The sequence below is a fragment of the Corythoichthys intestinalis genome, chromosome 9, assembly GCF_030265065.1.
Source record: "Corythoichthys intestinalis isolate RoL2023-P3 chromosome 9, ASM3026506v1, whole genome shotgun sequence".
NCBI classification, from domain to species: Eukaryota; Metazoa; Chordata; class Actinopteri; order Syngnathiformes; family Syngnathidae; genus Corythoichthys; species Corythoichthys intestinalis.
This window is the reverse complement of record NC_080403.1, coordinates 57,446,284-57,689,624: the sequence shown is the minus strand read 5'-3', so window position 1 is coordinate 57,689,624 and position 243,341 is coordinate 57,446,284. Positions and strand designations below refer to the sequence as shown.

Here is a 243,341-nt window from a genome sequence, read left to right as displayed (position 1 = left end):
TCCCCAACCTTTTTTTCACCACGGACCGGTGTTATTTGTTTTTTTTTTTTCACGGACCGGTGTTCTGACAAATTTTGCAACCCATCAAAAATTGCAACGAAGGGGTAATGCGCATGCGCGTAACGTTAAACATAGCCGTAAAATGCGCAAATTCAGCGATTCCAAAGTAAACACAACAAACTTTCTTGAAAGAAAGGAATATTAACTTACGTTTGATCATGGAAGGACTTGTAGAAAAGTTCTCCTCAGATTCATCCTGCCATGTAAGCTGCACATAACAGCAGCACACCGCGCTCACCATTATCGACTTCGCCTTGTCGTTAAACATTAATTAAGAAGCTCGCTTCACAAAGATAAGATGTTGGCAATTGTAGCAAGGTTTTCAATGCTCTTGTAGCGATGTCAGGATATTCCAGAATGACTTTAATCCAGAACCTCGGTAGAGTTGTTGTCTCAAATGTACGCTTAATAAGGCCGCCGTCATTTGCGATCGCTACAAGTTGATCTTTCTGTTACATAGGCATGCTCGAAACACTAGGTTTATTCACAAAGGGGTCTCGAATCCACTCCTTCGCAGTTCGTGGGTCTTCGAGGTTGTAGGCTCGTCAGGTGCCCTTTTCGTCGTAAAAATATCTCCAAAGACGTCTGTTTTTCAGTCATCTTCGCTCGTGTGGGGGCTAATTATTTCCGGGAACAAATGTGCTGCGCCCGCGGCCTAGCAATACGTTGTTGTCGAGGACAAGCGCACATAGATATATTATATACACAAACAAGATGTACTAATAGCGGTCCAATCAATGGATTTCTATGACATCATTTTAATCTATCCCGTAGTAATATATCTAGAGTAGACATAAATATTGGTGTGTTAATCAGGGTTCATACAGACAGAATGCGATCGTTATTAAATTATTATTTCTGTGCGGCCCGGTAGCAAATGTGCCACGGACCGGTACCGGTCCGCGGCCTGGCAGATGGGGACCCCTGATATAATGGGAAGGGTGCTAGAACCTCAGGGAAAACCTGGCGGGTGTAAGTGCCACAGGGGAAGCGTTAAAAACGGCAACCAGTAAGGGGCACTCACATTTTTTCCTTAGGTAAGCCAGTGATCAGGTGACATTCAGGACAAGTGCGGCAGTGGAGAACACAAAATGATGTGTGATGTGTAATGCGTGTGGCAGTCAGTTGAAATAATAGCTATGCATCTGTAGCGTGGTGCAGACAGTTTAAATGCTTCAGTCTGTTGCTACACATTCAATTTTGTTTTATTTTCGTTTTTCTTGTACTGCTGAAACAAGAAAAAAAACAACAACGTCCGTCTGGCTCAAGATGGCTCATTTCTTATTAGCTCTTAAATGTGAATTCTTATATAATTAAATTAATAAATAAATACAAGTTTTTGTGACAAAACATTTAGCTTTTAACATTTTAGACACTACTAACATTCACCTGTCGTCCGCTCGCCATTACGAACACATCTGCTGTCATACATTAACTTAACGGTTAACATATTTCTGAACTATATTAACACACATTACACATCAAAATCCCAATCACAATCCTAAAATAAAGCAATCCACTAATATACACAAACTGTACTCTTTTTGTCACCTGAAACAAGAAAAAAAAATACAAATTTCAACAACAACGTCCATCTCGAGCCGGCTCTAAAACACAAACGCTTATTGCCCATGCACGTCAAGAAGCGAACGCTGTCCCCTGCTGGTTCAAAACCGTAAGTACAACAGTCTTTTCAGGCTTAAGCTTGCGTGGATATGTTCCACAAACACAATGAAATAAGATGAAACATTTTAAACATAGGGTGAATCTAGGGACACAACAAAATATTAAAATGACTATTTTAATATTATTTATTATTTGATTAAATTATTATTATTTATGTAAGTTATTAAAAAGAATTTACAGACTTATTTTACTTTAAAAGTGTTGAAATGACATAAAATGCACATATTACTTGTATTTTTATTTTGAAATATATTGTGTGGCTGTCACAGAATTACATTTAAAAATATGTGGTGTTAATGGCTCTCTCAGCCAAAAAGGTTCCCGAACCCTGGTTCAATTGATGTTAGCTTAGCATTTAATGCAAAAACCACCATCTATAATCATAAGTGGCAGGTATTGAGTTAATTTGGGGGCATTTCACATCACTTTCTGTTGATTGTAGGTTACTTCCTTTTCCTTTTGGGATATTTCTGGGTCACTTCCTGTTGATTTGGGGGCATTTAAATGTCACTTCCTGTTTATTTGGGGTTACTGAACAGGAAGTGGGTCAAGAATGTCCCCAAATGATTAAGACCTGACTCAAAATCAACATTTCCTGTTGATTTTCAGTCAAGTTTTCTTTAGGGGCATTTTGAGGTCACTTGCTATTGATATCTGGTCACTTTGTGTTGATTTGGTGGAATTTCAGGCTCGCCTCCTGTTTGGGTGTATTTGCAGGGTTACTTCTTTTTGATTTTGGAGCATTTTGAGGTCACTTCCCGTTGATTTGGGACCTTTGCAGGTCACTTTCTGTTGACTTTGGGTGACTGAAAAGAAAGTGACTCAAGAATGTCCCCAAATACATAGGAAGTGATTCAAAATCAATATTTTTTGTTAATGTTTGGTCACTTCCTGTTGATTTTGGGGCATTTTCAGGTCACTTCCTGTTGATTTTGGGTTACTGAACAGGAAGTGACTTTGAGAATGTCCCCAAATTAACACACACAGTTTTTCAAAACGATATTTCGATTCTTGGCGGGAGCATATCAATAACCCTTTGGTCTACGAAGTATCGCGATAGTATATCACCTTTTCAATATTCAATCATTTACATATGTATATATAAGGTAGTATATCCATCTGCTCCTTGTTAAGACCAGCATACGCATAAGTTTTTATTTGAGTTAATGTTTTTTTTAGGGCTGTCAAAATTATCGCGTTAACGGGCGTTAATTAATTTTTTTAATTAATCACGTTAAAATATTTGACGCAATTAACGCATTAGGCCCGCTCAGACAGATTTAAATGTCAGTACAGTGAAAGGCCAACTTGTTAATTGTGTTTTATGGAGTTTTTCCGCCCTCTGCTGGCGCTTGGGTGTGACTTGCATATGTTATGTGGCGTAATGTCGCCCTCTGCTGGCGATTCAGTGCAGCTGATTATTTGGGTTTCGGCGCGCTTTTCTGACGTGGTTATATGTAGACGCGAACTCACACTAAAATAGACAGTGCTATTCAGACCAGCTAACGTCCGCATCCAGTATTCAGTGGCAGTTCTCATAGCCCCATCACACTGTTTGTGTCTAATACATGCATCGCTTGTGAGTTATATTCCTCCTTTGTTTATATTCATGAGCATTAGATAGTTATTGAAGATGTGTATTTGAATTTGTTCACATATATGGTGAAATGCAGTTACATTGCTAGATGCTTGTGAGCTAATTGGCTAGTGCTACTGCTCAAATGGACACGTGTGTGTACATTTTATGTTATTTTGTGATTTATGCAAGTTATTGACACATTGCCTTGTTATTTTCAGTTTTACAAAAATACAAGAAACGTGCTCCTGTCAAAAAGAGATGACTTCAGTAAAGCCCATGCAACTTTGCTACACCGTCTGATTTCTTTTTGGAACTTATGTTCGCAATCTGTCAATTTGTGTACTCACACACATTGAGGACAGAATAGGGCTACTAGTTTATTTTTTGATTGAAAATTTTACAAATTTTATTAAAAAGAAAACATTAAGAGGCGTTTTAATACATTTCCATAACTTGTACTAATATCCATCTTTTAAGAACTACAAGTCTTTCTATCCATGGATCACTTTTAACAGAATGTTAATAATGTTAATGCCATCTTGTTGATTTATTGTTATAATAAACAAATACAGTCCTTATGTACCGTATGTTGAATGTATATATCCATCTTGTCTTATCCTTCCATTCCAACAATAATTTACAGAAAAATATGGTATATTTTATAGATGGTTTGAATTGCGATTAATTGCGATTAATTACGATTAATTAATTTTTAAGCTGTAATTAACTCGATTAAAAATTTTAATCGTTTGACAGCCCTAGTTTTTTTTTTTAAGCATTCGTGATTTTGTTAATGGGTATATCTACCTGTTTTTTGTGGGAACATGTGCTTGAACCATTTGTGAATGGAAAACAAAAACCGTATATTTTATAGCATTTAGGCTAGCTGACTTTTGCTATATAAGTTAGCCAATTGTTCTTTGGTTGTACTTGGATCCTCACCTGTACTTGGTCGTTTTTCACGGTTAATGGGGACCAGAACCTGCCTCGATAAGTGAAAAACCGCGAAGTTAAAAAAAAAAAAAAAAAAAAAAAAAATTCTTTCTTTTAATGTATTTATTCAGCTCTATCATTGGAAAGAGATTCATCTAAGACATGTTTTTTTAACATTTTTCCCCCAAATTATAATTTTTAAAAACTATATTTTTTAAAATAAATGTTATTTAAATGTAATAATTACGATATACGTTTTAAAAATGTTACTGTCCCACAGAATTATTTAGTTTATTGATTTTATTGATTTATTTCAGAGGTTAGACAGAATAGTTCACACAAAAAAACCTTAATTGAAATAATAACACAAACAGCTAAAAAGGAGTGAGAAGAAGCATGGCTTATAAAGTCCCCACCCCTACACATTCAAAATTTAATCAATTTTATTTTTAAACAAGAAAAAAGTTGATACCAATCCATTTTTAAAAAGTAAAAACAAAAATGTTTGTCTTTCTTAAATGCTTAAATCTCAATCCCACTCAAATCCGCCCCAGCTGCTCACATACATTTGCCACAGCAACTTTTTAGCAGGTTAAACAATGATTGACGCATACGGCGCTTTCAATCTTCCACTTCCAGGCATCTGTGCCAAGATCAAACATTAAACGTCTGTCAATCATCGTTAACCTTAATAAGCAACTCCAGTGCACTGCCTGACCAACAAAGAGCAGGGAGTGGGAGGGAGCGAGCGAGCGCGAGATAGCGCGATTAGCTCGGGACAGCTCATCTGTATTCATTTTTTCGATTTTAATTGGAAAAAAATCCGCGATGGACTGAGGGCATGACGTATGAAGCGAGAAGTAGCTAGGGATCACTGGACATACTAAAGACCCCAATCACGTGACGTCACAACTCCACCCCCCTGACTGGTGCCGCCATATTGTCCGTCAGCTCATCGTATTTACATATTACCGCTACGTACGTTCCTCCTATTACTGCGTGTTTTTCTGCTTGTCTAAGGAATCCCCGCCTAGTAAACGAACCCAAAAACCTTCCTAACAATCGTGAACATTGATTAATCAAAATGGTGAAGGCATGTGTGGCGGTTGGTTGCAGTAGCAGCGCCCTCACCGAAACGACTTTCTTGTACCGTGAATATGTATTTTACTCTGCTTGAACTAATAAATGTCATACCTGTGTGATTGTCATTGGGATATGGTCGTGAAAACCTGTAGACTAATACATTTCTGTTCAAAGATGGTTATGTGGCCCAGTCCACGATTTGTTACTAAAATACATCACTAATATTTTGTGTAATTTATTTAAAACTGATCTTACAGTCGTAAATCCATTACTGTAATGCGTCCATGAAAACATTTGATGTTTTCACGTCAATAAAGCGTTATAAATAAGCGCTCCCGTCAGCAGTGGCGCCTCCAGGAATTTTTCGTAGGGGTGGCCAGATGGGGCCACTTAAAATCTTGGGGTGGCCAAAACTAAAAGCCATAATTTTTCAGGTTTTCATTATATAATTGCAGTAAAAAGGTCAGGGGAAAACTATCAGAAAGACTTAAGGACACGGCTACTGATATACTTTGGTGTATTGTGTAATATTTGATGTTACTAATGATTTAATGTGCATAGTCCATAACTGTCCAGTCAACATTTTGAGTTCCACAACAATTCTGTTTCCTTGTGTTATGTATATATTAGGCATAAGGTGTACATTTAACTAGGGCTGTCAAACGATTAGAATTTTTAATCGAGTTAATCACAGCTTAAAAATTAATTTATCGTAATTAATCGCGATTCAAACCATCGCTAAAATATGCCATATTTTTCTGTAAATTATTGTTGGAATGGAAAGATAAGACAAGACGGATATATACATTCAACATACTGTACATAAGTACTGTATTTGTTTATTATAACAATAAATCCACAAGATGGCATTAACATTCTTTCTGTGAAAGGGATCCACGGATAGAAAGACTTGTAATTCTTGGATAAATGTGAGTTTGTATATTGTGACTAAATATTGCCATCTAGTGTATTTGATGAGCTTTCAGTAAATGATACTGTAGCGACTTAACTGTTCTGCCCAAATGCATGGTGGAAAGTGGTGCAACCATGACTGTGTGTGGTGCCTGCAAATGCTATATCTTCTCTGTGTTGGGTACACTACAGGGTGTTAAGAAAAAGAACAACTCCTGTCATTCTTCCCCACGTCGCTTCCCACAATATTTACAGTTGCTGTGGGAGAGATGACAAAGCTTTTGCCAATTAAAAGCACAGCCCCAATGAATGCTTGTATCTACTACACTCGACTCTGCCTCCTATCTCTGTATATAAGCAAAACGGCGCCATTGTAGGCTGTTTGCGACAATGCGTGAATGAGTCGTACCGTGAATGCGTTAATTGCGATAAATATTTTCATGTGATTAATTTAAAAAAATAATTACCGCCCGTTAACGCGATAAATTTGACAGCCCTACATTTAACAAAACAAAATAAATGCATTCATTTGGGATGAAATGCATCACTGATGCTACAACCATCTAACGATATACTGGCAAGCGGGGTGGCCAGTGGGGTGGCCAACCAATTTACAGGGGTGGCCGTGGCCACCCCTGGCCACCCCCTGGCGGCGCCACTGCCCGTCAGGGGGGACATTTCACGCGGGGCAGCTATTTTTCGGCACACACCGGCCAGTTGTCGATCAAGTTTCATTTTACAGTGGTGACAACGGTGACGCTAAGCTGACCAAATGTCGGTTTATATTTGGGCCGGTGCCGATTTTGGGCACCCGGCTCCTCATCCTGACATAAACTGGAGTATGATTGGAAATTTTGTGGTCTCAGGACGAGCTCTGACGCACGGGACGGGACCGGACGTGAGGAAACATCGGTTCGGGCATCAAATATGGATCTGGCGACTGGATCGACCGAAGCTTTTCCAAATAACGGCTTTTATGCAACTCATCCGATGAGTTTACAGTGTCTGAAAGCACGGCGGCTTCCATCATTTGCAAGTGAATCCACCTTTAGAAACTACGATCAGTGACAATAGTCACACAATGACGGACAATATGGCGGCACAATACAGCGATCACGTGATTGTGTGGCGTTGGTGATTGGGGTCTAGATTCACACCCCTCATTTTTATTTCAAACGTATGGTATGATAGTAATTTCACCGACAATCCAGCAGGGAGCGCTGTGCACCCGAGTGTGCAATCATGTCCACTATTAATGAACGTGTAGCGGTGATGGAGCTACAATCACACAAATAGCTATACTGTACGCTCACGGTTCATCCATGAAGCATGCAGCAGATGACACACGTGACCTAGGTGTACGTCATATAAGGTAGCTTGGTAACAAGTGCATATCTGTGTGTGTATGTGTGTGTGTGTGTGGTAGGAGGAGATGGAAGCAGAGGAGGCGGATGCAGTGAAGAACCCCTCTCTCATACATTGCACACACACACAGTGACTGGCTCCAAGTGGAGATCAGACGTTCTCTCGCGGATCTATTCTGGTATTCTGGAATTGTTCCGTACTATGATCTCCTGCGTGCTCGCGGACACCGCCCCTCCGAGCGGCCGCGCGCCCGATCTGTCAATCACGTCGCGCCGGTCTCGCTACATGTGAGCGAGCGAGGGAGTGCGTGGCGCGCCGGCCAGGGCGGATCTGCGACGCCGGTTCACGAGGATGAAAGGTCTCCAGATATCGCATCGTTTCGATCAATAGGTAAGACGATGCGCTGACATGCAATTGGCGCGTGCGCACCAAGACGCGCGTCCAGAATTGCTGTCCCTTTATATTTTTTTTGCTCGTGGCCTCGACCGCACGCAGTTATGGTTGATCTCGTAACACACGCACCCTTCTCGAACCGACAGTTCGCCTCGCCCCCACATCCAGCGCAGCAGCAGAGATGATGTGCGAGGTGATGCCGACCATCAGCGAGGGGGACTCGGCCGGTCCCCCCAGAGGAGCCGGCGGGGTCCCGAACGGCTCCGAGCAGGAGGCCAACTTCGAGCAGCTGATGGTCAACATGCTGGACGAGAGGGACAAGCTACTCGAGTCCCTCAGGGAGACCCAGGAGACCCTTATTCAGTCGCAGACTAAACTGCAGGGGGCGCTGCACGAGAGGGACGTGCTGCAGCGTCAGATCAACGCGGCCCTGCCTCAGGTGAGGAGCAGCCGCTTTGTCCCTGGTGGGGAGCGCTGGCTCCGTATTTTGATGTTGCGTTATTTTTTGGTACTCTGTGGTAGCCTAAGATCTATGGGGGGTACTCATTTTGGTTGCTGGGCAATTAGAGCTAATGTGGGCCAAACCACTTTATTTTTAGCCAAATGATTAATCTCACTATGGCTGCCATTGGCCGCTCTAGACGTCCAAAGGGTGTATAAATGACCTCCCAATCCAGGGGTCAGCAACCCGCAGCTCTAGAGCCACATGCGGCTCTTTAGCGCTGCCCTCATGGCTCCCTGGAGTCTTTTCAAAAATGTTTGAAAATGGAAAAAGATGGAGGGGCTTGATATAGACTGTGTTTTAATATGGTTTCTGTATAGGAGTAATGAAGTTGAACTTGAGGCGGCATCGTAAAACGCACATTTTTCTGTTTATGTAGCAGAGAAGAACAATATGGTACGCCCGGTGGTGGCTCTGTTGTACAATTAACTTCTTTACTGGGGCAAACTGAAACTTCGCTCAGCATTTCGTCCGTGCTCTCCGGCGTTTCATGGTCCACATCTTCAATCCTTGGTTCTCGCTCAGTAGTTGTCGCTTTTGAAAGCTTAGGTTTGAAAAAATGACTTATATCCATCTTGCCTCTTCTGTCTTCAGGTTGTTTTGGCTAAGCAAAGCAAATGACCGTCCCTAAGGTGCTAGTCACATGATCTGTTCAAAAAAATTATTTTGACCCATTATAAAACTATATTCTTTTGTTCATTTCATTCATTTTTGTTGTGTGTTTTATTGATTTGCGGCTTTTATAGACAACATTTTACAGGCAAAGTCTTAATTTTAAATTCATATATATAGGAAAGTCAATTCCATGCAATGACATTTTCGGCCACCAGAGGAGGGCTATGCCCCCCTGGGTTCCCCTTAATCTCTGAATATAATTTACAGGTTTTATTTGGGCTCATTTCCTGTGAATTCTGGCTGCTTCCTCTTGATTTTGGGGCATTTCCAGGTTACTTGTGTATTTGGTGTCAATTCCTTCCAAAGAGTTAACTTTGGGTCACTTCCTTGTTCAAAAATTAATCAACAACTAATTGATTTGCAAATTATCAACAACTATTTTGACAACCAATTAATTACTTAGGACCTTCTTCACCTTCAACTTGTCTAAATTATTGAAATTATAACATACATAACTTCTCAGTTGTAGATATTATCAGATTTCTTCATTATATTGTTGTTAAGACAATGTAGGACAGGGGTCCCCAAATTAATATGGCCCGCCTCCACATTTGGTCCGGCCCCCAGAACAATGTTTTTTTTTTTTCCCAATGGTGTTATTTATTTCCTGGCTTTTTTCTGTGAAGAACCCAGAGAGGGTTATTTGGTTATTATCTATTTAATTAAGCGTTATTACTATATGATATTATATGATATGATATTATATTATATATGATATATGATATATTATTTCATATCATTATATGATATAATATATGATATTATATTATATCATATCATCATATGATTATATGATATGATGTGATATTATATTATTTACTTTTGTTCCGTGAAGAATCCTGAAAGGGTTATTTGATTGTGGCTTTCTGAAAAACAATACATTTTTACATTTCGGCACTCCTGCAATGGTCACACTTTTTCTTTTACAAACTGACCCGGCCCCTCATCAGAGAAAGGAAAAGTTATGTGACCCTCACAGGAAAAAGTTTGGGGACCCCTGATGTAGGACATGAACAAAAATCTGCTTTTACTTTGGAAAACAACAATTCACATTTTTGCCATTTTTCGGACATCTGTCTAATCTAGCTTTTTAATATAGGCTGCAACAACTAATCCATTAATGAATTAGTTGCCAACTAATTAGATACTCGATACAGTTGTAGACAACAGAAAAGTCAGGAAGCTGTAACAAAATATTATATTTTTGAAGCAATAGTGCTGCAACGATTAATCGATTCGATTAGAGAAAAAAAATCTAACATTTTGATGCTTTGAGTATTCGTTGAATTAAAGTGGCGTTGTAATGGTCTGTTTTGAAAGTGTATGCATTTAATTGTATTGTTTTGAGTGGATACACTGTCCTCTAGTGGCAACAGTGAATATGACAAAACTCATTTCACATGGCTGAATCTAGCTGCTCCCTGTTAGACCAACATAAGCTAAGTTTTTGTTTAAGCTAATGTTTTTTTTAATGCATTCGTGATTAGGTCATAGGTATATTTGGCCGTTTTTTTGTGTGAATGTATGTTTGAACCATTTGTTAAGAACATTGTAAAAAAATAACATTTTATCGCATTTAAGCTAGCGGACTTTTGCTATGTCAATTGTTCTTTATTTGTACTTGGAGCCTCATTTAATTTTTTTTTTTATACCGTTTGAGGCTCAGCTCTAGTACTTTAATTTTTTTATGGTTCTTATCCGATTACTCGATTATTCGAACTAAGCTGTTCATTGATTATAGATTACTAAAATAATCGATAGCTGCAGCCCTATGAAGGAAATAGTTATCCATTTTGTCTTCATTGTGACTTACAGCATGCCTAAAACAACTTCAAGGTAAATTTTGAAGGTAATTGAAAAAAGTGACATTTATCCGATGAATGGATTTGATTAATCGTTCGATTCATCGATTATGAAAATAATCATTAGTTGCAGCCCTACTTCCTTGTAATTTTAGGGTACATACGGGTCACTCCCTGTACATTTTGAGGTCTCTCGGTGTCACTTCATGTAGATTCTGGATCATTTCCTGTTGATTTTAGGACATTTCTGGGCCACTTCCTGCTCATTGGTCACTACCTATTGATTTTGGGTCACTCCCTAATAATTTTAGGGTACTTACCGGTCAGCTCCTGTACATTTTGGGGTAAATCAGTGTCAGTTCTTGTACATTTATGGTCAGCTCCTGTACATTTTGGGGTAAATCAGTGTCAGTTCTTGTACATTTATGATCATTTCCTGTAGATTTTAGAGCATTTCATTGGCCACTTCCTATTAGTATTAGGTCACTTCTTTGTAATTTTAGGGTATCTACGGATCACTTCCTGAACATTTGGGATCCTTTCCTGTTGATTTTAAGGTATTTCTGGATCCTGTGGATTTTGGGTCACTTGTTGTTGGTTTTGGGGCATTCTTGGGGTCACTTTTTTGTTGCTTCATTGGCTGCCATTGACGGCACTAGACTTCATTTCCATTTTAAGCGAATGAAAAAATTATTCAATGAATGAACGTTGATCATTAGTTGAAATTTTGTTCATCCCAGACAATTATTTTAGGTTCTTTCATTTCGGTGACTACCTCCGCCTTCATCAGTGTGTCACTGACGTTGGTGTGACTTTATCAGCTGATGGGTGAAGACGTGACTCACCTGTCACGCCCTCTGCTGACCATTCACTCTTCCAGGATGCTGGTCCAGGTTTTAGAGAGCATATCAGCCCCCTCGTCCCTGTTGATGGTCCCCGGGCCCCGCTTTGCGGATTTCAATGACCTCCCTGATCCAGCGCTGATGTTTGTTTTCTTCGGTTGAACGTTGATCTTGTTCGGTAGATGTGGCAATTTTATTTCAATACTATAGTGTATTTTCATCAGTTTAGTTTGGAGAAAACTCCATTTACAATATAGGTCTTCAACTGGAATAGTTTGGAAGTGTAGCAGTAAATAATGTTTTATGAATAAGAGTCTTGCATAAATGGGCAAGGAAGGGTGATACCAAATACTTGTAAAATGTCTGATAAATCATCCAAGGGCACTAATTAAGAAGGGAAAAACAATTTCCATGCCTGTTCGTTACTTCTTGTGATGTTGCAGATGTAGGTCGTGACTGGCATCGTCTCGCCTTCTTAATGGCTTGCTGTTTTTGATCACAACTTTCCTGCATATTCAGCCGTGCTGGACTAACAAGAAATGGAGAAAAGTGGGTTTGCGCCTAGGGGTGGGTACCTCACGATACAAGGCTCACCATAACGATGATCTCACGACCCCTTGACGACTAAGAAAATAGCTTGCTTATAGCTTTTAGAAAAATGGATCCATAGCCTATTCTGTCCCCTCAGTTTGAGAAACTGGCCTGGAACGTTGCAAAAATGCTTATGTGCAAAAGACCAGATTTTGAAGGGTGTGTTTGTGGCGCTGCGTGCGTTCCTGCGCTTATACCGCTCACAAATTCGTGTGTGTAATATCCCAGAGGTGTATGACGGTATAACTAATACTTGCATTATTGCTACAATTACACATTAGACTGAAGCAAGATTAGAAATGGCATGACTCGCTCTTTCTCTTTCTCTCACTCACACACACAGCCCAGGGCGATGTACACTAGCAAGCAGCCATGTTTCTCCCACAAGCGGCTGCAGCGATGCTGTCATCTCCAGCTTGCTTTTTCTCTCTTCCCCTCCTTCTCTCACAAGAACACCGACACTCACTTGCGCACTCACTTAAAACACACACAGCCAAGCGTCACGCTGCGTGTGACATCAGGCCACTTATTTAGACCTAAGGGTCGGAGGGGATAACGTAATTTTATGTGCTGAGGCTTCATTGTCGGCATGCTAGGTAGGGGTGGGAAGCTGTGGGTAGCTCACGATACGATATGATTTGCGGTACAAGGCTCACGGCAGTGTTGTTAATAACGGCGTTAGAGTATAGCGGCGTTACTAACGGCGTTATTTTCTTCAGTAGTGAGCAGTGTTGGGAGTAACGCCGTTATAAATAACGCCGTTACGTAACGGCGTTATTTTTCCAGTAACGGGGTAATCTAACTAATTACTTTTTCCGCCGTTACAACGCCGTTACCGTTACTGACGGCCAAAAGCGGTGCGTTACTTACTCTGAATAAATTGAAGAAACTACCGGCCGTGTCGAGTCGACGCTCTGCTCTGTTGATTTGTCATCCAAGACTTGGGGTGCGTTCATGTTCGAGAATAGCGCACGTACTTCTGACTTCAAGCTGTTTGTCCCTGCTCATTCAAGTAGACAATGCTTTCCAAAGTTTGGTAACGTTTCTGCGTTTGCTACACCGGATGCTAGCCTCGTTCCCATCTCCCACTGTCAGCCAGCAATAATTCTGCTTCCATCTTGAGGACGGCAGACGCTTTGAAGGTGACGTGAATTGTCGGGAAACCAGCCTACCTGAATGCAGCCCCTCGAGAGATGCGATTGAAGTGATTGTGATTGGCTGAGGGTTAGTCATATGTCGTGGTAAGCCAATCAGAGCCGGTGATTTCACAAGCATACCGGAATAGCGCGTGCGGCAAACACACACGCAAAACAGATGCACAGGGTCGGGATGGCAGAGCATTCAGAAGAAAAAATGTCCTTTAAGAGGTGGAGATATAGACACTATTTCAAGTTTGTCGAAATCAAAGGAAAGAACCTGCATGTAATGTGTAATTTAAGTCCCGGGGCAAAGCTTTTGTCGACATCTGCGGTAAGCAATTCAAATCTGGTGAAGCACCTAACAAGTTAACTACCTGTGATGCCCCTTTCCCACTGAAACTAACTTGGGTCAACAAGCGTTTTTCCAAGCCGATGCAACTCACTAGCAATTGGCATTTGGCACCTTTCCCATCGACAAAAAAAAGCTGTTTTTTTTTTTTTTTTCACCCGTCTAACCCCCCACCCCTCTTCAGGTGTGAAGTCAGGTTACGTGACGTCACCACGCTAAAATGTGCGTCGACAAATGCGAATAAAAAAAAAATGCGACCGAATTCATTCAGTTCAAGGAAGTAAACAATGCAGAGCAAAATGTAAGCCTCCTTTCCGTTTGTGTTCTCTGTTTTCATGCTTTTTACTTCCCTCAAAATGGTCGAAATGCAGCAAAGGATCAACACTGCTTGTGCTGAGGTGACGTGAATTTTGGTTTGAAATTGAAAGGAGTCGTGTGGGGCATGTTAAATTGGAGGCGAGTGGTACGTTGTTATGACGCATCACGTAAAATCCTACGTCACCACATAGATTAGGGTGTTGACTGTTGACCCGGTCGGAGCCGAGGTGATTTTAACGCGGGTCGCTTGGCGGGTTGATTGACACGGGTCGCTGCACCTTTCCCACTGCCACCAAAAGCCGATTGTTAGTGAGTTGACATGGGGTTTTTGGCCAGTGGGAAAGGGGTATACCTGTCTGTTCTTCTCTATTCCACTGACTCTAATACTGCTCAGAAAATTTCAAATTCGGTGACATACAACAAGTTCTTTTTAAAGTAACGGAAATAGTTACTTTTCCTGGTAACTAGTTACTTTTACTATAGAGTAATTCAGTTACTAACTCAGTTACTTTTTGGAAGAAGTAGTGAGTAATGTAACTAATTACTTTTTTAAAGTAACGTGCCCAACACTGGTAGTGAGTAATCTAATTAATTACTTTTCTCATCTTGGCAATGCCGTTTGTTTTCCGAAATTTCCGGGAATCGCAGTGAGTCAGCAACCAGCACACTTTTGCTCAATAGACGATGTTTATTGATTAGAAAATGCAGAATAAATGAGATTTATTGATTACAATCCCACAAGAGCAAGCAACAAGTATCAAAACAAGCATAACAAGTGGTATTGATGACGTTAGATCTAGTTTGTCAAACCCAGAATCCCCGCGTTACCGTTACAACACAACAAACTTTTCCTTAAAAATGAAAATCGCTTACCGTTGACAAATGAGCGGGGAGCCAACACTCCGGCAAAGGAACAAAGCCAAGCGACCCGTACGCAATCGGGGACGCGGGTGGCCACTCCTCGCCCCCACGAAAACGCACCATCTGAACTCTTGAGACCCCCCCCCCCCCAAGGGTATGAGATTCCCCCCCAGGTGAGGCTCCCAGCGGTTAAAGTAGAATGTTTATTTAAGTTATCTCGTGAGGTTCCCTCCTAACTATGGAACTCAAGCGCGTACTATGGTGCATAACAAGTTATGTCGTGAGTTTCCCTCCTAACTATGGAACCCAAGGTGAAAAACAATAACAAATTGTTACAATCTAGGTCACAGAGGCAATCATACATCACAAAGGCATAATGTGCTAATGTTAAGGCATCACATAATATTTCCCCCCGTCATTCCGCCCTTTGACCCGGATTGAATTTATCATAAGGCAGAATGTGCTAATTCACTTCGGGTCACATAATATTTTCCCCATCACCGTTACCGTTACTGAGGCGGGAAAGGCGTGCGTTACTATGTTGGTTGACTGACGCGAGAAAAGTCTGAGAAAGACGGACTCACGGAGACGAGAGAGCAGAGCAGGAGTGGGGAAGAGGCAAGGGAGGGTGACGCCGTTGCAAACGCGATGCTACGATGCTAGGTGACTCCAATAATACCTGACTGTAGCAGATAGCCTACAAACTACGCCCACATGATGCTTCGGGAGATATCACATATATACAGAACTAGATGCAAATGACAGACATGGCTGCAATTGCAACATATATAATAAAGAACTAGATGCGTTAGTAAACAGCCGCCATCTTAAAGCAGTAGACCTCTCAGAAAGGCTATGTTGTAGAGAACCTTCCTAGCGAACCTAGGTAACTTTTGATCTAAAATGCTCCAAAATCGGTAAAATCTTCACTTAAATCTTGACTTAAATCTATCTTTAAATGATGAAATACTTTTAAAACTTACACACGTCGAAAGTAGACAGAAGGGAAAAAAATGCAATGACGGGAGCAATTTTAACAACTTTAACGGTTGATTCACAACATTAAATGACTTCCACACATCTAGTTATCGCAATATCCGCAATAGCCCTGTGTCTAGTTAAATTTAGGGTAAAAAATTGGGCTAGGGCCAATTGTCCCAAAAAAAACCCTTTAAACTTCACATTGTGTGACCTGTTTTTTTGGGTTTTTTTGTTTTGAGAAAAAAAACATGAAAATTATCACCAGTTACTATGCCAAGTAACTAATTACTCTTACATTCAGGTAACTGAGTTACTAACGCAATTACCTTTTGGGAGAAGTAATTTGTAACTGTAATTAGTTACCTTTTTAAAGTAAGATTAACAATACTGGCACACTTTAACGATGATATCAAGATGTGGCAATATTATTAATCACATGGGTGAGGAAATAATTTCAAGAAATTCTATATTATAACTAATAAAGAGAAAAACAAGCTATTTTCATCCTTCCGCTGCGGGTTTATCACTAGTAGGCGTACAATGCATTCGTTCATTGACTGCCATCCCTCCCACATCAAATGGATTGGACGCTATGGCAGCCAATGCTAAGCAATGAGATCACTTTGGGGCATTTCCTGTTGTTTTTCTACAGACTTTATAATTATATTGACGGGACACAAGGCGCAGGACTGATTAATAGGGGGCCTATCTCGGTCAAAGCTGACCGAGTGGAAACACAAAGAGCTTTTTTTTTGTTGAAAATTCTTGTGAATAATTTCATAAATCCCTGAATTCTTTACGTAAAAGTCTCGATTGTTAAAAAATGCAAAAAAAACGGGCAGTTAGCAGTTACTTTACATACAGTGGGGCAAATAAGTATTTAGTCAACCACTAATTGTGCAAGTTCTCCCACTTAAAAATATTAGAGGGGCCTATAATTGTCAACGTGGGTAAACCTCAACCATGAGAGACAGAATGTTGGGGAAAAAAACTAGAAAATCACATTGTTTGATTTTAAAAGAATTTATTTGCAAATCATGGTGGAAAATAAGTATTTGGTCAGTACCAAAAGTTAATATCAATACTTTTTTATGTACCTTTTGTTGGGAATAACGGAAGTCAAACGTTTTCTGTAACTCTTCACAAGCTTTTCACACACTGTTGCTGGTATTTTGCGTATTATGCGCTTTTTGTTTATAATTTTTCTTATCCCCGCATGTCAGCGGAAGAACCTTAGTTTTCATTAACAAACTTTATTGCCTGTGCTGCGCATCTAAGTCCGTCTCGTCACCACAGCCTGACAAACTGCTACAAACTAGCATCATCCTTCCACATATTTACAGTGGGGCAAATAAGTATTTAGTCAACCACCAATTGTGCAAGTTCTCCTACTTGAGAAGATTAGAGAGGCCTGTAATTGTCAACATGGGTAAACCTCAACCATGGGAGAAAGAATGTGGAAAAAAAACCAGAAAATCACATTGTTTGATTTTTAAAGATTTTATTTCCAAATTAGAGTGGAAAATAAAGTATTTGGTCATCTACACACAAGCAAGATTTCTGGCTGTCAAAGAGGTCTAACTTCTTCTAACGAGGTCTAACGAGGCTCCACTCATTACCTGTATTAATGGCACCTGTTTTAACTCAATATCGGTATAAACGACACCTGTCCACAACCTCAGTCAGTCACACTCCAAACTCTACTATGGCCAAGACCAAAGAGCTGTCGAAGGACACCAGAGACAAAATTGTAGACCTGCACAAGGCTATGAAGAGGGTAGATAGGTAAAACGCTTGGTATAAAGAAATCAACTGAGGGAGCAATTATTAGAAAATGGAAGACATACAAGACCACTGATAATCTCCCTCGATCTGGGGCTCCATGCAAGATCTCACCCCGTGGCGTCAAAATGATAACATGAACAGTGAGAAAAATCCCAGAACCACACGGGGGGGACCTAGTGAATGACCTATAGAGAGCTGGGACCACAGTAGCAAAGGCTACTATCAGTAACACAATGCACCGCCAGGGACTCAAATCCTGCACTGCCAGACGTGTCCCCCTGCTGAAGCAAGTACACGTCCAGGCCCGTCTGTGGTTCGCAAGAGAGCATTTGGATGATTCAGAAGAGGACTGGGAGAATGTGTTATGGTCAGATGACACCTAAATAGAACTTTTTGGTAGAAAGACAGGTTCTCGTGTTTGGAGGAGAAAGAATACTGAATTGCATCCGAAGAACACCATACCCACTGTGAAGCATGGGGGTGAAACATCATGCTTTGGGGCTGTTTTTCTGCAAAGGGACCAGGACGACTGATCTGTGTAAAGGAAAGAATGAATGGGGCCATGTATCGAGAGATTTTGAGTGAAAATCTCCTTCCGTCAGCAAGGGCATTGAAGATGAGACGTGACTGGGTCTTTCAGCATGACAACGATCCCAAACACACAGCCAAGGCAACAAAGGAGTGGCTTTGTAAGAAGCATTTCATGGTCCTGGAGTGGCCTAGCCAGTCTCCACATCTCAACCCCGTAGAAAATCTGTGGAGGGAGTTGAAAGTCCGTGTTGCTCAATGCCAGCCCCAAAACATCGCTGCTCTAGAGGAGATCTGCATGGAGGAATGGGCCAAAAATACCAGCAACAGTGTGTGAAAAGCTTGTGATGAGTTACAGAAAACGTTTGGCCTCTGATATTGCCAAACGAAGTATTGAGATGAACTTTTTGTATTGACCAAATACTTATTTTCCACCATGATTTGCAAACAATGTGATTTTCTGTTTTTTTTTTCCACATTCTGTCTCTCATGGTTGAGGTTTACCCATGTTGACAATTACAGGCCTCTCTAATATTTTTTAGTGGTTGACAAAATACTTATTTGCCCCACTGTATATATAAATTCGTTTACAGAACAAATCCCAAGAATTGCATGTTGTTTATAAAAATTCAACGTCATTTGAAAGAGTCGGAGATTTGTTGATGCACTAAAAAGCTGGACAAACAAATCACGCCCCTGACTAGGCCTGAACGATATTGGAAAAAACTATTGCTGCGATTTTTTGGGGGTTTGCGATAAATTGCGATATTATATTGCGATATTAAAAAAAAATGTATATATATTTTTGTCAAGAAATTTTCACAAGATTACTTAAATAGCTGTTTGGAAAGACTTTAGATGGGGACCAGAACCCGCCACGATAAGTGAAAAACCGCAAAGTAGCGCACCCTCACATTTTTTTTTTCTTTTTTTTTTGTGTGTGTGTGTGTGTGTGTGTGTGTGTTTTTTTTTTGTGCCCAATGTATTTATTCAGATTTAGCATTGGAAAGAGATACATATAAGACATGTTTTTTTCTCTCACTTTCCCCCCCAAAGTGATTTAAAAAATGTAAATGGTTTTTAAGCACTTCAAATGTCATGATTAGTTTTAAACATAACTGTCCAACCAAATCATTTTTGAACAAGAATGAAGTACTGTAGCAGATAAATGCTTGGCTTTATTAAATGCTTTTGTTTATCTACTTTAGCTGTGACCGTTGAAGTGACATGTAAATTTCAAACTCCTCATGATCACTTCCGGCATTTAAATGTCTCCAACGTCTCCACAGTACACACATTCATTCCAGCGCGGCTTCCTTGCAACTGTTTAACAAGTTAAACGATGATTGACAGATGCCCGTGTGAAGTCTGCTTCCTTGGCCAGATCAAAGCCACCGTTGTGCCGCAGTGACTGAGAGGATCAAAAGGCTGGGAGAGGGAGGATAGGAGGCTGTGCGTAGACCAGAAAGTGAGGAGTAAACTATCGCACGTGCTTGCGATGGGACTATCGCGCACACGCACATCGCGATGGCGATGTTTAAACGATATATCGTTCAGGCTTACCCCTGACATAAAAAAAAACAAACAAAAAAAAAACTGGAAATTTGCGGCATCCGGGGAGCAAGCAGCCAGGATCAAACGATATTTCAACATGCCAAAAAGACAGTTGCATTTACGTCTTTTTTAAAAAAGAAGGAAGATGGTTCAAAACAAGTCAGAAAAGCAACAACCGATGGTGAGGGTAGCTGCAGCGATATTGCTAACGGGCAGGACCGAGTGCTGCAGGATCCTTGCGCCGCAGCAGCTAGCCAGATTCATGGACAACCAGCCACGCCGGGGCAGGAGGCTGCTACCGTAGCAGCAGCTGGTCAGGTTCAGCACCACCTGGAGTGGGGGCCAGCTACAGCACCAGCAGTCAGCCAGGCGGACAACCAACAGGCCAGTACCCCTATGGGAAATTTGGGTTTGGGCTGTACAATTTGTAAGGTGGTGGGAACTTTTGGGCCAGAGAGGACAGGGGGGGATGAAACTCGTAAAAGAATGGGTTTGTGTTATTTATCGTAATCTCAGATTTTTTTTAATGTTGTACAAGTTAGACTGTACGTTACTGTAAGTCCCACCTGTGGTGATCTGGGCAATTGCCCGTGCTGTGTAGAGTATAGCCTAAATAATTGTAAATTGTTGTCATAACAATTATACCATGGATATTATCTGAAACTGAGGCTTGTCAGTCCCACTGCATGGCAAGTAGGGCATTTGCGTCTTGTTTTCAGTACCATTTTCGGCGTATATTCCGGGACCTGTGCCCGTCTCGTCATCTCTGCGCTGTCATATGTACTTTGCATTCTTGCACCTTATGATTTACAAATTATGCAATGGTAGACACACTTACAGTGCCTTGCAAAAGTATTCGGCCCCCTTGAACCTGGCAACCTTTCGCCACATTTCAGGCTTCAAACATAAAGATATGAAATTTAATTTTTTTGTCAAGAATCAACAACAAGTGGGACACAATCGTGAAGTGGAACAACATTTATTGGATAATTTAAACTTTTTTAACAAATAAAAAACTGATAAGTGGGGCGTGCAATATTATTCGGCCCCTTTACCTTCAGTGCAGCAAACTCACTCCAGAAGTTCAGTGAGGATCTCTGAATGATCCAATGTTGTCCTAAATGACCGATGATGATAAATAGAATCCACCTGTGTGTAATCAAGTCTCCGTATAAATGCACCTGCTCTGTGATAGTCTCAGGGTTCTGTTTAAAGTGCAGAGAGCATTATGAAAACCAAGGAACACACCAGGCAGGTCCGAGATACTGTTGTGGAGAAGTTTAAAGCCGGATTTGGATACAAAAAGATTTCCCAAGCTTTAAACATCTCAAGGAGCACTGTGCAAGCCATCATATTGAAATGGAAGGAGCATCAGACCACTGCACATCTACCAAGACCCGGCCGTCCTTCCAAACTTTCTTCTCAAACAAGGAGAAAACTGATCAGAGATGCAGCCAAGAGGCCCATGATCACTCTGGATGAACTGCAGAGATCTACAGCTGAGGTGGGAGAGTCTGTCCATAGGACAAAAATCAGTCGTACACTGCACAAATCTGGCCTTTATGGAGGATTGGCAAGAAGAAAGCCATTTCTCAAAGATATCCATAAAAAGTCTTGTTTAAAGTTTGCCACAAGCCACCTGGGAGACACACCAAACATGTGGAAGAAGGTGCTCTGGTCAGATGAAACCAAAATTGAACTTTTTGGCCACAATGCAAAACGATATGTTTGGCGTAAAAGCAACACAGCTCATCACCCTGAACACACCATCCCCACTGTCAAACATGGTGGTGGCAGCATCATGGTTTGGGCCTGCTTTTCTTCAGCAGGGACAGGGAAGATGGTTAAAATTGACGGGAAGATGGATGCAGCCAAATACAGAACATTCTGGAAGAAAACCTGATGGTATCTGCACAAGACCTGAGACTGGGACGGAGATTTATCTTCCAACAGGACAATGATCCAAAACATAAAGCCAAATCTACAATGGAATGGTTGAAAAATAAACGTATCCAGGTGTTAGAATGGCCAAGTCAAAGTCCAGACCTGAATCCAATCGAGAATCTGTGAAGACTGCTGTTCACAAACACTCTCCATCCAACCTCACTGAGCTGGAGCTGTTTTGCAAGGAAGAATGGGCAAGAATGTCAGTCTCCCGATGTGCAAAACTGATAGAAACATACCCCAAGCGACTTGCAGCTGTAATTGGAGCAAAAGGTGGCGCTACAAAGTATTAACGCAAGGGGGCCGAATAATATTGCACGCCCCACTTTTCAGTTTTTTATTTGTTAAAAAAGTTGAAATTATCCAATAAATTTCGTTCCACTTCACAATTGTGTCCCACTTGTTGTTGATTCTTGACAAAAAAATTAAAATTTTATATCTTTATGTTTGAAGCCTGAAATGTGGCAAAAGGTTGCAAGGTTCAAGGGGGCCGAATACTTTTGCAAGGCACTGTATAATGGAAATTTTGCTAGCAACCTGTTTTCATATATATATATATTTTTTTTTAGTGACACCTTTTTTAAACGATATATCGATTCTTGGTGGGAGCCTTTCGATAAGCTTTTGGGCTACAAGGTATCGTGACATATCACCTTTTCCATATTCACAGTCCTCACACAAACTCCATATTGATGAAAACCATCTGCGACGTATTGATTTAACAATATATTTCAGTCCCCTATGTTTCAGTGCCTGTTTATTGTTTGTCTTCAGTGTTTCTTTCCTGGCGGTTTGGGAGCACACTGGCCCAGAACTGTCAGATTGCAACACACACACTAAGGTGTAGATGATGCACGTTGGAAGACAAATGTTTGTTTGGCAAAATCGGCTGAGGACATGGCTCTCGGTTTGAGAATAACAAGGTTGACTTGCCGTGCTTAAATAAATTGGGACATCTTATGAACATAGGAAAGTGTTTTTAGAAGAGGAAAAACACATTTAAACGCTTTGGGCTGGAGGGCGACATGGCATATCTGGCCATGGCAAAGAGCGCAACACATTCAGAGCATGGAAAGCTGGGAAATCATTTATTACACTACACTTATTGTGTCGAGGTCAGAGTTCCACCATTCTTCAACAGAGTTGCACGATAATGTCAACGAGTCTCCGCTGCTGTTTTCCATTGAATTCTATGGATTCTGGCTTAATTCTTGCCTTTGACGGCGTCACCAGTTTCAGCGATGCAGGGGGAAACTGTTGCAAAAAACGTTTTTATTGCACAATTTCTAATAATTATGGATCTGTGTGAGTCTTGAGCATTGATTTTTTTTAACCTGTCCTGTTCAGCTGCTTGACACAGAGAACGGGAATCTGAGGGTCCTATTGGTCTAAACGGTTTTAATGTATCACATGGGAGTACGATATACTCCCATTGTGATGATTATTCAATGTGTTTTGTTTAATATGAGAAATCGGGTACGGGACAGAAAGGGAAATAGAATAGTAGAAATAGAAGAGAAGAATAAACAACAACAAGAAATACATTTAACGCCTACACTAACTATGAATATGTTGGTGCTATTGTTAGCTAATTGTATTTTCGGTTGAAATCATGGATAAAAATAGATCTGATTAAGTGGGGTGGAGTGTACTAAAATCAGCAGTGTGATGTGTAGAACCCGGTATGATGTGAATCACTTGTAAGTGTGGATATGTTGACATCCTATTCTATGCTGCTGATCGCTAATCCTGGCACTGATGGTTTCTCTACTTGAGTCTAATTGCACCCAGTCATGCGTGAATCCCATCAGACATATGATAGTCCTTCAGACAAGTGGGAATGCTTCGCAAGTGCCGCCCCAGGGCCACAGCCCCTCCTCGGCCAATCTGGGGGGTTTGGGGGCAACGCAGCCTGTCCCCATCCCTCAGCTTCAGCAAGGGGGCCGCCATCATCCCCCGGGACCCAGTGTGGCTCCTCCCTCATCCGCGCCCCCATTAACCAGCTGTTTTCCGAAATTTCCAGGTTCGCGGTGAGTCAGCAACTAGCACACTTTTGCTCAATAGATGATGTTTATTGATTAGAAAATGCAGAATAAATGCGATTTATTGATTACAATCCCACAAGAGCAAGCAACAAGTATCAAGAACAAGCATAACAAGTGGTAACGATGACATTAGATCTGGGATCTGTCAATCCCAGAATCCCCGCGTTACTGCTACAGCACAACAAACTGTTCCCTAACAATGAAAATAGCTTACCGTTGACAAATGAGCGGGGAGCCAACGCTCCGGCAAAGCGGCAAAGGAACAAAGCCAAGCGACCCGTACATAATCCTCTGGCAGACTTCGGGGGGGGGGGTTGGGGATTCTCCCGACTCTTATAGGCACATCTGACGCGGGGACGTGGGTGGCCACTCCCCGCCCCCACGAAAACGCACCACCCCAACTCGTGAGACTCACTCCCCCCACCAAGGGTATGAGATTCCCCCCCAGTTGAGGCTCCCAGCGGTTAAAGTAGAATGTTTATTTAAGTTATCTCGTGAGATTCCCTACTAACTATGGAACACAAGGTGAAAAACAATAACAGGTTGTTACAATCTAGGTCACAGAGGCAATCATACATCACAAAGGCATAATGTGCTAATGTTAAGGCATCTCATAATATTTTATGTGGTGCCACCACCTCGCACGCTCGCCCCCACCACTGCCCGCCCATCCAACCAACCAGCCACCGCCGCGAATCCCAACCAACACGGCACATTGCAGTACCCCCACCACCCACTAGACAGGGTCCCCCACCCTGAGTGGGTGAATCCCAGCCGACCCACGAGTCAGTCCCGGCCAGTGACCCACGGCTACCCAGGCAGAAAAGAGAGGGGAAGGCAGAAGCAGGAGAGCGCCTAAAGCTGGCTCGGCATCGGAGCCCCGACCCCCACACCACAACCCCCACAACCAGAGAAAAGTGTGGGACCCACCGACCACTGTGGCTTCCAGGTCATTGACTGGCAGCCAATACACAGCACAGTAATGGGATTGTGTGGGCAGGGTAGTGCAGTGTATGCATTAAAATTGGAGAGCCCAGCTGTGGGCAGTGGGACCAGCCCACATCCCACCGCCCCCTCGCCAAGCCCCCCGTGGTGTATAATGTACTTTATGTAGTGCTTTAAAAGATGTGCAGGAATGGCGGGGCCTGCGGCGTTGAGGCAAGTTTCACGTCACCATCCACCCGATTGGTCCCAGCCACCCCACAACCTCGGTGTATGATGCATTAAAATCAAGGGGGAGGCGGGACTGTGCAGCCCCATTCCAACTCTCCCCGAAGACATTTATTTGATCATTGATTTTTAAATACTCTTTGGCCAGAGGCGATGGCTCAAAGGCTGCGACACCAAGCCCCTCCCGGATGACAGAGCTTCTCACCCTGTCTCTAAAGGAGAGTCCGACCACCCTGCGGAAGAAACTTATTTCAGCAGATTGTATCTTCTTGTTCTTTTGGTCACAACCCACAGCTTATGATCACTACGGATCGGTGCAGAGTCCGCATCCCAAGAGTTAGCTTCTGTAGCTGGGGGTCGCACCGCCAAGACCCCCGCCTTTGGCTGCCGCCCAACTCCCTATCCACCCGACCCCTTTGGCCCCTCAGGTGGTGAGCCCACGGGAAGGGGGACCCATGTTGCCTTTTCGGGCACTGCCCGGCCACCAGACACTCTCCCTTGAGCCCGACCTCCAGGCCCGGATCCAAAGGGAGGACCCCGGTAACCTGCGTCCGGTCAAGGGAAACCTGGATCCATTCATTTTTTTTTTTTTTTTTTGTCATAAGAGGTCTTCTGAGCCATGGTTCATCTGGCTTCTCAGCTAGGACCTTGTTGCCATGGGTGACCCTACCAGGGGCATAAAGCCCCAGACAACATAGCTCCTTGGATCATTGGGACACGCAAGCCCCTCCACCACGATAAGGTGATGACTCACAGAGGAGCCTTCTAATATTGAAGAGATTTCCATCAAGTCGGAAATCTGTCCTTCTCAATCCACTCATGGAGCAACTGCGTCACACATAGAAGGAAGATGTTCAACAGAACTAGTGTGAGCACACATCCCTGGCTGACAGGAAATATAACAACAAGAGTATTCTAGGAGAGGAGCCTCCCACCTATCGGGGATTAAATCACTTGCAGTCAGGAATCATTCGAGTCTGGTTCAAGATTTTAAAGTGCGCACGGGGTTCAGAAGATGCGAAGTCTAGCGTCGCAAAAGTCTTCCTCCCACCTTCCAAAGCTCGCGCAACCTTTTTATTTAGCAAAGTCACATGGTCAGAAACATGTCATAACAGTGGGTATGTGCTGCGAGATGATTGGTTAGTTCAGAATAGGATGTTTACTGTGAAACAGAAGTGAAACTTATTACAGCCCGACTTGGGAATTTTCCAGAGAAAAAAATTGTAAGGTACGACCTTGGGAACTTAGCTGTTGCTAGCACGAAAGGGAGTGAAGATCAGATAAGAGTCCACAGAGACTAGAGTCTCACATGCAAGCATGTACAGTGGGGCAAATAAGTATTTAGTCAACCACTAATTGTGCAAGTTCTCCCACTTGAAAATTTTAGAGAGGCCTGTAATTGTCAACATGGGTAAACCTCAACCATGAGAGCCAGAATGTAAAAAAAACAAAAAACAATACTGAAAATCACATTGTTTGAGTTTTAAAGAATTTATTTGCAAATCATGGTGGACAATAAGTACTTGGTCAATACCAAAAGTTCATCTCAATACTTTGTTATGTACCATTTGTTGGCAATAAGGGAGGCCAAACGTTTTCTGTAACTCTTCACAAGCTTTTCACACACTGCTGCTGGTATTTTGGCCCAATCCTCCATGCAGATCTCCTCTAGAGCAGTGATGTTTTGTGGCTGTCGTTGGGCAACACAGACTTTCAACTCCCTCCTCACCCCGTGGCGTCAAAATGATAACAAGAACGGGGACCAAAAATCCCAGAACCACATGGGGGGACGTAGTGAATGACCTACAGAGAGTTGGGACCACAGTAACAAAGGCTACTATCAGTAACACAATGCGCCGCCAGGGACTCAAATCCTGCACTGCCAGACGTGTCCCCCTGCTGAAGAAAGTACACGTCCAGGCCCGTCTGCGGTTCGCTAGAGAGCATTTGGATGATCCAGAAGAGGACTGGGAGAATGTGTCACGTTCAGATGAAACCAAAATAGAACTTTTTGGTAGAAACACAGGTTCTCTTGTTTGGAGGAAAAAGAATACTGAATTGCACCATACCGACTGTGAAGCATGGGGGCGGAAACATCATGCTTTGGGGTTGTTTTTCTGCAAAGGGACCAGGACGACTGATCTGTGTAAAGGAAAGAATGAATGGGGCCATGTATCGAGAGATTTTGAGTGAAAATCTTCTTCCATCAGCAAGGGCATTGAAGATGGGACGTGGCTGGGTCTTTCAGCATGACAATGATCCCAAACACACAGCCAGGGCAACAAAGGAGTGGCTTCGTAAGAAGCATTTCAAGGTCCTGGAGTGGCCTAGCCAGTCTCCAGATCTCAACCCCATAGAAAATATGTGGAGGAAGTTGAAAGTCCGTGTTGCCCAACGACAGCCCCGAAACATCACTGCTCTAGAGGAGATCTGCTTGGAGGAATGGGCCAAAATATCAGCAACAGTGTGTGAAAAGCTTGTGAAGAGTTACAGAAAACATTTGGCCTCCGTTATTGCCAACAAAGGGTACATAAGAAAGTATTGGAATGAACTTTTGGTATTGACCAAATACTTATTTTCCACCATGATATGCAAATAAATTATTTAAAAATCAAACAACGTGATTTTCGTTTTTTTTTTTTCCACATTCTGTCTCTCATGGTTGAGGTTTAACCATGTTGACAATTACAGGCCTCTCTAATATTTTCAAGTGGGAGAACTTGCACAATTAGTGGTTGAATAAATATTTATTTGCCCCAGTGTAGTTTAACAGCAGTTAATTATTGTGTTTTATGAGCATGAATAAAATATATTCTTTCACACTGGCGTACACCGGTCCGCACCTTGAAAGGTTCCAATTCATGGCCACCAATAGTCATACATGACATCATTCCATTGTGGACTTGACTGATGATGTTGAAACACTTCTTTGGGCATCCAAACTTCAGGGGAACATCCCAGAGGAGCTCCTACTCAGTTCAGCACTCTAAGGCGCACTTAAAAACCTTCAATTTACTCAAAAGCAGACAGTGCACCTTATAATCTGATGCGCCTTATGTATGTATCAGTATTGGTTAATCATGGCATGACATTACCTTTAGCGCAGCACTATCTAGTGGATGTATAACGCAACCTCAACCACCACTACTACTACTACTACTACTACTGCGCCTTATAATGCGGAAACAGTTTGAGAATAGGCCATTCATTGAAGTTGCGCCTTACATTCCGATGCACCTTATAGTGTGGAAAATACGGTCGTAGGAAACAGTAAGTCTCGTGAATTTGGACCGCTGAATCCCTCCCTTTTGTTCGTCACCTTCTATTGTTAGTTATTTTGCCAAGCAACCCTCGTGCAGTGAGGGAATTCTAAGGGAATTCCTTTGACTTGTATAGTCATTCACGCTTGCTGCCATTTGGGTTACAATGTCCAATGTTTTATGGATTGCACAGTGAAGATTTATAATGGAAGCTGTCCCGTTTTCACCTTTATTCAAAGAACGGCTAACTGAGAGGTCTTGTTAGGTTACAAGAAGTTTGCAACGCTCCGCGTTGTCGTGTTTGGACACCTGTTCGTTCCGCTGGCTATTTTTTGCCAGGATACAAATACACAGAAAGGACACGCACGCACGCACGCGCTTGCACGCACGGCGCTGCCATTCCGAGACAACAAGCATCTCTTGTTCTTCATTTTAATGGCTTGACATGCAGTTGTGCGCATCCACTCTTCTTTGGCTCTTACATGTTGTAATTGGCAGGAAATCATTCTAGGATAGTCGACAGAACAACTCATGAACTGAAAAACAAGATGTTTTTGTATTTCTGCTGTGAGATTATCACTAGTAGACGTCCAATCTGTTTGAACCAGGAGGGTGGCAGTGATTGAACCCCTCCCACTTCAAAAGGACTGGACGTCTATGGGCGTCAGTGGCAAGCCAATGCCAGAATATTAGTTCATTTTGGGGTATTTTACGTCATTTCCTGTTTATTTTGGGGCATTGACGAGTCACTTCTTGTTGAGTTTGGGTTACTGAAAAACCAAAGTGACTCAAGAGTGTCCCCAAATGAATAGAAAGTGAGTCAAAACCAACATTTCCTCAGAAGGAATCTGACCTTTTAACCAGATTGCCGGAATCACGCCAGCCTAACCGCTGGAACCGCGCTGGCGCAGATCCAATGACCCGGGCCGGCGAGATCCCAACAATCCGGCCAAAAGGCTAAACTCTGCGCGTTCACCTTAGTCTTAACCCCTTGTCTGTCCTGTTCAGCTGTTTGACACAGAGAATGGAAGTCTAAGTGCCCGGATAGTCTGAACCATAGGTTGCGCTAGATTTTTTCGTTGTCTGTCATTTTGACTGACAGTGTCATAAAAATCCGGTCATAATCTATTTTTACCCGTCACTTACATTTTTAAAAGGATAATAATGCCATATTCAATAGTATTTAGTTTCATTCATTTTTAATTAATATTCTGTCCGAACAAGCTTAACAAGAGGCAAACAGACAGCGGAGTGCACCAATCAGCGACGGGCAGACGTGCCGTTAGCAAAGCGACGAGGGCAGGACGAGGGACTTGCACGCGGAAGTAAACATACGAGGAGAACGGAGTTTATTCAACATGGCTAGCGCGAGACAGACTATTGTCAATGTCTCGTGTCGATGTGTTTTAGCTCATTTAAAACTGAATTTACCGCGGATTGGAACATATTCTCGGCTCTCCCGTTCGCCATCCGTGTTGTAGAGACGACTTTCGGCGCGCAAGAGTGACGATGCTCGTGAAGAACACGTCACGCAAATAAACAAATCTGATTTGTCGATTGATTTTGTACCTACTCGAGAGGCTGTGTCCCAGACTTTTCTCTCAGTGTTTGAAAAGTACAGGGAGAACAGTCTGGCTGTGCCAGGCAAACACTCAGTTGCCTTGACATTTTTCCGAGTAAGGCCAACGACGTCATGCATCAAGAGAGACAATAGCTAATTAATATGCTCACTCGCCACCCTGTGGTCTGGGGTGTGAATTGCAACCTGTCAAAATGACGGATCGACTTCAGTTTTTTTCCGTCACCGTTTTAAAAAAACGGTCAACGACGGAAAATATTCGGTTAACGCGACCCCTGGTCTGAACAGTTTTAATGTTTCACATTGAGAGTCTGACATACTCCCATTGTGATCATTCAAAATACCTTTTTATTATGACAAAGCAGCGAACAGGAAGGGATTATGGGGGGACAGAAGAAAAGAAATACAAGAGAAGAAAGAAAAGAAACACATACACAAACAAAAACAACAAATACATTGAACATCTAAACTAGTTACTAATATGCTGGTGCTATCGTCAGCGACATGTATTTCCGGTTTACACCATGTGGGGGCCTATTTGCCAGTGAAAGAGGGGGATGGGGGTGGGGGTGTCTATAAGCCTATAAGCCTATAAGCCAAGTGACTGAAAGGGGTAGATTGTACACAAATCAGTTTTGTGATCTAGAACCCAGTAATCGTGTGAATCTCTTATGAGTGTAAGCCCGTTGGCGACCAACCCTATGCCGCCGCATCGCCAATCCCGGCACCAGGACCCCCAACCCGAGCATGCCCTACCACATCCAGCAGCACGCAAGCCCCACCGGGCGCGCGACAGCCACGCAGACGGGCGGAGAAGCCGCACGGGCGCCAACCCAGGGCCACGGCTCCCACCCAGCCAGCCCGGGGGGGTGGGGGGCCAAGCGCAGCCCATCCCTCCCCCCGCAGCCCAGCAAAGGAGCCATCGCCCCCCCCCCCCCTCGGGACCCAGGGTGGTCCCCCGGGCCACCCGCGCACCCATCAACCGGCCTTCAGGGACGCACCACCAACCCCATGCCAACCCCCACCCCCGCCCGCCCACCCGGGCCACGAGCCACAGCCGCAGCCCCCCAACCGGCACGGCACGCCACGGGGCCCCCAGCGGCCCACCAAGCCCCAGGCAAGGCAGGGTCCCCCGCCGGTGCAGGCGACACCCCGCTGATACACCGGCGCCCAGCCAGCGACCCGCGACGGAGCGCAGAGCGGATTCTGACTGATGTACTGATGTACTGACTCCATTTTCAAAGCTGGAAAAAGGCTTTGAAGCACAAGTTGACAATTTATTCAGGTCGACAGCGATCAAACGGCAAGGGGAAACAGAAACAGACTAGGGCGAAGAGGCAGACTCGTTCCAAGGTCACCATATCACAAGTCAACAAATGGTTCCCAAGAAAAATGACATTGATTAGTTAAACATTCAGTCTATTTGAAGGCTCTCACAGGGCGGGTTGTAGGCAGAAGTAGGGTGCGCTTGGGCGTTGTTTAGGATTATTGTCTGTTTGTGGATTGGGCAGGAGGATTCGAGAGTTACTGCTGTCAGGGCAACGAAGGTTGTGGATTTTGCCACCTCGGCGTCAAAGGGGCTCTTGGTATCTTATCAGTTGTGTTGTCAGTTGGATATTGGGCGTTCTCCAGTGTTCCTTGTGTTGGGACAGGGCGGCCTGCCATTTGTTCTGGACTGTCCTAGAAAACTGATTGCGAGACTTGGTGGTGCAGACGTAGGCTTGTAGATGTCAATCTTGCTCAGTCAGTTGCATGACGCACACGTTGGGCTTCCGTAATAAAAAGGCGTCATGTATCTCTTATGCCCTATGGCAAATATTCTGCTTTTTTTCCTTAAACTATGGTATAAGTGCAATTTATTTTATATTGGGTGTGTTAGAGTAATGCAAACAGTAAATACGAGAAAAGATGCTATTCCCTATGGGCGTCAGTGGCAAGCCAATGCTAGACAATGAGTTCGTTTTGGAATATTTCAAGTAGTTTCCTGTTGATTTTTGGGCATTGACGGGTCAGTTCATGTTGATTGTGGGTTACTGAAAAGGAAGTGACTCAAGAGTGTCCTCAAATGAATAGAAAGTGACTAAAAATCAGCATTTCCTGTTGATTTTGAGCATTAATTGATCACTTACTGTTGATTTTGGGGCTTTTGCAGGTCACTTCCTGTCGATTTTGGGTTACTGAAAAGTCTGAAAGGTTACTTTCTGTTTATCGGTCACTTCCTGTTGATTTTAGGGCATTTTGGGGTAACTTCCGATTGATTTCTGTTGATTTTGGGGCATTTACAGGCCACTTCCTGTTGATATCGGGTCATTTCCTGTTGATTTTGGGCCATTTACGGGTCACTTCCTGTTGAGTTTAGATTACTGACTCAAGACTGTCCCCAAATGAATAGAAAGGTCACTTCCTGTTGGTTTTGAGTATTTATGGATCATTTCCTGTTGGTTTTACGGCATTTTCGGGTAACTTCCTATTGATTTATGGTCACTATCTGCTGATTTTGGGCCATTTACAGGTCGCTTCTTGTTAATATCGGGTCATTTCCTGTTGATTTGGGGGGCATTTCATGTCATTTCCTGTTGATTTTTCGTCACTTCCTGTTGATTTTGGGTTACCGAAAAGTCTGAAACGTCACTTTCTGTTCATCAATCACTTCCTGTTGATTTGAGGGCATTTTCTGGTAACGTCCTATTGATTTCAGGCCACTATCTGTTGATTTTGGGGCATTTACAGGTCACTTCTTGTTGATATCTGATCATTTCCTGTTGATTTTTGGATACTTCCTGTTGATTTGGGGGCCTTTACAGGTCACTTCCTGCTGATATTGGGTCACTTGCTGTTGATTTTGGGCCATTCGTGGGTCACTTCTTGTTGATTTTGGGCCATTTTGAGGTCACTTCCTGTCAATTTTGGGTTAACGAGAAGGAAGTGACACAAGAATGTCCTCAAATGAATAGGAAATGACTCAAAATCAACATTTCCTTTTGATTTTATGGTATTTACGGGTCACTTTCTGTATATTTTGTGATATGTGTGTCACTTTCTGTACATTTTTTATCATTTCCTGTTGATTTTGGGCTTTTCCGGGCCTCTTCCTTGCCCTGTTAATTTTGGAGCATTTCCAGGTTACTTCCTGCTAATTGTGGTTCACTTTTATATAGGGCTGCAGCTATCGATTATTTCTGTAGTCGATTAATCGATGAACTAGTTAGTTCGAATAATCGAGTAATCGGATAAGGAACATGAAAAATTACGATACCTGAGCTGAGCCTCAAACGGTACCAAAAAATACATCGATGATGATCTCAGTCCAACAAAAGAACAATTGGCTAACTTAAATAGCAAAAGTCCGTTAGCTTAAATGCTATAAAATGCTAATGTTTTTTTTACAAGGCTCCTAACAATTTGTTTAGACACATATTCTCACAAAAAAAAAAACGGCTTAATATACCTATAAGCTAAATTATGAATACATTAAAAAAACATTAGCTCAAACAAAAACTTAGCTTACGTTGGTCTTGACAGGGAGCAGTTGGATTCAGCCATGTGAAATGATGCAGACCAGAGAGCAGTGTGTCCACCCTAATCAATAAAACTAAATGCAAAAACTTTCAAAATAAACCATTACAACACCACGTTAATTAAACGAATATTCGGAGCTGCAAAATTTAATTGGAATATTTTTTTCTAATCGAATACTCGAGTTAATCGATTAATCATTGCAGCACTACTTTTATGTAATTTTAGGGTACCTACAAGTCACTTCCTGTACATATTGGGTTATTCCAGGTTGACATCCTGTATATTTTGGATCATATTCTGTTGATTTCCTGGTTACTTCTTGTAAATTTGGTGTTACCTCCTGTTCTTTGGGGGGTATTTGGGGTCTTTTACATTCATTGATTACTTCCTGTTGATTTTGCATCACTTCTTTGTAACTTTAGGGTACTGACAGGTCACTTACTCTACCTTTCAGGTCATTCCGGGTTGACTTCCTGTATTTTTTTGATCATTTCCTGTTGATTCAAGGGCATTTTCGTGTCGCTTCCCGTTCATTGGTTACCTCCTGTTATTTTTTTTGGTTCCTTCCTTGTAATTTTAGAGTGCTTAAAGTGCATGTGACACGAAAAAGCACATTTATTTCATAATACACGCGGTATTTTATGCTCCTGAATGATCTGGACCGCTTGGATGTGTGTGGAAGCGATCGCTATCTTTATTTAGTTTTTTTGAATCCCGCGCCATGAAAATGAGTGACTTCCGGCTTCGGTCTTGCATTGAGGAGGAGGGCGCTGTGACGTGTACGGTAGAAGACGTTCTCTTCACTATACAGTGTACTGTTGTGTATGAGGACTAAGGATTCAGCTGATTTTGCGGATTAATACGTTTATTTTTCGCATCACGCCAGCCAAACGGCTGCAGAAAAATCCTGCTTTATGAGGGAGAGGCGTGTGCGCCTTTTTGGAGTTTCAAAAGGTTCCCATTCACCGTGGATATTGGCCAAAACAAGCCCTACTACTGTGGGGCCATTGGACTTACGAGGAAGTGAGTTAACATCTTGTTTTGTATTATGTCAAATATTAATACAGCGATTACAAAGTAAACACTACAGACTTTCTTTAAATAAAGGACTACTTACGTTTGATCATTGATAGGCATATAAAAAGCTCTCCTCATGCACATTAGCTGCACAACAACTGCAGCCGCCCTCCTCCGGGGAACGAACTGTAAATTGCTCTCCGCCGGGCGGTTTGCCGATCCGCGAAGACAATCGACAACCCAGTCGTCATGTCAAATAATCCGGGCTTGTTATGTGTGATTTTCTGCTTCGAAGACTTTGAAACATCACTCGGTTCGGGTTAGCGTGTCGGCTAGCTGTCACGCCTCTTGGTTTTTTTACATTCTCCGAAGCCAGGGAAGGGAAATGACATATGTCCTGTTTAGTTGTCATAAAATATCGTTCGGGAGGTGCGACAGTAAAGGTGAAGTCGACAGTTTTGACCATTATGGAGTCATTTTGCCATGTCGTCCTGAATAAGTGCATTTTTTATGATTTCATATTCCATTCAGCACAAGACTGTTATTTGTCATGACCATGCCATTAATTTAGCATTTGGGGAAAATACTTGGATAAAAAGAATATCCTGTAAAAATATTGAAGTAAAGAGACAAAAACAATGATATTTTGCAGCTCTCTTCGTCGTGTTTTCCTCGTTCTGAATAATTCCCCCTCAATGGGTTGAACCGATGAGCCCAGTCTCCCGCTGACGTCATCCACCTGTTGGGGACGCTAGAGCTCTATAATGGTAGGCGTGGCTAACCGACAGATTAAAAGACTAATTTCTCGTCATCTGCGCTTTGCTAAATTGTTGTATATAGTCGAATCGTCTCAAAATATGATTGTAATTCACATAATAATGATATTTAAGACTTTTTTTTCTCCTGTCGTATCCTCTTTAAGGGCCAATTCATGTCCATTTTGGGGCGATCTCAGGTTACTTCTTGTTTATTTGGTGTTACTTCCTATTGTTTTAGGGGAATTTTGACAGGGAGGGGGCGAATAAATTAATGTAACTGCGGACACAAAAGTGAGCCAAGTGCCCTAGTGTACGCACTCGACCACACAAATCTTTGGTTTCACGAGGCCAAAGCCAAAATAAATTGGATAATTTTGTACGTACAGTACAAATAGGCGACAGTGTGCGCCCCGCAGGCCGAATTGGGCACATTTGAGACCCTAATATATGATGTTGTGGTGCATTTAAACTGCCAAATTACAACATTGATGACAGAATACAACTTTTATGATTAGGCAATAAGTTCATTAGTCCAAAATAATTTCTCGCAGCTGAAGGAAAGGCCATTTACGTGCACGACGGTTGTCGTGACGATGCAAAGAGAAGAGCAGAGCTGCTGCTTTGCATCCTATTTTGAAGTTGGTTGAGCTGGTAAATGAGGTGCATTTATTTTGTACCTTAACTGTGCTCAGAGTGCACTGAGTCAGAGCTAATTCGAATTACGGCATTTTAGCTCTGATTTTCCACTCGCCGGTAGCGTTTTGAGCTGGCGGACGGGAGGCACGTTGGCTCAGGCGGTACCGACATTAAAACGAGAGGCTCGTTGATGCGTCGCTGACACAACCCAGATGTCGCAAGAGGTTTTGTATCTGGACCTGAAATGTTTAGGACGCAGAAGATGACGATTAACCCGTCTTGGTTTTCCGGTGTCCCTTCTTAGTATGCAGTTAGGAGTTTTGATATTAGCGTTGTCTGGCTACGTCTAAAGCTCAAAGTTCACACCGCAGGCGGTGATGCCTAATTTGGATTTTTTTTTTTTTTTTAAATTCTGTTTTATGTAGCTGTACATATTAGAAATGTCATTTCTGGAGAAATTGCGATGGTGGCAGGGAAACCCCTTGAGGTCACTTCCTATTGATTTTGGGTCACTTCCTGTTAATTTGGTGGCATTTCAGGGTCAAATCCTGGTCATTGAGTCACTTTCTGCTTATTTGAGGGTAAGGGAATCTGACCTTTCAGCCAGATTGCCAGAATCACGCCAGCCGAACTGCTGGAGCCCAACAACCCGGCCAAAAGGCCAAACTCCGTGCTTTCACCTTAGTCTTACCCCTTCTACTGACTCCATTTTGAAAGCTGGAATAAGGCTTCGAACCACAAGTTGACAATTTATTCAAGTCGACAGCCATGAAACGGCAAGGCGAAACAGCAACAGACCTCGGCGAGGAGGCAGAGTGGTTTCAGGGTCACCATATCACAAGTCAACAAAAAATTCCTGAGAAAAAATGACAACGATTAGTTAAACATTTAGTCTTTTTGAAGGCTCTGGCGGGGCGGGCCGTGGGCAGGAAGAGGGGTGTGTTCTTCATTTGTTGCAGATTTGGGCAGTCAAGTTTGTTTGTCGCAGTTGCTGGGTCATGGTTACTGAGGCAACTGAGGGAGGTTTGGCCTGCCTCTCCGTCTGAGAGGCGCCCAGCTGTCAAACTTAGAGTTGCTTTTGTTATCAGGTGTTGTGGTAGTACAGGACGTCCCGCCATTTGTTCTGGACTGTCCTGAAAAGCCGATTGCGGGATTTGGTTTCGCAGACATGGGCTTGTAGATGTCTTTCCTACCAGTTGGTAGTCAGCGTCAATCTTTGCTCAGTCAGCGGCATGACGTACACCCTGGGCTTCTGTGGTCAGAAGGCGTCACGTATGTCTTATGCCCTACGTCAAACTTGTTTTGGTTGTTTTCCTTAAACTATGATATAAATGCTATTGATTTGATTTGGGTACATTAGAGTAATACAAATAGTCAAACAGTAAATACGAGAAAAGATACCATCCTTTCAAGGGAGAGGTCACTTCCTGATGATATCTGGTCACTTCAGATTGAATTGGGTGACATTTTGCAGTCACTTCTTATTTTTATTTATTTATTTTTAGGTTCACTTCCTGTTCATATTGGGTCACTTCCTGTTGTCACCGTGTCACCTTCTATTGATTTGGGGGCGTTTCGAGCTCGCTTCCTGTTCATATTGGGTCACTTCCTGTTGATTTGGGGGTATTTCAGGGTCACTTCCTGTTGATTTCAGGGTCAAATGTGACCCCAAAATGTCCCTAGATTTACAGGTGACCCCTGAAATACCCCCTAAAATTGAAGTGACCCAATTTGAACAGGAAGTGAGCTCAAAATTCGCCCAAATCAATAAGAAGTGACCCAATATCAATAGGAAGTGACCCTAAAAAGCCCCCAAATCAACAGCAAGTGACCTAATATATACAGGAAATAAGCTTTAAATGCCCCCCCCCCAAAAAATAGGAAGTGACCCGATATCAACAGGAAAAGACCCCGAATTGCCCCTAAATCAACAGGAAGTTACCCAATATGAACAGGAAGTGAGCTTGAGATGCTCCCAAATCAATAGGAAGTGACCTGATATCAACAGGAAGTGACCCCGAAATGCCACCGAAACAGGAAGTGACCCAATATTAACAGGAAATGAGCTTTAAATGTTCCCAAATCAATAGGAAGTGACCCGATGTCAATAGGAAGTGACTCCAAAATGTTCCCAAATCATTAAGAAGTGACCTGATCTCAACAGGAAGTGACCCCAAAATACCACCAAAACAGGAAGTAACCCAACATGAACAGGAAGTGACCTTGAAATACTCCCAAACCAATAGAAAGTAACCTGATATAAACCAGAAGTGACCCCGAAATACCACCAAAACAGGAATTGATCTGATATCAACAGGAAGTGAGCTCGAAATACCACCCAAACCAATAGAAAGTAACCTGATATCAGCAGGAAGTGACCCCGAATTTCCCCAAAATCAACAGGAAGTGAGCATGAAATACTCCCAAATGAATAGGAAGTGACCCTGAAATACTACCAAAACAGGAAGTGACCCAACAGGAACAGGAAGTGAGCTCGAAATGCCCCCAAACCAATAGGAAGTGACTTGATATCAACAGAAGGTGACCCCCGAAATACTCCCAAAATTAATAGGAAGTGACCTGACATCAACAGGAAGTACACCCCGAAATACCACCGAAACAGGAAGTGACCCAATATTAACAGGAAATGAGCTTGAATTGCACCCAAATCAATAGTAAGCGACCTGATATTAACAGGATGTGACCCCAAAATGCTACCAAATTACTAGGAAGTGACCTGATATCAACAGGAAGTGACTTCAAAATACCACAAAAACAGGAAGTGACTCAATATGAACAGGAAGTCAGCTGGAAATGCCCCCCACAATAGTAAGTGACCCGATATCAACAGGAAGTGACCCCGAAATGCCCTCAAATCAACAGGTGGAGACCACGAAATGTTCCCAAATCAGTAAGAAGTGACCTGATATCAACAGGAAATGACCCTGAAATGCCACCAAAACAGTGGCGCCTCCAGAAATTTTTCATAGGGGTGGGCAGATGGGGCCACTTAAAATCTAAAAGTAAAAGCCATAATTTCAGGCTTTCATTATATTTTTGCAGTAAAATGGACAGGGGAAAACTATCAGAAAGACTTAAGGACACGGCTACTGATATACTTTGCTGTATTGTGTCATATTTGATGTTACTAATGATTTAATGTGCATAGTCCGTAACTGTCCAGTCAACATTTTGAGTTCCACAACAATTCTATTTTATTGTGTTATGTATATATCAGGCATAAGGTGTACATTTAACTAGGGCTGTCAAACGATTAAAACTTTTAATCGAGTTCATCGCAGCTTAAAAATGAATTAATCGTAATTAATCGCAATTCAAACAATCTCTAAAATATGCCATATTTTTCTGTAAATTATTGTTGGAATGGAAAGATAAGACAAGACGGATATTTACATTCAACATACTGTACATAAGTACTGTATTTGTTTATTATAACAATAAATCCACAAGATGGCATTAACATTCTTTCTGTGAAAGGGATCCACGGATTGGACGACTTGTAATTTTTAAAGGATAAATGTGAGTTTGTATATTGTGACTAAATATTGCCATCTAGTGTATTTGTTGAGCTTTCAGTAAATGATACTGTAGCGACTTAGCTGTTCTGCCCAAATGCATGATGGGAAGTGGTGCAACCATGACTGTGTGTGGTGGCTGCAAATGCTATATCTTCTCTGCGTTGGGTACACAACAGGGTGTTAAGAAAAAGGTCAACTCCTGTCATTCTACCCCATGTCGCATCCCACAATATTTATAGTTGCTGTGGGAGAGATGACAAAGCTTTTGCCAATTAAAAGCACGGCCACAATGAATGCTTTTATCTACTCCACTCACTTGACACTGCCTTTTATCTCTGTATTGAAGTAAAACGACGCCATTGTAGGCTGTTTGCGGCAATGCGTGAATGAGTCGTACTGCGAATGTGGTAATTGCGATAAATATTTTCACGTGATTAATTTAAAAAATAATAATAATTACCGCCTGTTAATGTGATTAATTTGACCTGACCCTACATTTAACAAAACAAAATAAATGCATTCATTTGGGATGAAATGCATAACTGATGCTACAACAATCTAACGATATACTGGCAAGCGGGGTGGCCAGTGGGGTGGCCAACCAATTTCTAGGGGTGGCCGTGGCCACCCCCTGGGGGCGCCACTGCACCAAAACAGGAAGTGACCCAATATGAACAGGAAACGAGCTTGAAATGCCGCAAACCAATAGGAAGTGACCTGATATCATCAGGAAGTGACCCTGAAATGCCCCCAAATCAACAGGAAACATGAACTAACGTCACAGAAACACTGAAGTCCCTTCTGCCGATGCCCAATCTTTTGGCTGCGTTACGTAAGCCCCAACCGGAGGAATTTGGGTTGATGCAGAGCAAAGTGGAGCGGAAAGTGAGCAGCTGAATGCCACCAAGAAACCCTGTTAGAGAGAAAGGAAGTCGGAAATGTTCCTGTTGAGACCTTTTCTTCAATACGTACCTTGAAATAAGACAGTTATATTGTTGGAGAAGATACAGCCGCCAGCAGCTTGTGCGCTTTAAGTGAAATCTGTCATATAAACAAATGGACAAAGTGAATTGAAGTCAATCCAAATTCACCAATACGTATATCACCGTGGTTCCAGTTCCACTTAATTGACAGGTTCCAGATATTCCAAAAGGCAAAAGAAAAAAAGGAGGGGGGATAGTGGATCTAACACGGGAATCATTTGAGGATACTCGACAAAACAAATAAAGAATAGGGAAAACAAGCTCTTTTAATCCTTCTGCTGCGAGTAGACATCCAATCCGTTTGAAGTGGGAGAGATGGCAGCAAATGACATGGCCGTCAGTGGCAGCCAATGGCAGGCATTTCACGTCATTTCCTGGTGATTTTCGGTCACTTCCTGTTGATTTTGTCGTCGTGGTTGCCTCAACTTCCCATTCATCTCGGCAGAACCGCTAGTAGTCGCCGTCATTACCCGATCGTCACGGGCGTGTCACAACAACGCGAGAGTTAACAAAACCACTGTGACGCACGCTCCGTAGCGTTTTCTTCACAGCCCAAAACGAAACTAGTTGTGGCAACGAAGCAACATGCTAAAACAATGGACCAGTGGTAAAGCATAATTTATTATTTATTTATGGTAACACTAGCAGGTCTAATTCTTTTTTTCTAGAGCTGCTGCATATATTTAATATTTTTTGCTTGTAAGATGTTTACGTTGAAAGTTTGCAATTAAATTACTTACCTATTGTGTTCAAAACGCCAGGAAGTACAGCAATTAAATTATTGCACTTTATTGTTGGCTGTCACTGGAGTTTTATTTTATTATCAATCCCATCCAATAAAACGACGGTCAAATAGTAAGCTTTTTATTTTTTTGTTTTTCGTGAAAAAAACAAAACAAAACATAACATTGGTATGAAATTTTGTTGTCGTAAAAAAAATAAAACATAACATTGGTATGAAATTTTGTTGTTTAATCTTTTTTTTTATATGTTTAAAATACTGTACGAATACACACAACAAATGTTTACTATAGTTTCGGTTTCACTCTGTATCGTTCTTAAACTATATCGAATCGTATCGAATCGCTCGGCCTTAAAAATGTATCGTTTTTTTAATCAAATCGTAACCTGTGTATCTAGATACATATTGAATCGGCTTCATGCCAGAGATTCCCAACCCTAGTTATTTACAAGTCACGGCCTATTGATTTTGGGTCACTCCCTGTTGACTTTGGGTTCCCGAAAAGTCTGACAGGTCACTTGACAGGTTGATTTTAGGGCATTTCTGGGCAACTTCCCATTGATTTCAGGTCACCGTATTTTGATTTGGGGGCAATTCCGGGTCACTTCCTGGTCATCGGTCACTTTCTGTTTGATTTCTCGTATTTATGAGTCACAGCATATTGATTCCTGGTCACTTTCCGTTCATTTTGGGTGACTGAAAAGGAAAATACACACGGATGTTTCCGTAATGAATATGAAGTGACTCAAAATCAATATTTCCTGTTGATTTTCCTCACTTCCTCTAGGGCATTTACGGGTCACTTCCTGTTGATTTTGGGGCATTTACAGTAAGCCATGCTCCGGTTTCAATGCTATTGACGGCACTAGACGTCCAATCCAGTCAAAACGAATTGGATGTCTAGCGCCATCAATGTTAGCCAGTGAGCTAACATACAGTAAACACTATTCAAATGGAAGATTTTGCTAGCAACCAGGTGGTTCATTTTCATTTTTTTAAACAGTGACGCCTTTTTAAAACGATATATTGTTCGTTGGCTGGAACGTATCGATACCCTTTTGAGTAAAAAATGCAACTTCTATAGAGGAATACGGGTTAAAATGGCAGCCATTTGTTAACAGTATGTGTTCTAAAAGTCCTTCTTCTAAATCCTCTATTTCACTTGCATGTCACGCTCGCAGAGAGGTCTTTCGATGTGTGTGCGCGTGTGAGTTAGCAGAAAGGGGGTGTAAGCCGGGGGGGTGCTTTGTCGCTGACAAACTGTATTTCATGGACCACATCTCGCATGAAGTTCTCTAAATCCCATGAACGGTTCAGCTACGGACTTTAGCTTCTGATGCCATAATTGACTGAAAAGTGGTCGCGAGGTGACGTGTCGTTGTTGTTTTCATCAATAATGACAATAATGAAAACATTTCATCGACGAACCACTTTTGCATGACGGCGACGTGCCGATGATGAGCTAAAACATTGTTTCTGACATATGTTCAAAATGCGTGGCATTTTTTTTTTTAACGTATGTGTAGTTAGCCTGCATTGAAGCAGTGTTTGGGTTGTGTCACATCTTGTGCTTCAAGCTAGGCTGCGCTACAGACTTGCTTGTTTTGAAACACACGGTAAGATTTGTTTTCTTATCTTGGCAAGAGAGAATATGCTCTAGGGCACGGGTGTCCAAACTTTTTGCAAAGGGGGACAAATTTGGCGTGGTAAAGATGTGGGGGCCGACCTTGACTCATGTCCTTTTTACATAGAACAATATATTCAAGCAAAATTTAGCAAGCCATTCAGTGTGTCACATTTGCTTTGTTATTTTTTTAATGAATAATTTCAACAATCTCGCGACTAGCCTTTGTGGCATTCTCTTTCGACTCTCGGGCTCTTGCGAAATACTACTGCTGTGAAATTAAACTAGCTTTAAGTTGCTTCAATTTCTCGCTGCGTATCTTCCCTGTAATCTTGTCGTACATGTCGGCATGTCTTGTTTGGTAATATCGCCTCACATTGAAATCTTAAAAAACAGCGACTGTCTCTTTGCAAATGAGGCAAGACACAGTTGTTGCGTATTTTAGTGAAGAAATAGTCCAATTTCCACCTATCCTTAAAGCGTCGGCCGTCAGTCAATTTTCCTTTTTTTGTTGATTATCGCCATTTTAGAAAATGGAAGTAATGGGTCACACGGTGTAATGTTGCTTAGCCCTTAAATACCTGCAACATGAAGAAATTATCAGAAAAATCCAAAAATTCGAAAAATAAGGCCCTAATGAAACGTATTTTTCAAATTTGTAAAAAGAAAAGTCAAAATGAATATGTGTAATAAGCAGTGTTGTTAATTTTACTTTAAAAAAGTAATTAATTACAGTTACAAATTACTTCTCCCAAAAAGTAATTGCGTTAGTAACTCAGTTACCTTAATGTAAGAGTAATTAGTTACTTGGCAAAGTAACTAGTGATATATATTTTTTTTTTTTCTCAAAAAAAAAAAAAAAAACAGGTCACACAATGTGAAGCTTAAAGGGTTTGGGGGAGAATTGGCCCTAGCCCAATTCTTTACCCTCCACTTAACTAGACACAAGGGTATTGCGATATCTAGCTAGTAACCTTTGCTACGTGTGGAAGTCATTTAAAGTTGTGAATCAATCGTTAAAGTTGTTAAAATTGCTCCCGTTATTGCATTAGTTCCCTTCTGTCTACTTTAAACATGTGTAAGTTTTAAAACTGTTTCATCATTTAAAGATAAATTTAAGTCAAGATTTTGCCGACTTAGGAGCATTTTAGATTAAAAAAAAAAAAAAAATTTACTTAGGTTCGCTAGGAAGGATCTCTACATCAGGGCCTTCCTGAGAGGTCTACTGCTTTAAGATGGCGGCTGTTTACTAACGCATGTAGTCCTTAAAACATGTTGGCAATGCAGCAGTGTCTGTCATTTGCATCTAGTTCTATAATATGATATCTACAGTGTCATGTGGGCGTAGTTTGTCGGCTATGGCTACAGTCAGGTATTACTGGAGCCACCTAGCATCGCGGTTGCAACGGTATCTTCCCCACTCCTGCTCTGCTCTCGTCCCCGTGAGTCCGTTTCACTCAGACTTTTTTTATTTAACCAACTTAGTAACGCATAGTAACGCACGCCTTTCCCGCCTCAGTAACGGTAACGGCGTTGCCAAGATGAGAAAAGTAATTAATTAGATTACTCATTACTGAAAAAAATAACGCCGCTAGTAACGCCGTTATATTGTAACGCCGTTATTAACAACACTGGTAATAAGCGCTCTAACATCTATAACCCATGCTAAATCATGTTTTTTTCTCATGGAACCTGCAGATGCATGTGTTGACTTGACTCCGTCATTTTTTTTCCCCCGAAAAGAAATGTCAAAATTCTAAATTAGTCTCAAAATCATGAAGTTTTAGGTGTATCAAATGTGATTCATTTGGCAATAAAGGGTTAAAGTGCTGCTGCCTTTTGGTGGGTAAATGAGGAGTAGCATTTCGTGTGTAAGCTACTTCATATGCTGGTTGCAGTACTGCTGACCAATTTATTAAGTCTGTGTGGGCGGGCCAGACGTTATTGATTTTATGACAGAGGCTGGGGGCCGGATGAAATTTGACCACGGGCCGCATTTGGCCCCTGGGCCGGACTTTGTACATGTCTGCTCTAGGGTGACCAAACGTCCTCTTTTGCCCGGACATGTCCACCTTTCACCTGGTGTCCTCGTCATCCGGCCAAGTTTTATAAATTCAGGAAAATGTCCGGTTTTTATGATTTTTCACTGGACCAATTTGAAGAAAATATCTCCGGCCGCTGGGGGGCAGCGCTTGCCTGCGTTGTCGTGGCTCCTACTAGGAGGGGCGGGAGAAGGAGTACAGTTTTACCCCTTGTATTATGGGGCATTACCGCCATCTACTGGGTTGACGGTTTGGCAAGAGAAGAGGCAGTAACAGACTACAATAAGGAGTAGTTTTAAGAGACGTTTATAGTGCTCCGTACACCTTTCTGTAAGTTTATCTTCTGTTAATGTCGCTCATGTGTCTTCTGTTATATATTATACAATATATGGGTACAAAGAGATGCAGTATGTTGTATTAGTCTTGTATTAATTGTTCTGCGTTCGTGTATTTGGTTTAATGTTAGTATTATATTTTAAGTAGGAGCGCCTGCCCAGTTGTTAAGAGTTTTTTTTTAGGATAAATACGCATATAATGGCAACTGTGGACTTCTGTCGGTGCTCTGTACTGGCGTGATCTGTAAAATCCCGTTTGATGTCAAATCGTTGCGCTACCGATGATTGTAAACTTAGATAGCAAAGTTTGATTTTGCCTCGTCTCCCGATACTCGCTAATAGGGTAGCTATCAGTGAGCTAAGCCGCGCTAAGCATTATGGGAAACGTAGTTTTGAACTGCTGCGTTTGGAAACCTGCTGGTTGAATAGTTTGTCGGTTTATTTTGGTTATTGTTTGCGTGTAATCTAGAACATTGAATGAGAATAAAAATTGAGTGGGAATAACAATTTCTCAACAACAATTGTCGTGATAGTAATTTATAAAAAAAAAATTAGGGCTGTCAAAATTATCGCGTTAACGGGCGTTAATTAATTTTTAAAATTAATCACGTTAAAATATTTGACGCAATTAACGCAGGTGTCCCGCTCAGACAGATTTAAATGACAGTACAGTGAAACGCTTACTTGTTGTTATGGAGTTTTGCTGCCCTCTGCTGGCGCTTGGGTGAATGACCATCTCGCATATTGCCTCAAACAGATTACAATGAGGCCGTTTATGGATATTAAGAGTGAAGAGAATGCCACCGGCCGCTTGGAGGCAGCGCCGTTCCATACTCATGTTACTTCTTCTAAACGTGGGAGAATTAGTAGTTGTGAGACGTTTATGCTGTATTCACAATGCAATGCAGATTGCTATTTGTGCTCCACACATATTTCGGTAAGTTTTCTTTCTTTTAGTGGCAATTATGTGTCTCTTGTTGTATTTTGGGTAAGATATGTACAGATATATGTTATACAGTAAAGGCGAGTGGACACAGGCGTTCCTTGGACCGCGCCGTTTATTGGCATAAGCTTCGGCAAGTCCTTCACAACAAACATAAGTATCGTTTAGTGAAAGCACAACAAAAATAATATTCCTATCTCTCCAAAAAAAAATATTTTCACAAAAAGAAAAGCACTTCAGTCTATAGTAACGAGGCCCTATTCTGACACACAGTTGAACAACAATGCAAAATGAACTGGCATTCCATATCAAAATAGCTATGCAAAATACACGTAAAACTTAGACTTTGGTCACTCTATTTTTATTATTATTTTTATTCTTATTATTATATTAACTGTACTTTTGATTTAAAATTTTACAAATTTTATTAAAACGAAAACATGAAGAGGGGTTTTAATATAAAATTACTATAACTTGTAACTATAACATTTATCAGTTAAGAACCACAAGTCTTTCTATCCGTGGATCACTTTAACAGAAAGAATGTCATTTGTGTATTTATTGTTACAATAAACAAATACAGTACTTATGTACAGTATGTTGTATGTACAGTGCCTTGCAAAAGTATTCGGCCCCCTTGAACCTTGCAACCTTTCGCCACATTTCAGGCTTCAAACATAAAGATATAAAATTTTAATTTTTTGTCAAGAATCAACAACAAGTGGGACACAATCGTGAAGTGGAACAAAATTTATTGGATAATTTAAACTTTTTTAACAAATAAAAAACTGAAAAGTGGGGCGTGCAATATTATTCGGCCCCCTTGCGTTAATACTTTGTAGCGCCACCTATTGCTCCAATTACAGCTGCAAGTCGCTTGGGGTTTGTTTTTATCAGTTTTGCACATCGAGAGACTGACATTCTTGCCCATTCTTCCTTGCAAAACAGCTCCAGCTCAGTGAGGTTGGATGGAGAGTGTTTGTGAACAGCAGTCTTCAGCTCTTTCCACAGATTCTCCATTGGATTCAGGTCTGGACTTTGACTTGGCCATTCTAACACCTGGATACGTTTATTTTTTAACCATTCCATTGTAGATTTGGCTTTATGTTTCGGATCATTGTCCTGTTGGAAGATAAATCTCCGTCCCAGTCTCAGGTCTTGTGCAGATACCAACAGGTTTTCTTCCAGAATGTTCTTGTATTTGGCTGCATCCATCTTCCCTGTCCCTGCTGAAGAAAAGCAGGCCCAAACCATGATGCTGCCACCGCCATGTTTGACAGTGGGGATGGTGTGTTCAGGGTGATGAGCTGTGTTGCTTTTACGCCAAACATATCGTTTTGCATTGTGGCCAAAAAGTTCAATTTTGGTTTCATCTGACCAGAGCACCTTCTTCCACATGTTTGGTGTGTCTCCCAGGTGGCTTGTGGCAAACTTTAAACCAGACTTTTTATGGATATCTTTGAGAAATGGCTTTCTTCTTGCCAGTCTTCCATAAAGGCCAGATTTGTGCAGTGTACGACTGATTTTTGTCCTATGGACAGACTCTCCCACCTCAGCTGTAGATCTCTGCAGTTCATCCAGAGTGATCATGGGCCTCTTGGCTGCATCTCTGATTAGTTATCTCCTTGTTTGAGAAGAAAGTTTGGAAGGACGGCCGGGTCTTGGTAGATTTGGGGTGAATCCCATTTCATCCCTTGGCCCTCCCCCTTACCCCTTCCCCCTACCACTTGGCCCTTCAAACGGAGCAATAAGGGGTAGGGGCTTGAAACGTTAGCCCTACGAATTGGGACACCCCTTCACACTCACGTACGTCATAAGTCCATTCCGCCAGTTATGACGTCATCAAAAAGCGACAGAACCAAACAGACACGCCTACATCAGTTATCACAACTTAAAACTGTTAAAATAGTTAAATTAGGGATAAACAGAGCTACTTACATTTGTGTACTTCTTTCCTTGGCTCCGCCATTTTGGAAATGATTCTCGGGGTAATCGCTTTGCACCCTGGGAAATTTCGCGTAACCCTCCGTTTGGAGTGAGGGTAGTCATGGCCCTCCGTTTGGAGGGGTGGAAAGCCCTCCCCCTTACCCCTACCCCTGCACATTAGCGTGAATTGGGACAGCCCTACCCCTACACGTGAACGCGCAAAACGGAGGGGAAGGGGTAAGGGGTAGGGCCAAGGGGTGAAATGGGATTCACCCTTGCAGTGGTCTGATGCTCCTTCCATTTCAATATGATGGCTTGCACAGTGCTCCTTGAGATGTTTAAAGCTTGGGAAATCTTTTTGTATCCAAATCCGGCTTTAAACTTCTCCACAACGGCATCTCGGACCTGCCTGGTGTGTTCCTTGGTTTTCATAATGCTCTCTGCACTTTAAACAGAACCCTGAGACTATCACAGAGCAGGTGCATTTATACGGAGACTTGATTACACACAGGTGGATTCTATTTATCATCATCGGTCATTTAGGACAACATTGGATCATTCAGAGATCCTCACTGAACTTCTGGAGTGAGTTTGCTGCACTGAAAGTAAAGGGGCCGAATAATATTGCACGCCCCACTTTTCAGTTTTTTATTTGTTAAAAAAGTTGAAATTATCCAATAAATGTTGTTCCACTTCACGATTGTGTCCCACTTGTTGTTGATTCTTGACAAAAAAATTAAATTTCATATCTTTATGTTTGAAGCCTGAAATGTGGCGAAAGGTTGCAAGATTCAAGGGGGCCGAATACTTTTGCAAGGCACTGTATATATCCGTCGTGTGTCTTATCTTTCCATTCCAACAATAATTTACAGAAAAATATGGCATATTTTAGAGATGGTTTGAATTGCGATTAATTGCGATTAATTACGATTAATTAATTTTTAAGCTGTAATTAACTCGATTAAAAATTTTAATCGTTTGACAGCCCTAAAAAAAATTTATGTGGCACAAGCCTACTGTGTGTCTTAATTGACTGTACTATATTTCCACGGGTCTGCATGATATTTTTTTGTCATTATTATTTTTTTTTAATTAATTGAAGTATCTCCAGGCCGGGCCGAGTGTCCTCTTTTTTGGAAATCAAAATATGGTCACCCTAGAATATGCAATGTTGCTTTGGCCTTTAAAGCTCTGTACTGAGTAATCACACACAAAAATTAAATTTGTAGCATTAGAAAAAATTCGCGTTTGCTAGGATATTCGACAAAATAACTAATATACAGGAAAAACAAGCTATTTTCATCCTTCGGCTGTGGGTTGGAATGAGTTTAACACAAGTAGTAAATTCGCTGCCACCCTCCCACTTCAAATGGGTTGGACGTCCACTGTCGTTGGTGGCAGCCAATGGCAGGCAGTTCATTTTTTGGGCATTGCACATTATTTCCTGATGATTTTCAGTCACTTCATTGTCCTTTTTGGGGGCATTTACAGGCCACTTTCTGTTGATTTTGGGACATTTACCTGTCGCATCTTTGTTGATTTTTTGGGCATTTACAGCTGTTAATTTTGGGTTACTGAAAAGAAGGTGACTCAATAATGTACACTTCCTTTTCATTTTGGATGATTTTGGGGCTTTTCCGGGCCACTTTTTGGTCATTGGTCAATTCCAGTAGATTTTAGGGCTTTTTTAGGTTACTTCTTGTTGATTTGGTGTAACTTCTTGATGTTTTGGGGGCTTTTTGGGGTCAATTCTGGTTCATTCGCTACTTCCTGTTAATTTTGGGTCACTTCCATGTAATTTTAAGGCACTTGAGCATCACTTCCTGTTGATTTTGGGGCATTTTTGAGTTGATTTTGGGTTACTGAAAAGTGATTTCAGAATGTCCCTAAATAAAAAAGGAAGTGACTATAAATAAACAGGAAGTCACCTGTAAATAAGGTACAAAAGATGCTCGAATTTCATTGCCATTGACGGCGCTAGACATTAAGCATGAACGATATATCGTTTAAACATCGCCATCGCGATGTGTGCGTGCGCAATAGTCCCATCGCAAGCACGTGCAATAGTTTTTTTTGTTTTTTTTTAATCCACTTACGCCTTGCTTTCTGCTCTGCACACAGCCTCACACCCTCCCTCTCCCAGCCCTTTGTTCCTCTCAGTCACTGCGGCACTTGCTTATTAAAGTTAACGATGGCTTTGATCTGGCCAAAGAAGCCGGGCAGCAATCTGTCAGTCATCGTTTAACTTGTTAAACAGTTTCTGCAAGGAAGCCGCGCTGGAATGAATGCGTGTGTGTGGAGACGTTGGAGATATATAAATGCCAGAAGTGATAATGAGGAGTTTGAAATTTCTACATGTCACTCCAACAGTCACAGCTAAGGTAGATAAACAGAAGCATTTAATAAAGCCAAGCATTTATCTACTACAGTACTTTATTCTTGTTCAAAAATTATTTGGTTGGACAGTTATGCTTAAAACTGATCATAATTATGACATTTGAAGTGCTTAAAAACCATTTATTTTTATACATTTTTTAAATTACTTTGGGGGGGGGGAAGTGAGAAAAAAACATGACTTATATGTATCTCTTTCCAATGCTAAATCTGAATAAATACATTGAGCACAAAGTACACACACACAATTAAAAAAAAAATAAAAAAGAAATTGGGGGTGGGGTGTGCTACTTCGCGGTTTTTCACTTATCACGGCGGGTTCTGGTCCCCATTAACCGCGAAAAACGAGGGATCACCGTACACTGTGGTGATGGTGAGTCATCCAGTCTTTCCAAACAGCTCCCTCTCCCAGCCCTTTGTTCCTCTCAGTCACTGCGGCACTTGCTTATTAAAGTTAACGATGGCTTTGATCTGGCCAAAGAAGCCGGGCAGCAATCTGTCAGTCATCGTTTAACTTGTTAAACAGTTTCTGCAAGGAAGCCGCGCTGGAATGAATGCGTGTGTGTGGAGACGTTGGAGATATATAAATGCCAGAAGTGATAATGAGGAGTTTGAAATTTCTACATGTCACTCCAACAGTCACAGCTAAGGTAGATAAACAGAAGCATTTAATAAAGCCAAGCATTTATCTACTACAGTACTTTATTCTTGTTCAAAAATTATTTGGTTGGACAGTTATGCTTAAAACTGATCATAATTATGACATTTGAAGTGCTTAAAAACCATTTATTTTTATACATTTTTTAAATTACTTTGGGGGGGGGGAAGTGAGAAAAAAACATGACTTATATGTATCTCTTTCCAATGCTAAATCTGAATAAATACATTGAGCACAAAGTACACACACACAATTAAAAAAAAAATAAAAAAGAAATTGGGGGTGGGGTGTGCTACTTCGCGGTTTTTCACTTATCACGGCGGGTTCTGGTCCCCATTAACCGCGAAAAACGAGGGATCACCGTACACTGTGGTGATGGTGAGTCATCCAGTCTTTCCAAACAGCTATTCAAGTCATCTAGTGAAAATTTATTTAAAACAATATCAATACATTTTTTTTAATATCGCAATATATCGCAAACCCCCCAAAAATCGCAACAATAGTTGTTTTCCAATATCGTTCAGGCCTACAAGATGTCCAATCCAGTCAAAATGAATTGGATGTCGAGCACCGTCACTGTTAGCCAGTGAGCTAACATAGACACTATTTCAATGGAAGATTTTGCTAGCAACCTGTTGGTTCCTTGTTATTTTTCTAAACAGTGACACCTTTTTAAAACGATATATCATTTCTTGGCCGGAGCGTGTCGATAACCCTTTGGGCTGCAAATTATCCCAATATATTGTCACCTCCCTAGCAAGTATTGTGTGTGAATTTCATTAAACTGTATTTCTGCACACCAACATCTTAGTCTTAAGAAATGACAGTTGTTCCAGCAGTTTCCTATCTTCTCATACCGTTTGATTCCGTTTCCTTTCAAACGTAGAGTCAAACTCCTCAGGCTTTCTAAATCTGTATCTTTTCCTCTCTCCCATTCTCCCTTGATCTCCCACGATGCCGAGGGGACAAATTGGTGTCCCGCTAAGCGAAATGTGCCCGGTGCTGAGAGCCAGATGGCACAGGAACGGAGGGAGTGAAGGATGGATGCTACTAAAAGATGGTGCGCTGAAAACACGGTGTGACAGAGCAGCATGGCGGTGATAGCCACGTACAATTATAATCCATTAGAACTCGGGGGGGCTAAAAGCGCCGCGACCTGGTCAGACGGCGCTCGAAGGAGTTCTCGAATCTGACTGAATAGCCACAAAGCAGAAACTGCTGAGAAAAAGGGAGTGACACATTATGTAAAGCTGTCAAGATGGTTAGTCGGCCATTGTTACTGAAAGTGTATATAGAAAATACTCAGGAGTAAGGGTGTAACGGTACATGTATTTGTATTGAACCGTTTCGGTACGTGGTGCTCGGTTCAGAACGGAGGCGTACCAAATGAGTTTCTGACGTAATGTAACCAGGGTTGAAACTGGGCCAGAACGGTCAGGAACGCAGTTCCGGTATAAGATTCAGGGCCGGAATTCTGTTCTGGTACACGGTGCTTTGATTCGGAAAATATGATGGCAACTGTCAAAACGCTATGTAAAAAAAATGCTAAGCTGCCACACATGCATTTCATCTCCGAGAAGAAAAAAATCTACCAACATCAGAATTACATACACAAGTGTTAACAACAAGCATAATAAAGTGCTTGTGTAGCGTAATCCGTTTCCACCGATATTTATTATCTATTTTATTCCACGGACGGCATGGAGGTTTCCCCAGGTGCTGCAGTTATCTGAGTCTGACGATGACGAGTCACATCAATGTGCGAATGCACCGATCCGCCTGGACTCATTTATCCGTTCAATTGGCTGACATACTGACATCTGATCAGCAGAGATGGTTAGCTCTGATTGGTTCAAATGTGCATGTTTTCTGGAGCAGCAACAACAACAAAAAAGTGTTTGTTGAATTGATGCGACAAAAAAAGGGCAATGCAACAGAAAATGGATCAAATTGCTGTGTTTGTTAACTTTTATTTTGCAAATCATTGAAAAAATACAATTTTGTACAAGTTTTTGTATGTGTTACAGAAATAACTGTGCCAAAACAGTTTTTTTTTTTTTTTTTTTGCATTTCAGTGTTTTAGGAGGTTTGGTTTGGTTAAATTTATTAATTTCTGTGTGGCGCTTTAACTTGAAAAAATCCACCAATAAAGCTTTTGAAAACCGTTCATAAGAAAAAAAAATATTCATTGAGGCATTTCATTTGTAAAATACATGTTAAAATCTTTGTCATTGGGATTGCTTTTCTCTTTAGCACAGGACTTCTTTTTTCTTCTTTCTTTCAGAAAGAAAGCTGACCAATACACGGGTCTGAAAGGCAAATTGTTGTTGGATTATCTTTAAATACCCGCTACTTTTTGAGCCCAATTCTAGCTTTGTATAGGCTAATGTTCCTATTGTTGAAAAAGCAAAGGTGTGTAATAAACAACTAGCCCATTTATATTTTGCATTTTGTTTTCTTACTGTACCGAAAATGAACCGAACCGTGACCTCAAAATGGAGGTACGTACCGAACCGAGATTTTTGTGTACTGTTACACCCCTACTCTGGAGCCATATGTGTTTCATGTAAGCCTGTCGTAATATGCGATCAGTCAATTATTCGCATGGTAAATAAAAATGAGGGCGGTAATTTATCGCAGCGAGTGTGCATATATTCGTGAGTGCACTTGGCATACATGTGTGTTGATGGCATATGAGGCTCCAGTTCCTTTCAAAGATGTTTATTTGTTAACACACCGTAGAATTAAAGTTCAGATATGGAAAAGGAAAAGGAAATACATCTATAATAAACATTATAAAATCTTAGCATTGCTATATTGAGGCTAATGGAAAAAGGACTATGTAAACTTTAGCCTGCTACAAAACATTAGCATTAGCTGCGGTTGAAAGGTGACACTTCAAACATGAAAACTCGCTGGTTTACAGCATTTGAAAACGATGCAAAAAAAATCTATTACTGACGCAACATACATGACGAAAATAGAAGTGCACTGTTTTTTGTTTTTTTTTGCCGAGTGCAAAGCTTACAGTTACCAGCTTAGCAAACGTACTTGGGTTTAGGGTTAGGGTTACAGGTAGGGTTGTTCCGATCATGTTTTTTTGCTCCCAATCCAATCCCGATCGTTTTAGTTTGAGTATCTGCCGATCCCGATATTTCCCGATCTGATTGCTTTTTTTTTTTTTGCTCCCGATTCAATTCCAATCATTCCCGAATTTTTCACGATCATATACATTTTGGCAATGCATTACGAAAAAAAATGAATAAAACTCAGACTAATATATACATTCAACATACAGTACATAAGTACTGTATTATGACAATAAATCCTCAAGATGGCATTTACATTATTAACATTCTTTCTGTGAGAGGGATCCACGGATAGAAAGACTTGTAATTCTTAAAGGATAAATGTGACTTTGTATATTGTGATTAAATATTGCCATCTAGTGTTTTGTTGAGCTTTCAGTAAATGATTCTGTAGCCATTTAACTGTTCTGCCCAAATGCATGATGGGAAGTGGAACCATGATGGTGCGTAGTGGCACCAATTGATATATCTTTTCTGCGTTGGGAAATAACATAGGGTGTTAAGAAAAAAAAATCAACTACTACCTTTCTTCCCCACATTGCTCTCCACGATATTTCTAATTGTTGAGAGAGGGATTGTAAGGCTTTAGCCAATTAAAAAAATGCTCCAAAGACTGCCAAAATTCACATTACTCATTTTACGCTGCCTTTTAGCTCTATATCTAGGTAAAATGGCGCCATTATAATTTGAACGCGACATTGCGTGAGTACATCGTGCAGCGCATGCGTTAATTGCTTTAAATATATTAATGTGATTAATTTAAAAAAAAAAAAAAAATTCCGCCGTTAATGCGATAAATTTGATAACCCTATTTAAGCCAAAACTAAAGACTCTGGATGAGTGTAAGACATTTTGTCTGTAACGTTAAATACAATTGGAAAACGATTTAATTAAAATATATATATATTAAAAAGAGGCATGTCCGATATTTTTTTGCCGATTCCGATACTTTGAAAATGACGTGAACTAAAGACATCTTCAGTTACAAGTAAACATTTCAAAATAAAAGCACTTCTTGTTCAACATGTAAATAACGATTTCTGGAGTTAATCTGACATACTTCAGATTCTACACTAAGAATAACTTTAAAATGACACCCAGAATGAAATAAGTTTTTGTTTGAGTTAACAATTTTTTTATACAGTCGTCATTTAGTTTATAGGTATATTTAGCTGTTTTTGTGTGTTTGAACAATTTGTTAGGAGCAATGTGAGAAAAAAAAGTTTTAAGCATTTAAGCTAGTGGACATTTGCTATGCATGTTAGTAATTTGTTCTTTTGTTGAACTTAATCCTCATTCATTTATTTTTTTGGGTACGGTTTGATGCTAAGCTCAGGTATTGTAATTTATTTTTAAATGAAAGTGCAATTGTGCATCGTTTGAAGAAACACTTTGGAATTTTGTTTTGTGCACTGTATTCGCATTTAATGCTCTTTTGTGGCAAGCTTTTGTTTTACATCTCCTAAAATTGATTCTGCAACGCATTAAATGTTCCTAATCCGATGACTCCAATATTCAAACTAACTAGTAGATAGATTAAAAGTAGAAAGAATAATGACTATAATTTGCTATTTCTACGTGAAAATTGTCATCGTCACTAAATTCCCCAGACTGTGTGCAACTTGCTTGACACAAAACCGCATGGGGATCAACCCGCGTGATGACTGCCGCTTGCTGCTTACTGCTGCTGATGCGAATGAGATATTAGCCACTTGAAAGCGGTGTCATGGCCGGTCACACACCAAATTAATCCAAGTTGTGAGGGTCGTCTGTGATAAATACAAAATGACGTGCACCGACTTTGCCGCATAGGTTACACTGTGGTGTTATTTAAAGAACTACATTCTTGGAGAGGTGGGAATTTCAAGAAAGTGCGTATTAATTATTGAAACGATTGAAATCTCGCGAGCGCAACTGTACTCCAGAATATTAACAACAACACAATGAATATTTAAAATTAACACTCCTATTGTAAGAAAACAAAAGGTGGATACACATTTTGCATGTAAAAGGGTTGAATAGGAATTTCTTAACTTGTTCAAGTAGTTTATTAAGTCTTACTTAAATCGTCTCAGTAGGGTCAGGTGGGTGGGGTATGCGGCGGCCACAGTTCCCTCCCGGTTTGGCCCAGCCGAAGTTGCGTCTCCAGTGCTTAATTTGTAAATCATAAGGTGCTGGAATGCAAGGTACAAACATTATGACAGTGCAGGGATGACGAGACAGGCACAGGTCCCGGAACATACGCAGAAAATGGTGCTAAAAACAACGTGCAAATGCCCACTTGCCATGCTGTGGGACATACAAGCCTCAATTTCAGATAATATCAATGGTATAAATGTTATGACAGCAATTTACAAAGGTGGGACTTACAGTACACAGTTAGCAATTACTTTCTCAACAGTTCTTACGTGTAAAACAAAAATCAGAGATTACAAAAAATAACAAATCTCCCACTATTATTATTTATTATAAAAACGGGTGTCCGTGAACCTGGCTAGCTGCTGCGGCGCTAGCCTCCTGCTGCACTCGGTATCGCCCGTTAGCATGATCGCTGCAGCTGCCCTCATCGCCGGTTGTTGCTTTTCTGACTCCTTTTGAACCATATTCCTTCTTTTTGAAAAAAGAAAGTAAATGCAACTGTCTTTTTGGCATGTTGAAATACCATTTGATCCTGGCTGCTTGCTCCCCAGATGCCGCAAATTTCCAAAGTTGTTGTTTTTTTTTTTCTATACACGAGAGGTGCCGGATCTGCCCAAATAAGTCCCGGAACACAGGGAGGCCAAAATCAAGAGGCCGTTCCGGCAGGATCCGACACAAGTTAACCACTGTGCGTCTCCTTGTACCGGATACCAGGGAGGTGCTCCCTGGTGTTATACCGTGCACCACTCCTGGCCCGGGGGTGGGTTGGGGGGGTACCTCCGTCCCTTTGGTCTGTCTCCGGCCCTGTCCGTCTCTCCGGACCGTGGCGGCTGATGCTGCCCTCCTGTCGACGGAGCCTCCTGGGGCCCATGGGGCCTTGGATGGGGCTTGCTGTCCCTCGCCTGTGGGGTTGACATCCCCTGGTCTCTTGCGTTTGGGGTAGCGCCTGTTCAGGGTGCGGTTGGGGGTTGGGTGCTTGGGCGGTGGGGGGAGGGGTGTACGAATGCGGGTGGTCTGGGGCGGGGGTTGATTGGGGCCCTGGCGCTTCTCCCAGCCTGCGGGCAGTGGTTCATGGGTCGATGTGGGTGGGTGTGGTGTTGGTGGTGCGTCCCCTCTTCCCTTCCCTGAGGGCCGGTTGATGGGGGCGCAGGTGGCCCGGGGGACCACCTTCGATCCCAGTGGGGCTGACGATGGCTCCTTTGCTGGGCTGCGGGAAGAGGGATTGGCTGCACTGCCCGCCCTTCTTCCCCGGGCCGGCTGGATGGGGGCTGTGGCCCTGGGATGGTGCCCGCGCGGCATCTCCACTCGCCTGAGTGGCAGTCGATTGTTTGTTGGGGCTTGCGCACAGCTGGATGTGATTGGGCGCGCTCGGGTAGGGGAACCCGGTGCCAGGATTGGCGATCGGGCGCCGTAGGGTAGGTTGCCGACGGGCTTACACTCACAAGGGACTCACACGATTACTGGTTTTTAGATCACAGAGCTGATTTGTGTACACTCAACCCCTCCCAATCACTTAGCGTATAGACTCCCCCACTCCCCTCCCCTTCTTTTCCCCCCACATGGTGTCAACCGGAAATACATCTAGCTGACAATAGCACCAACATATTCATAGTTAGTGTAGGCGTTCCATGTATTTGTTGTTGTTTTTTTTCCTTCTGTTTCTCTCTCCTTCCTTTCTTCTGTTCCCCAATAACCCCTTCCTGTTCGCTGCTTTGTCATAATAAACGAGGTATGTTGAATGATCACAATGGGAGAAGTCATGCTCTCAATGTGAAATATTTAAACTGTTCGACCAACCGGACACTTGACTTCCATTCTCCGTGTCAAACAGCTGAACAGGAAAAAAACAGGCTTACCTAAATCATTTAGGCATTTTTCATTTAATTACATAACTTCATAGTTACTTAGAGCAGTTATGTGAAACCAATTGGAATAAGGTTCTTGCATAAATACGTCTCGCTTCTTATTTCCACTTAGAATCAATCACAGTTGGAATTCACTTTTAAAACACACGTGCGGCCTCCGCAAAGATCCAATTTCCGTCATCGTCAACCAACGCCGATGCGTCCCCCCGCCACGCGAGCCGGGCTCCACTCGCGGCACTCTCGTGTCTCGGCGTCTCGCCTTCTCTCGCTCTCCGTCTTATCAGCGGAGCTCGCTGCGAGCGTGAGCGCTGAGAGGCCTATTAGTTAGCTATCGGTCTGTCAGATAATGCTTCATATCTCTTTGCTCACTCGCACAGCTCCGTAAGGTGGGCAGTGTCTGTTTCAGTGCGTACGAGGGCAAATATGTCCTTTAGCCATTTCACGTGTGCAACGAATCGACCCAAATCAGCTCATTAAACTCAGCGCCGATTCTCCATCGAAGCCTGAGAGCACCATTTGTATATGAAGGCGTGTGCATGTGGGATGAACTGTCTTTACATTTGTGACTGCGTCATACTACTTTTTGATTCTTAAAGCCTGAAATCCTATAGTACTTTGATTGTATGAATAGCTGCTGTTCACGTGACGATAAGAGTAAGGGCTCAGTAAGCATTGCAGTGCCCAATTAGAATAATGGGAGCTCAGACATGACCTTTTTTAACACACACTGAGTTGTCTTCCTTTCCCTACATGGTCCCTCAATAGTACATTCCAATTTGCTTTTCATCTACAATACTTGTACGTATTGTAAAGCAACACAAGGTAACTTTTCAACTTTTATAAAATGTTTTCATAACATTTGTGATAATATGTTGACTGAAAACTAGTTGAATGACACCTCTTTTACATCTTGAGGGGGTCTGTATCGCTTTCACCGGCACTAATTACCTTTGAGTAGATTGGCAGGAACCCTGCCACACACAAAAAATGCAAATGTGCTGATTGCTTTACGGCATGCATTGCTTCCCCTTTTCCCAATTCGTTACAAAGACAGAGGTCGATACGAACGCTTTTGCGCAAAGATGGCAGAGCAACAAAAGAGACAAAAAGTTTTGTCTTAGGAGGCAAAAAGGGAGGCTACCAGGATATATAAAATAAACATTGGCCCGGCTTTCACCCGCTGGTGTAACGCCTCCTCCACCCCACTACCTGTAACCGCGATGGGTAAACAAATGTAATACTTACACGACAATGTGCTACACAATGGTCATATACGTATATGAAACTAAAGAAGAAAATAACTTACAAGGTACAAACAGTGAGATGATATGGCTAGCAAACAATGGCTGCCCAAGTTAGCTCTGCTTTTAGCACTGCTGGTTTGCTATGAGCTTGAGTAGTCATGTGCAGTGTTGTCAGTAACGCGTAAGTAACGCGTTACTGTAATCTGATTACTTTCTTCACTAACGCGTTCATTTTTCCGAGCCAGTAATCCGATTAATGTTAGTTTCCCTAGTGCCTGTGCGTTACTATTTTGTTTTTGCCTCATAATGTATGTAGAATGAAGAATACTGTAGTCATGTACGAAGAGCATTTCTCATCGGGGGAAAAAAAACGCGTCACGTGTATAACGATGTTGTTTGAGGCTCTGCCACGGCGGTCAACAACATAGCATTCTGACGAGGCAGCGAGGCTAACAGTGAAAGGCAGGATATATACCGCAAATGGATGCCTTTGCTCACTGGAAATACAGCCATTACTTCACATTTCTGTCCAGTAAAGATGACAAAAATATCTCCGTGAGTTGCAAACTTTGCGCTGGCTGTAAAAGACTGTCGGCCGCTAAAAACTCGACATTCAATTCAACAAGGAAGCACTTGGAATTACAGGACAATGCGGAATTACAGGACAACGCGACAAAACTCGAAACAAAGTTTGTAACCAGCCTTTATGCACATTTTATTGTCAGTGTTTGTAACCATAGGCGGAGTTTTACTTTTGTGGGGCTGGGGGCAAAGCATGTTGATGACTGAAACTAAAGTCAAAAGTTTGGACACACTTAAACATTTAAACGTTATATATAGTTTCACTACTATTGTAAATCCTCTCTGAATACGTCAAAACTTTGAACGAACATGTGGAATGGCAAAAAAAAGTGAAATAACTGAAAACGGGTTTTATATTGTACATTCTTCAAAGTATCCACCTTTGAGGTGTCGCCAAACTTTTGACCAATACTGTATATATGCATATACAGTATATAACTGTTCAAGCTCAGTTGTTGTTGGTTGCGTTTGAAAGCTTAGTTTTACAGACATTTAAATACCCATCTTGCCTCCAACAGGTGTAGTTTTGGCTTAGCAAAGCAAAAGCTAGTCACATAATCTGCTCGAAAAATGATTTTGACCCATTATGAAATACGTTGTAGGATTCTTGTTCATTTCATTAATTTTTGTTGTTTTATTGCTTTACAACTTTTATAGACAATATTTTAACAGCTAGGTCTTTATTTTAAAGGGGAAGTTCAGAATTTTTGACATTAGGCTTTATCTTGGAGTTAGCGGGGGTTTATTTAGTCGTTGGAGTTGATTTGAACAAATTCCGTGCAGTTTGTCAGTTATTTCTTAGTTTCAGGGCTCCGGGGTGGCTAGGCTAGCGCGAGTCAATGGTGATTGAAATCAACTCCGTCGACTAATTAAACCCCCGCTAACTCAAAGATTAAGCCTTATGTGAAAAATTCAATTACATGCGATGACATTTTTGTTGTTGTCATTTTTATGTTGAGGCGGCAAAAGGAGAAAAATTGGTAAAAAAGTAACTGACAAGTTACTTTTAAAGTAACTTAGTTACTTTGATAATAAAGTAATCGGTGAAGTAACTAGATTACTTTTTTGCGGTGTAATCAGTAATTAGTAATTAAATTACTTTTTAAGTCATCTGTGATAACGTCTCTGAACGAGACTAAAAAAACGAGTTACTTTAAGTGCTAACTGTGCTTGACTATAAATGTAAACATAAAATATAAACACCCCAGTACTCATGTCTATGAAACAAAAGAAGCTTTATAAAGGCACAAACATCGAGAAAAGAATGTAACTTACAGTGTACAAACAGTGGGATGAAATAGCTAGCAAGCAATGGCTGCCGAAGTTAGATCGTCTTTTAGCACTCTGTTTGCTATGAGCTTACGTATTCATGTGATAGCGTCTGTAGAATGAGCTTAGCAATTTAGGTACATTTAATTGCTTGATCCTCTTGCTCATTTATATGAAACAAAATAGTATAACATCCAAGTGACAAACAGCTACACGAGCTAGCAAGCGATGGCTGCCAAAGTTAGCTAATTTTTAGCACTCCGTATTTGCTATGAGCTCCAGTTATCATGTGATAATGTCTGTAGAATGAGCCTAACACACCAGTTATACTTAAGTGCTAATACGTTTGACTATAGCTAGCTTAAATGCTATAAAATGCTTAAGTTGTTTTTTTTTCCACAAAGCTCTGAACTAATTGTTCAACCTCATATTCCCACCAAAAACTGCTAAATATACCTTTAAATTAAAATAAAAAACGCATAAACAAACATTAGCGCATACAAAAACATACCTTATGTTAGTCTTAACAGGGAGCAGCTGGATTCAGCTAGTGACGAGATTTGTCGTTCACTTGAGCAAACGAATCCATTCCGGTTCGTTCAGTAAAACGATTCGTTCAAACAAATCGTTCAACGAATCGTTCGCCCCCCTCATCTCCCTCCCCGCCCAAACGAATCGTTCGGTTACTGAACGGGAAGTGACGTTGCCGAACGAATCACCAAAGACCGCTTCGCAGTATAACTGAACGGGAAGTGACATTGCTTGGTCCCTCCCTCTCTTCCACATTGACCACTCGTCGTAGTTTCAGAAATGAGTGACAGGCGGTATCATTCTGCTTTCACAGACAGCCTCGTCTCCCTCCTGCTGCTGCAAAAGCGAGGGAGAACTTCCGCGTCGTCTGTCCTAGTTCTATGGGCTCAAAGTCATGGCTCGTGCTTGCATTTCGATTTAGGACACGGTTAAACATTTTCCTTTTGTGAGGGGAGTAGGGGGCGGGGGCGCACGGACTTTCTTAAGCAGGTTCTTGATCACACATACAATCACATATACAGCATGTTTGCTGTCACGAAAATAAAAATACATCGAAAGTTTAATTTCTGAATATGGAACGACCAACACATCATATTTACATCTCGCTCTGTTGTATTTTTGTTTTTTAGTATTAAGATGATCGTGTTGTTTTTTTGCACTGGTATTAATAAATAAAATAATCCGGTCAGCTCCCCTGTCGTCCCCGCATCTCAGATCGTCAAATGCTGACGAGAAATAATTGTCAGCTCTTTACGATGTCGCCTTTCTACTCTCATTAGTCTGTTAAGAAAAATGTAGACATATTGCGACATCTCCCGTGTCTGCGTGCGTTGTTTTGGGCGCTTGAGTAGCACATGATGGACGGATTGACATAATTTGTCAAACCAACCAACACACGACACGCTGACACGAAAAAAAAATAATAAAACACTCGGGAAAAAAATTGACATGTATATACAGTTTCATTGCAAATCAGTATTATGGTGATCATACTAAATATTTTTTTCTGTGCACATATGAGGTAAATATCGCTGCCATGAAGCCTCCATATAGTGACAGTTCTCTGCCCGCTTCACTGCCGTCACGCGACCGCAGCTCAGCTTTTGCTTGCCTCATAGCTACCCGTGTTTTAAATTACTGTAAATTTGATAGTATGTCGTCATAGGCAGTCACGAGTTTGTTGAGAAAAGTACTACTCTAAACAATGCTCGCTAGATTTGTGTGGTGTTTTTGTCTGTTTGAGCAGCATTTGATAGGCTCCACGTTAACAAATATGTGACAAAGTCATTTCCTTTCATTTTCTGATTCATTCACCGCATAGTCATTACTGGAAAATCAAGTTAGCAGCAAGCTAGGTCAGGAACCGGAGGACCGAATCACTGAACGGGAAGTGACAAAACTCAGTCTTGCCCCCCTGCCTGCACGCTGGCTGCTTATTGGCCACACGTGGACGTGAGTGACAAACGCCCTGATTCTGTTTCCGGTCCCTCCCCTGCCCGCGATGAGGCTGGCGTCTGATTGGTCGTGTGCGATGTCAGAAGACGCTGCCGCTTGCTCAACGCCCTCCCACGCAGCGAACAAGCACCACCTTCATAGAACGAATCAGTGCAGATGATGATTAGTTCGGTCTCGTTCACCAAAACAATTCGTTCAAAAAGAACGAATCGTTCGCGACCGATACAACACTAGATTCAGCCACGTTAGACGAGTTACGGCATATTCACTGTTGCCACTAGAGGGCAGTGTATCTATCCAAATCAATAAAACTAAATGCAACGCTTTCAAAACAAGCCATTAAAATCCTCAAAGCAGCAAAATTTGATTAGAAGCTTTTTTTCTAATCGAATTACTCAAGTTATTCGATTAATCGTTGCAGCGCTAATTGCTATTATGGAGTATAATTCATAAAATATGGAAAGTAACCAACTAATTGGCCTAACTCTGCATCACAATAGCAGAATGGCTTTGTGTACTCGTCCCTGCATGTGAAGCCATTTGGATTTTGACGCCATCAAGCATGCGAAAGCTCACGAATGATCATCAGGCCACAGACAGCTGCGAACGTAAGAGGAGGGGCCTGTAGCGGCGTTACGTAAAGGTCACATGAAGCTGTACTGTTTACTTCCCGCGACGGCATCTCTTATTGCCAGGCTCTTCCACTTCCGCTGCCATCTTCCATTATTCCTTTCCACCCCTATCCAGTTTCCCTTGCACCCTTTTGTCATTGGGAATTGTTTGTTTTTGCCTACTCCAGTCTGCTCTACAGTTTCTGCTCTTCTCAGCTCTCAGTTTGCATCTCTCATCTCAACACTCTTCTCTTTCTCCTTCTATCTCTCTTCTCTTGTCTTGCGTGAGAAGAGTAATGAGGGGTGGGTACCCTCAAGGGAGCGCACACACTCAGCCAGTCAGATGGAAATATTGTGGTTTAATTGGTCTGGATTGGATTATGACATTCAATGTGACAACATATCGGTTCGGTACTATGGAACAACATCAAATGTACATGCTTTTGTTATTTTGTTTGTTTTCTTTTTTACCTGTCCTGTTCGTCCTTATAGACCGAACAGTTTTGATGTGATTGGCTCAGTTCCAACAACCCGGGCTGGTGAGACCCTGACATCCCAGCCAAAAGGCCGAACTCCACGCATTCACCTTAGTCTTAACCAGGGGCGGACTGGGACTAAAAAGCAGCCCTGGACTTTGACACAGCCCAGCCCACAAAAATCACTGTACAAAGGGAAACACAGACCCTCTCCGGGGGCATGCCCCCCTGGGAGAATTTTTCTTTTTACATTTTATTGTAAAATGCATAAATTTCGTGCACTTTGAAAGAAAAATGAAGCGGCTATGAAGAACTACGCATTGCATTATTATACATTTTAACTTGAATACTCACTGAGAAATTAACAGCACTGTCCAAGTCTTAATGGGGAACCAGAAAAGGCAGGAGACTGCCTGAAGCACAAAGAAAACATGGTATGATTTGTGATAAATCATAATGAAAAGAGGCTGTAATTATACATTCTAACTTGAATACTCACTGAGAAATGAACAGAACACTCTCAGGATCCCTATGTAGAACCAGAAAAAGGCAGGAGACTATATTTCTTCTGAATTAATATTGCTGCTGCGTGTGCATACGTTGTTTTACAGCTAAAATATTTTTACTTAGGATAGGGATAGTAAGACTAGCATACTGTAACTTGACACGATTGCAAACGGGGACATGGACTAGCTGGCACTAACCCTTTAATTGCCATTTATTTCATTTAAAATGTAGATACCTGGTGGATAACAATTGCCAATATACCTAGCAAGTAACCCTCTTCATCCCTACTTACTTGCCCTGCACTTGTCTGGGGAACTTCCAGTTAACAGCCAGGCGCATTGCTGCCACCTGTCGGATTGGATGCGAACTCTAGATAATCATAGAGGATAGCGGGGATAAAAACTGTGATGAATGTATGGCGGCCGCCGGCCGTCCAGAGCACCGGCCGTTCTGTGATCCTCAGAAGCTACAGATTACCAGTCCGCCCGCTCCTTTTAACCCTTTGTACTGACTTGTTGAAATTCGCACCCCCAGCCCAGACGCACCCGGGAACAGCACCAGCCAAAACAAGTGCCGTTCGGCTGACGCTGCCCCGCGTGCGCCCGCCGGGAAGGCCGAACTTCCTCTTCCTCTTATTTTAACCCTGACTCCATGTTTCAAAAGCTTGAAGAACACTCATCGAAAACAGGTTGACAATTTATTCGTCGACAATGGTAAAAACAAGGCAAAAACAGACGACGGAGGGACAATTCTGGATCCAAAACAAGGCTACATGTTTCTGAGCAGAAAAAATCTGTGTTATCTCAGTGTCCAGTCTTTTTAAAGTCTTTGCTGACGCGGGTCATGTCGAAGGCGTGTCCGAAGGTGGGTCTGGGTGTTGCTTTTGGGTCTTCCCCTTGGTGGCCGGTTTTAGGCGGCTTAGGTTCGCGCGCGGATTGGGACGCCCGCTATCAACTTTGCTGACCGGGCTGGTTGTACTTGTTTTAGGACAAAGCGACAATTTTGTGATCAAACGGCAAGGCGAAACAAAAACAGACTCAGGTAAGGATTCAGGGTCACCATATCGCACGTCAACAAAAGGTTCCCGAGAGAAATGACAACGCTTAGTTAAACATTCAGTCTTTTGAAGGCTCTCGCGGGGCGGGCCGTGGGCAGGAAGAAGGGTTTGTTTGGGATTACTGTCTGTTTGTGGATTGGACAGGAGGATTCAGGAGTTACTGTTGTCAGGGCAACGAGGGTTGTGGATTTTGGCAAATCGGCGTCAAAGGGGCTCTTGGAATCTTGTCAGTCGTGTTATCAGTTGGATATCGGGCGTTCTCTGGTGTTCCTTGTGTTGGGACAGGGCGTCCCGCCATTTGCTCTGGACTGGACTGATTGCAAGAGTTGATGGTGCAGATGTGGGTTTGTCAGTGTCAATCTTACTCAGACAGTTGCATGACACACATGTTGTGCTACCGTGATAAGAAGGCCTTGTTTTTCTCTTATGCCCTATATTCTGCTTGTTTTCCTTAAACTATGGTATAAGTGCTATTTATTTTATATTGGGTGTGTTAGCGAAATACAAACAGTCAAACAATGAATACGAGAAACTATACTATTCCCCGATTGATTATATTAAGTGTTTTAAAGTAATGCAAACAGTTGGACGGTAACCCCAATATTATGAAAATCACCTGTAAGTGTTGATAGATTGACATCCTACTCTATGCTACCTGATCGCTAATCCTGGCACCGACAATCCCATTTACCTGAATGTGGCTAATTTCGCCCAGTCATGCGTGACGCCACTTTGACATGTGCCAGTCATGCAGAGAAATGGAATTGTTGGGGGACAGGGCTGACAGGGGACCCAGAGTACCGGACCTCCCTAGTCCTGGTGCAGGAGAGGTGCCCCATCCGGAGTCAAGTAGGCCGTAGTAGTTGCCCATTCTCCCATGCCCATTTTTCCTTTTTTGTGCCTTCTGTGTCCCATGGCACGGAAAAGTGGTTAGGGACTTTGGTGCCTTCCGGGTTTAAGGTTAGAGTGTGTTTTAGGGATCCCTCAATCTATAATAATGAGAAAAAAGTTTTTTTTTGAGGGGGGTGTTTTTGCCTATTCCTAGGTCTTGTTAAAGTTGGGGCCCCCATCCTAAATCCTGTTAAAATTAGGGACCTCTATCCCTTAAACTAATGTTTAGGCTCACGGTAAGGGTTAGGGTCATTGAAAGCAGAGGATGTGGTTGGCGGATGACGAACGCTTGATCTGAGTGGTTGTTGAAAGCAGTGGCAGGGGGAGCGGTTGGCAAAGTTTGCGGGCTGCATCCGGACCCTTCTCTCCAGAGTAGGCAAGGATGATGCCCTGGCAGAAATGGCAATAAAGTAAGCGGGAGAACACTGAGAGGCCACCACGTGGTGGTGTGGGACCAGAGCTCTAAACACAGCCCCACCCAACACCGCGACTGACAGCCCCGACGAGACCCTGCCCCAGTAGCCCCGTCACAAAGGAAAGTCTGAGACCCACCTACCGTCCTATTACTGAGGCTACCATGTTTCAGACTACCTAAAACAGTGTATGTATTAAAATAGGTGAGCTCAGCTGAGAGGGCAGTACGACCGTGACAGGGAACTTCTTCCCGGCCGAACGTCCCTCGTCTTGGCTCCCCCGTGAAGAAGAATGTACGGGGTGCATTAACCCTTTAACACCGAACGTGTCGGCAGCGACGCGTTTACGCATATCGTCTTTGAAGCTCCGTCACGCTGTAATTACGTCACCTACGTGCCGCTGGTTGGTCTCGTTTGAATGTGCGGAAGTCGATGTCCCCACCAGTTTTTATTTGAAGTCAATCGGCCCAGAAAAACGGGAGATAATGTCATTTGAGTTTTATGGTTTTATTGCACTCATAAATATGCATTAAAATGCTGCATGAACCATGTATCCATCTCCATATTCCCATCATTTCTTGTCCTTTTCCAAAACCGAAAGCAGCACATAAGACTACATATCCCAAGAGCCGTTGTGATGTCAAGAAGGACGAACCGAATGTGATCATTTTTAATAAATTTCCGAGCGAGGCGCCAACTATTGAAAGGGAGGCATGCGAAGCAAGCAACGGCCGATTAGTTTGAGCGAGCGACTTTGAAACGTGCAGAATGAATCTAAAACTACATTTAGCGCACGCTAATGAGTCGGCGTCTTGGCGAGTAGAAGTTCAAGTGAAAGCAGCGCGCAAACGGCGAAAGAGTAGGCTGTGTGACGTTGTGTGTGACACAGCTCCGTGACCTGTTCAAGAAGAAGCTTTATTGAGTCAGTGTTTCCCACAGGATTTTAGGAGACTGTGGTGGGAGGGTCTCTGACTAGTGTTTCCCATAGGATTTTTTGAAACTGTGGTGGTGGGCTGCATCAGAGTCGGACAGCCTCACCATGTCGTGCCACTGCGATTTTTTTTTTTTTCTTCATTATTTTTTTCCCCCAAGAAGAACCATAACAAAGATATATAATATTTCATTAGCTAGGCTAATGTTATAGCTCTTAGCTACGGTACATGTATGTAAAATGCGTAGCTGATTACAGCTACGTTACCCTATGTAATAATGCGACTTTTTTTCTCGTAGCAATAGTACGACTTACATCTCGTACTGACTCAGGGTTGGCAACCCAAACTGTTGAAAGAGCCATATTTGACCTCCCCCCCCAAAAAAACAAAACAAAACTGATACAGTATGTCTGGAGCAGCAAAAAATTCAAAGCCTTGTACAAGCCTTATAATTATCAATACTAGCTATATTAGCCTACTATAAAAATGACTAAGTTGGCTAGAAATACATAATTAGCCTTCATGATTAAATGTTTATTTTCCCTGCAGTGGATCCTATAGCGCACCACGTGACTACTCTGTTGTACGATGCCACCACAAGTTTAACTTCATTACAATATTAATGAATTGAAAGAATGTTTGTGTCATGTTTGTCCTCCTAGAAATCCTATTAAAACAAAAAATATATTTCCCTCCCCCATCTTTTTCTATTAAAAAAAAAAAAAAAAAAAGCAGCGCTAAAGAGCCGCATGCGGCCCGAGAGCCGCGGGTTTCAGACCGCCATCATAGTCCTCCTTTTTCCTTTTTATTTGACCCTCGTAAGTACTACATTACCACAACAATTACAGTCCTTCTGTCAGCTGACCCATTTACAGGACTGGGGGAATTCCAATAGCCGTGTAAAGAGTTTTACTTGATTCGGTGAGAAGGTGAATAGTTTTTTCCCCGTTGTTCGTGAACTAAATTTCCACACAAGCGCACATCGAGGTACCATTAACTTAGCAAGGAGAGGTATGAGATTCATTTTTCGAGTGTCCCAGAGCTCACGAAATTGGGGGGGGGCGCATTTATCAAAGTTTCGTCAGCCGTAATTGTCTGAAGTTGGCGCGCCGGTGTTGTGCCGAAAAATAGCCACTCCACGCGAAATGTCCCCCCTGACGGGAGCGCCCACACGTCACTCGTACAAACAGCCTTTTCTTACCAATCGATGGACACGGAAAAGACGTTCTTGTACCGTGAATATGTATCATTTTACTCTGCTTGAACTAATAAATATTTTACTGTGATCAACGCTCTGAAAATAGAGCAAGGCTTTATTTTGGGCCCCGCCTCTCCGCGCAAGTTCAATCAAAGTTTGCTTTCCGTCCAAGACGGCCGTCCACCGCTCACTTTCGCCGAAAAGTCCGATCCAAACTATTGTAATGCCCCGGATATGGGGAAGAAGGAGAGAAGTCTGTATTTGCTTGCCCACTTGATTGTGGTAACAATAATACAGAAAAACAATAACAAAATAACAGCGTGCTGCTAAGACATGCGACCGCTATCTCTCGCTATCTCGCTCGTTCTCCCATTCTTCCTACTCGTTCACCTTGCGTCTCCTAAATAAATAAATAAATAAATAAAATACTACTCTAAAATGCTACTCTACTACCCGCGCGCGCTCTCGCGGGTAGTAGAGTGGAGTGGGCTACAGCTGTGTAATCGGCTGACTGACGCATCTGATTATTATCTTCTTTTTTTTATTCGGCGGGAGGGGGGGGGGCAAACGAGACTGTGGCGGGCCCAAACGAGACTGTGGCGGGCCGCCACAGTCTCGTTCATTTGTGGGAAACACTGTGAGTGCGCAAAAAAAAAAAAAAACTTTATTGGGTCGCATTCCTGAAAAATTTGAATTGAACTGAACTACTTGTCAATATTTTTTTAAATACTTTTTTTTCAGTGTTATATATATTTTTTTCTTCACTGCGTGTTCAACAAGCATGATTGCAGGTACGTACTGTATATACTTTTGATAAGGTGATGGGTCCAACACCTAACTTCACAAAGAGATATCCTCCAAACCGTTTTTGTTAGACTATATATATAATTTTTTTTGTCACTATTTTGCACAGTATATAACCTGTTTTGACCATAGTATGTTTAAAGGCCAAAAACGCCTATGACCATACCTGCTGTTTGTGTTGAATTGACAAACATAAAACTATTCAATCTTATTTTTTTTCTATTGAATGTTTATCCTAACAAGTTGAAAAAATATTATCAAGCTTCAAAACGGTTGGTCGAACACAGGGCCGGCCCAGCCTATACGCCCCCTGACCACTAGGGGGCCCCCAATCTGGCAATTGTTTAATTTATATTCTATTTTGTTTACTACAGTTTGCTTTATTTGACTTTTGTGAATTTTGATACGTGATTACAAGCTTAAAAAAAATAAAAGGTCTTCCTAAACTTTTCTTTCCTCTTTTAGAAAAAGGTTTGGCGCTATCTACTGTAAGTACTGACAATCATTTGGGGTGAGAAGTTTGAAGTATGCTGTGCAACAAAATCTGATTAATATACAAAATATGGACGTATGGGTTGGATTGCATGTATGGGTTTCACAGTACACTGTGACGAAATGGTGGGCCAAAAATATGGGCCCCTTTGCATTATTTTGCTTAGGGCCCCCAAATGGCCTGGGCCGGTCCTGGTCGAACATGTTTGGTTGTCAATGGGACATCAACATTACAAATTTTGAAAAAAGATCTTGGGATTTTTTTGTCTTTTTGGTTCCAAAATGTGGATTATAATTGGTCAGTGAAGAAAACAACAGTTTAGACATGAAGTTCAAGGTGTCCTGAAAAAAGGGACCCAACTTGGCCAATTTTTTTCTTTGAAATATAAAGGCAATATCAAATGCATGGAAATTCGGCCAAAATAGGCTTAGGTGTTAAAGGGTTAAAAGAAGTGCGTGAAAGGCTGGGCCGGCGGCGGGCGAACATGCGTTTTCAATTTTACACAGCACGTGCAATAATCTCTTGCAAGAGATGATCCTGTTTAAACAAACCATCAACCTGAGCCACGGCTGAGCTTCACAGCAACCGTTAATGTGTCGCTTCCTCTTGATAGTGAACCTCCTTCAAGAGCTGCTTAAGTCTGTCCAGTTTGGCTGATTTTGAGTGCTTAAAGTGACAAACCCTGGGGAGAGCTCTACAGCTCTGCATGCATGAGTCAATTCTATTTTGTTATAATTAAAGCCTATTTTTAATTCTAACATGATACATAACCATGTGATCAAGAAGGATAAGGGCTGTCTTTGCTCCAAGAGTCAAATCATGGCCATTTATGGGTACAGGTAGTCCCCTGGTTACGCTGGCAACGTCACCCGAATTTAGGCGCAAGTCAGAATGAACCCTTTAAGTACCCATCCAAAAGGTCCAATCGTATTGTACTTCGTTCATTGATGGAGGATACACTCGCCTCTGGTGGCAGTGTTGGGTCTGGCTGGACTGTCACCTTGTATGATTGAGAAGCAGACTCAAATGTCTGACATGGATAAAAGATAGCTGCGCTTTGGTTTGGCCCACATAAGGCTGTAAGTTGTTTCCGCTAATACATGTTCCTGTGTGCATTTGTAATTGTTTACAGCTAGAGTTTGTGGAGTTACGTGTGAGCAATTCGCTATAAGAATTGTAAATACTAGGGTTCCGATCATTTTTTTTTTTTTTTTTGCTCCCGATCCGATCCCGATCGTTTTAGTTTGAGTATCTGCCGATCCCGATATTTCCCGATCCGATTGCTTTTTTTTTTGGTGCTCCCGATTCAATTCCAATCATTCCCAATAATTTTTCCCGATCATATACATTTTGGCAATGCATTAAGAAAAAAATGAATAAAACTCGGACGAATATATACATTCAACATACAGTACATAAGTACTGTATTTTTTATTATGACAATAATAAACAGATGGCATTTACATTATTAACATTCTTTCTGTGAGAAGGGATCCACGGATAGAAAGACTTGTAATTCTTAAAGGATAAATGTGACTTTGTATATTGTGACTAAATATTGCCATCTAGTGTATTTGTTGAGCTTTCAGTAAATGATACTGTAGCCATCTGTTCTGCCCAAATGCATGATGGGAAGTGCACCCATGACTGTGCGTAGTGGTACCAATTGGTATATCTTCTCTGCGTTGGGAAATTACATAGGGTGTTAAGAAAAAGATCAATTACTACCTTTCTTCCCCACATTGCTTCCCACGATGTTTCTAACCGTATGGAGAGGGATAATAAGGCTTTAGCAAAGGCTGCCAAAATTCACTCTACTAATTTTACGCTGCCTTTTAGCTCTATATATAGGTAAAACGGCATCATTACAGATTGTACGCGACAATGCGTGAGTGGGCCGTGCAGCGCATGCATTAATTGCGTTAAATATTTTAACGTGATAAAAAAAAAAATTAATTACCGCCGTTAACGGGACAAACTTGATAACCCTACCTTAAGCCTAAACTAAAGACTCTGGATGAGTGTAACATATTATGTCTGTAACACTAAATACAATTAGAAAACAATTTATTTAAAAACTATATACATATTAAACAAAGTCATGTCCGATATTTTTTTGCCGTGATCGGACCCCAATCGATCGGGACATCTCTAGTAAATACGTTAGCATTTGTAGCATTTAAGCTCACGCACTTTTGTGAGGCTAATTAGGCTAATTTAATATACTAAATTTACACATTGATCAGACTAGATGAATGTTTGAATACCAATTGTTTTGTGTCAAGTCTTGTGAAAATGTGTCGTTTTGAACATAAGTGTACGTATGTGTGTCAGAGCTTTACAAATGGTCAAAAGTGGAAGAAGTCAAAAGCTTCAAAAAGCACAATTGCCTTGTGTGATGTCTGTAAAGCTGAACAACTTCACGTTTAGTAAGGACAGACACGTCATATTAATAAAGTTAGGTAAGAAAATAAGACTTGTAAACAGATCGCTGACTGGATATGATTGTGTAAATGACAGTTTGTGCCTAGATATTGATGTAACGGTGCAAAAAATTCTATAATGTAAGACAGTGTTCTTCAACCACTGTGCTGTGGCACACTACTGTGCCATGGCGTAGTGTCCGGTGTGCCCTAGAAAATCATGCACTTCCACCTAATTGATGGAAACAGTTTTTCGAAAACGAATCTGCAAAAATGTCATTGCGCAGTGTCTTTGCTCTCCAATAATCAGTAATCATGCAATACTCTCCCATACCAGTAGGTGTCAATAAATAGCTATTTACTTTTTTTTAAAAATGAGTAAGAGGTAAGGCGCTAGCGGCTAGCTAGCGAAACTATAACTGTGACAATTATGGTAATGGTTTTTAAAAAGGAAAGACCTTTACTTAGAACTGGACAAAATTCGTTTGAATGGCTGACGAAAGGAAGCAAAAGCTATTTTTCATGTGGAATTACACTAGAATAAAGAAAACTGTATATGGCGGGATTCATTTGAATCGGGAATGCAATGATATCTACTCCAATACAAGAAGCCCAGGTGTCACGCTGCGTGAGTAAAAGTGTGACTATAAAATGTGTTTTTTGGTTGTTTAATTCGTATTCAATACATGACTATATATTGTTAATATACAGAAATTCATTTTGTACACTTTTTTTGCTGGTGTGCCTTCGGATTTAATTTTTTTTTTTTTTTTTTTTTTTTAAGAAAAAAGTGTGCCATGGCTCCAAAAAGGTTGAAAAACACTGATGTAAGACTGCAAATATTGTATATGCAGTACCCAGATTGAGACAGATGTCCAGCAGGGTCGAGAACCATAACTGGTATTTGCCATGTGGCAAAATGGATTTTGCTATGTGGCATTTTTTTGCCGTATAGCAAAATTGAATTTGCCATGTGGCCTTTTTTTGCCATGTGGCAAAATGGATTTTGGCATGTGGCTTTTTTTTTTTTTTTTTTGCAATGTGGCAAAACTTATTTTGCTGTGTGGCATTCATTTGCCATTTGCCATGTGTCAAAATGGATTTTGCCTTGTGGCATTTTTTTGCTATGTGTCAAAATGGATTTTGCCATGTGGCATTTTTTGACATGTGGCATTTGTTTTTTGCCATGTGGCAAACTGGATTGTGGCTTTTTTTTTGCCACGTGGCATTTTTTTTTGCATTGTGGCAAACTGGATTTTGCCATTTGGCGTTTTTTTGCCATGTGGCAAAATTTATTCAGCCCGTGTGGCATTCATTTGCCGTTTGCCATCCGTCAAAATGGATTTTGCCATGTGGCATTTGTTTTTTGCCATGTGGCAAACTGGATTTTGCCATGTGGCATTTTTTTTGCCATGTGGCAAACTGGATTTTGCCATGTGGCATTTTTTTTGCCATGTGGCAAACTGGATTTTGCCATGTGGCATTTTTTTGCCATGTGGCAGTATTTTTATCCATGTGACAAACTTGATTTTGCCATGTGGCATTTTTTTTGCCATGTGGCATTTTTGTTGCCATGTGGCAAAATGGATTTTGCGATGTGACAAAATGGATTATGCCGTGTGGCATTTTTTTTTTTGCATTGTGGCAAACTGGGTTTTGCCATGTGGCATTTTTTTTTTGCCATGTGGCAAAAATGATTTTGCCATGTACAAAAAATGCCACATGGCAAAATTCACTTTGCAAAATGGCAAAAAAATGCCACATGGCAAAATCCAGTTTGCCACATGGCAAAAAAATGTCACATGGCAAAATCCATTTTGCCATATGGCAACAAAAATGCCACACGGCAAAAAAAATGCCTCATGGCAAAATCCATTTTGCCACATGGCAAAAAAATGTCACAAGGCAAAAAAAATGCCACATGGCAAACACCACTTTTGGTTCTCACCGTCACACCGGATGTCTGAGAAAATATTGTCAAGATGCATGATTTGCCAAGAGATGCATGTGACAATTTTGTGGCATTAGCAGTGCACTGACAGTGACATTCTCAATGGTGTGTGCAGCGTGTCAGTAAATTGTTTTTCTTTGTCTTTGTTTGATTTCACTTCAATAAACTACTTTATATTTATAGTATAGGCTTCAGAAATTCACTTTTACATTTTATGTCAGTGGTGTGCCTTGGGATTTTTTAAATGAAAAGGTGTGCCGTGGCTCCTAAAGGTTGAAAAACACTGATATAGTCCATCATCGTTCATTGCGGTCAGGTTATTTTTAATCCCGTCATTTGTCATGATTAACTCAACCATCTCAAATGACATTGGTTTGTTTTTGTCTTACACACAAGATCCCAATGTGGATACACGCATCCTCCAGTTGCGGCGTGTTTAACGCTGAACCGACGGGATTCGAGTCCCTTCAGAATTCCCCTTTGCCTCATTCCCGAGGACACCGCGCAATCGCACGCTTCAAATCAGGTCGACAACACCGACCTGTCAAGTCGATCAGGCTCCATCAGCGTATATACGCATCTGCGCGTGCCCGTGTGCGGACTCAGACCTCACCTCTGTGAGCTCTGCACATTTGGTCGCCATGGAAACGAGAGGACGGGGTGAATGTTGACTTTCTGACACCTTCTGTCTCATGGGATGCCAACTGTCAGCAACACTGCATGCACGTTCGAGTGTAGTTCATTGGAGTCATAACAGGCTATTTTCATATTTCTGCTGTGAGTTTATCACTAGTAGACGTCCAATCCGTTTAAAGTGGGAGGGTGGCAGCGAATGAACGTTTGTTCATTCGCTGCCATCCCTCCCACTTCAAACAGATTGGACGTCTATGGCCGTCCGTGGCAGCCAATGCCAGGAAATGAGTTGATTTAGGGGCATTTCCACATCATTCCTGTTGATTTTTTGTTCACTTCCTGTTGATTTTGGGGCATTTAGAGGTCACTTCCTGTTGATTTTGGGTTGACATAACAGGAAGTGACTTAAGAATGGCCTCAAATGAATGGGAAGTGACTCCAAATCAACATTTCCTGCTGATATTCGGTCACGTCCATTTTCTATTTGGTAATTGATGAGCCACATCCTGTTGATTTGGGGGCATTGACAGGTCACAAATTCTGTTGATTTTGGGTCACTTAACAGGAAGTGACTCGAGAATGTCCATAAATCAGTAGGAAGTGATTCAAAATCAATGTCTGTTGATTTTCGGTCACTTCCTTTTTATATTTGGGCATCGACGTGTATCCTGCTGTTGATTTTGTTTTGTTGAGAGGTATCCCAGCCTGAACGCAACTGCATTGAAATATTACTAGGGCTGTCAAACGATTAAAATTTGTAATCGAGTTAATTACAGCTTAAAAATTAATTAATCATAATCAAACACAATTCAAACCATCTATAAAATATGCCATATTTTTCTGTAAATTACTGTTGGAATGGAAAGATAAGACACAAGACGGATATATACATTCAACATACGGTGCATAAGTACTGTATTTGTTTATTATAACAATAAATCAACAATGTGGCATTAACATTATTAACATTCTCTTAAAGCGATCCATGGATAGAAAGACTTGTAGTTCTTAAAAGATAAATGTTAGTACAAGTTATAGAAATGTTATATTAAAACCCCTCTTAATGTTTTCGTTTTATTAAAATTTGTAAAATTTTCAATCAAAAAATAAACTAGTAACTCGACATTGTTGATGTCAATAATTACACCATGCTCACTCGCGTTACTAACCCATAAAAGCAGTTGGACCCAAACGCAAGCAGAGGGCACCAAACACCAAAAAACAAGTAACAAGCGGACATTACATTGTAATGTCATTTTAGTCTGTTTGAGCGGGGCATGTGCGTAGCAAGGGTCCCCGAGGGCACCAGGCAACAAGCAACATGAGGCCCTTCGAGCGTGTGCAAGTAAGGGGGACAGTTGGACTTGGAGCAATAGCATATTTAATAAAAGTATAATAACGCCTCGGTCTCATAGAGCACTTTTTAGGACACTCAAAGTGCTCGGCTTCTACTACATTAGGACATAAAACTACAGTAACATAGTACACTCACCGCTACCTTGCTTCCTTTTCTCCTCTTCAGTTTTTTTTTCTTTCTTTTGTCGCTAGGATAACTTCTCTTCATTTTGGATATACGCCAATTTAAAAAAAAGCCAAATCGCCGCTCGGGGGGGTGTAGAGCAAGTGAAGGGGCCCCTTCAGGGAACTCAGACTCAAGGCTTTCACTGGCACTGTCGTACTTGTCGCTGCGACAGTTCAGTAAATGGGACGCGACGCCTCTGCATGTGCGTTAATTGCGTCAAATATTTTAACGTGATTAATTTAAAAAATTAACGCGATCATTTTGACAGCCCTAATTTAGATAGAACTAGATGCGAAATGACAGACTTGTCGGCGTTAGTAAACAGCCACCATCTTAAAACAGAAGAATTCCCTAGAAGGCTGTTGTAGCGAACCTAATTAACCTTTTATCTAAAATACTCCTAAATCGGCAAAATCTTGACTTGAATCTATCTTTAAACAGTTTTAAAACTTTCCCATGTCGCATGTAGACAGATGGGAAATTATGGATTAGCAGGAGAAATTTAACAACTTTAACAGTTGATTCACAACATTAATTAAATGTACCGTAGTTTAAAGCTGCTGATACAGAACGGGGACTTGAGTATTTTATTTACTGTTTTGAACTGTTAACTTGATACTAGTGCTGCAACGATTAATCGATTAACTCGAGTATTCGATTAGAAAACAATATTCGAATTAAATTTTGTTGCTTTGAGTATTCACTTAATTAAAGTGGCATTGTAATAGTTTACTTTGAAAGTCTTTGCATTTCGTTTTATTGATTAGGGTGGATACACTGCCCTCTGGTCTACCTCATTTCACATGGCTGAATCCAGCTGCTCCCAGCTCGGACCAACATAAGTTTTTTAATGCATTCGTAATTTAGTTTATAGGTATATTGCCTGAACCATTTGTTAAGAGCATTGTAAAAAAAAAAAAAGTGAGCATTTTATAGCATATAAGCTAGGAGACTTTTGCTATGTAAGTTAACCAATTGTTCTTTTGTTGTACTTCGATCTTTATTTTTTTATACCATTTGTGGCTCAGCTCGATTATTCGAACTAACTAGTTCATCGATTAAACGACTTCTAAAATAATCGATAGCTGCAGCCCTACTTGATACTGAAATAGTTGTTTATTTAAGTCTGAGAGGATTTTTGTACAATTTTTGTAACTAATGTTCGAAACATTAAAAGCAACTAGTAGCTTGGGGAGTTGGTGGGTGTCATCAATAATCGATTTACAATCGAATCGTAGCCTCCGAATCGTAATCAAATCATTAGGTGCCACAAGATTCCCACCTCTAGTAGGAACACTAATTAATGAGATAATGAAGCTCTTGATAGTCATCTTAACCCTGTTTAAAAAAAAAAAAAATCTTTTGAAATCCCAGCAGGTTTCTGCCATTTAAATCCTCGCTAATTTCCCTGCCTTCTGCACCTAGCGAGACAAATTAGACAAACGCTACAGAATCTTTTCATTCTTTCCTTTGGTTTAGCGAGGCTTTCATCCTTCCCACCACATCGAACAGGGAATTCCTTCACACTGATCTTCAGCCAGACCCACTAACACACTGAACAGCTCCGTTTTGGCAGCCGATCAGAACCAACCACCAAGGTTGAAGCTGCGTCTGCCAAATACTCGCGCACGCGCACTGCGCAACCGCCAATATCCAAAGGAGAATTTTTTTTAAAGGGAATGTTTGATTGGGCGAAAGTCAAGACTGTTGTTAGCAAGCCTGCTGAATTTGAATGTGTTGTAAAAAATTAATAAGGCTTTAAAAAGGGATCAAATAATGCTGGCCTGTCAGGCTTTAGGCTGGGTTCAGACTGCAGACATATCCAATACCGATGGGATTCCTCCTCAAATCTGATTTTTAGGGTTTAGGGTTATGGTGACCACATTATTGACACACCTGCAAGAATCGGACCTTCTAGCCAGATTGCCAGAATCACGCCAGCCGAACCGGGCTGGCGGAACTCCGGCCAAAATGCCAAACTCCACGCGTTCACCTTCATCTTAACCCCTTGAACTGACTCCATTTTGAAAGCTGGAAAAAGGCTTCGAAACACAAGTTGACAATTTATTCTGGGAGAGTGACAAAATATCGAAATGATGATATATCGTGATACTTTATATCCAAAAAGGTTATCGATATGCTCCTGCCAAGAATCGAGATATTGTTTTAAAAAGGTGTCAATATCTAAAAAAATGAAATAAAAAGAAACCAACAAGTTTCTACCAAAATCTTCCATCATAATAGTGTCTCAGTTAACTCTAAGGCTGCATTGACAGTGTACGACACCCAATCCGTTTCGACTGTGGGTTTTCAGGGCATTTACAGTACTGGTGCACGATAAAAAGCACCGTGTATCGGAACAGCATTCCGGCCCTGAATCTTATACCGAAACTGCATTCCTGACCGTTCTGGCCCACTTTCACCCCTGGATGTAGTGGTAGGTTTTTGTCAGAAATCACAACCACACAAGTTTTTCTGCCTTTGAAAATGAATGGGAAATTTGGACGTACCGTAATTTTCGGACTATAGGCCGCTACTTTTTTCCTTCATTTTGATACCTGTGGCTTATAGACCAGTGTGGCTTATTTGTTGATTTTTTTAGGTAACACTTTATTTGACAGCGGTGTCATAAGACTCTCATCAAAATTATGACATAACACTATCATGGACATTACTGAATGCTTATGTCATTAAGTGTCATTTGGCAAATTTTGTCACTAACTCAATTTTTGTCCATCTCGGATCTTTTGCATCCATTCAAAAGTGAGATCATTTGCCGGATAACACTTAATGACATCTGTTATAAGCATTCATGAATGCTCAGGACAGAGACATGTCATAATTACGATTGTGTAATGACAGTCTTATGGCACCACTGTCAAAGAAAGTGTTAGCAAATACCATAACTAGCAATTGATGAAACAAGTGGAACAGTAACTGAAGAAATATTTAGCACAGAACATGATTTTTGATTGTTATTTACATCTGTAGTGCTGCAATGCATGCTAAGAGGCATGTTGGATGACAACAGTCAACAGCAGGTGGCAGCAGAGGTTGACTGTCTCCCCCAAGGGAGCAGTGATGTCCAAATGAAGCTTCTTGAAGCAATAAAGCTTTGCAGTAATTGGTTCAAATTTTAATGATGGTTCATTTGGTCGTATGATGCCGCTGTCAAATAAGGTTCTACCGGTTAATATCTTTTGGTGCAATTATCCCACGATACAGTGGGGAAAGCTGCGGCTTATAGTCCAGTGCGGCTTATCGATGAACAAATGGCGTTTTCGTGCCAAATTTGGTGGGGTGCGCCTTATAGTGCGAAAACTAGGGTACATGGCTGTCAATGGCATTGACATAAACAGGCGCCAGTTGAATGTCAATGGGCCGTCACGATAAATGGTCAAAAATCACATGAACCTATGTTTTCCTGCCATTGAAAATGAATGGGAAATTTGGACGTACATGGCTGCCAGTGGCATCCCATTAGAAATGAATGGGGAAGTTTTGGGCAAATTTTGGCCAAAGCCCCATGTAAATATTGAAGTAAGTGAAATGATCTGATGCTGTTAACTAGCCTTTACAGTCAAAACAAGATGGAGAAAAATAATCTGATTAAGACGTTTTAAATTTGCAGAGCACTGTTTCCTTGGTTATTGGGGCTTGGCATCATGCAGGCAGCATTGTGTGTGTGTTCGTGGATGACATCATACAGTAGCTTGCTGAGAGGTTCCACTGCAGGCATTTACAATATTTATAGACCCCCCCTTTAGTACAGATGATCTCACTCCGTCACTGTGTGACCGGCCCGGCTTGGCAGGACCCGCAACTAGCAAAGCACGCGAACCGGGCCACACCCAAATACATCAATTCTACATACATAGCATATCGGTCAACTCAGTGACGTTTAAACAGTTCAGTTCAAGTTGGGATATTGTTGTTGACGGTAGCTTTACATTTATTGCAAAAGCTCACCCTCTATAATATTCCTTTTATTTTGAAATGCTGTTTCTTCACCCCGGCCAAAACGGTTTGACCCATTGTAACAGTTAGGACACCAAAATGACTGGAATTCTCGCGCGACTCAGGCAAACTTTTGTTTGACGCCGAAAACATGACTCTTCACTCAAAAAAAACGTGTCGATTTTGAAGAATTTTTGGGTTCACTTCCTGTATTGGGTCACTTCCTGTCGATTTGAGGTCATTTTGGGTTCACTTCCAGTTCTATTGGGTCACTTACTGTTGATATGGGCAGATTTCAGGGTCATTTCCTATTGAGTTCGGGGCATTTGAGAGCACTTCCGGTACATATTGGGTCACTTCCTGTTCACATGGGAAGATTTCCGGGTCACTTCCTGTTGATTTTGAGGTTTTCAGGGTCACTTTCTGTTGATTTTGAGGCATTTTAGGGTCACTTCGTGTAGATATTGGGCTACTTCCTGTTGATTTTGGGTCATTACAGGGTCACTTCCTATTGATTTTGAGGCATTTCAGGGTCACTTCATTTGGATGTTGGGCCACTTCCTGTTGATTCTGCAGCATTACAGGGTCACTTCCTGTTGATTTTGAGGCATTTTTGTTATGAACGGCAAGCCGTTGATGTGGATCCCAAAAACAGACAAGGAGATCAGGTAGAGCTAATGTTTGTATTTAATAAGTACAACAAAAGGGAGCACGCCAAAATGCGAGTAGAACTGAGAGAGCACGCCAATAAACGCGGGTATAATAAAATACAACAAAGGGAGCACGCGAATAAACGCGGATATAATAAAATACAACAGAGGGAGCACGCGAAAAATGCGAGTTTAACAAAGTACAAGAATCTGACTACAAAGCCCAAAAGAGCACTAAAGTAAAGATGACCAAACCAGAATACGACCGTAGAACGTCGGGAAACTCGAAGGATGACGATGAACACACAGGCGGTAAGCAAGGCAAATAGCAAGCAATAGTCCGACACTTGCAGATGGTGACAAGCTTCCTTAAATACTGAGCTTTCCTAATCAAGCACAGGTGTGTCGCATTACCCCGCCAATCTGGCTCAATCAGGTGCTGCATAAAGGAAAGAAAAAGAACTGAGACACACACAAATATGACAGAACCCCCCCCTCAACGGACGCCCCCTGGCGGACCACCTGGTTTCGTGGGATGAAGGGAGTGGAAATCCCGCAGCAGCGACGGATCGAGGATCCAGGAGCGGGGGACCCATTGGCGTTCCTCCGGGCCATAACCTTCCCAGTCGACCAGGTACTGCACCCCCCTACCCCGCCTCCTAGAATCGAGAATGGAACGCACCGTATACACTGGCCCACCGTCGACCACACGAGGAGCAGGAGGAGGCACTGGCGGGGGGTTCAAGGGACTGGTGGAGACCGGCTTGAGCAGGGAGACGTGGAAAACCGGGTGGACCTTCATGGAGCTCGGAAGCTTCAGCCTGACAGAGACCGGATTCACCACAGCATCCACAGCGAACGGACCGACGTATCTCGGGCTCAGCTTCTTAGAAGTCCCAGCGAGGTGCAAATCTCGTGACGACAGCCAGACCATCTGGCCCGGACGATAGACCGGAGCAGGCCTTCTGTGGCGGTCAGCAATCTGGCGGTTGCGGGCTGCCGTGCGGACGAGTGCATCCCTTGCGTTCCTCCAGACTCTATGGGCCCTCCGCAGGTGGACCTGGACAGACGGCACAACTACCTCCGCTTCTTGCGACGGAAACAACGGGGGTTGGAACCCGTACGCGGTCATGAATGGCGACCTCCCAGTGGCTGAGCAAATGAGGGTGTTGTGGGCATACTCCACCCACGGGAGATGTGATGACCAGGAGGCCGGATGCAGCTGACAAACACAGCGAAGGGCGGCCTCCAGCTCCTGGTTGACCCGTTCAGTCTGTCCATTCGACTGTGGGTGATAACCGGAAGACCGGCTCGACGTGGCCCCCAAGGCCTTGCAGAACGCTCCCCAAACTTTCGACACGAATTGTGGCCCCCTATCGGAGACAAGGTCACTCGGAATGCCATGACTCCGGAATACGTGCGCCACCAACAGGTCAGCAGTCTCCAAAGCAGAGGGCAACTTGGGGAGTGCGATGAAATGCGCCATCTTTGAGAACCGGTCTACGACGGTCAAGATGACAGAATGACCCTTTGATCGCGGGAGTCCAGTGACGAAGTCCAGTGCCACATGGGACCAAGGGCGAGATGGGACAGGCAGTGGATGCAGCAATCCAGCTGGAGGGCGGTGAACCGCCTTGCCTCGAGCGCAGATGGTACAAGCAGCAACATAGTCCATGACGTCCTTGCGCATACCCGGCCACCAAAACCTCTGTGAAATGAGGAAGAACGTGCGGGACACACCCGGGTGGCAGGCGAACTTGGAAACGTGACCCCACTTCAGCACTCCTGCACGTTGAGCATCTGGAACGAATAACTTGCCCGTGGGGCAGCCTCCAGGCACAGTTACACCCCGCAGGGCCTCCTCCACCAGACGTTCGATCTCCCACCGTAGTGCCCCTACAATCAGGTTGTCAGGAACGACCGGCTCGTCGGAAGGCCCTTCCTCCACTGGCTCATGGATCCTCGAGAGTGCATCGGGCTTCCCATTCCTTGACCCTGGACGGTAAGTAATAATGTAGTTAAAGCGGGTCAGGAACAATGACCAACGGGCCTGACGAGAGTTGAGGCGCCTGGCTGCCCGAAGGTACTCCAAGTTTTTGTGGTCCGTGAGTATCTGGAACGGCTCTTCTGTCCCCTCCAACCAGTGCCTCCATTCTTGCAAAGCCTGCACAATGGCGAGCAGCTCCCTGTTGCCGACATCATAGTTCGCTTCCGCCGGGCTGAGGCGGCGGGAGTAGAAAGCGCAGGGGTGCAGTTTCTGGTCGACCGAAGACCTCTGGGACAGGATGGCCCCCACTCCGGAACTCGATGCGTCAACCTCGACCACAAAAGGAAGATTAGCATCAGCATGGACCAGGACAGGTGAACTCGTAAACGCTCGTTTTAGGCCTACAAATGCGGCCTCTGCCACCGATGACCACATAAATGGCCGTTTGTTAGAGGTCAGCCTAGTAAGAGGCTCGGCCCTCATGCTATAATTACGGATGAAACGTCTATAAAAGTTGGCGAACCCGAGAAATCTTTGTAATTGCTTACGCGATGTCGGAGTTGGCCACTCGGCCACTGCCTGGATTTTAGCGGGATCGGGCCTGAGCTGTCCCTTTTCCACAATGAACCCCAGAAACTGTATTGAAACTCAGTGAAATTCGCACTTCTCTGCCTTGACAAACAATCGGTTTTCCAGAAGTCTTTGGAGAACAAGGCGAACATGTTGCCGATGTTCTTGCAGGCTTCTTGAGAATATTAAAATATCATCCAGATATACGAAACAGAATATGTTCAACATGTCACGCAGTACATCGTTTATGAGACTCTGGAACACGGCAGGTGCATTTGTGAGGCCGAAAGGCATAACAAGGTACTCAAAATGCCCGAGCGGGGTTTTAAAAGCGGTTTTCCACTCATCTCCCTCACGAATCCGGACCAAGTGGTAAGCGCTGCGCAAATCTAATTTTGTGAAAATGGTGGCTGATTTCAATGGGGCGAAAGCTGAATCTAACAACGGTAGCGGGTATTTGTTTTTAATAGTAATGTCATTGAGACCCTGGTAGTCAATGCACGGCCTAAGACCCCCATCTTTTTTGCCAACAAAGAAAAACCCCGCCCCCAACGGAGAAGATGAAGGGCGAATAAGGCCAGCAGCCAAGGAAGAGGAGATGTATTCCCTCATTGCCTCCTGCTCTGGTTTAGAGACCTGGTATAACCTTGAGTTGGGCAGCGTGGCATTGGGCAGCAAGTTAATGGCACAGTCGTAAGGGCGGTGCGGCGGTAAGGTTTTAGCATGCTCTTCACTAAAAACGCGCTTGAGATCATGATAATCAGAAGGAACATTGTCCAAATTAACTGGCTCTGTAGCAGTGTGTGCTTGACTGGGAAGCAGACACGCCGACCGTAAACAGTGTGCATAACAAAAAGTACTCCAAGTTACTATTTGAGTTTTAGCCCAGTCAATATTGGGGTTATGTACTTTCAACCAGGGGAGCCCCAGCACTACTGGAGCAGATTTACACGGCATTACCAAAAAGCTACGGACCTCAAAATGATTTCCGGACAGTTTTGTTTTGAGCGGAGGCGTAATAAACCTCACGTCCGCCAGGGGTCGCCCATCGAGATCTAAAACCCGTTTGGGCCTAGCGAGTCTTATTAATGTACATTTAAGAGCGTCCACAACACTCTGGTCAACAAAACAATCATCAGCCCCCGAATCGATTAGAGCAGAAAACTTAATATTAACCCCACCGTGTGACAATTCACCCGGCAGTTGCAGTCTCATAACACCTTGGGGTTCGCTGGGTTCCTTTATCACGTCGCGGGGCAATTCACTTGACTGATTACTGTCATGTACGAACCTCGGCCCCCCTCGGGCAAGGGGAACCCCTGGGACCGAAGATCCAGATAGACGCGAAGGGACAGCGTCACAGGCGGCGATATGGTGCCCCGGCGAGCCACAATAAAGACACAAGCCTGCCTCCAACCGCCTCCGTCGCTCCGCAGCAGAAAGGCGCCCGCCACCGAGTTGTGTAGGCTCCCCTCCTATCGGGACCGGACTCCGCGTCGGCGTAAAAACGAACGGCGGTTTGACGAAGCTGTCCCCACGGACCGCAGTCGGACCGCTCCGCGGCGATGACCAACGACGTCTCCGAGGCTCCATGGCACGTTCCCTCTCACGCGCTTTCAGGCGATTGTCCAAAAGCACGGACAAAGAAATCAGGTCTTCCAGATTCGATGAATCATCCCGAACCGCCAACTCGTCCTTCACCGCAGAAGACAGCCCACGCCGAAAAATCCCACACAGCGCCGCTTCCCCAAAACCGCACTCAGCGGCCAAAATGCGAAACTGAATAGAGTAGTCTGCAACAGTTAGATCGCCCTGAAAAAAATCCAACAGGCGGCTGGCTGCCTCCTTGCCTCTAACTGGATGATCAAAAACTCTTACAAACTCAGTCTCAAAAGTTTCAAAAGAATTACGGATCGCGGGCCTTGTGTTGCTTACCGCCATGGCCCATGTAGCCGCTTTACCGGCGAGGAGACTCATTACATAAGCTACACGGGATCTGTCACTCGCAAACGTACAAGGCTGCTGGTCAAAAATTAGGGAGCACTGATGCAAAAACTGTCGGCAAGCACCTGGCTCTCCCTCATAACGATGAGGGTGTGGCAACATCGGCTCCCGAAAAGAAGCCGACGGGCTCATCGGGGGCGGGGCGGGTAGATCGGGCGCCGCAGCAGCGTCAATTATACCACCGGGCTTTACAGGCGAAGCCATATTCGCAACTCTTGTGGTGAGCGAGCCGATCACATCCACTAATTTGCGTATCGATTGCTCGTGTTGACTGATCATATGGTAGTGACCAACGAGAGCACGGCAAAGACCCTCCGAGTCCGTGGGATCCATGTGGTCGGACTATTCTGTTATGAACGGCAAGCCGTTGATGTGGATCCCAAAAACAGACAAGGAGATCAGGTAGAGCTAATGTTTGTATTTAATAAGTACAACAAAAGGGAGCACGCCAAAATGCGAGTAGAACTGAGAGAGCACGCCAATAAACGCGGGTATAATAAAATACAACAAAGGGAGCACGCGAATAAACGCGGATATAATAAAATACAACAGAGGGAGCACGCGAAAAATGCGAGTTTAACAAAGTACAAGAATCTGACTACAAAGCCCAAAAGAGCACTAAAGTAAAGATGACCAAACCAGAATACGACCGTAGAACGTCGGGAAACTCGAAGGATGACGATGAACACACAGGCGGTAAGCAAGGCAAATAGCAAGCAATAGTCCGACACTTGCAGATGGTGACAAGCTTCCTTAAATACTGAGCTTTCCTAATCAAGCACAGGTGTGTCGCATTACCCCGCCAATCTGGCTCAATCAGGTGCTGCATAAAGGAAAGAAAAAGAACTGAGACACACACAAATATGACAATTTTAGGGTCCCTTCATGTAGATATCGGGCTACTTCCTGTTGATTTTGGGGCATTTTAGGGTCACTTCGTGTAGATATTGGGCTACTTCCTGTTGATTTTGGGTCATTACAGGGTCACTTCCTATTGATTTTGAGGCATTTCAGGGTCACTTCATTTGGATGTTGGGCCACTTCCTGTTGATTCTGCAGCATTACAGGGTCACTTCCTGTTGATTTTGAGGCATTTTAGGGTCCCTTCATGTAGATATCGGGCTACTTCCTGTTGATTTTGGGGCATTTTAGGGTCACTTCGTGTAGATATTGGGCTACTTCCTGTTGATTTTGGGTCATTACAGGGTCACTTCCTATTGATTTTGAGGCATTTCAGGGTCACTTCATTTGGATGTTGGGCCACTTCCTGTTGATTCTGCAGCATTACAGGGTCACTTCCTGTTGATTTTGAGGCATTTTAGGGTCACTTCATGTAGATATCGGGCTACTTCCTGTTGATTTTGGGGCATTTCAGGGTCAGGGCCACTTCATATAGATATAGGGTCACTTCCTGTTGATTTTAGGGCATTTCCGGATCACTTCCTGTTGATTTTAGGCATTTCAGGGTCACTTCATTTAGACATCTGGCCATTTCCTATTGATTTTTAGGTGTTTCAGGGTCATTTCCTGTTGATTTTTGGGCATTTCAGGGTCACTTTCTGTTGATGATGGGGCATTTCAGGATCACTTCATGTAGCTATCGGGTCACTTCCTGTTGATTTCGAGGCATTTCAGGGTCACTGAATGAACAATGTGACTGTGGACATGAAAGTGAGCCAAATGCAATAGTGCAAGCACTCGATCACAATAATCACAAATCTACTGTTTTACCACACCAATTTCAAAGTAAAAGTATGTGATTTTGTATGTACAATATGAAAGAGGCTACAACAAGCCTGTCTGGCAGACCAACATTGCGGGCCGGATTTCTCCCTCCTAGCGGGCCGCTTCTGGCCCGCGGGCCGTACGTTTGACACCACTGAAATACCACTTTTTTTTTTATATTCACGAGAGGAAAAAATGAGTTGTAACTTTGAGGGATTCATTTACTCAAGTGGAAAACGCATCTGGCAATTATTTGGAGCATGTTGTCTATGATAACGGAGCCTACCATTTGTCTACGGGGGATACAATGGCCGTCGCGCTGTGAGCCAGATTAGGGGCGAATCATCTTCCTAGGGGTGTGTGTGCGTGCGTGCGTGCGTTTGTGTTATTACAGGGCAAGAGAGCAGCAGAATAAAAAATGACATTTCATAAATAAATCATCTGGTTCCCGGTGATCGCATGACGGATGCCACACACATGCACGCACGTACACAAAGACTTCCATCCTCCCTAGAGATCATTTTGTTTATTTTGAGAAATGAGGATTTAAAGCCCGTGTGAGTCGCATGTACATGTCTAGGGGGGATGCAGGTCATTTTAGTGCACATGCGTTTGCATAAATGTGTGTTTGCAGTTACTGTAGCGCTCGCTGGTTTAATCCCTCGCTAAGAACCGGTCCTCCTTATGACTCACACAGTGGCAGCTCATTTTCCCCGGGTATATAAATGCTATAAACACGCACGCTGCATGCGCGTGCACGTGTGTTTTTATATGAATATTTTAGTGCTCACTATAAAATGCAATTTCTTGAGGAATTCTGATGTTAGGTTTGCTGTTTTGGGTCAGGGCCGGCCCAGCCTATACGCAGACTATGCAACTGCTTAGGGCCCCTGAACACTAGGGGGCTCCCAATCTGGCAATTGTTTAATTCATATTCTATTTTGTTTTCTAAAGTTTTCTTTATTTGACTTTTTGAGTTTTGATACTTAATTTCAAGCTTAAAAAATAAAAGTTCTTCCTTTACTTCTTTCTTTTCCTTTTTTAGAAAAAGGTTCGGCGCTGTAAGTACTGACAATGATTTGGGGTGAGAAGTTTGAAGTATGCAGTCCAACAAAATCTGATTAATATACAAAATATGGACGTATGGGTTGGATTGCATGTATGGGTTTCACAGTACACTGTGACGAAATGGTGTGCCAAAAATATGGGGCCCTTGGCATTATTTTGCTTAGGGCCCACAAATGGCCTGTTTTGGGTGATACATCGGGTAACTTCCTGATGATTTTTTTAGTCTTTCCGGTTCAATTCCTGTTCATACTAAGCGGTATTGTTTTCGGCAGCCTTTTTAATTTTCGTCTTAGTCTTTTGGACGACAATACTTGTCAGCCTTAGTCATATTTGCGCCATCTCAAAATGTGTTTGTCTTCGTCTAGTTTTTTTTGACGAAAATTCAAGACCAATTTCGTCTACTTTTAGTTGACGTTTAATAAAAATGTTTTCGTCTGTAAAATGAAAAAAAAGAAAAAATTACCCACAAAAAGTTGTCCGAGAGTTTAAGAGGACTCCCGCCGTTAGCAATAGCCTGATGCTAATGCGAACGCGAATGCTATGCTAATGCTACGAGTTACATTTAGTGTGTGATGATCACTCCAGCACAGAGAGATTAAGACGACGCTCACCGTTAACAGTAGCCTGATGCTAGCGCGAATGTGAATGCTATGCTAACGCTATGAGTTACAATTAATGAGTGATAATCACTCAGCAAAGCGTCATTAGCAATAGCCTGATGCTAACGAGAACATGAATGCTATGCTAACACTAAGAGTTACATTTAGTGTGTGATGATGATGCATTCATAGACCTTTAAAGGCTAAAGCAACATTGCATATTCTCTCTTGCCAAGAAAAGAAGACTAATCTTAGCGTGTCTCAAAACAGGCAATGGGAAGACTAGAGAGGACACTAGCGGGTGAATTGGGGGGCGCACGGCACGTCACGAGTGACACAACCAGACACACATTGTGAACATGTGACAAAAACTATGGCGCATTTTTGTCTCGTTCTCGTCAGGTGAAAACTGGCATTCGTGTTGTTACGTTTTAGTCTCCGAAATTTTTAGCTTGTTATCGTCTCGTCATCTTCATGAAAAAGTTGTCAACGAAATATTTTCGTCATAGTCATCGTTGACGAAAACAACACTGATACTAAGTCACCTTCTGTTGATATGTGGCAGTGTTGTTTTCGTTAACGATGACGACAATGAAACTATCTCGAGACGATGACGAGCTAAAAAACGTGTTTCGGGAGCCTAAAACAAAATGAGATGAAAATCTGCCAAAGTTTCCGTCACATGTTCGCAATATGCGACATTTTAAGTGTAGTTAGCCTGCATCGTGTGTCTGGTTGTGTTACTCGTGACGTGCTGCGCACCGCTCCCCTTCCCGACTCAACGGTGTGTCGTCTTCAGTCTCCGTGAAGGCTTGTACACAGTAAAATGTGTTTTCTTGGCAAGAGAGAATCTGCAATTTTGCTTTAGCCTTTAAAGGTCTGTGCTTTGTGATCATCACACACCAAATGTAACTCGTTGCATTAGCATAGTATTCGCATTAGCAATAGGCTAATGCTAACGGCGAGCATCCTCTTAAACTCTCGGACAATATGAAAAGACTGAACCTAGCACGTGTACACATGTCTTAAGGCCCCCCTTTGAGGTCAATTGATTTTTTTTCCCTTGGAGAAGCCTGTCCATTAAAAAAGGGGCATTTTGTGTTCCTAGCCGGGGTGCGCCAGGCCTGACGGGTAATATTTTAATGCAGTCGTCTTCAGGCTGCGATACCACTCCTACATGCCAGATATGTAAAAGACCTTGGATGAGGGAGTTATTAGTCAGTTGCCACCCAAAAAAGGCGGACTTTGGCACCCTGCTCAGGTCAGGCCCGTGAATGAAAACTCACCATTTTGATAACCTTAGATCTCATATGTATCATGAACAGTCTCACCAATTTTGAGGAGGATCCAACTAACTACCTAGGTGCCAAGATCTCAAATGTGCACCCTGTAAATCGATAAAATTTCACATTCAATCCAAAATACCCGATTTCCTTTTGGGTTTGGAATCTATGTGCAAGAGACTTTTTGGAGCAGTTTTGCACAAGGTATCAACTACCCAAATTTCAAGGGTTCAATCCAGGGCTCCGGCCTTCCGGGGTGGAGTTTACTCCGGTTTCCTCCCACATCCCAAAAACATGCATGGTAGGCTGATTGAACACTCTAAATTGTCCATAGGTATGAGTGTGTGCGTAAATGGTTGTATGTCTCATTGTGCCCTGCGACTGGGTGGCAACCAGTTCAGGGTGTACCCTGCCCTCTGCCCCTAATTAGCTGGGAACCCACGTGAGGAAAAGCGGCATGGAAAATGAATGAATGAATGAATGAACAGTCTCACCAATTTTGAGGAGGATCCAATTAACTCCCTAGGCGCCAATGTCTCAAATGTGCACCTTGTCCCCCCCAAAAAGGCTGAATTTGACACCCTGCCCAGGTCAAGCCCATGAATGGAAACTCACAATTTTGAAAACTTTAGATCTCATATGTATCATGAACAGTCTCACCAATTTTGAGGAGGATACAATTAATTCTCTAGGTGCCAAGATCTCAAATGTGCACCCTGTAAATCGATTAAAAAAAAACAAAAACAAAAAAAACATAATCAATCCAAAATACCCGATTTCCTTTTGGGTTTGGAATATGGGTGCAAGAGAATTTTTGGAGCAGTTTTGCACAAGGTATCTACTCCTCAATTCATCGCTCTACATTGTAAAAACCTAATAGGAGAGGCCTTTTGAGCCTTTTTTTTTTTTTTTTTAACGCAAAGTCATAAATCCAAATCTACGCCAAACCTCATGCATGTCCAAATCTTGCTTGGTTTTTGAGCATGTTAAGGCCTCCAAATTGGCCATTTCCATTTGCCATGAAGAAAGAAAAAAAATAAGACAAAATGGCGACGGTCATTTTCACTTTCCTGTTTGGACCCCTTTGGTTCAACAAAACCTCAATATTTATCATCAGACACCTGAACACATGTCTTAAGGCTCCCCTGATGCGGGTTTGAGGGTAATTAATTTTTCTACCTTGCAGCAGGAGCCTGTCTAGTAATAAAAAAAGGGTGTTTCCTGTTTCCAGCAGGGGTCGCCAGGCCTAATGGGTAATATTTAATTGCATTCTTGTTCAGCCTATGATACCTCTCATACATCACAGATATGAAAAAGGCTGAACCTTGGATCAGGGAGATATTAGTCAGCCCCCCCCCTCCCCAAAAAGGCCAAATTTGGCCCCCCGCCCAGGTCAGGCCCGTGAAAGAAAACTCACCATTTTAAAAACTTTAGCTCTCATATATATTATGAACAGTCTCACCAATTTTGAGGAGCATCCAACTAACCCCCTAGGCACCAATGTCTCAAATTTGCAACCTGTCCCCCAAAAAAGACTGACTTTGGCACCCTGCCCAGGTCAGGCCCTTGAATGGAAACTCACAATTTTGAAAACCTTAGATCTCATATGTACCATGAACAGTCTCACCACTTTTGAGGACGATCCAATAAACTCCCTAGGCGGCAAGATCTCAAATGTGCACCCTGTAAATCGAAAAAAAAATTCACATTCAATCCAAAATACCCAATATCCTTTTGGGTTTGGAATATGGGTGCGAGAGACTTTTTGGAGCAGTTTTGCACAAAGGTATTGACTCATTGCTATACGTTGAAATAACCTAATAGGAGAGGACTTTTTGAAAAATTCAAGGGGGCAATGTTGAGCCATTTTGTTTTGTTTTAATTGCAAGGTCACAAAATTATCTAAATTTACGCCAAACTGCATATATGTGCAAATTTTGGTGAGTTTTTAGGCAAGTTAAGGCTTCCAAACTGTCCATTTTCATTTGTGCCGAACATGTATGTATTACACATGTAATGCAAAGCTACCATTAATTATAGATGGTAGCTTTTGTACTATACTAAATCAAACAAAATGTAGGATGGTGTGTGTGTGTTTACAGAATATGGAAAATATGTGCATATTGCCCAAATCCCAGTTTAATATGCATCCGCGCTTTTGGCTTTAATATTTGAGTCAGAAGTCCCACTGCGTGTATGTTTGTGTGTATGCGTTTCCTGAGTAATACAAAGAAGAGCAGAGTATTTTAGGAACCCGTGTGCGATAGGAAGGTATTGCGCACGCACGCTCGCCGACACTCCCCAAAGGCCACCGTGTTGAATGCGCGCATTTATTAGGTTCCGCTGGCACGCCACATATTTTTAGAGGAGAGCAGAGCAAAATGAAGTAAGATCGGCGACTATGTGATGGATAGGCGCGGGCAGATTAATTAAACGTTGGGCCAGAAAGCGGCACGTTTTAAAGTCAGCCACTGCAATGTCGGGGATTACAGTGATGTAGCATTTTAGCCAATTAAGATGAAGTCTCAGGATAGAAGTCATGTTCAGCCAATATACAGACAAAAGTATTGTTTAATTGCTCATTACAGCTACGGGAAGGAAAGATGTACGATAAGAGGGGAGAAAAAAAGGGAATGTTTACTCTGGAAAAACACTTGTGAGGACAGAGTCCACGGATATATGCTTTTGTTAATTGATGGTAGCTCATCTATAATATTCCTTGGGGGGGGTTTAATGGCGTTTCTTCCCAGTCAAAACCATTTGACCCAGCGACAAGGTTCATACACAAAAAACACCACTGTGGACTTGGTTCCCGTCAGATGCAAATTGATATAAAAAATTATGTCAATCATTTGTGCAGCAGGGCCGAGAACAAGAAATGGTATTTTCCATGTGGCAAAATTGATTTTGCAACGTGGCATTTTTTTGCAATGTGGCAAAACGGATTTTTTAGTGAGGCATTTTTTTTTTTTTTTTTTTTTTGCAATGTGGCAAAATGGATTTTTCAGTGTGGCATATTTTTTTTGCCATGTGGCAAAATGGATTTTGCTATGTTGCATTTTTTTGACATGTGGCATGTGTTTTTTGGTATGTGGCATAAAGGATTTTGCCATGTGGCATTTTTTTTTTTGTCATGTGGCAAAATGGATTTTGCCATGTGGCAAAATGAATTTTGCTCTGTGGCATTTTTTTTTTTTTTTTTTTTTTTGCTATGTGGCAAAATTGATTTTGCCGTGTGGCATTTTTTTGACATGTGGCAAAATGGATTTTGGTTTGTGGCATTTTTTGCCACATGGCAAAAAATGCCACAAACCAATCTAACTATCTGCACTACCAACTCTCGCAATCAGTTCTCCCGGAGAGTCCAGAACAAATGGCGGTACATCCTGTCCCAACACAAGGAACACCGGAGAACGCCCGATATCCAACTGATAACACGATTGACAAGACTCCAAGAGCCCCTTTAATGCCGAGGTGGCAAAATCCACAACCCTCGTTGCCCTGACAACAGTAACTCCTGAATCCTCCCGTCCAATCCACAAACAGACAATATTTTTAAACAACGCCCAAACACACCCATCTTCCTGTCCATGGCACGCCTAGCGAGAGCCTTCAAAAGACTGAAGTTTAACTAAGCATTGTCATTTTTTTCTCGGGAGCCTTTTGTTGACTTGTGATATGTTGACCTTGGATCCTCGCCTGGGTCCCTCATGCTGTATGACTGCTGTCGACTCAGAAAAAATTGTAACTTGGGTTTCGAAGCCTTCTTCCAGCTTTCAAAATGGAGTCAGTAAAAGGGGTTAAGACTAGGACTGCAGCTATCTATTTTAGTAGTCGATTAATCGATGAACTAGTTGGTTCGAATATTCGAGTAATCGGATAAGGAACATGAAAAATTAAAATACCTGAGCTGAACCTCAAACAGTATAAAAATATAAATGAGGATCTATGTACAACAAAAGAACAATTGGCTAACCAAAAGTCCGTTAGCCTAAATGCTATAAAATGCTTTTTTTTTTTTTTTTTTTTTTTTAACAATGTTCTTAACAAATCGTTCAGACACACATTCCCACAAAAAAACTAAATTCCGATTGCATTAAAAAAAAAAAAAAACCTCAAACAACAACTTAGCTTATGTTGGTCATAACAGGGGCTAGATTCAGCCATGTGAAATGAGGCAGACCAGAGGGCAGTGTATCCAGCCAAATCAGTAAAACGAAATGCAACACTTTCAAAACAAACCATTACAACCCCGCTTTAATTAAACGAATACTTGAAGCAACAAAATTTTAATTCGAATCTTTTTTCTTAATCGAATACTCGAGTTAATCGATTAATCGTTGCAGCACTAGTTAAGACTAAGCGCAGAGTTTGGCCTTTTGGCCAGGTTGTCGTGTGTCGCCTGCCCGAGTCGTTGGATCTGCACCAGACATAATAGATGGGTTGGATGGATGGATGATATCATACTGTGATGTATCGTATCGTGTCCCTGGCATATCGAACTGCATCGTCCTCATGGAGAAATGAAGTCCTTGGATTTTGTCCTTGTGAGGGCTCATAAACAGACAGGCTTGACCCGGATTACGATATTTGCATTTTTATCAATTTGGATCTGTATAATGAGTGCCGATAAAGCACGACAGACTTTTAAACGGGAAATATTCCCTCATACACCTGCTTGCTTTCTTCCACCTGTCATATAGAATGAATCGTCTCCCTGCCATTCTGCCAGTTTAAAGCAGCCACGTCAGCTTTGTTTCCATCCCCCCGTCGCCCTCATTGCTCAACTCGCTCAGTCTCCTCTTCGCCACGTCCCGTTCGATCGCAGCGTGGCGTCGGGACCGCAATGCCGTACTGCAACAGACGCACTCGCAAACCATGCCAAGATGTTCACAAAGTAGCTCGTCCCAGAAATCTTTCTATTTATAACCTTCCATCATTGTTGTGCATGGAAATAAAACTACATAATTTAGGCTTTGTTGATTTACAAACAAGCGCTTCCTGATAAACACTCACTTGCATATACAAACTAGAAAATTGGGATGATAGCGTTACTGTTGTGGTTGGTATATCGGGTCATTTCCTGTTGATTTTGGGGTATCTCGGACTTCCTGTAGATACTGGGTCAATTCCTGTTAATCTGAGGTCACTTCCTGGTTATATTGGGTCACTTCCTGTTGATCTGGGGTCAATTCCTGTTGATATTGGGTCACTTTCTACTGATTTGGGGGCATTTCGGGGGACACTTCATGTTCAAATGGAGTCACTTCCTGTTGATCTGGAGTCATTTTGGAGTCACTTCCTCTTTATATCTGGTCACTTCCTGTTGATCTGGGGTCACTTCCTATTCAAATAAGGATCTGGGGTCATTTTGGGGTCAGTTCCTGTTGCTATTGGGTCACTTTCTGTTTATCTGAAGTCATTTCGGGGACACTTCATGTTCAAACGGAGTCACTTCCTGTTGATCTGGAGTCATTTTGGAGTCACTACCTGTTGATATCTGGTCACTTCCTGTTGATATTGGGTCACTTTCTGTTGATTTAGAGTCATTTCGGGGACACTTCATGTTCAAACTGAGTCACTTCCTGTTGATCTGGAGACATTTTGGAGTCAGTTCCTGTTGATATCTGGTCACTTCCTGTTCATACTGGGTCACTTCCTGTTGATCTGGGGTCATTTTGGGGTCAGTTCCTGTGGATATTTGGTCACTTTCTGTTGATCTGGAGTCATTTTGGGGACACTTCATGTTCAAACTGAGTCACTTCCTGTTGATCTGGAGTCATTTTGGAGTCACTTCCTGTTGATATCTGGTCACTCCCTGTTGATCTGGGGTCACTTCCTGTTCATATTGGGTCACTTCCTGTTGATGTGGGGTCATTTTGGGGTCAGTTCCTGTTGATATCTGGTCACTTCCTGTTGATCTGGAGTCATTTTGGAGTCACTTCCTGTTCATATCTGGTCACTTCCTGTTGATTTTAAGGCATCTCAAACTTTCTGTAAATATTGGGTCACTTCTTGTTGATCTGGGGTTATTTTGGGGTCACTTCCTGTCGATATTGGGTCACTTTCTGTTGATTTGGGGGCATTTTGGGGACACTTCCTGTTCAAATTGGGTCACTTCCTATTGATCTGGAGTCATTTTGGAGTCACTTCCTGTTGATATCTGGTCACTTCCTCTTTATTTTAAGGTATCTCAGACTTACTGTAGATATTGGGTCACTTCCTATTGATCTGGGGTCATTTCGGAGTCACTTTGTGTTGATTTTTGGTCACTTCCTGTTGATTTTAAGGCATCTCAGACCTACTGTAGATATTGGGTCACTTCCTGTTCAAACTGAGTCACTTCCTGTTTATTTATTTTCAGTGCATCAACAAATTTCCGACTCTTTCGATGACTATACAGGAGAAGTGCCGAATCTGCCCAAATAAGTCCCGGAACACAGGCCAAAATCAAGATGTCCCGGATCTTGTTCCGGCAGGATCCGGCACAAATAAACCTCTGGGCAGAGCCCACAAAAAGACATACGTGTCACATGAGACCTATTGAGTGTGCTTTGCAGATGAAAGTGGATCATGTCAGCGGAGGGAAACAGCAGACAGCTGTATTAATATTAACGGGAATTGTATTGAATCAAAGGGTAAATAAGGAAAACTACTCCAAGTGTGTTTCCAGTATCAATCCCAGGGATCTTTCCTCTCCAATAAGAGGGAGAGGAAGTGTGTGGAGGTCAGGCAAGCTGCCCTTGACCTTCAAACTACAAAACTGCAATAGCAGGATGTAACTCAACACAAGTGTGTTGTGCTCAAGACCACACAATTCGAGACCAAGACATGCCAGAGGCCAGAACTGAACTGAAACCAAGACTGAGATAAGTTAAGACCATAACTCAGACAAAAATCCATTAAAAAAAATGTTAATGTTGCAGTAATCGCCGTCAATAGCATCTAGCGAGTTAGTTTATCTAATCAACAACAAAAAACAACAACAGTACGGGCCACATGAGATCTACAGTGGTATGAAAAAGTATCTGAACCTTTTAGAATTCCTCATATTTCTGCATAAAATCACCATCAAATGCGATCTGATCTTTGTCAAAATCAAACAGATGTAAAAACAGTGTCTGCTTCAACCAAAACCACCCAAATATTTATAGGTTTTCATATTCTAATGAGGATAGCATGCACACAATGACAGAAGGGGGGAAAAATAAAGAAGTCAACCCTCTGCCTAAGGAGACTTAAAGAGCAATTGAAACCAATTTTTACCAAAATAATTTAAATCAGGTGTGTGCCCAATCACTGATGAGTGGTTTAAAGCTGCCCTGCCCACTATAAAAGACACACCTGGTTAAAGAAGCATTGTCTGATGTGCATCAGGGCTCTGTCTAAAGAGCTGTCTGAAGAACTGTGATCAAGGATTGTTGATTTGTATAAAGCTCGGAAAGGATACAAAACCATCTCTAAAGGTCTGGATGTTCATCAATGGACAGTCAGAGAAGTTGTCTACAAATGGAGAGAGTTTGGCACTCCCAAGGAGTGGCCGTACACCAAAGATGACGCCAAGAGTTCAGCGCAGAATACTCAGAGAGGTAAAAAAGAACCCTAGAGTGTCTTCTAAAGACTTACAGAAATCGCTGGCACAGTCCAATATCTCAACTACAGTATATGTAAAACTATGGCCAAGAATGGTGTTCATGGGAGGACTCCACTGAGGAAGCCATTGCTGTCAAAAAAAAAAAAAAAATTTGTTGCTCGTTTAATGTTCGCAAAAAGGCACTTGGACACTCCACAGAAGTTTTGGCAAAATATTTTGTGGACTGAAGAAACCATAGTTGAATTGTTTGGGAGTAACACACAACGTCATGTGTGGAGGAAAAAAGGAACAGCTCACCAACATTAACACCTCATCCCCACTGTGAAGCATGGTGGAGGGAGACTCATGATTTGGGGCTGTTTTGCTGCCTCAGGGCCTGGACAACTTGCAATCATTAATGGAAGTATGAATTCAAAAGTTTTGCAGGAAAACCTGAGGCCATCTGTCAGACAGTTGAAGCTAAAAAAAGGATGGATGCTGCAACAAGACAATGATCCAAATCAACTTCGGAATGGTTTCAGAAGAACAAAACACACGTTCTGGAGTGGCCAAGTCAAAGTCCAGACTTGAACCCCATTAAGATGCTTTGGCATGACCTAAAGACAGCGATTCATGCCAGACATCCAAGGAATCTGACCTAACTACAGCAGTTTTGTAGAGAAGACTGGGCCAAGATTAGTTCTGATCGATGTGCTGGGCTGATCTGCAGCTACAGGACGTGTCTGGTTGAAGTTATTGCTGCCAAATGGGGGGGCCACAAAATATCAAATGTGATGGTTCACTTACTTATTATTACCCCTTCTGTCATTATTTGCATACTATCCTCATTCAAATATGAAAACCTATAAATGTTGGTGTGGTTTTAGTTAAAGCAGACACTGTTTTTACATCTGTGTGATTTTGACAAAGATCCCATCACATCTGAGGGTGATTTTATGCAGAAATGTGAGAAATTCCAAAAGGTTCAGATACTTTTCATACCACTGTAGATCTCCTGTGGCCCGTACTGTATTTATTTATTTTTTATTATTATTTATTTTTGATAGCTTTTTTTTATGCTTCTCATCAAGATAATTCTTACCAGGTGTGTGTTTTATAGTGAGCAGGGCAGCTTTAAACCAGTGATTGGGCACACAACTGACTTAAATTGTCTCCTTAGGCAGAGGGTTCACTTACTTATCCCCCCCCCCCTTCTGTCATTCTTTACGTGCTATCCTCATTGAAATATGAAAACCTATAAACATTTGGGTGGTTTTAGTTAAAGCAGACAGTTTTTTTCATCTGTGTGATTTTGATTTGATGGTGATTTTATGCGGAAATGTGAGATATTCCAAAAGGTTCATATTCTTTTTCCTATCACTGTAATTGCCATAAATTGGCCCATAAAACAAAATGAGTTTGACACCCCCGCATGAATGAATCTGTAGACTTTCACTCTATGTCAGACGTCTCCAAAGTCCGGCCCGGGGGCCAAATACGGCCCCTGGCCAAATTTCATCCGGCCCCCAGCCTCTGTCATAAAATCCATCATGTCTGGCCCGCACACAGACTTAATAAATTGGTCAGCAGTAGAGGTGTGCGAAATTTCCGATTCTTAGATTATTCGCGATTCGGTCATGGAAGATTCGAGAACGATTCACAAACATCCAAATTCCGATTATTGAAATATGTCAAGTAAAGCGGAAGTAAAACACACTCAGCGCGCCGCGCGGTCTTCGGGACGCAATGAGGAACGGAGCGAGAGTATCTAAACAACATGCTTGTCATTACTCGGCCCCTCGGGTAATGCCAATGCTCAACTCACGGCTCTAGCTCAACTCATGCCGCGAGATAAAAAAAAACAACAACATACCTGACTGCTGCAGAAAGCTGCTACAAAGTACATCCACAATACATAATGTTAAGGTAGGTATCATACATTATATAGGACTAGATGTAGAATAGACTCGGTGGCGATAGCAGCACATGTACAGAAAGCTAGATGCGGGCGTTAGTAAACGGCCGCCATCTTAAAGCAGTTGACTTCCCTGCAAGGCTGTTGTAGCGAACCTTCCAAGCGAACCGAATTAAAATACTCCTAAATCGGTAAAATGTTGACTTGAATCTATCTTTAAAATAGTTTTAAAACTTTCACATGTCGAAAGTAGACAAAAGGGAAATTATGGAATAACAGGAGCAATTTTAACAGTTGATTGACAACATTAAATTAATTGAATGTAGTTTAAAGCTGCTGATACAGAATGGGGATTTGAGTATATTATTGTTTTTAACTGTTAATTTGATACTGAAATAGTCGTTTACTGTATTTAAGCCTGCGAGGCTTTTTTTTTTTTTTTTTTACAGTTTTTGTAACTAATGTACAAAACATTAGCAGCTAATAGCGTGGGGGGGGGGGGGTGTCATCAATAATCGATTCATAATCGCATCGTAGCCTCTGAATCGTAATCGAATCGTTAGGCACCCAAAGATTCCCACCTCTAGTTAGCAGTACTGCTACCATCATATGAAGTAGCTCACACACTAAATGCTGCTCCTCATTTACCCACTAAAAGGCAGCAGCACTCTTAGCAACAGTACCCCATGTGACCCTTAACTTCCAATTTTATAAAATGGTGACAACACAAAAAAGAAAGTTGACTGCGACGGCCGACGCTTCAGGGATAGGTGGAAATCGGACTATTTCTTCACTAAAATACGCAACAACTGTGTCTGCCTCATTTGCAAAGAGACAGTTGCTGTTTTTAAAGAGTTCAATGTGAGGCAATATTACCAAACAAGAGACGCTGACATGTACGACAAGATTACAGGGAAGATACGTAGCGAGAAATTAAAGCAACATGAAGCTAGTTTAATTCCACACCAGCAGTATTTCGCAAGAATCCGAGAATCGAAAGAACGCCTTGCGAGATTTTTAATAATAAAAATCATTTTAAAAAATAATAAAGCGAATGTGACACACAGAATGGCTTGCTAAAATTTGCTTAAATATCTTGTTCTACGTAAAGGACGTCAGCCAAGGTCGGCCCTCCACATTTTTACCACACCAAATCTGGCCCTGTTTGCAAAAGGTTTGGACACCCCTGCTCTATGTCAAATGATCACCAAATACTCAGTTGCAATCATGATTCAAAGATAACATTCTTTCTCAATATGGATCAAACTTGCTATGAGTTTGGGCTGTGAGGCGATGCGGCCAGCAGGGGACACTGTTCCCACACAAGCATAGAAAGCTGGCCCATTTAGAACCACATTGAGGCTACTGAAGTACTTTCAGTTAATGGTTGAAGTCGCCACAATCACTAACGGACGTCATGATGTGCGCTGACTTTTCTCTAATTCATCCAAGACGGCGAGTCTTGGAAAAGCAAAGACTTTCTCAGCGGTGAGCCCTTGTTTCCGTGACAACAAGGTGCGAGCGAGACTTGTTGTGGTGAACTATTTTTGCTTCCACAGCTCTGCCGATGATGAGAGGTGTGTCGACCATTTCATTAGGATTTTACAGATTAGAAATGGAGGTGGGAACGAAACAGTGTGCGAGGGAGATGATGTTTTATAATGAGCACAAGAAGCTGGATACAGCGATGTCAGAACTAGCAAATCAATGTCGATGTCATCACGGAGGCCATTCGACCACCATATTTGGACAGTACACAGCTTGCAACTTTTCTAATGTACTGAAACATTTTTGACACCGTTGAAAAAAAAAAACAAATATATACCTTTTGCATGATATGCAAAGCTAGCACGATGATTGTCTTCAAAATAGTTATTTTATCCTCGCAGAGGAATTGTATCAATTGTAACCTTACGATGTGTTTCTCCTATATCACTTGTTTCAAAGCACCATACTCTATACAGATTTCATAATGGTCATTCAGTTAACATTGAAATAGGTATCAAATGACAAAATTGCCAACCTTCTGGTCATTCCAGATGGTGCGTCGTAGGATTACCAAAGCCGCTTGTTTAATTCTCCACATCATTGCTATATGGGTGCTTCTCATGAAGCTAACCTAAACTATGAAGATTTTCAGGATATAGTTATGAGATTAGACAGGAAGTGACCCAATATCTACAGGAAGTCACCCGAGAACGCCTCAAAATTTCGGGAGGTGAACGAATATGTACATAAAGGGAACCCGAAATGCTCCAAAATCAACAGGAAGTGACCCGAAATTCCAACATATTATTAGAAAGTAACCCGGTATCCACAGCAAGTAACTCTGCAATGCCTCAAAATCAACAGGAAATGACCCCAAATCCCCCCTATATCAACAGGAAGTGACCCAATATGTACAGGAAGTGAACCCAAAATGCCCCCAAATCAACAGGAAGTGACCCCACCCCCCATATCAACAGGAAGTGACCCGACATGTACAGGAAGTGACCCTGGAGCGCCTCAAAATCATATACTGTGACACTGAAATGCCTAAAAACAAGAGGAAGTGACCCTGAAATCCCTACATATCAACAGGAAGTGACCCAATATTGACAGGAAGTGAGACTGGAACGCCTCAAAATGAACAGGAATTGACCTTGGAATGCCCCAAAATCAACAGAAAGTAACCCGAAATTCCACATATTATCAGAAAGTAACAGATATCTATAGGAAGTGACCCTGAACGCCTCAAAACAAGTAGGAAGTGACCAGATATATTCGGGAAGTGAAACTGGAACACCTCAAAATCAACATAAAGTGAACCTGACATACCCCCATGTAAACAGGAAGTGACCCAATACGTACAGAAAGGGACCCTGAAATGCCCCCAAATCAACAGGAAGTGACCACAAACACCCCCCGCTCCCATATCAACAGGAAGTGACCCAATATATTCTGGAGGTGACCCTGTAACGCCTCAAAATCAATAGTAAATAAATCTGGATATTCTCAAAATCAAAAGGAAGTGACAATGGAATGCTTCAAAATCAACAGGAAGTGACCCGATATATTCAGGAAGTGACATGAGAATGCCTCAAAATCAATAGGAAGTGACCTAATATCTACAGAAAGTAACCCTGGGACGCCTCAAAATCAACAGGAAGTGACCCAATATGTACAGGAAGTGACCCCAAAATCCCCCATATCAACAGGAAGTGACCCGATATATTCAGGAAATGACACGGGAATGCCTCAAAACCAACAGGAAGTGACCCTGAAATCACTCCAAATCAACAGGAAGTGACCCAATATTTACAGGAAGTGACCCTGGGACGCCTCAAAATCAACAGGAAGTGACCTAATATGTACAGGAAGTGACCCCAAAATCCCCCCACATCAACAGGAAGTGACCCGATATATTCTGGAAGTGACACGGGAGTGCCTCAAAACCAACAGGAAGTGACCCTGAAATCACTCCAAATCAACAGGAAGTGACCCAATATGTACAGGAAGTGAACTAAAAATGTCCCCAAATCAAAAGGGAGTGACCCAATATCTACTGGAAGTGACTGTGGAACACCTCAAAATCAACAGGAAATGAGCCAATATGTACAGTAAGTGACCCCAAAATCTTCCCCATATCAACAGGAAGTAACCCGATGTATTCAGGAAGTGACACTGGAATGCCTCAAAATCAACAGGAAGTGACCCAATATGTACAGGAAGTGAACCCAAAATGCCCCCAAATCAACAGGAAATGACCCAATATATTCAGGAAGTGACACTGAAATGCCTCAAAATCAATAGGAAGTGACCCTGAAATCACCCCCAAATCAACAGGAAGTGACCCAATATCTACAGAAAGAGACCCTGGAACACCTCAAGCTCAACTGGAAGTGACCCTAGAATGCCTCAAAATGAAGAGGAAGTGACCCAGTATGTACAGGAAGTGAACCTGAAATGCCCTGAAATCAACAGGAAGTGGCCTGATATCTACAGGAATACACCTGATATACCATCAATCATAGCAAAGCTAACATCACAATTTGTCCACAAATTGTGTTTTCTAGTTAAATTTATGTTTGTACAGTGGGGCAAATAAGTATTTAGTCAACCACCAATTGTGCAAGTTCTCCTACTTGAAAAGATTAGAGAGGCCTGTAATTGTCAACATGGGTAAACCTCAACCATGAGAGACAGAATATGGACAAAAAAACTGAAAATCACATTGTTTGATTTTTAAAGAATTTATTTGCAAATCATGGTGGAAAAGAAGTATTTGGTCACCTACAAACAAGCAAGATTTCTGGCTGTTAAAGAGGTCTAACTTCTTCTAACAAGGTCTAACGAGGCTCCACTCGTTACCTGTATTAATGGCACCTGTTTTAACTGATTATCAGTATAAAAGACACCTGTCCCCAATCTCAGTCAGTCACACTCCAAACTCCACTATGGCCAAGATCAAAGAGCTGTCGAAGGACCTGCACCAGGCTGGAAAGACTGAATCTGCAATAGGTAAAACGCTTGGTGTAAAGAAATCAACTGTGGGAGCAATTATTAGACATACAAGACCACGGATAATCTCCCTCGAGCTGGGGCTCCATGCAAGATCTCACACCTTGGCGTCAAAATGATAACAAGAACGGTGAGCAAAAATCCCAGAACCACACGGTGGGGACCTAGTGAATGACCTACAGAGAGCTGGGACCACAGTAACAAAGGCTACTATCAGTAACACAATGCGCCGCCAGGGACTCGAATCCGGCACTGCCAGACGTGTCCCCCTGCTGAAGAAAGTACACATCCAGGCCCGTCCGCGGTTCGCTAGAGAACATTTGGATGATCCAGAAGAGGACTGGGAGAATGTGTTATGGTCAGATGAAACCAAAATAGAACTTTTTGGTAGAAACACAGGTTCTCGTGTTAGGAGGAGAAAGAATACTGAATTGCATCCGAAGAACACCAGACCCACTGTGAAGCATGGGGGTGGAAACATCATGCTTTGGGGCTGTTTTTCTGCAAAGAGGACCAGGACGACTGATCCGTGTAGAGGAAAGAATGAATGGGGCCATGTATCGAGAGATTTTGAGTGAAAATCTTCTTCCATCAGCAAGGGCGTTGAAGATGAGACGTGGCTGGGTCTTTGAGCATGACACTGATCCTAAACACACAGCCAGGGCAACAAAGGAGTGGCTTCGTAAGAAGCATTTCAAGGTCCTGGAGTGGCCTACAAGTCTCCAGATCTCAACCCCATAGAAAATCTGTGGAGAGAGTTGAAAGTCCGTGTTGCCCAATGACAGCCCCAAAACATCACTGCTCTAGAGGAGATCTGCATGGAGGAATGGGCCAAAATACCAGCGACAGTGTGTGAAAAGCTCGTGAAGAGTTACAGAAAAGGTTTGTCCTCCGTAATTGCCAACAAAGGGTACATACAGAACTTGCACAATTAGTGGTTGACTAAATACTTATTTGCCCCACTGTATAAACCAATTCCCCACCATAGGTGATGGTTACCATCATGTGCAATTTGACGTTTTTAGACATTAATCAATTCGATATTTTACTGTAAATCAAATATTTGGGAGCTCAAACTATTGAGTCATCGTAGCATTCTGCTGTTTGAAGCTAACTTTGGTAAATGTCCTTCATTACCGTTACGCATAGCTTTCATGAGAATATATTGTTTCTCCTTCTTTCTCCTTCCTGGAAGTATCCCCAACGAGCCAGTATCCTCAAACCGGACTCAATGTGACACGCGTTGTTTGCAGACATTAGCTGATTATTCTTGAAACTAGAAAAACTCCGGAAGCGCTTTCAGACTGCAGTCATGCACTGTAAAACCCCACAGAGAGCGGTTTATAAATAGAAAGAATCAGTAGGCACAGCCGTGTCATCCTGGATGAAAATAGAGCTCTTCAATTTTGCTCGAGTGAGCAGTGATTGGGCTTTTTATTAAGAGGGACTCGAGATGAAAGTCTTGTTTTGTTTGTTTGTCTCGCTATGCAGCTAGAAGTAAAACTAGTCACTATTTCAAGACAGCCGAATGATAGATAATCATCATTTGATTTACAGTGACCCTTCGTTTTTCCCAGTTAACATGGACCAGAACCCTCCACGGAAAGTGAAAAACCGTGAAGTAGCGGCACTGTTACTGATAAACAGACGTAAATTTAGATAATTTTGCGTCCTTGCGAAAAACCGTAACAAAATGTCTCAACGGCGCCCCCTTGAATATTTTTTTAAAAAGGCCTCTCCTGTTAGGTTTTTTTGAACGTAGAGTGATGAAATTTGGGGGAGTCGATACCTTGTGCAAAACTGCACCAAAAAGTCTCTGGAGGCATAGCCCAAGCCCAAAAGGAAATCTGAAATTTTGAATGGAATGTGAAATTTTAGTCGTTTTACAGGGTGCATATTTAAGTCATTCGTGCCTAGAGAGTTAGTTGGTTCCTCTTCCAAATTGGTGAGACTGTTCATGAGACATGAGATCTAAAGTTATCAAAATGGTGAGTTTTCATTCAGGGCCTGACCTGGGCGGGGTGCCAAAGTCGGCCTTTTTGGGGGGGAAATCGGTTATTTTGGATTCAATGTGACATTTTAGTCAATTTATAGGGTGCATATTTAAGACATTCGTGCCGAGGGAGTGAGTTGGTTCCTCTGTGAATTGGTGAGACTGTTCATGAGACATAATGAGATCTAAAGTTATCAACAAGGTGAGTTTTCATTCTTGGGCCTGACCTGAGCGGGATGCCAAAGTCAGCCACAGCTGGATTTTTGGGGGATTTTATGGGTAAAACATGGTCATATAACAAGGGTCGCGATGCAGAAATTGCAGACATCAAGGAGTGGTTGAGATTTTCCTTTTCATATATTTACCCTGTAAAATGTTTTATTCAATTTTTCTATGTTTGGATTGATTATTTATCATCTAACATATCGGAGAAAATGCGACAGTAACAAAAAAAAAATACAATTAAGTGATAGTTATGAGGTAGATATCCGGGACTTTTTTACAGACACCATTTTTTTCGTTGTGACGTAATTTGTTTAAAAGTTTCAAATATGCAAGTGAATAATTTTTATAAGTAGCTTTTTTTAAACTAAATATTAGACATCAATTAATGATTCTAAGCTAAAAATGACAGACATTTCAAATAATAGGGCTGCAGCGACCCACTCACGCATTGGCGCGCTCATTCTGTAATGGCGCCGTTTTACCAATATAGAGAGGTAAAAGGCAGCGTAAAATGAATAGAGTGAATTTTGGCAGCCTTTGAAGCCTATTTTTAATTGGCTAGAGCCTCACAATCCCTCTCCCTACGATTAGAAATATCATGGGAAGCAATGTGGGGAAGCAAGCTAGCAACTGATCTTTTTCTTAACACCTTATGTTATTTCCCAATGCAGAGAAAATATATCCATTGGTAGCACTACGCACAGTCATGGTTCTACTTCCCATCGTGCATTTGGGCATGCCTACAGTATAATTTACTGAAAGCTCAACAAATACACTAGATGGCAATATTTAGTCACAATATACAAAGTCACAAGTCTTTCTATCTGTGGATCCCTCTCACAGAAATAATATTAATAATGTAAATCTTCCATCTTGAGGATTTATTGTCATAATAAACAAATACAGTACTTATGTACTGTATGTTGAATGTATATATTCGTCCGAGTTTTATTCATTTTTTTCTGAATGCATTGCCAAAATGTATGTGATCGGGAAAAATTATCGGGAATGATTGGAATTGAATCGGGAGCAAAAAAAAGCAATCGGATCGGGAAATATCGGGATCGGCAGATACTCAAACTAAAAGGATCGGGAGCAAAAAAACATGATCGGAACAACCCTAGCAGAAACTGCTTTTTCAGTCTTGTCAGTGTTTTCCGCCATATACAGTAAGAATGAGCTACAACATAATTGTCAGGCGGAACAACCATATCGAACCCCCTGGCGGGCCACTTTTGGCCCACGGGTTGCACATTTGACACCCCTGGTACACATGCTTAAATGCTGTATGTGTGTCCTCCTCTAAATGCTTTCTGTCATTTCCTCCATCAGCTGATCACTCCAAACTGCTCCTCCTCCCCCCTCCAGCCTCCAAATGTTGGCTTTTTCTCTGATCAAAAAGCCAAACGTACCTCAATCCCCTCGACTCTGCCTGCCCTTGTTTTTCTCTCACTCTCTCTCTCTCTACTGCCGCTCGCTCTTTCACTCTCAGGTCAGCTAAAAGAGTGTTGTCGCGGTGTCGGAGGGCAGAGGGAATAGCATTAGGGAAGGGCTCGTGAATCCACTTTTCAGCATCGTCTTTTTGATGGGGGTTGTTTTTGAGGGATTTGCTATGTTTAGCCTCCACCATGAACCCAACGGTGAAGATCCACCTTCAGAATGGGACCCACTTTAATACCTACATGTACCAGGTGGGTGATTCAAGCTCACCTAAACTTTCGAGATTTGAGGGATAGAGTCACGAAAACTTGAAATAGTTCATTTTTAGTTGAAAGATGGTTATGTCTATTATGCAACCCAAAATAGTGTTGATTTTAGAGTCATAAATTCATTACCGAAAAGCTTTGATGTTTTTTCCTCAATACAGAGTCATAAATATTCAATTTAATAAAAAGAATTTATATATTGGCTTTAAACTATATAATTTGGCAGATTATGATCAAATATAGTGTCCAAGCAAGAAGCTTTCATGACTGTTGCACTGTGTTCACGATCCCGTCATAGTCAGTATTTTTTCAAATAAAGTTATTCTGACCAAAAGATAAGACAAAAGATAGCTACAAAGTAAGATTGTTGATTGTAATTATTATTGTTTAATTTTTAAACTTTATGTTTATTATAAGTTTATGTTTACATACTGTATGCCTACCATATATACTCGCGTATGGGTTGCCATTTTTTTAACGAAAATTTCATCTAAAAATGCGTGAGCGATATCTACGCCCGATATGCATCGCCTAATTTAGACTGTCGTAGAACTGAAAAGCATACAAATTAGCATTAGCTACGTACGCTAACTATACGATCAAGTTACACTCAAAATGTCTTATATAAACAGTGCAACATCTCGTACAAAAAATATGCACTGTACTTTAAACAAAGAGTACTTAGGAATAAAACTTACCCAAGAAAGAAATATTTGAATATTTGATGGGACTGGATGTGATTGGGCACGCTCGGGTAGGGGAGCCTCTGTGCAGAGATTGGCGATGAGGCAGCATAGGGTCAGTTGCCAACGGGCTTACACTCACAAGGGATTCACACGATTAGTGGTTTCTAGATCCCTTAGCTGATTTGTGTACACTCCACCCCTCCCAATCACTTATCCTATAGACCCCCCCCCCCTTCTTTCCATGGTCAACAGGCCCCCCACATGCTGTCAACCTGAAATACATCTAGCTGACGATAGCACCAACATATTCATAGTTAGTGTAGGCATTCAATGTATTTCTTGTTGTTGTGTTTTTTCTTTTTTTCTGTTCCACCATAAGTCCTTCCTATCCGCTGCTTTGTCTTAATAAACGAGGTATGTTGAATGATCACAATGGGAATATGTCATACTCTAAATGTGAAACATTAAAACTGTTCAGACCAACCGGACGCTTAGACTTCCATTCTCCGTGTCAAACAGCTGAACACCACATTGGCATTGTTTATGTTGTGTACTGAGTTGTTACACTGTACATAAGCGGAGTTTAAGGGAGGCATCCCCCCCCCCTGGTGGCCGAAAAGTGTCATTGCATGTAATTGGCTTTGTAAAGCAAGAAAACAAACAACAAAAATGAATGAAACAAAAAAAGATATTTTTATAATGGGTCAAAATTATTGTTCGAACAGATCATGTGACTAGCACCTGCGACAGTCATTTGCTTTGCATACCATTTTCCCAAAAAAAAAAAAAAAAAGGGGACGCCAATTTTATTTTCTATAAATGTATTTTTTCTTTGATTGAAAATATTTTTTTATGATTGAAGCAACTTTTTGGGGAATTGAATGATTTAGACACAAATGCCCTACCCATAATATGGCCCAAACACAAAAAGGATTGCTAAAATCAAAGAAAACTTTTTTAAATGAAAAATTAAGTGTTCAAATGCAAATTTTTTAATCTCAAATATTTTTTCACATTCAAAAACTTTTTATCTATGAGTAAAATTTTTCTTTTTTTGATTGAAGTGATTTTTTTTTTTTTTAATATATTTTTTTGTATGAAGCAACTTATTTTTTGATTAATAATGACACAAATGTCCTAGCCAAAATGTGGCCCAAACACAAAACATTACTTCAATCAAAAAAGTTGCTTCAAACAAAGAAATTGACTTCAATCAAAAAAAAAATTAAAATAAAAATAGCTTTCAAATGCATTTTTTTTTTTTTTTTTTCAAATTTATTTTTGCATTCAAACACATATTTTTTTTATTAAAGGGACTTTTTTTTAAAATTGAAAATATATATTTTGATTGAAGCAACTTTTTTTTAATTGAATAATGAAGACACAACTCTACCTCCATATGGCTCTGCCCAGGGGATACAATTTTTGACTGGGGTAACTACATTGGCACGACACCGGCCGGCGTACCATATTCAATGGATGACAATCTTGGCGAAAGGTATCGCCTAAGCAGCCTGATTTAGAATTCCCCTCAAGAATGATGGGAAACAAAAAAACGCTCACTTTCAACTTATTATTATAAATATTCTTGTTAGTTAATTTTATTGTTGACACTGCGTTTCGGGGTCATCAACATGTTGTGCCCCCCCTGCCCCAAAAGTCAAACTCCGCCCATGACTCTGTATGAAAGTTGTTACTAAATAAAAATACACTCGATAAATGATAAAATGTACCAAGTTTTATTTGTTTCAGTCATATTGGTATCAAAAATTATTCCCAAAATTTTGTGGTGCGACCTACAGTATATGAGAGTCAACCTAAAATGCCGAGTCAGTCTAAAATTTCTACTTTTTAAAGTGCACACTTGGAATGCTACCTATCTGCTAGCACGACCTATATGCCAATATATACGGTACTTTCCCACGTAGCATAGGTTTTCATTAGCATAATATTTAATATTACCGGTTTTTAGACATGAAACAGTTCGATATTTTACTGTAAATAAAATATTTGAGAGCTGAACCCTGACGAGTCATCATAGCATTCTGCTATTTTAAACTAGCTTTGGCGAATGTCCTTCATTAGCGCAACGAATAGCTTTCATGACAATCACCCAGGTAGGCAATCAGAATGTAGATAACTGACGTGAAGGAAAAATGTCACCCGTTTCAGTACCGATTTCACTGTCAATGACGTTTTTTGAGGGTACTTTGGCATAGCTTCCTTTCATCCTCCTCTCTCATTCCCACTTTTCACTGCATGCTTTAGTCAGGCTGCCATGAAATGATTGAGGTTTCAAAGAAAAGCAGAAGTTGCTCCTCTCTAGTTGATGTGGGCTCTGGTATTGCGCGTCTATAAAACGACAAACTCAATATGTCGCGCGATGAGCGGTATTCTCTCCTCGCTTTGGCATGCGTTCATTCGGCCGCGTTTGTTGCACTCAAACTTGACGCGCAACAAAAAGTCTTTGTGTTTCTCCACTCGGCCGACTTTCTCGATCATCTTCTCTTTCCCTGCCGCAGGTTTTGTTAAGTGAAGGAACACATGAATGGATGCTATTCTGGTCTCAATTGCGGCAGGGGAAGTACTTAGACAACTCGTGCTTGTAAGAAGTGACAGAATGCTTACGAGCTATAATTTTTGAAGTTTTATTTACAAATGAACTTCAAACTAAACTGCGCTCAAGCCTTGCTTGTTTTGAAACACGTGGTTAGATACGTTTCCTTATCTTGGCAAGAGAATGTTTGCATGCTATTCTCATTAAAATATGAAAATCTATAGATGTTTGGGTTGTTTTAGTTAAAGCAGACACTGTTCTTTCATCCAAGGGCGTAGGTTTGCATAAGGACGGTAGGGACATAACACTACCAACTTTTCAGGGTGCTCCAATTGTCCCCACCAACTTTTAAGCAACCTTACAGTGCCTTGCAAAAATATTCGGCCCCCTTGAATCTTGCAACCTTTCGCCACATTTCAGGCTTCAAACAAAGATATGAAATTTAATTTTTTTGTCAAGAATCAACAACAAGAGGGACACAATCGTGAAGTGGAACAACATTTATTGGATAATTTAAACTTTTTTAACAAATAAAAAACTGAAAAGTGGGGCGTGCAATATTATTCGGCCCCTTTACTTTCAGTGCAGCAAACTCACTCCAGAAGTTCAGTGAGGATCTCTGAATGATCCAATGTTGTCCTAAATGACCGATGATGATAAATAGAATCCACCTGTGTGTAATCAAGTCTCCGTATAAATGCACCTGCTCTGTGATAGTCTCAGGGTTCTGTTTAAAGTGCAGAGAGCATTATGAAAACCAAGGAACACACCAGCCAAGTCCGAGATACTGTTGTGGAGAAGTTTAAAGCCGGATTTGGATGCAAAAAGATTTCCCAAGCTTTAAACATCTCAAGGAGCACTGTGCAAGCCATCATATTGAAATGGAAGGAGCATCAAACCACTGCAAATCTACCAAGACCCGACCGTCCTTCCAAACTTTCTTCTCAAACAAGGAGAAAACTGATCAGAGATGCAGCCAAGAGGCCCATGATCACTCTGGATGAACTGCAGAGATCGACAGCTGAGGTGGGAGAGTCTGTCCATAGGACAACAATCAGTCGTACTCTGCACAAATCTGGCCTTTATGGAAGAGTGGCAAGAAGAAAGCCATTTCTCAAAGATATCCATAAAAAGTCTCGTTTAAAGTTTGCCACAAGCCACCTGGGAGACACACCAAACATGTGGAAGAAGGTGCTCTGGTCAGATGAAACCAAAATTGAACTTTTTGGCCACAATGCAAAACGATATGTTTGGCGTAAAAGCAACACAGCTCATCACCCTGAACACACCATCCCCACTGTCAAACATGGTGGTGGCAGCATCATGGTTTGGGCCTGCTTTTCTTCAGCAGGGACAGGGAAGATGGTTAAAATTGACGGGAAGATGGATGCAGCCAAATACAGGAACATTCTGGAAGAAAACCTGTTGGTATCTGCACAAGACCTGAGACTGGGACGGAGATTTATCTTCCAACAGGACAATGATCCAAAACATAAAGCCAAATCTACAATGGAATGGTTCAAAAATAAACGTATCCAGGTGTTAGAATGGCCAAGTCAAAGTCCAGACCTGAATCCAATGGAGAATCTGTGGAAAGAGCTGAAGACTGCTGTTCACAAACACTCTCCATCCAACCTCACTGAGCTCGAGCTGTTTTGCAAGGAAGAATGGGCAAGAATGTCAGTCTCTCGATGTGCAAAACTGATAGAAACATACCCAAGCGACTTGCAGCTGTAATTGGAGCAAAAGGTGGCGCTACAAAGTATTAACGCAAAGGGGCCGAATAATATTGCACGCCCCACTTTTCAGTTTTTTATTTGTTAAAAAAGTTGAAATTATCCAATAAATGTTGTTCCACTTCACGATTGTGTCCCACTTGTTGTTGATTCTTGACAAAAAAATTAAAATTTTATATCTTTATGTTTGAAGCCTGAAATGTGGCAAAAGGTTGCAAGGTTCAAGGGGGCCGAATACTTTTGCAAGGCACTGTAAGTACACTCCATTTACCGTTTTATATAACGAGTTTGGTTAAATAGGTAATTTAGATTGTCTTCACAGACTGCATGCTGTCAGGATACAATGGACCCTACCATTATTAAGTGAATTATTTTCATTATGTTCACTTAGATTTCCCCCTTTTCACTTGGTAAATGTGCCGGTCCATTTTTCCCCCTCAAACGCATGTTTGATTGGCTGATGACTTGGTCGCCCCAAAACACACATGTACAGTTACAACAGAATAATGTCATGCCTCCTCCTCCGCCCTCTTCGAAGAGGAGAGATATTAGAATTTTTTTTCCAGCCAGCAGCAGCCACTGTAAGTAATGTAAATAGATTTCAATGTTGTGGATGTGGGAAACACACCACTAATTTTGCTACAGAAAGTCTGACCTGCATCAAGGTTAGCATAACATTAAACTGTGTAAACTTGCTGACCTACAAAACTCGAAGGTTTGAATTAAAGATGTCCCGATTGATCGGGATGCCGATCGATCGGGTCTGATCACGTCATTTTCAAAGTATCGGAATCGGCAAAAAATATCGGACATGCCTTTTTTTAATACATATATATATATTTTTTTATTAAAACGTTTTCTAATTGTATTTAACGTTACAGACAAAATGTCTTACACTCATCCAGAGTCTTTAGTTTTGGCTTAAAGTAGGGCTATCAAATTTATCGCGTTAACGGCGGTAATTAGTTTTTTTTTTTTTTCAAATTACGTTAAAATATTTAACGAATGCGCAGCACGACCCACTCACGCATTGTCGTGTTCAATCTGTAATGGCGCCGTTTTACCTATGTATAGAGCTAAAAAGCAGCGTAAAATGAGTAGAGTGAATTTTGGCAGCCTTTGAAGACTTTTTTTAATTGGCTAAAGCCTTACAATCCCTTTCTCAACAATTAGAAATATCGTGAGAAGCAATGTGGGGAAGAAAGGTAGTAAATGATCTTTTTCTTAACACACTATGTTATTTCCCAACGCAGAGAAGATATATCAATTGGTGCCACTACGCACAGTCATGGTTGCACATCCCATCATGCATTTTGGCAGAACAGTTAAATGGCTACAGTATCATTTACTGAAAGCTCAACAAATACACTAGATGGCAATATTTAGTCACAATATACAAAGCCACATTTATCCTTTAAGAATTACAAGTCTTTCTATCTGTGGATCCCTCTTACAGAAAGAATGTTAATAATGTAAATGCCATTTTGAGGATTTATTGTCATAATAAACAAATACAGTACTTATGTACTGTATGTTGAATGTATATATTCTTTCGAGTTTTATTCATTTTTTTCTTAATGCATTGCCAAAATGTATATGATCGGGAAAAATGATCGGGAATGATTGGAATTGAATCGGGAGCAAAAAAAAAAAAAAAAAAAAAAGCAATCGGATCGGGAAATATCGGGATCGGCAGATACTCAAAGTAAAACGATCGGATCGGGAGCAAAAAAAACATGATGGGAACAACCCTAGTTTGAATCAAACGGTATATCGCCTGAACCAAAACATGAAAATTAGTATTTATATATACATATGTACACATTTTTAATGCATTGATCATTTAGCCTATTAAATCATTAGGTTCATATTTTCTTGAGAAATGTAGCCCTGACCCCCGTTCACCCAATCTGGTTGGTTTTATTATTGTCCCCTCCCCAGCATAAAGTGTACAAGCAGGTTATGCTGTTATATGGTCTCTACCAATGTTGAGACCAAACTTACGCCCTTGCTTTCATCGGTGTGATTTTGACAAAGATCAGATCACATTTGATGGTTATTTTATGCAGAAATGTGAGAAAGGTTTAAATACTATTTCATACCACTGTATGTGCAGGGAATGTGTCTCTGCGGTGCTGGGCATGTTTGCATGTGTGAACATCTGCAACGGTTTGATAAAACTTGCTTTGGGTACCCGACTCCAACACTTTTCTAATGCCCTGTTGCCATAGCAATGCAAGTGTGCAGAGCAGCATCATAGTGGTAGAAAACTCAGTACCTACTCACACCCAGGAAAAGTGTTAGGGTGGCAAACAGAGCTGGCATAGACATCATCACTTATGAAGTCTATGGAGACGGTTTCTTTGCAAAGGTTTGCAGTTAGTGAAATGTCACCGTCATTGCACTTCTGATGCCACAACATTGTCACATCTCACTAAGTAATATGTTCTCAGGCATCTGTCTTAAAGTGCCTGTGACAGCATAAAATTTTTTTAAATAGCATTATTATTAGGGTTGAGCATCGATGGGAACCGGTTCTAACAGTCCGATGCTCCCGGAATCGTTCGAATTTTAAAATTTCGATTCCTTGTTTCGATGCCCTGACCGCTGAGCGGGGAGAAGAAAAAAAAAAAATCGCTTAAGTTCAAACACTTAGATTTATATACAAGTTAAAATTAGCCCTGTGAGAAGTTCATATAATTTAAAAAATCATCAAGAAGTGAAGACTTAAACTATAAATAATAAACTAGTAATAATAAATTAATAAATTAGGGCTGTCAAACGATTAGAACTTTTAATCAAGTTAATTACAGCTTAAAAAATTATTCATCGTAATTAATCGCAATTCAAACCATCTATAAAATATGCCATATTTTTCTGTAAATTATTGTTGGAATGGAAAGATAAGACAAGACGGATATATACATTCAACATACGGTACACAAGTACTGAATTTGTTTATTATAACAAATCAACAAGATGGCGTTAATATTATTAACATTCTCTTAAAGCGATCCATGGATAGAAAGACTTGTAGTTCTTAAAAGATAAATGTTAGTTCAAGTTATAGAAATGTTATATTAAAACCCCTCTTAATGTTTTCATTTTATTAAAATTTGTAAAATTTTCAATCAAAAAATAAACTAGTAGCTCCCCATTGTTGATGTCAATAATTACACCATGCTCACTCATGGTCCTAACCCATAAAATCCATTGGACCCAAGCGCCAGCAGAGGGCGCCAAACACCAAAAAACAAGTAACAAGCGGAGATTACACTGTACTGTCATTTTAATCTGTTTGAGCAGGGCATGTGTGTTAATTGCGTCAAATATTTTAAAGTGATTAATTTAAAAAATTACCGCCCGATAACGCGATAATTTTGACAGCCCTAATATAAACCATGAAATTTTTTTTACCCTGCCTTTTTTTTTAGCCTGCCTCTTAGAAGAATCGTACTCGAGAATTGTTCGGAACCGGAATCGAAACGTGGAATCGGAACCGGAATCGTTCAATTTCAAACGATGCCCAACCTTAATTATTATGTGAATTAGAATCATATTTTGAGACCATTCAATTTGGCAAAGTGCAGATGACGAGAAATTAGTCTTTTAATCTGCCGTTTAGCCCCGCCTGTCATTACGGCGCTCTAGCGCCCCCAGCTGGACGATGACGTCGGAGGGTCACCATTTCTTCTGATTTAGAATTCAGCCTATTGAGGGGGAATTATTCAAAAAGAGGAAAATGCGACAAAGAGAGCAGCAAAATGTCGTTGTGTCAATCTCTCGACTAATATTTTTACAGGATATTCTTTTTATTGAAGTATTTTTTTCCCCAATTGCTAAATAAATGGTATTGTCATGACAAATAACAGTCTTGTATTAAATGGAATATGAAATATTAAAAATGCTTTTATTCAGTACGACATGGCAAAATGACTCCATAATGGTCAAAACTGTCGACTTCACCTTCTCCCGAACGATATTTTATGCCATTAGTCAGTCCAGCTTTTGTCATTTCCATGCCCTGGCTTCAGAAGAGCGTAAACAGACCAGGAGGCGTGACAGGTAGCCGACATGCTAACCCGAACCGAGCAACTTTTCCAACTTTTATTCTCACCTTTCGAAGCGAAAAATCACACAAAACTACCCTGGGACATGTCACATGGCAGCGAGTAAGTTACAGCTTGCCGTTCCCCTGCTGCAGGCAGGAGAGCTCGTTTGCCGGCGAAGCAGCTGGAGATGACCGCCGGACAAACTGGCCAACGTCGGAGGAGCACGTAGCTGCCCGAGCTCAACCCGAGGATAGTTGTAACAAGTATGAGCCGTGTTAAGAGCACCACTGAGGTGACAAAATAGTGGACAAATCAGGAAGATCTAGTTCGGCTACTAGAGGGCAGCGGCACAGACAGAGATGGTTTGAGTGAAATATGTATTTTACAAAAAGTGACACAGAAAAATAAACAAATATTTACAAAATACCAATGTGTACACAAGTTACAGTTGATCAACCGGAGGACACAAACCCACTTCACTTTCCCACCCCAACGTTCGTAAGTTACAAACAATCAAGAGCATGAATGAATAGCTTCAGTTTGATGGAGGTACAAGGTGAGTGTCCATTAGCGCTGCTTGATTAGTCACAGGTTGAATGGGTATTGGAAGTGCTTGACCCGAGTAGTGGGGAGAGAAAAACAGGCTGCAGAGTCTCATACCAGACCCTGACTTGTGTTGAAGACAAGGAAAAAAAGAGGACCGTCAGGCTCCTGGCTCAAGTTCTAGCTCGCCATCCTTTTGTTGGAGTGGTCCCAAGGCAGGGCAGGACCACCAACCAACCCAATTAAACAATTGCAATGACTACAAATGCAATACTATGTTAGCATTAGCACCAGAATGCTAACATAACAAAATACAAAAATAAAGCACCAACAGGCACAGAAAATCACATGAACACATATATTAGCCTAAATTAGCATGGTGGCTAATCCGCTAACAACAGATTGAAAAATTCAGACTCACCAGTTCACTTGGATGTAGTGAAACACTCACACTAACAGGTCGCCAACACGAATAAAAAGGTCTGGTTCTACAAGTTATAAAACAGCTTTTAAACAAGTTTGAAAAGTACAATTGGTTGGATGCACATTAATATATATATATATATAATATATATATTAATGTTAGGGGCTGTCAAAATTATCGTGTTAACGGGCGGTAATTAATTTTTTTAATTAATCACGTTAAAATATTTGACGCAATTAACGCACATGTCCTGCTCAGACAGTATTCTGCCTTTTGGTAAGTTTTACAGCAAGGCTTTTTGTGCTAACAGCGAACTCTTGTGGTCGCTTTGCGACATGGTTTATTGTTTTCTTGCCAGTTCAATATGGCTGCACGACGTCTCAGGCTGACGCCTACGTTGTAATGTTGTGCTTATATGATCCTTGGACAAGATTTGTCCGTAAGTATGGTTGTTGTAAAGAATGTACATATTATGTTAGTAAGCAAAATGTTCTATTTTTTGTATGAGACGCTTTTTGTTTATGTTTAGTGAACCTGTATAGCGTGCTAAGCTAACGTTGTTGCTAATGCAATGCTTGTGTACTTTTGTTTTGTAGTTTTACGACAGTCTAAAGAGGACAATGGTTTGAGGCTATTTTATTAATAAATCAGATGAAAAAGGAAGAAGTCTGATTATTAAGGCGTCGTTCACTAGCTGTCTAGATTTGGAAAAAGTAGACGCTTCGGAGTGAGGACAGCATAGACAGATTTAAATGACAATAGAGTGAAATAACCACTAGAGTCCTTATGTACCGTATGTTGAATGTATATATCCATCTTGTGTCTTATCTTTCCATTCCAACAATTTATTTTACAGAATATATATATAATTTACAGAAAAATATGGCATATTTTATAGATGGTTTGAATTTCGATTAATTGCGATTAATTACGATTAATTAATTTTTAAGCTGTAATTAACTCGATTAAAAATTTTAATCGTTTGACAGCCCTAGTATATATATATATATATATATATATATATATATATATATGCAGCTTCACTGAAGGGATAGGAGTCAAGGAAGCTTATATAGTGCCAAGGTGACCGGTGATTGGATAATTAGTGTAATGTGACTTATCATGTGACGTCGTGCAGTCAGGGAGAGTGGGAAAAACAAGTACTGGCTAAAAATAGGGAATCTTAACCCATGTTACATAGTGGTCTGTTGCCGGGCACACAAAGAAGGCAAAGGGGGATGGAAGTCGATATGGACGATATGTAGAACCGCACGAGCTTAAGCCGAGTATAGCGGTCTTCCGGTGGGCACGCGAAGAGGACCGAGGGGGGGGTGCGACAAGCCGCCGGTCGTCGGCCGAGTGGCCTTGTCAGTGGATAGGAAGCATTGTCACCCACAAAATGCAAGCCACCTCCTTATTAAAACGTGTGCCATGATCCCAGTATTTAACATAATACAAAACACGATGTTTACGCACTTCCTCATAAGTCCAATGGTCCCACTGTTGTTGGACTTCTTTTGGCCAATCTCGGGGTGAACGAGAACTTTTTGAAAACCAAAAAGGCTTACACGCCTCTCTCCTGGTGCAGCAACAAAACCCTGCAGCACATTTGGCTGGCGTAATGCGAAAAATAAATTAATCTGCAAAATCAGCTGAATCTGCAGTCCATCTGCATGCTAAAAAGCAATCCGGTATTGTGAGACGCTGACCCGGTGACGTCACATTCGAATTGGTCCTCTATCTAGGAAGTCACTCATTTTCATGGCGCGGGATTAAAAAAATTGATAATATAAATCGGTCGCTTCCACACACAATCGGACCATTTCATTCAGGAGCATAAAATTCCACATGAAATATGAAATAAACATCCTTTTTGGTGTCATAGGCACTTTAATCTGGGTACTGCATATGCAATGTTAGCATTGTAGCATTTTTGCACTTTCGTCAGTATCTATCTGTCATGTCAAGTCAGCCATTTTTGTCCGAGTCCGAGTACTGTGAATTCACTCCTTTTGTATTTCCAACCCAAGTGACCCAGAAGTGCACCCAAATCAACAGGAAGTGACCCTTTCAAAATGCCCCTGTTGATATCATCACTTCCTGTTGATTTAAGGGCATTTTGGGATCACTTTCTGTTGATTTGGGGGAATTTTGGGTTCACTTTCTGATGATATCACATGACTTCCTATTGACCTTTTGATATTGGGTCACTTCCTGTTGCTATCAAGTTCCTTCCTGTTGATTTGGGGGCATTTCGGTGTCACTTCTTGTTGATATTAGGTCACTTCCTGATGATTTGGGGGGATTTTGTGGTCACTTTGTGGTAATATCAGGTCACTTCCTATTGATTTGAGGGCATTTTGGGTTCACTTTCTGATGATATTGGATCACTGTCTGTTGGTCTTTTGATATTGGGTAACATCCTGTTGCTATCGGGTCACTTCCTGTTTCTTTGGGGGCCTTTTGGGGTGACTTCCTGTTGCTATCAGATCCCTTCCTGTTGATTTGGGGGCCTTTTGGGGTCCCTTTGAGGTGATATCGAGTCAGTTTCTGTTGATATCTTCACTTCCTGTTTAATTTGGGGCCTTTTGAGGTCAATTCTGTTGATATTGGGTCCCTCCATGTTGATATCGTCACTTCCTGTTGATTTGGGGGCATATTGGGGTCATTTCCTGTTGATATCAGGTCACTTCATGTTGATGTTTTCACTTCCTGTTGACTTGGGGGCATTTCGGGGTCATTTCCTGTCGATATCGGATCACTTCCTGTTGATTTGGAGGCCTTCTGGTGTCACTTCCTTTTGCTATTGAGTCACTTCCTGTTGCTATCAGGTCACTTCCTGTTGATTTGGGGGCTGTTACAATGGTGAGTTATTTATGCTTTTGTTCAGGTATGTTTGTTTCCCTTTTACTTTACTTTGTATTGGTTTATGTTGTGTTTTCATCTGTATTTTTCTTTTGAAGTAGTTTCCACCTGTGTGATCAGTGAGGGCCTCCACAGCTGGAACCAATTCACCATCAGTCAAATATCCAATCATCTGTTTGTCCTTCTACTATATAAGTTTAATTGTTTGCTCTGTTTACTTTCTGATGCCCCCGGGTGCCAGGATAGAAAAAATCATAGCTAATCTGTATCCACTGTTTACTAATCTGTGGGTACAGTTTTCTAATCTGTACCCACAGATTACTAAACTGTACCCACAGATTAGTAAACTGTACCCACAGTTTACTAAACTGTACCCACAATTTAGCAATGACCCGGAAACAGTAGTCGACAGACTCGACAATGTTTAGCGAGTCCAAACGCAGAGGGACCGACCGAGCAACCATCTGCACCATTTGCCCTTGGTGAACAAAGGGGTTTTAAAAGGTAACTATTGCACGTTTTCTTTGGTAGGCGTCTTTCAGGTGTCATCAATCAATATGGCATGTTGTGTTTGCACATTTTCTGTGCTGCTGTCGTGTCCGTGCGTGCTTAATTCAAGTAGTGTTCATTTGTCAGTTAGCTATTTTTAGTAGCCGCATTAGCGGCTACTAAAAATATTGATTGATGACACCTGCAAATGTAGACGGCTACCAAAGAAAATGTGCAATAGTTACCTTTTAAAACCCCATTTTAGTAATCTGTGGGTACAGATTAGTAAACTGTGGGTACAGATTGCTAAACTGTGAGTACAGTTTAGTAATCTGTGAGTACAGTTTAGTAATCTGTGAGTACAGTTTAGTAAACTGTGGGTACAGTTTAGTAAACTGTGGGTACATATCAGTAATCTGTGGGTACAGATTAGCTATGTTTTTTTAATTTTTCTACCCTGCCACCCAGGGGGCTCCGTATGATGCTACTGCAGTACTTCTCAAATAGTGGGGCGCGTCCCCCTGGGGGGGCGCAGAGCGATGCCAGGGGGGCGCATGTGACCTCGGGGAACATGCATTTTTTGTTTTTTTGCCGTACTGGAATAAAGTGCACTTGCACATCCACTCAGTAGGTGGTAGTGGCGCTCTCATTTTCAGAGTGCGCGCAGTATTTTTGAACTAAGGAAGAGCACTCAGCACACACAGAAAACAGATATGAAGAGCAGTGTGCCACCGCCGTTTTCCGACCGGACTCACTCACGCAGCGACCCACTGTCTTGTCCGGTTCTCACGTCGCCGCCCGAGAAGTGCCATTTTCGGCTTGGGATCGGCACAACGACCGCCCTCACCTACGGTTCTACCTCGGCCGCCGAGAATGCGCTTTTTTCGTGCCGTTTGCCTTTTAGCTTTGACTTTTAATATAGTGGGTGATGAGGAAAGACCACTGTTTACTGTGTCTAAAAATAATTATAGCGGACAGCCAGAAGCCAAATCAATTAAGACGCCACTTAAAGACATTAGACCCCAATCTCATTGATAAGCCGCTTGATTGTTTTTCAGTGAAAACGTGGCGAATATTGCCAACAATTGTCCTGCTTTGTCAGTGTTATATCAGTAATCCACTGAGCATTGTTAGCATGCTCATTGAAAAATAACTCCACACCATTGCAAAGGAGGTAAATACTGTGAGCCGCAAAAATAAAAGCTGTCCTGTCCAAGGACACTTTTTTTTTCCTTTTATTCAGTTTTGTTTTTTCGGTCAATTTTTTTGGCATATTGTCCTCATGAGTGAATGTTTCTAATCAATTTTAATTTGTTATTATTTACTGATTTTATTACATTTTATTTTTCTGTATGGTCAAAAATGTACCTTGAGTGTATTTTTTACAGTTTGGATGTGACTTTTTTTTAAATTCAGGCAAATTGATGCACGTCAAGTCTTCTCTGTTACAAACAAAACAATGTTAATAAAGTTATACTTTATTATAAGTTGATCAATGTTACTTTTTCTCTTTATTAGAAAAAAAAGGAAACAATGTTAGGCAGATGCGTATTTATAATAGTAATTTTATAGACAAATGATACTATTTACAGTGGCGGCAGAGAGTTTGGGGGGGGCGCGAAACATTTACGTCTTCCTTGGGGGGGCGTGACAGAAAATAATTGAGAAGCACTGTGCTACTGGATCGATTCCCGTCAATCTGGGGGCATTATGTGGTCGCTTCATGGTGATATCTGGGCACTTCCTGTTGAAATGGGCACTTCCTGTTGATTTTGGGGCATTTTGTGGTCATTTCCTGTTGGTATTGGGTAACTCCATGTTGATATCATCACTTCCTGTTGATTTGGGGGCGTTTTGGGGTCACTTTCTGATGGTATTGATCACTTTCTGTTTATATCGGGTCACTTTATGTTGATATCGTCACTCCCTGCTGATTTGGGGGCCTTCTGGGCTGACTTCATTTTGATTTTCGGGTCACTTCCTGATGATACCGGATCACTTCCTCTTGTTTTTGGGGGTCCTTTTTGGCCGACCCTTGGTTTATATCTTTAGGATATACGGAGTAAGTGAATGAGGTGAGTTCATATGATGTACAATAGGTTAAACTCCCTGATTTGGCAAGCTTTCAGCAAATGAGAAACACACAAATGCACACACACCCTCAAAAGGTTAAGCACTTTCATGAAAAAACACAATTTGGATTGCACACAAATGCACTGCATACCAAATACACCCACAAAAGGTTAAGCACTTTCCTGGAAAAAAAAAAATCATTTTTTGGATTGCATTTTTTTTTTTCAATCCAACTGCACTCCAATCTCTCTCACTCTCTTTGCGCGCGCACACACACATTTTTTTTTCATCCTTTAATCCCAAACTGCTTAAGGAAGCGAAAGGGAGCAATCCTTTTACAATGTCTGGGCTCAGCAGCGCTCGCTATCTCACAATGTGGTTGGAGGCAAAGTCCCCGGAACCTTCTCTCTGCTCGGCGCGATATACCCTCTGACAGATGTCGACGCGGCCTCGTCAGCCGGCTACGCTTGTTGTGTAGTAGAAGAAATATTCTTGGATTTTTCCAAGATCGCGTCTTTTGAAGGGGTTAGGATTGCATTGTGTAGATGGATGTTTTTTATGCCAGAGGGCTCTTGTGAAATTCAATCAAGATTATAACTTTCCGTTATAACTAGTTAATAGATCATTAGTAAACTGTGAATAATAGTAATAATACAATAATAATAATAAAGATACAAATAAAAAAAAGTAAGTAAATATATGTAATATAAATATATATGAATTTTAAAATATATATAAAAATAAAATAATTACAAATAAAAACAAATGAATAAATAATTAAAAATTATATATATATAATATAAGCAATCATAATAAATTATAATAATTAAAAATATACATAAAATAATACAAATAAAAAGAGAAAATAATTATTTTATATGCGTATATATGTAAATATATATATATATATTTTTTTTTTGATTTATAAAATGTGAAATTAAATCAAGATTTTGGTAACACTTCATAATAACTTTCCCTTACAACTAGTTAATAGATTAATTACAATAATAATGATAAATTATACTAATTAAAAATATAAAGATAATTATTAGAAAATATGTAATATATATGATTTATAAAATATAAATAAATAAATAAGATACATAAATTATATATATGTGTATATATAATAAATTCTAATAATATAATAATTAAGAATATAAATAAAAATATAGATTATATATAATATGATTTATAAAATATATATAAATAAAATGAATGAATAAATAAAAATTCATAAATAATATAATAAATAATAGAAATTATAAATCATAATAATTAAGAATATAATTAAAAATATACGATTTATAAAATATATATAAATAAATAAATTAAAAAATATATATATATATGAATAATACACAAATAATATAATATATAATAATAAATTATAATATTTTTTTTTTTTAAAGAAAATAAATATTTTATATCCATATATATATATATGCATATATATATGTTTATAAAATTGTGAAATTAAATCAAGATTTTGGTAACACTTTATAATAACTTAATAACTATTAATAGATCATTAGTAAACTGTGAAGAAAAATAAGACAATAATAATAATTATTTAAAAAAATAATAAATAGAAACATAAAAAATATATGTAATATGTATGATTTATAAACGATAAATAAATACAAATAATTCAGAAATAATATAATTAATAATCATAACAAATTATAATAATTAAGAATATAATTGAAAATAATAAGAATAGAAAATAAATATAATATTTATAAAATATATAAATAAATGAAAAATGAATAAATAAAATACATCTAAATAATACATAATTAATATAATAAATAATAATAAAAATCTATAATTTGATTTATTGTTGATTTGTTAAGTATTTGTTAAGTTTGTTTAGCATTTAGTATGATGCATTACAGATATAGTTCATATATCATCAAAAAGCTGATGGTTAATGAGCAATAAATGATTTGTAAACTATCTCAATGAATTATACCAACACCCTATAAATTAGCATCAGATCATAAATGACTAATGACTTGTTAAGTGTTTGTGAAGCATTTATAATGATTCTTTATGGAATAAAGGACTTGTTAACTGTATGTCAATAATTTATACCCATGATGTATAAATGAGTAATATACCATTAACAAGCTGTTAGTAACATACTAACTAATAAGCCTATAAGTACAGTAATACTTTACTAATAAGCCTATAAATACAGTAATACTAAATATATGAACTCACACTTACCAGATCATTGTTAATAGTTTGCTAACAATCTACTAAACTTTGAAGAACAGCAAATTTGTTGAACAAGTTCCAGATACAAAAATTTGATGTAATATATAAAATATCAAATTTTGTACCTCAAGATTGTTCTACTCATAGGCCTATACTGTGATCATTCAACAAAACAACTAATAAGAGCTTGTTTTTCTGTTTATAAGTTGTTTTGTGGAATATCCTAGAATGATTTTCCTGTATTGATAATTGTTGTATCGCCATATCGTGAGATCATCGTTATCATGAGACACCCAGAGGTTCCCAGCCCTACCAATATTCTATCACATTATTACAAATATCTTCAAAACTCAACATCCGGTTCTCTCTTCAGAAGAATAAATAAATGCAGCAAGCTATCATTGGACATGTTCATAACGCATATTCTGCTGAAATGGGAGCTGTAAATCTATATCGCAGTATATAACAGTTGCTAGACTCGATGACTTCATGACCTGAGAAGGATGGCAGGTCACATAAATAAATCATTACAATGTAGGGGTAAGGATGGGTGGAAAGGTTGAAGGAAGGTTAGAGTTAATTTAAGATCTGGGCAAATTCCAGGAATTGATTGCGTATATTTGTACATGTAAGCGCACACGCGTGTGCGTGTCCCGGGACAAGGAGGAAAACATAAGCCTCTTGATATTGGATTGGACGAAGGCCACAAAAGCGCAGTGAGAAGGAACAAGGCACTTGAGTAAACAGGCCCTAATCTGGATGGGTTGGATTAAACTACAGAAATGAATCAAACTTCCATCTATTACTAGAAGTAACCATTATGTTGTTAGAACTGAGGGAATTTTTACCTTTTAGACAGACTGCCGGAATCGCGTCAGCCGAATCGCCGGACCCGGGCCGGCGGGACCCCGACATCCTGGCTAAAAGGCCAAACTCCACGCGTTCACCTTAGTCTTAACCCCTTGTACTGACTCCATTTTGAAAGCTTGAAAAAGGCTTCGAAGCGCAAGCTGACAATTTATTCAGGTTGACAACAATCAATCGGCAAGGCGAAACAGAAACAGACTCAGGCGAGGCGGCAGACTCGTTCTAAGGTCACCATATCACAAGTCAACAAAATGTTCCCAAGAAAAATGACCACTATTAGTGAAACATTCAGTCTTTTTGAAGGCTCTCGCGGGGCGGGCTGTGGGCAGAAGATGGGTGTGTTTGGACGTTGTTTTGGATTATGGTCTGTTTGTGGATTGGACTGGAGGATTCGGGAGTTACTGTTGTCAGGGCAACCAGAGTTGTGGATGTTGAGTGCGGAGAGTTCACTTCTCGGTCAAGATTTCCCGCCATCTGTTCTGCACTGTCCGGAAGAACTAATTGTCAGTTGCATGACGCACGCGTTGGGCTTCCGTGATAAGAAGGCGTCATGTATCTCTTATGCCCTATAATCTGCTTGTTTTCCTTAAAATATAAGTGCTATTTATCTTATATTGGGTGTGTTATAGTTATAAAAACAGTCGTAAATACAAGAAAAGATCCTATTCCCTGATTAATTATATTAAATGTGTTAGAGTAATATAAACAGTCAATCGGTAAATACAAGAAAAGATACTATTCCCTTCACCTCCCATGCTGTGATGATGGTATTTCTAAATTGTCTTTTTTGAGGGATTTTGATGAGTGATGCCACTCCAGCTCCATTGTTGTTTTGGTTATAGAACATGGAAAACGAAAGTTGCAAGCAGAAATGCGGAAGTACAACAGACACTTGTCTATTGCAGATTTTGTTTTTCACCAACCCCACACAAAACGTCAGTCATTTCAGTCATTTGAATCTCCAATTTTTCCTCCTTTTGCAGTTTTAACTACAATTACAATAACCGATTTCAACTTTCACCAACCCAGTACTTCTCAAATAGTGGGGCGGGCCCCCCAAGGGGGGCGCAGAGAGATGCTGGGGGTGGCGCATGTGACCTTGGGGAACATACTTTTTTGTCGTACTAGAATAAAGCGTAATTGCACAACCACTCAGTGGGTGGCAGTGCCGCTCTCATTTTCAGCGTGTGCGCAATATTTCTGAACCAAACAAGAGCACACAGAAAAGAGCACTGGAGATATAAAAAGCTTAGACAGGGAAATATGACTAAGCGTATGTAGCATTTCGGTTTTGGCTTTGACTTTTAGTACAGTGGGAGACGAGGAAAGACCAGACGATTGACTTTGTTTGAAAATGTTCGCAGCGGACAGCTAGTGCCAAATATTGCCAACAATCCTCCTGGTTTGTCAATGTTACATCAGTAAACCAGGGAGCACTGTCAGTAGAGATGTCCTGATCCGATATTTGGATTGGACCGGACGCCGATATGGGCAAAAAAGTGCGCATCGGTATCGTATCGGCCGACCCGAAAAAATTCCGATCCAGACTTCCGATCCAGTTTTTTTTTTTTTAAAGTCCGGTCCGGTTTTTCCAGCGCACCGATTTACATAATCCATTCCAGTTATTGCTTCGGTTTCCCTAGAATCCGGTCCGCATTTCACGGCACACCTTCAACACACTACATTACCGTCTCCCAACTTACCGAGAGACTTTATCGGTAAAAATGTCAGCTGTGTGGGATCATTACACCTTAAAGGACGACAAAGACGAAGAGGCAGAGTGCAACATATGCCACAATAAAGTCAAGCATGGTAGTAAAGCTGTAAGAAGTTGTAATACAACCAACCGAATCAAGCATTTAGCGAAATACCACCACAAACAATACGAGGAGTATGTTAAGAAAACCGAAGACAAAAAGAAAGGTCCTACGCAACTAACACTGGCAGAAACTTTTGCTATGCGTGACAAACTGGCACTCGACAGTCCCAAAGCCCAGGGAATAACAAGAGCCATTGCCGAAGAATTCATTCTGGATGACGAGCCATTATCTCTCGTGAGTAAAGACGCACCGTCCAACACTTAGAACCACGGTACAACATGCCCAGCCGTCATTACATCCTTGAGCGTTTCGGCCGTGGAAGATTCGAGAACAATTCACAAACATCCAAATTCCGATTATTGAGATATGTCAAGTAAAGTGGAACTAATACACGGCGCGGTCTTCGGGACGCAATGAGAAATGGACCGCATTGCGTCCCGAGAGTAAACATTATGCTTGTCATAGACCCGGGTAATGCATATGCTCGACTCGCGGCTTTAGCTCAACTCATGCCACGGGATAAAAAACACAAGAATACCTGACTGCTGCTGACAGCCGCTACAAACTACCTCAACATCGTTTTACTGTAGATAATAGATATCATATGTATATAGAACTAGATGCAAAATTACAGACTTGACGGCGTCAGCAAAATTAAACAGCCGCCATCTTAAAGCAGGAGACTTCCCTAGTAGGCTGTTGTGAACCTTCCAAGCGAACCTAATTAACTTTTTATGTAAAATACTCCTAAATCGGCAAAATCTTGACTTGAATCTATCTTCAAAACAGTTTTAAACTTTCACATGTCGAAAGTAGACAGAAGGGAAATTATGGAATAACGGGAGCAATTTTAACAACTTAGTTGATTCGCAAAATTAAATGAATTGAATGTAGTTTAAAGCTGCTGATACAGAATGGGGACTTGAGTATTTTATTTACTGTTTTAAAATTTTAACTTGATACTGAAATAGTCATTTATTTAAACCTGAGAGGCTTTTTATACAATTATTGTAACCAATGCACGAAACATTAAAAGCATCTAATAGCTTGGGGGGTTTGTTGGATTTTCCACTGAGGTTGTTGGTGTGTTTTGCTTTTTTAAGACAGTTTACAATATTATTTGCACGTTTTACTGACTGACTATGCCATTTCTGTTTGTTATTTATAATTTTTTGTGTTTGTCACTGAATAAACAGGTCAGTTTCTTGTGCCCAACCGTTGTGTGCAATACTAAAACCTTTTTCAACATGAGTCTGACAACTAAGTAAGGAGGCTAAATAACTTTAAACTTTAACACATGCTCAGATAGGCCGGTATCGGTATCGGCCAGAATCGGTATCGGATCGGAAGTGCAAAACAATATCTGTATCGGATCGGAAGTGCAAAAACCTGGATCGGGACATCCCTAACTGTCAGCATCGTATAAGGTGGCATACCAAGTTGCTCAGTGCAAAATAACCCTACACCATAGCAAAGGAGCTGATACTGCCAGCAGCAAAAATAAAAACTGTCCCTCTGTCCAATGAAACTGCCGTTTTGTTCTATTATTTTTTGTTTTTTCGGTCTAATTGTTCGACATATTGTCCTCATGAGTTAAAGTTGCGAATCAATTTGAATTTATTATTATTTATCGATTTCATTACATTTTTATTTTTCAGTATCAAACGGTCAAAAATATCTTGAGTATGTTTTTACACATTGGATGTGTGTTTTTTTACGCTTTATTGTAAGTTGATCTATATTACTTTTTTCACAATGTTCTGCAAAGATGTACTTATATGATTTTTATATCGAAATGATACTACAGTATATACTTACAGTGGCGGCAGAGAGTTGGAGGGGGGGCGCGGAATGTTTACGTCTTCCTGGGAGGGGGCGTAACAGAAAATAATTGAGAAGCACTGCACCAACCCAACACAAAACATCAGTCATTCCAGTTATTTGAATCTCCAAAATAGTAACTATTTTGAATTTTTACATTTCATGTAGCCAAAATCTACGTCCCATATGTCTATACCCAGATGCGCTCAGGTTATAAGATGTTGACGAGGGATACAATATTAACCTCAGATGCACGTGTGTGTGTTATGTAGGAGTTCGCCACCCTTACCAAGGAGCTGAACATATGTCGAGAGCAGCTGCTGGAGAAAGAGGAGGAAATATCGGAGCTGAAAGCTGAAAGGAACAACACCAGGGTAAGTGCGGGTTCGCGTCCGTGTGTTTGCTCGCTTGCATGTCAGATTGATGGTAATCTTTATGATTTGAAGTGACTATACAGTATGTAGGTGAGCACATCTCTACATAACCATTTAGGTATTACAAAAAAATCTATGTGCGTGCTTGCTGTGTGTACGTAGCTGCTTCTGGAACACCTGGAGTGTTTGGTGTCTCGTCACGAACGCAGTCTTAGGATGACGGTTGTGAAGAGGCAGGCCCCCCCGCCATCTGGAGTCTCCAGTGAAGTCGAGGTCCTCAAAGCCCTCAAGTCGTTGTTTGAACATCACAAGGCGCTGGATGAAAAGGTGAGTATCGTCCAATGTGATGGAAGGCTGGGACAGCAGAGCGTAGATAAACAGAGAGCCTTAGTGGTAACCCGCTCAGGTGTTGCTGTACAAAAAGTAGAAAATGTTAACTGATTAATATTTGAAAACACCGCCTGAGTCAACTTCATTGATGAGAACAGCAAGGGTATTGCCTACTGCTTGCCAAATATTAAACACATACAGTATATACAGTGCCCTCCATAATTATTGGCACCCCTGGTTAAGATGTGTTTTTTAGCTTCTAATATTTTTTTTTTAATTCAAATAATATGGGACCTTAATGGAAAAAAAGAGAAAAATCCAACCTTCAATACAAGTGCATTTATTTAGTAGGGAAAAAATCCCACATCAATAATTTTTGACATCAAATAATGTGTGTCACAATTATTAGCACCCCTGGTGTTAATACTTTGTACAACCCCCTTTTGCCAACAAAACAGGGTCTGGGCACGGAGATGGCCATGGGAGGAGCTTGATTTTGTGTCTGGTGAACCATTTCTGTGTAGATTTGGCCATATGTTTAGGGTCATTGTCTTGCTGAAAGACCCAGTGACGACCCATCTTCAGCTTTCGGGCAGAGGGCAGCAGATTTTGATTTCAAATGTCCTGGTATTTCAAAGCATTCATGATGCCATGCACCCTAACAAGGTTCCCAGGGCCTTTGGAAGCCAAACAGCCCCACAGCATCACTGACCCACCCCCATACTTCACAGTGGGTATGAGGTGCTTTTCAGCGTGCGCATCTCAATCTTGGTCTCACACAAAAATACACACGGTCCCAGGCTTCAACTGGGACCGTGTGCTTTGGTCAGATGAGACCAAGATTGAGCTTTTTGGCAACAAACACTCTAAGTGGGTCTGGTGTGCCACGAAAGATGCGCATGCTGAAAAGCACCTCATACCCACTGTGAAGTATGGGGGTGGGTCAGTGATGCTGTGGGGCTGTTTCGCTTCCAAAAGCCCTGGGAACCTTATTAGGGTGTATGGCATCATGAATGCTTTGAAATAGCAGGACATTTTAAATCAAAATCTGTTGCCCTCTGCCCGAAAGCTGAAGATGGGTCGTCACTGGGTCTTTCAGCAAGACAATGACCTTACACAAATGGCCAAATCTACACAGAAATGGTTCACCAGACACAAAATCAACTCCTCCAATGGCCATCTCAGTCCCCAGACCTTGTTTTGTTGGCAAAAGGGGGTTGAACAAAGTATTAACACTAGGGGTGCTAATAATTGTGACACACATTATTTGATGTCAAATATTTTTTTTCTTTAGGTGGGATTTTTTCCCCACTGAATGAATGCACTTGTATTGAAGTTTGGATTTTTCTCTTTTTTTCCATTAAGGTCCCATATTATTTGAATTTTTAAAAAAATATTAGAAGCTAAAAAACATATCTTTTTCAGGGGTGCCAATAATTATGGAGGGCACTGTAGCTGTACTGTTTTGCTTGGGTCATTTTTGTGAATTGAAGTAGTATTTATTCAAGTAATGTTTACCGTATATTTAACATATATACTGGCGTATAGGTCGCTCCCCTAGTTTGTGGTTCGAAAAGTAGGTGTTTAAGGAAGAACCTTGTATAAGTCGCACCACAATGGGAGATTTCTGGGCCAATTTTTGGACCAATTTTCGATACCAGCATGATAAATTTTTGATTATGTATTGATTGTAGTTTTAGTTAGTAACAACTTTCATACATAGTAACAACTAAGTACACAACACAAATAATGACAATGTGGTAAATATATGAAGTTTCTAGTTATTGTTTCTTAAAGGGAACCTCGGACTTAAAGACTCGTAGGCTCTAATACGCCATAATTGTCTTCTTTTACTAAAATACGTTATTAGAAACACATATATTATTGCCATTGATCTACAAATCTATAACATTTACTACATGTTTAACCTACGGAGGGCATAATGTTTTACGCGCGCAATACATGCTGCATTAGAATAGCTGTGCTAGTTAGCAAGTGAAGCTAGTATGACGACTGGCAAGATTTTGTCACATTCTGCTGCTGGTCAGATTGTGTGGTTACAGAGATGTGGGATGAGTTCCCAACATTGTACCTGCATCCAATTCCAGCTCATCAGCAGTGTCTTTAAACCGATCCTAGGCGGCTTGCCGAGATATTGACTTGCTGCCATTTGACAGTTTGTATATACTTTTGTTGTCTTTTCAGTTGCTTTTCCCTTTAAGATTTTACCGCACAGAGACAGACTAACGCATGTTGGTTGGGATTGCTTTATAAGGAAAATCCTGACTTTAACTTCACATTGAAGTATAGTCCTGTGGTTTACGTGCTCGTCTGTCGCACGTGAAACGCGGGTTCGAATCTCGCTGGAGACTTTCATTTGCTTTTGCTGCTCGTTTTGTGAAATATCGACAATGCTGTCCTGCTCATCGCTTTTCCACTGGGGTTCAAATTGGAAGGGCAGAACCGGCGACATTCTTATGTAGCTAACGAGTGACACTGTGGAAGTACGGCAGTGATGTCACTGCCAGAGTGCATTCTGTCATCAACAACAATGGTAACCTATTAGTTAAACAAATTTTTCAAATTTTATAAAAACGAAAACATTAAGAGGGGTTTAAATATCAATTATTATAACTCATACTAACATTTATCTTTTAAGAACTACAAGTCTTTCTGTCCGGGGTTCCCTTTAATGGCCTCTTCTTCATCATCATGGACGGAAGCCCTCAAATTCCTGTTTTTGAGTGCCCTTAATTTCCTGCCATCCCTCCCATTTTAAACTGATTGGACATCTATAGCTGTCCGTGGCAGCCAATGAACTCATTTTGCTGCATTTCAGTAGAATAGAATAGCCCTTTATTGTCATTATGTAGTTGTACAATGAAATTGTGGAGCATCTCCCTTTACGGTGCAGGATAAGTTAAGATCTCGAAAGGGACTTGCAAGTATAAAAGTATAAAATCTAAATAAATATAAATATAAAATATGTATGCAAATAATCGAAGTGAAGTAGCAGCAGTTTGACAGTGAAGGCATTGAATATTGCACGTTAATATTGCACGTTATTTACTTTTTATTTTCAGTCACTTCCTTTTCGGGCTTTAATGGGTCCCTTCGTATTGTTTTTCGGGCATTTTCAGGTCACTTCCTGTCGATTTGGGGTTACTGAAAAACGAGGGACTCGAGAATGTCCCCAAATGAAAAGGAAGTGACTCAAAATCAGAGGGAAGTAACCTGTAAATGCCTTAGAATGAGCCCACAAAACATCGACGGTGCTAGATGTCCAATCCAGTCAAGATAATTGGATGTCTAGCGCCGTCAATAGCAGCTAGTGAGCTAAAGTAAACACTGTTCTAATGGATGATTTGGTAGCAACCGGCTAGTCCTTTTTTTTTTTTTTTTTTTTTTTTTTTTAATTGTGACACCTTTTTAAAACGATATATTGATTCTTGGTGGGAGCATATCGATAACCTTTTGGCTTACGAAATATTGCGATATATTACCTTTTCGATATATTGTCACACCACTATTGTAGTGCACGAAAAATAACATCCTGTAAGAAATTGTGTCTGTTGTTTTGTGTGTTGGTCAGGTGCGTGAGAGGCTTCGCGTGGCCCTGGAGAGAGTATCTACCCTTGAAGGACAGTTATCAGCGACCACACAAGAGGTGAGATGATTGATAATGTAGGCCACTTGAAAAATCCATCTGGTGTGAAAACCTCCGATTCTTATCCCGAGCTCAGTGTGTGTCATGATGTCACCGTTCATGTCGATCGCTATCTTTGGTACAGAACAGGGGTATTCAAGAAATCATTAAAGACGTGCAGTCAAGGTAAAGATACACGATAATATCGGTCACCGATAATTATCGGCCGATAATGGCAATTATGACGTCACACAGATAATCCAGAGAATAAAAAAATTCAACCGATAATGCAATCCGATAATTATATACTTGATTTAGCCTCCAAATGTGCGCAACCGAAGAATTCAGCACGCCGCCTCCTCAACCCCTCCCCTCTCTGAAGCCCCTGAGGGAGGAGGAGTTGAGCAGGTGGAGTTCCACGACAAGAAGCAGTCGTATATTATGGCGGCTGTTACTAAAAAAACGACGCTCACGCCATATGCGAAACTTGCACCGCAGAAGTTCCACGAGGCGGAAAGAAAGCGTCCTCATTCAACACCACTAACCCAGCAGCCATGTAAAACTGCATCACAAAGATTTTTGGAACGAATACGAGGCTGCTGCTAGCGGGAATGCTAAAACTATTGTAAACACAAATCAAGCTAAACTACAGAGTCGGGTTGTTTGGGAAAGAAGCCCAACGCGGGTGGTAAACTCGCATCTAAGGCTAAACACCGGCACGACTCGAGACCGATAGTCAAGCGAAAGTATTCATTTATTTAAAGAAAGTTTGTAGTGTTTACTTTGTAATCTCCGTATTCGCGGCTATTTTTAACTCAAAGTTGCAATTTCTGATCGGTCGGAAAATTTGACAGAACACCGGGCACTTGAAGAGGGGACAAGGAGCATGTCACAAAATGCAAGCCACCTACATGTTAAAATGATCCCAGTATTTGAAATAATACGAAACACAATTTTTACTAACTTCCTCGTAAGTCCCATGGTCCCACAGTAGTAGGGCTTGTTTTGGCCGATATCCACTGGTGAATGGGAACCTTTTGAAACCAAAAAGGCGCACACGCCTCTACCTCTTACAGCAAGATTTTTCTGCAGCCGTTTGGCTGGTGTGATGCGAAAAATAAACATATTAATCCACAAAATCAGCTGAATCCTTAGTCATTCTCATACAACAGTAAGGCTGTATAGTGAAGAGGACTCCTTCCTCCGTACACGTCACAGCGCCCTCTTTCTCATCTCGAGAAAGTCACTCATTTTCATGGCGCGGGATTCAAAAAACTAAATAAATATAGCGATCGCTTCCATACACCTCCAAGCGGTCCATTTCATTCAGGAACATAAAATACATGAGCATAAATATTATGAAATAAACATGCTTTTTCATGTCACAGGCACTTTAAGGTTGACAGATGTTTAGCTGGCCGATATATCGGGCCTGTATTACAGGATAATTGTTATGTTCGCTGTTTAGGTAATGAGTATTCTTATGGATGTCAACCGATATATGGTGTTTATTTCAAAATCGGCCGATATATCATCGATATAATAAGAATAATGGTTATGTTTACTGTTTGGGTGATGATATTTCTCATGAAGATAATCTGATATACTGGCCAGCCGATATATCCGGCCCGTATAATACGATAACTGTTGTGTTCGCCGTTTGGGGAATGAGTTTTCTTATAAAGCCCGACCGATACATGGTCTTTGTTTCAAAATCGGCTGATATATTGGTTCTACATAATAGGATAACGGTTATGTTCACTGTTTGGGTGATGAGCTTTCTATTCAAGACCTTGTGTATTGTCTTTGTTTCGAAATCTGCCGATATAGCGCCGATATGTTTCCAATATATAGCAAATATAATAAGATAGCCTTTGGGTGATTGTATTTCTCATGAAGGTCAACCAATATATTGGCCGACCGATATATCGGGCCTTTATAACAGGATAAGGTTATGTTCACTGTTTGGGTGATGAGTTTTCTTTTAAAGGTCAACTGATATATTCTCTTTGTTTCAAAATCAGCCGATATTTTGTCGATATGTAGCCGACATAAGAGGATAACTGTTATGCTCACCATTTGGGCACTGATATTCCTCATGAAGGTCAACCGATATATTGCCCCACCGATATATCGGGCCTGTATAATAGGGTAACTGTTCTGTTCGGTGTTTGGGTGATGACTTCTCTGATAAAGGTCAACCGATATATTGTCTTTTTTTTTCAAAATTGGCCAATATATAGCCGATATGTTTCCAATATATAGCAAATATAATAAGATAGCTTTTGGGTGATTATATTTCTCATGAAGGTCGACCAATATATTGGCCGACCGATATATCGGGCCTTTATAACAGGATAACGGTTATGTTCACTGTTTGGGTGACGAGTTTTCTTTTAAAGGTCCACTGATATATTGTCTTTGTTTGAAAATCAGCCGATATTTTGTCGATATGTAGCCGACATAAGAGGATAACTGTTATGTTCACCGTTTGGGCAATGATATTCCTCATGAAGGTGGACCGATATATTGGCCCACCGATATATCGGGCCTGTATAATAGGGTAACTGTTCTGTTTGGTGATTGGGTGATGACTTCTCTGATAAAGGTCAACCGATATATTGTGTTTTTTTCAAAATTGGCCAATATAATAAGATAACTTATGTTCACTGTTTGGGTGATATTTCTAATAAAAGTTGACCGATATATTGACTGGCCGATATACAGAATCGGCCCTGTATAATAGGATAACTGTTACTGTATGTTCGCTGTTTGGGTAATTGGTATTCTTATAAAGGTCAACCGATGGTCTTTTTTTCAAAATTGGCTGATATATAGCCGTTATAATAGGATAACTGTTATGTTCACTGTTTGGGTGATGATGTTCGTTAACTCTGATTTTATTGTCTTCGTTTCAAAACCTGCCGATACTGTATATTACGGATAATAAAATAACTGTAATGTTCACTGTTTGCGTATATTATATTTCTTACGAAGTTCGACCAATATACTATACTGGCCTGCCGATATATCGGGCCTGTATGATAGGCACGATATATTGGCCAGCTGATATATAGGGCTTGTATAACAAGATAACTGTTATGTTGGCTGTTTGGGTGATGAGTTTTCTTATAAAGGTCAACTGACATATGGTCTTTGTTTCGAAATTGGCTGATATATCGCCGATATATGGATGATATAAGAGGATAACTGTTATGTTCATTGTTTGGGTGATGATATTTCTCATGAAGGTCGACTGATATATTGGCCAGCCGATATATCGGGCCTGTGTAATATGATAACTGTTACGTTCCCTGTTTGGGTGATGACTTTTCTTTTACTGGTCAACCGATATATTATCGTTGTTCCAAAATCGGCCAATATATAGGCAATATGAGAGGACAACTGTTATGTTTACTGGTTGGGTGATGATATTTCTCATCAGTGTCGACCAATTTACTGGCCTGTCGATATATCGGGCTTGGAAACAAGATAACTGTTATGTTGGCTGATATATGGTCTTCCTTTCAAAGTCGGCCGCTGTTTTGCCAATGTATAGCCAATATAATATAACTGTTATGTTCACTGTTTGGTATTTCTTAGAAGGTCGACCGATATATCGGCCAATACAATAGGATAACTGGATGATGATCTTTATTAACTCTTATTTTGTACCAGTGTTACAAAAAGTAGTAGAAGAAAAATCCTAGTAGATGCACTTATATGTGTTTCAATTGTCTTTCATAATCAATGTGCTTTGAAAAAAGTTCATGAATAATTCATAGTAATTAATAATTCTTAAAAGGAGTATCGGCCTCAAATGTCAGCTTATGAAATGGGCTTTAGACATCGGTAATCGGCTGATTTTTTTTTTTTTTTTAATCTGTATTCGCATCAGACTCTCTGATAATAGGTTAAGAATTGAAAGGTTCTGTATGGATCCGGATGTAGAAGACATTGGATTTCTGAATATACTAATAACAGGCTCAGTCAAAGCAGAGTGTATGAGATTCATAAGAAGGTTTAACTTTGCGGCTCTTGACAGCTTAGCTTTTGGATGCACTCAGAGAAGAATAAAATATAACTTTGATGTTTTTTTTTCCGTTCTACATTACAGCTCAGCATGGTGAGACAAAGGAAGGACGGTGACTCAGTGGAGCGGACCGACGGATCCAAACCTCCATGGAAGGTCTTCCTGACTGTGTGATTGTTTTTCTGCTCTGTGCTTTGTTTTATGACAGCCTGTCTTTCAATCACACCACATCACCTCCGTATTATTCCTACTTTCATTTTCTAATAGCGGACACAGGTTGAAGTCAATTGGACGTCTATCGTTGTCAATGGCAGGCAATGAGTTCATTTTGAGTCACTTCTTTGCCATTTTAAGTGAAGGAATTTGCCCCTCCCCTGACCAAGCCGGGGAAACAGCGACAGCCGAACCAAAATGGTGTTCCGCCGGCACCGCTCCCGCAAGTCGGCCAGGAGGGGCCAATATTCCGCGCGTTATTAACCCTTTGTACTGACTCCATGTTCCAAAAGGTTGAAGAAGGCTCACCGAAAACAGGTTGACAATTTATTCGTCGACAATGGTCAAAAACAAGGCAAAAACAGACGACGGAGAGACAATGCTGGATCCAGGGTCGGCAAAACAACGGCCACATAGAAATGTTCCCGAGAAGCGACAGTTGTTATCTAAATGTTCGGCCTTTTTGAAAGCTGCGGTGGAGTGGGCCGGGCCTAAGGCGTGGCTGGGTGTTGTCTTTGGATCATCCCGCTGTGGCAGATTTGGTGGGTCACGTTTGTGCGTCACCCTTCGTGGCTGGGATGTGGTTGCCGTGGGGACCGACGCAGGTCTTGACGTCCAAGGCGCCCGGGCTATCAAGTTGTTGGTAGGGCAGGAGCGTCCTGACTCCTACCGGAGACTTGATGACGTTCTTTCTTCGCTTATCAGGCGAGGGCTGATAAGCCGGTCAACTTTACTGTGTCAAATGGCATGTAGTATCATCTCCCTAATTGCTTTACTATAAGAAATGTGTTAGACTAATGTAGACAGCTATATATGGTGTCTGCGAGAAAGGTACCTATTCCCTTCATAAGATACTCACGGGTCACTTCCTATCCATTTTGAATCATTTCCTGTTGATTTTTCAGGCATTTCTGAGCTGCTTCCTGGTGATTTCGGAGGGCATTTCCAGGTTACTTCTTGTTAATTTGGTGTCACTTCCCGTTTTTGTGGGGTCACTTACTTGTTAAGTCATTGGCTGTCATTGACTATGTTAGACGTCCAATCCTTCCTTGTAATTTTCAATCAATCAATCAACTTTATTTGTATAGCACATTTAAAAAATCCGCCATGGAGACCAGAGTGCTTTACATACCATAAAACAGCAAAATAAGTTAACTTTCAAAGATAAAACAAACACAAAAATAAAATAAACTGGCCTGGCTACTTGGTCTGAACACCATGACTTCAGTCTTGCTGTCATTCAAACTTCAAAAATTAAGTGAAAGCCATGACTTTATATGGTTGAAGCATTCAATGAGTTGACAGAACATGCCATTTTGTGCCATTGGAAAATAGATCTGACAGTCATCAGCATACAAATGAAATAAAACACCATGTTTCCTAAAAACAGAACCAAGAGGCAATAAATAAAGCAAAAATAAAAGAGGGCCGAGGACAGATCCCTGGGGAACCCCGTGTGGAAGCGATGGCTTTTTGGAGATAAAAATACCCATTTTCACAGAAAAACTCCGTTCATTTAGGTACGACTTGAACCATTCAAGAGCGATACCTTGAATACCCACACTGTGTTCGAGACGAGAAATTAAAATCTTATGGTCTACGGTATCAAATGCTGTACATAAATTTAAAAGAACTAAAACAACAAACTTGCCAGAGTCTGTTGACAAAAGTATATCATGTGATACCCTTAAAAGTGCCAACTCAGTGCTGTGTAGGGATTTTAATTTTAGGTTATTTGTGTGTCACTTCCTGTACATTTTGAGGCACTTTCTGTACATTTCGGATCAATTCCTGTTGATTTTAGTGCTTTTCCGGGCCACTTCCTGTTCATTGGTCACCGCCTGTTGATTTTGGGGCATTTCCAGGGCACTTCCAATTGATTTCGGGTCACTTCCTGTTGGTTTTGGGGCAATTCGGGGTCTCTCCTTTGTTAATTCATTGTCTGCCATTGATGGTGCTAGACGTCAATTCTATTTTGACAGGGAGGAGGCGCATAAACGAAAGTGACTGCCGACGCAAATGTAAGCCAAGTGCAATTGTGCACAAATCTCTGGTTTTACGGGGTTACTGTCGAAAATAAAAGTACGTGATTCTTCATGTACAGTACGAATGAGCTTCAACGTGCCTGTCAGGTAGAACAACCCCTCAGGTCGTATTGGAACCCCTGGTGAGCCGCTTCTGATCCACGGGCCAATCCCCTGACCTAGATAACACTGTGTTAAATATATGCAAAGACGGTTCTTTGAGGTTACGCTGCCATGTTGTTGTTTTGATGTTTCGCCTCTCTTCGCAACTCAAAAGTGTAGTAGATTCATTAAAAAGACCTTTCTGGACAAATAATCAGACAGGCGACCCATTGGGTACCCTACTTATTTGGCCGCATGATCACGAACACAGAAATAGACATGCAAAAAAACAAAAGGCAAATGTTGGAAGCGGTACAACTAACTCCACCAGGTAGCACATCAAACATAGCAAAGTGACTGAAAGCGCCTAGCTTTTTTCCCTCCCTTTTAATCAAACTGTTAAAGCAGAAGCCAAACAAAAACATTCGGTCCGAAAAAGAGCAATTTGTGATGTTAAAAAGATGAAGAGTTGGCTCTTCGCTGGTGTATTAAGGCATTGGTGTCAAAGGTATTGTCCGCGGGCCAGAATTGAACCAACAGAGGGTCCAATCCGGCACGCGGTGTTTGCTATGCTGGACAGGCATGTTATAGCTCCTTGGTACTTCACTACAAAATCACTTTTATTTTGACGATGGCGTCGTAAAACTGTAGATTTGTGTGATTTAAAGTCAATTCTAAATGAAATTCGTTTATTCCCCCAATCCCAGTCAAAGTGGATTGGACGTGGAGCACTGTCAATGGGAGACAATGAGTTAACAAGGAAGTGACCCAAAAGTACCCCCAAACCGACAGGAAGTAATGTGGAAATGGTCCAAAATCAAAAGGCAGCTACCAATGAACAGGAAGTTGCCCGGAAATGCCTTAAAATCAACAGGAAATGATCCGAAATTTACAGGAAGTGACATTGAGATACCCCATAATGTACAGAAAGTGACCTGTTAGCATCCTAAAATTACAAGGAAGTGAACTGCAAATACCCCAAAATCATCAGGAAGTGACCCAAAATCAACAGGCAGTGACCAATGGACAGGAAATGGCAAAGAAATGCCCTAAAATCAAACTGAACTGAACCAGACCTGCAAACGCCCCGAAATCAGCAGGAAGTGAACTGCAAATGCCCCCAAAACAACAAGAAGGGACCAATGGACAGGAAGTGGCCCAGAAATGCCCTAAGATCAAACGGAAATAAACCGACATATCCAGGAAATGACATTGAGATATCCCAAAACGTACAGGAAGCAACCTGTAGGCATCGTAAAATTACAAGGAAGTGACCTCCAAATGCCCCAAAATCAACAGGAAGTGACGCAAAATCAACAAGAAGTGACTAATGGACAGGGATTGGCCAAGAAATGCCCTAAAATCAGTTGGAAATGATCCAAAATGTAAATGGAGAGTAATTATATAGCGCATTTAGCTACATTGTTACAATGCCCAAAGTGCTTTACAGTACCACACATTTAACCTTTCACACACAAATTTCACACACCAATGCTGCTGCTGCCATGCAAGGCGCTGCCAACCCATTGGGGGCAAACTAGAGTTCAGTGTCTTACCCAAGGGCACTTCTACAGTGGGCAGTCTTAGCAGGGAATCGAACCGCTGACCCTTCGGTCCCAGGACAACTCGAGCTTCCAACTGCGCCAAGACCGCCAAATGCACAGGAAGTGACATTGAGATACCCAAAAATGTACAGGAAGTGACCTGTAGTACCATAAAATTACAAGGAAGTGATCCAAAATTACCAGGAAGTGAACAGCAAACACCCCAAAATACATAGGAAGTGACCAAAGAACCGGAAATGGCTCAGAAATGCCCTAAAATGAAACGGAAATGATCAAAAATGTACAGAAAGTGACACTGCAATACCTCAAAGTGTACAGGTAGTGACCCGCAAGTACCCTAAAATTACAAGGAAGTGACCCAAAATAAGCAGGAAGTGACCTGCAAATGCCCCAAAATCAACAGGAAGTGGCCCAGAAATGCCCCTAAATCAACAGGAAATGATCCAAAATATACAGGAAGTCACCCCAGAATGCCCCAAAATGTACAGGAAGTGACCTGTAACACCCTAAAATTACAAGGAAGTGACACAAAATTAGCAGGAAGTGACCTGCAAATCCCTCCAAAACAACAGGAAGGGACCAATGGACAGGAAGTGGCCCAGAAGATCAAAGATGCCCTAAGATCAAACGGAAATCAACCGAAATATCCAGGAAGTGACATTGAGTTATTCCAAAATGTACAGGAAGTGACCTGTAGTACCATAAAATTACAAGGAAGTGATCCAAAATTAGCAGCAAGTGAACTGCAAACACCCCAAAATCAATAGGAAGTGACCAAAGAACCGGAAATGGCTCAGAAATGCCCTAAAATGAAACGAAAATGATCAAAAATGTACAGAAAGTGACACTGCAGTACCCCAAAGTGTACAGGTAGTGACCCGCAAGTACCCTAAAATTACAAGGAAGTGACCCAAAATTAGCAGGAAGTGACCTGCAAATGCCCAAAAATCAACAGGAAGTGGCCCAGAAATGCCCTTAAATCAACAGGAAATGATCGAAAATATACAGGAAGTCACCCCAGAATACCCCAAAATGTACAGGAAGTGACCTGTAACACCCTAAAATTACAAAGAAGTGACACAAAATTAGCAGGAAGTGACCTGCAAATCCCTCCAAAACAACAGGAAGGGACCAATGGACAGGAAGTGGCCCAGAAGATCAAAGATGCCCTAAGATCAAACAGAAATAAACCGAAATATCCAGGAAGTGACATTGAGTTATTCCAAAATGTACAGGAAGCAACCTGTAACCATCCTAAAATTACAAGGAAGTGACCTGCAAATGCCCCAAAATCAACAGGAAGTGACCCCAAATCAACAGGAAGTGACCAATGGACAGGAAATGGCCCAGAAATGCCCTATAATCAAATGAAAATCAACCAAAATGTACAGGAAGTGACCTGTAAGCATCCTAAAATTACAAGGAAGTGACCTGAAAATGCCTCAAAATCAACAGGAAGTGACCCAAAATTAGCAGGAAGTGACCGATGCACAGGAAGTGGCCCAGAAATGCCCTTAAATAAACGGGAAATGCTCCAAAATATACAGGAACTCACCCCAGAATGCCCCAAAATGTACCGGAAGTGACCTGTAATACCCTAAAATTACAAGGAAGTGACACAAAATTAGCAGGAAGTGACCTGTAAATCCCTCCAAAACAACAGGAAGTGACCATTGGACAGGAAGTGGTCCTAAAAAATGTCCAAAAATCAAATGGAAATGATCGAAATGTACAGAAAGTGACACTGCGATACCCCAGTTGAGATCTAATTGGCATATATCTGGCCTGCTAAGTGCTAACCAAAATGAGTTTGACACACCCGATCTAGGTCATCCGTCTTTGTCTATGTTATCTATGTTTTTGTCATTAACATATGAAAAACTACACCACACTATCTGTTTTCGATGCCTGAATGTACTAGCGTGTCTATTAACTTCATGTCCGCATTACAGAGACTGCCTAACGGCTCCATCGACGTTCATGACGACGGCGGCCGTGCGTCCGAGCTTCAAGAGCTGCTGGACAGGACCAGCAAGGAACTGGCCCAGACTCGCGAGCACTCGGCCTCCCTCAACGGCCGCGTGGCCGAGCTGGAGGCCGAACTCGCCAGCGCGCGGCGGGAGCTGAGTCGTAGCGAGGAGCTGTCGATCAAACAGCAGCGGGAGCAGCGAGAGGTGAGCAGCGCCGACATAAAATCTATACGTTTTTGTAACGGAAGCGACGTAAGGTGCAAGGTAACGCTAAAAGGTTAATAAAAGCTAATTTACGGTGGTTCGGGGGAGGCTAATAGCAATCAATCCCATTAAAGTTGTGATTAATGAGTGCGGAACCTTGATTTTCCGACCTCGAAGGGCTCATTAATCTTGAACATCTGAGATTACGTTCAACGTTCAGGCTAACCCTTACCTGCTTGGTCAACAACGGCAATGAATCGGTACATGAAATGGCAATATTGATGCAAATTGTGGAGAAATTGTGATGGTAGCTTTGCTTTAGTGCTTGGAGTTAATTTGACGCACATAGCCGTCAATGGCATCGACATACATTTATGTCAATGGAGTGTCATGACGTATTTACATTCTGTTGATTTTGGGGTATTTTGGGTCCACTTCCTGTACAAATTGGGTCACTTCCTGTTGATTTTGAGGCATTTCAAGGTCACTTCCTATTGATTTTGAGACCTTCCAGGGTCACTTCCTGTATATAACAAGTCTCTTCCTGTTGATTTTGGGGTCTTTCAGGGTCACTTCCTATTGATATCGGGTCACTTCCTGTTGATATCATGTCACTTCCTGTCAACAATGGCTTCGACGTACATTGGCTTCAATGGAGTGTCATGACGTATACGCATCCTGTTGATTTTGGGCATTTTGGGTTCACTTCCTGTACAAATTGGGTCACTTCCTGTTGATTTTGAGGCATTTCAAGGTCACTTCCTAATGATTTTGAGGCCTTCCAGGGTCACTTCCTGTAGATAACAAGTCTCTTCCTGTTGATTTAGGGGTCTTTCAGGGTCACTTCCTATTGATATCGGGTCACTTCCTGTTGATATCAGGTCACTTCCTGTTGATATTAGGTCACTTCCTGTCAACGGAATTGACGTACATAACCGTCAATGGCATCGACGTAAATTGGCGTCAATGGAGTGTCATGCCATAAACACATCCTGTTGATTTTGGGGCATTTTGGATCCACTTCCTGTGCATATTGGGTCACTTCCTGTTAATTTTGAGGCATTTCAAGGTCACGCCCTAATGATTTTGAGGCCTTCCAGGGTCCCTTCCTGGAGATAACAAGTCTCTTCCTTTTGATTTTTGGGTCTTTCAAGTCACTTCCTATTGATATCAGGTCACTTCCTGTTGATAACAGGTCACTTCCTGTCAATGGTATTGACGTACATAACCGTCAATGGCATCAACGTGAATTGGCGTCAATGGAGTGTCATGACATAAACACATCCTGCTGATTTTGGGGGATTTCGGATCCACTTCCTGTACATATTTGGGCACTTCCTGTTGATTTTGAGGCATTTCAATGTCACTTCCTATTGATTTTGAGGCCTTCCAGGGTCACTTCCTGTCGATAACAAGTCTCTTTCGGTTGATTTTGGGGCCTTTCAGGGTCACTTCCTATTAATATCGGGTCACTTCCTGTTGGAATCAGGTCTCTTCTTGTCAATGGAATTGACGTACATAGCCGTCAATGGCTTCGACGTACAATGGCATCAATGGTGTTTTCATAACGTATAAATATCCTGTTTATTTTGGAGCATTTCGGGTTCACTTCCTATACAAATTGGGTCACTTCCTGTTGATTTTGAGGCATTTCAAGGTCACTCCCTGTTTATTTGGAGGCTTGAGGCCGTCAATGGCTTCGACGTACAATGGCATCAATGGTGTTTTCATGACGTATACACATCCTGTTGATAATGGGGCATTTTGGGTTCACTTCATGTACACATTCGGTCACTTCCTGTTGATTTTAAGGCGTTTCAATGTCACTTCCTGTAGAAATTGTGTCACTTCCTGTTGATTTTAGGTCACTTCCTGTTGATATCAGGCCACTTCTTGTCAATGGAATTGACGTACATAGCCGTCAATGGCTTCTACGCACAATAGTGTGAATGGAGTGTCATGACGTAAACACATTCTGTTGATTTCGGGGCATGTCGGGTTCAATTTCTGTACACATTGAGTCACTTCCTGTTGATTTAGGGGCATTCCAAAGGTCTCTTCCTGTTGATATCAGGTCACTTCCTGTTATCAGGTCACTTCCTGTCATTGGAATTGACGTACATAGCCGTCAATGGCGTCGACGTACATAGGCGTCAATGGAGTGTCATGACGTAGAAACATCCTGTTGATTTTGGGGCATTTCGGGTTCACTTCCTGTACAAATTGGGTCACTTCTTGTTGATTTTGAGGCATTTCAAGGTCACTCCCTGTTGATTTTGAGGCTTGAGGTCTTCCAGGGTCACTTCTTGTAGATAATGGGTCTCTTCCTGTTGGTTTTGGGGCCTTTCTAGGTCACTTCCTATTGTTATCGGGTCACTTCCTGTGGATATCAGGTCGCTTCCTGTTAATGGAATTGACGTACATAGCCGTCAATGGCTTCGACGTACATTGGCGTCCATGGAGTGTCATGACGTATAAACATCCTGTTGATTTTGGGGCATTTCAGGTTCATTTCCTGTAAAAATTGGGTCAATCCCTGTTGATTTTGAGGCTTTTCAGGGTCACTTCATATTGATATCGAGTCACTTCCTGTTGATATCAGGTCACTTCCTGCCAATGGAATTGACGTACATAGCCCTCAATGACTTTGAGGTGCATTGGTGTCAAATGGAGTGTCATGACGTATACACATCCTGTTGATTTCGGGGCATTTCGGGTTCACTTCCTGTACCTATTGGGTCACTTCCTGTTGATTTTGAGGCATCTCAAGGTTGATTTTGAGGCTTTTCAGGGTCACTTCATATTGATATCGAGTCACTTCCTGTTGATATCAAGTCACTTCCTGCCAATGGAATTGACGTACATAGCCTTCAAAGACTTTGAGGTGCATTGGTGTCAAATGGAGTGTCATGACGTATACACATCCTGTTGATTTTGGGGCATTTCGGGTTCACTTCCTGTACCAATTGGGTCACTTCCTGTTGATTTTTAGGCATTTCAAGGTCACTTCCTGTTGATTTTGAGGCATTCGAGGGTCACTTCCTGTTCATATTGGGTCACTTTCTGTTAATTTTGAGTCTTTCCAGGGTCACTTCCCGTTCATATTGAGGCATTTCAGGTCACTTCCTGTTCAGATTAGGTCACTTCCTGTTTATATCAGGTGACTTGGGTTGGAAATAGATTGGAGTGAAGTTTTTGTGCCATTGAAATGAATGGCCATTGGAAACCAATGGGAAATTTGGGCCATTAGAAAATAATGGGTATATTTTTGGCACATTTTGGCCAAACTGTACGTTTTTAGCATAAACTGTGTACCGGTTTACAGGTGCACCCTGTCTTGAATATTTTTTAGGTATTTATGAATGTGATTTGTACAAAAATTGTAAGACAAGTAGCATTTTGAAATTTAACTTTTTTTCCCCCAAAAAACGGCGTTTTTGGGCGAACAGTCACTTTTGAAGAGAGCCTGCATCTCATGAAATTTCCGTCGTTTTGGTGTTCGAACAGTGTCGGTGGGTGCACTACATGCAAGGCTACCATCGATGATCATACTTTTTTTCTTCACTAAAATTCTCAATATTTGCATTCATGTGTTTTAGCAGTTTTAAAATAACAGTCATGATTTCTCTGTGCTTGCAGAGAGAAGACATGGAGGAAAGAATAACAACGTTAGAAAAACGTTACCTTGCCGCCCAGCGAGAAACCACACACATCCACGACCTCAATGACAAGCTGGAGAACGAACTGGCAACCAAGGACTCCCTTCACAGACAGGTACAGTACAGTACTTGTAAATGAGGATATACTGTAATATAATGGAGTGGAGTGTTTTTGGGGCGTATACGGGTCACTTCCTGTTCATTTCAGGTCATTTAAAGGTAATTTCCTGTTCATTTTGGAATGCAGGTAGTCTCTGCTTTACAACGTACTCGACTTACACGATTTCAACTTTACGATGCCGGAGTCTCGTCCGCCATTTTCCCTTCAGTCTTTTTAATTTTTAGATCTGTATAATCCGTACCTTATTGTAACTCACAGTATCTTATTTTTTACTTTATTCAGGCATGAAAATTACTCACCTTTCGGCAAAATTTGCCATTTTGAAGTCAAAAGGGGTGCCCTATGTGAATTGTGTAGATCCGAGGAGAACATTTTTAAGGGGGTGGGGGGAGGGGGGTCGTAATTCCATCTAACTAACTGACTAACAACATGTTTTATGGAAGTAGCTACAGTGGGGCAAATAAGTATTTAGTCAACCACTAATTGTGCAAGTTCTCCCACTTGAAAATATTGGAGAGGTCTGTAATTGTCAACATGGGTAAACCTCAACCATGAGAGACAGAATATGGAGAAGAAACTGAAAACTGAAAATCACATTGTTTGATTTTTAAAGAATTTATGTGCAAATCATGGTGGAAAATAAGTATTTGGTCAATACCAAAAGTTCATCTCAATACTTTGTTATGTACCCTTTGTTGGCAATAACGGAGCCCAAACGTTTTCTGTAACTCTTCACAAGCTTTTCACACACTGTTGCTGGTATTTTGACCCATTCCTCCATGCAGATCTCCTCTGGAGCAATGATGTTTTGGGGATGTCGTTGGGCAACTTTTAACTTCCTCTTCACCCCCTGGCGTCAAAATGGTATCAAGAACGGTGAGCAAACATTCCAGGACCACACAGGGGGACCTAGTGAATGACCTACAGAGAGCTGGGACCACAGTAACAAAGGCTACTATCAGTAACACAATGTGCCGCCAGGGACTCAAATCCTGCACTGCCTGACGTGTCCCCCTGCTGAAGAAAGTACATGTACAGGCCCGTCTGCGGTTCGCTAGAGAGCATTGAATGATCCAGAAGAGGACTGGGAGAATGTGTTATGGTCAGATGAAACCAAAATAAAACTTTTTGGTAGAAACACAGGTTCTCGTGTTTGGAGAAAAAAAACACTGAATTGCACCATACCCACTGTGAAGCATGGGGGTGGAAACATCATGCTTTGGGGCTCTTTTTCTGCAAAGGGACCAGGACGACTGATCTGTGTAAAGGAAAGAATGAATGGGGCCATGTATCGAGAGATTTTGAGTGAAATCTTCTTTCATCAGCAAGGGAACTGAAGATGAGAAGTGGCAGGGTCTTTCAGCATGACAAGGATCCCAAACACACAGCCAAGGCAACAAAGGAGTGACTTCTTAAGAAGCATTTCAAGGTCCTGGAGTGTTCTAGCCAGTCCCAGGTCTCAATCTGCGGAGGGAGTTGAAAGTCCGTGTTGCCCAACGACAGCCCCAAAACATCACTGCTCTAGAGGAGATCTGCATGGAGGAATGGGCCAAAATACCAGCAACAGTGTGTGAAAAGCTTGTGAAGAGTTACAGAAAATGTTTGGCCTCCGTTATTGCCAACGAAAGGTACATAACAAAGTATTGAGATGAACTTTTGGTTTTGACCAAATACTTATTTTCCACCATGATTTGCAAATAAATTCTTTAAAAATCAAACAATGTGATTTTCTGGGGTTTTTTTCCACATTCTGTCTCTCATGGTTGAGGTTTACCCATGTTGACAATTACAGGCCTCGCTTATATTTTCAAGTGGGAGAACTTGCACAATTAGTGGTTGACTAAATACTTATTTGCCCCAATGTATGCTTAAAAGAAGGTGTCTGTTTTGGTTTTAGGTCGCTAGCAGCTTTGGTTTTGAAAATATTTGAATTTTAAGTTTTTGAAAATAGGCCCCCTACGGATCGGCCGCGAACCCCGTGTCCTGTCACCTGATAGTAAAGTCTATGAATCAGATACACATTTCATCAAAGGGCAAAACAGTCATGTTACTGAAATAAAGTAAAAAAGAAAAATACCTACTGTGAGGTGCAATAAGGTACTGTTTACGTAACCAAAAAAACCCAACTGGAGACAAAATGGGGGACGAGACATAAAGTCGATATCACGTAAGTCTGGTACGTCGTAACTAGAGGTGTGCGAAATTTCCGATTCTTAGATTATTCGCGATTCGGCCGTGGAAGATTCGAGAACGATTCACAAACTTTCAAATTCCAATTATTGAATTCTACCAGGTAAAGCGGAAGTAAAACACAGTCAGCGCGGTCTTTGGGACACAATGAGGAACGGACCGAGAGCAAATATCATGTTCAACTCATGCCACTACACAAAAAAAAAAAACAATTATACCTGACTGCGGCCGACAGTCGCTACAAACAACGCCTAGTTGCTAGTTGCTACAAACAAACGGTTACAGTAGATATCTATGTAGAACTAGATGCAAAATGACAGACGACGGTGGTGTTAGAACATGTATTATTGAACAGAGATGCTAATGACGGACTTGCCGGCGTTAGTTAACAGCCGCCCTCTTAAAGCAGTAGACTTCTCTAGGAGGCTCTGTTGTAGCGAATCTAATTAACTTTTTATCTAAAATACTCCTAAATCGGTAAAATGTTGACTTGAATCTATCTTTAAAATAGTTTTAAAACTTTCACATGTCGAAAGTAGACAAAAGGGAAATTATGGAATAACGGGAGCAATTTTAACAAATTTAACGGTTGATTCACAACATTAAATTAATTGAATGTAGTTTAAAGTTGCTGATACAGAATGGGGACTGGAGTATTTTATTTACTGTTATTTTTGTATATATGTTCACTGTTATATATTAACTTGATACTGAAATAGTAGTTTGGTTTAGCCTGAGAGGATTTTTGAACAATTTTGGAACTAATGTACAAAACATTTAAAAAAAAAAAAAAAAAGGAGGGGGTGCATCAATAATCGTTTTATAATCGAATCGGAGCCTTTGAATCGTAATCATAATCGAATCGTTAGATGCCCAACGATTCCCAGCTTTAGTCGTAACACAGGGACTACCTGTAAATGTATCGTGTTACTACCCACCTCTGATCGCTTTCGTGTATGGTGAGATATCGCAAATCGTATAATATCGTGAGCTACCCAGAAGTTCCCGCTCCTAGTCTACAGTACGTGTATGAAAGGTAATACAACATGCTTTATTAGAGTGGGTATGATCTCTACTAGAAGGTTCATGTGTAGTGCAGGGTGAATGTGAGTTCAGGTTCCCGTTGGGACTTACATCCTCCACATAAGCGTGTCCCTGACTGTCTCCTGTACACTGCTCACATACATAACTCCAATGTGCGTTTATGTTTTGTGAGTCAGAGTGAAGAGAAGGTGCGACAGCTGCAGGAAATGCTGGAGATGGCCGAGCAGAGGTTGGCTCAAACCATGAGGAAGGCTGAGACGCTGCCCGAGGTGGAGGCTGAGCTGGCGCAGCGAGTGGCAGCGCTGTCCAAGGTAGCACATGCACTCACTGTATATTTAACAGCATTTCAATGCACGGTCATGGAAACTTAAGTATTAGTAAAGGGATATGAGAACAAGTTACAAATATAAAAGCGTTGTTTTTGGGGTCACGGGAGTAGAACATTTTACTAATTGTGTGTGTTAAGTATATTTAAGGCTGAGACTTGAGTGGAACAACACTTCTTTATTCAGTGTGCTTCTCATCACATGTGCACACGACACATCACTTAGGTTCCTTTTTACCATAATACCACACCCACAGGGAGCGCACAACTATGGCAACAGCAGTGTGACATAAATGTGTTACACAGGATGGCCAGTGAAGCTGCCGGAACCGCGCTTGCGCAATTCCAACGACCCGCACTGGCAAAACTCCGACAACCTGGCTAAAAGGCCAAACTCCGCGCATTCACCTTAGTCTTAACCCCTTGTACTGACTCCATTTTAATAGCTGGAAAGAAGCTTCGAAACTCACGCTGACAATTTATTCCAAGTCAGCAGCAATCATACAGCACAGAGAGACCCAAGCGAGGAGGCAAACTGGATCCAGGGTCACCATATCACAAGTCAACAAAACATTCCCGAGAAAAATGACCACGATTAGTTAAACATTCAGTCTTTTTGAAGGCTCTCGCGGGGCAGGCTGTGGGCAGAAGAAAGGTGTGTTTGGGCGTTGTTTAGGATTATTTTTTGTTTGTGGATTGGACAGGAGAATTTGGGCGTTACTTTTGTCAGGGCAACGAGAGTTAAGGATTTTGCCATCCTCAGCTCCACATGAGTGCTGAGTGTTCACTTCCCACGGGTTCCTCCGTATGAGATGTTCCCTGTGACAAGACAAGATGTCCCGCCATTTGTTCTGGACTGTCCAGAAGATTTGATAGCGAGATTTGGTGGTGCAGACGTGGGCTTGTACAGTAGATGTCTTGCCTATGACCTGCTTGTCAGCGTCAATCTTGCTCAGTCAGCTGCATGACGCGCGCGTTGGGCTTTTGCGGTCAGAAGGCGTCCAGTGTCTATTCTGCCCTTATCTGCCCATTGTCATGGTGCTGCAAATTCTAACAATTTCAAGTCCAACTGTTCATTATATCCAGGGGTGCACATATTTTTTTTGCCCAGGTTCTCAGAGGAGGACCTTGGTCCTCATTGAGCTTGAGAGCCGACCCGCCTGATGCAATAAAATTATGACAAACTTTACTTAGAGCCAATTACCTTGAATTAATTATATTAACAATTAACGCCTGATTAACATCAACTGGCACAACAAAATTGCCATTACTTTGAAGTGAAATGTAGAGAAATAAACATAAAAGCACTCATTCAAAATAAAGGGCATTATGCGGCTCCCACATTAACTCCAAGCCTTTGTAAAAGTGGGATGTCCTCCTCATAAGAGCTCATTGAACGTGTATGTTTAGCTTTGTGAAATGCGAGCAAAAAATACGTTTGTCATTGCATGGCGCTGTTCTTCATTAACTTTATTCCGCTACTTGTCCATAGGGCGAGTGGGGTCCTGTCTGACATCTATAGTTTGCTTAATTGCCACATGCTCTGTTTTTTTCGTGCTTTTCAAAGTTTGGATGGCTAAAATTCTTTGACCCTACATGAAATGTCAGCGACATTGGGATTCTCACGGCAAATTTTGCACCACATTTCCGTGCGAGCATCATTTGCTTCTAGCCATGGTACCTCCCGCAGTTACTTTTCAGCAATAGTCCTTTTTTTCGATAGCTCCGGTGACGTCTCTGTCGTCTGTCTGTCTTTTGATGGGGGTGGGGGAACACAGAAATAATTACTCAGTGGGGCCTGCCTCTTTGACATTTTGAGAAGTGATTTTCTTGTGTCCGCCGCAAATACAGTGGTCACCCATCGGTACGCAAAAGCGTATGGAAGCCGTTGAGGGCCAGCGCCTTTGTCTACGTCCAATACGCATGCGTGCATGCGGACCACTTACAGTGCCTTGCAAAAGTATTCGGCCCCCTTGAACCTTGCAACCTTTCGCCACATTTCAGGCTTCAAACATAAAGATATAAAATTTTCATTTTTTGTCAAGAATCAACAACAAGTGGGACACAATCGTGAAGTAGGGAAGTTATGGCTTTATGTTTTGGATCATTGTCCTGTTGGAACATAAATCTCCGTCCCAGTCTCAGGTCTTGTGCAGATACCAACAGCATCATCGGTCATTTAGGACAACATTGGATCATTCAGAGATCCTCACTGAACTTCTGGAGTGAGTTTGCTGCACTGAAAGTAAAGGGGCCGAATAATATTGCACGCCCCACTTTTCAGTTTTTTATTTGTTAAAAAAGTTGAAATTATCCAATAAATGTTGTTCCACTTCACAATTGTGTCCCACTTGTTGTTGATTCTTGACAAAAAATTAAATTTCATATCTTTATGTTTGAAGCCTGAAATGTGGCGAAAGGTTGCAAGATTCAAGGGGGCCGAATACTTTTGCAAGGCACTGTATGTGCACCCCTGATTATATCAAATATACCCTGCTTGTTTTTCTTAAACTATGATATAAAGGCTATTTATTTTATATTGGGTGTGTTAGAGTAATGCAAACAGTCAATATGAGATACTATTCCCTTCACATATTTTAGTAAAAGAGAACAATTGTGACTTATTAGAGCCTACTAGTCTTTAAATTCCCTTTAAAGACCCTTCTGCAGATGCGTGAACAAGCATCTCTCCTTTCAGGCTGAGGAGCGCCACGGCAACGTGGAGGAGCGCCTTCGACAGCTGGAGTCTCAACTGGAGGAGAAGAACCAAGAACTAGGAAGGGTCCGTATGTGTGTTTGTCTAAAAGAATGTGTGTGTGTGTGCCCTGCAGGGTCTCTCTGACCTCTTAATGCGTGAGTGTGTGTGTGGACTGATGCTTCGTATTAGTTGGATGCCTCGCCTCTGTGCTCCCTCATGCATAGACTCGCACACACACATCATTTTCCTGGTTCATCGTTGCATAAATTTGAACCAAATCCACATATCATATCCCTAACCCTCGCTCAAATATAAGAGCGATTTGCTGCTATCTTTAAATTGGGAATAAATTCACACGAGGCTAATCTGTCATTCTACATCTATATTTAGTCGAAGGCGCTCTCTGAGAACGTGTGTTTGCGTCTCAGTTGATATTCTTCAATATGCCTGGCTTTTCATGGAGACTGTAATTACGTGAGATACATTGTTTACCACGTTGACCGACAGGATATCTGACTTCTTTGACAAAGCATATATGCCGCGCTTGAATCCGTGCAGAAAGGTTTCGATGAAGCAGCGCTAACAATTAAAAGAAAATGAGGTCTGAGTCATAGTGACGTAAATCCATCAGCAGGGGGTGCCGGTGGGTGGTAATGCGCGAGGTTAGTAAGAGTCATAGACTTCATAATGTATTGATGGGACACCTGGCTGATAAATAGGGGGCCTGCATTGTTGGTGAGGCCGTCAAAGCTGACCGAGTGGAATCAAAGACAAAGAACTTTTTTGGTTGAAAATTCTTGTGAATAAATGCTTAAATCCCTGAATTCTATATAGATATGGACGTAAAACAGTCTCGATTCTTGGTTAAAGCAGAAAAAAAAAAAACGTGCAGTTAGCACTTATTTTACGTAAATATGTGAAGTACAAAGCTTCTGTCTGTAAATGTAGCTAGCGGCCGCCTTATGTAAATATAGCTTTTCCTGTGAAAATTCTCATGAATAAATGCTTAAATTCCAGAATTCTTTATAAATACAGTTGTGGTCAAAAGTTTACATACACTTGTGAAGAACATAATGTCATGGCTCTCTTGAGTTTCTAGTTATTTCTACAACTCTGATTTTTCTCCGATAGAGTGATTGGAACAGATACTTCTTTGTCACAAAAAACAGTCATGAAGTTTGGTTCTTTTATGACTTTATTATGGGTTAACAGAAAAAGTGATCAAATCTGCTGGGTCAAAAATATACATACATGGATCTGAAAAAGCGAATCATTGACTTGCACAAGTCAGGAAAGTCACTTGGAGCCATTTCAAAGCAGCTGCAGGTCCCAAGAGCAACAGTGCAAACAATTGTTTGTAAGTATAAAGTGCATGGCACTGTTTTGTCACTGCCACGATCAGGAAGAAAACGCAAGCTATCACCTGCTGCTGAGAGAAAATTGGTCAGGAGGGTGAAGATTCAACCGAGAATCACCAAAAAGCAAATCTGCCAAGAATTAGAAGCCGCTGGAACACAGGTGTCATTGTCCACAGTCAAGCGTGTTTTGCATCTCCGTGGACTGAGAGGCTGCCGTGCAAGAAGGAAGCCCTTGCTCCAAAAGCGGCACCTCGACTGAAGTTTGCTGCTGATCATATGGACAAAGATAAGACCTTCTGGAGGAAAATTCTGTGGTCAGACGAAAAAAAAATCGAGCTGTTTGGCCACAATGCCCAGCAATATGTTTGGAGGAGAAAAGGTGAGGCCTTTAACCCCAAGTACACCATGCCTACCGTCAATCACAGTGGTGGTAGTACTATGCTGTGGGGCTGTTTTGCTGCCAATGGAACTGGTGCTTTACAGAGAGTAAATGGGATAATGAAGAAGGAGGATTACCTTCAAATTCTTCAAGATAACCTAACGTCATCAGCCCGAAGATTGGGTCTTGGGCGCAGTTGGGTGTTCCAACAGGACAATGATCCCAAACACACATCAAAAATGGTAATGGAATGGCTAAATCAGGCTACAATTAAGGTTTTCGAATGGCCTTCCCAAAGTCCTGACTTAAAACCCATTGAGAACTTGTGGACAATGCTGAAGAAACAAGTCCATGTCAGAAAGCCATCAAATTTAACTGAACTGCACCAATTCTGTCAAGAGGAGTGGTCAAAGATTCAACCAGAAGCTTGTGGATGGCTACCAAAAGCGCCGAATTGAAGTGAAAATTGTTACCAAATATTAGCGCTGCTGTATGTATATTTTTGACCCAGCAGATTTGATCACTTTTTTTCTGTTCACCCATAATAAAGTCATAAAAGAATCAAATTTCATGAATGTTTTTTGTGACAAAAAAGTATCTGTTCCAATCACTCTATCAGAGAAAAATCACAGTTGTAGAAATAACTGGAAACTCAAGAGAGCCATGACATTATGTTCTTCACAAGTGTATGTAAACTTTTGACCACAACTGTATGGACGGAAAACAGTCTGGCTTCTTGGTTAAAAGCAAAAAAACGTGCAGCTAGCATTTATTTTTTGTAAATATGTCGAAGTACAATGCTAATCTGTTAGTAAATGTAGCTAGCGGCCACCTGATGTAAAGAGAGCTTTTCCAGTGAAAATTCTTGTGAATAAATGCTTAAATCCCCAAATTCTCTATAGATGTGGGCCTAAAACAGTATCAATTCTTGGTTAAGAACAAAAAAAAAAAACATGCAGTTAGCGTTTATTTTACGTAAATATTGCGAACTCTGATGCTAATCAGTAAGCAAATGTAGCTACCAGCCGCCTGATGTAAACAGAGCTTTTCCAGTGAATTTTCTTGTGAATAAATGCTTAAATCCCTGAATTCTTTATAGATGTGGACGTAAAACAGTCTCCATTCTTGGTTAAAAGCAAAAAAAAAAAAAAACATGCAGATTGCATTTATTTTACGTAAATATGTCGAAGTACAATGCTTCTGTTAGTGAATGTTGCTAGCGGCCACCTGTTGTGAACAGAGCTTTTCCAGTGAAAATTCTTGTGAATAAACAATTAAATCCCCGAATTCTTCATGGAGATGGACGTAGAACCATCTCGATTCTTGGTTAAAAGCAACAACAACAAAAAACGTGCAGTTCACAATATTTACGTAAAATAAATGCTAACTATGATGCCAATGGAGTAGCGGCTAATTTCTCCAATTGATGTTTTTCACGTTTCAAAATGCGTGCATGGTACGAAAAATATAACAATCAGCTTGAATCCTCTAACAAATCACTCCTGAGACAATCCTTCCTGTTTGTATGCAGTACAGCTTACGTACTTTTTCAACAGATATCCGGCGTGAGATCGCTGCGTGCGTGTGTTTGGGAATAGCTCCTCTTGATGTAGGCGGCCCCCTACTTAAAATTGGGGCGCATTGCATTAACGATCTGACCCGTCAATACATTATGAAGTCTATGTAAGTGTGTAACCGTAATTGTATTCGTATAGTACGGGCATCACAGTTGGTACACACAGTCAGACGGCGAATACGTTTGATTAAAAGAAAAAAAGTCGGGCACCTTGCAGCCACAGTAACAGAGCGGTAGGTGGGTCCCACACTTTTTCTCTATGGCGTGGCTCCCAGGGCGTGGCCTCCTCTCTGCCTGGGCCGCAGGAGCAGGGGCACTCCCTTGCTTTCTGCCTGGGTATTCTCCCTCTTGCGCTCTTGCGCGAGTCGCTGGCTCTATACCGGTGTGTCGGCCAGGTATTGCCTGCTCCAGGTGGGGATCCTCTACTGCCCTGGGCTCAGTAGGCCGTGGGGGACCTGCGGTGTGCCGGTTGGGGGCTGTTACGGCGGCTCATGGGCCAGGTGTGCATAGGGAGCGGTTGCACGTCCCATCATCCTGTCCCTGAAAGTCGGTTGATGGGGCGCGGATGATCCGGGGGACCACCCTGGATCCCAGGGGGATGACGGCAGCCTCCGTGCTGGCACTGCAGGAGGAGCTATGCCACCCCACCAGCCCCGATTGGCTGGGGAAGGGCCGTGGCCCTGGGGCGGCTCCCGCGTGGCATTTCCACTCGTCTATAGGACTATCACATGTCTGATGGGATTCACGCATGACTAGGTGTAATTAGACACACCCAAGAAGAGAAACTCTGTGTCGGGATTAGCGATCAGGCAGCATAGAATATCCACACTCACAAGGGATTCACACAAATACTGGGTTTTAGACCTCACACAGCTGATTTGTGTACATTTCACCCCTCCCAATCATTTATCTTTCTGACTCCTACAACCCCCTCCTCTTTCTCCTTGGTCATCAGGCCCCCCACATGGTGTCAACCGGAAATACAACTAGCTAACGATAGCACCAACATATTCATAGTTAGCGTATGCGTTTAACGTATTTCTTGCTTGTATGTTTTTGTGTTTTATTAATCCACGGGTCTGGTCTTGTCTGCGTTCATCAGGCTCGTCAACGGGAGAAAATGAACGAAGAGCACAACAAGCGTTTATCCGATACGGTGGACCGTCTCCTCACCGAGTCCAATGAACGGCTGCAACTCCATTTGAAAGAACGCATGGCTGCGTTGGAGGACAAGGCGAGACCGAATACACTTCATGATGTCCTGAGATGAATAGGCAATTGACCTTTCGCAAAAGCTCCGCCCCAACCCTGGGTTACGGTTGCTAATCTGACATGCTCCGTCACTCTACCAGCACTGTCATTGCAGGCGGACGTATACACAGGAGTGTTTTAAGTTATTTTGGCGCAAAACCAGTAGTATGCAGCCGAGGGTTATACTGAAAATATACTGTTTATAGACTGTAATTTTTAATTTTGGCATGCTCTCAGGGCAAAAGCATCCAGGTTCAACAATTACAGCCAAGCAAAAGTTTAGGATTACAAGGGTGTCCATTCACAAAATGTTATTTAAAAAAACAAGTTCAAGATGCTTCTTTGGGCACTATGTTCACTTAAAAGAAAGAAGCATCGCTTTAAGGTTAGCGCACTCAAAGAACGAAGACATGAAGTTAGCCAACTTTAGCTAATATTGAAAGCCACACTCATACAGCTGGGCTGAGAACGAAAAGTGGTATTTGGTATATGGCAAAATGGCTTTTGGCAAATGACATTTTTTGGGCATATGGCAAAATGGCTTTCGGCATATGGCAGTTTTTTTTGCATATGGGAGGTTTTTGTATATGGCAAAAAGGGTTTTAGCATATGGTACTTTTTGGGGCATATGGAGAAATGGCTTTCGGCATGTCATGTTTTTGTATACCTTGTGGCAAAAAGGCTTTTGGAAATGTTTTTTTTTTTTTGTATATGGAAAAAAATGGCTTTTGGCATGTGGCATTTTTTTTTTGTGTATAGCAAAATGGCTTTTGACATAAGCCAGTTTTTTTTGTATATGGCAAAATGGCTTTTGGCATATGGCAGTTCATTTTATATGGCAAAATGGCTTTCCACATATGGCCTTTTTTTGCATATGGCAAAATGGCTATTGGCAAATGGCAACATGGCTTTTCAGCATATGGCAGTGTTTTTAGTATATAGGAAAATGGCTTTTGTTATATGGCAGTTTTTTTGTATATGGCAAAATGGTTTTTGGCATATGGCATTTTTTTTTTTGTATATGGCATTTTTTGGCATATGGCAAAATGGCTTTGGACATATGGCAGTTTTTTGGTATATGGAAAAATAGCTTTTGGTATATGGCATTTTCTGCAGGCCATGCACGTCCAAATTTCCCACTCATTTTAAAGGGCAGAAAAACGTGTGGTTGTTATTTTTGACCATACAGTTACCACTACGACCAAGTACGGTGATGACATTGACAGCCATACAAAACAAATGCCATATGTCCAAAAAAAAAAACAAAAAAAAACAAAAACAAAAAAGGCCATTTGCCAAAGGTCATTTTGCCATATACCAAAAAAATGCCATATACCTAAAGTCATTTTGTCATATACCAAAAAACTGCCATATGCCAAAAGCCATTTTGCCATGTACCAAAAAAAAAAAAACGCCATATGCCAAAAGCCATTTTGCCATATACCAAAAAATAATCCCAGATGCCAAAACAATGCCATATGCAAAAAGCCATTTTCCCATATGTCAAACACCACTTTTCGTTCTTGCTGTCTCTCCACTTACAGCGTTCTAGACGTTGTAGCGATAACATCATAGTAAGATATTACATTTAATAACAGCAACAACAACTTTGGATGTCCAGTTTTATGAATGTTTTTGCTTCAAGTAAAGCATTTTGGCAAGACAGCTTACTAGTTAACCCCTATGGTTAGTTTAATCTTACCTTAAGAGAACAAGTCTGTATACTTGTTTCTTTTGGGGACATTTAGCTGGGAAGTCATTCCTTCTTAATCCATTGGACTCCAGTTGCTTTTTTTAGCTTTGGGAAGAAAAAGGAGCACATTCATACTATTATACTTCTGGGGTACCTTGTGTCCGAATTACATATTCCATAGACACATCACTTCCGCAGCTTACTGAGTCTTTTCGTCTTCTTCCGTAAAGTTTTATGAAAGTCGGCGATCGCAAAACCACCAAATAAATCAATGAAGCTACGGAGCTAGACGGAGCTTGTTCCTTCTCTACGGTCTCTTGGACGTATAATTGGTCGATGACCGTTTAGGAGGCGGAGTTTACGAAAGGTCAATTTGCATGTTCGATCGGCGTTTTGACATCATTGAATTACGTTTTGTGTCTAGAACTCTCTGATTCAAGATCTGGAGAACTGTCAGAAACAGCTGGAAGAGTTTCACCACACACGGGTCGGTGCACTTGAAATCAATCTGAAACTGATGTATTCTAATGATAAGTCATTTAGCCATAGGGAGGAATGAAATGCTGCAAAAAATGACTTATTATTTTCTTTTGTGATTTATTTGAGATGTCACATGATAATGAAACCAAATTTACAACTAACTGTGGTTGTTATCTTGCCTGGATAGACAGTGATGAATGTTGACTTTCTCCAAAACAATGTCTCCAGTAAATTTTGGGACAAGGGACTCTTCGTTTTGATTCTGAATGCATTTGTTCTCGGTTTTTATGTAGGAACGTCTGATTGGCGAGATCGAGAAACTGAGGAACGAGATTGACCATTTGAAACGTCGCAGCGGAGCATTCGGAGATGGAAGTTCGAGTCATCCTCGGTACGGACGTCTACAAAATGTTGTTGTTCTGCACAATTAAAATATCGTGATCATGTGGCGTCACACTCCTCAGCCTCCCTGGTAAAGTCTATTCAGGGGTGCTAGAGAAGAGGGTCTGTCAGGAAGTCTAATCTCAGATTCAGGAGGAGCTGTGTGGTTTTCGTCCAGGCTGTGGAACAGTGGACCAGCTCGACACTCTCTGCAGAATCCTCGAGGGTGCATGGGAGTTCACCCAACCGGTCTACATGTGTTTTGTGGATCTGAAGAAGGCGTTTGACCGTGTCCCTCGGGGAGCCCTGTGGGGGGTGATTTGGGGGTACGGGGTACCGAGCCCCCTGGTAAGGGCTGTTCAGTCCCTGTACAACCTGTGCCAGAGTTTGGTCCGCATTGCCGGCAGTAAGCTGGATTCGTTCCCTGTGAGCGTTGGACTCCGCACAAGGTTGCCCTTTGTTTCCGATTCTGTTCATAATCTTTATGGAATGGATTTCTAGGCACAGCCAAACCATTGACGGGGTCCGGTTTGGTGGCCTCAGCATTGCATCTTTGCTTTTTGCAAATGATGTGGTGCTGTTGGCTTCGTCAGGCCGTGACCTTCGATTCTCACTGGAGTGGTTCGCAGCAGAGTGTGAAGCGGTCGGGATGAGAATCAGCACCTCCAAATCTTAGACCATGGTCCTTAGTCGAGAAAGTGTGGAATGCCCTCTTCGGGTCGAGATGAGATCCTGCCCCAAGTTGAGGACGTCCTGTTCACAAGTGAGGGTAGGAGAGAGCGGGAGATTGACAGGCGGATCGGTGCAGTGTCCGCAGTGATGCGGACTATGCATCGGTCCGTCGTGGTCAAGAGGGTGTTGAGACCGAAAGGCAAAGCTCTCGATTTACCAGTCGATCTATGTTCCTACACTCACCTATGGTCACAAGCTGTGGGTCGTGACCGAAAGAAAAAGATCCAGGATACAAGGATACGATGAGTTTCCTCCGTAGAGTGTCGAGGATCTCCCTTAGAGATAAGATGAGACGCTCAGTCATTCGTGAGGGGCTTGGAGTAGAGCCACTGCTCCTCCGCATCGAGAGGAGCCAGATGGGGTGGCCCAGGCATCTGATGAGGATGTTGCTGGGGCACCTCCCTGGTTAGATGTTCCTGGCACGTCCCACTGGGAGTAGGCAGCGGGGCCGACCCAGGACACGTCGGAGAGACTATGTCTCCTTGCTGGCCTGGGAATGAGCTGAATGATGTGGCTGGGGAGAGGGAAGTTTGTGTTTCCCTGCTGAAGCTTCTGCCCCCGCGATCCAACCTCTGATAAGCGGTAGAAAATGGATGGATAGTGATTGTTCAGACTACAAAAGATCCATCTGGTTTCAATCTGGATGGGCTAAAAATCTTGATTTTGGCTGCCAGTCTGAACAAGGCCTAATAACATGCCCAGATCGGATTTCAACACTTGCTAAGTGTGAAAATCAGATTTGAGGAGGAATTCAATTATATTCAGATTTGTCTGCAGTCTGAATGCAGCCATTAGCTCGCTAGCATGGGAAAACAAGATAGTTGTCCGATATTTTTGGGTAGCCAATAATGACGTTAGAAGCATTTTTAAATGATATCGAATGATATCGCTATCGCTTTTGGGCCAATATGCATATTGCCGTCTAAGTGATTGCAGAAACTTTCTTATTTAGCACAGCAGTTGTGCTCATTGACCATTGGATGTCTCCAAACTAAGATGGGATTTGTGATGTGAGCAGACCATTTGCATTCCTGGTGCACATATTAAATTAACAAAAATGATTGAAAAATAAAGAATTATAAACTCATTACATATAAATAATTTGTTACCAGAAAGAAGTAGTCACTAAGAAAACTAGAAGAGTAATTCTGTGGAAAAGCCTAGCAAAATGCGTCTTGGGAATTGTCATTGCATTGGCATGTGCTACGATTGCCTGCCTGTATTTGTGATGCTTTAGTCGCCACCTAGTGTCTCTTTTGGGTAACTACTGTTAACATAATTTGATGGTGAATACTTATATTCAATGATGGGAATTTTGGAACATTTCAATTTATATCATTCATATGGGACATCTATTTTCTATAATTTCAGTTGAAGTTATTACTTAATTTTCACTGAATAGTAATTTTATGTGGAAAACTAAAGTTGTTACATTTATCATTATCTAAGCATCCATTGAGAAATCACAAAACAATTAGCAATAACTTAATAAGTGCACGAATGCATATATCGGTATTGGTTTTAAATCGGTATCAGATTTTCGGAGTTGGACGATATCATGCTACTATTGGACAACTCTAGGAAATGTTACATATTGGGTCACAATTCTCATTTGTATTGGTGTCATTTTAATGACAAATTATGAAGCTCTACAAATAGATGTATGCTAATGCTAGCTCATTCTTGTAAATTTAGATTTTTACTAGCACAAATTCACAAATGTTTTTTGTTCACTGTCACCTCAGGTCTCATTTGGGCAGTGCAAGCGACCTTCGCTTCTCTGTGGTGGAGGGCCAAGATGGCCACTACAGCACAACGGTGATCAGGAGAGCACAAAAGGGCAGACTCTCGGCACTACGAGACGATCCAAACAAGGTGCCCGAAAAAATTTCGTATTTCACCAAACCGTCATAATCCATGCTTGAAGGCACTTCACACAAGGGTGTCCGAAACGGAGCGTTTGGACCACATTCCGCTTCGCTAAAAAGTTTCTATGTGACGAGAAGCTTCATGCAAGGATCTTCATGCCTAACTCCATTCTCTACTAACCTCTCGTTATCTGTCTCTCAACTGCTGACATGGACATGCTCTCTAACGTAAGTGCCTCGTTCATTCACATTCATAACTACCCTAAATTTTTTTCACGTCACCATCCATCTTGTCGTCGTGTTTATCTGCCGGATATGTTGACGCTCATCCGCACCTCCTTTGTATCTAGGTTTGCGGCATGTTCGAACAGGACTACCCTTCGCTGCGAGGGAGCGTCGGCCACCTCCTTGGCAGCGACGTCGAGGCCGAGTCCGACCTGGACGACGACGTTAGCTCGGCCGTGCTCTCGCCGAGCGGCCAGTCGGACGCTCAGACTCTCGCGCTGATGCTGCAGGAGCAGCTCGACGCTATCAATGAAGAGATAAGGTGACGTCATCGCATTCATTTCAAAGTAATATGTTACGGGTCGCAAAATATTGGAATCCTAGATAACTTTTGGTTGCGGTGTCTAACTTTATGGACAACACAGGCAATGCAGTTAGAAGAGTTCGGTTGTTTGGTCCGAACTAGAGTTCGGAGGCGCGTTCACATTTACAAAACGAAGCGGACTATCTGAGAAAAAGAACTCGGACCAAACAGTGCCAGTGTGAAAGCGCCCTGAGATAGTCTGCTTCGCAGAATTCAAGCGGAGCAAGGTGCGCTTTAATCTGCCGTTTAGCCCCGCCTGTCATTATAGGGCTCTAGCGTCCTCAACAGGAGGATGACGTCGGCAGAATCACGGTTTCAGCTGATTTAGAATTCAGCCCATTGAGGGGGAAGATTCAGAATGAGGAAAATGCGACAGAGAGCAGCAAAATGTCATCGTTTTAATCTCTCAACTCCAATATTATTACAGGATTTTCTTTTAAGTCGTTTGCTAAATGGAATATGAAATATTAAAAATGCATTTATTCAGTACGACATGGTTAAATTACTGCATAATGGTCAAAACTATTGACTTCTTAAACCTTCCGAACGGTACTTTAAGCCACCGGAGTTAGTCCGGCTTTTGTCATTTCCCTTCCCTGGCTTCAGAGACGGAGGAAAGAGTGTAAACAAAACAGGAGGCGCGAAAGCTAGGCGACATGCTAACCCGAACTGAAACGAAAAATCACACAAAACTGCGCCGACTCTTGTCACACTCGGCGGCGGAGTTGATTGTCTTCACCGATCGGCCAGCCCCCGGCGGCAAGTAAGTTTCAGCTTGTCGTTCTGCTTCGGCCCCGGTAGGCAAGCAGTGGTCGTCACCGGGGATGCAGAGGATGAACGCCGAAAATATCGCATTATCGGTGGACAAACCGGCTGATGTCAGAGCGTGTAGCTGCCCGAGCCTGAGCCAAGTATAGCGCTCTCTAGTCGAGCACGTGAAGAGGGCCGAGGGGGGCCGAAGTCTCGAGAACCGGAGACGAGAGCGGGGGTACTCCCTGGGCCCAAGTCAAGGATCGTGCTCTATAAGCGTGCACGCCTTTATCGGCGGTGACCATAGTGTGTGACAAGCCCCCGGTCGTCGGCCGAGTGGCCTTCTCGGTAGACAGGGAGCATTGTCACCCACAAAATGCAAGCCACCTCCCTATTAAAATGTAGCTTACTCACTTAGAATAAGTGGCGCAGAACGTCTGCAGCGGCCCGATATTCACTCATCAAACGCAATTTCGTTGTCATCTGTGAAAGCTCGTGTCAATGACTAATAAAGCTATCCTGGTCCTTATTGTCATCTGTCCAATGGTCTCTGGATTGTCGGATTTGTTTTGCCCGTTCTTCGCGGTGAACAGGATCTTCTGGAAATCCAAAAAGCCTCACACCACTCTCCCTGGTGCAGCAACAAAAGTCTGCAGCACATTGGGCTGGCGTGACGCAAAAAAATAAACGAATTAATCCGCAAAATCAGCTGAATCCGCAGTCCTTCTGCATACGATAGTACCGTATTGGCCCGAATGTAAGACGGTGTTTTTTGCATTGAAAAAACACTGAAAAAGAGGGGGTCGTCTTATATTCGTGGTCTAGACGTTATACCCATTCACGACGCTAGATGGCGCCAGATATCATTGAAGCGATGTTCTGTCATGACACATCGCAGCTACTCTCAAGTTTAACCAGTTTGCATTATTTTATTGCAATGTTTTTCCTTATTCAGATTTGTTTCAAGACTACAGTTACAGTTAGACTTCACTTTGATGGTTAATGTAGTTATTGCAATTTTGTTGTTTTATCACAATAGATTGGCTTATTTACTGGACTGTCTCAGGAAATTAGAATACACAATATTCTAATTTTTTGAGACAGTCCTGTGTATATATACAGGACTGTCTCAGGAAATTAGAATACACAATATTCTAATTTCCTGAGACAGTCAGGAAATTAGAATATTGTGTATTCTAATTTCCTGAGACAGTCCTGTATATATACACAGGACTGTCTCAAAAAATTAGAATATTGTGTATTCTAATTTCCTGAGACAGTCCAGTACATTTCAAAAACCAGAGGCCATTCGTTTACAAATGTGATTGCACTTTAGTTTACATATTTAAATGTTCAGATATTAAGACTGGAATGAGGCAAAATAACATGCTTTTTCTCTCAAATAGAGTATATTGTTATAATGGTTTGTTTCTGATGTACTGTAATTATTTTCTGTATAAAAATTAATTTGGTGTTCAAAAAGTCCTTTTATAAACCCGAGTCTTGAAAAAGAGGGCGTTGTCTTATAATCAGGGCCGTCTTATATTCGGGCCACTACGGTAATTGTTGTATTGTGAAGATTATTAGTCCGCTGATGTCACATTTGCCTTCTTCCTCAATCTGAGCCCGTGACCGGAAGTCCCTCATTTTTGTAGGGTGGGATTCAAAGAATTGAATAAATATATCGATTGCTGGAAGTGGCAACAATTTGAAAGCGCAAAAAGTCACAAAAGTGAAAGCGATTGCACGCCTGTGTGACTTGGGGTATCACGTGGTTCCCTTTCGTAGTTTAATTTTCCCCTATGCATTTTTTAATATACTCCAATTCGCTCGGCATCGAGTCAAAGGGGACTGACCTTGCAGCTGGCTGAGCCTGAACCTTTTTAACAAGTCATTTGCAAGTGTTGTTGCGAGGTAGCTCGCAATGTGTGTCCTTAGTTACTAAACACTTCTGCACATGTGCCAACACGTTGTAAGTTGTTACGAGAAAGAACAGGGTCAGTGGAGGAGGTATAATAATGCTTGAACTGCTTGGTTTGAGATCGATAGAACTGCCAATAAAGGAAAAGACAATTAGATTTCAATTACACATAATGAAATATAATATCAATAAAAATAAATATTTCATGATGCGGTAATGGGAATGCAAAGTGTTTGAGTGCTTTTACTTAATAATTCATTAGAATAGCAAGGCCAAGGCCAAACGTCACTTAATTGGTCCTGCACTAAAGAGTACAGCAGTGTTGTTTTTGGCAGCCATTTTAATTTTCGTCTTTGTCTTTTAAATGAAAATTCTTTATTAGTCTTAGTTATTTTTTAGTCATTTTGTCATTGATGAAAACAAAAATGGTTTATGCCTTGATGTACTTAAAATGAATTCTTTATTCACTGAGTTTTTTGAAGAAAACCTCACGTTGTCCTGGATCCTTTTATTTGCACACCCTTATACAAATATTTATGGTATACATCTCCAGTACAGTGGTACCTCAAGATATGAAATGAATTCAATTCGGAGTGGCGTTTGTATCATGATTTATTATTTTTTTTCTTGCAATGAATTGCGTCTTTCATGTAAATCGCCTAATTCAATCCACGCTACACTAACACACCACATTAAATTTGATTGCTTGCCTTTATTTGTAATGTTTTATCGCTTCCGGTGGCGCTTAAGTGTAACTAGTTTGTTAACTCATCCTACAGATGTTATCACATGACTACTCAAGCTCAAGGCAAACACAAAGACGAGCTAACTTCAGCAGCAATTCATTGCTAGCTGATTTATTTCGCTGTTTGTGCTTTGATAAAGCTTCTTTTACCTCATATACATGACATTGTAGTGGGTATATTTCATATGTTTACATTAATAGGCAAATGGAATTGGCACTTAAGTGTAAATACTGTGGCTTGTTAGGCGCATCCTACAGACATTATCACGTGACTACCCGAGCTCATAGCAAACACAGAGTGCTAAACGACGAGCTATAGTCAGCCACTGCTCGCTAGCTATTTGAGTCTGCTTTTTATGCCTTGATAAAACTTGTTTCTTAAATATGAGCATTGTTTAGCACACTTTGGTGTGTCTATTTCGTTTGTTTACATTTATCGTCTAATGTACTTTGGCTAATTAGTTAGGCTCATTCTACAGACGTTATCACATGACTACTGGAGCTCATATCAAACACGTAGTGCTAAAAGATGAGCTAACTTCGGCAGCAATTCATTGCTAGCTAATTTATCTTGCCATTTCTGCCTTGATAAAGCTTCTTTTTTTCATATACATCAGCATTGTGGTGCGTTTATTTACATTCATTGTCAAACATACAGTGGAGCAAATAATTATTTAGTCAATCACCAATTGTGCAAATTCTCCTACTTGAAAAGATGAGAGAGGCCTGTAATTGTCAACATGGGTAAACCTCAACCATGAGAGACAGAATGTGGGGAAAAAAACAGAAAATCACATTGTTTGATTTTTAAAGAATTCATTTCCAAATTAGAGTGGAAAAAAAGTGTTTGGTAGCCTACAAACAAGCAAGATTTCTGGCTTTCAAAGAGGTTTAACTTCTTCTAACGAGGTCTAACGAGGCTCCACGCGTTACCTGTATCAATGGCACCTGTTTTAACTCATCATCGGTATAAAAGACACCTGTCCACAACTCAGTCAGTCATACTCCAAACTCCACTATGGCCAAGACCAAAGAGCTGTCGAAGGACACCAGAAACAAAATTGTAGACCAGCACCAGGCTGGAAAGACTGAATCTGCAAAAGGTAAAAGGCTTGGTGTAAAGAAATCAACTGTGGGAGCAATTATTAGAAAATGGAAGACATACAGGACCACTAATAATCTCCCTCGATTTGGGGTTCCATGCAAGATCTCACCCCGTGGCGTCAAAATGATAACAAGAACGGTGAGCAAAAATCCCAGAACCACACGGGGGACCTAGTGAATGATCCACAGAGAGCTGGGACCACAGTAATGCGCCGGCAGGTATTCAAATCCTGCACTGCATGACGTGTCCCCCTGCTGAAGAAACACATACAGGACCATCTGCGGTTCGCTAGAGAGCATTTGGATGATCCAGAAGAGGACTGGGAGAATGTGTTATGGTCAGATGAAAGCAAAATAGAACTTTTTGGTAGAAACACAGGTTCTTGTGTTTGGAGGAGAAAGAATACTGAATTGCATCGAGAGAACACCATACCCACTGTGAAGCATGGGGATGGAAACATCATGCTTTGGGGCTGTTTTTCTGCAAAGGGACCAGGACGACTGATCTGTGTAAAGGAAAGAATGAATGGGGCCATGTATCGAGAGATTTTGAGTGAAAATCCCCTTCCATCAGCAAGGGCATTGAAGATGAGACGTGGCTGGGTCTTTCAGCATGACAATGATCACAAACACACAGGCAGGGCAACAAAGGAGTGGCTTCGTAAGAAGTATTTCAAGGTCCTGGAGTGGCCTAGCCAGTCTCAAGATCTCAACCCCATAGAAAATCTGTGGAGGAAGTTGAAAGTCTGTGTTGCCCAATGACAGTCCTAAAACATCACTGCTCTAGAGGAGATCTGAATGGAGTAATGGGCCAAAATACCAGCAACAGTGTGTGAAAAGCTTGTAAAGATTTACAGAAAACGATTGGCCTCCGTTATTGCCAACAAAGGGTACATAACAAAGTACTGAGATGAACTTTAGGTATTGACCAAATACTTATTTTCCACCATGATTTGCAAATAAATTCTTTAAAAATCAATTAATGTGATATTCTGTTTTTTTTTTTCCACATTCTGTCTCTCATGGTTGAAGTTTACCCATGTTGACAATTACAGGCCTCTCTAATATTTTCAAGTGGGAGAACTTGCACAATTAGTGGTTGACGAAATACATATTTGCCCCACTGTAGTTAGTGCTTCAGTGTAACTAATTAGGCTTTTTCCACAGATGTTATCACATGACTACTCAAGCTCTTTGCAAACATGGAGCGCTAAAGGAAGTGCTAATTTATATTACTTTAGCTTGGTAGCTAATTTATCTTGCCTTGATAAAGCTTCCTTTGTCTCATATATTAACATTGTGCTGTGTGTATTTTGTTTGTTTACATCTACAGTCAAATGTAGTTAGCGCTTAAGTGTAACTAGTTAGCCACATTCTACATATGTTAATACATGGCTACTGGAGCTCATCGCAAACACATGGTGCTAAAAGACAAGCTAACCTGGGCAGCCATTCCTTGCTAGCTTGCTTGTATTGACATGATTGCATTGCTGCCAACGGGAATGATCGATTACAGTACATATTACGGTATCTTTCAAATGTTGAATAATTTTTTGTAATATGAAGCGAAAAAAACCTTCGAAAAACTCGAATTTTTCATGCACCAAAGCTTTATTATCTCAAGGTGCCACTGTACTCTATATTGTATTAACATAACGGACCAACAGTGATGAAGAAACCGTTTCCACGCAGTGGGTAAATCAGTGCAATTAACATAGAGTGTGTGGTGAGCACAGGATGATCCAGGTGGAGAGAGAGTCAGCCGACCTGCGTTCGGATGAGCTCGAGTCCCGCATGAACAGTGGGAGCATGGACGGACTCAACGTGACGCTTCGACCGCGGGCGCTGCCCATGTCGGCCACGGCCCAGTCCTTGGCGTCGTCCTCCTCGCCGCCAAACAGCGGCCACTCCACGCCTAAACACCATTCGCGCAACACAAGTCACCATCTCGGCATCATGACTCTGGTAAGAATCGCAAGGAGTATTCATATTAATAGAGATAAAACATTTTAACACTATGTTTTTATTCCTGATAGCCAAGTGACTTGAGGAAACACCGGAGGAAAGTAGCAGTAAGTTAAAAAGAAAATATCTCATGTTCGGTCTAATGTTGTTTATTTCCGCATTCTGGTTGCTGACATTTCTGATTTTTTTTTTTTTAAGTCTCCGGTGGAGGTGGACAAGGCGACAATCAAGTGTGAGACATCGCCTCCTTCCTCGCCCCGCAGCTTACGTCTAGAAACCAATTTTGCCCAGTTCACGGGCAGTCTGGAGGATGGACGAGGGTATGAACACTCTCACACAACAGGAAGTGATGAAAATTAGCTAAAACCGTATTGGCCCGAATATAAGACGGCCCTGATTATAGGACTCAAGTTTGAAAAAAGACTTTTTGAACACCAAATTAATTTTTATACAGAAAATAATTACAGTACATCTGAAACAAATGATTGTAACAATATATTTGAGAGAAAAAGCATGTTATTTTGCCTCATTCAAATCTTAATATCTGAACATTTAAATATGTAAACTAGGGCTGTCCAAATTATCGCGTTAACGGGCAGTAATTATTCCTTTAAATTAATCACATTAAAATATTTGATGCAATTAACGCTCATGTCCCGCTCAGACAGATTTAAATGACAGTAGAGTGAAATGTGTACTTGTAAATTGTGTTTTATGGAGTTTTGTCGCCCTCTGCTGGCGCTTGGGTGCGACTGATTTTATAGGCTTCAGCACCCATGAGCATTGTGTAAGTAATTATTGACATCAACAATGGCGGGCTACTAGCTTATTTTTTGATTGAAAATTTTACAAATTTTATTAAAACGAAAACATTAAGAGGGGTTTTAATATAAAATTTCTATAACTTGTGCTAACATTTATCTTTTAAGAACAACAAGTCTTTCTATCCATTGATCGCTTTAACAAAATGTTAATAATGTTAATGCCATCTTGTTGATTTATTGTTATAATAAACAAATACAGTCCTTATGTACCGTATGTTGAATGTAAATCTCCATCTTGTCTTATCTTTCCATTCCAACAATTTATTTTACAGAATATATATATAATTTACAGAAAAATATGGCATATTTTATAGATGGTTTGAATTGCAATTAATTGCGATTAATTACGATTAATTAATTTTTAAGCTGTAATTAACTCAATAAAAAATTTAATTGTTTGACAGCCCTAATGTAAACTAAAGTGCAATCACATTCGAAAATGAATGGCTTCTGGTTTTTGAAATGTAAATAAACCAGTCTATTGTGATAAAACAACAAAATTGCAATAACTGCATCAACCATCAAAGTGAAGTCTAACTGTAACTGTAGTCTTGAAACAAATCTGAATCAGGAAAAACATTGCAATAAAAGAATGCAAACTGGTTAAACTTGAGAGTAGCTGACATTTGTCATGACAGAACATCGCTTCAATGATATCTGGCGCCATCTAGCGTCGTGAATGTGTATAATATCTAGACCCCGAATATATGACGACTCCCACTTTTTCAGTCTTATGAAAAAAAACATCGTCTTATATTCAGGCCAATACGGTACTTTGAAATGGAAAGAATTACATATGTATGTTATGTTCGTTTGGGGGCATTCCTGGGTCACTTCCTGTTGAATAACCCAAAATGAACTGTTAAATAACCTAATAGCAACAGGAAGTGATAAAAAAAATCAACAGGAAATAACCTGAAATTCCCTAAGCTAATTGGCTGCCGTTGACCACCAAAGTTTGCCCTGTTTTGAGGGCATTTCTGGATTATTTCCTGTTGATTCTGAGTCACTGGCTATTCATTTGGGGACATTGCCGGGTTACTTCTGGTGAACAACGCAAAATCAATAGGACATGAACCAGAAATGCCCACAAACTAGGGTTGTTCCGATCATGTTATTTTGCTCCCGATCTAGGGTTGTTCCGATCATGTTATTTTGCTCCCGATCCGATCCCGATCGTTTTAGTTTGAGTATCTGCCGATCCCGATATTTCCTGATCCGATTGCTTTTTTTTTTTTTTTTTTTGCTGCCGATTCAATTCCAATCATTCCCGATAATTTTTCCCGATCATATACATTTTGGCAATGCATTAAGAAAAAAATGAATAAAACTCGGACGAATACATACATTCAACACACAGTACTGTATTTGTTTATTATGACAATAAATCCTTAAGATGGCATTTACATTATTAACATTCTTTCTGTGAGAGGGATCCACGGATAGAAAGACTTGTAATTCTTAAAGAATAAATGTGACTTTGTATATTGTGACTAAATATTGCCATCTAGTGTATTTGTTGAGCTTTCAGAAAATGATACTGTAGCCATTTAACTGTTCTGCCTAAATGCATGATAGGAAGTGCAACTATGACTGTGAGTCGTGGTACCAATTGATATATCTTGTCCGTGTTGGGAAATAACATAGGGTGTTAAGAAAAAGATCAATTACTACCTTTCTTACCCGCATTGCTTCCCACTATATTTCTAATCGTAGGCGGAGGGATTGTAAGGAATTAGCCAATTACAAAAAGGCTCCAAAGGCTGCCAAAATTCACTCTACTCATTTTACTCTGCCTTTTAGCTCTATATATTGGTAAAACGGCGCCATTACAGATTGAACGCGACAATGCGTGAGTGGGTCGTGCAGCACATGCGTTAATTGCGTTAAAGATTTTAACGTGATAAATTTAAAAAGATAATAATTACCGCCGCTAACGGGATAAATTTGATAACCCTACCTTAAGCCTAAACTAAAGACTCTGGATGAGTGTAACATATTATGTCTGTGACATTAAATACAATTAGAAAACGATTTAATTGAAAAAAAATATATATATATATATTAAAAAAAGGCATGTCCGATATTTTTTTGCCGATTCCGATACTTTGAAAATGACGTGATCGGACCCGATCAAAAAACAACAGGGTTTGACCTCAGGCTGCAGCTAGCGAATATTTCGCTAAGAATATAGAATAATAATATATTAGGGCTGTCAAACGCTTAAAATTTTTAATCGAGTTAATCACAGTTTAAAAATTAATTAATCGTAATTAATCGCAATTCAAATATTTTTTCTGTAAATTATTGTTGGAATGGAAAGATAAGACACAAGACAGATATATACATTCAACTAGGGTTTTTCCGATCATGTTTTTTTTGCTCCCGATTCGTTTTAGTTTGAGTATCTGCCGATCCCAATATTTCCCGATCTGATTGCTTTTTTATGCTCCCGATTCAATTCCAATCATTCCCGATAATTTTTCCCGATCATATACATTTTGGCAACGCATTAAGAAAAAAATGAATAAAATTCGGGCGAATATATACATTCAACATACAGTACATAAGTACTGTATTTGTTTATTTATATGACAATAAATCCTCAAGATGGCATTTACGTTATTAACATTCTTTCTGTGAGAGGGATCCACGGATAGAAAGACTTGTGACTTTGCCAACAAAACAAGGTCTGGGGACTGAGATGGCCATGGGAGGAGCTTGATTTTGTGTCTGGTGAATCATTTCTGTGTAGATTTGGCCATATGTTTAGGGTCATTGTCTTGCTGAAAGACCCAGTGACGACCCATCTTCAGCTTTCGGGCAGAGGGCAACAGATTTTGATTTAAAATGTCCTGGTATTTCAAAGCATTCATGATGCCATGCGCCCTAACAAGGTTCCCGGGGCCTTTGGAAGCGAAACAGCATCACTGACCCACCCCCATACTTCACAGTGGGTATGAGGTGCTTTTGGCGTTCATCTTCCGTGGCACGCCAGACCCACTTAGAGTGTTTGTTGCCAAAAAGCTCAATCTTGGTCTGATCTGACCAAAGCACACGGTCCCAGTTGAAGACCGTGTGTATTTTTGTGTGAGACCAAGATGACCACACAGAGAAGATTCGAATAAAAGTGTCCTTCGTAACGAATTCTCAGTTGGCAGAAAAAAAAACGCAAGTTTTCTTAATGTTTAAATGGTCTACATATTTTTATGATCATTATAAAAGCATTTACACAACCAAATAACGCCGGGAAAGTAAAAAAAAAAAAAAAAAAAACGCGGTTTTGCAGACACACAGAGGAGAAGATTCAAAAGGATCACATTTGTGTTGCCTTTGTGTGCCTAAATAAAAGTGTCTTTCGTAACGAATTCTCAGTTGGCAGATAAAAACGCAAGTTTTCTTAATGTTGAAATAGTCTACATGATCATTATAAAAGCATTTACAAAACGAAATAACGCTGGGAAAGTTTCATATAAAAAAAAAAAAAAACATGCGGGCCACGGTGTTCATGTGCGTGCACAAGCAAATGCACAATACAGAGAGCCTGCTCTCGGTTTTATCCCTTTTTTTTTTTATATATATAATTTAGTAGTCCGGCGCGGCGGCCCGACCCGACCCGAACGTGAATGCTTAACATTTTGTTGGGGTCGGGTCGGGTCCAAAATGTTAAATCGGGTTCGGGCACAAGATCTAACCTCTAAGTGATAGGACATAACGTAACAATGGCTGAAGCAAAGAAAGAGGGAGCAAGAAAGATTATTGATGCACCTAAGACATTGAAAGCAGACATCTGGAGACATTTTGGCTTCTACGAGGTTGGTGGGAAACTTGACCAGAGTTATGCGGTGTGTAAAAAATAAAACATGAGAATAATACTACAAATGGGGAAACCAAATCCGTTGCATCACCGGAATTGCGCAGGGAAGATTTTTGAACATACTTGTATATTTTAAAATGCGCTGAATCGATTCGGCTTGTTGCCCGCATCGAATCGAATCGTCCATGCCCTGCATCGGGATGCATCGCCGCATCGATTATTGTTGACACCACTACTGTAAATAATTACTTTTTTAAAGCACTGAATGGGCTACAGCGTGCAACCCTGCAGGCCGGATTGGACACCCTGTACATTTGACACCCTTGTTTTACTCGAAATGCTTCATGGCTTATGGCTAACACGAATCTTGTGTCATTTGATCTTGTATCAGGAAGCAGAAGAAAGGTATTAAGTCATCGATTGGCCGGTTGTTTGGCAAGAAGGAGAAGGGTGGGCGTATGGAGCCAACAAGGGAGTTTGCCAGGGATGGACCACAGCTAGCAGCGCTAACAGGTAGGCTTTTATTGTGAAAACAAAAGATTTTAAATCTCAGATTTCAAGTTACTTTTGAAAAGTAAAAAGTTAGTTACTTCTCTGAAAAAAAAAGTAAATATTTTCTTTGCGAGCTATTCAATAATGAAAGTAACTACCATATTTGTCGGACTATAAGTCGCTCCGGAGTAGAAGTCGCATTTTTGGGGGAAATTTACTTGATAAAATCCAACACATAGAACAGATATATCATCTTGAAAGGCAATTTAAAATAAAAATACAATACAGAACAACATGCTGAATAAGTGTACAGTATGATAATGTTACATGATGCATGAACAACGAAATGCGAACGTGGGCGGTTTGTTAACGTAACATAGCTATTAAGAGTTATTCAGATAACTACAGCATAAAGAACATGCTAACAAGTTTACCAAACCATCAGTGTCACTCCAAAACACCAAAATAACATGTGAAATGATATAATAATGTGTTAATAATTTCACACATAAGTCGCTCCAGAGTATTAGTCGCACCTCTAGCCAAACTATGAAAAAAAACTGCGACTTATAGTCCGAAAAATACGGTACTTTAAGTTATTTTCAAAAAAATAATATAAAACACTAGAAATGCAATGATTTGCTGTGATGGTTGGTTTACTGGGTTACTTCCTGTCTATTTTGGGCTCACTTTCTGTTGATTTAGGGGGATTTCATGGTAACTTGTTATAGATATTGGTTCACTTAAAAAAAAAAAGCAAGTTTCTGGGCGTGTCATACAAAAGAGCAACAATGGTTCCAACACTGCAAATGTCATTCATCCAACACCTTATTTTTGACATCGTTATTAGTGTCTCCCAAGCCCGCCGGGGAGTTTGGGGGCCAAGCCCAGGCCTCAGGACCATAGGGGCCCCTGAATGACCCTTAATTTATTTTACTTTACATTCACATATTTCTTTTTTATTTAAATCATTTTCTGATTAAATATTATGTTCTACTCGATATATACTTTAAAACTTTAAGAAAGTATCAGCAGAGAATGCTTGGTCAAAAACTGGATTCCACTGATGTTATAAATCTGAAAATCCAGGCGCATCACTGTTTGAGGGCTTGCTCACCCCAGGGATGTGGAGGGGGCAGGCACAGGTTTCGTTACACTGTTTTGTTGCTTAACAGGCAAGCATAGCACTCTCAGTAGTATTGTATTGTAGCCTACATGGGACAATAGATGGAAATTGTGGGGTGGGGGGGCCTTGTAATGGTCTCTTGTCCCCGGTCCCCTGCAAGTCTGTTGACAGCCCAACAATTTTTTCCAAGAGCTCAACTACTCAACTAAATCAATTGTTTGTAAATTAACAGTATGATTAACTTATTATATAGTATTTATTTCAGACTTTGACATGGCTGTTGGAGACACTATGACTCTGGGAAAGCTGGGCACCCAAGCCGAGAGGGATCGCAGGATGAAGAAAAAGTAAAAGCTCACATTAGGTCATGTAGTTTTTCAATTTTGTTTTTCCAAATTTTTAATCCTGTTTTTTCCTTTGTCTTCTTTAGACATGAACTCTTGGAAGACGCCAGGAAAAGAGGTTTACCATTTGCCCAGTGGGACGGCCCAACAGTTGTTTCCTGGCTCGAGGTTCTGATTTCACTTTTTCTGCATAAGGGAGAAATTTTCTGTACACCTAATGTTATTTTGTTACCACGTAGACTCACTAAACGCACTTACTACACGGGTGAATGGTAGAATTAAAAAAATAAAATAAATTTAAAAAACGATCATAAATTTAACAATATATCATCTGCGTATAAATTCATTTGATAGTGGGCAATCCTGTCTGGTACCTCCTTGAAGACAAACACTTTGTGATATAATCCTGTTAGTGTTGACTGTGGCTGTAGGTACGTTGTAAAACGTTTTTATCCAGCAGATAAATTGTTCTCCGAAGCCGATTTTTATCAGTATCTTGAAAAGATAGATCCACTTTATCACATGCCTTTTCTGCGTCCCAGGATAGGATAATTGCTTTCATTTTATTTTTCAGAACCCAATTCGTAAGATTTAACAGTCATTTAATGTTGTTGGTGGAGTTGCATCCTCTAATAAAACCGCTGCTTTCTCCTAATAAATAAAACCTAATGAACAACCACAATGGGAGTATATCAAGCTCCGATGTGATACATTAAAACTGTCCATACTAGTGCTGCGACAATGGCTCGATTAACTCTAGTAATTCGATTAGAAAAAAAATAATTTTGCTGCTTTGAGGATTCGTTTAATTAGAGTGACGTTGTAATGGTGTTTTGCAAGTGTTTGCATTTATTTTTATTGATTTGGGTGGATACTTGAATAGCAACAGTAAATATGACATAACTCCTCTAGCATGTCTGGGACCAGCTGCTCCCTGTTGAGACCAACATAAGATTGTGTTTTTTAAGTTTTTGTTTAGTTTAAATTTAGTTTAGAAGTATATTTAGCAGGTTTTTAATGGAATATGTGTTTGGATGATTTGCAAAGAGTATTGAAAAAAAAAAAAAAAAGATTAGCATTTTATAGCATTTAAGCTAGCGGACTTTGCTATGCAAATTTGAAAGAAAAAAAACTTGTGATAATTATCGATTTCGAGTGATAAGAAAATTTTTTATCGTGATGACAAAAAAAGGTTAGCATTTTATAGCATTTAAGCTAGCAGACTTTTGTTTTGCAAATTTGAAAGAAAAAAACTATCGTGATAATTACTGATTTCGAATGATAAGAAATTTTTTATCGTGATAACAATGTTTGTCATATCGCCCAGGCTTAACTACAAGTATAAGAACTTTTACCTCTATGTTCTCCAGCTGTGGGTGGGCATGCCAGCTTGGTACGTGGCGGCGTGTCGCGCTAACGTGAAGAGCGGCGCCATCATGTCCGCTCTGTCGGATACGGAGATCCAGAGGGAGATCGGCATCAGTAACCCACTGCATCGACTTAAACTGCGCTTGGCCATCCAAGAGATGGTCTCCCTCACAAGCCCTTCTGCACCGCTCACCTCCAGAACGGTAAATACAAACAATGTTTTAGTTTTTCACGTGCATACCAGCCACACAAAAAGTTGTTTTTTTTTTCAAGATGATGTACACGGAAAACATCTTTAGCTTCACGTCACCCTTGCACTCCTAGGTGATACATTTTGGAGGTTCATATACCTTCGCCACTATTGGGTATTTTTCCGCTATCATGAATGGCATGGACAACACAACACAATGAAAAGCTGTTTGAGCATTTATTCGATGTTCCTTATATCCACGAATGACTATGAGGGCCTATTTTTGCTAACAACTAAGTGTGTCACTGTCAATGTGTCACGCACTATGGTATCTAGCTCCGGGTCTATGTGTATGCACTAGTTTGTGTAGTTTTGTCACTAGTATAGAATATAGGATTGTATTTTTTCCCAGCATGTTTTTGAATGGTTTAGATCGGGGATGCCGTCATCATTTCCCAAGAGTACAGTGCATATGAGTTCGTAGATTGGAACTGTGGTTTAGTTCAATATTTTTATCGCACGACCAGTTCCTCTTTTTGTCACATTTTTCTGGGGGTGACCTCCACACCACTTTAGCTGTTAGCCGACCGGAAGCCACTTCGCTCGGCTCGGTTGCCACTAGAACTTGGCCTATTTGCCTGGCTCTCCGTCGACTCCTTTTGTTGCACAAGAACACAGCTACTTAATTTATTTTAAGGATGTTATTTAGCGTATAAGTTGGAGGAGTGAAAGCCATTTTACCAATTTTCCAAACTTCCAAAAAAGCTTACTTATCAGGGTTTCTTTGGCTGTGACTTATGTGTCTTCGTCCACCGAGCGGCCTGCTGTCACAATGCCGCCTCTCAGCTATAGGAGGAGTTCAGGTTTTGCCACACAATTCTTACTGCTGCCTGGAACGAACCCTCCCAAGGGGGGGGTTCAGAATCAGCACCTTTCAAAGTAAATTTCTCGAGCCACCGGGGACATAAAACATTTCAGAAGACGTTTGCAAACTTGTAAGAAGACACCATATTTTATTTCTGCTCATTGGCATAACATTTAAAAGGTACGGAAGTGTATGCTGCCCCCACCCCCCAAAAAAACAGTCCAGTATCATGTTTTTACATGATAGTATCATGTAAAAGCAAGATGTTTATCATGTAAAAACTTGAAACGTGAAAATGTCATAACTATCAAGTGAAAAATGTGATTACTGTCATGTGAAATCATGATAGTTATGTAAAAACTTGATACTATCTGGAAATAACATGATATTTATCGAGTAAAATCGTGATATCTACATGTGAAAATGTAATAACTTTCATGTAAAAACGTGATAAATATCATCTAAAAATGTGATACTATTAAGTAAAAACGTGATACTATCAGGAAATAACATGCTAATTATCATGTAGAAACATAACTATCATGTAAAAATGCAATAGCTATCTTATAAAAACGTGATAATTATCATGTACTGTATGTGATACTATCATATAAAAACGTATAATGTAAAAACGTGATAAATATGTAAAAATGTGATAATAATCTTGTTAAAGGATGATAGCAATCATGTTAAAACATGATACTTATGTCAAAACGTGATAACTATCATGTAAAAATGTAATAACTATCATCTGAAAAACGTGATTATTATCATGTACTGTATGTGATACTATCATGTAAAAACGTATAATGTAAAAACGTGATAAATATGTAAAAATGTGATAATAATCTTGTTAAAACATGATAGCAATCATGTTAAAACATGATACTTATGTCAAAACGTGATAACTATCATGTAAAAATGTAATAACTATCATGTGAAAAACGTGATAACTCATGTGACTACGTGATTGTTATGTAAAAACGCGATACTGTCATGAGGAAACATGATAATTATAATGTAAAAACGTGATGTCATGAAAAAATGTGACATTTTAAAATGTGATAACGATCATGTAAAAATGTGATATCTAAAAACGTGATAATTATCATGTAAGAACATAATTATCATTTCAAAATGTGATAACTATCATGTAAAAATGTAATATTATCATATAAAAATATAATACTATCATGTAAAAGCTTATGTAAAAATGTGATAACAATCATGTTACAATGTGATAATTATCTAAAAATGTGATACTATTAAGTAAAAACCTGATACTATCAGGAAATAACATGCTAATTATCATATTATAGTAGAAATATGATAACTATCATGTAAAAATGCAATAGCTATCTTTAAAAAACGTGATAATTATCATGTACTGTATGTGATACTATCATATAAAAACGTATAATGTAAAAACGTGATAAATATGTAAAAATGTGATAATAATCTTGTTAAAACATGTTAGCAATCATGTTAAAACATGATACTTATGTCACAATGTGATGACTATCATGTAAAAATGTAATAACTATTGTGAAAAACGTGATAACTGTCATGTGACTACGTGATAGTTATGTAAAAACGCAGTACTGTCCTGAAGAAACATGATCATTATAATGTAAAAATGTGATATTTTAAAATGTGATAACAATCATGTAAAAATGTGATATGTAAAAATGTTATAATTATCATGTAAGAACGTGATAATTCTAATGATAGTTCTTACATAATTATCATGTAAGAAAATGACAATTATCATGTCAAAATGTGATATCTGTCATGTAAAAATGTAATCACATGTAAAAACGTGATAATTATCATGTAAAAATATACTATCATCTAAAAGCTTATGTAAAAACGTAATAACAATCATGTTACAATGTGATAAATATCATGTAAAAATGTGATACTATAAGGTAAAAATGTAGTAACTATCATGTGAAAAACGAGAACTGTCATGTGACGTGATAATTATGTAAAAAGATGATACCATCATAAAAAAACAGGATAATCATAATATAATGTGATATGTAAAGACGTGATAACTATTATGTAAATATGTGATAACAATCATGTTAAAATCATTTTTATATGATAATTATCATGTAAAAACATAATAACTATTATGTAAAAATATGATGATTATAATGTGAAAAACATGATAACGTGAAAACGTGATGATTATCATGTGGTAAAATGCATAAATGTGATACCATTATTTTAAAATTATGTAAAAAAACGTGTTTCATGTAAAAACATGATCATCTTCATGTGGTAAAATGTATAATTGTGGTACTATTACTTAAAAACTATCATGTAAAAACATGATAACTATCATTTAAAAACGTGTATCATATAACAATGTGATACGTTAAAATGTGATAACGATCATGTAAAAATGTGATATGCATAAAAACATGATAACTATGAATAAAACGTCAGTTATTATGTAAAAACGTCACAATTATAATGTAAAACACAGCACTTATCATGTAAAAATGTAATAAAATGTAATAACCTGATAAGTATCATGTAAAAACTAGGGCTGTCAAACGATTAAAATTTTAATTGAGTTAATCCCATTTTAAGAATTAATCTGATTAATCGCAATTCAAACCATCCATAAAATATGCCATATTTCTCTGTAAATTATTGTTGGAATGGAAAGATAAGACACAAGACGAATATATACATTCAACATACTGTAAATAAGTACTGTATTTGTTTATTATAACAATAAATCAACAAGATGGAATTAACATTAACATCATGTTAAAGCGATCCATGGATAGAAAGACTTGTAGTTCTTAAAATATAAATGTTAGTACAAGTTATAGAAATTTTATATTAAAACCCCTCTTAATGTTTTCGTTTTAATAAAATTTGTAAAACTAGTAGCTCGCCATTGTTGTCAATAATTACACAATGCTCATGGATGGTGCTGAAACCCATAAAATCAGTCGCACCCAAGCGCCAGCAGAAGGCGACAAAACACAAAAAAACACAAGTAACAAATGGATATGACACTGTCATTTTAATCTGATTGAGCGGGGCATGTGCGTTAATTGCGTCAAATATTTTAACGTGATTAATTTAAAAAATTAATTACCGCCCGTTAACGCGATCATTTTGACAGCCCTATAATATACTGTATATAATAATATATATGATAATCGAGTATTCTAGTCCTAGTACAAATAACTAATGGAAAAACATGATATTTATCATTTTGTAAAATGTATAAATGTTACACTATTATTTAAAAAACACCATGTGAAAACATAACTATCATGTAAAAACTTGATAGCTAGCATGATAACTAGCATGTTAAAACGTGATACTGGAATTTTTTGGGAGGGGGGAATGTAGCAGCAATTCACTTCTGTAAAAAGGTACTAGAAAAACTGGAAAATTGGTCTTGGAAGTCCTTAAAAAAGTGCTTGAATCTGAACATTGGAAAGGTGTACGACTCTGTATTATGCTAGGAGGCTAACAATATAGAACTTTCCCAGTCTTCTACTGAATCAAAACAAGTTCATGAGCTTTTACCTAGATGTCAAAGATATCTAATAAATGTTCAATTGTTGTCTCATACGGCACACACGGTCACAAACACAAATAGAAGCGTAAATTCACTCCCGCCCTTGGCATCACTCAACACAATAAATGTTTGTCTGTGTGATTGTTTGTTTGTATGCGTGTGCATGTGGTCGGGGCGGGGTTCATCATGTGTGAAAATACACACGGATGTGTTTGTGTGTTTGTATGCGTGTTCTGGTCCTCTGAGCAGTCCTCCGGAAATGTGTGGGTGACTCACGAAGAGATGGAGAACCTGGCTTCGTCCACCAAAGCGGTCAGTACCATCTGGGTGCTCCCCCTGCCTCTCCCACCAAACACACCCCCACTGTCTCTGCCACCGTACGCATATGTTCACCAAAAACACTCACACGACTGACACTAACTAACGCCTCTCTGTGCTTGTGCTGGTACTCGTGTATGTTTGTGGCCTGTCATCTGTGCTTAACGTGGTACGCTCGCTGGGGTCTGTGTTTGTGGCAAACGGTGTAGATGTGTGATTTCAAGTGGTGAGCAAAATGTGCATGTTTAATCAGCGTGTTCTTTTACACTTGTTTATTGTTCCCGCCATGCTGCTACTCAGGCCAATGAGGAGGGCAGCTGGGCGCAGGTGAGCTCGCCGCTCTGGCAAAATGTGCCCAATCGCGCGGTTTCACATCCGTTTCCAGCCCACATGCTTGAAAGCACCCGGGCAATGCGTTGCGGTAGTGAGGGACATTTACCGAAGCTAGCTTAAAATAGCTGAATGTTGAACATATCCGTCTCCAAACTTAAAACAGTGGTTATTTTCTTCTAATTAAAATTATTGAGGACAATTATTTGTAATAATTTGCTATAATGCAGTGTTTTTCAACCCTTTATGAGCCACGGCACACCTTTTTCACGCCACTAGCAAAAATAAAAATGTAAAAAGGAATTTCGGTTTTGAAACCGTGACATTTTCATCCCACGGTACACTTTCAAACCGGTACACGACGCATGTCTTGTTAAAATTAGGGGTGTCAAATGATAAAAAATTTTAATCAAGTTAATTACAAGCGGCACGGTGGCTGAGTGGTTAGCACGTCTGCCTCACAGTTCTGAGATCAAGGGTTCAATCCCGGGCTTCGGCCTTCCTGTTTGGAGTTTGCATGTTCTCCCCGTGCCTGCGTGGGTTTCCTCCGGGAACTCCGGTTTCCTCCCACATCCCAAAAACATGCATGGTAGGCTGATTGAACACTCTAAATTGTCCATAGGTATGAGTGTGTGCGTGAATGGTTGTATGTCTCCTTGTGCCCTGCGATTGGCTGGCAACCAGTTCAGGGTGTCCCCTGCCTACTGCCCGTGGTTAGCTGGGATAGGCTCCAGCACCTCCGCGACCCTTGTGAGGAAAAAGCGGCAAGGAAAATGAATGAATGAAAAGTTAATTACAGCTTAAAAATTAATTAATCGTAAGTCAAACCATCTATAAAATATGCCATATTTTTCTGTAAATTATTGTTGGAATGAAAAGATAAGACACAAGACGGATATATACATTCATTCAACATACGGTACATAAGTACTGTATTTGTTTATTATAACAATAAATCAACAAGATGGCATTAACATTATTAACATTCTGTTAAAGGGATCCATGGATAGAAAGACTAGTAGTTCTTAAAAGATAAATGTTAGTACAAGTTATGGAAATTTTATATTAAAACCCCTCAATGTTTTCGTTTTAATAAAATTTGTAAAATTTTCAAACAAAAAATAAACTAGTAGCTCGCCATTGTTGATGTCAATAATTACACAATGCTCATGGATGGTGCTGAAACCCATAAAATCAGTCGCAACCAAGCGCCAGCAGAAGGCGACAAAACACAAAACAACACAAGTAACAAATTGACATGACACTGTCATTTTAATCTGATTGAGCGGGGCATGTGCGTTAATTGCGTCAAATATTTTAACGTGATTAATTTTAAAAAATTAATTACCGCCCGTTAAAGGGATAATTTTGACAGCCCTAGTTGAAACTAGATTTTTTTTTTCACTAGTTTTTGAGACAAAGTAAGACACCATTATAGATACATATACATCATTAGGGCTGCAAATAACGACTTTTAAATAGTTGATTAATCGGACAGTTAATTAAACGATTAATTGATTCATCGGATAAAGGTCAAGAGCTAATATGCTTCTTCAAAACACAATACAAACGGGCACTTAAGACACTGATTAGCATAATCGCTAACTAGCTTAGCACTCAGTGTGAAGTGGTAATGTCTCATCAACAAAAAATACAAACACAATTGGCACACTCGATCTAACAACACAAAAAACAATACTAGGCCTGCAAGGAGGACTGAACGGGCCCTCGCAATTTGGCGCAACTCGGACGTCACGCAAACTCGGACGGCATGCAGGTCAGGATTGTGGCAGATCGTACTTCTCTCATCATCTCATGAGAACCTAACTTGCTCGAAACTTGCCTCTTTTTTTTGGGATTAAAATGTATTCACACACCTAGGATAAAAAAAACCCTATTGAAGAGGGTCCTACAAAAAAGGAAGCATTACTGAGCTGTGCAGCCATGCCCTTATTTAAAACTAGGGCTGTCGAAATTATTGCGTTAACGGGCAGTATATATTTTTTAAAATTAATCACGTTAAAATATTTGACGCCATTAACGCACATGCCCCGCTCAAACAGATTAAAATGACAGCACAGTGACATGTCCACTTGTTACTTGTGTTTTTTGTCTCCCTCGGCTGGCGCTTTGGTGCGACTGAATTTACGGGTTTAAGCACGATGAGCCTTGTGTAATTATTGACATCAACAATGGCGAGCTACAAGTTTATTTTTTGATTGAAAATTTTACAAATTTATTAAAACAAAAACATTAAGAGGGGTTTTAATATAAAATTTCTTTAACTTGTACTAACATTTATCCTTTAAAAACTACTAGTCTTTGTATCAATGGATCGCTTTAACAGAATGTTAATGTTAATGCCATCTTCTTGATTTATTGTTATAATAAACAAATACAGTATTTATGTACCGTACGTTGAATGTATATATCCGTCTTGTGTCTTTTCTTTCCATTCCAACAATTATTTACAGAAAAATATGGCATATTTTATAGATGGTTTGAATTGCGATTAATTTTTAAGCTGTGATTAACTCGTTTAAAAATTGTAATCGTTTGACAGCCCTATTTAAAACCAAAATCTGCATTGAAAAAACCTAATAGGAGAGGCCTTTTAGAAAAATTCAAGGGGGCGCCACTGAGCCATTTTGTTAAGATTTTGTGAGAGGTTGCAAAATTATCGAAATTTATGCCAAGCTGCATGTATGTGCAAATTTTGGTGAGTTTTCGAGCTTGTTAAAGCCTCAAATTCTGCTGCCACTAGTTGGCGCTACAGAGTTGATGCAAATGACCACTAGAGGACTCTTCAGGGTAAGACTCTGACCAAGCACGGGAAGTTTGGCGCAGATATCTTGTATATCTGCCAAGTTATGACTGTTCAAAACTTGTGGTGAGACAAAATGGCTACAGTCATTTTCACTTACTGTTTAGACCCCTCTGCTTCAAGGAAACCTCAATATTTTTCATCAGGCACCTGAACACATGTCTTAAGGCTCCCCTGATGCAGGTTTGAGGTCAATAGATTTTTTTCCCCTTGGAGGAGGAGCCTGTCTCGTAAAAAAGGACATTTCCTTCTCCCACTAGGGGGCGCCAGGTCTAATGGGTAATATAACAATGCAGTCGTGTTCGGGCTGGCATACCTCACATACTTGCCAGATATGAAAAAGATTGAACCTTATACCAGGGAGTCATTCGTCATTTTCTGAATTTGGTGTTTTGCCAAAAAAATGGCTGACTTTGGCACCCCGCCCAGGTCAGGCCTGTGAACTACAGCTCACCACTTTGAGAACTTAAGATCTCAAATGTGTCATGAACATTCTCACCAGTTTTGAGATGCATCCAAATAACTCCCTAGGCACCAAGATCTCAATTGTGCACCCTGTTAATCGATAAAATATTCACATTCAATCAAAAACACCCAATTTCCTGTTGGGTTGGGAATATGGGTGCAAGAGACTTTTTATAGTTTTTAAAAAAATGATATATTTTACCATGAAATTGAATATTTATGAAACTGTATTGAGGTGAAAACATCAAAGATTTTCATGTATGAATTTATGATTCTAAAATCAGTTTAAAAAAAACATAATTTGGTAACAAATGGTGGACTGGGCCACATAATAGACATAACCATCTTTCAACTAAAAATGAACTATTTCAGGTATTCGAGACTTTAAATCTTCAAAGTTTAGGTTAGCTTCATGAGAATCATCCCACCATCCTAGCTCAGTGAGTTGCCATGTAGTTGCTGTCGCCCTCTGCTGTGCAACGTTTACCTTGCTCCTAAATACAGGAAAATCTCAAAGGTTGACTCAAAATAATTACCTCAAAATTTCAAAAACGATAGCGCAAAATTAACATGTTTACACCACAAACAATTGACACAATTTTTATACAAATTTGCGTCTGATGGGGGACCAACTTCACGGAGGTCAACAACATTATTAATAGTTTTGTTGATTTTACGTTTCAGTTTGTGTTGACAACGAGTCAGCGTGCGCGCAATCGGGACCTTGAATCTGTGATAGCTAAATGGATTACAACCGTGATGAATGTTTTTGCTACGCTAGCGTTACCTCTGATGCCGTGTGAAAATGACTGTAAATAATAAAACCGCACAACGTGATATAACTGAGATACACGCCGATGCTCCCTCAGTCAGCTGTTAGCTGGTGATTTATTGATCACACTTTCACATATTGAAGTCTTTCATTGAAGGCATCAATAACACTCCTCTTCTTGCAGACGTTGGCATACGGAGACATGAATCACGAGTGGATCGGGAACGAGTGGTTGCCCAGCCTCGGCCTGCCTCAGTACCGCTCCTATTTCATGGAGTGTCTGGTGGATGCCCGCATGCTGGACCACCTGACCAAAAAGGACCTGAGGAGCCACCTCAAGATGGTGGACAGCTTCCACAGGTCTGCAGCTCAAACATGTTGTTTATTAACTGTGAGACAGTAAAAATAGGTAGGGGACTTGAGTCACATAACTTGAAATATTAGACCAAGCATGTGGCTCAGTTTAATATTGAATAAATGATCATTTGAATGAATTTATTTTGGCGCTAGTGAGATTCAAAGCAACACTATGTCATTTTCCAACCTTTATAAAATATTTTCATAACGTTTGTGAGGAGAAAAAAAAAAGGAGGCTTCCAGGATATACAGAATTAACATTGGCCAGGCTTTCGCTCGCTGGTTGTTTTCCAAAATTTCCAGGTTCGCGGTGAATCAGTAACAGGCACACTTTTACAAAATAGACAATGTTTATTGATTAGAAAATGCAGAATAAATGAGATTTATTGATTATAATCCCACAAGAACACACAAACAAGTGTCAAAGACAAGCATAACAAATGGCAACGATGACGCTAGATTTGAGTTTGTCAATCCCAGAATCCCCGTGCTACCTTTACAGCACAACCAAAATGTCCCTCAGCAATGAAAATCGCTTACCGTGACAAATGAGCGGGAGCCAACGCTCCGGTAAGGCGGTGAAGGAACAAAGCCAGGCTATCCGTACGTGACCCGCTGACGGACTTAAAGTGTAACTGGTTAATATCTTTTGGTGTAAATATCCCATAATACAATTAGGTCATCTGTGGAGACAAGGCAAGTTTCCGCTTCTTAGGGGACAATAAACTTAGCTGAACTGATCTTATCTATGAACAAATGCTTGTTTTGTGTCAAATTTAATGGGTGGCAGCTTATAGTCAGGTGCGCCTTAAAGTCCGAAAATTACGTTATACACAAATTGAATTGATTGATAGTGGGGGGGGGGGATCAAATTCGGGGGCCGTTTACATGGTGACTCTCCGAGAAGAAGAACAATTTCATGTTTGCATCTTTCTAGTTCCGTCTCCATTTGACCAATGTCGCAATTCTGCATCAAAACGATGTAGTATTCATGCTAGGCCCTAGGGGGCAGTGCAGATTTACAAGGCGACAGCAAATGATGCACTTTGAACCCAAAAACCTCCTCAGCCCGGAAGACAACATGCCAGCCCACTCCAAGCAATGGCATTTTTCTTTTGCTCCAAAAGGCACAAATAATGAAACATTCAACATATTCATATTAAAAATATTATAAAAACAGTAAATTAAAGCCGACGTTCCGCCATATTTGCTCTTTTTAATGTTAAGTAGCACCGCTGCGCACGCCCGAAGTGATGTGTACGAGTTCTGACGTTATCGGCGCGGGTCCTGCGCCGCAGGTGCTATTGATATGCATGCGTAGCAAGCCCCCCTTAAGCCTCAGCAATCGAATTCTTCCACTTTGGAGGCAGGATTCCAAAGTTTGCGTCTTTGCCTTCCGTCTTTGCCGACACCATACGGACGCGAGGCCACTCCGCAACAGTCATTGCGTCTTGGTGTCGTGGAGTCACCATGTAAACTGCCCCTTAACATTGAAAAACATATTTTCAAAACTATTGACAATAAACTAATTCAGTTCAATTTTTGTTCCGGCATGGCACTCATTTTCCCCTTGAACAGGACACAGGGCGATGACAGGCCACTCTTCCACCGTTTGCGCACTACTGTCACTTCTCACTCGCCGAATCATCCGAAGAAAACAACGACAAATCTGGCCAATCCTGAAGTTATATGCATTAGCTTGCACTAAATTTAAATTTCGATTCATTCCGCACGTTTCAAGTCACTCGCTCGATCCGACCAGCTGGCACTCGCTACCTCGCCGCCCTCTCCTGAGGTAGCACCTCGCTTGGCAATATATTAAAAATGTTCACATTACGTCCATCCTTCGTGACCTCACAATGGCTCCTGGGTTATGTCGTTGTTAGTGGTGTTTTTGGTTTGCAAAAACGACAAGAAATTATGGGAACAGGGATATAAACACTTGGTCCATTTAATGCTTATTCAAGAGGGCAATAAAACTATGAAACTCAATGACATTATCTCCTGTTTTACTTGGTCAATTGACTTCAAGTAAAAACGGGTGTGCACCTCAAATTCCACACTTTCAAATGAGACCAACCAGTGGCACGTGGGTGACGTAATTACGGCGTGACGAGGCTTCAAAGATGATGTGCGTAAACGTGTTGCTGCTGACTCGTCCGGTGTTAAAGGGTTAAATATACCTTTTACTACTATTACACATGAGGAAAATGGAATTTTGTGTTTTTTATATTTGGTAAACAAGATTTTTTTCTGCTGGGATGCACATGATAAAGATGTTACCGTAATTTCCCGAATATAAGGTGCACTGTTTTCCCCCAAAATCAAGTTGTAAAGTCATGGTGCGCATTATAAACGGGTACATGGATGGAGACAGAAATATATATATATTACATATATATATAAACCGATTTTTTTTTTTTTTTTTTACACGGCCACGTTGTGTTGAAGAAACGTATGCGGCGACCCATTGCCGAGCATTACAGTACGTGACGTCACCATTTTGTTTCGGTAATACTTCACTCTGATCGGCCGAAAGATTTCGTCTTTGTTAAATTCTGCTTTTTTCACTCTTCATAAAGCACAGAATTTAGTTTCTTGAACTCATTTGAGTCAATGTTTATTGCAGCTCCGCAACTCAGACCATAACAAACGTAAGCACACAGACTTCCTGTGTCCGTCAACTATATCTGTCCCTCGGGAAACTCAAACCCAAATAACAATAGTTCCTATATACCCTACCCACCGACGTCACAAAACCACGTGCTCGCTGTGTGGTTCCGCCCACTTGTCCGTCATTTTGTCTCTATATTAGCATTGTTTTCAATTGATCGAGGAATTTAAAATGCATTTCATGGAAGACCCGGTGCTTTCTGATGCCGTAAACTCACTGGATGTGTTGCATAAAAGGCGTTATGTGGAAAAGCTTCGTTCTATACAGTCGCCAGATCCATATTTGATGCCCAAATCGATGTTTTTCGACCCGCTGTCTCCGCCGTATTTGCCTGACATCTGCTAGCTACCCTGAACTGTACAACTATCTTGTCCACACTAAATCAGCCTATTCTCACGAAAATATGAAAAACTTCAAGAGCTTGGAGGCTTATAAACACTTCGTTGCTGGTTGGGTGAAACAGGTCCTCGTCCACGAAAATTCGGCAGGAATCTATCTTGTGCTTGGAAAGTGAGTTACGAAATTTTCAATTCAAAATCTTTTGTTATTGCTAACATCCACTGTCAAGTCTAATGTATTTCATGTCGTTTGTCAATGGAGTTAAGGCTTTTAATGTTTATATGGTTTAGCGATAGCACTCTCACTATCTACATACGTGTATGTTGTCGGCGATTAGCCTAGCAATGATCTTAATTGTGGTTATTTGTCAGCCCCGTAGACGAGGCCAGTTTCTTTCACTTGGTACCAGCTAAATATTATTCAAAAAATAACGATGGTGGAAGAAAGGGAAGTCACAAACATCTTGAATTTGAAAATATGTCGTACTACGTCGTATGTTGTCGGCGATTAGCCTCGCAATGATCTTAATTGTGGTTATTTGTCAGCTCCGTAGACGAGGCCAGTTTCTTTCACTTGGTACCAGCTAAATATTATTCAAAAAATAACGATGGTGGAAGAAAGGGAAGTCACAAACATCTTGAATTTGAAACTATGTCGTACTACGTCGTATGTTGTCGGCGATTAGCCTCGCAATGATCTTAATTGTGGTTATTTGTCAGCTCCGTAGACGAGGCCAGTTTCTTTCACTTGGTACCAGCTAAATATTATTCAAAAAATAACGATGGTGGAAGAAAGGGAAGTCACAAACATCTTGAATTTGAAACTATGTCGTACTACGTCGTATGTTGTCGGCGATTAGCCTCGCAATGATCTTAATTGTGGTTATTTGTCAGCCCAAAACCCTCTAAGTATATCTTAAATGTATCTTACCGGATATAAAATGACTACTACATAGTCTGTGGTGATTTTTTGGTGCCCAGTTTTCACGTCGAATTGCAGCCGTCCATTTCGCTCTCCTCTTTGGATCCCTCGGAATACGGTAAAACTTCAAGTCTCTCCTTCCATCTTCTCTGTTAGTGCAACCAACAGCCACACACGCCTTCACCATTTTGATTATTAATGTTAAGGAGCAGAAAAACACGCCGTAAATAGGAGAAATGTACGTAGCCGTAACAGGTTAACACTATGTGACGGACAAGTGGGCGGTACCATTCAGGAGAGCGGAGTTGTGACGTCACGTGGGTAGGGTCTATTGTTACTGTCGTGTTGACAGCGATGAGCTCTCACGGATTTCAGACTTACATTCTCACTTTCTTTTTACCGTATCAATCCATGGAGGAAACAATAATTCATCATGATGAAACGAGTTAGTTATAGAGCAGCTTAAAAGAAAAGTCACATCTGTTTTGTTTTCTCCTAGATTCTGGTAAAATGGAGAAGTTGGCAAATCATATTATTACCGTAAATATTGTCAGTTTATGGTAATGTTTTGAACTACCAATGTGCTATGCTTGTGCTGTGTTTCACCAGTCAGTAAAATGACATTTCTGTATCTGTACATGAGCTCTGTTTTCTTGTATTCTTCTATTTATTGGTGCTAAAATTAAGGTGCGCGTTATAAACAGGTACAATCATTTTCCCTAGGATTTACAAGTAAATTTGGGGTGCGCATTATACACGGGTGCGCCTTATATCCGGGAAATTACGGTATCTGTCCATTTAAATATAAAAATTATTGCATCCTGTCAAAAATGTCTTGGACCAGCACTTTAGGAAGGTGACCAAATATGACTTCCTCCCCCCTCTGGTGATGATGATTACTATCATTTGCCTCCATCTGCTTGTATGTTCACAAGGGCGAGTCTTCAGTATGGGATCATGTGCTTGAAGAGACTCAATTACGACAGGAAAGAATTAGAGCGCCGGAGAGAGGACAGTCAACATGACATGAAAGGTAAATTTGCATCGACGGAAGCGGTAATGCGGCGTTTTCACACTTTGACAGCAGCCTGGGGGCCAGTGTACCGCCTAGTGGCAGACACAGACCAAATCATGGCGACAGCTGCACTTTAATCTGTCATGTAGTCAGGCCAAAGAAGGCCAACGATCTCCACACACACTCGCACACATGCGGTTGGAATCCCAAAACATACATTCTTTTCCTGGGGAGGACCATTAACTCTTGGTAGCCTCATTTTCATCAAAGTCTTTTAGATGAAATACTTATTAGTAGAGATGTCGATCGATCGGGTCTGATCACGTCGTTTTCAAAGTATCGGAATCGGCAAAAAAATATCGGCCATGCCTTTTTTTAATATACTGTATATATGTATTTTAATTAAATCGTTTTCTAATTGGATTTAACATTACAGACATAATATGTTACACTCATCCAGAGTCTTTAGTTTAGGCTTAAGGTAGAGTTATCAAGAATATCCCGATAACGGCGGCAATTAATTAATTTAAAAATGTGTCACGTTAAAATATTTAACGCAATTAATGTATGCGCTGCACGACCCTCTCACTCATTGTCGCGTTCAATCTGTAATGACGCCGTTTTACCTATATAGAGAGATAAAAAGCAGCGCATTATGAGTAGAGTGAATTTTGGCAGCCTTTGGAGCCTTCCTTTAATTGGCTAAAGCCTTGCAATCCCTCTCCCTATGAATAGAAATATCATGGGAAGCAATGTGGGGAAGCAAGGTGGCAATTGATCTTTGTCTTAACACCTTAGGTCATTTCCCAACGCAGAGAAGATATATCAATTGCTAGCACGACGCTCAGTCATGGTTCCACTTCCCATCATGCATTTGGGATGGCCACATGATCATTTACTGAAAGCTCAACAAATACACTAGATGGCGATATTTAGTCACAATATACAAAGTCACAAGTCTTTCTATCCGTGGATCCCTCTCACAGAAGGAATGTTGATAATGTAAATGCCATCTTGAGGATTTATTGTCATAATAAAGAAATACAGTACTTATGTACTGTATGTTGAATGTATATATTCGTCCGAGTTTTATTCATTTTTTTCTTAATGCGTTGCCAAAATGTATATGATCGGGAAAAATTATCGGGAATGATTGGAATTGAATCGGGAGCAAAAAAAAGCAATCGGATCGGGAAATGTCGGGATCGGCAGGTACTCAATCTAAAACGATCGGGGTCGAATCGGGAGCAAAAAAACATGATCAGAACAACCCTACTTATTAGTCATATTTACTGTATCTATATGTCATTTCAAAATGGGTTATTCTTTGTCTAGCTTTCATTGACAAATACTCGAAGTTTTTCATCTCATTTTAGTCGACCAATACTCAAATTGTTATTTTTCTGCAAAATATATAAATCCGAAAACAAATTTTAAAATATCAAGGTTTCCAACAAAAGATAATGCCAACTTGGTGAGGGTTTTCCATTGGTTTTATTTGCAACCGGAAGCATGAAACACGACTACTCCAAGCCGTAGCTGACGCTAACGAAACAAAAACAACACAACAACAGTTTTAGAGTACGCTCGCTACGCTAAAGTCAATGCTAACGCATATGCTGTGCTTACGCTACAAGTTACATTTAGTGTGTAATGATCACTCAGCACATACCTTCAAAGGCTAAATCAGCATTGCATATCCTCTCTTGCCAAGACAAGAAAACAAATCCTTACTGTGTGTTTCTAAACAAGCAAGCCTGGAATGCAGCCTAGCTTGAAGCACTTCCTAAACACAATTGACGGGAGGTCGTAGGCTCACGCAGCACATGTCACATGAGTGACGCGACCCAGACATTGCTACGATGCAGGATGACTAACTCCAAAAATGTCACACATTGTGAACATGACGGAAACTGTCGCGTTTTGGTCTCGTCCAATGAAAACCGGCGTTCGTCTCGTTGCCTTTTCATCTCCCATGACACATATTTAGCTCCTTATCGTCATGACAAAATTGTTCGTCGACTAAATATTTTAGGTATTGTTGACTAAAACAACAATGACGCTAATGCTAATGCGACGAATTGTGTGAAAAAAGTTGTATGAGAGTTTAAGACAACACTCGCTACGCTAAATGCTATTGCTAACATGAACGCGAATGCTATGCTAACGCACAAGATACATTTAGCGCGTGACGAGCACTCAACACAGACCTTCAAAGGCTAAAGCAACATTTTATATTCTCTCTTGCCGAGATAAGAAAACAAATTTGACCATGTGTTTAAAAACAAGCAAGCCTATACAATATGAAAATGTTACAAATTGTGAACATATGACGGAAACTATCGTGCACTTTCCTCTCGTCAAACAAAAAACGGAATTTGTCTCGTTATGTTTTAGCCTCCCAAGACACATTTTTAGCTCGTTATCATGAAAAAATTGTTTGTCAACAAAATATTTTCGTCATCGTGATTGTTGACTAAAGCAATAATGATGATAATTCTAACGTGAACGCGAATGCTACGCTAAGGCGACAAGTTACATTTAGTGTGTGATGAACTCAGCACAGACCTTTAAAGGCTAAAGCAACGTTATATATTCTCTCTGGATAAAAAAAAAAAAAAGAAACACATTTTACCGTGTGTTTCAAAACAAGCAAGCCTGTTTTAAAGAACATTATTGTTTCTATGTTTTTGGTACTGAATGAGTTAGCCACCAGTCAACGGTGACAGTCAGGGAGGGAGTGCATGACATGTCACATGTTTGACACATTCAAAACTGCTACGATGCAGGCTAACTACACACATACAATGAGAAAATGTCACACATTGTGAACATATGACGCTAAATGCTACTGCTAACGTGAACGCGAACGCTATGCTAACGCTGCAAGTTACATCTAGTGTGTGTTGAACAATCAGCACAGACCTTTAAAGGCTAACATTGCATATTCTCTCTTGCCAAGATAAGAAAACAAATCTTACCATGTGTTTAAAAACAAGAATGCCTGGCTTGAAGAACATCATCGTTTATATGTCTTTGGTAGTGAATGAGTTAGCCACCAGGGTGGGAGTGCATCACATGTCATATGATTAACACAACTAAAACGGCTATGATGCAGGCTACCTACACATACAGTAAGAAAATGTTTCTTACTGTGAACATATGACGGAAACTATGTCGTGTTTTCATCTCGTCAGACGAAAACTGGCATTCATCTCGTTATGTTCCAGTGTCTCGAGACACATTTTTAGCTCGTTATTGTCTCGTCATCATCATGAAAAAATTGTTCATCGACAATATATTTTCGTTATCGTCATTGTTGACTAAAACAATAACGATGCTATTGCTAACGCAAACGATATTCTAACGCAACGAATTGTATGCAAAAAAAGTTGTCCGAGAGTTTTAGACAATGCTCATGATGTTAAATACTATTGCTAACGTGAACGCGAATGCTATGCTAATGCTAGAAATTACATTTAGTGTGTGTTGAGCACTCAGCACAGACCTTTAAAGGCTAAAACAACATTGCAAATTCTCTCTTCCCAAGATAAGAAAACAAATCTGACTGTGTGTTTAAAAACGAGCAAGCCTGGCTTGAAGAACATCATTGTGACCACCAGGATGTGAGTGCATGACATGTCACATGATTGACACAACCAAACACTGCTACGATGCTGGCTAACTACACGTAAAATAAGAAAACGTTACGAATTGTGAACATATGACGGAAACTGGTGCATTTTCCTTTTGTCAAACGAAAACTGTCATTTGTATCGTTAGGCTATAGTCTCCCAAGACACGTTTTTAGCTCATTATCATCTTGTCATGAAAAAAAAAAAATTAATCAATGAAATATATTAGTGATTGTCATCGTTGACAAATACTGATGCTAATTCTAACACGAGTTGTATGAAAAAAATTTGTCCTAGAGTTTAAGACAACGCTCGCTACGCTAAATGCTATTGCTAACGTGAACACGAATGCTACGCTAACGTTTCAAGTTACATTTAGTGTGCGATGAACACTCAGCTCAGACATTTAAAGGCTAAAGCAACATTGCATATTCTCTCTGAATAAGAAAGAAGAAAAAAAATGTACAGTGTGTTTCAAAACAAGCCTAGCAAGCCTAGTTTAAAGATCATTGTTTCTACGTGTTTGATAGTGAATAACAGTATGACTATACAGCTGTTTTAATTAGCATGAACTAAGCGTTCACTCACACATGAATATACCCAAAGTTAAAAGCCCATTGTGTCCTCCAGATACAAAACCCTGCCCTCTCACCCTTTTGACCTTAAACTGTGGACATGAACTTGATTCAGCTGTTGCTTAAATCAGACCGCTGGCCTGTTTAGACACGCACACGCCGCCTGTTCCAGTGCGGAAAGTTTACCGACAGCTGGCCAGAAAACCAACAAAGGGAGTGCGCCGGGCACTTGACTCTGCACGGACACGCACATTATCTCTTTATCTGGCTCGCTGTCGCCTTTTAAGCTCTCTCCCTCTTTATCACGGCGCATGCCGCTTTGCTAGAAACTCTCGATGATTCTTGTTCCAGTGCCTAAGTACAATGCATTCCTTCTGGTTCACTCTAGATGTGTTGGTGTGGACCAACGAACAAGTGATCCACTGGGTCCAGTCCATCGGTTTAAGGGAGTACAGCGGCAACCTCTTGGAGAGCGGCATTCACGGGGCGCTGGTCTCTCTGGATGAGACCTTTGACTACAGCAGCCTGGCCCTCATCCTGCAGATCCCCATGCAGAACACACAGGTGCCGACAGACAAGCAGTGAATTATTATGACCACAAGGTGGCAGTGACGTACTGTAAGATGTTAACTGCCTTTAAACCACGGTAACTATAGCCAGCACAAGTTTTTTTAAATTATAAATGGCATAAATTAAAAATCTTGTGTCTTAACCTGAAAATTCTGTATGTATAGATGCTTGTAAGTAGAGGTACCACTGTATTTATCAGGTTTTAGTCGCCCCAAGGCCTTGATTTCGACACCTGCGGGCTAGTGTTGCGTATAGCTACTGTGTATCACAATAGTGAGTACACCCCTCGCATTTCTGCAGATATTTAAGTATATCATTTCACGGGACAACACTGATAAAATGACACTGACGCAATGAAAAGTAGTCTGTGTGAAGCTTATATAATAGAGTTCATTTATTTTCCCTTCAAAATAGCTCAAAATATAGCCATTAATATCCAAACCCCTGGCAACAAAAGTGAGTACACCCCTTAGAAACTACATCCCTAAATGTCCAAATTAAGTACTGCTTGTCATTTTCCCTCCAAAATGTCATGTGACTCGTTACAGGAGTGCTGTCAGCTGCACAGATTGAAGAGGTGGGGGTTCAGCCTCTTAGTGCCCAGACCATATGCCGCACTCTACATCAAATTGGTGTGCATGGCTGTCACCCCAGGAGGAATCCTCCTCTGAAGAAAGCCTGCAAACAGTTTGCTGAAGACATGTCAACAAAGCACATGGATGACTGGAACCATGTCCTATGGTCTGATGAGACGGGCGGGCTTTCTTGTGTAACGTCTTATTCCGTCAATATTAACATACGTACAACATGTCAACTGTCAATATTTTGTGTGACCACCACTATTATCCAGAACTGCCTTTACTCTCCTGGGCATGGAGTTGACCAGAGCTTCACAGGTTGCCACTGGAATTTCTCTTCCACTCGTCCGTGACGACGTTGCGGAGCTGCCGGATATTTGAGACTTTGCGCACCTCCAGCTTCTGTTTTAGGATCCCCCAAAGATCTTCCTTTGGGTTCAACTCTGGAGACATGCTTGGCCAGTCCATCAGCCTCTTCAGTAAAGCGGTGGTCATCTTGGAGGTAAGTTTGGGGTCACTGTCATGCTGGAACACTGCCCTGCGACCCAGTTTCTGGAGGGAGGGGATCATGCTCTGCTGCAGTATTTCACAGTACATGTTGGAGTTCATGTTTCCCTCAATGGAATGTAACTCTCCAACATCTGCAGCACTCATGCAGCTCCAGACCGTGACATTCCCACCAACATGCTTTACTGTAGGCACGACTCACTTATCTTTGTACTCCTCACCTGGTCGCCGCCACACATGCTTGAGACTATCGGAACCAAACAAATTAATCTTCGTCTCATCAGACCATAGGTAATGGTTCCTTTAATCCATGTGCTTTGTTGACATGTCTTCAGCAAACTGTATGCGAGCTTTCTTGTGTACCGTCTTCAGAAGAGGCTTACTCCTGGGGTGACAGCCATGCTCACCAATTTGATGTATGGTTTGAGCACTAACAGGATGACCCCCCCACACACCTCTTCAATCTCTGCAGCAATGCTGACAGCACTCCTGCAACTATCTTTCAAAGAAAGCATTTGGATGTGACCTTCAGCACCTGCGCTCAGCTTCTTTGGACAACCAACCCGATGCCTGTTCTGAGTAGACTCTGCTCTTTTAAAATGCTGGATGATCTTAGCCACTGTGCTGCAGCTCAGTTTCAGGGTGTTGGAGATTTTGTTGTAGCCTTGGCCATCTTCATGTAGCGCAACAATACGTCTTTTAAGATCCTCAGAGAGTTCTTTGCCATGTGGTGCCATGTTGGAACTTTCAGTGACCAGTGTGAGAGTGTAAGAGCTGCACTACAAATTTGAATATACCTGCTCCCTATGCACACCTGGACCGAGTAACACGAGTCACATGACATTTTGAAGGGAAAATGACAAGCAGTACTCAATTTGGAAATTTAGGGATGTAGTTTCTAAGGGGTGTACTCACTGTTGTTGCCATGGGTTTAGATATTAACGGCTATATTTTGAGTTATTTTGAGGGGAAAATAAATTACTACTTACTACTTTTCATTGTCTCAAAGTGTCATTTTTTCAGTGCTGTCCCATGAAAAGATACACTTAAATATCTGCAGAAATGCGAGGGGTATACTCACTTTTGTGATACACTGTATGTCATATGGATGATTGTACTGGAATTGATTTAAAGCAAGACAAATGATAAATCATGGGACTCAATAATGACATACAAGTCTAAACAATCCACATTAACTATTCATTTTGGGTTTTCAGAACATCTCTTGTGTGTCAACTTTCAGGCCCGGCAGGTTCTGGACCGGGAGTTTAACAACCTGTTAGCCTTGGGAACGGACCGACGGCTCGAGGAGGTCACACGACACGCCGTGTCGCCGATTTGATCGAGATGTCGTTGACATTGTCTTCTCTTCTCAGAGCGGAGACGACAAGTCTTTCCGCCGTTCTCCGTCGTGGCGAAAGAGGTTCCGGGCCCGAGAGGGAGGGGCGGGGCTGGGGATGATGGCCGGCTCCATGGAAACGCTGCCCGCCGGCTTCCGCATGCCCTCCATGTCCATGCCGCCTTCTATGAATCTCATGCCCAAGAAGCAGCTCCAGCCTGAAGGTGCGGACTGACCAAACGAAGACAACGTTTGCACGGTTTTCTTTACTAACAGCGTGCTGTGTTCTCTCTCGATAACCCCTTTGCGCCAAGCTCCGCCCCCAGCATCACCGAGGCTCGACCCCTCTACGGTGCGGACCTACTCATGCTAACTCACTTTGGCTTACTAACAGAAGCCCTGATGCTAGCAGGTAAGCTTAAATGCACTATAACAAAAACAGAAACTGATACATGTGTTTTATGTACCAGTGTGACAATAAACCGAAAAGGGGAACTATCACGATACTTTGTAGCAAAAAAGGTTATTGATATGCTCCTGCCAAGAAACGATATCATTTTTAAAAGGTATCACTGTTGGGAAAAAAAAAAATCTTTCAATAGAATTGTGTCTGCGTTAGCTCGCTGGCTGCCATTGATGGCGCGATTCAAAGCTTTTTACTAATCGAATTACTCGAGTTAATCGATTAATCGTTGCAGCACTAAAAGTATGTAAATCATTTCTCTTTTTATTCTTTCCTCTTTCTTCCAGTGCATTGTCATTACCTGTACGGACACATGCTTGCGGCCTTTTGAGAGTGATATGCCAAATTTGAAGAGAGTGCTACCAGGGTGCCAGTGAGGTCAAAGGCCTCTGACCTTTCACCTCCTTCTTCGGACACGTGCAATACCGAGGCCGAGTCTTAAACTCTTGAGAGCGGCCGTGGGCCGCTGTCGCTGCTGTAAAGGAGACTCGCCTCTGCTCTCAACTAGCGGAACCCAGTGCCCCCCCTTGTAGCCTCGTCACGGTGGTTTTCGTGCTCCCCGATCTCAGCTGCGAGTCGTCGTCCTCCTCGCCGTTACTCAAGCCTCAACGCGGACGACTCGCCGCGACGCATTGCCCTTCTATCGGTTATGCAAGGTATTACTCAATGATCCAATCTGTACTGTATATAAAATGGATGACTACTTTTTTTATAAAGTATATATATATATATATATATATATATATATTGGAAATATATATGGAAAAATGTAATGGCTGTATGAACCTTATTGCCCTGTATTCAACAGTGACTGTTCTCTCACTTTTTCTTTGTCTTTGTGTCGGACCTTAGTGTGTCTTTTGCCGTATGATGTAAGTGTGAATTACCATGGGAGGACCTCGCTAAGATGGGTTCTCCTCACAGGTTCATGGGTCCAATTTCAGATTTTTCTCCCTTACTCTCCCTATTCTTTTAACACCATGTCCAGAGGTGGGTAGAAACGCGTTACATTTACTCCGTTACATTTTAAGAAAAATGTATTAGCACGCCATACTTTTAACTTTTACGTTGATTTGTGGAGAAGAAACGTTACTCTTACTCATGGGCGTCGCCAGTTATATTTCACAGGGGCCTGTGCCCCAGTATTGATCTGAAGCATGAATTTCACCAATTCAAAAATTTGAAATAAACTAAGCCTGCAAGCAGGACTGAACGGGCGCAAATCGGACGGCAGGCAGCTCTATGTGGTTGCAGATCGTTCCCCTCTCATCATCCCATGAGAAACTAACGTGTGCTTGAAATTCGCCCCCTTTGTTTTTGATGGGAAACACATTCGAACACCTAGGTGAAAAAACACCCTATTGAAGAGGGTCCTACAAAGAAGGCAAAACCAAAATGAAGCTTATAATCGGTCCAATTCAACCAAGTGTGCCAAATTTCGTGGCTCAGTAAGCTCCCTAAGTCCCTGAAGAAATCTTTTTAAATGGCGACCAAATGGTCGTCATGGCAACAGACAGAGACATGTGGACACGGGCAAGGTTGTAGGTGTGGTCTCAACATTGGTAGGGACGCTATAAAACAAATTTACACATGGCCGTGGTTTTGTGTGTGTTTTTTATGGAGGAGGGAATAAAAATGTCTGCAAAATATATTTAAATATATGATGTAGAAAAGAAACACATTTTAAGTAATGAATAAATGCACAGTTGAATTAACGTTAACAGTAGAAAACATACAGAAGGATGCTTCTCTCTATGCAGCTTCTACTTGAGATTTACAGGTTTGCAAGTTCACACAGTTTAATGTTATGTTAACCCTGATGCAGGTCAAATGTTCTGTAGCAAAATTAGTGGCATTTTCCCCACCATTACCTACAGTGGCTGCTGCTGGCCGAAAAAAAGAAACTTCAAATATCCTTTCTCTTTGAAGGAGGCGGCATGTAAGTTTGAACATAATGAAAATAATTCACTTACTAATGGGTCTATTCTATGCTTACAACATATGGGAAGGCAATCTAACAGAACTCATTAGATAATGCAAATAAGGTTGATTAAAAGTTGGTGAGGACAATTCAAGCATCCTCAAAAGTTGGTTGTGTTATGTCCCTACCGTCCCTATGCAAATCTACGCCCTTGGACACGTGCCTTAAATGTCGTATTAAAAAAGGTCTTGTAACTACAATGACCAACCTGAAAAGAACTGGACATATATAAGTAGAATAAATGACTTTCCGTTGCCTCTAGTTGGCGCTGTAGGGTTGATGCAAATGACCCCTACAGACCCTTCAGTGTATGACTCTCAACAAGCACAGGAAGTTTGGCGCAGATATGTTCTATGTCTGCCAAGTTATGACTGTTCAAAATTTGTGCTGAGACAAAATGGCGACGGTCATTCTCACTTTCCTGTTTGGGCCCCTCTGCTTCAACAAAATCTCAATATTTTTCATCAGGCACTTGAACACATGTCTAAAGGCTCCCCTGATGCAGATTTGAGGTCAATTGATTTTTTTAACCCTTGGAGAATGAGCCTGTCTAGGAAATAAAGGGTGTTTCCTGTTCCCAGCAGGGGGTGCAAGGGTTAATGGGTAATATTTCAATGCAGTCGTGTTAAGGCTGGGATACCTCTCATACATGCCAGATATGAAAAAGACTGAACCTTAGATCAGGCAGTTATTCGTCATTTACTGAATTTAACGTGTTGCCAAAAAAAAGCCGACTTTAGCACCCTGTCCAGCTCCGGCCCATGAATCAAAACCCACCATTTTCATAACTTTAGATCTCATATGTCTCATGAACAGTCTCACCAATTTTGAGGAGGATCCAACTAACTCCCTAGGTGCCAATGTCTCAGATTTGCACCCTGTAAATCAATATAAATTTCACATTCAATCCAAAATACCTGATTTGCTGTTGGGTTTGGAATATGGGTAAAAGACACTTTTGGAGCAGTTTTGCACAGTGAATCAACTCCTAATTTTTTTTTTTTTGAAAAATGAAAAGGGGGGGCACTCAGCCATTTTGTTAGTTTTTCGCAACGTTGCAAAATTATTTAAATTTACGCCAAGTCACAAGCTCGTTATCTCAAAACTTTGGTGAGTTTTCGAGCATATTAAGGCCTCCAAATTGGCCATTTTCATTTGCCATGTAAAACATATTAATAATAATAACTAAACAGGACTGAACGGGCCCTTGCAGTTTGATGCAGCTCAGGTTGGTGGCAGATCGTCCCGTACTCATCATGTGCTCGAAACTTTCCTTTTTTTTTTGTGTGGAAACTCTTTATGTAACTGGTGTGTCGGCGGCGCCCCGCATTCCACTCCCACCTCTGACCAGGCCGGGACGCAAACACGCGCGCCACGACGCTTCCACTCGGCAGGCAAGGACGGTAACCACTGCGCTAATAAAGCTCGAGCCAACGGCGCAGCCGTTAGCGTCCTTCCACGAAGGAATCGGCAGGGAGGTTTCCACGCTCCACAACGGACCTGCGTGTACCTGTTACATTTAGTGTATTGGGCATGGGTGAGAAAAATACATTCACACACCTAGGTGAAAAAACTCCTATTGAAGAGGGTCCTACAAAAAAGGAGGCCCAACTGAGCTGTGCAGCCATGCTCTAATTCAAAACCAAAATGAATCTTCTAATTCGACCAAGTGTGCCAACTATTCTTACTTGAGTAATATTATTTGGGAGTAACGCTACTCGTACTCGAGTCAAATCTTTGGCTACTCTACCCACCTCTGACCATGTTCCCCTTTCCTTGTATGACACTGTGTAACCTCGAGTAGAGAGGACGCCGTTATGTGAAGAGGGAACCGTTCTTTGTGGCCGTTCGGTGTAAACACTGTAGCTACCTTTTCCGCTGCTGCTCTGTATCATTGATCCTCTCCGATCCCTTCCTGTTTAGTTGCCATGGAGACGCGTCCAGTGAGGAGTCAGTACTTTTTGAAAATGCAGCATATGAACTAAGTGAAGTCCTGGATGTATGTGCAATCTTTTCTTTTTAATTTGAATTTTTTCTAATTTTTTTTTTTTTTAGGATTTTCCAAGGTGTCTAAAAGGTGTAACGTGCTATGTGGCAGCTATGAGTACTGTGTCTTTATTCCAGGTGTGAAACAATGCTGACATATCAAGATTTTATCATTTGGCTATTTAAAAAAAAAAGTACTGTATCTATGACACTATATAGACATGAGTAAAGCTGTTTTTTAAAGAATTGGGAGTCGTGTTCTTTTGTGCTCATCAAGTGTGAATGCCCTCAAAATCATTGGCTGCCATTGACAGCCGTAGTCGTCCCAGTTTTAGGGGCATTTACAGGTAGATTCCTTTTCATTTAGGGCAGGGGTGTCCACACTATTACACATAGGGGCTCTGGATTTCATTCCAACAAAACAAGAAGACACATTTTCACAAATCTGGTGTCTTACAAGTGTAAAGTGTAGAGAAACAAAGAATCAACAGTAAATGACATGAAATGCCCATAAGCGGAGTTTCAGGGGGGGCTGAAGCTACTTTTTGTATTCTCTCTTGCCAAGTTAAGAAAACAAATATTACCTTGTTTCAAAACAAGCCTAGAGCGCAGGCTGGTTTGAAGAACATCATTGTTTATACGAAGAAAAAAATTATTCGTCCGTGAAATATTTTCATTATCCATTCTCGTCATCGTTGACAAAAACAACAATGATGCTAATGCTAGCGCGAATGCTATGCGAAATGCTCCGAGTTACATTTAGTGTGTGATGATCACACATCAAAGACCTTAAAAGGCTAAAGCTACATTGCATATTGTCTCTTGCCAAGATAAGACAACAAATCTTACCGTGTGTTTCAAAACAAGTAAGCCTAGAGCGCAGTCTGGCTTTAAGAACATCATTTTTTATACGGAGAAACAAATTGTTCGTCTGTAAAATATTTTCGTTATTGTCATCGTTGACGAAAACAACAAAGATGCTAATGTGACCGCTATGCGAACGCGATGAGTTACATTTAGTGTGTGATGATGATCACTCACCTTAATAGGCTAAAGCTACATTGCGTATTCTTTCTTGCCAAGATAAAAAAACAAATCTTACCTTGTGTGTTTTAAAACAATCCTGGAGCACAGTCTGGCATGTAGAACATCATTGTTTGTACAAAGAAAAAAATTGTTTGTCTGTGAAATATTTTCGTTGTCATCATCGCTGATGAAAACAATGATGCTAATGCTAACTTAACGCTATGCTAACGCTACGAGTTGCATTTAGTGTGTGATGATCACTCTTTACAGACCTTTAAAGGCTAAAGCTACATTGCATTTTCTCTCTTACCAAGATGGGAAAACAATTATCACCAATTCTTTTTAAAATAGTAAGCCTAGAGTGCATAAGAAAATAAATATCACCATGTCTTTAAAAAAAAAAAAAAAAAAAGTAAGCCTAGAGCACAGCCTGGCTTGAAGAACATTGTTTATACAAAGAATTTTTCGTTGATGAAAAATTTTGGTTATTGTTGACGAAAACAACACTGATGCAAATAATGTGAAAGCTGTGCTAACGCTACGAGTTACATTTATTTAAAGCCTAAAGCTACATTGCGTATTGTCTCTCGCCAAGATAAGAAACCAAATCTTACCGTGTGTTTCAAAACAAGCCTAGAGCGCAGCCTGGCTTAAAGAACATTGTTTGCTGTATACGAGGAAAAAATTGTCTGAAATATTTTCGTTATCGTCATAGTTGACGAAAAAAACAATGATGCTTTTACCAACGCGAACACTATGCTAACGCTTTGAGTTATATTTAGTGTGTGATCACGCAACACAGACCTTTAAAGGCTAAAGCTACATTGCGTATTGTCTCTTGCCAAGAAAACAAATCTTACCATATTTTTCAAAACAAGTAACCTTAGAGCACAGTCTGCCTTGAAGAAAATCATTGTTGATACAAAGAAAAAAATTATTCGTCCGTGAAATATTTTCATTATGGTCATCGTTGACGAAGACAACAACGGTGCTAATGCTAACGCGAACGCTATGCTAACGCTACGAGTTGCATTTAGTGTGTGATGATCACATAGCGAAGACCTCAAAAGGCTAAAGCTACATTGCATAATCTCTCTTGCCAAGATAAGAAAAAATGTGGTTAAAAACAAGTAAGCCTAGAGCACGGCCTGGCTTGAAGAACATCATTCTTTATACGATGAAAAAAATGGAAAAAAATTGTTCGGCAGTGAAATATTTTCGCAATCGTCAATACTGACGACAACAACAACAGTGGTTTTGTTGCTTGTGATGCAAATGACACGCTTCCACAGCAAGAATAATCAAAATGGTCTTTATTGCAAGGACTGGTCAGGAAATTTCCAAACATCTACAAATACACAACAATCTTTGTTATAAAAATCCCAAAAATAAGTTAGCGAAAACAATCAAACAAAACAAAAAAAACAATACAAAATAAACTGGCAAAACCCACTCTGTAGAAAAAGGGAACGTATTTACATCACTAGCATTCGTATAACCAGTTTCAAATTAAGCAGATCTTGGTCAAAAAAACTGCCACGGTACATGTTGGCCCCACAAATAAACTCACTGTTCTTTGTCTGCATCAAAACACACGCAAAACAAGAATGAAAGAGAAGGGAAAGGTTTGGAAAAGCTTAAATTAAGTAAGGAGGAAAACCTAGGCCGTGTCTGTTAAACTGCAGACTTTTGGCTGAATCCCAATCAAGGAAATAAAGTGGAATTCTTTCAAAATAGGAGTAACCGTCGAGGTCAATTGTGATTTAGATACAAAAATACAGTGGTGCCTCAAGATACGAACGCTTCAGTACTGGAAAAATTCATTTTACAAAAGGGTTTTTTTCTCTGCATTTCACGCTATAAAATGATTCCACCAAGATAATACATGCTGTAATAGATCATTCCCGCCCGCAGAAAATTCTAAAAGTTGCGCTATAAAATTCTGCTGCCCTATCGATCAGAATCTTTACCATCTTTTTCAGTAATGCTATCCTATTGACTCTATTTTTGGTATAATGCCAGTACAGTATAAGGGCATTTTGTTTTTGCATTCAGGTGATTCTCAAGAAGCTAAGATAAACTATGTCATTGAAGATTTCAGGTAATATAAATATTAAAAACCTGAAATTGTTAGTTGAAAGATGGTTAAGTCTATTATTAGTCCACTATTTGTTACCAAAATAGTATTTTCTGTTTGTTTCTTTTGTAAATTCATGACGGTAATGTGTCCAAGAAAATCTAAGCTAAGCTAAACTAAGCTATGTCTTTGAAGAATTTAGGGAGATAATCATTAAAAACCTGAAATTATTAGTTGAAAGATGGTTATATCTATTATTAGCCCACCGTTTGTTACCAAAATAGTATTTTCTAGGTTTGTTTCTTTCGTAAATTCACAACTGTAATGCGTCCAAGAAAAGGTAAGCTAAGCTAAGCTAAACTATGTCTTTGAAGATTTTAGTGATAGTCATAAAAACCTTCAATTTTTAGTTGGAAGATGGTTATGTCTAATATTAATCCACCATTTGTCACAAAATAGTATTTCCTACGTTTCTTTCTTTTGTAAATTCACGACTGCAATGAGTCCAAGAAAAGCTAAGCTAAGCTAAGCTAAAATTTGTCTTTGAAGATTTTAGTTGAAATTGTTAGTTGAAAGATGTTATGCGGCATAAAATAGTATGTCGTATGTTTTTTTTTATTTTTTTATTGATTTTAGAGTCAACAATTCTAATGTGTAATGTAACTAATGTGTCCATGAAAACCATTGATATTTTCACCTCAATACAGCATTATAAATATTCAATAAATCTCATGAAAAAAATATAAATTTGTATAAAACTATATAATTTGGCAGATTATAAGATATAATGGTTTCCTTAAAAATTTTGAAGGGCAATTTAATGTCCAAGCATGCAGCTTTCATTACCGTTGTACTGTGTTCATGGTCCAGTTTTTTTTTTTTTTTTTTAAATGAAGCCATTCTGACCCATAATGCACTACGAAGGAGGCAAGACAAAAGATGGCTACAAGGTAAGATTGTCCTGTTTTGATATTGCTAATAGTTAAGTTTTTATTCCTAATTCAAACTGTCGATTACCAACAGTTCATTACTGTAATAACTTTAATGAGAATCACCCATATGTAAAAAATAAAAAAATGTAAAAAAAAAAAACGGCCAAACAATCTTAACTTGTTGCTATACAGTAATGAAGGACATTTACCAAAACTAGCTTAAAATAGCAAAATGCTATGATGACTCTGTCATTTTTTTTTAACCAACAGTTTAAGTTCCCTAATATTTTTATTTACAGTGAAATGCCTACTGATTAATGTCTAAAAACATATAATTAGATGTTTAAAAGGTAAGATTTTTTAGCCTGTTTTGATATTGTTCATAGTTAAATTTATATTCCCTTTTCTTTATCATAGGCTATCACAATGTGTAATATTACATGTTTTCCGATTCTGTATTTTACTGTAAATAAAACATTACGGAGCTCAAACTTTCAATTAAAACAAATGGCTGAGTCATCATAGTATTTTGCTATTTTAAGCTAGCTTTGGTACCGTAATGACTAGCTTTCATGAGAATCACTATTCCCTATTGTTCAGTTTATAGCCAATTTATATAATTTAATGACGTGTTTTAGTCATGCTCGGAAGGTAATAAGTTAATTTACAAGTGAAATACGATTCATTATGTGACAAATCATGGTACGAAAGCATCTCCGGAAATTGAGGTACCACTGTAACAGCCTGTTTTTCTGATGGTATCGTGTCCAAGGCACAGTGTTTTCTCTCTGGGTCCGCTCAGTGGAAGTTCTCATTTGGGAATGTCCACCGGAAAGCCGACTGCCCCGTTTGTGGCGGCCATGCCCTCCACGATGGAACTCAGGGTCTGCTCCGGAGAATCAGCAGCACTCAGAAGCTCTGTGGGGAGTCACACATGACAGGGGTGAACATTTGTGCGTCTGGGTTTTTGGGTATTTAAGTCTGAAAACTAGAAGTTACTTGAGTAAATTTTGGAGAAAACTTCTACGACTTCTTCGAGCAGTTTTACCATGCCATACTTTTTATTTGAGTAGATTTATGAAGAAGAAAACACTACTCTTACTGCGCTACATTCATGTCCTCTTGATTCCACATTTTATATTTTACTGCATTTTTGCTAGAACAGTGGTTTCACGTAGAGACGTCACAACCATAATCACGGAATAGCTGTTCCTAGTTTGAAGTCAGTGTTTTTTGTGTATTTCTTAGGCTTAAAATTGTCCGATATAATCAGGAGCATTTTAAAATGATATCGGCTAATATTGACACCTTTGTACAAGGGCTGGTCACTGCTTAGCAAAGCAGTAATGTTTGTTGACCACTAGATGTCTACAAACAAAGATGCTTAGGATTTGTGATGTGAGCAGACCATTTGCATTCCTGGTGCAAAAATTAAATGAACGTTAAATAATTGAAAAAGAATGAATTATAAACTTGTTACATATAACTACTGCAGTACCAGACAGAAATAGTCACTAAGAAAACTATGAAAGTAATAACATACAAAAATCTGTTCAAAAGCCCAGCAAAATTGTCATTGTAATGCATGATTTGTAATGCTTTGGTCGCCGCCTAGTGGCCGTTTGGGGTTACTACTGTAAACTTGATTTATGATGGACATTTTGGCTCATTTCAATTTATATTATGTTTATGGGACATTGATTTTCTGTAACTTCATCTGAAGTTGTTCTCTTGTTTTTCACAGAATGTTTATATTATTTGGAAAAGGTTGTGACATTTATTATCATTTAAACATCCACTAGGGCTGTTATTTATGACAGCATATTTATTTCAAAATGATGTTTGCATTTGCAGTTTGCTATGTATGAGCCATATTCCTTATTTCAGTGGTTCCCAAACCAGTCCTCAAGGACCCCTGTGGGTCCTGGTTTTTGTCCCTGACGATTGAGCACAGAGCGTTTAACCAATGAGGTTTCTGCTAAAACAAGCAGCACCTGACTACAATCAACTGATTCCACTTGTAAAACACCAGATTGGTACACATGTGTTGTCCTGTTTTGTTGGAAAGAAATCCAGCACCCACAGCGGCCCGATGTGGAATAGTTTGGGAACCCCTGCCTTATTTGTTTTATTTCATGTAATTTTACTCCATGCCACAAGGGGCTGTAATTTGCATCTTTCCACTAACCTGAAGTCAGCCCTGTAGGCTTAAAAGCCAATTACAACACAGTTGTTGGTAGCTAGGGTCTATATATGCTATATATATATATATATATATATATATATATATATATATATATATATATGTATAGATGAACATATGAGTTCAAATGCACTGCCACAAGTCATTAATTAGCACAAGCATCCATATGTATATGGCGGAAAACACTCAGGTGACTTGAAGTTCCGCGCTGAGACCCCCAATTTGGCCAAATTTCAAAATTGTCCGATATGCACGTGTGATACATCATTGGAAAGCTTAAAATCTCAATTTTCTGGGGGAAGAAATTTTTTGAACAGGAGGGCGTTGTTTTTTTTGTTTTTTTTTTTTAATGTTTTTTAAACACAAAACCCTATCTGGAGTTGTGAGCACGCGAGAGCAGGATTACAGATGCCATGACTTTAACGAGATATTATCGCGCACTTGCCTTGTTTCGATTCAAAAACTCCATGTAGCTGTATCAGCGAGTGTCAAGACTAAGAGTGTGACAATATCTCGATACAGCGATATATCGCGATATTTTGCAACCCGATCGGTTATCGATATGCTCCCGCTAAGTATCGATACTTTTATTTGACATATTGGCCATACAATGGAGTACGGATGCTGTAAACTGCTCAATGTTTGTTGAGCAATTCCTTGGCAGTCCACTAGGGGTGCTCAGCAGTGGCGGTGAAGGTAAAGTGCGCACAAGTCGCCTAGAGAAGAAGAGCGGCCCCAAGTGGGTTGAAAAAATTTTTTAAAAGCTTCGTGAGAACGGTGGAGGAAAAGTGAGAATATTGCTGAAAATCACACATGTGGAGACACTTTGGATTTTACACCAATAATAAAGGAAATAAGGTGAACAAGGACTTTGCTGTATGCAAGAAATGTCTAATAAAATAAGGTTAACTGGCAGCTGGTGACTAAATAGACACCGGATTTCTATGAAGCATCAATTGAGGTAAGAAAGTTTTGCAATGTACTAGTAATTAATTTTTTCAATTTACATGTATTATTTTGATGACATTTGGTGTTGAATAATACAAAATGAACCAGGACCCTAAACTGGATGAAAATGAATAGCGAACAAGCCTACATGAATTTACTGATTTATTTGATATTGAGAACCACTTAAATTCCATCTAGTTTACTACACAAACTATTATTACTGCCATTTTGATACAATAAGCTATAAAAACGGTTTGAATAGCTTCCAAGATATATAAGGTGACGTGCATTATAATTAATGTAGCCTACATATTAAAGATAGGTAATTATTGCATTTTTTAATTTCTATACATTCAATTCATATTGTTTTAATTCACTCAATACTTCCAACACACACACAAAATCAGGATTTCAACTCAAAAGCTATTAAGTAGCTAATATTTCTTTTATTTATTTTGTTGTTTTTAAGGTGAGGAAGGATGTAACTGACTGAGTCTGACGTATCAAATGCTGAAGCAGATGGTGGAAGTGCTCAAACCAATGCTTTTGACAACAAAGGTCATATACAAAGAAAAGACCACCCAATTTTATCATTGCCCAACTCCAAGCTCAACTGCTGATTGACACCTACAGCACTGTTAAAATTTTTTTCAAAAGATTCAAAGAAATTAAGGGTGCCATTCATCATGATTTCTCCAAGAAATATCAGTGGTTGTGGTTTGTTTCCTCTATATGTGCAGGTACACAATTATCAGTAGATTTATATTTCACAGCAATGTTGCACTGAAAAGGTGTCACTGTTTAATAAATGACTTAAACAGTATTTTTTTCTATTTTGACATATATATATTTTTTCGTTTCAACAGTTGTATCATAGAAAATCATGTATCAAATTTCTGACCAATGTATTGATTTTTGCTGTATCGTGATATCGTGAGATAATCGTTATCGTGAGCCTTGTATCGCGAATCGTATCGTATCGTGAGGTGCCTTGAGGTTCCCACTCCTAGTCAAGACACAGCTGTGAAAGGCCACAGCTGGATTTTGGGGGGATTTTATGGGTGAAACATGGTAATATAACAAGGGTCGCGATGCAGAAATCGCAGACATCAAGGAGTGGTCGAGATGTTCTTTTTCATTTATTTACCCTTTTAAATGTTTTTTTTTTCCAATTTTTCTTTGTTTGGATTGATTATTTATTATCTAACATATTGGAGAAAATGCGACAGTAACAAAAAAAAATACAATTAAGCAATAGTTATGTGGTAGATATCCGTGACTTTTTACAGACGCCATTTTTTTCATTGTGACGTCATTAATTTGTTTAAAAGTTTAACATATGTGAGTAAATAATTTTTTTGTCGGGTTTTTTTTTTTTTTCAACGAAATATCAGACATCGATTAATGACTCTAAGATAAAAATGACAGACATTTTGAATAATAAATGTAATTTATTACCTTTGTTTTATGGCTGGGTTGAAACAAAAGCGGTTGCGCGACGTCTGTAAATGGGGGTTTCCAGAGTAAAAGGGACAATTTAAAAATAGTTTGGGGACTTAATGAATCTGCTATGGCAGCATGTAGACATATTGTTCTATCAAACACAACAGTTGTTTTGGTTAAAAAAACAAAACAAAACAAAAACCCAGTAGTTTCTTTGAAAGAGGAGTGCAAGAGCAGAAACTGCTTTTTCAGTCTTGTCTGCGTTTTCCACCATATACACACATATATATATATCAGTATATACTAGAGATGTCCCGACCACTTCATTTTCAAAGTATCGGAATCGGCAAAAAAATATCGGACATGCCTTTTTTTAATATATTTTTTTTTTTTTAATTAATTCGTTTTCTAATTGTACTTAACGTTACAGACATAATATGTCACACTCATCCAGAGTCTTTAGTTTAGGCTGAAGGTAGGGTTATCAAATTTATCCCGTTAACGGCGGTAATTAATTTTTTAAAAAATTTATCACGTTAAAATATTTAACGCAATTAACGCATGCGCTGCACGACCCACTCACGCATTGTCGCGTTCAATCTGTAATGGCGCTGTTTTACCTATATATAGAGCTAAAAGGCAGCGTAAAATGAGTAGAGTGAATTTTGGCAACCTTTGGAGCCTTTTTTTAACTGGCTAAAGCCTTACAATCCCTCTCCCTACGATTAGAAATATCGTGGGAAGCAATGTGGGGAAGAAAGGTAGTAATTGATCATTTTCTTAACACCCTATGTTATTTCCCAACGCAGAGAAGATATATCAATTGGTACCAGTACGCACAGTCATGGTTGCACATCCCATCATGCATTTGGTCAGAACAGTTAAATGGCTACAGTATATTTACTGAAAGCTCAACAAATACACTAGATGGCAATATTTAGTCACAATATACAAAGTCACATTTATCCTTTAAGAATTACAAGTCTTTCTATCCGTGGATCCCTCTCACAGAAAGAATGTTAATAATGTAAATGCCATCTTGAGGATTTATTGTCATAATAAACAAATACAGTAATTATGTACTCTATGTTGAATGTATATATTCGTCCGAGTTTTATTCATTTTTTTTCTTAATGCATTGCCAAAATGTATATGATCGGGAAAAATTATCGGGAATGATTGGAATTGAATCAGGAGCAAAAAAAAAAAGCAATCGGATCGGGAACTATCGGGATCGGCAGATACTCAAACTAAAACGATCGGGATTGGATCGGGAGCAAAAAAAACATGATCGGAACAACCCTAGTATATACTGTACATATCAATATATATATATATATATATACATATACACACACACACACACACACACACACACACGTACTCATGGATTCGGTTTTATATATGTCTTTTTCTTATAGTGGGGAGAGGGACTTTTTTTTTATCCCTTGATGACCCAAAATTATTATGCTGCTCCGGTTTAATTCGTCAAAGATAATTAATCAACTAGGGCTGTAAGTATGTACACATTACGCTAACGAATAAATATATTAAAATAAACGTATATGTATACACCCCCCGGCCCCATCCTCCATTTCCTCACATATGTCCATATGCAGATTTATAGTTTTACATTCATATATTTCAATAGATCATAGGATCACGGGTCGAGGCCAATAAGATATACATTAAATATAATAATGTATATATAATATCTCATTCTTTGGTTAAGGTTAGAGGGTCCTCGGGGTCGCGACATTAAAAATTGGTAGTCACCATCTTGGGTTTAGGGTTTGAATTTAGATGCTCACCACTGGTTGAAATTAGGGCTTTAAAATACGAGGGTTGAGTTTAGTATAAATTGGGGCACTATCCGAATCGGTTGTAAAAAAACACAGCAATTTGAGTCTGAGAGGAATTCAACTGGTTGTGTTTAGCTGTTCCCTCCCCCAGGAAAGGTCTCCACCCTCATCCCCTACCTTAGGATCCTCACCCCAAAAAAGAAAGGGGGGTATATAGAATAAAATAACTGGGGTTGGATTTAGGGATGCGTAAAATTAGACAAATCATAATTAAAATGATACAAATACAAATGTTAGTAGCTAGGGGCCGAGAGTTTTTGACTGAGCCTGAGTGTCATGTCTCTGTTTTGTTTGTTCCGTAGAGAACATGATTTGAGAGAGCTATGAGTTAGCAAACAATCTTTTGGATCTGAGGAATGGACTCGCTGTTCATTCGTTTTCAATCGCATCGGGCGCACGTCAAGACAAAACCTCCTACTCCGCAACCAGTACTTGACCAAGTACAGGACTTGGTCAGTACAACTACTTTTACTTGAGTAGTATTAGTTTGACGTAACACTACTCTGACAAAAGTAAAGGTTTAGGCTACTCTAGCCTAACCTCTGGTAAAACCAGGAAGCCCCGAAAAGAACCCCCCTCATTCTGCTAAAAACCAGGGAGCTCCGAAAACAGAACCCCCCTATAAAGCTCTTGTTCTAAAGACCGTTAAGCCCGTTTTCCTGAACTCACCCTCACTGCTGTAGCTTTGCGTGCACTGCTCCGGCGTGCTGCTCCACTCGGGGCTACTGCAGCAGGTGCTGCCCGAACTGGGCTCGCTTGACGACGACACCTGTTGCCGTGGAGACGCACACCAGCAGAAGTCGCTGTCAGTCACGGTGTTATGACACAGAAACACGCGAACAGGAGACCCCACACGCTGCCGAATGTACTTCTGAATGACTAGAATTGAGTCAACGATTTGAAGTTTCTCGACTACTCACTCTAGGCTGGTTCTGTCCGGCCCGGTAGATTCCCATCTCGGTGTCTTGTTGATTGAAGGACGACACCAGGGCCTGCAATCGTTCGATGTACTGAATGGCGCTCCGTAAGATCTCTACCTTGGGTAGCCTCTGGTTGGGGTTCATCAGGGTGCTCCTCTTCAGAGCGTCGAAGGCCTCGTTGACCTTCTTCAGACGTCTCTTTTCTCTCAGCGTGGCCGCTCGCCGACGGTCCATGGTCACCGTTTTTCGTTTGCAGAGTTTGCACGCCCACGGCAAGCACTGACCCGGGCAATGGGGCTCGGAGTGGGGCGACAGGCCGGACGGCGAGGGTTTATCCTCAGGCTGGACGGCCCCGACTCCCCCTGTAAGAGTCCCGCATAAGCCCATGGCGGAGTTCTTGTCCTGGAACCCGGTTTGGTCGTAAGCGGCGGGCAGACGAGCGGGGAAGAAGTTGTCGCCGCCTTCGTAAAAGCGTTGGTCTGGGAAGAAGTAAGGGTTGGTCTCGAAAAGCTCCATATCGAACAACGTATTTGATCCCGAGCTTGCAAGCGTGGTGGTCAAGTCCTGCGCCTGGAGCGTGTTTTGTTATGTGGCTTCCTTCGTCCTTGGCCTGTGTTGTGATGAGCGGAAGACGTGCGGGGAACAACTGGTGCGGAGCAACTGTAGGCTGGCATTTAAAGCCCTCTGCCCTGCCGCGGGATCACCGGGTTAAATTTAGCACGAGCCCCCAGAAACCCGACACGACGTTTAGCTGTTGCCGCACATCTACGCTTCATATCTCAGTCGGGCCCTGATCTCTGGAGCTTTCTGGGACCGTGCGCGTGTGTCGAGCGGGAGCCATTTTTTTTTCGCTTGCGTGTCTCAAGAGCCTAACGTACGATCGAGTTGCCGGGGAAATGGGAAAGATAACCGAGCATCAAAGTTGTGAGCTAATGAGCTAATCCCTGCCTCGCGTCTCCATCCGTGACATTATACGTAAAGTCCCTTGCAATAGGGGCACCCGGTCGGGTACGGACAGCCTGGCGGCAGCTGTCGCTCATTCCAATGACACGCAATGACAAGAAGTTGTTGGACTCCTGAGTTGTTTATACAAAGGAATTGATGTGCACATAAAGTAGGTCACAGATGAATTCTTCACTTTGTGCCGTGACCACGTTAGCGCGGAAGATATCATTTCAAAGTGTCTATTAAAATTAATAGACACCGGAATCTATTCCGGTGGCCGAAAATGATGTTGACGTGACTAAAGGTATGACAACGTATGGAATAGGTGATATAAATTGGGGCAAAAAGGAATTTGGTCAACCACCAAATGTGCAAGTTTTTACAGAAAAATGTGGCATATTTTATTGATGGTTTGAATTGCGATTAATTACGATTAATTTTTAAGCTGTGATTAACTCGATTAAAAATTTTAATCGTTTGACAGCCCTAAGAACAATATATTTAAGCAAATTTTAGCAAGCCATTCTGTGCATCACATTTGCTTCATTCATATTTTTAATTATTTAAATTAATAATTTCAACAATCTCACAGCTAGCCTTTGTGGCGTTGTCTTTCGACTCTCGGGCTTTTGCGAAATACTACTGTGAAATAAACTAGCTTCAAGTTGCTTCAATTTCTTACAACGTATCTTCCCTGTAATCTTGTCATACATGTCAGCGTGTCTTGTTTGGTAATATCGCCTCACATTGAACTCTTTAAAAACAGTGACTGTCTCTTTTCAAATCAGGCGGACACAGTTGTTGCGTATTTTAGCGAAGAAATAGTCCAATTTCCACCTATCCTTGAAGCGTCGGCCATCACAGTCAACTTTCGTTTTTTTGTTGATTGTCGTCATTTTAGAAAATTGGGAGTAAAGGGTCACACGGACCATGTTTCTTCGAATGCAGCTGCCTTTTAGTGGGTAAATGATGAGTAGCATTTAGTGTGTAAGCTACTTCATATACTGGTAGCAGTACTGCTCATCAATTTATTAAGTCTGTGTGTGGGCCAGACATTACCGATTTAAGGACAGTGGCTGGGGGCCGGATGAAATTTGACCACGGGCCGCATTTGCTCCCCAGGCCGGACTTTGGACATGTCTGCTGTAACTCTTCACAAGCTTTTCACACACTGTTGCTGGTATTTTGGCCCATTCCTCCATACAGATCTTCTCTAGAGCAGTGATGTTTTGGGGCTGTTGTTGGGCAACACAGACTTTCAACTCCCTTCACAGATTTTCTATGGGGTTGAGACCTGGAGACTGGCTAGGCCACTCCAGGACCTTGAAATGCTTCTTACGAAGCCACTCCTTTGTTGCCCTGGCTGTGTGTTTGGGATCATTGTCATGCTGAAAGACCCAGCCACGTCTCATCTTCAATGCACTTGGTGATGGAAGGAGATTTTCGCTCAAAATCTCTCGATACATGGCCCCATTCATTCTTTCTTTTACACAGATCAGTCGTCCTGGTCCCTTTGCAGAAAAACAGCCCCAAAGCAGAATGTTTCCACCCTAATGCTTCACAGTGGATATGGTGCAATTTCGTATTCTTTTTCCTCCAAACAAGATAACCTGTGTTTCTACCAAAAAGTTCTATTTTAGTTTCATCTGACCATAACACATTCTTCCAGTCCTCTTCTGGATCATCCAAATGCTCACTAGCGAACCGCAGACGGGCCTGGACACGTACTGGCTTCAGCAGGGGGACACATCTGGCAGTGCAGGATTTGAGTCCCTGGCGGCGCATTGTGTTACTGATAGTAGCCTTTGTTACTGAGGTCCCAGCTCTCTGTAGGTCATTCACTAGGTCCCCCCGTGTGGTTGTGGGATTTTTGCTCACCGTTCTTGTTATCATTTTGACGCCACAGGGTGAGGAGGGAGTTGAAAGTCCGTGTTGCCCAACGACAGCCCCAAAACATCACTGCTCTAGAGGAGATCTACATGGAGGAATGGGCCAAACTACCAGCAACAGTGTGTGAAAAGCTTGTGAAGAGTTACAGAAAACGTTTGGCCTCCGTTATTGCCAACAAAGGGTACATAACAAAGAGATGAACTTTTGGTATAGACCAAATACTTATTTTCCACCATGATTTGAAAATCAATTCTTTAAAAATCAAACAATGTGATTTTCAGGGGTTTTTTTTGCCTAATATTTTCAAGTGGGAGAACTTGCACAATTAGTGGTTGACTAAATACTTATTTGCCCCACGGTATCACAATACTTTGTAGCCCAAAAGGTTATTGATATGCTCCCACTAAGAATCGATATACCGGAACCAAAGAAACCGACAGGTTGCTACCACAATCTCCTATTAGAACAGTGTCTACATTAGCTAACTAGCTGCCATTGGCAGCGCCAGACAGCCAATTCACTTTGACTAGATTAACAGGTTACTTCCTGTTGATTTTGATTCACTTCCTATTCATTTGCGGACATTGTTGCATCATTACCATTTCAGCGACCCAAAATCAAAAGGAAGTCACCTGCAAATGACGCGAAAGCAACAGGAGGTGACTTGGAAATGCCCCAAAATCAACAGGGAGCGACCCGAAATTTAATTGGGAGTTACCTGGAAATGCCCTTAAACTGGTGTCCAAAGTATTCCACATAGGGCGGCAGTGGGTTCTGGATTTCATTCCTACACAATAAGACCACATCTTTTCAATCTGGTGTCTCACAAGTGTAATCAATTGACCCCAAATCAACAGGAAGTGACGCGCAAATGCACCAAAATCAATAGAGAGTGACCCGAAATTCAATTGGAAGTTACCCGGAAATGCCCGAAAATCATCAGGAAGTGACCGATGAATAGAAAGTGGTCTTGGAGACTTTTCAGCAACCCAAAATCAACAGGAAGTGACCTTAAAATGACCCCAAATCAACGGGAAGTGACCCGAAGTCAACAGGGAGTTATCCGGAAATGCCCTAAAATCATCAGGAAGTGACCGATGCACAGAAGGTGACCTTTCAGACTTTTCAGTAACCCAAAATCAAACAGGAAGAGACCCATAAATGACCTCAAATCAACAGGAAGCTACCTGGAAATGCCCCAAAATCAACAGAGAGTGACACGAAATTCAATTGGGAGTTACCTGGAAATGCCCTAAAATAATCATGGACCGATGAACAGAAAGTGACCTTTCAGACTTCTCAGTAAGTTAAAATCGACAGGAAAGTGACCTATAAATGACCCCAAATCAACAGGAAGTGATGCGGAAATGCCCCAAAATCAATCGCGAGTGACTGGAAATTCAATTGGAAGTTACCCGGAAATGCCCGAAAATCATCAGGAAGTGACCGATGAACAGAAATTGACCTTGGAGATTTTTCAGCAACTCAAAAGCAACAGGAAGTGATCTTAAAATGACCCCAAATCAACAGGAAGTGACCTTAAAATGACCCCAAATCAACAGGAAGTGACCGATGAACTGAAGGTGACCTTTCAGACTTTTCAGTAACCCAAAATCAAACAGGAAGAGACCCATAAATGACCCCAAATCAACAGGAAGCTACCTGGAAATGCCCCCAAATCAACAGAGAGTGACCCGAAATTCAATTGGGAGTTACCTGGAAATGCCCTAAAATAATCATGGACCGATGAACAGAAAGTGACATTTCAGACCTCTCAGTAAGTTAAAATCGACAGAAAAGTGACCTATAAATAACCCCAAATCAACAGGAAGTGATGCGGAAATGCCCCAAAATCAATAGCGAGTGACTGGAAATTCAATTGGAAGTTACCCGGACATGCCCGAAAATCATCAGGAAGTGACAGATGAACAGAAAGTGACCTTGGAGACTTTTCAGCAACCCAAAATCAACAGGAAGTGACCTTAAAATGACCCCAAATCAACAGGAAGTGACCCGAGGCAATAGGAAGTTACCCGGAATGCCCTAAAATCATCAGGGAGTGACCAATGAACAGAAGGTGATCTTTCAGACTTTTCAGTAACCCAAAATCAAACAGGAAGAGACCTATAAATGACCCCAAAACAACAGGAAGCTACCTGGAAATACCCCAAAATCAACAGAGAGTGACCTCAAATCAACAGGAAGCTACCTGGAAATGCCCCAAAATCATCAGGAAGTGACCGATGAACAGGTGACCTTTCAGACTTTTCAGTAACCCAAAATCAAACAGGAAGAGACCTATAAATGACCCCAAATCAACAGGAAGCTACCTGGAAATGCCCCAAAATCAACAGGAAGTGATCTTAAAATAACCCCAAAACAACAGGAAGTGACCTTAAAATGACCCCAAATCAACAGGAAGAGACCTATAAATGACCCCAAATCAACAGGAAGCTACCTGGAAATGCCCCAAAATCAACAGGAAGTGATCTTAAAATAACCCCAAAACAACAGGAAGTGACCTTAAAATGACCCCAAATCAACAGGAAGTGACCCGAAGTCAATAGGAAGTTCCCCGGAAATGCCCTAAAATCATCAGGAAGTGACCGATGAACAGAAGGTGACCTTTCAGATTTTTCATTAACCCAAAATCAAACAGGAAGAGACCTATAAATGATCCCAAATCAACAGGAAGTGACCTGGGAAATGCCCCAAAATCAACAGATGGTACCTGAAATCAATAGAAAGTTACCCGGGAATGACCTAAAATCATCAGGACGTGACCGATGAACAGAGAGTGACCCAAAATCAACAGTGAGTGACCTATAAATGACCCAAAATCAACGAGAAGTGACCCAAAAATGCCCCAAAATCAACAGAGAGTGACCGATGAACAGAAGGTGACTTCAGAGTTTTCAGTAAGTGACCCGGACATGACCCCAAATCAACAGAGATTGACCCAAAATCAATAGGGAAGGACCTAAAGTCATCAGGAAGTGACCGATGAACAGAAATGGACCTTTCAGACTTTTCAGCAACCCAAAATCAACAGCAAGTGTCCTTAAAATGACCCCAAATCACCAGGAAGTGACCCGGAAATGCCCCAAACCAACAGAGAGTGACCCGAAGTCAATAGGAAGTTACCCGGAAATGCCCTAAAATCATCCGGAAGTGACCGATGAATAGATAGTGACCTTTCAGACTTTTCAGCCACCCAAAATCAACAGGAAGTGGCCTGTAAATGCCCCAAAATCAACAGAGAGTGACCCGAAATCAATAGGAAATTACCTGGATATGCCCTAAAATCACCAGGAAGTGACGGATGGCCAAAAAGTGACCTTTCAGATTTTTCAGCCACCCAAAATTACCAGGAAGTGACCTGTAAATGATACAAAATCAACAGGAAGTGGCCCAGAAATGCCCGTAAAGGAAAAAGAAGTGACTGAAAATCAATTTGAAATTACATGAACACCCCAAAATTAACTTATTGCCTGGTTTTGGCTGCCATTGACGTCCAATCCATTTGAAGTGGGAGGCATGGCAGCGGATGAATGTTGATTTGCTATTAGTGTGTATAAATAAAGAATTGTTGTGTTTGATATGCTGCCATAGTAGTTTCATGGCGCATTAAGCCCCTGAACTATTTTTAATCCGTCCATTTTACCCTGAAGACCCCTGTTTATAGACGCCGCGCAACCGCTTTTGTTTCAACCCAGCCATAAGAAGGTAAGTAATTATATTTATTATTTGAAATGTGTATCATTTTTAGCTCAGAATCATTATTATGATGTCTAATGTTTAGTTTTAAAAAAAAGTGTGGAGGAAAAATGGAACGGCTCACAAACACCAACACCTCACGGTGGGGATCATCATAATTTGATGGGCTGCTCTGCGGACTCAGGGCCTGGACAACTTGCAATCATTAACAGAAGAATTAATTCAAATGTTTTCCAGGAAAACCTGAGGCCGTCGTTCGAAGCTAAAAAGAGAATGGGTGCTGCAACAAGACAATGATCCAAAACACAGAAGTAAATCAACTTCAGAAGAACAAAGTACACGTTCTTGAGTGGCCAAGTCAAAGTCCAGACTTGAACCCCAGTGAGACGCTGTGGTATGACCTAAAGACAGCCATTCATGCCAGACATCCCAGGAATCTGACTGAACCACAGCGGTTTTGTAGAGAGGAATGGGCCAAGATTAGTCCTGATCAATGTGCCAGACTGACTAGTGGTGATGTGAAAGTGCATGCCTCTACAATCAGAAAGAGACTTCACAAGTTTAACCTTCATGGGAGGTGTGCAAGGAGGAAAACTGTGCTCTGGAAGAAGAAGATGAAGTTTGCCAGAGTGAATGTAGGACAAACACCTGAACTTCTGGAATAATGTTCTTTGGACAGATGAATCTAAAATTGAATTATTTGGACACGTTTGGCTTAGACCCAATACAGCACAGGTGTCAAACCGATTCCAGAAAGGGCCAAGTGGGTGCAGGTTTGCTTTCCAACCAATGAAGAGGACACCTTTTCACCAATTAGATCTTTTACATGTGTAATCCGTTAAACTTTGTCAGGTGCTGCTTGTTTCAGCAGGAAGTTCATTGGTTAAACTCTCTGCGCGTTATCGGTTGGAACAAAATCCAGCACCCACTTGGCCCTTTCTGGAATCGGTTTGACACCTGTGCAATACAGCATTCCAGGAAAAGAACATCATACCAACTGTGAAGGATGGAGGTGGTTTGGGGATGCTTTGCTTCAGCAGGACCTGGCCAACTCACCATCATAGAATCCATCATGAATTCGATTATGTATCAGAGGGTGCTTGATGAAGATGTGAAAAAATTAAAAGTGGACCCTGTAACATGACAATGACCCAAAACATACCTGTAAATTCACCAAGGACTGGCTGAAAAGGAAGGAGTCTTTTTATATATTTTTATTTTGTTTTATCCCTCTTTTATTTTTGCCCTCCTTTGTTTTGGGTACACTCGGTTTTGTTTACAGGTTTGAGTTGCCACCCAGACATTATTTACCTTTTGTACAGTTCTTTAGTTTAGTCCGACTGAACTACAGCAGTTTTGTAGAGCAGAATGGGCCAAGATTAGTCCTGATCGATGTGCCAGACTGATCTGCAGCTACAAGAAGTGTCCGGTTGAAGTTAATTGCTGCCAAAGGGGGGCACAAAATATTAAATGAGATGGTTCACTTACTTATTTCTGTCTTCGTCAATAAAATATATAACCTATAAATCTTTGGGTGGTTTTAGTTAAAGTGGGAACTGTTTTTTCATCTGTGTGATTTTGACAAAGATCAGCTCACATTTGATGGTGATTTTATGCAGAAATGTGAGAAATTCCAAAAGGTTCAGATACTTTTTCATACCACTGTATATGTTTCGTGCTGTCCATTAGTGATAAACTCATTCCAATTCACAGCAGAAAGATGAAAAGAGCTTGTTTTTTCGTTTATTAGTTGCTTTATAGAATGTCCTAGAATGATTTCCTGATAATCACCATATCATGAGATCATTGTGAGCATGGTATCACAAATTGTATAGTATCATGAGCTACTCAGAGGTCCCCAGCCCTAGTCGTGACCTTGTGAAAAGCAGACAAGCCTGTGCAGGAACGGGCAGAGTTGTCAGCGGCTCCTCTTACTCTGGAAAGAGTGATGAAATGAACATGCAGAGGTGGAAATGTTCTTCCTTGTTCTGACCTCCCCCTGCCAGTTGTAGCCAGAGCACAGAGCGTTAATCTTCCCAGGATATGTCTCACCTACCGGATCACCGGCTAATTCAGACTAGCTTTCACTGGCAGGGACAAGCTTGCGTCTCTGATCAGGGGGAGAGTTTTGTCATTGCCTTGTATGTTAAACACAGTTTAGATGAAGCCTCATGAGGCATTGAACCAATTGAGGCAATTGGTTCGAGGAAGGGTTCATTTTTCGAAGCAACCACCTACTGGCTAAATGCATAATCGCAGTTGTTTCTCGACCACGAGAGATTTGTCGATTTTTGTTGTGTCTGCCTGCTGGGAAATAATTCATTTACAAAATATCGTCTGATTATATCATGAATGTACATAGATTATCACATAATGTATGTACAGTGATTCCTCACTACTTCGCACTTCAAACTTCACGCCCTCTCAATTTAAAAAACAGGGAAAAAAATCATGCCGTGTCACTCTGCCTCCTGCTGCTCTTTGTTGGTCAGGCAGTGCACTGGGGTTGCTTATTAAAGTTAACGATGATTGACAGACGTTTAGGTTGGATGTTTCCACAGATGCTTGGAAGCCAAGCTTGAAAGCACCGCATGCGTCAGTCATCGTTTAACTTGTTAAACAGTTGCTGTGGAAACTCATAGTGTGTAATTGAGCAGCTTGAGTGGATTTGAATGGATTCACTCAATGAAGCATTTAATAAAGACAATCATTTTTCTACTTTATTCTCTAAAAATAAGTCGGTGGAACAGTAACATGTTTAAAACTTCAAAATCATAATTATTACATTTGAAGTGCTTAAAAACCATTTATTAAGATATAAATATACATACATTTTTTTTAGGGCTGTAAAAATTATCGCGTTAACGGGCGGTAATTCATTTTTTAAATTAATCACGTTAAAATATTTGACGCAATTAACGCACAAATGCCCCGCTCAAACAGACTAAAATGACTGCACAGTGAAATGTGTACCTGTTGTGTTTTTCGTAGTTTTGGCGCCCTTTGCTGGCACTTGGGGGCGACTGATTTTATAGGCTTCAGCACCCATGAGCATTGTGTAAGTAATTATTGACATGGCGGGCTACTAGTTTATTTTTTGATTGAAAATTTTACAAATTGTATTAAAACGAAAACATGAAGAGGGGTTTTAATATAAAATTTCTATAACTTGTACTAACATTTATCTTTTAAGAACTACAAGTCTTTCTTGTTGATTTATTGTTATAATAAAGAAATACAGTACTTATGTACTGAATGTTGAATGTATATATCCATCTTGTGTCTTATCTTTCCATTCCAACAATAATTTACAGAAAAATATGGCGTATTTTATAGATGGTTTGAATTGCGATTAATTGTGATTATTCATTCATTCATTTTCCATGCCGCTTATTCCTCACGGGGGTCGCGGAGGTGCTGGAGCCTATCCCAGCTAACTTCGGGCAGTAGGCAGGGGACACCCTGAATTGGTTGCCAGCCAATCGCAGGGCACAAGGAGACACCCAACCATTCACGCACACACTCACACCTATGGACAATATAGAGTGTTCAATCAGCCTACCATGCATGTTTTTGGGATGTGGGAGGAAACCGGAGTTCCCGGAGGAAACCCACGCAGGCACGGGGAGAACATGCAAACTCCACACAGGAAGGCCGAAGCCCGGGATTGAACCCTTGATCTCAGAACTGTGAGGCAGACGTGCTAACCACTCAGCCACCGTGCCGCCAATTGTGATTAATCACGATTAGGGTTTAGGGTTAGGTTAGGGTTAAGCTGTAATTAACTCGATTAAAAATTTTAATCGTTTGACACCCCTAATTTTTTTGTAATTATACTTTGGGGAAAAAAAAGTGAAAAAAACATCTTATATGTATCTCTTTCCATTGCTAAATCTGAATACAGTGATCCCTTGTTTTTTTCGGTTAATGGGGACCGGAAACCACCGCGATAAGTGAAAAACTGTGAACTTTCTTCAGACCAATGTCAAAGACTGTTAGATGGCTACAAAAAGCGTCTCACTGAAGTTATTTCAGCTAAAGGGGTAGGGTGTCCTAACTTTTTCCTCAGCATTTTTGTTGATAAATTTGGTTTAATGAGTAAAACAATGTTAATTTTTGTTGTTTACCTGCTATTAAATCACTTTGTTCTAAATAAAGAACTGAAAATTTAAAACTTTTTCACGATTGTGTATATATATATATATGTGTGTGTGTGTATATATGCATATTAGACGTTTTCTCACTTAACAAAAAAACTTGTGTATATATATATATATATATATATATATATATTTTTTTTTTTTTAAATAAATGGTTTTTAAGCACTTCAAATGTAAAATTTAAACGTGTTACTGTCCCACTGAATTATTTCTATTCTAAGAATAAAGCGGAAAAATGCTTGGCTTTATTAAGAGTCCACTCAAATCCGCTCACGCAGCTCACTTACACACAATGAGCTGCCGCAGCAACTATGTAACAAGTTAAACTATGATTGACGCATGCGGCACTTTGATCTTGCCAGGGAACGGAACTTCAAACATTAAACGTCTGTCAATCATCGTTTACCTTGATAAGCAACTCCAGTGCACTCGCTGCCTGACCAACAAAGAGCAGGGAGCGGGAGGGAAGGAGGGAAGGATGAGCGAGATGACGCAATCAGCTCGGGACAGGTCAGTCCCATCATGTTCCGCGATGGACTGAGGTGAAGTTTTAAGTGCAAAATAGTGAAGGATCACGGTAAATACATTGAACATGAAAAAATATATTTAAAAATTTAGGGGGGGGGCTACTTTGCGTTTTTTCACTTATCGCAGCGGGTTCTCGTCCCTATTATCCGCGAAAAACAAGGGATCATTGTCCATCCATCCATCCATTATCTTCCGCCGCGGTTTCACGGTATCACGGTATCACGGTATTGCAATTATAGCTCCAAAATTTTGAGATGTATGGGGTTTAAAAAAAAAACCAAAAAAAAACTTTTTTCCATTGAACAGGTTTTTTTTCAGAACATATTTGCAAATTGGAACATGAATATAATGTGAAAATAAATTAATGTGAAAATAAATTAACAAAAAATAACAAATATTTTATATAAAATTAAAATAAATAGAACCTAGACTATACCCACAGCCAGAGCTCAAGTTGCTCAATAATAGAGCAAGAACAAAATAATTGCTATAAAAAAGTAAAAACACTTCTAAATAAAATTAAAAAATATATACTGTATGACTTTTTTTGAGGGGGGGGGGGAGCTGAAGTTTCGCCATTTTCAGCCACTGTGTCAACTCTTCTACATGATGTCATGCCTTTGTGTTAAAAAGAACAAAGAATTCATAAGTTAATAAGTTAGTTAAAAATGTATAAGTTAGTTTTATAAGTTAGTTAAAATGTAAATATTGTTGAGGTTTCAAGGTTTCATCTAAAACAAAAAGTGAGGGGTGAGACCTCCTTTCGCAATTAGCGATCTTTGACGCGATCCTTTTTTTTCTCCCCCCCTTCATTCAAGCTTGTTTCTCACTCAGCGGCTGTGAGACATAAAACGTCGACGAAGCTGCTCTCCCAGCTTAGCCTAGGCTAACATTCGTCTTTGTAAGTTTTAGTTAGTTTGTATATTGAATTTGAAAGGAAAATGTTTTGTTTTTGGCGACCTTTTTCATGGTGCTACTGCTATCCTGTTGAACCTACTCACATGTGGAAAAATACAATTGTATAACGTTTTAAATGTATTCATTTGTATATTTCACCACGATTTGAGAGCTCAATAATTGAAGAAAAGTACGCCTTGTGTTTCGAGGGTTGGTTTTTGGGTTTGCTGGCTGTTTAGCAGAATAGTGTTACTGACACTCACGGCAACAAACGAGAAGGGTGAGCGCTGCCGCACCAAGCCACTTCGGCTGCATTTTGGCACCTGAAAAATAGCGAATACCGTACTAAGGTATGACGGATAATTTTAGTGGTTTTGAAACCGCGACGTTTTCACACCACGGCAAACCGTGAAACCGGTAACTGGCACATGTCTGTTAGTGTGTGTGAAAATTATTCCCCAAATGGTATTATCATAATATGGCAGGTTGTGCAATGGTTTTTCTGAAAATGAGTAATCAGGCAGAGGAGAAAAATATAACCTTTTTTGTTTTTTAAAATCAGACATTGTAAGCAGTTACTCACAATGTTACTCATGACTTGAGTATTCTATTTACTTGCGCTTGAGTTAATTTTTTAGATGAGTACTTTTACTGTTCTTGAGTGATATTATTCAGAAGGAACACTACTCTGACTTGAGTCCAATTTTTGGCTACTCTACCTCTGCTATTCATTGAAAAATATGATGCAAAACAATCGATTGTATTGCTTGTTAAAATCATTGCCGTCAGAGGTCAATATAAGTCTAAAATGACAGGCAAAGTTCGAGCGGGTGTTCTCGTGCGGCGGCCTGTCAGGTTAATCTGTGATGGATGGTCACTGATGGTGGAGAGAGTACAAAGACGCCAGTGTTGGTCCTCCAGGAGTCTCAGTCACTCACATCCTCGCTCATTGTCAGCACAACTAGGGACGTATGCGTATGTGTGGGGGTGTGGGTGTATGTGTGGCGTGCCGGGTCGGCACACTTGTGCCTTATGCGGGGATAAATCCCTCCTCAGCAATTTCCAAGCCAACACTTGACAAGCAATAAAACGGAGCAGTGTGCCGGGGCGGTGTTTACTTACTGTTTACTTTGCACGCAGTAAATGGATCTAACTATCAAAATAAAGATTGTTATTCCTACTTGTTTGCTCACTGAGCTGAAGTTCGGTATGTGTTGGTAAAAGAGAGTAAAAAAGAAAAGTTGCTAACGTCATCAACATTATTGAGCAAAAGTCACGTGTTGCGTGCGGTACACCATTCCAGTCAACGAGGTCATTTTGGGCCCTTTCAGGTCATTTGCTGTTGATTTTTAGTCACTTCCTTTTAATTTTGGCGCATTTTATGGGTCACTTCTTGTCAATTTTGAGTTACAGAACAGGAAGTTACCCGGGAATGAATAGGCAAATACTTATGAACCCCAGTAAAATACAAATAAATTATTGAAAAATCATACAGTGTGAGTTCCGATTTTTTTTTTTAGATTATGTCTCAATAAGTGGAAATACATCTATGATTGCAATTTCAGACCTCTACCTATTTTCCTCAGTGTATCTTGTCCGTATCTGATATGAAATGTGGTTTCAATCAGTCTCGCAAAAATCAGGTTTCTGTGCTGTGGTACTGTTCAGACTACAAAAGAGACATCCAGTTTCAGTCTAGATGGGCTAAAAATCAGATTTTGGCTGCCAGTCTGAAGGCCTTAGATCTCAGGCTAGGCTAGACTAGGCTAGTGTTGAGTTAATTATCGAGGGTTGATTGAATATTTGCTTGTGCTCATATATACCTAATACATACATAATACAGTGCCTTGCAAAAGTATTCGGCCCCCTTGAATCTTGCAACCTTTCACCACATTTCAGGCTTCAAACATAAAGATATGAAATTTAATTTTTTTGTCAAGAATCAACAACAAGTGGGACAAAATCGTGAAGTGGAACAACATTTATTGGATAATTTAAACTTTTTTAACAAATAAAAAACTGAAAAGTGGGGCGTGCAATATTATTCGGCCCCTTTACTTTCAGTGCAGCAAACTCACTCCAGAAGTTCAGTGAGGATCTCTGAATGATCCAATGTTGTCCTAAATGACCGATGATGATAAATAGAATCCACCGGTGTGTAATCAAGTCTCTGTATAAATGCACCTGCTGTGTGATAGTCTCAGGGTTCTGTTTAAAGTGCAGAGAGCATTATGAAAACCAAGGAACACACCAGGCAGGTCCGAGATACTGTTGTGGAGAAGTTTAAAGCCGGATTTGGATACAAAAAGATTTCCCAAGCTTTAAACATCTCAAGGAGCACTGTGCAAGCCATCATATTGAAATGGAAGGCGCATCAGACCACTGCAAATCTACCAAGACCCGGCCGTCCTTCCAAACTTTCTTCTCAAACAAGGAGAAAACTGATCAGAGATGCAGCCAAGAGGCCCATGATCACTCTGGATGAACTGCAGAGATCTACAGCTGAGGTAGGAGAGTCCATAGGACAACAATCAGTCGTACACTGCACAAATCAGGCCTTTATGGAAGAGTGGCAAGAAGAAAGCCATTTCTCAAAGATGTCCATAAAAAGTCTCGTTTAAAGTTTGCCACAAGCCACCTGGGAGACACACCAAACATGTGGAAGAAGGTGCTCTGGTCAGATGAAACCAAAATTGAACTTTTTGGCCACAATGCAAAACAATATGTTTGGCGTAAAAGCAACACAGCTCATCACCCTGAACACACCATCCCCACTGTCAAACATGGTGGTGGCAGCATCATGGTTTGGGCCTGCTTTTCTTCAGCAGGGACAGGGAAGATGGCTAAAATTGACGGGAAAATGGATGCAGCCAAATACAGGAACATTCTGGAAGAAAACCTGTTGGTATCTGCACAAGACCTGAGACTGGGACGGAGATTTATCTTCCAACAGGACAATGATCCAAAACATAAAGCCAAATCTACAATGGAATGGTTCAAAAATAAACGTATCCAGGTGTTAGAATGGCCAAGTCAAAGTCCAGACCTGAATCCAATCGAGAATCTCTGGAAAGAGCTGAAGACTGCTGTTCACAAACACTCTCCATCCAACCTCACTGAGCTCGAGCTGTTTTGCAAGGAAGAATGGGCAAGAATGTCAGTCTCTCGATGTGCAAAACTGATAGAAACATACCCCAAGCGACTTGCAGCTGTAATTGGAGCAAAAGGTGGCGCTACAAAGTATTAACGCAAGGGGGCCGAATAATATTGCACGCCCCACTTTTCAGTTTTTTATTTGTTAAAAAAGTTGAAATTATCCAATAAATGTTGTTCCACTTCACGATTGTGTCCCACTTGTTGTTGATTCTTGACAAAAAAATTACATTTCATATCTTTATGTTTGAAGCCTGAAATGTGGCGAAAGGTTGCAAGGTTCAAGGGGGCCGAATACTTTTGCAAGGCACTGTACATATTGCCATATTTTTTCTTATTTGATATAACCAGTAAATGATTATTGCTTGCTATACTAGGCTGTAGTATAATGTTTAAGTGTTACAAAGTGTTAAAGAGGGTCGGGGTGACAACTGCCTTGCTTCATGGCCGCAACATTGCGTAACCATACCTTCTAGGACATCTTCAGCATCTTACGTCTGGACTTTTGTCTAGACTTTCGAGGACAATCTTCCATTCGAGGACATCTTCCATGGCCGCAGCGTTGCATAACTGAAGTGTCTGGGTCATTCTGACCACTTTACCTAACTGCCCTTGCTTACACACGTGTATTTAGTTAGTTCCACCTACATGCTCACACATAGCCAACCAAAATCACATGGGTGTCTCCAGCTTGCTTTCCCCCTCCCTTTAGGGCGGCACCTTTCTGTGGACAAACCCTTAAAGGGTATGAAAACGCAAAGGGGGTGTGAGACATCAATAGAACCGTTATGTGCCAAGATAACAAATATTGATAAAGTTAACAAAAAAATCAATCACATTAATGAGAAATTATTGAAAATAGATCGAAAATGACGAACATTTCCGAAAGTGTTCTGGAAACAGCCGAATGGGGCGGAGACGTCATAACAAGGAAACAAAAGGTCGAGGCGGGTGCCATCGTTGTTTATCGACGAGAGAGTTGCGTTCGTGTTTTATCAATAAATCGCTAAAATGGTTCAAACCTGTCATGCTATGTGGTTTACAAATAGCCATTTGTCGCAATGTAGTACCCATGAGTTCCCGAAGTCGAGAAAAAGAGCTGGACTACGCAGACAATGAGTAAAGTTCGTCAGTGCTAAGAGGGCTAATTTTGCAATTTTACGGGGAAAAGGGAACCTGACGAGCCAGAAGATGTGCCTACAACCTCAAAGAAAACATTTATGCTACTTCCCAATCACTAAAGACCCACGAACTGCGAAGGAGTGAATTCGTGACCCGTATGTGAATAAATCGAGTGATTCGAGCATGTCTGTGCAACAGGAATATCAGCTTGTAGAGATCGCAAATCACGGCGACTTAAACGTACATTTGAGACAACAACTCTACCAAAGTTCTGGATTAAAGTCATTTCGGAATATCCCGACATCGCTAGGAGCGAGCTGAAAACTGCTACAATTTCCAACATCGTGTATTTGTGATGCTAGCTTCTCTCACTCTCCCATCTCGGGACCATCTCGTCTCAACGAAACAAACTCAGCCCTCCCACTGATTTTTTCCCTGCACTTAACACGACGGGGCTAAAAACAAATGCTATTTTATATTTGCTGTATTTTTCTGCCGCACATTGCCGGTGTTCTGACAAAGTTGGCATGCGCGTAACGTTAAAAAGGACCGCGAATGCAGCGATTCCTAAGTACACACTACAAACTTTCTTTAGAGAAAGGAATATTAACTTACGTTTGCCATGTTTGGCGCACACAACAACTGTACGTAGCCCTCTCACTTAACGACTTCGCCGTGTCGTTAAGCGTTAATTTATGCCATTTCCGTGTTGCACATGTATGTTTGTGATGTAAATAGTTTTTTAGCACCACTGGATAACATTGAAAGTCCAACTGAATATAAAAGAGGGCTTTTTTTCACCACCACAAAAGCTTTGGGACCAAAATTTTATAAGGGTGCAAAATTTGACAGGACACCGGTCCGTGAAAAAAAGACCCAAATCACACCGGTCCGTGGTGCAAAAAAGGTTGGGGACCCCTGCTCTAATCCCATTCATATTTGTGTCGGTTGGCAGAGCGAAACTGATGATTGCATATTAAATGATAATTATTTTATACATTACTTTATTTTGCGGTCACGGTGTATCAGCTTCACAAAAAGAAATGCAAAACAAACCATTCGGTGATTCTGTTGCCGCCGGTGTTTCATCAGTGTGATTGCTCCCCTCAATGATCCTTTCATTAGCCTGCATTGGCTTTCGTTTGGGCTCAAATTGATAACCCAAAACACCAAAGAAAGGTTCATAACTCTCCTCGTCACCATTAGGAGAATGTTCGTTACGTCGGATTCGTCGCTGCAATTAGAAACAAATTGTCCGCCATCATCGCCGCCATTCAGTTCTAAGCACTGAGCCGGTTGTTTCCCTATAGTGACGTCACGCACACAATATGCTAGATTTCCAGCATTTCGGGGGCGGGTCCTTTTAGCTTGACAATCGACCTAATTTCTATCATTTTCTTGGTGTTGCGATGTGTGTCATTTCACGAAGTGGCATGATATGAATTCAAAAGGCATGCGTTGATGGATAAATGATGGAATATTAGCATTTCCCCAGGTGTTGTCATACCCTATAATAAAAGAAAGAGCAAGGAGTTTTTTTTTAGATCAATTTTGGTGACTATACAGCATAATCCAGCATTTCACTGTCTAGTCCCTCCTTGGCCAAGAAAACTGAGTGTCTTCTCTCCTTATTTTTGGGTAATTTTACAAATGTCTACCTAAGGGTCTATTTTTGAACTTGACAGCTAGTTTACTTTTCGCCAAAGAATTTAACTGGCTGCCATTAACGGGGCAAGACGTCCAAATCCATTTTGGCCCCTCCCATTCGAAATGGATTCGTGCCCGTACAGTTACGATACAGGAGAAATACAAATACTATTACGCTCTTATCTTGAAGGTTAAAGGAAACACAAAACACGGGGTGATCGACTGCACATACATCAAACTCTTGTAATTCAGGTCACTCTTATCTCAAGGCACCACTGTATAACAGCTATAGTGTTACCAGGGATTGCCCTATTACTGGCAACACTGTTCCACTTCTCCTCGGTGACAAGAAGCAGCACATTTTGGAACAGCTGAGCAGGGGGGAGGACAGGCAGAGAATTAGTTGTCCCCATCAACCCCGAGCCCTCCGCTTCACTAACCCCTACCTCCAGGTTAGCCTGAAGATGATTGCTGATCTGCGTGCCTGTCATGTGAGCATAGACAGGAAATCTCATACATGTAAGTGGAGAGTAAGATAACAAAACGGAGAGAGTGACGATTAAAGGTGGATGAAGTGGCACCTTCGTGGACTGGACAAGAATAGACGAGAGTTATTACAACACTAGACAAATGAAAAGTTGTATAAAAAATGGGAAGGTAAAAGTACAAGAGGAAAGGTAGCAATAGTTAATATAGTGTTTTTTTTTTTTTTTTTTTTGCTTCAATTTAATGGACATTGTTCTGCTCCTTCAGACCTTTTGTGCCTGGGCCACCTGGAGGCAGTAGAATGCAGACATACAGATGCTCAGAGATGGTCACATTCCACAGAAATACAAGTAAGATAGTAATATTAGTCATTCTTCACTGAGGACAGTGGCGGTTTCTGGTATGGAGCATCGCAAATGCACTGCCACATGATTTTAGCAATATAGCCATAGGCGGAGATTGAGGGGAGGCAGTACCCCCTGAAGGAGATAGTACCTCTTCTCATAGGCTAACTGTTTGCATTACTCTAACACACTTAATATAATTAATCAGGGAATAGTATCGTTTCTCGTGTTTACTGTTTGACTGTTTGTATTACTCTTACACACCCAATATAAAATAAATAGCATTTATGCCATAGTTAAGGAAAACAAGCAGAATATAGGGCATAAAAGATACACAACGCCCTCTTATCATGGAAGCCCAACATGTGCGTCATGAGCAAGATCGACGCACCAACTCTCGCAATCAGTGCTCCCGGACAGTCCACAACAAATGGCGGGACGTTCTGTCCCAACACAAGGAGCACTGGAGGACGCCCGATATCCAACTGATAACACGACTGACAAGACTCCAAGAGCCCTTTTGACACTGAGGTGGCAAAATCCACAACCCTCGTTGTCCAGAGAACGGTAACTCCTGAATCGTCCTGTCCAATCCACAAACAGACAATAATCCCAAACAGACCCTTCTTCCTGCCAACGGCCCACCGTGCGAGAGCTTTCAAAATAGTGAATGTTTAACTAATCGTTGTCATTATTCTCGGAAACCGTATGTTGACTTCTGATACGGTGACCTTGGAACCAGTTTGCCTCTTCGCCAGAGTCTGTTTTGCCTTGCCGTTTTGATCACTGTCGACCTGAATCAATTGTCAACTTGTTTGGGTGAGCCTTCTTAAAACCTTTCAAAATGGAGTCAGTACAAAGGGTTAAGACTAAGGTGAACGCATGGAGTTTGCTCTTCTGGCCGGATTGCTGGGTCCCCGCCAGTCCGGGTTCAGCTGACGCCGGTCCGGGTTCAGCTGATGCGGATCCAGCGGTCTGGCTAGAAGGTCAGATTAATAGGTTTTCATATTTTAATGAGGATAGTATGCAAACAATGACAGATTGGGGGAAAATACGTAAGTTAATCTTCACATTTAATATTTTGTGCCCCCCACTCCCATCCCCTTTGTCAGCAGTAACTTCAACAAGGCGCTACCTGTGGCTGCAAATCAGTCTGGCGCATGGATGAGGACTAATCTTGGCCCATTCTTCTCTGCAAAACTGCTGTAGTTCAGTCAGATTCCTGGGATGTCTGGCATAAATCGCTGTCTTTAGGTCATGCCACAGCATCTCAACGGGGTTCAAGTCTGGACTTTGACTTGGCCACTCCAGTCTGTGTATTTGTTCTTCTGAAACCATTCTGAAGTTGATTTGGATCAGTGTCTTGTTGCAGCATCCATCCTCTTTTTGGCTTCAACTGTCCTACAGACGGTCTCAGGTTTTCCTGCAAAACATCTTGAGAAACTTTTGGATTCATTCTTCCATTATGATTGCAAGTTGTCCAGGCCCCGAGGAAGCAAAACAACCCCAAATCATGATGCTCCCTCCACAACGCTTCACGGTGGGGATGAGGTGTTGATGTTGTTCCATTTTTCCTCCACACATGCCATTGTGTGTTACTCCTAAACAATTCAACTTTGGTTTCATCCGTGTACAAAATATTTTGCCAAAACTTCTTTGGGTGTGTCCAATTGCTTTTTTGTGAACATTAAACGAGCAACAATGTCCTCCAATGAACACCATTCTTGGCCATAGTTTTACATATAGTTGATGTGTGCACAGGGATACTGGACTGTGCCAGTGATTTCTGTCTTTTGCAGACACGCTAGGGTTCTTTTTTACCTCTCTGAGTATGAACTCTTGCCGTCATCTTTGGTGGACGGCCACTCCTTGGGAGAGAAGCGACTGTGGCAAACTCTCTCCATTTGTAGACAAGTTCTTTGACTGTCGAACATCCAGACTTTTAGAGATGGTTTTGTATCCTTTCCCATCTTTATACAAATCTTTTGACCGAGCCATGATGCACATCAGACAATGCTTCTCATCAACCAGGTGTGTGTTTTATAGTGGGCAGGGCAGCTTTAAACCACTCATCAATGATTGGGCACACACCTGACTTAAAATTGTTTGGTAAAAATAAGGGCTGTCAAACGTTTAAAATTTTTAATCGAGTTAATTACAGCTTAAAAATTAATTAATCGTAATTCATCGCAATTCAAACCATCTATAAAATATGCCATATTTTTCTGTAAATTATTGTTGGAATGGAAAGACACAAGACGGATAAATATATTCAACATACGGTACATAAGTACTGTAATTTTTTATTATAACATTAAATCAACAAGATGGCATGAACATTATTAACATTCTCTTAAAGCCATCCATGAATTGAAAGACGAAGTACTTAAAAGATAAATGTTAGTACAAGTTATAGAAATTTTATATTAAAACCCTTCAATGTTTTCGTTTTATTAAAATTTGTAAAACTTTCTTTCAAAAAATTGTTGATGTCAATAATTACACCATGCTCACTCATGGTACTAACCCATAAAATCAGTTGGACCCACGCGCCAGCAGAGGGCGCCAAACACCAAAAAACAAGTAACAAGCGGACATTACACTGTACTGTACATTTTAATCTGTTTGAGCGGGGCAGGTGCGTTAATTGTGTCAAATATTTTAACTAGGGCTGTCAAAATTATCGTGTTAACGGGCGTTAATTAATTTTTTAAATGAATCACGTTAAAATATTTGACGCAATTAACGCACATGCCCCGCTCAGAGAGATTTAAATGACAGTACACAGTGAAACGTTTTATGGAGTTTTGCCTCCCTCTGCTGGCCATTGGGTGCGACTGATTTTATAGGCTTCAGCATCCATGAGCATTGTTTAATTATTGACATCAACAATGGTGGGCTTCTAGTTTATAGAAATTTTATTAAAACGAAAACATTAAGAGGGGTTTTAATATAAAATTTCTCTTAACTTGTACTAACATTTTTCTTTTAAAAACTACAAGTCTTTCTATCCATGGATCGCTTTAACAGAATGTTAATAATGTTAATGCCATCTTGTTGATTTATTGTTATAATAAACAAATAGTCCTTATGTACTGTATGTTGAATGTATATATCCATCTTGTGTCTTATCTTTCTATTCCAACAATAATTTACAGAAAAATATGGCATATTTTATAGATGGTTTGAATTGCGATTAATTGCGATTAATTACGATTAATTAATTTTTAAGCTGTAATTAACTTGATTAAAAATTTTAATCGTTTGACAGCCCTAATTTTAACGTGATTAATTAAAAAATCTAATTACCGCCCGTTAACGCAATAATTTTGACAGCCCTAGTAAAAATTGGTTTCAATTGCTCTTTAAGTCTCCTTAGGCAGAGGATTCACTTACTTATTTTCCCCCTTCTGTCATTGTTTGCATACTATCCTCATTAAAATATGAAAACCTATCAATGTTTGGGTGGTTTTAGTTAAAGTAGACACTGTTTTTGTATCTGTGTGATTTTGACAAAGATCACCGATCACATTTGATGGTGATTTGATGCAGCAATGTGAGAAATTCCTAAAGGTTCAGATACTTTTTCACACCACAGTACATCGACAAAATTGCATCACAACAAGGCAGGGGTAGAAGAGGTGTAGAACACCGGTAGAAAAGTATTCGTAGAAGCAGTGAATTACGCCGAGTCTTAAGATGAGTCCCCAGAAAGTGAGGAAATGAATTCGGAGGACGAGGACTTGATCAACAATGGCATTAATGCCCTCCAAGAAGTTAATAAAATGAAAAAAATGTCCTGTAACTGTAAATGTAATAGAGGAAATGTAACACATTACTACCCGTCAGTGCATACTATTGAACACCATTCGTATTTTTTTCACAATGACATGACGACACAGACAAAGCCGATGACGATTCCTCGCCTCTCTCTTGCGTTGAGTAACCGGCCCTTACATAAGCCGTCCCATTTGACTGATGTCGTTTCTACTATGTCTCAGTTAATCACAGGGAGAATACTCCCATTCATTCCCTTTTGGAATGAAGCGGCCCACCTGTGTTTTCACAGGGCGAAAGCTTTCCGAGTCGGGAAGGAAACAGTAGTTGTTTAGCCCGGCCGCGCCGCTGCTCACTGGTGCTTGTATCGCGCGCTAATCCCGACAACAAACAGAACGGGCGGCATGTGCGCGTGCAGCTGTCGCAGTCTTAGTGCAAGTGGTGTCAGGTTAAGTCACAGGAATGGCCGGCGGACCATCCCTTCTCCGGCACGCCGCTCGACGTGAGGCGTCAGCACATAGGAAGTGAACGCATAAACACTTCCACGCGCGAGCATTCATAACCCACTTCCCACAAACATGCTTTGAGGCCCGCGCATAGCATAAAAGTTTACAATAAAAACCTGATACTCAACGCTTTGAGGTAATCATCATAACCGCCGTCATTGGAACATTTCAACATGAAATTATTGTTGCCCGTCAGTCTCGTGAAATGCGATTTAGTCTCTTAACCGAATCGAATAATCGATGCGGCGATGCATCCTGATGCGTGGCATGGACGATTCGATTCGATGTGGGCAAGAAGCCGAATCGATTCAGCGCATTTTAAAATATATTAGTACGTTCAAAAATTTCCCTGCGCAATTCCGGTGATGCAACGGATTTGGTTTCCCATCCTACTCGCTCCCTCTTTCTCCGCTTCAGCCATTGTTATTTTATGTCCTATCTCTGAGAGGTTAGATCTTGTGCCCGAACCCGATTAACATTTTGGGCCCTCGGGTCGGGCCCAAACTTACAGAAATCACTGGCACAGTCCAATTAATGATCCAAAACACAGATGAATGTCAACTTCAGAAGAACAATACCCCTTCTGGAATGGCCAAGTCAAAGTCCAGACTTGAACCCCATTAAAATGCTGTGGCATGACCTAAAGACAGCGATTCATGCCAGACATCCCAAAAATCTGACAGAACTACACCAGGCCAAGATTAGTCCTGATTGATGTGCCAGACTGATCTGTAGCTACAGGAAGCATCTGGTTAAGTTATTGCTGCCAAAGGTCGGGGGTACAAAATATTAAATGTGATGGTTCTCTTACTTACCCCCCCCCCCCCTTCTGTCATTGTTTTCATAAAATCCTCAATAAAATATGAAAACCTATATATGTTTGGATGGTTTTAGTTTAAGAAGACTGTTTTTTCATCTGTGTGATTTTAAGAGATAAGATCACATTAGATGGTCATTTTATGCAGAAATGTGTAAAAATTCTAAAAGGTTAAGATACTTTTCATACCACTGTACATCGATAAAATGGCATCAAAACGGCAAAGCAGGGGTAGAGGAGGTGTAGAACACCAGTAGAAGAGCATCCGGTCCTTAACAGGCGAGCAGAAGCAGTAAATGATGCCGAGTCTGAAGACGAATCCCCAAAAGTGGGGAAATGGATTCGGAGGAAGAGGATTTGATCAACAATGGCATTGATCCCCTCCAAGAAGGTAATAAAATGAAAAAAGTATTATCATTTATCATGAACAGACCCATCTAAGATCTAAAAGATGGTTTAATTTCGTTGAAATGAATAGAAAATGTGTCAACGTTAAATGACAATAATGTCTATTGTTTTCAAAATGTTGTCAAAAAGTGCCATTTTTGCCATGTAAATTATTCCGTGCTCATGTGCAATGTCAAATTTTTATGATAAAATTGTCAAAATTATCTGTAGTTTTAAGAAAGTTAAATCTGTAGGAAAATACAAGTGGAGGACATCCAAAACAACTGCCAACATGCCCTAGGTCAGGTCGTCCAAGCAAGTTCACCCCATGAGCAGACCGCAAGATGCATAAAGAACTCTCCAAAACCCCTGAGATTTATAGTTTAATCTAGGGGTGTAACGGTACACAAAAATCTCGGTTCGGGACATACCTGTCAGTAAAACCGGGCAGGCAGGTGGTGTGGACCCAAATGCAGGGAAACAAAAGGCAGCAAGGCAGGTGGCGGTGAACTCAAAAAATGTTTTAATAATAACTAACAAAAGCACAAAGTACAACCAAAAGTACTGGGGATCAAAAATGCAAAGTTCAAACAAAACTTACTTTATCGCAGGGACTAATACACGAGGGCTTGGACAGGACTTCGACATCGACATAGACAATGACGCAACAAGGAGTGAAAAGAAACTGGGAGCTTATATACACACACACAGACAAGGGGTAACGACACAATGAGGAACAGGTGAGCACAGGAGGATGCAGATTGGAGGATACACTAGGAGGTACAACAGGTGAAATCAATGGGCAATCACAGGGACAAGTCACACTAGGAGAAAACCAACACAAAACCTAACAGTACCTCGGTTTAGAGGTCACGGTTCGGTTCATTTTCGGTACAGTAAGAAAGCAAAACGCAAAATATAAATGTGCTAGTTGTTTATTACACACCTTTGTGCTTTCAACAATAGGAACATTAGCCAATACAAAGCT

General features: G+C 40.9%; 2 protein-coding genes across 10 annotated transcripts; one reads left to right on the top strand and one right to left on the bottom strand.

Annotated features, from left to right (window-relative positions):
- The first annotated feature begins 7,684 nt into the window (after window positions 1-7,684).
- ppfia4 (PTPRF interacting protein alpha 4) lies at window positions 7,685-206,809 on the top strand. Of its 7 annotated transcripts, none has more exons than XM_057845715.1 (31): window positions 7,687-8,008; window positions 8,158-8,450; window positions 131,321-131,422; window positions 131,585-131,749; window positions 135,345-135,419; window positions 139,516-139,587; window positions 145,288-145,509; window positions 149,149-149,283; window positions 152,700-152,834; window positions 155,547-155,630; window positions 159,962-160,093; window positions 162,228-162,290; window positions 162,577-162,674; window positions 165,142-165,271; window positions 165,636-165,811; window positions 172,110-172,338; window positions 172,410-172,445; window positions 172,537-172,658; window positions 177,371-177,492; window positions 178,851-178,944; window positions 179,028-179,109; window positions 180,312-180,512; window positions 185,167-185,229; window positions 185,536-185,562; window positions 189,811-189,986; window positions 194,853-194,950; window positions 199,531-199,706; window positions 202,041-202,109; window positions 202,174-202,360; window positions 202,451-202,548; window positions 202,887-206,809. In XM_057845715.1, the coding sequence occupies exons 2-30, from the start codon at window positions 8,193-8,195 to the stop codon at window positions 202,507-202,509; spliced, it is 3,588 nt and encodes a 1,195-aa protein (XP_057701698.1). In that variant the 5' UTR covers window positions 7,687-8,008; window positions 8,158-8,192; the 3' UTR covers window positions 202,510-202,548; window positions 202,887-206,809. The 7 variants fall into 7 exon arrangements, with proteins under 7 accessions (XP_057701700.1, XP_057701704.1, XP_057701698.1 ...); XM_057845716.1 differs by having other exon boundaries at window positions 7,689-8,008; window positions 178,863-178,944; XM_057845717.1 differs by lacking the exon at window positions 185,536-185,562 and having other exon boundaries at window positions 7,685-8,008.
- Window positions 206,810-208,684: 1,875 nt separating this feature from the next.
- On the bottom strand, window positions 208,685-221,619 carry myog (myogenin). 3 transcript variants are annotated; one of them, XM_057845727.1, is made up of 4 exons: window positions 221,531-221,619; window positions 217,978-218,456; window positions 217,727-217,826; window positions 208,685-211,519 (listed from the first exon to the last, which is right to left on the bottom strand). In XM_057845727.1, exons 1-4 carry the CDS (start codon window positions 221,616-221,618, stop codon window positions 211,413-211,415), a joined length of 774 nt encoding a protein of 257 aa, XP_057701710.1. In that variant the 5' UTR covers window position 221,619; the 3' UTR covers window positions 208,685-211,412. The 3 variants fall into 3 exon arrangements, with proteins under 3 accessions (XP_057701710.1, XP_057701712.1, XP_057701711.1); XM_057845729.1 differs by having other exon boundaries at window positions 208,686-211,519; window positions 217,978-218,339; window positions 221,531-221,587; XM_057845728.1 differs by having other exon boundaries at window positions 208,686-211,519; window positions 217,978-218,666; window positions 221,531-221,585.
- Between the last annotated feature and the right edge of the window lie 21,722 nt (window positions 221,620-243,341).

What these genes read in the sequence shown, in the direction of transcription:
- ppfia4 (XM_057845715.1), top strand. Translation starts at nt 8,193, where the DNA reads ATGATGTGCGAGGTGATGCCGACCATCAGCGAGGGGGACTCGGCCGGT. An exon ending in AGGACTCCCTTCACAGACAG is followed by an intron (nt 149,284 to 152,699) that starts GTACAGTACAGT and finishes TTTGTGAGTCAG; the next exon opens with AGTGAAGAGAAGGTGCGACA. An exon ending in TACGAGACGATCCAAACAAG is followed by an intron (nt 165,272 to 165,635) that starts GTGCCCGAAAAA and finishes ATGTTCGAACAG; the next exon opens with GACTACCCTTCGCTGCGAGG.
- myog (XM_057845727.1), bottom strand. Translation starts at nt 221,618, where the DNA reads ATGTGGTCTTATTGTGTAGGAATGAAATCCAGAACCCACTGCCGCCCT. An exon ending in CAGTTTAAGGGCATTTCCAG is followed by an intron (nt 218,457 to 221,530) that starts GTAACTCCCAAT and finishes ACTTCTTCCCAG; the next exon opens with ACCAACGCTTTTACGAAGGC. An exon ending in GCAAAGCTACAGCAGTGAGG is followed by an intron (nt 211,520 to 217,726) that starts GTGAGTTCAGGA and finishes GACTCCCCACAG; the next exon opens with AGCTTCTGAGTGCTGCTGAT.